The sequence below is a fragment of the Podarcis melisellensis genome (genome assembly GCF_964234715.1).
Source record: "Podarcis melisellensis genome assembly, chromosome: 2".
NCBI classification, from domain to species: domain Eukaryota; kingdom Metazoa; phylum Chordata; class Lepidosauria; order Squamata; family Lacertidae; genus Podarcis; species Podarcis melisellensis.
In genome coordinates, this window is record NC_138529.1 from 111863801 (window position 1) to 112091542 (window position 227742).

The 227742-nt window shown below is 46.5% G+C and overlaps 13 protein-coding genes, 3 long non-coding RNA genes and 1 pseudogene across 44 annotated transcripts; 7 read left to right on the forward strand and 10 right to left on the reverse strand.

Annotated features, from left to right (window-relative positions):
- Positions 1–1200: 1200 nt before the first annotated feature.
- On the reverse strand, positions 1201–4464 carry LOC309365175 (E3 ubiquitin-protein ligase TRIM7-like). Its single transcript, XM_081903381.1, has 4 exons — positions 4428–4464; positions 3666–3784; positions 3345–3380; positions 1201–2157 (listed from the first exon to the last, which is right to left on the reverse strand). Exons 2-4 carry the CDS (start codon positions 3703–3705, stop codon positions 1643–1645), a joined length of 591 nt encoding a protein of 196 aa, XP_081759507.1. The 5' UTR covers positions 3706–3784; positions 4428–4464; the 3' UTR covers positions 1201–1642.
- Positions 4465–15704: 11240 nt separating this feature from the next.
- On the reverse strand, positions 15705–52905 carry LOC309365093 (E3 ubiquitin-protein ligase TRIM17-like). 2 transcript variants are annotated; one of them, XM_081903238.1, is made up of 10 exons: positions 52583–52905; positions 39278–39579; positions 26631–26861; positions 22441–22890; positions 20472–20564; positions 19405–19539; positions 18889–18911; positions 17833–17951; positions 16800–16832; positions 15705–16009 (listed from the first exon to the last, which is right to left on the reverse strand). In XM_081903238.1, the coding sequence occupies exons 4-10, from the start codon at positions 22855–22857 to the stop codon at positions 15990–15992; spliced, it is 840 nt and encodes a 279-aa protein (XP_081759364.1). In that variant the 5' UTR covers positions 22858–22890; positions 26631–26861; positions 39278–39579; positions 52583–52905; the 3' UTR covers positions 15705–15989. The 2 variants fall into 2 exon arrangements, with proteins under 2 accessions (XP_081759364.1, XP_081759365.1); XM_081903239.1 differs by lacking the exons at positions 26631–26861; positions 52583–52905 and having other exon boundaries at positions 39278–39378.
- LOC309365077 (E3 ubiquitin-protein ligase TRIM7-like) lies at positions 39570–46327 on the forward strand. Its single transcript, XM_081903213.1, has 6 exons — positions 39570–39648; positions 40977–41207; positions 41823–41845; positions 42334–42452; positions 43990–44022; positions 44418–46327. The coding sequence occupies exons 2-6, from the start codon at positions 41004–41006 to the stop codon at positions 44933–44935; spliced, it is 897 nt and encodes a 298-aa protein (XP_081759339.1). The 5' UTR covers positions 39570–39648; positions 40977–41003; the 3' UTR covers positions 44936–46327.
- A 26194-nt stretch (positions 52906–79099) lies between the features above and the next one.
- On the reverse strand, positions 79100–92274 carry LOC309364386 (uncharacterized protein). 5 transcript variants are annotated; one of them, XM_081901555.1, is made up of 9 exons: positions 91797–92274; positions 90410–90544; positions 89275–89412; positions 88447–88573; positions 87744–87851; positions 87503–87583; positions 86016–86117; positions 85623–85724; positions 79100–81953 (listed from the first exon to the last, which is right to left on the reverse strand). In XM_081901555.1, the coding sequence occupies exons 2-9, from the start codon at positions 90485–90487 to the stop codon at positions 79840–79842; spliced, it is 2850 nt and encodes a 949-aa protein (XP_081757681.1). In that variant the 5' UTR covers positions 90488–90544; positions 91797–92274; the 3' UTR covers positions 79100–79839. The 5 variants fall into 5 exon arrangements, with proteins under 5 accessions (XP_081757681.1, XP_081757682.1, XP_081757683.1 ...); XM_081901556.1 differs by having other exon boundaries at positions 90410–90586; XM_081901557.1 differs by having other exon boundaries at positions 90485–90544; positions 91797–92273.
- Positions 92275–93969: 1695 nt separating this feature from the next.
- LOC309364402 (uncharacterized protein) lies at positions 93970–124101 on the reverse strand. Of its 7 annotated transcripts, XM_081901612.1 has the most exons (9): positions 112826–112995; positions 112651–112697; positions 111857–111924; positions 108968–109094; positions 107755–107868; positions 107124–107267; positions 106222–106323; positions 103879–103968; positions 93970–96944 (listed from the first exon to the last, which is right to left on the reverse strand). In XM_081901612.1, exons 3-9 carry the CDS (start codon positions 111875–111877, stop codon positions 94990–94992), a joined length of 2553 nt encoding a protein of 850 aa, XP_081757738.1. In that variant the 5' UTR covers positions 111878–111924; positions 112651–112697; positions 112826–112995; the 3' UTR covers positions 93970–94989. The 7 variants fall into 7 exon arrangements, with proteins under 7 accessions (XP_081757738.1, XP_081757740.1, XP_081757741.1 ...); XM_081901614.1 differs by lacking the exons at positions 112651–112697; positions 112826–112995 and adding an exon at positions 123750–124101; XM_081901615.1 differs by lacking the exons at positions 112651–112697; positions 112826–112995 and adding an exon at positions 115990–116026.
- On the forward strand, positions 116197–128872 carry LOC309364636 (uncharacterized protein). 4 transcript variants are annotated; one of them, XM_081902322.1, is made up of 8 exons: positions 116197–116534; positions 118116–118269; positions 119705–119809; positions 122067–122162; positions 123465–123554; positions 124890–124967; positions 125442–125543; positions 126584–128872. In XM_081902322.1, the coding sequence occupies exons 3-8, from the start codon at positions 119728–119730 to the stop codon at positions 127939–127941; spliced, it is 1806 nt and encodes a 601-aa protein (XP_081758448.1). In that variant the 5' UTR covers positions 116197–116534; positions 118116–118269; positions 119705–119727; the 3' UTR covers positions 127942–128872. The 4 variants fall into 4 exon arrangements, with proteins under 4 accessions (XP_081758448.1, XP_081758449.1, XP_081758450.1 ...); XM_081902323.1 differs by having other exon boundaries at positions 118143–118269; XM_081902324.1 differs by lacking the exon at positions 118116–118269.
- A 6443-nt stretch (positions 128873–135315) lies between these two features.
- On the forward strand, positions 135316–162119 carry LOC309365083 (uncharacterized protein). Its single transcript, XM_081903223.1, has 3 exons — positions 135316–135974; positions 139959–140085; positions 161852–162119. The coding sequence occupies exons 1-3, from the start codon at positions 135348–135350 to the stop codon at positions 161971–161973; spliced, it is 876 nt and encodes a 291-aa protein (XP_081759349.1). The 5' UTR covers positions 135316–135347; the 3' UTR covers positions 161974–162119.
- Positions 141537–145418, forward strand: LOC309365005 (uncharacterized protein). Its single transcript, XM_081903093.1, has one exon. It carries the CDS (start codon positions 141810–141812, stop codon positions 142890–142892), a length of 1083 nt encoding a protein of 360 aa, XP_081759219.1. The 5' UTR covers positions 141537–141809; the 3' UTR covers positions 142893–145418.
- Positions 145880–162135, reverse strand: LOC309365404. Its single transcript, XR_014166112.1, has 2 exons — positions 162089–162135; positions 145880–146171 (listed from the first exon to the last, which is right to left on the reverse strand). It is a non-coding gene; the product is annotated as an uncharacterized lncRNA (long non-coding RNA).
- On the reverse strand, positions 147317–161143 carry LOC309365102 (uncharacterized protein). 3 transcript variants are annotated; one of them, XM_081903260.1, is made up of 4 exons: positions 160997–161143; positions 160020–160122; positions 151588–151677; positions 147317–149731 (listed from the first exon to the last, which is right to left on the reverse strand). In XM_081903260.1, exons 3-4 carry the CDS (start codon positions 151622–151624, stop codon positions 148962–148964), a joined length of 807 nt encoding a protein of 268 aa, XP_081759386.1. In that variant the 5' UTR covers positions 151625–151677; positions 160020–160122; positions 160997–161143; the 3' UTR covers positions 147317–148961. The 3 variants fall into 3 exon arrangements, with proteins under 3 accessions (XP_081759386.1, XP_081759387.1, XP_081759385.1); XM_081903261.1 differs by lacking the exons at positions 160020–160122; positions 160997–161143 and adding an exon at positions 153954–154657 and having other exon boundaries at positions 147317–149727; XM_081903259.1 differs by lacking the exons at positions 160020–160122; positions 160997–161143 and adding an exon at positions 153954–154655.
- LOC309361145 (mitochondrial import receptor subunit TOM6 homolog pseudogene) lies at positions 155930–156791 on the reverse strand (annotated as a pseudogene). The gene is made up of 2 exons: positions 156755–156791; positions 155930–156392 (listed from the first exon to the last, which is right to left on the reverse strand). The product of its transcript is annotated as a mitochondrial import receptor subunit TOM6 homolog pseudogene (transcript).
- A 1966-nt stretch (positions 162136–164101) lies between the features above and the next one.
- On the reverse strand, positions 164102–173493 carry LOC309364707 (uncharacterized protein). 2 transcript variants are annotated; one of them, XM_081902498.1, is made up of 5 exons: positions 173378–173493; positions 171315–171388; positions 169423–169549; positions 167505–167618; positions 164102–165794 (listed from the first exon to the last, which is right to left on the reverse strand). In XM_081902498.1, exons 2-5 carry the CDS (start codon positions 171339–171341, stop codon positions 164395–164397), a joined length of 1668 nt encoding a protein of 555 aa, XP_081758624.1. In that variant the 5' UTR covers positions 171342–171388; positions 173378–173493; the 3' UTR covers positions 164102–164394. The 2 variants fall into 2 exon arrangements, with proteins under 2 accessions (XP_081758624.1, XP_081758625.1); XM_081902499.1 differs by having other exon boundaries at positions 173364–173458.
- LOC309365508 lies at positions 171535–172466 on the forward strand. The gene is made up of 2 exons (XR_014166215.1): positions 171535–171949; positions 172330–172466. It is a non-coding gene; the product is annotated as an uncharacterized lncRNA (long non-coding RNA).
- Positions 173494–175398: 1905 nt separating the features above from the next.
- Positions 175399–191687, reverse strand: LOC309364485 (uncharacterized protein). 6 transcript variants are annotated; one of them, XM_081901874.1, is made up of 3 exons: positions 190977–191687; positions 180162–180288; positions 175399–178459 (listed from the first exon to the last, which is right to left on the reverse strand). In XM_081901874.1, exons 1-3 carry the CDS (start codon positions 191052–191054, stop codon positions 176493–176495), a joined length of 2172 nt encoding a protein of 723 aa, XP_081758000.1. In that variant the 5' UTR covers positions 191055–191687; the 3' UTR covers positions 175399–176492. The 6 variants fall into 6 exon arrangements, with proteins under 6 accessions (XP_081758000.1, XP_081758005.1, XP_081758002.1 ...); XM_081901879.1 differs by lacking the exon at positions 190977–191687 and adding an exon at positions 188543–189560; XM_081901876.1 differs by lacking the exon at positions 190977–191687 and adding an exon at positions 188538–189560.
- A 391-nt stretch (positions 191688–192078) lies between these two features.
- On the forward strand, positions 192079–201451 carry LOC309365299. The gene is made up of 4 exons (XR_014165982.1): positions 192079–192756; positions 197425–197803; positions 200126–200239; positions 201156–201451. It is a non-coding gene; the product is annotated as an uncharacterized lncRNA (long non-coding RNA).
- Positions 201452–202496: 1045 nt separating this feature from the next.
- Positions 202497–207381, forward strand: LOC309364527 (uncharacterized protein). Its single transcript, XM_081902016.1, has 2 exons — positions 202497–203028; positions 204818–207381. The coding sequence occupies exon 2, from the start codon at positions 205087–205089 to the stop codon at positions 207124–207126; it is 2040 nt and encodes a 679-aa protein (XP_081758142.1). The 5' UTR covers positions 202497–203028; positions 204818–205086; the 3' UTR covers positions 207127–207381.
- A 3298-nt stretch (positions 207382–210679) lies between these two features.
- LOC309364685 (uncharacterized protein) lies at positions 210680–224340 on the reverse strand. Of its 6 annotated transcripts, none has more exons than XM_081902452.1 (6): positions 224140–224340; positions 221511–221631; positions 217593–217697; positions 216723–216824; positions 216065–216166; positions 210680–215301 (listed from the first exon to the last, which is right to left on the reverse strand). In XM_081902452.1, exons 2-6 carry the CDS (start codon positions 221521–221523, stop codon positions 213920–213922), a joined length of 1704 nt encoding a protein of 567 aa, XP_081758578.1. In that variant the 5' UTR covers positions 221524–221631; positions 224140–224340; the 3' UTR covers positions 210680–213919. The 6 variants fall into 6 exon arrangements, with proteins under 6 accessions (XP_081758578.1, XP_081758577.1, XP_081758579.1 ...); XM_081902451.1 differs by having other exon boundaries at positions 221511–221635; XM_081902453.1 differs by having other exon boundaries at positions 216723–216821; positions 221511–221675.
- Between the last annotated feature and the right edge of the window lie 3402 nt (positions 224341–227742).

A 227742-nucleotide genomic window follows, 5' to 3' on the forward strand; every position in this document is an offset into this window, starting at 1 on the left:
TCCAAAGTAAAGTTGGGATAACCTGGATCATATATCCCACCCATAGCTGTCAGCTTACAGATTTGAAAATAAGGGACCAGCAGCCAAAATAAGGGATTTTAGTCAACTAGCAGCCAAACGAAGCCTCAAGCGGTGGTACCCACAGCGCAGCAACCCGGCAAAGGGGATGCAGCAAGGAAAACCACCGTCACCTCTCCACTGGGAAGCGCTGAGCAAAGGCAAGTCCCCAGGCAACGCGGCCGGGCACAAGGCATGCAAGCTCCACCCCCCAGTCGTTCTTAGACTCCTTATTGGGTGAGCAACGTAGCCAAGCAACACAGTTGGAGCCTCCCTCCTCCCTGGCCGGCAGGGAGGGAGGGAGAGGAGCTGCTTCCTTTGAAACCCGGGAAATTTAAGAGACATCATCAATAAGGGACAGCAGTGGGACACAGCGCTGGGATAAGGGACTTTCCCATCAAATAAGGGACGGTTGACAGCTATGATCCACCCCCCTCCTTCCCAACAGCAATGTTCTTAAATCACAATTAACATGCTTGGGAAATGCTCATAATTGTATGGTGACCTCACAAGTTGCTATTGACCTGCTTGCTGATGCTCTCAAGGAACTCATAACAGGTTTGTGAGATTTCACCTGCCCTTGCAGAAGTCATGCTGGTTCCTGGTTTGGCGAGGCTTGTTCTTCTATATCAGAGTTTCCCAAACTTGGCTCTCCAGCTGTTTTGGACTACAATTCCCATCATCCCTGACCACTGGTCCTGCTAGCTAGGGATGATGGGAGTTGTGGTCCCAAAACAGCTGAAGACCCAAGTTTGGAAAACACTGTTCTATATACTTGGCTGTTTTAATCTTTAACAATACTTTCCACCAGATTCCCTGGGACAGCTGTTAATCTAACCGGCCTGTAATTTCCCAGATTCCCCCAGATCTCTTGCTAAAAATTGGTGCTACATTAGCTGATTTCCAGGCTGCAACCCTTATCACCCCAGATTTTCATTAACACCAATAAATTTTACTGTATTACTCCATACCATTTTATTTTAGCATGGCTTGGCTGTATTTTGAAGCAAGACACTTTAAGTACATCTATTTTGGAAAATAAGAATACTATTTTATTATATAAAGAGCTAAATATACGTACAGTCTGCTTTTAAAGTCTAAATAAATCAAAAGAACCCATTAATACAAGTAGACAAGATGGACACGTGTGCCAAAAACATGTCTTGATCGAATTCTATTTTTTTTAGAATGCAGTGATACTTTTGCTGAACAAACTGCCAATTTTCTTTAACGGAAAAAGTGCTATAAAATGAAATATTGTCCACTTTCACAATGATCACAATAGTTCAATCACAACCCCACCCCAAATAAACGTACCCTGTAGGATGGCCTTTTTTTGGCATATAGGTAGCACTGACATGTCTGAAGTGGTAAGTCAGTTTTGGGGGGCCATGGGGAGAAGGAATCCATATTAGGGAATAATATCATTTTGCCCTTCTAGGCATTCACTTGTCATTCAAATGCGCTAAGAGTGTTTTCCCCAGGTCTTCCCAAAACTCCCAGTTGCCGCCCCCCCAAAAAATAACCATCCAGCAGGCAGAAGTGCAATATTTTTCTTCCGACCTCCTGCACTATTTTGGCTGTTCTACGGAGAGAGCCTGAGATGGGCTCTTTCCTGCAGCCAGAAGAAGGGGAGAAGGTCTTCTCCAGAGAAGGAACCCCCTGCAAAGGCAAGAAGGGCGATTCCTCTGTCGACATCGAAAAAGGCCACTCGCTGCCCCGTGTAGTTCAGAGTCACTCGGATCCTTCTGAGCTCACCGCTGGGGTGCAGGTGATAAGGATTATCGCTGAGGGCCCTGTACTGACCCCTCCACTTCCCCATAGCCCAGACCCCTTCCTGGGGAGTGAAGTTGAACATGCCCTTTCTCCTCACAGATTTCCGGGCCACCCCAAGGGCCCATTCTTCCTCATTCCCCACAGTAACTTCCCAACTATATCGGCCTTCTGTGAACGCCTCTCTTCCCAGGACCACTGTGAGCTGGTTGAATCTCTTCGGGTTGTCGGGCACCTCTTCACACATATCTCCGCACGTCACACTCAGGCGATCCGCAGACAGGATGAGCTGGGGGTGAGCTGTCTCCGGATCCAGAGTCACTTTTGCTATGGGATTTTTTTTGTGGGGATGGGGAACAAACAGAAGAGAACATGGATCATAATCCAGTTGTTGCCATGTGATGCATTTTAATGTTTTCTATACAGTGGAATGGATGCTTTTGAATTCTGGTGCTGGAGGAGACTCTTGAGAGTCCCATGGACTGCAAGAAGATCAAACCTCTCCATTCTTAAGGAAACCAGCCCTGAGTGCTCACTGGAAGGACAGATCCTGAAGCTGAGGCTCCAATACTTTGGCCACCTCATGAGAAGAGAAGACTCCCTGGAATAGACCCTGATGTTGGGAAAGATGGAGGGCACAAGGAGAAGGGGACGACAGAGGACGAGATGGATGGACAGTGTTCTGGAAGCTACCAAACTGTGGGAGGCAGTGGAAGACAGGAGTGCCTGGCGTGCTCTGGTCCATGGGGTCACGAAGAGTCGGACACGACTAAACGACTAAACAACAACAACAACAACATACAGTGGTACCTCGGGTTAAGAACTTAATTCGTTCTGGAGGTCCGTTCTTAACCTGAAACCGTTTTAACCTGAAGCACCACTTTAGCTAATGGGGCCTCCTGCCGCCGCCACGCGATTTCTGTTCTCATCCTGAAGCAAAGTTCTTAACCTTATTTCTGGGTTAAGTGGAGTCTGTAACCTGAAGCATCTGTAACCCTAGGTACCACTGTACAATCGTACCTTGGAAGTCGAACAGAATCCATTCTGGAAGTCCGTTCAACTTCTGAAAATGTTCAGAAACCAAGGCATGGCTTCCTGCACTCAATCAGAAGCTACAGAAGCCACATCGGACATTTGGGTTCCAAAGAACGTTCGCAAACCAAAACACTTCCAGGTTTGCGGCGTTTGGGAGCCAAAATGTACAAGTACCAAGGCGTTTGACGACCAAGGTACAACTGTATTGTGAACCACGCCCTCCAATCCTCGGATGAAGGGCCATATAGAAACTTAGTAAAATATAAATATTTAAGAATCCTTTGGGAGAAGGATCAGCAAACATCCTGAGCTTCGAAACTGTCCTGGGAATTGTTTCCTCGCCACCCTAAAAATCAGCCACCATGTTGAAGATAAGGATGCTCCCCTTTCTTCCAGACTTTGCCCACATTTGAACGAGAAGAGAATCAGAACCCTGAATAGGCCTAATATCCAGAGCTTTCTCAGACCTCACTGCCTACCTTTCTTCAGATATTTCAGATCAGATGTTAGGGCGTCTGGGGAAGGAAAAGGAAGAGAGATTCAGCACACACTGGTATGGTTTCTACAGTGTCCGGAAAGATGAACTGAAGAGTAACTTCAAAACAATTCTGAAGAACAATATTATGGGCTGTGGTTGCAGGTGCAATGTTGAGCAGAGCCCATCCCTCTATTGGACAAGAATTGCCTTCTCAATTCTCCTGGCCCCGGCAACATTACAAAGGACTTTGCTCCTCGCCACACACTCAGATCTGGACCAGAATCACAGCCAGCACAAAATCCTTGCAACCATTCTTCCTTACCTTTGAATTCCTGTATGACACCTTCCAGAAATGGGTTCATATCACTGAATTCCCACGCCCTCCAGTTTAATGCAGGAGAAAAAACCACCGGTGTCTTAATCACCTCTCTCTCCTCAAACCTTAAAACAAAATGAAACAAAGAATCCTAACAGTTCTCCATCTGGTCCACAGTCCGAGATTGCATTAAACAAAAATAAATGGAAGGAAGAGGTATGGCCACTATATTAAAGTTCTTGCTTTAATGGCCTAACTCTGTATAACACACCTTCTGATGTTTGGTATCCCTAAGTAATCCCTGTTTTGATGACATTTTACTTAGCCAATTGGAGGCCTCTCAGCTCTTTGTCAGAACTAGGGCTGGGTGATATTCGGTTTTAAACTTGGTGAAATATCATCAGCTAAACATTGCGATACACTGATATATCACAATGTCTGAACAGTTTTCTCCACACTGTGATTTTTGCATAACACACACACACACACACACACACACACACAGAGAGAGAGAGAGAGAGAGAGAGAGAGAGAGAGAGAGAGAGAGAGAGAATCATGATTTGCAATATATTGCCAGATAAAAAACTATGAATCTGATAGCATGATATGGACTTCAAACGGTTTGGGATGATATTTCGACATATCGCCCAGACCTAGTCAGAGCTTCGCCAGAGGTCAGTTTAAAACCACACAAAAATCACAGGCAGGGGAAAGAGTGACAACAGCCAGTCGTCAAAATGGAAAGTCAGAGACATCGGAGAGAGTTACCAGAAATTCTGTGTTGGATATGGAAGGCCACTGAAATATACTCAAGATTCGAGAGTGGATTTCATGCTCTTTATTCAGCTCATAGTGGTGAGGAGGAATGGAAGTTCCCCCAAAGTATCTGCTTTATATACAGTATTTACACAATGGGCTGCACGTGATTGGCTAATTCCGGAATTCTCCTGTAGGCCAATCAGGTTGTGGATTCACTTCCACCTGGAGCTGGATTGGGTGGCTCCTGCAGACCAATCATACTGCTGCATTGTACTAGGACCAATCAGATTGCTCCATTTTGGATCCTATTCATCTCAGTACATAACAGCCACCATGTGATAATGGAAGACATTAAAACTGCCATGGCAGCGAAAGATACAAATGGATGCAACAGACAGTAAGGAGCACTGCTAAAAACAGTGATTTTTGGAATGAAAACAGGACAGGTTTCAACTTCAAGACACCGATTTATGCCCGTAAAAAGACATTGGATGCTTAAGGGCAAACAAACTTCAACACCATGTTTTCGAGCAGCTAGGCATATCATTGCCAACGAAACAATGGAAAATGAGTGAGATCCACTTACGTCTTCAAGAGGCTTCCAATATCCTGCAGCAAAAAGAGGGAAAGAAAAGGGAGCTCAGTGCCTGGCCCAGACCATACAATCCCCGCCCAACCCCATGCCCTGAAGGATGAAGTATAAGCACCCGACTAAATAATAATAATAAGTTATTATTTATACCCCTCCCATCTGGCTGGGTTTCCCCAGCCACTCTGGGTGGCTTCCAACAGATTAAAATACAATAATCTGTTAAACATTAAAAGCTTCCCTAAACAGGGCTGCCTTCAGATGTCTTCTAAAAGTATGGTAGTTGTTGCTCTCTTTGACATCTGGTGGGAGGGTGTTCCACAGGGCGGGTGCCACCACCGAGAAGGCCCTCAGCCTGGTTCCCTGTAACTTGGCTTCTCTCGGCGAGGGAACCACCAGAAGGCCCTCGGCGCTGGAAATTATGCAGCCCCAGAAGATAACACAACCTCTTAAAAGGAAGCAGGAGGGAAGCCCTGATGGATCAGACCAAGGCAAGGGGCAGCCTCCCTCTGGCAACAGCAACCTCTGGGAAGCTCAGAAGCGGGGAAGGAATGAGCCATTGGAAGCCATTAGACAACCAACCATGAGCAAAGAGCAGAAAACATCTGATCCCATTACTTTAAGCAGGTGTCTCTACTCTGTGTTAAGATCCATATTTTATTTCATATACTTTTTATTGCTTTTTTGTAACAACAAATAAAATAATCTTACATTCAAAAATTTGTATGTCTTCTTATTTACCCTGCGCCAGACTTCCTTCCATCCCTTCGATGGTTTTCATCTTTTCTTACAGTTTCTTGTTTACTCTCCACCCACATCACAAGATTTGCACTAATCCTGCTACAGTTTTTAAATTCCTACAATTACTCTGTATCTATTCAACAAATTTACTCCAATCCTTTTCGAACTTTGCTTCTTTTTGGTTCCAAATCTTATAAGTCAATTTCGCCAGTTCTATGTATTCAAACATTTTTGTCTGCCACTCCATTAAAGTTGGGATTTCTTGGGATCTCCATTTCTGAGCCACTAAGATTCTAGCGGCGGTCGTTGCGTACATGAATAGTTTGTAATCTTCCTTTTTTAATTCTTCCCCTGTTATCCCTAGCAAAAATTGCTTCTGGTTTCTTAAGATAAATTCATCTCATGTTTTTCTTGCTCCGGTCTGCTACAGCCTTGGCTGCCACCCTACATGGCCGGAGGCACACAATGATTTGGAGCCAGCCTTGCACCGCAAAGGGGACTGGCCCGCTTGTTTTGTAGAATGAATTGATTTTAGAATGTATTTCAATTAATTGGTTGTGATTTTGTGTAAATTGTGTTACTTTTACTGTTCTTAGCCGCTCTGAGCCCGGCTTCGGCTGGGGAGGGTGGGATATAAATAAATTATTATTATTATTATTATTATTTCACAGTCTCACCAGCAGGACTTCACTGGTTGGCCGCTGAAGCCTCTTTTCCATCTCCAGAATGAGTGTTTCAAGGGGTATGAGATCCCTGGAGATCCTGTCCAGGTGCTCCTCCCTTTTCCTTGCAATCTCCTCCTCCACCTCTTGCATTTTCTCCAGCAGAAGGTCCTCTTGTTCCTCCAAGAACTGGTGCAGACGTCTGAACTCGGCCACCGTCTTTTCTCTCTCTTTCTCTATTTGCCTCTGCCACAGATAAGAAGAAGAGTTTGGATTTGATATCCCGCTTTATCACTACCCGAAGGAGTCTAAAAGCGGCTAACATTCTCCTTTCCCTTCCTCCCCCACAACAAACACTCTGTGAGGTGAGTGGGGCTGAGAGACTTCAGAGAAGTGTGACTGGCCCAAGGTCACCCAGCAGCTGCATGTGGAGGAGCAGGGAAGCGAACCCGGTTCCCCAGATTACGAGACTACCGCTCTTAACTACACCACCACACTGGCCCTCGGCACTGGAAATTAGAGTTGGGTGGGTGAGGTTGGGGAATGAGAGGAGGCAAGGAGGTCATTTTCAGGAATATAGCTGGTCTTTGCAGCATCAAGAGATACTTCCCTAGGAAGGTCCCTTCTGAGTTGTCCCAAATATCACATCAGCTTTTTGCAGGGAAGGAGTTTCCTGAAGGATAACAGGGCCCACCCTTAAATATTCTCTCTGAATTAACACTTGTTATGGGTGACCAGACATTTCCAAGGAAACCAGTGGCTCTAAAACTTATTAGACTTATCCTATCAGGACGATAAAAACTTCAATAAAGATTGGGGAAAATTTATAATATATTTTACAGAACATTGCAAACAGTTAAAAACATTAGCAGGATTGAAATAACACTTGCAATGTGAAAAGAACTATAGGAGAAAACACAGCTGTATGGATATATGGAAGATGATATAATATGAAGTGAAAATTATTATTAGTGGACCCCACAAAAGGGAGGGTGGAAGTCAGAGAATTTGGAGAATTCTATATTTTTGGATTGTGCTTTTCTTTTTTGTGAATGAAAAGCTAATTTGTAAAACCAATAAAAATTATTAGTAAAAAATAAAAATAAAGTTTAAACTAATCCTGGCCTATCCACTTCAATATAATATTCCTAGCCTGTTTACAGCTAGGCTGAATAGACTAGCCTTGGAGAATTCAGATCCCTGGTGATGGTTTGGAAGACCTAGATCCCTGGGGATGAGGTGAGGAACAAAACTGCAAGAGAAGCTCAGTTTTCATGGGCTTCCTGGTCTCTGCCATTGGAGGTCCTGTCCTCTCTTTCTGAGTAATGAGATTCAGAGTCACTGAGACAGCCTGGCTTAAGAAATGGTGGCACCAGGAGACCAGGGCCTTGTGTCACCTCCAAGTTGTCCAAATAACTCGCTGTAGTGTCTTGGGGTCATGTGTTATTGTGTATCCAGTTATTTCAGCAACAAGATTAGGGATTTTGCTGGATCATCAAAGAGTGTATTGGGTGGCGCTGTGGGTTAAACCACAGAGCCTAGGACTTGCTCGGTCCCTGCTCCTGCCAACCTAGCAGTTCGAAAGCATGTCAAAGTGCAAGTAGATAAATAGGTACCGCTCCAGCGGGAAGGTAAACGGCGTTTCCGTGCGCAGCTCTGGTTCACCAGAAGCGGCTTAGTCCTGCTGGCCACATGACCCGGAAGCTGTACGCTGGCTCCCTCGGCCAATAAAGCAAGATGAGCGCCGCAACCCCAGAGTCGGTCATGACTGGACCTAATGGTCAGGGGTCCCTTTACCTTATAATCTGTTCCAGGAAAAATGGCTCCAGATCCTTTGTATAATAATAATAATAATAATAATAATAATAATAATAATAATAATAATACAGTGGTGCCCCGCAAGACGGAATACCCGCTAGACGAAAGGGTTTTCCGTTTTGGAGGTGCTTCGCAAAACAAATTTCCTATGGGCTTGCTTCGCAAAAAAAGAAAATGTCTTGCGAGTTCCTGCGGGGTTTTTTTCCTTTTTACCCCCTTTTCCCCAAGCCGCTAAGCCACTTATCAGCTGATCCGCTAAGCCCGCTAAGCCTCTAATGGGCTTGCTTCGCAAGACGAAAAAACCGCAAGACGAAGAAACTCGCGGAACGGATTCTTTTCATCTTGCGAGGCACCACTGTAATAATAATAATTTATTTATACCCCGCCCATCTGAATGGGCTTCCCCAGCCACTCTGGGCGGCTTCCAACAAAATATTAAAATACCGTAATACATCAAACATTAAAAGCTTCCCTAAACAGGGCTGCCTTCAGATGTCTTCTAAAAGTCTGGTAGTTGTTGTTCTCTTTGAGATGTATTTAATATTCAACTCCCCACCCCACCCCTCCAAAAAAATATTGCTTCTAGAACTCATTCATTTCCCAGTCCTAGCGATACTGACCATCAGGTGCTGCCTTTCCGTTTCTGTTTCTGTTTTATAGACCAGAATTGTTTCTCTCTCTTCCTTCAAAGTCTCCAAGCAGCTGCTGATCTGTCCCTGGAAGGAAAGGAAAAGGTGTTTCTTGAGTTTTCCATTGCACAGGCCCATCAAAACAGTCACGCAGAGCAGGTGTGGGGGACCCTTTGCTCTTAGCTTTCATTGTTATTAAAAATAATTAGATTTAGATACAGTCCTTCAACAGGAGATCTCAGGGCGGTTCACAACCTTCAGGGGCCAATGATCCCAACTCCCATTCCCCATGCTTGCTGGGGCTGATGGGAGTTGTAGTGTTATGTATTTGTTAACAGTGGTACCTCAGGTTACATATGCTTCAGGTTACAGACTCCGCTAACCCAGAAATAGTGCTTCAGCTTAAGAACTTTGCTTCAGGATGAGAAGAGAAATCGTGCTCTGGCAGCGCGGCAGCAGCAGGAGGCCCCATTAGCTAAAGTGGTGCTTCAGGTTAAGAACAGTTTCAGGTTAAGAACAGACCTATGGAACGAATTAAGTACTTAACCTGAGGTACCACTGTATTCATTATCCCACCCTTTTCTCCAGGGAGCTGAAGGTGGAGTCTATGGTTTTCTCCTCCTCATGTAATCCTCCCTGGGAGGGGGGTTAGGCTGAGAGGCAGTGAGTGGCCCAAGGTCACCCAGTGAGCGTCAAGGCTCAGTGCAAATTTGAACCCTGGTCTCCTACTCTGATACTCTAACCCAGGCATAGGCAAACTCCGACCCTCCAGATGTTTGGCACTGCAATTCCCATCATCCCTAGCTAACAGGACCAGTGGTCAGGGATGATGGGAATTGTAGTCCCAAACATCTGGAGGGCCGGAGTTTGCCTATGCCTGCTCTAACCACTACACCACACTGGCTCTCAGCATCAGGAGGGCATAAGATTCCCCTCACCTGATCTAGAGAGAGAAAGAGAATTGGATGCTTGCTCCCAAATTGATATTTGCAATCTCCCAAGTCTTTATGCCGGTGGCGCTGTGGGTTAAAGCCTCAGCGCCTAGGACTTGCCGATCGAAAGGTCGGCGGTTCGAATCCCTGCGGCGGGGTGCGCTCCTGCTGCTCAGTCCCAGCGCCTGCCAACCTAGCAGTTCGAAAGCACCTCCGGGTACAAGTAGATAAATAGGGACCGCTTACCAGCGGGAAGGTAAACGGCGTTTCCGTGGGCGGCTCTGGCTCGCCAGAGCAGCGATGTCACGCTGGCCACGTGACCCGGAAGTGTCTCCGGACAGCGCTGGCCCCTGGCCTCTTAAGTGAGATGGGCGCACAACCCCAGAGTCTGTCAAGACTGGCCCGTACGGGCAGGGGTACCTTTACCTTTACCTTTAAGTCTTTATGCCACTGAACAGATTTATGAGCAGAATTTGAACCCTGAAGGGGCCACTCCCATCCACCGCTCATTCTTACCTTGTATGCTTGGACAGCTTCTTCCGCGGAGACCACTCTGTGGCCCCTGTGCTCTTGGGGTCCGGCACAATCTCCGCAGAAGGGGACACGGTCGTCCTCGCAGAACAAGTCCCACGGCTGCCGATGCCTCTGACATTCTGACCTCCTTTTTCGGGCCTCTCTCTCTGCGGAAGCGTCCCAGTCCCTGAGCATCTTAACAAAGTTGGAGATGTTTCTGCTCACCTTCAAGTTCCTGGCAACAGTGCTTCTGCACTCGGGGCACCTGGAATCTCTGCCCGGCTCCTCCCAGCATCTCACGATGCACATACGGCAGAAGCAATGCCCACAGTCTAGCACCACCGGGCTGGTATAGTAGCAGAGGCAAATGGGGCAGGTGACCTCTTGCTGAAATGCCTTCCTGCGTTTCTCGTCAGCCATGGCTTCGTTCCTGTCAAGAGAGAGACGTTTCCTCCTTCAGAAAGAGCCACAGCTTGAAAAGAGGTGCAGGTTTATGGTCACCGCGAACTTTAATCTGAAACAGGGCATTGTAAAGGGAACCCACCTCCTAGCCTGGATAATAAATTAGGGAACATGTTCCAATAAATGGCTTTAAGGCGCTGCTGTTTTCTTTTGCCAAGCAAGCCGTATATAAATTCTGATAAAATCGTTCTGCCCGGACACTGAGGTCCAGTGCTGAGGGCCTTCTGGCGGTTCCCTCGCTGTGAGAAGCCAAGTTACAGGGAACCAGGCAGAGGGCCTTCTCGGTGGTGGCACCCGCCCTGTGGAACACCCTCCCACCAGATGTCAAAGAGAAAAACAACTACCTCGGGTTAAGTACTTAATTCGTTCTGGAGGTTGGTTCTTATCCTGAAACTGTTCTTAACCTGAAGCACCACTTTAGCTAATGGGGCCTCCTGCTGCCGCCGCACTGCCGGAGGACGATTTCTGTTCTTATCCTGAAGCAAAGTTCTTAACCTGAAGCACTATTTCTGGGTCAGCAGAGTCTGTAACCTGAAGCGCATGTAACCTGAAGCGTATGTAACCTGAGGTACCACTGTACCAGACTTTTAGAAGACATCTGAAGGCAGCCCTGTTTAGGGAAGCTTTTAATGTTTAACAGGTTATTGTATTTTAGTTATCTGTTGGAAGTCGCCCAGAGTGGCTGGAGAAACCAGAAAATTATTATAAAATATTTAGAATTGGTATGAATATCCCATACAAGAGGTGCAATCACAGGCTCTAACATGAACAGCAAACCACTGAGATTCCTGCATTGCAAGGGGTTGGACTAGATTTCCCTCGTGATCCCTCCCAACTCTACAATTCTATGATCGTAAGTAAGAACTACCATAATGTCTGAAAATAACGTTCATTAAAAAAAAAAACAGAAGCTTTTCTCTTGGGAATTATAGGGATAGAAACTGTATAGAAACGTATTCAGCGGCAAAAATGTTACTTGCCCCAAAATGGAAAGAAGCAGAAGTCCCAGCAAAGGAAGAATGGATACAAAAACTTATGGAAAACGCAGAAATGGCAGAACTTACCAAATGAATAAGAAACAAACTTTTTATAAAAGAGTGGAAATGGTTTATTGAATAAATTGTGAACAGATAAGAACGTTGGCAGGATTATTGTAATAACCTGTAGTTTCATGAGTATATATTTAAAGTAGATGAATAAATGAGCAAATTAAATGAATTTGGATATGCAGGAGATATTATAAATTTAAGGAACCGCAGAAAGAGGGGGAAGGAAGTCAAGTTTTGAAATGTCAAAATGGTTTTAAAATTATTGAAATGTATGAATCTGAAAAGTATAAATAATAGTAATAGCTACCATAATATAATAACTGCAACGTGCTGGCAAATAGGCCTATACAGTATTGGGCACACTTACAATGCAATCCAACATATGTCTACTCAGAAGCAAGCTTTACTCCGTTCAACGCAGAGTTTGCCAAAAGGATTGCAGCAGCCTTATTTGAATAATGAGTTTCTGCACCGAATAAAGCTGAGAAGCAAACCAGCTTAGATCATTTCATCTGGAGCGCTTCAAATATTTGTAGGTTTACTTTTTAGATTTCTGACTCATCCTTTCCCCAAAAGGAGCCCCCCCCCCAAGTCCACCCAAAGCAGCCAATTGCAAAGCCCCTCACCTGGCGGAGGTGAGCAAGGTGAGGCTGCCTGGATCTAAGCCACCGGAGACGCCACAGCAGTAAAAAAAGAGGCGCTGAAAGACCCGAAATCAAAATCTGCGCCAAGAACTCGGGCAGCTTCGAAACTCACAGGCGGCCGCCCTGCTAACAAGCGGGACGTTTTATGAATGAATAAACTGCGGGGCGGGGCAACCGCGTTCCACGCCGTAGCCAATCAGCGGCTCTTGGAACGCTCTTACACGGACACGCCCCCGCGCGAGGAGTTCCGCCGATTTCCGGCGTCTTTGCAAAATCGTGGTCTGCAGTTTGCAGGCTGCAAGTTAATGAGCGTTCGGTCGCTTCGGAGCAAGTCGGTGGTTTGCTGGTTCTGCAGCTGCACCATATCAACCCCTTTGACCTGCAGAACTGGTGCTCCGACAGGTGCCACACGCGGAACTGCCTTCATATTGACACTGGACAGGCTCCTTCACTGTTCTATTTTTGCCGCCTGCTTAAAACATTTGTGTGTAGACAAGCCTATCCAGACACGCACAAGTTACATGTGTTCTATTTCCTTTTAAAATCATTTTTATTTGATTTTACAAATGTAATTTTGTAACGGTCCAAATACATCTCCGTATGAATTGAATTGCAGGACTCGACTCCCCCCCCCCCCATCCCTTTCATGGGTCCTATCGTTAACATTTAAAACTGCATATTATTCCTTAATCTACATTTTATATCACTCCATATTATCCATTTGTTACATTCCAAGTGAGATTAAAATCCTGCTAACGTTTTCTTTTTCTTTTAAGATTTTTATTGATACAGCAAGGAAAAAAACAAACCAAATTACACCACAGGAATAACCATAGACACATAATTTTCTTAGCAAACAATAAAATATATATTGGTCTTAACACTAAAGGCCCAACCTCCCATCTATTCCATATTCCATATTTCAATTTCATATTACTTATTGCCAAAACACACTTATATCATAATTAAACTTTTTCTTAATATATCCAATTTCTTATATCTACCTTGCAACTATTACTGAAGTTCCTCAAATGCTGCAACAGAATTTAAACTACTATATTTTTCAGATACTCTTTGAAAACCTCCCATTTTGAAACAAATTCCTGTTTTGATTTATTCTTTATTTTTTTCTGATAGACCCTCTAATTTGGCATATTCTGTCCCTGCTAACGTTTTCATCTGCTTGCAGTGGTCTCCTATTTCCTTTGGACTATTGCTGATTTAAATGATTTTTTTTAAAGAATCTGTTTTTAAGAGAAACACTTGGGTGTTATATTTTCATAAATCACTGCAATAAAAGAATTTAAAGAGGGCTCTGTTTTGATTGCATGCAGCGATGTCCAAACACACGGGGAGGGGGCGGGGGGAGAGAGAGATGGAACATATTATGAGCAAGCAATGCTCCAAGGTGCTTATCTTGTGAACTTGCTATTTAAATTGTTTAATCATGACAAAAGCCCATTTCGAAAAAGGTCAATTTTGGAAAGAGTGTATTTCCGAGGTTTGATTACTCATAACACCACTTTTTTCTTTTTGGAGTAATACCATTCTCCACTGTCCTCTCTGTTCTAGTAGGGACACGGGTGGCGCTGTGGTCTAAACCACTGAGCCTGTTGGGCTTGCCAATTGGAAGGTCGGCGGTTTGAATCCCCGCAATGGAATGAGCTCCCATTGCTCTGTCCCAGCTCTTGCCAACCTAGCAGTTCGAAAGCACACCAGTGCAAGTAGATAAATAGGTACCACTGTGGCAGGAAGGTAAACAGTGCTTCCATGTGCTCTGGTTTCTGTCACGGTGTCCCGTTGCACCAGAAGCAGTTTAGTCCTGCTGGCCCCATGACCCGGAAAGCTGTCTGTGGACAAACACTGGCTCCCTCGCCCTGAAAGAGAGATGAGGGCTGCAACCCCATAGTCACCTTTGACTGGACTTAACCGTCCAGGGGTCCTTTACCTTTACTTATGTTCCAAAAGGTTTACACAATCTTGGCCACTAGTGTACAGTATATGGATAAATGCCCAGAAATTTGCCATTCCATAATATAATGTGGGGTTGGGGATGGGCCTTCCTGTATTTTGAGAAGGGGTTGCAGGTTTTATTTTATTTTTATTTTTTAAAGGGTGTTCTAGCCATTTTGCCTCTGGCTGGGGGTTTGTGTGATCACCCCGTTTCCAGCGTTAAAAATCCCCCAGGCGCGTTTTGCAACTGGCGCAGGTCTAATTGCGACCATGCTGAGATTTTTGGATACCATGTTTGCGACTGACATCTCTACCTGGCTGGCCCCTCCAGCTTTCTTACTTAGATGTTCAGGAGAACTTAATGCATTTATATACCACCCTTTTCTCCACTAAGTACACCCCCAGTTAATTCCCACAACGACCCTGTGAGGTAGGTGAAGAGGCTGTGACTGACTCCAAGGTCATCTGGTGCATTTCAAGACTGAGTGGGGATTTGAACCCTGACCTCCCAGGTCCTAGTCCCGACACTCTAACCACTAGGCTACACTGGCTTCCAAGAGTCCTTTTACTATGGGGCAGCTCTATAAAGTTTAGGTAAATAAATATGGGGAAGGATCAGAAATATTCTCCTTGAAGCCTGAATTTGTTTTATTCTGAATTGTTTACCTTTGATGTTTCAGTGTGTTGTAAACCGCTTTGAGTTTTTGTGTTTAAAATATAAAGCAGTATAGAAATGAAATTGCTAAGTTGTGGATGAACATATCAGACGACACAGCAATTCTCCAAACAGCTCTTGTTTATTCACAGGTCAGAACAGAACTGAACTGAAGGGTTCAGCCAGCCTGCTTATATAGAGCTCCAGTACAACGTAACTGTAACAACTTTATGTAACTATCCAATCACTGAACATCACTTTCGATCCCTTATTTGCATATGTGGACCTGAACTATCTACAGTATCCCCCTGCTGGCCCAGGGTGAGAACTTCAGTACATAATAGAAATAATAAAAAATGGCATTGCCCCCCCCCCAAATGGTGCCCAGACATTCCATTGTGGCGACTGTAACACAGGTTTAAGGTGTCATTTGGCGATTAACTTACGTATCTAAACTTTCTAACACTGATTGCGTCCGTTTTGTGAAATTGACAACTTGTAGTCCCTGCTGCGGTTTCCTAGATTGCCAAATGTACCCCTGCGTCCAGAAGTATAGGGGGATGCCTGACGTAGCCTCAGGCACCAGACCAAAGAAAAATACAACACGTTATAGAGTTTGTTGTCATCTGTTTAATGGCATCGATACACAGACACACCCATGATCCATTGATTTTAAAAATTAAGAAATACACTGGAAGTTACTTTTCTACACATTTCTCTTCTTCTTTTTCTGTGGCCCCAGAGGCAGCTCAAGGCAGGTTTTTGGCCCCACCCAAAAGATGGGCAGGAGAGAACGCAGCGTTTGTGAAGGAGAAGAGGTATTGGCGTCACGCAGAGAGGAAATAGCCAGGAGGATAGACGTCGTGAGCTTAGGCCAGGCATGGCCAAAGACCGTTTTGGGGGCCTAATTGCCCCTGTGGCAGTTTATCTCCTGATGTAAAATCCTAAAAAAACAAAACACAACAACTTCAACCCTAAAAAAAACCTCAGCATCTTTGGTTTGACCTCTGATTGGCCCCCACAGCTCTTCACTTCATCAAATCTGGCCCTCTTTGAAAAAGGTTTTGTAATGGTTCTAGGGGTTGCTCGTGCGTAAGTTGCCGCCACTCCTGTCTAGGTTGCCTGTTTGAACCCTTTCTGTCTGGACAGCCTTTCTCCTGTGGCTGTCTCAATCGCTGGCAGAATCCGTCAGTGGGCGTTTCTTGAACTTCTTCCAGCAAAGAAGTTCTTTGACGCAAAGTCTCCTCCTACTCTCCCTGCGTGTAAGTCTTCTGCGCAGGGAGGGTGTGGGCAGCGGAGTACCCGTGCTCTCCCCGCTGATCTCCGGTGAGGAGTCCTGGAGCCTCCTCTCCGATTCCCCCATCTGCCCCCCTTCTCCACTGGTGTTACGCTGATTTCCTTCCCCAGCAGATGGGCTGCCTCTCTCCCTACTGGGACCCTCTCCGGCATCCCTCTGGAGCCTTCCCTCCGCCTCTGGCTCCAATGGCAGTTCCCTGACAGGTTTGGACACCACTGGCTTAGATCCACTCCAGGGATCATTGAGGAAGGGGGTTCCTTTCCTGACTGGACTGTGGGCCTCACCTCAGCTTCACTGCTAGCGTAGCCCAGGTTTGGCCCTCTGTCCTATTTCAAAAGCTCTTTGAAGCCACCATTCTCTCTCCCCATAGCCAACTGGCCAAGGACGAAGGAGGAGAGCAATAACTATGATTGATTGATCAAAACTCCTCAGCTTACCTTTCCGCACAGAGAGTCCTGACCTTATAGTGCCTGTGAAAGGGAAAGCAAGCGAGATAAAGCATCAGACCGTCGTGGTGTTAATGAAAGTTATAGCACACAAAAAGAGTCGGTTGATATCATTGTTTAGTCATAATTCCCTTTCTTGTAAACTGAAGCCATTGGTTCGAATCCTACCCTCCAGAGCAGGAGAAGACAATCTTGCTCCATCTTACATGCCCTTTAGATATTTGAAGATGGCTATTATATTGTCCTCTCAGTCTGCTCTTTTCCTTCTTGGTAGTGGCACCCGCCCTGTGGAACGCCCTCCCATCAGATGTCAAAGAGAACAACAACTACCAGACTTTTACAAGACATCTGAAGGCAGCCCTATTTAGGGAAGCTTTTAATGTTTGATGTATTACGGTATATTAATATTTTGTTGGAAGCCACCCAGAGTGGCGGGGGAGACCCAGCCAGATGGGCGGGGTATAAATAATAAATTATTACTATTATTCCAGGCGAAACATACCCAACTCCCTTAACCATTCCTCGGTTTCCAGAACCTTGTTTGTCTTTTCACTTGTTTCCAAATAATCACATTTGACTTCTGTTTATGAGATCTTTTGTCTCTCTCATCATCATACACAAGGATAACTACTATCTGCTTTTGAAAATCAACCTCTTAAGGTTATTGCCTTAAAGTGCTGGAGACTAAGGCCTGGCTAAACCTGAGTTGTGACAGAGTGTCATTGAAACTACCGCACTAATTATTAAATTCACCACAATATTATTGCAAAAAAAACACCTGATTTCAGTGGGCCTTAAGTCATACAAAGCTTTAGCCACAGAAGTGTGTGAGTTTTTTCTAGTGTCCCTGCATAAATTTCCATGTGGGACACTGTTGCTGAAGGAATAAACATGTTTTCAGAGAAGGGAAAGTTGTGGCCTTCACAATGTTGTTGGTCTCCTAGCATTAGAGGACACCTTGAGTTTTTCCTCAACCCCATATGGACCAATTCAATATCCAGCATGAAATTCTTGTAGCTATTACCTTTGAACTGCTGAAAGGAACTTGCCAGAAATGTATTTATATGACCGAAGTTCCAGAATTTGCACATCAATCCATAAGGGATATTGTTGGTACTCCCAAATGTCGATCTCTCCTCGTGCCTGTAGAGAAATAAAAGGTTTAAAAACACCAATTTGCTCTCCAACCTAGAATTCCCAAAGGAAGCAAAAAGAGGAGAGGGGAGAGGATCACAAAGGTCTCAGAAACCAGTTGGACAGATTCAAGGTGAAAAATAAGAGGAAATGAATATTGAAATAAGCAGTGCAGGGAATAGAAGTGTGAACAATGGTTTGTTGGAAGAAAAACAAAACCTAAAAGTAATACAAGCAGGGAACCCCACATTAAGATGAATAGCAAAGAAGCCCAAGACTATGGACAGAGGTAAAGGTAAAGGGACCCCTGACCATTAGGTCCAGTCATGGCCAACTCTGGGGTTGCGACACACATCTCTCTTTATTGGCCGAGGGAGCCGGCGTACAGCTTCCGGGTCATGTGGCCAGCATGACTAAGCCGCTTCTGGCGAACCAGAGCAGCGCACGGAAACGCTGTTTACCTTCCCGTCAGAACGGTACCTATTTATCTACTTGCACTTTGACGTGCTTACGAACTGCTAGGTTGGCAGGAGCAGGGACCGAGCAACAGGAGCTCACCCATTGCGGGGATTCGAACCGCCGACATTCTGATTGGCAAGTCCTAGGCTCTGTTGTTTAACCCACAGTGCCAACCACTCCCAGAGGACAGAGGATGGACAGAGGATGGAGACGTAAAACATTACTCCAATGGGAAATAAACTGTTTAGATTTTAGATAGCAACTTGAAATCTGCCATAGATACATCTCTGTTTTGGAAAAGGAAAGAGAATCAGAATTACAGCATGAGGAATCAAAAGATAGAAACTGAGGGGAGGGGAGTTTTGAAGTGAAAATAGGAACCTCAGAAAAAAATGGGCCCCTAATGATTTGTTAAAAGTTGGAAGTCACGAAGTCCCACCTTCACAGAACCGCAAAGTGCAAAGGCAAAGAAGAGGGATCTGCTTACCTCTGCGAAGTGCTTCCATGATCCTGCAGGGGAAAGAGAAAAAGAAGAGAATTCAGCATCCACAACTGGCCATACATCGAAGCCCACACCCCATGCCTCAGTCCAAGCAGGGTAATGTCATAAAATCAGAGCACAGCCTCTTAAATGAAGCCCTGAGCAGGAACAAAAGTGGACCAGTAAGGAATCAGACCAAGGGTCCACCCAGCCCAGTCCCCTCTTGGCAAGAGCAGCTTCGGGGAAGCTCACAAACAGGCCAGGAAAGCAACATCACTAATTTGGGAGCCAGCAGCTGACCCATCATCAGCCAAGAGCAGAAAACATCTGATTCCATCATTGTTAAGTAACAGAAATCTCTAGTCTGCATTAAGGTGAGCATTCTCTGCTTGTCCTCTTAGACAGCTACCAGCTCCACAAAACCAAGCAACGTCACTTTTTGTACAATGACAAAGGCAGAGACTGGTCTGGTAGTGACCTTGACCTGGAGAAAAGCTTGGGCTGCTTATGCCTGTCTCCTACCTGCATGAGTTTCCTCGCAATCTCATCCTCCACCTCTTCCAGCTGCTTCAGCAGTTGGTATTCCTGTTCATCCAGAAACGAATGCAGCTGCCTAAACTCACCCTTCATCTTCTGCCTATCAGACATTAGTTGCTCCTGCAAGAAATAGATGGAAAGAAAAACAGGCTGTTAGCAACATCGCCACTCCTTCTGCAGAATGAAGAGGGTTTGAGAATTCATGCAAGGGAACAGGGCGGGTGAATTTTTGTATTTTCACAGATGATGCATCAGTTTTCAAGCAGAGGAAAATTTTCATTCCCATCAGAACAGGTAAATACAGTGGTACCTTGGGTTACATACGCTTCAGGTTACAGACTCCGCTAACCCAGAAATAGTAACCCAGGTTAAGAACTTTGCTTCAGGATGAGAAGAGAAATCGTGTGTTGGCAGAGGGAGGCCCCATTAGCTAAAGTGGTGCTTCAGGTTAAGAAGAGTTTCAGGTTAAGAACGGACCTCCAGAACGAATTAAGTACTTAACCCAAGGTACCACTGTAGACATCTAAAAGAGTGGAGCTGCCTGATGGCTTCAGGATGTAATTTTATATCTCCTCCCCCCCCCGACTCCATGGGGCCTGAGGGGGCCCGAGCCCCCTCAAAAATTTTTTTATTTTCCTTGTTTGACGATAGTTACCTTTTAAAATACATTCAGTAATGAGTTAAAACAAAGCCACTCCCGATCTAGAGAGGGGGTGGGGTTGCGGGCTCTCGACCCATCAACAATCTCGCGGGGCTGCGTCAGCCCCTCGAGAAGCGGGGATTCCCCCTAGCTCATTAATATTCACCGCCCACGGCGGCAGCCAATCGGCTGCCGCAAAGGGCAGGCCCCCACAGGTTCACTTAAGGTCGGGGCAGCCTGGGGCTCGCCCCTTTCGTTCCCCCAGCAGCAGCGGTTTGGAGGTCTTGGGCCCCCCCAATATTTTTTATAAGTCGGTATGGACCCCCGCCCCCCCCAATATTTTTTATAAGTTGGCGCCCCTGCATTAGTTCTTTTGATTATTTGCTTACTTCCCAGTAAAAGCGACACTTACAAGCAGGCGGTGACTGGTCTTTTCTGTTCTGTTATCCGCCAGGTTTTCTGCCTCCTCCTCCTTCAGAGTCTCCAGGCACCTGCAGGGCTGATCCTGAAGAGAAAAACCAAAGTTCTCATTTGGGTCCTGGTGAGAGGTTTCTTGGAGATAACCATAATAATCGTCATTGAGACAGAGAGAAGAAAAGGAAAGCGAGAGGACAGTTGAATTATGTTATTGTTCCCCAGGTTTTGAGACTGCAGAGCCGGCTTCTGCCATCCAGAGTATTGAGCCTACGAGAGTTGCAACTGATGAGTGTTATGGAGATATGTTGAGAAAAGACCCAGAAAGCCCCATTTCCAGAAAATGTCATCCTCTTTCTATCACAGGTTGGATTTCCTTCTTTTTAAATTATCATTCAAACAAATTGCCCACTAATGCAAATAAAAACTACAGTGTGGCTGAGAAAGTGTTTCTAACATGTGAGATAATAACATGTAGAGAGCAGAATAGTTCATGTCAACTCTGCAGTCAAGGATTGCTCTGAAGTTTCTTAGTCCCTGAGGATTTGGGGGGTGTTTTATGCAATTGCAGAGATTAATTGATTGTAGCAGCAGTGTGGCTTGGAGGGGTTGGTTAAAGCTGTTGGAATATATGGCTTGCTTCGTAAAAAGCTGACCATGTATTTATCCAAGCACGTGGATCTGAACTTTGCTTGTAAATCTGAAATCTGCTTTCACCCTCCTCCTCATCTGAAACAACACACCAGATCCTACACTAATAGCCTAAGATCAAGCACCAGTGATAGACTTATATTAATACAACTGGTTTAAAAGTCATGAATCTTGAGTTCTTTGAATGGTTTAGGGCTGGCAACAGGAGAAAGCAGGGTTGTTGTATGTCTCTAATGTTTTTCTTGTTTTCATGGCAGTATCTGTATATATAAATAGATTTGCTAACATGGAAATACAACCAAGGGGGGAAATCTTCACCTCTTGATCTGAGCCATCACAATACTTTTTCGTACCCTCCTTCGACACCCATAATTATTTTTCTGAAAACAGCTTTCATGGCATCGTCTTTGTGAGCCTGAAATGTTTATCTTCAACCTTACGCCAGTATGCCAACTACACCACAACTCCCACTTTATAACAGCAAGCAACTCTGAAAAGCCCAAAACATTATCCTTCTAGGTTTTATTATTTGCTTGCCTTTCTAAAGCAATTGTACATTTATTTCCATTCCAAATAAACTGATGTATTAGTTATTTCCAATCTTGCAATGCTTGCTCTGCGCTTTGTATTATCAGATTCTGAAACAGGAAAGGCCATTTACAAAGTGCACTCATTTTGGCTGCATTTATTTTCCCTAGAAAGGCCAACTTAACATCGTTCAGTCTTTCTAGATAAGCTGAATTTATTTCTTTTTACATAATCATACCTAATATACACATCTAGTGGAGTCTTATAAACAAGCCTCAGTCCCGTAAAAGCCAATGTCTGTCTTAGGATGTGTAAAATATAATTAGATGAGAGGCTTCCTGAGCATGTGCAGAGTCAGTTGACAGCAGGCTGCATCCCTCACACCTAGGATTAGAGGGATAAATGCTCACTCAGAGGAGACAGGGGTTTGCGGACAGCCTTTAACCTTGATTGCAGAATGGCTCAGTTTGTTAGAGCATGGTGCTTATAACATGAAGGTTGCAAGTTCGATCCCCTTATGGGACAAATGCATCTTCCTGCATTGCAGGGGGTTGGACTAGATCCTCAGGATCTTTTCCAAGTCTACAATTCTTTGAATTTAATTCTCATCATATATACTAGCCATTCCTATCAGTGGCGTAGCGTGGGTGGTGCAGGGGGGGCTGGGCGCAACATCTGGGGGTTAGGGGGCACAAATCCACGGGTTAAGGGGCGCAAATTACTTGCCTTGCCCCGGGTGCTGACAACCCACGCTATGCCACTGATTCCTATTAATGGTTCGTTCTTACCTTGTAGTCTTGGACGGCTTCTTCCACTGGAACCACCCTGTGGCCGCTGTGCCCTTGGGATGTGTCACACTCCCCACAGAAGGGGGCTTCATCGTCCCGGCAAAAGAGGTCCAGGGTCTTCTGGTGCCTCTGACATTTTGAGCGCCTCCTTTGAGCATCTCTCTCTGCAACATAATCCCACTCACTGATGACTCCAACCAAATCTGCAAGAAGCCTGTTTTGCCTGAACTCCTTTTCTACAACCGTTCTGCACTCAGGGCATCTGGTTCTCTCACCAGACTCCTCCCAGCATCTCAAGATGCAGGTTTTGCAGAAGTTGTGCCCGCAGCCCAGTTCTACTGGACGAGTAAAGTAACTGAGGCAGACACAACAGGTGACTTCACTCTGGATCCTCTTCCTGTACTTGTCCACATCCATGACTTCACTCCTCTTTTAACGGACCAGCCGCACCTGGAAGAGAGATGGAGCAGAGTTAGGATCCTAGTGAACTTTAATCTGAAATGGGAAATGTAAGCCCTGCCCCATCCACATGGACCTTCTCAGCAGTGGGACCCAACCTGTGCAACGCCCTCCCAGCAGATGTCAAGGAGATGAAAGAAATACACAACGTTTAGAACACATTGTAATTCCCTATATGGGGAACTTTTTAATGTTTGACGTTTTATTACGTTTTATATGTGGGATCAAAGAAATGCATCTCCTACACCCTGGAAAGAAAGATGATCACCCTCCCTCAAGTATTTAGGAAAGGCAAATCTCATCACAAGAACTACAAAGGGGGACAGATTCCTCCTCGCCAGAACAGCCATGGGGTCCATTGCTCAATCTGCTTTGTAGACCAAAGGTCCTAGCTCAATTCCTAAATTCTCCAGGGAGGATTGGGAGGGACCCATGTCTGCAACCTGAACTGCAATTGCCCAATGTTTCCCCCCATGGACAACTGCAAAATTGCCGGTGGTCTTGGCAGACCACTTAATGGTTTCATTCCTGCATTATAGGGGGTTAGACTAGATGACCCTTGAGGTCCCTTCCAACTCTGCAATCATACGATTCTATTATTTTTTTGCCTATTTTAGCAGTTGCAATGCACTGGGCTCAGTGGTTTTGAATTTCATTCTGTTCCTTCATATATATATATATATATATATATATATATATATATATATGCAGGTTTTGGTGTCCTCGGGTGTCTTCCCGTGTAAAAGTTGGGGTGTCTAGGCGACGTTTCGACGAGGTCTCACTCGTCATCTTCAGGCTGGTGCTTTCGGCTTCTTGTTACTGGAACAGAGCAGGATCTCAGTGTTTGAGTTCCTATAAATACTGTTGAGGGGGTGTGGTGTATAGCCTCCAATGTTCTGGGCAGAGAGGAAGTTCCCAGGCTAGTGTGCCTTTTCTTCTTTTGTTCCTTAATTACTTGAGGGATATCTTGAGTGATTTCTTGAGTGATATCCTGAGTACCACTTAGGTGGGTCATTAGGTGTGGATTAGTTGCTAAAGTCTTTGTGTCTTGACCTCTTGAACTTTGTGAAGAGTTTTTCTGAGAAGATGGCTGTACTGCACTTAGTTGTGCTCTGGCTTGGCTTCGTGTATAGGGGCGAGCTGTGGTTTTGTGGCCTGTGTCAGCCAGATCTGTGTAGGGATTGCAGGGGGGTGCAGCATCCGGAGGTGCCACCATGGTTTGGCTACTGGATGGTGTCTGTAATTTATCTGTGGAGAGGGTCTGGGTTTGGGTCTGGTGTGGTTGATTGGTGATGGCGTTCTGTGTGCCTCTGGATCTGGTGTCAGTTTTTGTGGGGAGGGCTAATTTCCAGATGTCTGGCAAGCGGGATGTGTCGTCACGCTTGTTCATGTTGTGAGGGTGTTTCTCTATCTCGATGGCTTCCATGATTATTCTCTTGTGGTGATGTTCCATGTTAAAGAGCAATTTGGAATCTGCAAAATTAATTTCGTGTCCTGTTTCTTTCATGTGTTGGAAAAGAGAGGAAGTTTTTTCTTCTTTTTTGACGGCATTCTTGTGTTCTGCGATACGTGCATTTATTCGTCTGTTTGTTTGTCCAATGTACGTGGCTGGGCAGACTTTGCAGGGTATTTCATAGACCCCTTGGTTTTCCAACTGGATTTTATCCTTGGGGTTTCTGAGGATATTGGCTATTTTTTGGTTGGTGCAAAAGGCTGTTTTGATATTGTGTTTATGGAGGATTTTGCTAATTTTATCTGTAGTGCCCTTGATATAAGGAAGGAGGGCCATGCCATTGTTTTCTTCTGTGTCTTGGTTTTTGGGGGGTGTTTTCACCCTCACAACATGAACAAGCGTGACGACACATCCCGCTTGCCAGACATCTGGAAATTAGCCCTCCCCACAAAAACTGACACCAGATCCAGAGGCACACAGAACGCCATCACCAATCAACCACACCAGACCCAAACCCAGACCCTCTCCACAGATAAATTACAGACACCATCCAGTAGCCAAACCATGGTGGCACCTCCGGATGCTGCACCCCCCTGCAATCCCTACACAGATCTGGCTGACACAGGCCACAAAACCACAGCTCGCCCCTATACACGAAGCCAAGCCAGAGCACAACTAAGTGCAGTACAGCCATCTTCTCAGAAAAACTCTTCACAAAGTTCAAGAGGTCAAGACACAAAGACTTTAGCAACTAATCCACACCTAATGACCCACCTAAGTGGTACTCAGGATATCACTCAAGAAATCACTCAAGATATCCCTCAAGTAATTAAGGAACAAAAGAAGAAAAGGCACACTAGCCTGGGAACTTCCTCTCTGCCCAGAACATTGGAGGCTATACACCACACCCCCTCAACAGTATTTATAGGAACTCAAACACTGAGATCCTGCTCTGTTCCAGTAGCAAGAAGCCGAAAGCACCAGCCTGAAGATGACGAGTGAGACCTCGTCGAAACGTCGCCTAGACACCCCAACTTTTACACGGGAAGACACCCGAGGACACCAAAACCTGCATTCCTGTACCCGTGAAAATCTACGAAAGCATATATATATATATATATATATATATTTGCGCGGTATTTTAATACGTTTGCCATTTGCATTCCCAGTAATTCAAAATTTAATGCAATAAGAATGCAAGAAACACAGCAATAAAAATACAATCGAAAATCAACATGGATATTTAATTTACCACCTCAGTTAAGTTTGCCATTGAAGTTTTTCGCCGTGTTGAAAAACCCTGGCCCAGAAACAGCTTCGTTTGTATATTTTATTTTATTTTACACACACACCACTTTTGAAATAAAATCTCCAGGCAGTTGACAATAAAGATTTATGTTTAAAGGAAATGGGAGAGGAGGAAAACCGGCGGCTGGATGTGAGAGAGGCACTTTTAACTTCATTTTTTTAAATTATCATGAGGATGGTTCCCATGATACAGATCACAAGACGACGCCATATTATTTGCCGCGTTTCTTAGCTGCTGTGTGCAAAAACGTGCCTCTTATCGGATTACCAAGGTAAAAGATGGAGAGGTTATATCGGCTAAAATCCAGGTGTAAACACAAAGCAAAACCGCGTGCGATAGGAAAGTCCTAAAACGCTCATCCGGCAACAAAAATAAGAGCAGATCGTGGCAAGTGCTAAAAAGGGTGGGATGGCGCTGGAATTTTTGGGAGCTAGAAATCTGAACCCTTCATTTCATACACAGGTTTTCTCAGCTCACTCAGTTCGCGGAAAGAGACCTGCAGTCCCGATTCTTTTAAAGAATCGCCAGGGATGTCCAGGAAGGACAAAACCGAGGCCAGGGGGGAAGAACCACCGTCATTCATCTTCGCATCACTAAATAAAACGCACCCACACGTATCGTGTACACGTGAGGCCATCCCCGCGCAAAGGGCACGGAAAGGACCCCGCAGCGTTACGCGCGACCTTTTTGACCCATAACTCTCGCTCAACTCCTTGATCGGGGTCTGCAAATGGGGTCCTAGAATAAATTTACCTTTATTTTTCCGAGTCCGGGCAGAGCAGCGATAGGGAGCAAAGAAAGAGACAAGTGACAACAAAGGAAGAAAAACTGAGGGTAAGAGAAGTGAACGACCCCATCGCAAAATAAAAGCCATTCACACGAACGGGTACAAGTATCTCCCGCGCGACATACTTTAAAAAAGGGCTCTGCCGGGTGAGGAGCGCCTATTGAGCAATGAATCTCTCTCACCTTAGTGATCTTGAGGGACGAGATCGGTGAGCAAAGCGGATCCGAGCCGGAAAATCCTTCCGTCTCCACGTCCGGCCAAAGCAGGAATTCGTAGCGCTCTAATCCGGCGGAGAGAGGAGCAAGGGGACCCCTTTTTGCCTGATCCGGAGCAGCAAGAGGAGGAGCCGAAGCAGCAGGCAACGAAATCAAAATCGCCGCCGCGAGAAAAGGAGCCAGTCAGAGACTGCAACTCTGGGGATGAATGGATATTGGTTGTGAATGGAGAAGCGGGGGCGGGCCAACGCCGCTTCACTTGGCAGCCAATCAGCTCTTGCGAGGCTCCAAAATGCAGATCTGCGATTCTTATCCCTACATATGGAGAATTGAGGCAATCGTAATCAATTCAGGCAAGGTCGCATCCCTGCTCTTATTCTGCATTCAAAGAGGGGGTGCGTGTCTGCATTTCAGAAAAGCATTTTATTGCATGATGCTCACATATAATAGATATAAATTAAAATGCAATCAGCCACAACCAAAGCTTCTGGTTATCATTGCTTTGTGGGGAGCGGGAGCGGAACAGCACCTTAAAGTTAGATCCGATAGTTCAGAGCATGTTTATGGGGTTTGCAGCCCAGAATTTCGTTGTCAGCAATATGCTGATGACACCCAGCTCTGAGTCTCCTTTACAGCATCTGCCGGTGAGGCAGCGCGTGTCCTGGACTTAGAAATGGACTGAATAAGGTAAACCCCGACCCACATAAGCGATCGCACGAAACAGCACACGCACACCATTTGAAGAGCAGCGTCCACCAGCTTTGGGGCTGGCCGCCTCAAATGCTTTATATTTTATAGGACTTGGCTCCTATGCCGGAGACAAACTTTGCAGATTTTGATCCTATTAGGCTGGGACTCCCTAAGGCATTGGGAGAGGCTAAGCATCTGCAGCCCTGGAGGCATCCCACCCCCCTTTTTGCAAAAAAAGGTGCGAGAGGGACTATGAATCTTCTACTCGTCAACAAAGCCACTTGCAATTGAAGGAGATACGCTTATCTCTTGCATGAATGCGACTGCCTTTCTGTCTTGCCTTGCAAGAATGGCTGCCCTGCTCCAAAGGGTGTGTCTAAATGCAGGGAAGGGAGAGCTAGGGGTTATTGTTCTAATGTAGACAATGGAGATAAATTTTAATTTATTTTTTTAATTGTCCAGTAGCACCTTAGAGACCAACTAAGTTTGTTCTGGGTATAAGCTTTCGTGTGCATGCACACTTCTTCAGATACACTGAAACAGAAGTCACCAGACCCTTATATATAGTGGGAAGGTGAGGAGGGGTTTTTCTCAGAAGGGTAGTAGATGAGTGGTTGACTCAATGGGTATGGTAAACCTGTTGACTACTGTTAACGACTGCAATTAGTCCTACAGGAAAAAGCAAGGGATAGTATAAAGGTAAAAGGATCCCTGACCATTAGGTCCACTTGCGGACAACTCTGGGGTTGCAGCGCTCATCTCTCTTTACTGGCCGAGGGAGCCGGCGTACAGCTTCCGGGTCATGTGGCCAGCATGACTAAGCCGCTTCTGGCGAACCAGAGCAGCGCACCGAAATGCCATTTACCTTCCTGCCGGAGTGGTACCTATTTATCTACTTGCACTTTGACGTGCTGTCAAACTGCTAGGTTGGCAGGAGCAGTTGCAGGAGCAAGTTGTGGGGATTCAAACCGCCAACCTTCTGATCGGCAAGCCCTAGGCTCTGTGGTTTAACCCACAGCACCACCCACGTCCCAAGTCCAGTAGCACCTTAGAGACCAACTAAGTTTGTTCTTGGTATGAGCTTTCGTGTGCATGCACACTTCTTCAGATACACTGAAACAGAAGTCACCAGACCCTTATATATAGTGAGAGGGTGGGGAGGGGTATTACTCAGAAGGGCATAGCATCTAGATCAAGGGAAGTAATAGTGCCACTGTATTCTGCTCTGGCCAGACCTCACCTGGAGTACTGTGTCCAGTTCTGGGCACCACAGTTCAAGAAGGACACTGACAAACTGAAACGTGTCCAGAGGAGGGCAACCAAAATGGTCAAAGGCCTGGAAACGATGCCTTGTGAGGAACGGCTAAGGGAGCTGGGCATGTTTAGCCTGGAGAAAAGGAGGTTAAGGGGTGATATGATAGCCATGTTCAAATATATAAAAGGATGTCACATAGAGGAGGGAGAAAGGTTGTTTTCTGCTGCTCCAGAGAAGCAGACACGGAGCAATGGATCCAAACTACAAGAAAGAAGATTCCACCTCAACATTAGGAAGAACTTCCTGACAGTAAGAGCTGTTCTCTAGTGGAATTTGCTGCCAAGGAGTGTGGTGGAGTCTCCTTCTTTGGAGGTCTTTAAGTAGAGGCTTGACAACCATATGTCAGGAGTGCTCTGATGGTGTTTCCTGCTTGGCAGGGGGTTGGACTCGATGGCCCTTGGGGTCTCTTCCAACTCTATGATTCTATTCTATGATTCTATGGGTGGTGGGGATGGGTGATTAGCTGATAGGTGTGGTAAACCTGTTGAAGACTGCAATTGGTCTTACAGGAAAAAGCAAGGGGTGAGATGGCTAAAAATAGCTTTATCATGTATAATGAGATAAGAATCAATGTCCCTATTCCGACCAGGTCTCTCCATGGTTTTAAGTTTGGTAGTAAGTTGCAATTCAGCAACTTCTCTTTCCAGTCTATTTCTGTAATTCTTTTGTAATAAGACAGCTATGAATCGTTCGAATCCCTGCAACGGGGTGAGCTCCTGTTGCTTGGTCCCTGCTCCTGCAAACCTAGCAGTTTGAAAGCACGTTAAAGTGCAAGTAGATAAATAGGTACTGCTCCGGCGGGAAGGTAAATGGCGTTTCCGTGCACTGCTCTGGTTCGCTAGAAGCGGTTTAGTCATGCTGGCCACATGACCCGGAAGCTGTACGCTGGCTCCCTCGGCCTATAGAGCGAGATGAGCGTGCAACCCCAGAGTCGGTCACGACTGGACCTAATGGTCAGGGGTCCCTTTACCCTCTACCTTTAAGATAGCTACATTACTTTGAGATCTTGTATATAATTTCCTGGGAGATTGAAGTGTTCTCCTACTGTTGGTCCAAATTTTCCGATGTGAGCAACCCTAGAATATATGCATACAGCACCCTTGGTTGGTTGGACAATACTAGGATCAAAATATTTGAAATCTCAGGTGACTCTGGAAACAACTAAACCAGCCTGGCGCTCAGTTCCATGTCTGTCTATTTACAACATGACCTACTTTTCGATCCAAGCCCTGATGTTTCATCCACAAGGTCATTTAAAGTCACACTGTGTTGTGCACTTTCAAACAGCGTACTTGCACCTGCAGGTTTCTCTCATTGGTTTTCTGCATTCTGACTGCGACTGCAAGAGATTTTTGTGGGCTCTAAACATTACACTACACTGGCTTAGAGTCTTGTCCTCTGGGCAGCCACAGCTGCTGCCCCTGTTCTCTGAGCTGCCCCCCTGCCCCATAGAGAGGTGCCTCCTCACAAGCACCCCCTTAGCCAGGACCTGAGGCACCATTCGCCTGGGGCGCTTGTAGCCAGGGCTGCCTACAAAACAACCCCTAGGCACCCTCTTCCCTTCTTTTAGACCAGGGGTAGGCAACCTAAGGCCTGTGCCTTCTCAATCCAGTCTGGGAATCAGTGTCTTTTCATATGAGTAGAATGTGTCCTTTAATTTAAAATGCATCTCTGGGTTATTTGTGTGGGGAAAGGAATTTGTTCCTGCAAGGCATGCCAGAAGGCTGTTGCTTCATGCAAGAGATAAGCGTATTAGATTCAATTGCAAATGGGCTGCTCAAGAGTAGAAGATCCAGTCAAAGTCCCACTCCCGCTGGTAATGCTTTTGCAAAAAAAGGGGGAAATGAGTCAGCATGGGAACCAACTCCTATAAAATATAAAATATTTGAGGGGGTCTGCCCCCCACCCTAAGTTGGTGGATGTTGCCCTTCAAACAGTGTACAGTGGAACCTCAGGTTGCGAATGTGATCTGTGCGGGAAGCGCATTCGCAACCCGCAGTGTCTGCTTCTGCGCATGTGCGAGCGCCGAAACCTGGAAGTAACCCGTTCTGGTACTTCTGGGTTCGGTGCAGTGCGCAACTTAAAAACACGTAACCTGAAGCGTCTGTAACCCGAGGTACCACTGTACATGTGCTGTGTCATGTGATCAGTTATGTGGGTCAGGGTTTACCTAATCCAGTCCATTGCCAAGTCCATGACATTTGCTGCCTCAGCTGCAGATGCTGTGTATTAGCTTCTTTCTTCTTCTTTGGCGACCACCTGTAGCCGAGTAAGATGGTCTTCCATGAACACGGTCTTAACAGTGAGTCTGTAAGTGACTCTGGAGGCCAATTCTGGGGGCGCCCGGGGACCTAGGTTTCCGGGCGGGAGTTGATCACGGTGAGGGTTTGCCAAGTGTGCCTTCCTCTTAGCGCGTTTCTCCCTTTTGTCCTGAGTTTGATCCAGGGCAGCTGTTTACCAGCTCCATCTGGTACGTAGGCTGAGACCCTATCTGCCTGCGAACTGTCTTGCCAGAGTGGTGCATGCTCTGGTTATCTCCCGCTTGGACTACTGCAATGCGCTCTACGTGGAGCTAGCTTTGAAGGTGACCCGGAAACTACAACTAATCCAGAATGCGGCAGCTAGACTGGTGACTGGGAGCGGCCGCCGAGACCATATAACACCGGTCTTGAAAGACCTACATTGGCTCCCAGTACATTTCCGAGCACAATTCAAAGTGTTGGTGCTGACCTTTAAAGCCCTAAACGGCCTCGGTCCAGTATATCTGAAGGAGCGTCTCCTCCCCCATCGTTCAGCCCGGACACTGAAGTCCAGCACCAAGGGCCTTCTGGCGGTTCCCTCAATGCAAGAGGCCAAGTTACAGGGAACCAGGCAGAGGGCCTTCTCGGTAGTGGCGCCCGCCCTGTGGAACACCCTCCCACCAGATGTCAAAGCGATAAACATCTACCTGACATTCAGAAGACATCTGAAGGCAGCCCTGTTCAGGGAAGTTTTTAATATGTGACATTTTAGTGTATTTTTCATCTTTGTTGGAAGCCGCCCAGAGTTGCTGGGGAAACCCAGCCAGATGGGTGGGGTACAAATAATAAATTATTATTATTATTATTATTATTATTATTATTATTCAAATCCCATGACACCTTTAGTAGAGGCTGTTCTCCAATTGCAGCGCTCACATGCCAGTGTTTCCCAGTTGTTGGTGTTTATACTACATTTTTTTAGATTTGCCTTGAGAGAGTCTTTGAACCTCTTTTGTTGACCACCAGCATTACGCTTTCCACTTTTAAGTTTGGAATAGAGTAGTTGCTTTGGAAGACGATCATCAGGCATCCACACAACATGACCAGTCCAACAAAGTTGATGTTGAAGAATCAGTGCTTCAACACCATATTGCTGTTGAATCATCATATTACTCTTGAATCAGCATATTGCTGACAACGCGCTCCAAAATTCTGGGCTCCAAACCCCATAAACATGCTCTTTGTTCTAACTTCAAGCTGCTGTTCTGCACCCCGCTTCCCCCAAAGAAAGGACAGACTAGCAGCTATGGTTGTCATTGATTGAAAATTATGTTTTTTATAGGCAGTGATTTTTTCCTGGGGGGACGCATACCCCTAAACATTTTGTGAATCTAAGTTTGGCCTCATTAAGGGGCAGTATTTCAATATGAGTAGGAAAGTGAGAGTACCCCTAAACATAAAGGAATCAATGATAAAATGGGCAATTGATATTGGGCATAACATTGAATTGGATGCGTGGAAAAGATTATGGAAGGAGGGTTTGAGATTTACAGGATGCATGGCTTTAAAGGAAAACTTGCTAAAAATGATGTATAGATGGCATTTGACGCCAGTAAAATTAGCTAAAATGTATAGGAAAAAAGAAAGAAAATGTTGGAAATGTAAAAAGGCAGATGGCGACTATTTCCATATGTGGTGGACCTGCGATAAGGTAAAAATTTTTTGGGAATTAGGCTTAATAGGAACAGAAATTAAAATAGAAGATCAAAGTTTGTTCATGTATGCTACAGCTGCCGCGAGGACCCTTCTGGCCCAAAGATGGAAAGTACAAGATATACCAACTATTCAGGAGTGGCAGGCGAAGTTGACAGAATATGCAGAACTTGCCAAACTGTCAGGGAGGATCCGGGACCAGGGAGATCAAAGATACCAAAATAATTGGAGTAAATTTATTGAATACTTAAAGAAGAATTGTAAAGAGGTCAAGACACTAGCAGGATTGACATAATACCTCCAATGTATAATAGTACTAATATGAGAATGATGTGCGTGATGGAAAGAGGATAAATATACCAGTTGTGGGGGGGGAGGGGGGTCGCGACTCGGCAGAGTCAAAGGGAATGTATGGTGCTATTACAATTTGTTGGAAAAGAATATGTAAGGAAAACAATAAAAATTCATTTGGGGGGAAAAAGAGAGAGTACCCCTACACATTTTTTTTAAGAAAAAAGCACTGATTTTTTTGTGAAAATGCAATAAAATTATTTTCTGAAATGCAGACACGCCCCCCCAATGCAGAATAAGAGCAGGGATGAGAAATGTGCTGCCTCACCGGCAGATGCTGTAAAGGAGACCCAGAGCTGAGTGTCATCAGCATATTGCTGACAACGAAATTCTGGGCTCCAAACCCCATAAACATGCTCTGAACTATTGGTTCTAACTTTAAGCTGCTGTTCCGCTCCCGCTCCCCACAAAGCAATGATAACCAGAAGCTATGGTTGTTGCTGATTACATTTTAAATTATATCTATGATATGTGAACATCATGCAATAAAATGGACAATTTTTTATTTTTATTTTTCAAAATTTCTATTGATTTTCCAAAATTTTAAACAAACAAACAAACATAAACCATAACTGAAATTGATCCAATCTTAGTAACATTGTTAAATGACCTCCTCAAATCCCCCTAGCTGAATTTCAGTGTATATCACTGTAACAGTTTTCCAAAACCAATTTTTCTCGTAATATTAACTTATTCACTTAACTAGCTGTACGAGTCAATCTGGTCTGTGACCGTTTAATAAAATTTGATTTGATTTGATTTGGTCTTTCCAATTAAGTTATCCTAACATATTTAAGTGAATAGTCTTTAAATTTCATCCATTCTTCCTGGTACTCCTCCTCCTTCTGGTCTTAGACACTTCCAGACAGGTCGGCTAGCTCTGAAAAGTCCATCATCTTCATCTGCCATTCCTCTAAAATGGACAATTTTTAAAATAAAATTTTAATTTATCTCCATTGTCTACATTAGAACAATAACTCCTAGCCCTCCCTTCCCTGCATTTAGACACACCCTTTGGAGCAGGGCAGCGATTCTTGCAAGGCAAGACAGAAAGGCAGTCGCATTCATGCAAGAGATAAGTGTATCTTATTCAATTGCAAGTGGCTTTGTTGACGAGTAGAAGATTCAATCATAGTCCCTCTCGCACCTTTTTTTGCAAAAAGGGGGGTGGGATGCCTCCAGGGCTGCAGATGCTTAGCCTCTCCCAATGCCTAAGGGAGTCCCAGCCTAATAGGATCAAAATCTGCAAAGTTTGTCTCCAGCATAGGAGCCAAGTCCTATAAAATATAAAGCATTTGAGGCGGCCAGCCCCAAAGTTGGTGGACGCTGCTCTTCAAATGGTGTGCGTGTGCTGTTTCGTGCGCTCGCTTATGTGGGTCGGGATTATTCAGTCCATTTCTAAGTCCAGGACACGCGCTGCCTCACCGGCAGATGCTTTAATGGAGACGCAGAGCTGGGTGTCATCAGCATATTGCTGACAACGAAATTCTGGGCTCCAAAGCCCATAAACATGCTCTGAACTATCGGATCTAACTTTAAGGTGCTGTTCCGCTCCCGCTCCCCACAAAGAATAGATAGACCAGAAGCTTTGGTTGTGGCTGATTGCATTTTAAATCATATCTATTATATGTGAACACCATGCAATAAAATGCTTTTCTGAAATGCAGACACGCACCCCCTCTTTGAATGCAGAATAAGAGCAGGGATGCGACCTTGCCTGAATGGATTACGATTGCCTCAATTCTCCATATGTAGGGATAAGAATCGCAGATCTGCATTTTGGAGCCTCGCAAGAGCTGATTGGCTGCCAAGTGAAGCGGCGTTGGCCCGCCCCCGCTTCTCCATTCACAACCAATATCCATTCATCCACAGAGTTGCAGTCTCTGACTGGCTCCTTTTCTCGCGGCGGCGATTTTGATTTCGTTGCCTGCTGCTTCGGCTCCTCCTCTTGCTGCTCCGGATCAGGCAAAAAGGGGTCCCCTTGCTCCTCTCTCCGCCGGATTAGAGCGCTACGAATTCCTGCTTTGGCCGGACGTGGAGACGGAAGGATTTTCCGGCTCGGATCCGCTTTGCTCACCGATCTCGTCCCTCAAGATCACTAAGGTGAGAGAGATTCATTGCTCAATAGGCGCGCCTCACCTGGCAGGGCCCTTTCCTAGCATGTCGCGCGGGAGATACGTGTACACGGTCGTGTGAATGGCTTTTATTTTGTGATACCCCCCCCTTTCCTTTACTCCCTCTCTCTGCTCTGCCCGGACACGGAAAAATGAAGGTAAATTTATTCTAGGACCCCATTTGCAGACCCCGATCAAGGAACTGAGCGTGATTTTTAAAAAAAAAAAATTGTTAATTCCAAAGCAAAACAAACAAAAAAAGAAAAATTACAGCAATCAATTTCAGCATCCATATTCGTTTCCTAACATAATGGAGTTGAGCGAGATTTATGGTTCAAAAAGGTCGCGCGTAACGCTGCGGGGTCCTTTCCGTGCCCTTTGCGCGGGGATGGCCTCACGTGTACACGATACGTGTGGGTGCGTTTTATTTAGCGATGGGAAGATGAATGACGGTGGTTCTTCCCCCCTGGCCTCGGTTTTGTCCTTCCTGGCGATTCTTTAAAAGAATCGGGACTGCAGGTCTCTTTCCGCGAGCTGAGTGAGCTGAGAAAACCTGTAAATGAAATGAAGGGTTCAGATTTCTCAGAAATTGCTGTTAAATTAGAAAGAAAAACGGGGCGGGGTGGCGGGAGAGGCAGATGAATTTCTCACGAAGCCGTAACTTCAATGTGTGTGTCCGTCTTCTCTCATCTGCTTTGAGTGCAGAAGGTCGCAGGTTCAAATCCTGCATCTCCAGGTGCGGCTTTTTGGGGGAGTTTAGCTCCCAAAAATTCCAGCGCCATCCACGCTCTTTTTAGCACTTCCCACGATTGGCAGCGACGTGTTTGTGTTGCTGGATGTTTGTGTTATTTGTGTTGCCGGATGACTGTTTTAGGACTTTCCTATTGCACGCGGTTTTGCTCTCTGTTTGGGGGGCGCGCGGGTGGGGGAGTTTAGCTCCCAAAAATTCCAGCGCCACCCCCCACCCCTTTTAGCGACCTGCTCTTATTGGTGTTGCCGGATGAGACTTTTAGGACTTTCCTATCGCACGCGGTTTTGCTCTCTGTTTACACCTGGATTTTAGCCGATTTTACCCCTCCATCTTTTACCTTGCTAATTCGATAAGAGGCACCTTTTTGCACACAGCAGCTAAGAAACGCGGCAAATAATATGGCGTCGTCTTGTGATCTGCATCATGGGAACCATCGTCATGATGATTTTTAAAAATGAAGTTAAAAGTGCCTCTCTCACATCCAGCCCCCGGTTTTCCTCCTCTCCCATTTCCTTTAAACATACATCTTTATTGTCAACTGCCTGGAGATTTTATTTCAAAAGTGGTGTGTGTGTGAAATAAAATAAAATATACAAACGAAGCTGTTTCTGGACCAGGGTTTTTCCACACGGCGAAAAACTTCAATGGCAAACTTAACTGAGATGGTAAATTAAATATCCATGTTGATTTTCGATTGTATTTTTTATTGCTGTGTTTCTTACATTCTTATTGCGTTAAATTTTGAATTACTTGGAATGCAAATGGCAAACGTATTAAAATACTGCGCAAATATATATACAGTATATATGAAGGAACAGAATGCAATTCAAAACCATTGAACACAGTGCATTGGAACTGCTAAAAAAGGCAAGAAAATCATAGAATCATAGAATTGCAGAGTTGGAAGGGACCCCAAGGGTCATCTAGTCCAACCCCCTACAATGCAGGAATCAAGCCAAAGCAAATCATTAAGTGGTCTGCCAAGACCACCGGCAATTTTGCAGCTGTCCATGGGGGGAAACATTGGGCAATTGTAGTTCAGGTTGCAGAAATGGGTCCCTCCCAATCCTCCCAGGAGAATTTAGGAACTGAGCTAGGACCTTTTGTTTACAAATCACATGCAGGACGAAAACCTTATAGGGCTGGAGGGTGGGAAAAACCGGAATAGCTGGCATGCGGCAAAGAGGGAGAGCCCCTCCTGCCTTAAATAGGCCACGCCACGGCATCAGAACCAGCCGATTGGCTGGACAGGGGGTGATGCGGCAGGGAATCTTCCCAATTGCACGGGGGCTGGGCTCCAGCCGCGGTGCGCGTGGTGGGGCTGTGATACCCACTGAGCAACGGACCCCATGCCTGTTCTGGCGAGGAGGAATCTGTCCCCCTTTGTAGTTCTTGTGATGAGATCTGCCTTTCCTAAATACTTGAGGGAGGGTGATCATCATTCTTTCCAGCGTGTAGGAGATGCATTTCTTTGATCCCACATATAAAATGTAATAAAACGCCAAACATTAAAAGCTTCCCAATACAGGGCTGCCTTCTGTATCTTCTGAAAGTTGTGTATTTCTTTCATCTCCTTGGCATCTGATGGGAGGGCGTTGCACATGGCGGGTCCCACTGCTGAGAAGGTCCATGCAGATGGGGCAGGGCTTACATTTCCCATTTCAGATTAAAGTTCACAGGGATCCTGACTCTGCTCCATCTCTCTTCCAGGTGCGGCTGCTTCTGGAGAAGGAGAGTGGTCCCTCACAACAGGAGTGGAGCCATGGCTGAGGAGAGGTACAGGAAGAGGATCCGGAGTGAAGTCACCTGCTCCATCTGCCTCAGTTACTTTACTCGTCCGGTGGAACTGGGCTGCAGGCACAACTTCTGCGAAAGCTGCATCTTAAGGTGCTTGGAGGAGTCTGGTAAGAAAACCAGGTGCCCCGAGTGCAGAATGGCTGTAAAAACAGACTACAAGCAAAACAGGCTTCTCACAAATATGGTCGGAATCATCAGTGAGTGGGATCATTCTGAGGAGAGAGAGGCTCAAAGGAGGCGCTCGGATTGTCAGAGGCACCAGAAGACCCTGGACCTCTTTTGCCGGGACCATGAAGCCCCCTTCTGTGGGGAGTGTGACACATCCCAAGGGCACAGCGGCCACAGGGTGGTTCCAGTGGAAGAAGCCGTCCAAGACTACAAGGTAAGAATGAACCATTAATAGGAACGGCTAGTATAGATGATGGGAATTCAAATAATAGAATTGTAGACTTGGAAAAGATCCTGAGGATCCAGTCCAACCCCCTGCAATGCAGGAATATGCAGTTGTCCATAAGGGTATCAAACCTGCAACCTTCATGTTATAAGCACCATGCTCTAACAAACTGAGCCATTCAGCAATCAAGATTAAAGGCTGTCCACAAACCCCTGTCTCCTCTGAGTGAGCGTTTATCCCTCTAATCCTAGGTGTGAGGGATGCAGCCTGCTGTCAACTGACTCTGCACATGCTCAGGAGGCCTCTCATCTAATTATATTTTACACATCCTAAGACAGTCCCCTTTTATGGGACTGACTTGCTTTGCCTTATAAGACTCCACTAGATGTGTATATTAGGTATGATTAGGTAAAATAAAAATTAAGCTGATCTAGAAAGATTGATTGTTAAGTTGGCTTTTCTAGGGAAAATAAATGCAGCCAAAATGAGTGCAAACTGAATTTCCCCTTTCAGAATCTGATAATACTAATAGCAGAGCAAGCATTGAAAAAAATGGAAAGAATTAATACCGGTACATCAATTTATTTTGGAATGGAAAGAAATGTACAATTGCTTTAGAAAGGCAAGCAAATAATAAAACCTAGAGGGATGATGTTTTCGGCATCTCAGAGATGCTTCCTGTTACAAAGGACAAAAATATTGTGATGGCTCAGATCAAGAGGTGCAGTTTTCCCTTCTTGTTGGTATTTCCATGTCAGTAATTCTATTTATATATACAAGTACTGTCCTTCAACAACAACAACAACAAAAAAAAAACATTAGAGGCATAAAACAACCCTCCTTTCTCCTGTTGCCAGCCCTAAACTATGCAAAGATCTCAAGAGTCATGAGTTTTAAACCAGTTGTGTTAATATAAGTCTACCACTGGTGTTTGATCTTAGGCTTGCAGTGCAAGCGGTGTATTCCAACAGCTTTAACCAACCCCTACCGGCCCCAATGCTGCAACAATCAACTAACCTCCACAATTGCATTCCCTAAAAAAAAATAACCTGCAGGGACTAAGACTTCGTAGCAATCCTAGACTGCAGGGTTGACATAAACTCTTCCGCTCCTTGCATGTTAGAATATCAACAATGCTTTCCAGGACAAACATGACTTAACCATACCCATCCTGCAATACGGTAGCTTTTATCTGCAGTAGTGGGCAATTTGTTTGAATGATAATTTTTAAAAAAGAAGGAAATCCAACCTGTGATAGAAAGAGGATGACATTTTCTGCAGAAGGGGCTTTCTGGGTCTTTTCTCAATATTTCTCCATAACACTCATCAGTTGCATCTGTCGTAGGCTCAATACTCTGGATGGCAGAAGCAGGCTCTGCAGTCTCAAAACCTGGGGAACAATAACATAATTCAACTGTCCTCTCACTTTCCTTTTCTTCTCTCTGTCTCAATGATGATTTTGATTATTATCTCCAAGAAACCTCTCACCAGGACCCAAATGAGAACTTTGGTTTTTCTCTTCAGGATCAGCTCTGCAGGTTCCTGAAGACACTGAAGGAGGAGGAGGCAGAAATTTGGGCGAAAAAAACATGGACAGGAAAGAAAAGTTTATTCTTGGTTGTAAGTGTCACTCTTACTGGGAAGTAAGCAAATAAGAAAAAGAATTACCGTATTTTCCCCTCTATAACACGCAGATTTTTTCTCCTAAAAAGGAAGGGGAAATGTCTGTGCGTGTTATAGAGCGAATGTGTGGTCCCTGGAGCCGAAAAAAATAGGCAAAAATCAAATCGCGCTTCACGGAGAAAGGAAACCTGAAAAGAGGAAGCGGCTGCTTTCCTGCATTCTGCCTCAGGGTCTTACTGCCCACCCTCCTCTGTTTCCTTGCTGTGTTTGCTCAAACGGAACAAAGAGCAGGGAAAGCCCCTCCCTTCCAGGCAAGCAGAGGGGAAAGCAGCCAGTGCTGCTGAAAACATGCAGGAGAGAGAGAGAGAGAAAGAGAACACGCAAGCTGGCTGGCTTGGGTGGGTAGGTGAGGGAAAACTTTTGCCTTCCTTTCCTCCCTCCCGTTATACCCCTCTCCTGCATTCTTAGCCAGCTGCTTCTCTGCACACCCCTCTCGTGCTCCTTGTCCGTTCTGTGTTTTTCCTTCCCTCCCCACTTAAAATGTGGTCAAAAAGCATGGATCCACAGGGATCCTCAGGATCTTTGCATTGGGTCACCCCAAATTCACCATCAGATCACATAGCATGTCCATGGCTACAGCCTGCCCCCCAAAAATCACGCACCCACTGTTGCCTGGGGCTGCAATGGTGCAAAAACGTGGTTACAAAACATGGATCCACAGGGATCCTCAGGATCTTTGCATTGGGTCAGCCCAAATTCACCATCAGAGCACATAGCATGTCCATGGCTACAGCCTGCCCCCAAAAATCACACACCCACTGTTGCCTGGGGCTGCAATGGTGCAAAAACATGGTTACAAAGCATGGATCCACAGGGATTCTCAGGATTTTTGCATTGGGTCACCCCAAATTCACCATCAGATCACATGTCTGTGGCCACAGCATGAAGCACAAAAATGATACATCCACTGTTTCATTCAGAATGTTTTTTCCCTTGTTTTCCTCCTCTAAAAACGATGTGCGTGTTATGGTCAGGTGCGTGTTATAGAGCGAAAAATACGGTAATGCTTGGGAGAGAATTAAAATTACACCCTGAAGCCATCAGGCAGCTCCACTCTTTTAGATGTCTATTTATTTGGGGACACCTGTTCTGATGGGAAGGGAAATTTTCCTTTGCTTGAAAACTTGACGCATCATCTGTGAAAATCTAAAAATTCAGAAGTACCCAGCCTGTTCCCCTGAAGTAATCCTCAAACCCTCTTTATGCTGCACAAGGAGTGGCAATGTTGGTAACAGCCTGTTTTTCTTTCCACGTGTTTCTTCCAGAAAAAAGTAATATCAGGTAGGCAGAAGATGAAGGGTGAGTTTAAGCAGCTACACTTGTTTTTGGAAAAATGTGAAAACCAGCTGCTGAAGCAGATGGAAGAGTTGGAGGATGAGATTGCGAGGAAATCGACTGAGCAGCTGGGCTGGCTCTCCAGAGAACTTGACTCTCATCAAAATATCATCCGGGAGCTGGAGGAGAAGCTTCGGCAGCCCCCCAGTGAATTCCTGCAGGTAGGAGAGTGGCATAAGCAGCCCAAGCTTTTCTCCAGGTCAAGGCCACGACCAGACCAGTCTCTGCCTCTATCATTATTCACAAATGACGTTGCTTGGTTTTGTGGAGCTGGTAGCCGGTTCTCTTACGTTAGGTGCAGGAGCATCTAAGAGGACAAGGAGTGAATGAGCACCTTAATTTGTTACTTAACGGTGATGGAATCAGATGTTTTCTGCTCTTGGCTAATGATGGGTCTGCTGCTGGCTCCCAAATTAGTGGTGTTGCCTTCCAATCCTGGCCTGCTTGTGGACTGGCTGGATCCCTCGGCCTGATCCCTGCAATGAACAGAGCCCTATTTTGTGCCTTTTAAGGTGTGGGACAGATTGTCATTTCAGGGCTTCTTTTAAGAAGTTTTCCCTTCTGTGGTTATATTACCTGAGTTGGGCTGAAAATAGGTAGACCCTTGGTCTGATCCTTTACTGGTCCTCTTTTGTTCCTGCTCAGGGCTTCATTTAATAGGCTGTGCTCTGATTTTATGACCTTACCCTGCTTGGACTGAGGCATGGGGCGTGGGCTTCGCTGTATGGCCAGTCGTGGATGCTGAGTTCTCTCTTCTTTTTCTCTTTCCCCTGCAGGATATTAGAAGCACTTTGCAGAGGTAAGCAGATCCCTCTTCATTTCCTTTGCGCTTTGCGGTTCTGTGAAGGATATGGACTGCAGGAAAAACACCCGTTGTTCCCAAGGGGACAGTATGGGTCTTTGTGACCTCCAACTTTTAACAAATCAATAGGGGCCCACTTTTTCTAAAGTTCCTATTTTCACTTCCAAACTTCCTTTTCTCAGTTTCTATCTGTCGTTTATTCTGATTCTCTTTCCTTTCTTTCTGTTTCCACCTGGTAGTCTCAACCGTCTTCCAAAACAGGGATGTATCTAAGAAAGCAACAAACCATTGTTCACACTTTTATTCCCTGCACTGCTTATTTCAATATATGTTTCAGCTGTCCTCTTATTATTCACCTTGAATCTGACCAGCCAGTTTCATGAGACCTTTGTGATCCTCTCCCCTCTCCTCCTATTGGTTCCTTTGGGAATTTGAGGTTAGATGGAGAGCCACCTGCCATACTTAAACCTTTTATTTCTCCACAGGCATGAGGGGAGACAGGCATTTGAGCCTCCCAACATTTTCTCTCTTGAATTGGTGTGGAAAGTTTGGGACCTCCATGATATAAATCCATTTCTGAAAGCTGTCGTAGAGCAGTTCAAAGGTAATGGCTGCAAGAATTTCATGCTGGATATTGAATTTGTCCATATGGGGTTGAGGAAAAACTCAAGGTGTACTCTGTAATGCTAGGAGAGCCAGAAAAATTGAACTTGAGGGTCAGTAGGGAAGGTAACTTTAAATTTCACTGAGGGGGAAAGGACGTCCTTCAACCACAGTGCAAAATGCCATTTGCTGAGACTGCCTCTCTCAGCCTGGTGCCTTCTGCTTGTTTTGGACTCCAACTCCCATCAGCCCGGCTGATAATCAGAGTCCAACAACATTGTGAAGGCCACAACTTCCTCCTCTCTGGTCTACATCATCTAAGCATGAAGGCAACATGTTTATTTCTTCAGCAACAGTGTCTCACCCACATGGAGATTTATGCAGGGACACTTGAAAAAACTCACACACTTCTGTGGCTGAAGCTTTGTATGATTTAGGGCCCACTAAAATCGGCCGGGGGGGGGGGGTTGTGTGCAACAATATAGTGATGGAGTATAATGATCAGTTTGGTAGTTTCTACTTTTGGTAAATAATTTTTATTCATTTTCCAATAAAGAGGGGGGGGCAATCCATATTAATAACAAATCAAGCCACATCTTAAAGTAAAGGTAAAGGTACCCCTGCCCGTACGGGCCAGTCTTGCCAGACTCTGGGGTTGTGCGCCCATCTCACTCAAGAGGCCAGGGGCCAGCGCTGTCCGAAGACACTTCCAGGTCACGTGGCCAGCGTGACATCGCTGCTCTGGCGAGCCAGAGCTGCACACGGAAACGCCGTTTACCTTCCCGCTAGTAAGCGGTCCCTTTTTATCTACTTGCACCCGGGGGCTGCTTTCGAACTGCTAGGTTGGCAGGCGCTGGGACCGAACAACGGGAGCGCACCCCGCCACGGGGATTCGAACCGCCGACCTTTCGATCGGCAAGCCCTAGGTGCTGAGGCTTTAACCCACAGCGCCACCCGCGTCCCTAAGCCACATCTTACCACATTAAAAAACAATACAGCCAATTATAGAGTCCAAATTAATGAATTTAAATTGGACTTCCCATGTTCTGGATTTCAAGACGTAAATTATCAGTTTGGTGGTTTCAGTGACACTATGTCATAACACAAGTTTAGTCTCCAACACTTTAAGGCAATAACCTTAAGAGGCAGATTTTCAAAAGAAGATAGTTGTTATCCTTGTGTATGCTGAGAGAGACGGAAGATCTCATAAGCAGAAGTCAAATGTGATTATTTGGAAACAAGTGAAAAGACAAACAAGGTTCTGGAAACCGAGGAATGGTTGAGGGAGTTAGGTATGTTTAGCCTGGAGAAGAGCAGACTGAGAGGACGATATGATAGCCATCTTCAAATACCTAAAGGGCATGTAAGATGGAGCAAGATTGTCTTCTCCTGCTCTGGAGGGTAGGATTCGAACCAATGTCTTCAATTTACAAGAAAGGGGATTATGACTATAATCAGCTGACTCTTTCTGTGCTATAACATTCATTAACAGCAGGACGGTGTGTGATGCTTAATCGCTCTTGCTTTCCGTTTCACAGGCACTCTAACATCAGGACTCTCTCTGCAGAAAGGTAAGCTGAGGAGTCTCAATCAATCAATCATAGTTATCCATCGGGGGAGCTGTTGGGGCCAATGTGCCGATAGCTGGTGGGGCCACAGTGGACAGAACCAGTGTCCAAAGTCACTCCTTTTCTGAGATCCCAGCCTTTCTATTGCTCCCCTTCTTCGTCCTTGGCCAGTTGGCTATTGGGAGAGAGAATGGTGGCTTCAAAGACCTTTTGAAATAGGACAGAGGGCCAAAGCTGGGCCACCCTAGCAGTGAAGCCGCGGAGAGGCCCACAGTCCAGTCAGGAAAGGAACCCCCTTCCTCAATGATCCCTGGAGTGGATCTAAGCTCACAATGTCTATCCTCCCAGCTGATTCCTCTTTTCTTTTCTCCTCCTTTCTCTCCTCGTGACACCAATAGCAAGTGTAACTCTGGACCCGGACACCGCTAATCCCCACCTGATCCTGTCCGAGGATCGTCGAAGCGCGAGGTGGGGAGAGGCACATCTAGAGCTGCCGGACAATCCCGAGAGATTCAGCGGATGTCCCTTCGTGCTAGGGTGTGAGGAATTTAAAGCAGGGAGGCACTGCTGGGAAGTCACCATAGGAACTGACAACATCTGGGCTGTGGGGGTCGCCCGGAAGTCTGTGAGGAGAAAGGGCTTGGACAGCTTTTACCCTGGTGTAGGCATCTGGGGAATGGGGCAGACAGGTGGCAAGGGCAGGTCTGCCCGCCGCTCTCTACCGCCTCCTGCGCCAAAGCTGAGGAGGTTCCGGGCAACTGTTAACTATGCAGGGCGCCAAATTCGCTTTTTTGATGCTGATACAGGAGAATTGCTCAAGACCTTTGCAAACGCTGAATTCTCTGGGGAGCCCCTTCTGCCCATCTTTTGCATGGGGCCAGAAACTTGCTTTGAACTGCCTCCGGTGGCACACTAGTCTGGCCACCCCTCCAGAAAAGGAAGATAAATGTGTGGAAAAGTAACTCGCAGATCGTTTCTTGATTTTTTAAAAAATCAAAGGATTGTGTGCGCTTCTGTGTGTAGATGGCATTAAAGAGATGACAAGTGCTAGAATGTGTCAGATTTTTTATTTTTCCATTGTATATCTGCTTGGCTTGGCTCGCCTCGCCTCATGATCTAGGTGCTTGAGGCTAAATCAGGCATCCTCCAAGACCTCTGGCCTGGGGCACCTTTGGCAATCCTGGAAACCGTGGCAGGGAGCACAAATTACCAATTTCACAAAACAGAAATATGCAGCTTAGATATATAAGCAAATCGCCAAATGTGACCTATGTTACAGTCACCACAATGGAATGTATGGGCGCCATTTTGGGAGAGGCAATGACATTTATTACAGTGGTGCCTCGCAAGACGAAATTAATCCGTTCCGCGAGTCTCTTCGTCTTGCGGTTTTTTCGTCTTGCGAAGCACGGCTATTAGCGGCTATTAACGGCTTAGCGGCTTTAAGAAAAAGGAAACAAACTCGCAAGACGTTTCGTCTTGTGAAGCAAGCCCATAGGGAAATTCGTCTTGCGGAACGACTCAAAAAACGGAAAACTCTTTCGTCTTGCGTGTTTTTCGTCTTGCGAGGCATTCGTCTTGCGAGGTACCACTGTATTATCGTTCCTATTCATTTTGTTTCTATACCGCTTTATATTTTAAAGAAAAAATCTCAAGGAGGTTTACAGTGCATTAAAACATTGATAAATAATCTCTTTTCCATACCTCCTTAAGAAAGCTAGAGTGGCCAGAGAGGAATGGCTAATCAAGCTGTTATAATATGCCGAAATGGGAAAACTTGACTGGAAAGCTCAGGAACCAAGGCAATAATTTCAAGAAAGAATGGGGAAAATTTGTAAATTATTTAGGGGGCCACTGTAAGCAGGTGAAAACATTAGCAGGATTTTAATAACACCTGTAATGTAACTAATATGATGGATATTACGGACAGATAGAAAATATGGATTATGTAATTATATGTAGTTGAAAATGTAGACAATAGGGTCCATGGAGGGGAAGGTGGGAAGTCGAGGGATTCAGAGACATCTCTCTATTTGGTAAAATGATAATCTTTTCACTTCCTTAGTTTTTATTTGATTTTACAAGTTAAAAAAAAAATTAAAAGAAGAAAGCTAGCTAAAGAGGCCTTCCAGAAATCACGTGGTCGCAATTGGACCTGCGCCAGTTGCAAAACCTGCCTGGGGGTTTTCTAACACTGCAAACGGGATGATCACACAAACCCCCAGCAAGAGAGGAAATGCCTAGAACATTCTTATTTTTAAAGAGACAAAAAAGACCCTGGCCACCCCCTCTCAAAATACAGTAAGCCCCCCCCAATCCCATTCATTAAAATAGAATAAAGTAGGGGTGAATGAAGAGCATGAAACAGAATGTCAGATGGGGTGGTCATGCCCAGAGGTGCGTCGCTGGGGACTGCAGTCATGGAACTTTGAAGTGTCAGGCATAGCCCTATTGGCTTTAGCCCAAACATAGCAGAGTTTTCCTGCACAGCGAAGAAGCTAGTTGCGGCAGTAATGACTAGTCAGCTAGACTCAGAATAACTATTTACAGGATTTATTAAAAAGGAGAAAATAAAACCAGCAGAGTTTCTGCATACAAATAAAAGCAAAATAAATCCTTTCTCTCTCTCTCAAAACCATACACAGCACTTCTACTCCTAACACACCTCACATCAAACTGAGCTAGCAATCCCTAGTTAAGAGTTGAATGCTGGTCGTTAACCAATCAGAGTAAGCAGTTTCTAGGTCAAGCTGACCTGGGCTTTCTGCCAAGAGTAAATTGACACTGCCTTGAGTTAATTGTTTGAAGCCAGAATCTGCAAGTTTCCCATGAGAATCAATTAACAGAAACTGAACACCCCCTCACAGATTCTGCTGGACAATTAACATCAAATACACCTATGTAGAAGATCATTTTTCCAGCAAACCTAAACCCTTGCACATTCGCTTGTTCTTTACCTTTGCCAATGGTTTAGTTAACACATCTGCTACATTTTCTTCACTTGATACATAAGTACAGGTGATTATATTGTCTTGTACACAGCAACACATATTTTGGTATTTTACAGAGATATGTTTAGAACGTGATTTGAAACCCTCTGTTTTACTTAAAGTTATACAAGCTTGATTATCAATGTAAACTTGTACTGGTTCTCCACAATTTACATTTAAATCTGCTAACAAATGCTTGAAATAAATCACCTCGTTGCACAATTCACTCAATGCGGCGTACTCTGATTCCGTTGATGACACACTTACAACGTCTTGCTTGCGTGACCGCCAGCTGATTAAAGCTCCACCGACCATTATGACCAGTCCTGTGACAGATTTTCTATCCGGCAAATTTCCCCAGTCACTATCACAGAAGCAACTCAACATTTCATCCTCTGAAGAATTTAATTGTAACATATAGCCAATTGTCTGTTTGAGATACCTCAGAACTTGTTTTACCCCTTTCCAGGCATTTAGTGTGGGTTTTGAGACCAATCTACTTAATATGCCTACTGCATAACTAATATCAGGTCTGGACCACTGTGCTAGATACAATAAACTTCCAATTACAGAGTGATATACATCAGGATGTTCAAATTCAGGACTCTCATCTGTATGAAGTGTTTTTATGAAACCTGGATCCATAGGCACCACTGCCCCTTTGCAATCCTGCATTCTGTATGTAGTCAGTAGTTGTTTAATTTTGTTCTGCTGACTAATTAGGCAGCTGCCATCTTGGGCCCAGCACACTTCCAACCCTAGATATGTCCTAACCGGGCCTAAGTCTTTCACTTTGAACTTACTGGACAATTGCTTGGCAAACCTTTTAGTTTGTTTATCTGTTTTGCAAGCATACAATACATCATCTACATAAATCAGACAAAACTCTTGATTTGAAGCCAGAATCTGCAAGTTTCCCATGAGAATCAATTAACAGAAACTGAACATGCAGCACCAAACGACAACGCATAAATCTCTTTTTTAAAAAAGACAAAGCAAACCTTGGCAACCGCCTCTTGGGGGTGCGTAGTATTGTGTATCCATTTATTTCTGCAACAATATGAGAGATTTTACTGGATCTTCAAACAGCGTATGGGGGTGTATAATCTGGTGTAGGAAAAGGTGCTCCAGACCCCAAACCCAGCCAGATGGGTGGTGTATGAATAAAATTTTTATTATTAAAACAAAACAAAAAATCCTTCCAGTAGCACCTTAAAGACCAACTAAGTTAGTTCTTGGTATGAGCTTTCATACCAAGCTCATACGAAAGCTCATACCAAGAACTAACTTAGTTGGTCTTTAAGGTGCTACTGGAAGGAAATTTTTTTTTGTTTTGACTATGGCAGACCAACACGGCTACCTATCTGTAACTATTATTATTACTATTATTAATTTAATATTTAACTGTCCCCCCCCAAAAAAATGTTTCTAGGCCTGAACGTATTCAGGTTTTTTGTTAGGGTGGCAGGTCTTTGGGGGGGGCAGAAGCTCAATTTGCTATGTATATTTACGCTACACCCATGCTTCTAGGACCAGGGGCGCCGACTTATAAAAAATATTGGGGGGGCCCATACCGACTTATAAAAAATATTGGGGGGGCCCAAGACCTCCAAACCGCTGCTGCTGGGGGAACGAAAGGGGCGAGCCCCAGGCTGCCCCGACCTTAAGTGAACCTGTGAGGTTGGTTGCCGCCGTGGGCGGTGAATATTAATGATGTATCATTTTTGTGCTTCATGCTGTGGCCACAGACATGTGATCTGATGGTGAATTTGGGGTGACCCAATGCAAAAATCCTGAGAATCCCTGTGGATCCATGCTTTGTAACCACGTTTTTGCACCATTGCAGCCCCAGGCAACAGTGGGTGTGTGATTTTCGGGGGCAGGCTGTAGCCATGGACATGCTATGTGCTCTGATGGTGAATTTGGGCTGACCCAATGCAAAGATCCTGAGGATCCCTGTGGATCCATGTTTTGTAACCACGTTTTTGCACCATTGCAGCCCCAGGCAACAGTGGGTGTGTGATTTTTTGGGGGCAGGCTGTAGCCATGGACATGCTATGTGATCTGATGGTGAATTTGGAGTGACCCAATGCAAAGATCCTGAGGATCCATGTGGATCCATGCTTTTTAACCACATTTTTGCACCACTGCAGCCCCAGGCAACAGTGGGTGCGTGATTTGGGGGGGGCAAGCTGTAGCCATGGACATGCTATGTGATCTGTTGGTGAATTTGGGGTGACCCAATGCAAAGATCCTGAGGATCCATGTGGATCCATGCTTTTAAACCACATTTTAAGTGGGGAGGGAAGGAAAAACAGAACGGACAAGGAGCACGAGGGGGTGTGCAGAGAAGCAGCTGGCTAAGAAGGCAAAAGTTTTCCCTCACCTACCCACCCAAGCCAGCCAGCTCCCGAGTGCTCTCTCTCTCTCTCTCTCTCCCCCCCCCCCTCCTGGAGCACAGAGACGGGCCCCCTCAGGCCCCATGGAGTCGGCGCCTATGTCTAGGACTCATTCATTTCCGAGTCCTAGCGATACTGACAAACAGGTGCTTTCAATTTCTGTTTCTGCTTTATAGACCAGAAGTGTTTCCCTCTCCTTCAGAATCTCCAAGCGGCTGCTGATCTGTCCATCAAAACAGTCATGTAGAGCAGGAGGTCTGTGGAACCGTTGGCCCTTATTTATTAATTAGGTTTACATACCACCCTTCAGCAAAAGATCTCAGGGCAGTTCACTCCCCTCAGGGGCCACTGAACCAAACTCCCATTGCCAATGCTTGCTGGGAATTATGGGAATTGTAGTTCTATTCATTCATTCATTACCCCAGCCTTTTCTCCAACAAAAGCCCTGCAAGGTAGATTAGGCTGAGAGGCAGTGAGTGGCCCAAGGTCACCCATTGAGCTTGTTACAGGAAAAATCCGAGGGCTCCCTTGGACAAAACAAAGACACCAACCAGGATAACTTGGAGCAAAACAGCAGCCTGTAGGCTTGGCCTTTATTGAACTGTTGCAACAGGGTATTCCCCTCACTTGTAGGAGGGAGGAAAGACCCAGAAGAATAGTGTGCAAGGTCTTATAAAAACTTTTGAAATTCCCCTCCTCTAGATCAAGCCCACCCCCAGAAACATCATGCATACATTACAGAAAGGAGGGGTTGAGAGAGGAGTTGGTGGTAACCTGAGTGTCTTGTCACCTGGCTGGTTCCTCCCTTCCCCCCTCCCCCTGAATCACTTCAGAAGACAAAGGGGAGTTTGCAGTTTCCTGCCCCCAGAGGGAAGATCTGATCATTGTCCTTTGTTTCAGTCCATGCTGAATCCACTCCCCTATGCAAGTTCTTTGTGATCTTGATTGTCTTCTGTCTGGGATCATCAGGGTTGGCATGGGCAGGGCTTCTGTGTATGTGCTGAGAGGTGAAGGGATTATGGCTGACCAGGACTAAGTCACCCCCCTTTGTTAGTTCTTGTCATATGGAGTAAAATAAAAATGCAACAGTGCAAATCCGATGTATGGTTGATTTTCTATGAATTTATAACAGAAACGTGGCGTATGTACTGTGTGAGAGTGTGTGTGTGTGTGTGTGTGTGTGTGTGTGAAGTTTATACAAACAGAATGATTGGGGTGGGGGGGTTCCTGCTACAGCTTCAAGGCTCAGTGCAAATTTGAACCCGGGTCTCCTACTCCAATACTCTAACCACGAGACCACACTGGCTCTCAGCATCAGGAGGGCTAAAGATTCCTCTCACTTGATCCAGAGCATGGGTAGGCAAACTAAGGCCTGGGGGCCAAATGCGGCCCAATCGCCTTCTCAATCCGGCTCGCGGGCGGTCCGGGAATCATTTTTTACATGAGTAGAATGTGTCCTTTTATTTAAAATGCATCTCTGGGTTATTTGTGGGGCATTGGAATCCATTCATTTCCCCCCATATAGTCTGGCCCCCCACAAGGTCTGAGGGCCGGTGGAGCGGACCCTGCTGAAAAAGTTTGCTGACCCCTGATCTTGAGAGAGAAAAGCTGCAGTTGAACAGGTCCACTGAAGGAGGGAAAGCCAAAGGCTTCATTGCAAAGAAAGAGTTCTGTGGAGATGCTGAAGGGACTTGGGGAAGATGGAGGAAGCGCATAAGCCTGGCCCTGAGCCCTGCAGCATTCTCATGCTCACACTTCCCTGCAGTTCGGGGGCCTTCTGCCTCTGTCAGGGAAGGGAGAGCGCAGCCTGTTGAGATACTGCCAGGGAGACAAAGTCCATCATGGCCCCCACATCGCCTTCGGACGTCCATCGATCTCCCGTAGACACGCAGTATCAGCAATTAGCGACATGAGCTCCAGAAATAGCTTGCCACATTCATGGGCTGATGCACGCTCTATCAGCAGAATTCACACAGCGAAAGATGCGCAGCAGGAGAGCATATTTACAAGTTTATTCAGCAGTTGGTCAGAACAAAGAAAAACATGACTGCCTGCTTCGGTCTGCTCAGGCACAGAGAGGGAGAAACGAAAGCATAGAAAACATAAACATCCTGTGAACAGGAAATACGCAGACTCTGTGACTCACAAAGCCTGCTCCCTTTTAAGGTGGAACGGAAATATCCTAACACAGCCATGGTAGCTTCTGATCACGTTCTCTGTGAAGAGAGCAGGGCCTGAGGCAGGGGTAGGCAACCTAAGGCCTGCGGGCCGGATCTGGCCCATTCGCCTTCTAAATCCGGCCCACAGACGGTCCGGGAATCAGCGTGTTTTTACATGAGCAGAACTTGTCCTTCTATTTAAAATACATCTCTGGGTTATTTGTGGGCCTGCCTGGTGTTTTTACATGAGAATGTGTGCTTTTATTTAAAATGCATCTCTGGGTTATTTGTGGGGCCTGCCTGGTGTTTTTACATGAGGAAAATTTGTCCTTTTATTTAAAATGTATCTCTGGGTTATTTGTGGGGCCTGCCTGGTGTTTTTACATGAGGAGAAGCTGTGCTTTTATTTAAAATGCATCTCTGGGTTATTTGTGGGGCCTGCCTGGTGTTTTTACATGAGGAAAATTTGTCCTTTTATTTAAAATGCATCTCTGGGTTATTTGTGGGGCCTGCCCGGTGTTTTTACATGAGGAAAATTTGTCCTTCTATTTAAAATGCATCTCTGCTTATTTGTGAGGCTGCCTGGTGTTTTTACATGAGGAGAATGTGTGCTTTTATTTAAAATGCATCTCTGGGTTATTTGTGGGGCATAGGAATTCGTTCATTTCCACCACCACCCCAAAAAAAAAAAATTAGTCCAGCCCCCCACAAGTTCTGAGGGACAAGTGGCTGAAAAAGGCCCAGGGCTGAAAAAGCTTGCTGACCCCTGGCCTGAGGCATACAAGGGAGAGGTGGCGAAGATAATTTGCCCAGGGCTAGAGTTCAAATCCAAGGGGAAAGGCCCAGGCAACTGAAGCATGATTCCTGGGCAGGGTGTAATGTGGCTCCTGTGAAGCAAAGTGTGTCTTTCCACACAAGATAGCAATAAATAATATTACGAGGATATCAGAGTTACTCTGTATTTTCTGGGCAGCCTTGAGTGTGGACTACAAACTGAGGAGTGAAGTAAGCTCACCCCTCAGACTGATGATGCCCAAAGGACTTGATATTTATGGGATGCTGTTTGGTGGTGCTGGAGTCCCCAGTGACGCACTCCTGGGCACAACCACCCCTTCAGACACCCTGTTTCATGCTTTTCGTCCACCACGATTTTATTCTATTTTATTGAATTGGGGGTTGGGGGGGGGAGCTTCTGTGACGGAAAAGTTTGTTTACTGAGGTGGCTGAGTCTGCTAGTGGTTTTTTTCCCCTCACTGCCTGCAAAGCTGCCTAGCAACAGCCCCTGATTGGCCAGAGTTCCAAGGGAGGCAGTTGGAGTCAAGTGAGAGAAGGTGTGAGGGATTCTTCTTCCGACAGGGGGTAGAGCTGAGGAAAGCAAAGAACTGACAGTATATATTCCCAAGTTCTGAATCGCAGAACGCTGTTAAAATAGAAAAGACACAGTCCCACACGGTGTTTACAGGAAAAAGGGTCCTCAGAGGGAATACTCTGACAGGAAAGGGCAGTCGTGATTCTGAGGCAAAGGAGGATTTGGGGGTCTGTAAGGAAAAGTCCACTTAAAATCCTAGGCTCCTGAAGTGTGTGTGGAGAAGTCTGATCTATGGAAGATGTGTAAAAGAAAGCAACCTTAAGCCTGAATAGCATACAGCCTATAACTTGAAACCGTACTCATTTTAATAAAAAGCAACAGCACTGTTTGTTACATTTCAGTGGAAGAAGAACCAAAACTCCTAGTTTACACCTGTTATAATAAAGTTTCTTTGCAACCTGTTTTCCCAAAAGAAAAGCCCACTGTCGCTCGTGATTCATTCTCTACTGGGGATTTCACCTGAGGGAAAAGGAAACAGAGGGCTGTCCTAGGGAGAGAAAGTGCTGCTACTTCATTGCAGCTTCCTATATTTTGAGAGGGGGTTGCCAGGTGTTTTTTCTGTCCCCCCCCTTAAAAAGAGAGAGAACATTCTAGGCATTTTCCCTCTTGTTGGGGGTTTGTGCAGTCATCCCATTTGCAGTGTTAGAAATCCCCCAGGCAGGTTTTGCGACTGGCACAGGTCCAACTGTGACCATGTGAATCTTGGGTGACCCTCTAGCTATATATAATAAATTATTATTATTAATTCTACCCCACCCATTTGGCTGGGTTCCCCCAGCCACTCTTAGGCTTTCTTAAGTAGGTATGCAAAAGAGGTGATTTATCAATGTTTTAATGTGTTGTAAACCTCTTGAGATTTTTTCTTTAAAAAGCAGTATAGAAATGAATAGGAATAGTACTGATAACGAATGGCATTGCCTCTGCCAAAATGGCACCCGCACATTCCACTGTGGTGACAGTAACATGTTGGTTTCTGCTTCCCTCACTGAGCAGCAGAAGTGCTTGTCACAAGACAGGTGTTTACATTCCACAGAGTCTGTACTGTTGGAGGTTTTCCCACGGGAACGGGAGACTGGATGTGACGTATACTGGTTTCCTGTTTTTCCCTGCTCTTTGCAGTTTCAGTTAGTGATTCTCTCCGTGCCTTAGAGGAGAGATGACGCTTTCTCTGCTCCGGCAGAGGGAAGATGTTTTTCTGTAACTTACCAGCTTTGAACTGTAAATAAAGTAGTATAGAGCATGTTGGCTCATACTTTTCATCATTCCGCTGTGCACTGGACACTGCTTATCTCCAACATTTGGTTTCGGGCCCAGAAAAATGCAGTGTTTTGAGAATGGGCTTCAGAAGTCGGGCTCCTGGCAAGGGAACAAAGGAGCAAGAAACGAAGTGCCGGCAAAGAGGATCGGAACAGCGGCAGAGGCACGGATCGCAAGGTATCTGCTCTGCGCGTCAAGATGATTGATGAAGGTATGTGCTACTGCTCCGGGCAGCCTGCCAGCTTCTAATTAATGGCTTTATGGCTGGACTTTGAACTTTTAAAGCCGTTTTCCACGGCACAAGCGTAGTGGCTTGGATGGCTGGGAAAGTGAAAGTAACTTTTAGAAATGCTGTTGTTTCAAAGCAGCTGCAGATATGACGCAGCTAGAATTAAAGGGCAACATAGAGAAAGCACTTGGGGACTTTCGCTTTAGAACTTGCCTTTGGAATGCAGTTTGAAGCAGCTGCAGAAAAGCAAAGCAGTTAAGCAGAAGAGCAGCACAGGCAAGGCAGAGGCTGTTTTGAGATTGCCTTTGGATTGAAGCAGCTGTACACAGAAGCAGCATGTATACAGCAGCTTGATTTAAAGCAGCAGTGATGGCTAGCTGCAGAAGGCTGGATGAAGCAAGTGGGGAATTTGATACCACTGATCAGCCAAATGCTCAACTCACAGTAGCTTGTGATACTGCCATGATTCAGAGTGAAGCAGATCAGCGGGGTGCTGGCTGCATGGGAAATGGGGAGGCTTCACAGATGTCATCCCATAGTGCAGTGGAACCACCAGATGGCGCCAAAGCTTTGAAGGCAGTGAAATGCTACTCGTGTGGACGTCTAGGCCAGTGTTTCCCAACCTTGGGCCTCCAGATGTTTTTGGCCTACAACTCCCATCATCCCTAGCTAGCAAGACCAGTGGTCAGGGATGATGGGAATTGTAGTTCAAAAACAGCTGGAGGCACAAGGTTGGGAAACACTGGTCTAGGCCATATGAAGAGGGATTGCAAATATCCCAGGGCCAAGACAGAGCAGCGCAGCGGAAGCTCATCGCGTGGAAAAGGCCAGAGCAAAGGCAAAGGTCCGGTGTCCAGGACAACGCAGCACAAGGCAATGGTCTCACGCTACGCTCCAAAGGTTACAAAGGTTGCAGAGGTTGCAGAGGTCCAGAAGACATCTAGATCTTTCTTCGTTGTTGATTCAGCTGCAACGCATCACATGTGCAACGATAAGCGACTGTTCGTGTCTTTTACACCGCAGGAAGGTGCGATTCACCAGGCGGATGACCACACAATCCCCAGTAAAGGCTACGGAACTGTTGTTCTTCACAGTTTGGACTTATCGATACAGGACGTGCTTTATGTGCCGGACGCGAAACATAATCTGCTTAGCGTTGGACAGCTGATGGAGCGGAAAATAGACGTTTCCTTTACGAACGATAAGTGCATCATCACAAAGAAAAATGATTATCAATTGTATGCTGAATTTGTTGATCGTTTGTTTGTTTTGTATTATGATGATGTTGTGCAGGATGACACTTGTTGCATTGCAGGTTCTAACAAAAGTTTGCATGCAGAATGTATTCACGATTTTCACAGGAAATTTGGTCATTTGCATTTTGAGGCAGTATCTAAAATGCCTGCCTTGGTTGAAGGTATGACTATTAAACCCTGCAGGTACCACATGAAGTGCAAGGCATGCGCAGCAAACAAGGTGAAAATGGCTGCGAAAGGTAAGGTGTCTAGTAGGCAAGCTACAGAACCATACCAAATTATTCATGCTGATTTGGTTGGACCACTAGCGCCCTCTTTGGGTGGGAATAGGTACTTCATGGTTCTTATTGATGCATTTTCCAGGTATATTTTTGTGTACAATCTCAAGCAGAAATCAGAGGCTTTTCCTAGGTTCAAGGAATTCTGTGCTTGGTTGGGAAATGTGCATGGTAAGAAGATACAGATTCTTTTCACCGACCGGGGGGGAGAGTTCACTTCTCAGCAGTTTGAAGCTATTCTGGCTGAGAAAGGAATTCAACACGATTTGTCTAGTCCTCGCTCGCCCTGGCAGAATGGACTTGCGGAACGGGCAAATCAGACTTTGCTTCAAGGGTTAAAAACCTTGCTGCATGATGCAAATCTTCCAGAGAGTTATTGGGCCGAAGCTCTCTCATGTTTCACTTACAGTTATAATCGCAGGTTATCTTCAGCGATTGGTTGTACCCCCTATGAGAAGATGTTTGGCAAGAAGCCATACATCAAACACATGAAAATTTTTGGTTCGGACATGTGGGTTCACTCACCACAAAACTCCAAGTTAGACAAGCGTGGTTTGCATGGTATCTTTCTAGGTTATCAGAAAGGGTCTTACAGAATAATGATGACTGACTCTAAGGAAATTAAGCTCACAAGAAGTGTTGAGTACAATGCCAAGTGGGGGGAGAATGTGGGAATTTTCCAATGTTATCCTGTTGACAGTGATGAGACTGAGGATAGTCAAAAGCAACCGCAACAACCCACACCCACTGATGAAGGTTCTGATTCTGAGTCTGAAACTGAATCGAGTGATTCAGAGGATTTCAAGAGTGCGAAAGCCTCTATGCGACCCTCTGAAAGTTCTGATCAAGAATTGGAGGAACCATTGTTCACAATAGGTCACTTTTCTCCTAAGAAGGAAGAGGAGAGTGTTGAAGACTTAAGGCTAATTCGCAGGTCACAGAGAGCCACAAAAGGCAGACCTCCAAAGAGATTTGCTGATGAGTTTGCTAAGATAGCAGTGACAGCTGTTAAAAGCTCCAAGAAGGTTTTTGAACCTTCAAGTTTCCAAGAAATCCAGGATTTGGATTCAAAGGAAGCTGAGCCATGGTTAAATGCCATGAAGGCTGAGCTTGATTCCTTGGAAAGGAACAAAACATGGGAGCTAGTTCCAGTAGTTCCAGGAATGAAATTGCTTGGAAGCAAATGGGTCTTCAAAGCGAAGACTGATCAAAATGGCAAGATAGTCAGACACAAAGCCAGATTGGTAGCCAGAGGATTTGCACAGGTACCAGGTGAAGACTATCACGAGACCTACTCACCTACAGTGAGGTATGAGAGCATTAGGCTTATGCTCAAGCTAGCTGCAGAGGAAAATCTACACATTAGTCACCATGATGTAAATACAGCTTTTCTGTACGGATCTCTAAATGAATCACTTTATATGCTTCCACCTGATGGCGTACAGGTAAAACAGGGATTTGTTTGTGCTCTGAAAAAGTCCCTTTATGGTCTCAAACAAAGTGCACGGTGTTGGCACACAAAACTCACTGAAGTATTGTTTTCTCTAGGTTTTAAGCAAGGGAAATCTGATCCATGTGTATTTGTCAAAGAGGAGGGGCAAAAGAAACTGTATTGTTTGTTTTATGTTGATGATCTTTTATTCTTTTGGAAAGATGTCACAATGTACAATAACGCCCTAGCTCAACTGAAAGAGCACTTTGACATGAAAGATCTTGGTGAGGTAAACAACTACCTATCTCTGGAAATAGAGAGAGATCAAGATGGTAACATTCTAGTACACCAGTCACGGAAAATTGCTGATGTGTTAAGCAAGCTAAACCTGATGGATGCTAACCTTGTAGACACACCGATGACAACAGGTTATCAGGTAGATGACACTGAAGAAGCATTTTCTGACACTACACTGTACAGAAGTGTGCTAGGCAAGCTAAACTTCATTGCCAGATGTTCAAGACCAGACATTGCTGTTAGCTGTAATTTGCTAAGCAGACAAGTCAACAATCCTACTGTTAAGGATTGGAAAGCTCTGAAACGCATAGCGCGGTATTTGAAAGGCACTATGCATTACAGACTGAGATTTAACAATCAGAAGTCTGGTGGTCTTGAGATATTTGCAGATGCAAGTTTTGGAAGTGACACTACAGACAGGAAAAGTACGTCTGGAGTTTGCTATAAGTACAATCAGGGTCTTTTTGATTGGTCATGCAAGAAGCAAACAACAGTTAGCTTAAGTACTTGTGAAGCTGAACTGAATGCACTGTCTTATTCACTTAAAGATTGTGAATGGTTGTTACAATTGTGCAAAGACATGAAAATTCCTGTCAAATGTCCAATCCAGGTTTACCAGGACAACAAAGCATGTTTGGCTTTGCTGAATTCTGAAGGTTGTAAGCAAAGCACGAAGCACTTGCAATTGAAGTTGCAACATGCTAGGGAACGTATTCAGAAGGGACTCGTAACGGTGTCCTATATGCCAGGTATTGAAATTCCTGCTGATGTATTGTCCAAGATTGTATCAAGGGATCAACACTGTACCTATGTGCAGAAGTTGGGTTTGTACTGATATTGTACGAACACGCTGCCCAGTGATGTTCACAGAAAGGGGGAGGATGTTGGTTTCTGCTTCCCTCACTGAGCAGCAGAAGTGCTTGTCACAAGACAGGTGTTTACATTCCACAGAGTCTGTACTGTTGGAGGTTTTCCCACGGGAACGGGAGACTGGATGTGACGTATACTGGTTTCCTGTTTTTCCCTGCTCTTTGCAGTTTCAGTTAGTGATTCTCTCCGTGCCTTAGAGGAGAGATGACGCTTTCTCTGCTCCGGCAGAGGGAAGATGTTTTTCTGTAACTTACCAGCTTTGAACTGTAAATAAAGTAGTATAGAGCATGTTGGCTCATACTTTTCATCATTCCGCTGTGCACTGGACACTGCTTATCTCCAACATAACATAGGTTCAAGGTGCCATTTAGAATTGGCTTATATATCTAAGCTTTCTAACACTGCGTGTTTCTGTTTTGTGAAATTATATGCAATGCAATAATCTGACACATTCTAGCACTTGTGGTCATCTCTTTAATGTCATCCACACACAGAAGCGCACACAATCCTTTGATTTTAAAAAAATCAAGGAACAATCTGGAAGTTACTTTTCCACACGTTTCTCTTTTTTTTTTTTTTTTTGGAGGGGTGGCCAGGCTAGTGTGTCACCGGAGGCAGTTCAAGGCAGGTTTCTGGCCCCACCCAAAATATAGGCAGAAGGGGCTCTCCAGAGAAGTCACCCATTGTAACGTAGTTTACCTTGCCTGTATCAGCATCAAAAAAGAGAATTTGGCCCACTGCATAATTGACAGCCACCCGGATCCTCCTCAGCTTCGCAGCAGGCAGGCTACGCAGATGCCTCAGTCCCCAGATGCCTTCCTCAGGCGTAAAGTAGAGCATGCCCTTTCTCCTCACAGACTTCCGGGCGATCCCCACAGCCCATTCACCCGAAATGTCCATGGTGACTTCCCAGTAGTGCCTCCCTGCTGTAAACTCTTCACACCCCAGCACGAAGGGACGTCCGCTGAATCTCTCGGGATTGTCCGGCAGCTCTTGATGTGCCTCTTCCCACCTCGCACTTCTACGATCCTCGGACAGGATCAGGTTGGGATGAGCGGTGTCTGGGTCCAGAGTGACACTTGCTATTGGCGTCACAAGGAGAGAAAGGAGGAGAAAAGAAAAGAGGAATCAGCTGGGAGGATAGACATTGTGAGCTTAGATCCACTCCAGGGATCATTGAGGAAGGGGGTTCCTTTCCTGACTGGACTGTGGGCCTCCCCGCGGCTTCACTGCTAGGGTGGCCCAGCTTTGGCCCTCTGTCCTATTTCAAAAGCTCTTTGAAGCCACCTGTCAGAGCTGCCCGAGGTCCCAGCTCACAAAGGACCAACGCCAGTGCGTTACTATTTACAAAAGTCTTTATTGAAGTTCAGTTTCGATTTCAAAGCCGCGGCGCGCAGCTCTACGTCTCAAACTCTAGACCCCTGAAGCTCCGTCTGAATTTCCTCCCCCCAGACACCAGTTTAAGACTCTAGCTTTGCTCCACCTCTTCCTTTGCTCTCTTCTCCTCTGGGCCCGCCTGTCCGCTGGGGTCTCGCCTCTTCTAGACTCTTCTGACGCTGAGGAGTCCCCTGAGTCTTCCCCCTCTCTCCGGCGGGCTTTAGGACCTGGTTCCCAATCCGGGTTTCCTGCTGTGCCGCGCGCCTGTACATTTGAACTTGGCGCGCGCGACCAGCCGGCCACCTTCCTCCTGACCGTTACACTGCTCCTGTCACTGCTTCCCCCTTCGGGGAGGCTAGCTGAACCTGACTTCCCCTCCGTTCCCTCACTCTGCGATGGAGGCGTGGCCAGCCCTGACTCCTCTCCTCTCCCTGCTGGAGGAGAAGCTGGCCCTGATACATGTGACTCTTTCCCCTCACTACGCTCTGGTGGATGAGCTGGTCCTGATCTCCCGCTGCTGCTTTGGGAGTCCCCGCTGGCCCCTTGTTTCTGGTGTGTCCCCCCTGGGACCCCCCCTGCCCTGGCCATCGGCGCCCCCCTCTGGGAATCTTCTGATTCGCTGGAGAGACTCATGGAATCTCTCGGGCCACTTTCATACTCCCCTACGCTGCCCTCAGATTCTTCCCCTTCGCTCTCCATTTCCTCTCTCCCCTGTGCCTCTGCTCCTGAGTCCCTGACACCACCATTCTCTCTCCCAATAGCCAACTGGCCAAGGACGAATAAGGGGAGCAATAAAAAGGTTGGGATCTTAGAAAAGGAGTGACTTTGGACACTGGTTCTGTCCACTGTGGCCCCACCAGCTATCGGCACATTGGCCGCAACAGCTCCCCCGATGGATAACTTTTCCCGCTATCCTTAGTTAACGCAGTGATGGTTTCAGAGCCTGCAAGCAGGGATGGTGGAAGCAGAAAGCCTCCTGAAAGAGCAGACATTCCTTCCTGGTTCTCTGTCAGACCATCTTGACTGTGAGCCCTTGAAGACCTGCTCCCTGCCTTGCAAGCCTATTCCCCCTGGCCAGGACTGACTCCAGCTACAAAAGCTGAGGCTGTTAAACAGACTCTTGGGTTTGGGCATCAGTTAGGGCTTTTGCTGCTATTATTTATGTTACTTCTTTATTTTAGATCTTATGATTTAGGTGGAAGTTGTTCAATTTGGTTGTGTACTTTTTAATGTTTTATTCATTGCATATGACTATTTTCTGTTATTATGTAATTATTTATATGTCGCCAGCCCCCTTGAGCATGGGCTTAACTTTGGAAAGGGGAAGTGCAAATAAAATGATTGATTGATTGAGGCTCCTCAACTTACCTTTCTTCAGAGAGAGTCCTGATGTTAGAATGCCTGTGAAATGGAAAGCAAGAGAGATTAAGCATCACACACTGCCGTGGTATTAATTAATGTTATAGCACAGAAAAAGTTGATATCATCTAAGGCCTGGCTAAACACGAGTTGTGACAGAGTGTCATTGAAACTACCAAACTGATCATTAAATTCACCACAATATTCTTGTGCACACACATCCCCTCACCAAATTCAGTGGGCCTTAAGTCATACAAAGCTTCAGCCACAGAAGTGTGTGAGTTTTTTCAAGTGTCCCTGCATAAATCTGCATGTGGGTGAGACACAGTTGCTGAAGAAATAAACATGTTGCCTTCATGCTTAGATGATGAAGACCAGAGAGGAGGAAGTTGTGGCCTTCACAATGTTGTTGGACTCTGATTATCAATCGGGCTGATGGGAGTTGGAGTCCAAAACAAGCAGAAGGCACCAGGCTGAGAGGCAGTCTCAGCAAATGGCATTTTGAGCTGTGGTTGAAGGACGTCCTTTCCCCCTCAGTGAAATTTAAAGTTACCTTCCCTACTGACCCTCAAGTTCAATTTTTCTGGCTCTCCTAGCATTACAGAGGACACCTTGAGTTTTTCCTCAACCCCATATGGACAAATTCAATATCCAGCATGAAATTCTTGCTGCCATTACCTTTGAAACGCTCCGCAACAGCTTTCAGAAATGGATATATTTCAAAGATGTTCACGATTTTCCACATAAATTCAGGATTGAAAACGTTGGGAGGCCCAAATGTCTGTCTCCCCTCATGCCTGTGGAGAAATAAAAGGTTTAAGTATGGCAGGTGGCTCTCCATCTAACCTCAAATTCCCAAAGGAACCAATAGGAGGAGAGGGGAGAGGATCACAAAGGTCTCATGAAACTGGCTGGTCAGATTCAAGGTGAATAATAAGAGGACAGCTGAAACATATATTGAAATAAGCAGTGCAGGGAATAAAAGTGTGAACAATGGTTTGTTGCTTTCTTAGATACATCCCTGTTTTGGAAGACGGTTGAGACTACCAGGTGGAAACAGAAAGAAAGGAAAGAGAATCAGAATAAACGAGAGATAGAAACTGAGAAAAGGAAGTTTGGAAGTGAAAATAGGAACTTTAGAAAAAGTAGGCCCCTATTGATTTGTTAAAAGTTGGAGGTCACAAAGACCCATACTGTCCCCTTGGGAACAACGGGTGTTTTTCCTGCAGTCCATATCCTTCACAGAACCGCAAAGCGCAAAGGAAATGAAGAGGGATCTGCTTACCTCTGCAGAGTGCTTCTAATATCCTGCAGGGGAAAGAGAAAAAGAAGAGAGAACTCAGCATCCACGACTGGCCATACATCGAAGCCCACGCCCCATGCCTCAGTCCAAGCAGGGTAATGTCATAAAACCAGAGCACAGCCTCTTAAATGAAGCCCTGAGCAGGAACAAAAGAGGACCAGTAAGGTATCAGACCAAGAGTCCACCTATTTTCAGCCCAACTCAGGTAATATAACCACAGAAGGGAAAACTTCTTAAAAGAAGCCCTGAAATGACAAACTGTCCCACACCTTAAAAGGAAAAAAATAAGGCTCTGTTCATTGCAGGGATCAGGCTGAGGGATCCAGCCAGTCCACAAGCAGGCCAGGATTGGAAGGCAACACCACTAATTTGGGAGCCAGCAGCAGGCCCATCATCAGCCAAGAGCAGAAAACATCTGATTCCATCATCGTTAAGTAACAAATTAAGGTACACATTCTCTGCTTGTCCTCTTAGATGCTCCTGCACCTAACATAAGAGAACCGGCTACCAGCTCCACAAAACCAAGCAACGTCATTTGTGAATAATGATAGAGGCAGAGACTGGTCTGGTCGTGGCCTTGACCTGGAGAAAAGCTTGGGCTGCTTATGCCACTCTCCTACCTGCAAGAATTCACTGGGGGGCTGCCGAAGCTTCTCCTCCAGCTCCCGGATGATATTTTGAAGAGAGTCAAGTTCTCTGGAGAGGCCGCCCAGCTGCTCATTCAATTTCCTTGTAATCTCTTTCTCCACCTCTTCCATCTGCTTCAGCAGCTGGTTTTCCCATTCTTCCAGAAACAAATGTTGTTGCTTAAATTCATCCTTCATCTTCTGCCTATGAGACGTTAGTTTCTCCTGCAAGAAAGATGGAAAGAAAAACAGGCTGTTAGCAACATTGCCACTCCTTGTGCAGCATAAAGAGGGTTTGAGGATTACTGCAGGGGAACAGGCTGGGTGCTTCTGAATTTTTAGATTTTCACAGATGATGCGTCAGTTTTCAAGCAAAGGAAAACTTCCCTTCCCATCAGAACAGGTGTCCCCAAATAAATAGACATCTAAAAGAGTGGAGCTGCCTGATGGCTTCAGGGTGTAATTTTTTATCCCCCCACCAAACAATAGTTCTTTTGATTATTTGCTTACTTCCCAGTAGGAGCGACACTTACAAGCAGCCTTTGAATTGTGTCTTCTGTTCTTCTATTACACCTCAGGTTTTCTGCCTTCAGCCCCTTCAGAGTCTCCAGGCCCCTGCAGAGCTGATCCTGAAAAGAAAAGCGAAAGTTCCCATTTGGGTCCTGGTGAGAGGTTTCTAGGCAATAACTATCATAATCATCCGTGAGACAGAGAGAAGAAAAGGAAAGAGAGAGGACAGCTGAATTATGTTATTGTTCCCCTGTTTTTGAGATTTAAGAGCCTGCTTCTGCCATCCAGAGTATTGAGCCTACAAGAGTTGCAACTGATGAGTGTTATGGAGAAATGTTGAGCTATCTCTAAATTTATTCTGGCAGGGGAAGAAAACCAAGAATAAAGTATAAATTGTTAACAAATACAGTCATACCCCATTTTGCATCCACTTCATGTTGCGTCTTTTCAAGTTGTGTCCCACAGCAACCCGGAAGTACCAGAACAGGTTACTTCCAGGTTTTGCCGCTCGCGCCTGTGCAGAAGAGCCAAATCACACTGTGTGCCTGCACAGAAACGGCAGTCTAGTTGCGTTTTTTCGGGATGCAGCCGGGCCTCCGCAATGGATCCCCTTCATAACTGGAGGCACTACTGTACTAAGGAAATAGGTGGCTTCTCCCTGCCAGATTTGAGAATATACAGTGGTGCCCCGCAAGACAAACGCCTCGCAAGACGAAAAACCCGCTAGACGAAAGGGTTTTCCGTTTTGGAGGCGCTTCGCAAGACGAATTTCCCTATGGGCTTGCTTCGCAAGACGACAGCCCATAGGGAAATCTCCGGGACAGTGGGGAAGCGCAGCGCGTCTTCCCCGCTGTCCTCAGACCTCCTCCGAAGCCTGGCGGCGGGGCGGGGACACCTCCTCCCGCCGCCGGGCTTCGGAAGGATGCCCCGATGCCGGGCGGCGGGGCGGGAAATCCTCCCTCCGCCGCCCGGCATCGGAACGATGCCCCGAAGCCGGGCGGCGAGGCGGGAACGCCTCCCCCCGCCGCCCGGCTTCGGGGCATCGTCCCGATGCCAGGCGGCGGGGCGGGAACGCTTCCCCCCGCCGCCCGGCATCGGAACGATGTCCCGAAGCTGGGCGGCGGGGCGGGAAAGCCTCCCCCCGCCGCCCGGCATCGGAACGATGCCCCGAAGCCGGGCGGTGAGGCGGGAACGCCTCCCCCCGCCGGCCGGCTTCGGGGCATCGTCCCGATGCCGGGCGGCGGAGGGAGGATTTCCTGCCTTCCCAGGGGCTTTTAAATCGCCCCGGACAGCGGAGAAGTCCTCCGCTGTCCGGGGCGATTTTAAAATGCCGCCCGCCAGAAGAGGTCGGGGGAAGGCGGTTTCCATAGGAACGCATTAATTGATTTTCAGTGCATTCCTATGGAAAACCGTGCATCGCAAGACGAAAAACTCGCAAGACGAAGAGACTTGCGGAACGAATTAATTTCGTCTTGCGAGGCACCACTGTACTATGAGGCATCCTGTCTATGCTGGCTTCAGGAGTGGATTGATTTAAAGAATGTGGATATTTTGGATTTAGAAGGTCATAACAATAGATTTGGTTGGCATGCATATTTATGGTATGAAAAGACAAATGTGCATAAAGGTTTCCTAAACCACATGGTAAGAACATAGATCTACCAACTGTGGGACAAATAAAAAAAATTATTGGAATAGAAACACCCTGGTGGCTCTCACCACTGGAAGCGTTATCTGTGAAAAAACTTAATGCAAAAAGTGAGTGGGTGACTTATAAAGAGTTGTTATTTGAAGTAGATAATCAATTGAAAATAAAAAATGGAGGACATTTGATAACATACTGGCTGCAATACCACCAACTAAATGATGTGTTTATGAAAGATTGAAGGAATGGTTTTAATACAGAAACTTCAAGGTTCAAAAAAGAATTATTGGAGAATAATTTAAAATTGGTTTCAAAAATGTATAAGTTGTTGTTAGAATGGTATACTAAAGATGTAGTGAAATCAGTAATGATACAATGGGCAAGGGACATTGCATATAATATCCAATTGGCATCATGGGGAAAAATATGGAGGGAAGATCTAAAATTTACAGCATGTTATACGTTGAAAGAGAATTACATGTATAGGAAAATGATGTATCGTTGATACCTAACTCCTACTAAATTGACAAAAATGTATAGAACTGCCACAGATACATGTTGGAAGTGTAAACAGAAGGAAGGATGTGGACATGTGGGGGGGAGCATATTGGGAAATGATTTATAATGAGCTGAAAAATATGTTTAAAATAACTTTTGTTAAAAAAACCTGAAGCTTTTTCATTTGGAATTTTAGGTCCAGAAATACTGAAGGATTTAAAGAGACTATTTATGTATGCCACAACAGCTGCTCGGAAGCTACTTGTCCAAAGATGGAAGGAGGACAACTTACCTACATAAGAAGAATGGCTGATAAAGATGATGGACTACACTGAATTGGCGAAAATGATCGGGAAGATCAGAGATCAAGAGGACAATACATACTCAATAATGGAGAATTTTTTTAAGTTACTTGAAAGAACATTGTATACAATTGAAAACATTGGCAGGATTTTAAAAACACTTGCAATGAAGGGAGAACTATGATAAAAATTGAGATTTAGTTGATTGTAGCAGCAGCATGGCGAGGGGGGGGGGTGTTGTTTGGTTAATGCTGTGGGAACAAACGGCTTGCTTTGTAAAAAAAAAATCAAAAAATCTTGCATATATCCAAGCACGTGGATCTCAACTTTGACTGTAAATCTGAAATCTGCTCCTCCTGTGAAACAGCACACCAGGTCCTGCACTAATAGCCTAAGATCAAGCACCAATGATAGACTTATATTAATACAACTGGTTTAAAACTCACGAATCTTGAGTTCTTTGCATAGTTTAGGGCTGGCAACAGGAGAAAGCAGCGTTGTTTTATGCCTCTAATGTTGTTGGGTTTTTTTGTGAAGGGCAGTATCTGTATATATAAATAGATTTGCTAACATGGAAATACAACCAAGGGGAGAAATCTTCACCTCTTGATCTGATCCATCACACTATTTTTTCCTATTCTCCTTGGACACTGTTGCAAAGAAGAATCTGCCCTTATAGAGTCCTTTGCAGGTTCTCCATCGGTAGGAGAAAATAACAGAGGCCAACCAGAGAATATTGAGAAGCAAAGCAGCTAGTAAGCCTGATCTTTATTAAAGCTGTTGCAACAGGGTGCTCCCCCACAGGGAGAAGGAGGAGGACCCAGAACAAAGGTGTGCCCACCCATATATAGACATTTTGAAATTCCCTGCCCTGCAGCCCAAGACCACTCCCCACAATCATCATAGCTACATCACAGAAAAGGTGATCTACAACAGGAATTTAAATGTTGTTGTTTTTACTGTCTGCCAGGTTATCTGATAATGCCTTATCTGATTGCCTTTCCTGATAGTCTGGCCATTTCTTTGAGATGATGATTACCCAATTCCTGAGACAATGGGAAGGTTCCCTCACCCCCTCCCTCCTTGCAGAGAAAACATTTGGTCAGTTTGGGCGTCAAAATGGTTTCAGGACTGTCTTCCTGAGCTGCTTCAGACTTGTGGTTTATATATTTATGTGTGTGTTTGCTTGGTACATTTATGAAGCATATATATGTGTGTGTGTGTGACCTTAAAATTTTTATTACAACTTTTCATTGCATTGTCTTTTGTGCGCCTAAAATATTTATCTTAAATTTACGCCAGTATGCCAACTACTGCACAACTCCCACTTTATAACAGCAAGCATCTCTGAGATGCCCAAAGTGCCATCTTCCTAGATTTTATTATTTGATTGCCTTTTTAAAGCAATTGTACATTTCTTTCCATCCCAAATAAATCAATGTATTAGTTATTTCCTGACTTGCAATGCTTGCTCTGCTCTTTGAATTAGATTCTGAAACAGGAAAGGCAGTTTGCAAAGTGCACTCATTTGAGCTGCATTTATTTTTCCTAGAAAGGCCACCTTAACATTGTTCAATCTTTCTAGATCAGCTTAATTATCATTTTTTTACACAATCATACCTAATACACACATCTAGTGGAGTCTTATAAGGCAAAGCAAGCCTCAGTCCCATAAAAGCCAATGTCTGTCTTAGGATGTGTAAAATATAGTTAGATGAGGGGCCTCCTGAGCATGTGCAGAGTCAGTTGACAGCAGGCTGCATCCCTCACACTTAGGATTAGAGGGATAAACGCTCAGAGGAGACAGGGGTTTGTGGACAGCCTTTAACCTTGATTGCTGAATGGCTCAGTTTGTTAGAGCATGGTGCTTATAACATGAAGGTTGCAGGTTTGATCCCCTTATGGGACAACTGCATCTTCCTGCATTGCAGGGGGTTGGACTAGATCCTCAGGATCTTTTCCAAGTCTACAATGCTATGATTTGAATTCCCATCATCTATACTAGCCGTTCCTATTAATGGTTCATTCTTACCTTGTAGTCTTGGACGGCTTCTTCCACTGGAACCACCCTGTGGCCGCTGTGCCCTTGGGATGTGTCACACTCCCCACAGAAGGGGGCTTCATCGTCCTGGCAAAAGAGGTCCAGGGTCTTCTGGTGCCTCTGACAATCCGAGCGCCTCCTTTGAGCCTCTCTCTCCTCAGAATGATCCCACTCACTGATGATTCCGACCATATTTGTGAGAAGCCTGTTTTGCTTGTAGTCTGTTTTTACAGCCTTTCTGCACTCGGGGCACTTGGTTTTCTTACCAGACTCCTTCCAGCACCTCAAGATGCAGCTTTCGCAGAAGTTGTGCCTGCAGCCCAGTTCCACCGGACGAGTAAAGTAACTGAGGCAGATGGAGCAGGTGACTTCACTCCGGATCCTCTTCCTGTACCTCTCCTCAGCCATGGCTCCACTCCTGTTGTGAGGGACCACTCTCCTTCTCCAGAAGCAGCCGCACCTGGAAGAGAGATGGAGCAGAGTCAGGATCCCTGTGAACTTTAATCTGAAATGGGAAATGTAAGCCCTGCCCCATCTGCATGGACCTTCTCAGCAGTGGGACCCGCCATGTGCAACGCCCTCCCATCAGATGCCAAGGAGATGAAAGAAATACACAACTTTCAGAAGATACAGAAGGCAGCCCTGTATTGGGAAGCTTTTAATGTTTGGCGTTTTATTACATTTTATATGTGGGATCAAAGAAATGCATCTCCTACACGCTGGAAAGAAAGATGATCACCCTCCCTCAAGTATTTAGGAAAGGCAGATCTCATCACAAAGGGGGACAGATTCCTCCTGTGTTCAATGGTTTTCAATTGCATTTTGTTCCTTCATATATATTTTTTTCTTGAATGGTATTTTAATGTTTGCCATTTACATTCCAAGTAATTCACAAAATACAATCGAAAATCAACATGGATATTTTTAAGCTTGCCACTGAAGCTTGTTGGTAAATCCCTGGTCCAGAAACAGCTTCGTTTGTATTTTATTTTATTTTATTTAACACACACACCACTTTTTAAAATAAAATCTCTAGGCAATTGACAATAAAGTTTTATGTTTAAACGACATGGGAAAGGAGGTAAACCGGGGGCTGGATGTGAGAGAGGCACTTTTCACTTCATTTTAAAAAATCATGAGGATGGTTCCCATGATATAGATTACAAGTGGACGCCGTATTATTTGCCGCGTTTCTTAGCTGCTGTGCACAAAAACGTGGCTCTTATCGAATTAGCAAAGTAAAAGATGGAGAGGTTAAATCGGTTAAAATCCAGGTGTAAACAGAGAGCAAAACCGCGTGCAATAGGAAAGTCCTAAAACAGTCATCCGGCAACACAAATAACACAAACATCCAGCAACACAAACACGCCGCTGCCAATCGTGGGAAGTGCTAAAAAGAGCGTGGATGGCGCTGGAATTTTTGGGAGCTAAACTCCCCCAAAAAGCCGCACCTGGAGATGCAGGATTTGAACCTGCGACCTTCTGCACTCAAAGCAGATGAGAGAAGACGGACACACACATTGAAGTTACGGCTTCGTGAGAAATTCATCTGCCTCTCCCCCCACCCCGCCCCGTTTTTCTTTCTAATTTAACAGCAATTTCTGAGAAATCTGAACCCTTCATTTCATACACAGGTTTTCTATAGCTCACTCAGCTCGCGGAAAGAGACCTGCAGTCCCGATTCTTTTAAAGAATCGCCAGGGATGTCCAGGAAGGACAAAACCGAGGCCAGGGGGGAAGAACCACCGTCATTCATCTTCCCATCGCTAAATAAAACGCACCCACACGTATCGTGTACACGTGAGGCCATCCCCACGCAAGGAGCCCGCAGCTTTACGCGTGAACTTGTTGAGCCATAAATCTCGCCCAACTCCTTGATCGGGGTCTGCAAATGGGGTCGGAGAAAAAGATTACCTTTATTTTTCCGAGTCCGGGCAGAGCAGAGAGAGGGAGCAAAGGAAAGAGAGGGGGGTATTACAAAATAAAAGCCATTCACACGACTGTGTACACGTATCTTCCACGCGACATACTGGGGGAAAGGGTCCTGCCGGGTGAGGCGCGCCTATTGCGCAATGAATGTCTCTCACCTTAGAGATCTTGAGACGAGATCGGTGAGCAAAGCGGATCCGAACCGGAGATTCCTTCCGTCTCCACGTCCGGCCAAAGCAGGAATTCGTAGCGCTCCTAATCCGGCGGAGAGAGGAGCAAGGAGACCCCTTTTTGCCTGATCCGGAGCAGCAAGAGGAGGAGCCGAAGCAGCAGGCAACGAAATCAAAATCGCCGCCGCGAGAAAAGGAGCCAGTCAGAGACTGCAACTCTGTGGATGAATGGATATTGGTTGTGAATGGAGAAGCGGGGGCGGGCCGACGCCGCTTCACTTGGCAGCCAATCAGCTCTTGCGAGGCTCCAAAATGCAGATCTGCGATTCTTATCCCTACATATGGAGAATTGAGGCAATCGTAATCAATTCAGGCAAGGTCGCATCCCTGCTCTTATTCTGCATTCAAAGAGGGGGTGCGTGTCTGCATTTCAGAAAAGCATTTTATTGCATTTCACACATAATCAGTGCTTGCTTTTTTCTATTAAAAAAATATTGGGGTACTCTCACTTTCCTACTCATATTGAAATACTGCCCCTCAGTGAGGCCAGACTTAGATTCACAAAATGTTTAGGGGTATGCGTACCCCTGCGTACTCCCAGAAAAAAAGCACTGAATATAATAAACATAATTTGCAATCAACAACAACCATAGCTGCTAGTTTGTCCTTTCTTTGGGGGAAGCAGGGAGCGGAACAGCAGCTTAAAAGTTAGAACCAGGAGCAACAGCAATATGCTGTTGAAGCACTGATTCTTCAACCTCAACTTCGTTGGTGTTGTAAATAAAAAATATGCCCTTTTCCCTTATGGGGTATCCAAGAGCCCATATAGAGTCCTTACATAGGTTCCCTATGAGATGCCATGGCATTTGGCAGTAGGCATTGGTAAGAAGGGGTTAAGAGGATGTGTGGGGGGGAGGAATGCCATCACCTTCCCCCAGCAAACGAAGGGTGGTCCATTAAAGGACTGGGGGGGGGGCGTGGCCCTGTCCAAAGCCTATGGACCAATGCCTAAGCCAATGCCTCTCATTCCTGAATTCAATGAAGTTATGGCCTAATTCGCCCAATTAACTTTAAATTTGGTGTCTCGTGTCTTTATTTATCCTGGTGGGGGGCGGGAACTCGCCACGCAAATAAAAAATATGCCCTTTTCCCTTATGGGGTATCCAAGAGCCCATATAGAGTCCTTACATAGGTTCCCTATTGGTAGGAGAAAATAACAGAGGCCAACCAGAGAATATTGAGAAGCAAAGCAGCTAGTAAGCTTGATCTTTATTAATCTGATGCAACAGGGTGCTCCCCTCACACGCCGGAGAGGAAGAGGACCCCCAAAAATGCTGTGCAAGGGCTTATAAAGACTTTTGAAATTCCCATTCTGTAGATCAAGACCACCCCCAGAAACATTATGCATTCATCACAGAAGGGGTATAACGTAAGACCACCCCTCAGATACACCCCAGAAAAGGCGGTCTGAAACAGAACATTTGCATGTTGTTTTTTCTCCTGTCCCAGTTTATCTCCTGTCTGGCAGGTTACTTGATTGGATTGCCTGGGGAGCCTGGCCATTCTTTTGTAGTGGTAAAATACTTATTTCCTGGCCCAGGTCACAGGCTCACACCTTATTCATATCTTAAATATGTCCTTAAGACAGGATTTGTGAGGAAAGAGACAATGGGGAGACTTTTCCAGTTTGACCTTGCAGAGAAAACATTTGGTCAGTTTAGGAATCAAAATGGTTCCAGGTTGGCCTCCCTGTGTTGATCTATGTATGTGCGGTTATGAACATTGCCATATATCTAAGACAATAAAAGTCCTATCACATTGGACTGGTCATGTTGTGTGGATGCCTGATTATCATCTTCCAAAGCAACTACTCTATTCCAAACTTAAAAATGGAAAGCATAATGCTGGAGGTCAACAAAAGAGGTTCAAAGACTCTCTCAAGGCAAATCCCAAAAAAATGTAGTATAAACACTGACAAGTGGGAAACACTGGCCTGCAAGTGCTGCAGTTGGAGAACAGCCTCTACTAAAGGTGTCATGGGCTTTGAAGACTCTCGAACTCAGGACGCAAGGGAGAAACATGCTAAGAGGAAGGCACGCTTGGCAAATCCACACCGTTATCAGCTCCCACCCGGAAACCAATGTCCCCACTGTGGAAGGACGTGTGGATCCAGAATTGGCCTCCACAGTCAGTTATGGACTCATTGTTAAAACCGTCTTTATGGAAAACAATCTTACGCAGCTACGAGTGATCACCAAAGAAGAAAGAAGATGACACACAACATCTGCAGATGAGGCAGTGGATGATCCCACCCACATAACTGATCACATGACACAGCACACGCACACCATTTGAATGGCAGTTTCCATCCACTTTGCCACTTTCTGGCCCCCAGAAATATTTTATAGGAGTTGGCTGCTATGCCAGAGCAAAACTTCACAGATTTTGATACCCTCAGGCTGAGATTCTGATAGGCATGGGGAGAGTCTGTGCATTTAAAGCCTTTGAGGAATTCCCCTTTTTTGCAATAGCATTACCAGAGGGAGTGGGACTTTGATTGGATCTTCTACTCATGATCAATCTGCAATTGAAGTGAGACAAACTTATCTCTTGCATGAAGCAGCTGCCTTCTGGCATGCCTTGCAAGAATAGCTGCCCTTCCCTGCTCCAAAGGGTGTGTCTAAAAGGGAAGGTGGGGTTGGGATTGCTGACAATGGAATGCACCTCCAGGGGTGAAGCCAAAAACTGTTAATAACAGCACCCAAGTGACCTCGGAGGGGCACAAGCCTGGGCAGTGTGTTTGAAGGTCCTGGGCTGCCCAGAGGATAAGAAACACACACCCCCTCTCGGCCTCAGGGATGTGGTCCAAAAGAAAGCAGAGCAAGAGGTTTGGCACCAGCTGGGCTGCAAGAGTTGCCAAGGAGGTGCACAAGGCAACATTCAATGTCTTAAGGACGTTAATATTTTGTTGGAAGCTGCCCAGAGTGGCTGGGGGAACCCAGCCAGATGGGCGGGGTATAAATAAATTATTATTATTATTATTATTATTATTATTATTATTATTATTATTATTAATTAAATACTTTTATTTTGCTTTAAACAAATACATATAAATATAGACAACCAAAATTACAAAAGAAGATTCCTTATAATAATAATAATAATAATGAGAAAAGCTGAAAAACTACAAAAAATATCAAAGTACATGGCATCAAACATAAGCCATTATGGGAAAGAAAAAAAGAAAAAGGAAAGGAGGAGGATGGAGGGGGGAGGAAAAAAAAAGAAACAGAAAAAAAGAGGAAGATGAGCCAAAACACAAAAAGGCTCATCTATTGTACGCTTCCATCAAGGTCACAACAGATCATTTTTCTTATCAATTCTCTCTATCTGCATTCCAAAGAATCCCTCATCTTGGTATCAGGGAACATTTCCCAATGCAGTATCATTCTAAACATAACCAGGTTTTCTTGATGAACCCTTGTCCCCTAGAGAATTATTTAAACATTTCCAGTCTTCTTTCACCATCTTTTTAGGTTTATCTCTTATTGAATCTGTCAGCTTCGCGAGCTCCAAGTACAGTGGTACCTCGGGTTACATACCCTTCAGGTTACACACTCCGCTAACCCAGAAATAGTGTTTCAGGTTAAGAACTTTATTTCAGGATGAGAACAGAAATTGTGCTCCAGTGGGGCGGCAGCAATGGGAGGCCCCATTCGCTAAAGTGGTGCTTCAGTTTAAGTGCAGTTTCAGGTTAAGAAAGGACCTCCGGAACGAATTAAGTACTTAACCCGAGGTACCACTGTACTCGCACAATTTGACTACCCATTCATCTTTATTGGGTGTATTTTTATCTTTCCAGTGTTTTGCCACTATAACCCTTGCTGCTGACGTCCCATACATAAATAACCTGGTTTTATTTTTGGGAATATTATTATTATTCTTTTCTTTTCCCGCAAGGCAGTGGAGGTTTAGGATCCAAGTTTTCCTCCTCCTCCTTGATGGACTATTCCCAGGTGGAGGAGCTCCAGCTGTCCCTTGGGCTAGTGATAATCTTGCAAATAATATGCAGAAACACAAACAGTAAAAAAAAGCGAAGCAGCCAGATGGAATTGTTTGTGGTGAAAAACCGACACCTTGTGGCCAAATGTGGAAATAAATGCATTTTAAAAATTTTGTAGACTGGTTTATAGCTTTAACATGAAATGTTTGGTAATGTGGAATTAAGGACCTAATTTACAAACGAGAGGGTGATTTTAAAAGTTGATATAAGGTAAAGAAGTGACTATTGAAATGCGACAGATATGTTAAAGGGAAGTCAGAAAAGAGGAAGGTCGATGCTCTTTTTGAGTAATAATGTAAGCTGTAGATATGTGTAATGTAATGAAATGAAATATGGAAAACTCAATAAAAATAATGTAAAAAATAATAATAAAATTGTAGACGGAAGGCAAAAACAGCTGGTTGTAGCATGCAGCCCTTTATTCCTAATTCCCAGTTACTTATTTGACAGAGATGCCAGGGCAAAATTACAGCTGCCAAGATGCTTCAGGAAGGAGTGTCACACGCTTTAAATGTGTGTTAGATCCTTGGCCACTGGCAATGCTGGCTGAGGCTTGTTTATTTATTTAAATCTACACCCAATACTTTCCTCCAAAGGACCCCAGAGCTTTGGGAGCTGGCAGTTCAATAGCATCCAGATCAGAGGGCACCCCGTTGGCTACCTCTGCACTAGATTTTAGGATGTATGGCTGATTGCTTACTCGAGAGAGACAATGTCCCTGTGATTCTGGACAAACAGAAACAATAGAGCATGTGCTTCTCCAGTGCCAATATTATAGAGACATCCATATTAGCCTCATCTCCCCACTACTCCATAAATGCCCAGGGCGCACAGGACAATTCTTTACCTCCCTGCTGCTTTCAGATACTAACCCTGCTACAACATACAATGTTGCCAGGTTCTGCATTTGTTGCTGTTTAGTTGTGTCCGACTCTTTGTGACCGCATGGACCAGAGCACGCCAGGCACTCCTGTCTTCCACTGCCTCCCGCAGTTTGGTCAGACTCATGCTGGTAGCTTCGAGAACACTGTCCAACCATCTCGTCCTCTGTCGTCCCCTTCTCCTTGTGCCCTCCATCTTTCCCAACATCAGGGTCTTTTCCAGGGAGTCTTCTCTTCTCATGAGCTGGCCAAAGTATTGGAGCCTCAGCTTCAGGATCTGTGCTTCCAGTGAGCCCTCAGGGCTGATTTCCTTCAGAATGGAGAGGTTTGATCTTCTTGCAGTCTATGGGACTCTCAAGAGTTTCCTCCAGCACCATAATTCAAAAGCATCAATTCTTCGGCGATCGGCCTTCTTTATAGTCCAGTTCTCACTTCCATACATCACTACTGGGAAAACCATGGCTTTAACTATACAGACCTTTGTTGGCAAGGTGATGTCTTTGCTTTTTAAGAAGCTGTCTAGGTTCCCTTCATGGATCACTGCCTTGCCGTGGCGATGGGGCTTGAATAACTCAGAGAAGCTATGAGCTATGCCATGCAGGGCCACCCAAGATGGACAGGTCATAGTGGAGAGTTTTGACCAAATGTGATCCACCTGGAGCTGGAACCGGCAAGCCACTCCCGTATCCCTGCCAAGAAAACTCCATGGACAAAGACAACAGGCTGCATAGCAGCGTTCAAAATTAATCAGATGATGACCTGTGCCACAAACTAGCTTGAACCCAAACTATGAACATTTATATCAGAGCGCTCTGTAAACTGATAGCCATAGCTTTTTATATACAGTGGGATCTCGGTTCACGAACTTAATCCATTCTGGAATAATAATAATAATAAATTTTATTTATATCCCGCCCTCCCCAGCCGAAGCCGGGCTCAGGGCGGCTAACAACACCAAAATAGTGCGACATTATAAAAACATTATAAAAATTAATTAAAATCAAGATTGATGGCAGCCATAAAGTTTTGTAAAGGTTGCCAGAGGAGGGAGTCAGGCTGCGCCCTAACCAAAGGCCTGGCGGAACAGCTCTGTCTTGCAGGCCCTACGGAAAGATGTCAAGTCCTGCAGGGCCCTTGTCTCTTGTGACAGAGCATTCCACCAGGTTGGAGCCGCAGCCGAAAAGGCCCTGGCTCTAGTTGAGGCCAGCCTAACCTCTCTGTGGCCTGGGACCTTCAAGGTGTTTTTGTTTGAAGACCGTAGGTTCCTCTGTGGGGCATACCAGGAGAGGCGGTCCCGTAGGTACGAGGGTCCTAGGCCGTATAGGGCTTTGAAGGTTAAAACCAGCACCTTAAACCTGATCCTGTACTCCACCGGGAGCCAGTGCAGCTGGTATAGCACTGGATGAATGTGATCTCGCAGCGAAGACCCCGTAAGGAGTCTCGCTGCGGCATTCTGCACCCGCTGGAGTTTTTGGGTCAGTCTCAAGGGCAGCCCCACGTAGAGCGAGTTACAATAATCCAGTCTGGAGGTGACCGTCGCGTGGATCACAGTAGCTAGGTCAGGGCGAGAGAGGTAAGGAGCCAACTGCTTAGCTTGGCGGAGATGAAAAAATGCCGCCTTTGTAATAGCTGCAATCTGCGCCTCCATGGAGAGGGAGGTATCGAAGATTACACCCAAACTCTTAACGGACGGTGCTGGCACTAATTGCACCCCCGCAAGAGATGGGAGCTGCCCCCTCAGTCCCATATCATCCCGTCCCAGCCAGAGGACCTCTGTCTTCGAAGGATTTAACTTCAACCGGCTCCCACGCAACCATCCAGCCACAGCTTCCAAGCATCTGATCAGTGTGTCTGGGGCCGAGTCAGGATGGCCATCCATCAACAGATAGAGTTGGGTGTCATCAGCATACTGATGGCAGCCCAGCCCAAAACTCCTGACAAGCTGGGCGAGGGGGCGCATAAAGATGTTAAAAAGCATCGGGGAGAGAATCGCACCCTGAGGCACTCCACACACCAAGGAGTGGCGCGATGACAATTCCCCCCCAAGCGTCACCCTCTGTCCCCGACCAGAGAGAAACGAGCGCAGCCATTGAAGGACTGTGCCCTGGATCCCCACGTCCATTCTTGGTTTAAGTCCATTCTTAAACCAAAACCGTTCTTAAACCGAGGCGCGCTTTCCCTAATGAGGCCTCCCGCCGCCAGTGCCCTTCCACCGTTTGGCTTCTGTTCATAAACCAAGGTAAAGTTCGCAAACCAGGACACTATTTCCAGTTTTGCGGAGTTCGTAAACAAAATAGTTTGTAAACAGGGCTATTTGTAAACCGAGGTACCACTGTACTAACCTTTTATGCTCTTCCACATCCGTTTAATGCTCCTAACCCTTCTTTTAGATTCTTACAGTCTTTTATATATACCTTGTTTTAATAATTTTTAGCTTTCCAAACTGTTTTGCAGATTTAAATGACTGTACCTCACCCTACTTATGCTGGTCAATGGCCGTAATAGAGATTTGATTGATTGATCCAAGTGTGCTGAGGCAATGAATCCTAAGGACACTGTGAGCCGTAGGATACAAAATCTCACCTGAGGCAGGAACTTTGGTCCATTTTATACTATATGCAACTCTCGGCACTTTTAACAAACTATACTTTCCAGGATTCTTTGGGGAAAGCCACGACTGTATGGTTCAGTTTTAAATGCATGGCACAAACAGACAGAGCTCAGTTACGGTTACCCAGTGGTGGCTGGTGGCTGTTGGAACTGGTAGGGTGAAAAGCCGGAGGCTGACAGTAGGTGGCGCCAGAGAGCCAATGATAAGGCCAAGCCAAGTCATTCTAGCTTTTGCCCCCATCATCTTCCCTGCTTTCTCCAAGGGAAACATTGAGACTAAGGAGGCGGCAGCTGGCAGTCTGTGCCACGCAGGTGGGGGCTGGCTGAGGGGAGACTGGCGTTGGTGGGGCAATCCCCATTCTGTGTATGGCTGTGCTATGGAGAGCAGGCTGAAAATATAACTGAGCCCTGTACTTTCACCGTTCACAGATGACAGAACATTAGAACTACACCTCTGCACCCCTGGGTAAAGCCAAGTTTCTAAAATTCTTTATTCAATAATAATAATAATTTATTATTTATACCCCGCCCATCTGGCTGGGCCTCCCCAGCCACTCTGGGCGGCTTCCATAAAAAACAAAAATACAGTAAAATATCACACGTTAAAAACTTCCCTGAACAGGGCTGCCTTAAGATGTCTTCTGAATGTCAGGTAGTTGTTTATCGCTTTGACATCTGCTGGAAGGGCGTTCCACAGGGTGGGCGCCACTACCGAGAAGGCCCTCTGCCTGGTTCCCTGTAGCTTTGCTTTTCGCAATGAGGGAACCGCCAGAAGGCCCTCGGCGCTGGACCTCAGCGTCTGGGCAGAATGATGGGGGTGGAGACGCTCCTTCAGGTACAGTGGTGCCTCGCAAGACGAAATTAATCCGTTCCGTGAGGCTCTTCGTATAGCGGTTTTTTCGTCTTGCGAAGCAAGCCCATTGACAGCTTAGCGGATTAGTGCTACAGCTGTCAAGCGGCTTCCAGCGATCAGCTGTTAAGCGGCTTATCAGCGGAACAGCTGATAAGCGGCTTAGCAGCTTAAGAAAAGGGCGAAAAAAGCGAAAAAAACCCGCTGGGGGATGCAAGATTTTTTTCGTCTTGCGAAGCAACCCCATAGGGGAATTCGTTTTGCGAAGCGCCTCCAAAACGGAAAACCCTTTCGTCTAGCGGGTTTTTTTGTCTTGCGAGGCGTTCATCTTGCGGGGCACCACTGTATACTGGACATTATACAATACATTATATACACATCTGCAGCTAAACCAAGTGTTCTTTCACACAGCTACAAAAACAAACGTGCTCCAGAATTGATGAAAATGTTCAAAAAAGCAGATATGGAAGCTGAAGCCGGTGGCAATTAGTCTTCAGACTATGAGATGAAGCTAGGAAATTCAAGTCTAGGAAAAGTTTGAAATATTGAAATGTATTCACAACAGCACTGTTAAATCCAATAGATCATTGGGAGAAAAAAGGTTACTGGTGCTTTATTAAATATTGCAGGTATTATTTCTGTCTCTGGTATGGGTTTCTCACTCACATCTGTGCCTTAATGTCTTCCATATCTCGTGACACACCCAACCCTCACATTTCTGATGCTTAAATAAAGTCTGACGAGGATGAGGCTTTTCAAACATAAAGGTAAAGGTAAAGGGACCCCTGACCATTAGGTCCAGTCGTGACTGACTCTGGGGTTGCGGCACTCATCTCGCTTTATTGGCCAAGGGGGCCGGCGTACAGCTTCCGGGTCATGTGGCCAGCATGACTAAGCCGCTTCTGGCGAACCAGAGCAGCGCATGGAAATGCCGTTTACCTTCCCACCGGAGGGGTACCTATTTATCTACTTGCACTCTGATGTACTTTTGAACTGCTAGGTTGGCAGGAGCAGGGACTGAGCAATGGGAGCTCACCCTGTCGCGGGGATTCGAACCGCCGACCTTCTGATCAGCAAGTCCTAGGCTCTGTGGTTTAACTCACAGCCCCACCCTCGTCCTTTATCTCATATGAATTTTTTCATGTCTCCTCAGGTATACTTGATTCTTGAAAGTTTTGCCACAGGTGGAACACGAGTGTGGCTTTTCGGCCGAGTGGCTTCTCTCATGTGAAGTAAGGCTTGACTTCTGCTTGAAGTTTTTCCCACAGGCCGAGCATGAATATGGCTTCTCTCCCGTGTGGATTCTCTCGTGGATAATCAGGTGCTCTTTCCGACTGAAGCTCCTGCCGCAGGCTGAGCATATGAACGGTTTCTCTTCCGTGTGGATTTTTTGATGCTCGGTATAGCTTGTCCTGTGCTTAAACTTTTTCCCACAGTGTGAACAAGTATATGGTTTTTCCCCTGTGTGTATTCTTCCGTGTATAACCACCTGTGACTTGTTACCAAAGTTCTTCCCACAAACCGAGCATGAATATGGTTTCTCCCCTGTATGAGTTCTCTCATGTCCGAGAAGATGCGCTTTACAATTAAAGCTTTTGCCACAGGCCAAGCACACATAGGGGGTCTCTCCTGTATGGATTCTTTCGTGACTGGTGAGATTTGACCTTCGCTTGAAGCTCTTGCCGCAAAAGGAGCATGTGAAAGGCCTTTCTTCTGTGTGGATTTTTGCGTGTGAAATAAGGCTACATTTTTGACTGAAGCCTTTCCCACAAACTGAACATTTATGTGGTGTCTCGCCTGAGTGGACTTGCTGATGTCTGATAAGGCTTACTTTATGAACAAAGCTTTTACTACAGACTGAACAAGCATGTATTTTTTCCGCTGTGTGCATTTGTTCATGTACAATGTAGTATGATTTTTCACTGAAGCTTTTACCACAGAAAGAGCATGTATACGGTTTTTCTCCCGTGTGGATTCTTTCATGGATAGACAGGTAACTTTTCCACATGAAACTCTTCCCGCAAACTGAGCACATGTATGGTTTTTCTCCGGTATGGATGATCTTGTGTCTAATAAGGTAATCCTTACGACTGAAGCTCTTCCCACAGACAGAGCATTTGAATGGTTTATCTCCTGTATGAGTTCTCTGGTGTTTAAGAAGATATGCTCTATCTGTGAAACTTTTGCCGCAAACTGAGCACGGGTATGGTTTTTCCCCTGTGTGGGTTCTTTCGTGGCTAACCAGATTTGATTTGTGGCTAAAGCTATTCCCACAGATTGAGCACATATATGGTTTCTCACCTGTATGAGTTCTCTCGTGTTTAATAAGGTGTGTTCTGTCAGCGAAACTTTTACCACAGATTGTGCATGGAAACGGTTTCTCTCCGGTGTGAGTTCTTTCATGGCTAACAAGGTTTGATCTATGACTGAAGCTTTTACCACAGGTCGAGCACATATTTGTTTTTATTCCCGTATGGCTGACTTTGTGGCTGTTGAGGTTTGATCTTCGTTTAAAACTTTTGCCGCAGAATGAACACGGGTAAGGCCTTTCTTCCGTGTGGATTCTTTCATGTGAAAGGAGGTTACATTTCTGACTAAAGCCCTTCCCACAGTTTGAGCATTTATACGGGGTCTCTCCTGTGTGGACTTGTTCATGCCTCCTAAGGCTGACTTTATGGATGAAGCTCTTATTACACACAGAACAAGTGTATGTTTTTTCCTGTGTGTGCATTCGCTCATGGATAGCATGGTATGATCTTTTGCTGAAGCTTTTACCACAAATTGAGCATGCATACGGCCTCTCTCCTGTATGGATTCTTTCGTGGATAATCAGGTTACTTTTCCACTTGAAGCTTTTACCACAGACTGAACAAGCATGAATTTTTTCTCCTTTGCGGCCTTTGCTCTGAGAAATCAGGCAATAGCTCCCATTCATTCTCTTCTCACAACCTAACTGTTTATAATGTTTCTCTCCTTTCTGAAGAGTTCTCCCATACTTGTGAATTTTCTTTTGCATTTTGGTTTCACTTTTTTCACCTCCCCGACAAGGTAAAGCCCTTCCTGATCTCTCTCCCAGGTAATTTCTCTGATGCCTCTCTTCTCTGCCTCGGTTATCGGCGATATCTTGGTACTGCGAAATGCTCCCTTCAGTAATTCCTAAGGATATCGTGTTTGCTGCCACTAGGTGAGCGCTTCCTGGAAGACCCTCTTCTCCTTTTTCCTCACACCTGCTGCCTATTAAGAGAACGATAGTGGTAATAATAATAATAATAATAATAATAATAATAATAATAATCACCATCATCATCAATGCTTTTTCTGGTGGGGGGTGCTGGGGTACACATCCCTCACATTTTATGAATCTTTGTACTTTTGTCCATTTACAGTATTTATTTTTCCCAATTTGAACTATAAAATGGGGAGTCAAAATGAGAGTACCCCTAAACATTTTTTAAGGAAAAAAAGCACTACTACTACTAATAATAATAATAATATCTATTATTTATACCTTGCCCATCTGGCTGGGTTTCCCCAGCCACTCTGGGTGGCTCCCAATAGAATGTTAAAAACACAATCAAACATTAAAAACTTCCCTAAACGGGGCTGCATTCATATGTTTGAAAGTCAGGTAGTTTATTTTCCTTGACATCTTATGGCGTTGACAGGGCAGGCGCCACTACCGAGAAGGCCCTCTGCCTGGTTCCCTGTAACCTCACTTCTCACTGGGAGGGAACCGCCAGAGGGACCTTAGAGCTGGACCTCAGTGTCCGGGCTGAACGATGGGGGTGGAGATGTTCCTTCAGGTATACTGGGCCCAGGCTGTTTAGAGCTTTAAAAGTCAGAATTATAACGCAAGGAGTCCCTTAGTCGGGGACGAAAGTTGTATTATGGCCCCCTCATTCCTCTTTCAGATCTCCCACCAAAATTCACTGGGAAGAAGGGTCGATTGTAAAAACACTCTGGGACTTCGCGCCCTGCGTGGGAAACAGGAGTCTCCTAACAACTCTCAGCCCCTTCAACTAACTGCAGTTTCCACCATTCTTGGCAGGATAAAAACAACAGCGCTTTGATGCTGTTTTCACATTTAAGAAAACGTCTAATCTCCTCCTTTGCTTCTCTTACTATACTGATTGTTCCCACTGGTTTCGTAAAGGAAAAACTGGGCAGAGAAGAAGACAGAAGCGTGGAGAAAATAAGCTTCCATACAATGCTTGGGAATAATTTGAGGAAACAACTCCTTAACTAATCCAGAATGCGGCAGCTAGACTGGTGACTGGGGGCAGCCACCGAGACCATATAACACCGGTCTTGAAAGAACTACACTGGCTCCCAGTACGTTTCGGACCGCAATTCAAAATGTTGATGTTGACCTTTAAAGCCCTAAACAGCCTCGGCCCAGTATACCTGAAGGAGCATCTCCACCCCATTGTTCTGCCCGGACACTGAGGTCCAGCACCGAGGGCCTTCTGGCGGTTCCCTCACTGCGAGAAGCAAAGCTACAGGGAACCAGGCAGAGGGCCTTCTTGGTAGTGGCGCCCGCCCTGTGGAATGTCCTTCCAGCAGATGTCAAAGAGATAAACAACTACCTGACATTTAGAAGACATCTGAAGGCAGCCCTGCTCAGGGAAGTTTTTAATGTGTGACATTTTGATGTATTTTTAATCTTGTTGGAAGCCGCCCAGAGTGGCTGGGGAAGCCCAGCCAGATGGGTGGGGTACAAATAATAAATTATTATTATTATTATTATTATTATTATTATTATTATTATTATCATCATCATCATCATCATCATAAAGGAGTGCTTTGCTTCCCTCCTTGCTTTGAGCCATAAACAGGTGGCAGCTGCAATGGGGAAGCTGTTGTTGAAGCTTCCGTCAGCCCCAGCTAGCATGGCCAGTGGTCAGGGATGATTGGAGTTGTAGTCCACCAAGCCCTCAGGAGCAGATAATAATAATAATAATAATAATAATAATAATAATAATAATAATAATAATAATAATAACCTTATTGTCATGTCTCGGGGACAACGAAATTACTTGGCTGCTCCATCCACCCAGGTAGGGCACTCCACACAAAATCAAAACAACTATAAAAACACTAATTAAAACAATACAATATAATACAACAAGGAAGATTAGATGACTTTCAAAGTCCAGGCTTCCCATTCAGGGCCGAGATCGCTCTGGAGAAGAAGCTGTTCTTAGGACGGCTCATTCTTGTCTTCATCGTCCTGTATCTCCGTCCCGACGGCAGGAGCTCGAAGAGACAGTGACCAGGATGCGATGGATCTTTTACTATGTCCAGCGCCTTCCTATGGCACCTTGTGGCATAAATCTGCTCTAAGGTGGAGAGTGGGCAGCCAACAATGCTCTCTGCTGCCTTAACAACTCTGCACAACCCCATCGTGTCCTGGGTAGTACAGCTTCCGTACCACACACATAAGCCATAAGTGAGCATGCTCTCGATGGCACAGTGATAGAAGGCAAGCAGCAGTTTCTGCGGAAGATGGTTTTTCCTTAGAATTCTCAGAAAGTACAGTCTCTGCTGCGCCTTCTTCACAGATATACAGGGAGTGGAGGCATACGGAGTGGAGTGGGAGTAGGGTACTGGAGGTTAAGGCTGGAGTCAGGCATAGGTCGTCAACAAAGCAATAACTCACCCGAGTATTCAAGGAAAAGACCACAGCTCTGGCCCAGTGCTCTCAGCAACTCTTTCCAGGTGGTCTAGTCGAGATTAAGCAGTTGCTGACTAGGACTCATCATTTCCTGGGTCTTTCTCCCACGCAATTTCAGGCTGCGCCTGCGCACAACCAGCCTCTGCTCTGCCCGTTTCATTTCTCTGTGAGTTCCGGGAGACCAGGAGGGAGAGGAGCTGGTCGCAGCACGAGGGAGAGACTCCCTGCTTGAAAATATGGAGAGCTGCTGCCAGCCAGTGCAGTGAACACTGGGCAAGATAGACCAATGGATCAGGTTCAAGGTGTGGGTTTTAACCTTTAAAGCCCTATACAGTGGTACCTCGGGTTACATACACTTCAGGTTACATACGCTTCAGGTTACAGACTCCGCTAACCCAGAAATAGTACCTCGGGTTAAGAACTTTGCTTCACGAGAACAGAAATTGTGCTCCGGTGGCGCGGCAGCAGCAGGAGGCCCCATTAGCTAAAGTGGTGCTTCAGTTTCAGGTTAAGAACGGACCTCTGGAACGAATTAAGTACTTAACCCGAGGTACTACTGTACAGCCTAGGACCCTCGTATCTATGGGACTGCCTCTCCTGGTATGTCCCACGGAGGACCTTACGGTCTTCAAATAAAAACATATTGGAGATCCTGGGCCACAGGGAGGTTAGGCTGGCCTCAACCAGAGCCAGGGCCTTTTCAGTACTGGCCCCGATCTGGTGGAACGCTCTGTCACAAGAGACTAGGGCCCTGCAGGACTTGACATCTTTCCGCAGGGCCTGCAAGACAGAGCTGTTCCACCAGGCCTTTGGCCAAGGCACAGTCTGACCCCCTCTTTTGGTAATCCTCACAGAACTCTAGCCCAATGGTTGCCATTAATTTGATTTTGAATTTATTTTAGAATGGATTTTAGAATGCATTTCAATTAATTGATTGTGATTTTATGTAAACTGTGTTACTTTCATTGTTGTTAGCCGCTCTGAGCCTGGCTTCAGCTGGGGAGGGTGGGATATAAATAATAATAATAATAATAATAATAATTATTATTATTATTATTAATTAATGGTCTGTGGTGCTATAAGGCAACTCCCTACATTGCTTTAAGAGAAGATGGTCTCCTTTTTTTTATTACAATCGGTGTGAATATCATTGGCCTGGAAAATGACAACCAAACTAGGTTCAAAACATATTGACTGTGGATCATGAGCTACTTGAACCCATATCTTACCTGGGTGGACTCCCAAAACAGATGTGCTTCCCACAGGTGTTTGGAGCACTGGGACGCAGGGTTCCTCTTTCGGCTCCACCTTTATTATCACACCAGGAATTTCTGAGTCAGAGGAAAGAGGAGAATGTGAGGTGTGACCATCTGGCTTATTTTTATAAAAAAAGACACCAACTTTCCTTTCGTTGCTATTAGAACAGAGAGTGAGGCCCCATCTGCACTATATCCATTTGAAGCAGTGTCATATCATTTATAAAGTCGTGGCTTTTCCCAAGGAATCCTGGGAACTGTAGCTGGTTACGGGTTCCCCTCACAGAGCTGCATTCCCAGAATTCCCTGGGAAGAGGGACTGACTGTTAAACCACTCCAGGAATTGTAGATGAACCTCTCCCTCACCTGACTGATCGCCAGCAGCACTGGGCCGTTCCTCAGTTCTCTGATCATCCAAGACCCCAGATTCCTCTTCTCGCTCTTGCTTTATTAGAACGCCAGGAAGTCCTGAGTCAGGATAAAAAGAGGCAGGACAAACAGAGAGGGTGATGACGTCATATAGAACAGAGGAAGCAGGTAAAGAGTCTTCCTCCCTCTCTTTTAACACGAGAACTTGCGGCATCCTGTGAAGCTGAACGTTGGATGGGTGTAGAAGAAGTAAAAATGCAGGCGGTGAGAAAACGAGGTGCAAAAACAACAAGCCGTGATCGCTGCATTCCAAATTAAATATATGTAAATATAGATTCCCCCTGTGATCGCGGACACCGTCCAGTGGAGCACTATTAATTGTCCCCCATGCTTCAGAAGCCCAAGTGGCTTCGGCTAGGATTCGGACATTTAGTATTGCTGGTCCCATACTGTGGAACACTCTTCCTGCAGAGATGCAGCAGGCACACTCACCCTTTTTATGCCGAAATATATTTTAAAAAATTGTCTCACTTGGTATCTAAAGAAGTGTGCATGCACACCAGTGGCTTAGCGTGGGGGGTGCAGGGGGGGCCGGGCGCAACATCTGGGGGTTAGGGTTAGGGGGCGCAAATCCACGGGTTAGTGGGCGCAAATTACTTGCCTTGCCCCGAGTGCTGACAACCCACGCTACGCCACTGATGCACACAAAAGCTTATACCAAGAACACACTTAGTTGGTCTCTAAGGTGCTACTGGACAATTTTTTAAATTATTTTTTTTATATATTGCGACTGCGTCAGACCAACACGGCTACCCACCTGAATCTTTTTAAGCCAAAGTGGTTTAAACCTTTTCAAGGTGAGCCGATCATCTTTATGCCTATTTTGTCCTGTTCTTATTAAATTTTGTATGTTATTTGAATTGTACATTTTGTTGTACACCTTTTTTCCATGAAAGGTCAGTCTATGAAAACTTTTTCCAAAATAAATAAAAATGTTTAAGAAATGGCTACAAAGCAGTGTGGAAACACAAACATCCTGTTACAGTGGTATCTCTGGTTGCGAAGGGGAGCCATTCTGGAGTCCCATTCACAACATGAGCAGAACGCAACCCACGTCTGTGGGTTGCGATTCGCCCAACTGCGCATGCGCGTGGTGTCATTTTGCGCGCATGCGCAAGCAGCGAAACCCGGAAGTAACCCTTTCCAGTACTTCCGGGTCGCCGCAGGATGCAACCTGAAAAAGTGTATCATGAAGCAAATGCAACACAAGGTATGACTGTACTGGAATAATGTTGATAGCAACAACAAACAACAACATTGCACAGGCTTCGGAAAAGTTAGTCTCAGCAGACACAATATTGCAAAAAAACAAGAGTGTTGGCAAAATGTGCAGAAATGTCCCCTTAGGCAAAATTACTTATAGCTGTTCATTTAACATGGAAAAAATCCAGACAGGTAAGGAAAGGTACTGTAGATCTTGGTACCTGCGAAGGTGTTGGATTCCTGCTGATTCAGGTTCCATGGACCCCCTGCTTCCTCCAGCTTTATTATCACATCAGGAAACTCTGATCAAGAGAAAAGTGTAAGAAAATTGGGATTCAGAGGCAAAGGTCATGCAAAGGTTGGCTTTCTGACCCAGTAAGAGAAGAACTAGATTTGGTACAAATCTCTGGAGTTTTCGCACAAATATATACTTTTTATGAGTTCTGTTTTTCATTCCCTCACCTGCGCTTTGTTCTGAGGGAGCCTCTGTCGCCTCCAAACCCAGCAGTTCTGCAGACCATGGCTCTTCCTCAAGCCAGGAGATCAAACCAGGCTTGACAAGTGGAAATCCTGCTCAAAGAGTTTTAAAAAATATGTTATTGCGTAGAATTTCGGGCTTTAAGTATAGATCCATGTTGCACTAATGATTCCTCAACATCAGCTTCGTTGGACTGGTCATGTTGTGCAGATGCCTGGTTATCGTCTTCCAAAGCAACTACTCTGTTCCAAACTTAAAAATGGAAAGCGTAATGCTGGTGGTCAACAAAAGAGGTTTAAAGACTGTCTCAAGGCAAATCTAAAAAAATGTAGTACTGTATAAACACTGTCAGCTGGGAAACACTGGCCTGCAAGCGCTCCAATTGGAGAACAGCCTTTACCAAAGGTGTCAAGGCCTGTGAAGACACTCAAACTTAGGACGCAAGGGAGAAACGTGCTAGGAGGAAGGCATGCTTGGCAAATCCACACCGTGATCAACTCCAACCCGGAAACCAATGTCCCCACTGTGGAAGGACGTGTGGATCCAGAATTGGCCTTCACAGTCACTTATGGACTTATTGTTAAAACCGTGTTTATGGAAGACAATCTTATTTGGCTACGAGGGATCGCCAAAGAAGATTAATGGATGCCATCTGTGTTCAGATATCCCTAACAAAGGAGTCCTTACCTAAGGAAGCGACATGATTGTAATTCTCTTGCATGACTTCCCTGTACAAAGCTCTTTGATCCGGATCCAGCATGGCCCACTGCCCTTGCGTGAAATACAAGGCCACATCTTCAAAAGTCACCAGTTCCTGAGGAAACATAAGCAAACCATGTCCAAGCGCCTCAGAGGCTTCACACACATTATGTCAGCAATGTTTACACAATCCCGTTGGAAGGTAAGCCTGGATTATGAACCATAACTGAGAGCTAGTGATATATAAGCAGAGATGTGAGCCACAGCTCAATAGTAGAGTTCACTAGACGGAACCATTCGAGTTAAAAAGGATCCAGTATAAGGGGAAACCCTCCAGCTCAGACCCCACAGAGCTGTTTGGGATTGAAGGCCTGGAACCAACACAGTGAACCGATTTGGACTCCACAGCTGTGCTATTATTATTATTATTATTATTATTATTGGCCAGCAGCCAAGTACTTCCCTTATATTCTTTAAGGGTGGAGGGAAATCCAAGGTACTAGAAAATGTTGGCAGTCTAAATTCCAGCTGCTCAAAGAACTGTGCATAGTAGCAATTGGAAGATATCCTGATGCTCTGGAGAGTGATGAAATTCAGCATGTTTATCTGTGGATATTTGTCAAAGAATTATAGACTGTAGAGTTAGAAAGGATCTCCAAGGGTCATCTAGTCTGCAATGCAGGAATCCCAAAACGTGGTCCCCCATCCAGTTTGAAACCAGACCCTGCTTAGCTTGGTTTTATTGCTGCACATTCACAGTTCTGCCTCAAGACAGCAGAATGTCGTCTTGGGTGATCCCAGCCTCCATCAACATACCTGAGGCCACCCTGTCGCAGCCATTTCCACTTTCCAAGGATCTGTACATCTAGCAAGGATCTTGAATGTTGTCCTGTACTGAATACGGGGAAAGTGTGTGGGGCAAAAGTACTCAGGGCTTGAAGTCAGGATGATGTCCTTTACAAAGAAGAGAGAGAGAGAGAGAGAGAGAGAGAGAGAGAGAGAGAGAGAGAGAGAGGAGTTTGTGATCAGAGAACAACAATGAGAAAGCAAGGCTAAGGGTTGCGGGTAAAATTATATGGTTTGTCCTCCTATGGGACAACAAAATCTTATGAGGAGAAAGCAGGAGAATCTATGCAAGCCACTTTAGAAGTTCTATTCCCAGACAGCTAACATTTTAAAATATAATAAGAATTTATTTATTTATATGCCGCTCGCAACACAAAATAGTAAAAGCACAATACAACATCACACACTAAACCTTCCCTGAACAGGGCTTCCTTCAGATGTTAAAACTGCCTAGCAGTTCAGAATCTAGCCACTTAAACGATGCAGCCGGCTGAGTAAGAATGTGAGGTTTAATTTGGTGCTGGACCTCCTGGGATCTGAAGCTCACCATCTTTTCTTTTTTTAATCAATATCAGCTCTGAGGCCTAGGAAATATTTATTTAAAAGTTTTATATCCTGCTTTCCCATCAAACTGCTCTTGCTTTAATATTATATTTAATATAAGTTAAGACAAACAGCAATGCACCTTTGGTAAAATCACAGGCACAGCTTTATAAAGTTATTCCAGGTGTGCCTCAAGTTTATAACCAGTGAATCGTAGAAACCCTCTGATCTTAATGATTTATTGTTTTGCATTTGTCACAGACTTACTGGGATCAGAGTTTTTTCTTTGATCTTAATAAATCCCGCCCCCTTTAAGCATCAAAGCAACTGGAGCTCTTTAGAAGGGTCCTTTCTGTACTTCAAGTCATTAATCTTCAACTATTGGGTTGAGTTGCAACTTCATTCAATGGTGAGTTACAGCAGCAGCAGCATGCAAATATATATGTCAGAAAATGAACAAATGTTTGGCCAGATACATGTCTGAGTTACAGCTGTTAGAAATTCAATTAGGCCATCTTGGTGAGTATAGTTAGTACTCTTCATTTACTGTTATTCTACTAACCTGGCGGATTCCCCAGAGCCTGAGAGAGATCCTAAACAGACTTTGATCCTGTTTCTCCTCCTCTTCTGCTCTTACCATTTATATTTTGCAAACTGCCAATGCTGGACACAGACCACAGAAAGGAGAAGAATCCCTCTATGTGAAGAGATGGAGAGGAATTGTTGTTTTTCAAGGAAGCTGAGAGCAGAACGCAAAAAAAAAAAATGAAAAGGGGAGCCTCAAGCCCTTTCCTTCAAAGCCAGCTCCAATGACAGCTATTCCATCTGTGCCAAAATCCTTTATTGTCTGGCCCTTTAAGGGTAAGACAGACAAGCAAAGAATTAAAGGTAGATTGTAAGAGAAGGTTTGTCCCTGATGTGTAAACACATCCCATATTTTTCACCTCTGATAACATGGTAAAGGTAAAAGGTAAAGGGACCCCTGACCATTAGGTCCAGTCATGGCCGACTCTGGGGTTGCGGCGCTCATCTCGCTTTATTGGCCGAGGGAGCCGGCGTACAGCTTCCGGGTCATGTGGCCAGCATGACTAAGCTGCTTCTGGCGAACCAGAGCAGCACACGGAAACGCCGTTTACCTTCCCGCCAGAGCAGTACCTATTTATCTACTTGCACTTTGACGTGCTTTTGAACTGCTAGGTTGGCAGGAGCAGGGACTGAGCAACGGGAGCTCACCCCGTCACGGGGATTTGAACCGCCAACCTTCCTATCGGCAAGTCCTAGGCTCTGTGGTTTGACCCACAGTGCCACCCGCGTTCCAAGATAACATGGTAGTCTGCAGAATTTTTTGGGGGGGTGGGGTGGGGAGAAAGAAGCATTTTCCAAGAAAGAGGGAGAAACATCTCAGGTTCTACAAATGCTAGAAACTGTTGTTGTTTTTTTAATGAAGATTGGGGGGAGCTAACTAGATCTTGCAGGCTTTTGTATCAATAGGTAAAGGTAAAGAGACCCCAGTTGCGGACGATTCTGGGGTTGCGGCGCTCATCTCGCTTTATTGGCCAAGGGAGCCGGCGTACAGCTTCCGGGTCATGTGGCCAGCACGACTAAGCCGCTTCTGGCGAACCAGAGCAGTGCGCGGAAACGCCGTTTACCTTCCCGCTGGAGCGGTACCTATTGATCTACTTGCACTGGTGTGCTTTCGAACTGCTAGGTTGGCAGGAATCAATAAATGTATCAATAAATCCCTGCAAAGGCTGTTTATCTAGAAGCGGCCAGTGGGACAAAACAAATACGCGTCCCCTAAGAAATAAACCCTCCCTCCGACCACTTCTGAGCCCCAGATGCTTGTCTCAGTTGTCGCCGCCCCCCTTTCTTTCTTCCCCTTCCCCAGCAGACCCCCTTTGCCCGCTGGCTTCCCTGCCCAGGGGGCTCACTCCGCTTTCTCCACCTACCCTTCCTCTCGTCCCTGGATCTTTCCTCTCCAACTCGATCCTGCACCATTTGGATCATTTGCCTCCCCCCGCGAGAGGCGCTTTTGTTTTTGGGGTTCGTTTTCTTCGCCAACAGACCCGGCTCGACGTTGCACCCGCCGCAGCTGCTATTCTCTTACGGTGGGGTTTGTGTGTGTTGGAAGGGGGCGGGGGGGGGTGGAGGCTAGTTTCCCCACTTCCGTGTCATGTGACTGAAGTCGGGACCAGACTCCTGGCAAAACAACGCACTATCCTCTGTCTTGCTGCCTGAGCTCATGGATGAAGGGAAGGGAGAGGATGGATGGGGGGGGGGTGATGTCTGGAGTCAGGGTCTGCAATCTTCCTCCCTCTCCTTCCCTCTGCGTTTCTTGCTTTTCAGAATGAAGCAAACTCATCCCCTGAGATTGAGCAGACCTGGATATTGCTCCTTTGAAGGAAGTTGGCCAATAATAATAATAATAATAGTTGATATCTGCCCACTCTAGGCGGCTTCCAATTTGTTTTTTTAGTGGGACTGAGTCATACTCTATAGCCGCCTTTGGCCAGACTTAACCGTCCAGAGGTCCTTTACCTTTTTAGCTTAGTTGCTGTTTAGTCGTTTAGTCGTGTCCGACTCTTTGTGACCCCCTGGACCAGAGCACGCCAGGCACTCCTGTCTTCCACTGCCTCCCGCAGTTTGGTCAGACTCATGTTTGTAGCTTCGAGAACACTGTCCCACCATCTCGTCCTCTGCCGTCCCCTTCTCCTTGTGCCCTCCATCTTTCCCAACATCAGGGTCTTTTCCAGGGAGTCTTCTCTTCTCATGAGGTGGCCAAAGTATTGGAGCCTCAGCTTCACGATCTGTCCTTCCAGTGAACTTTTTACCTTAGTAGCTGAACCAAAAATACCATCTAGTTCTGTGTTTTCATTAGCATAGATGAAGGGGAGGGAGAATCCTAGACCCTTCAAGTTAAGGTTACCAGACATCCCCATTTCCCGGGGACAGTCCCCGGATTTCCAAATCAGTTTCCTGACAAAATCCATCTATTTAGTAGGAAGTTGAAAAGTGTCCCCGGATTCATTGAAAAAAATCTGGTAACCTTACTCCAAGTGCCCTTATTTTCCAAGGACGTCTCTGATTTAGAGAAGTTGTCCCAGTTTCTTATTTGATCCTAGAATGTCCCACTTTTCCTTAAAGGTAAAGATAAAGGGACCCCTGACCATTAGGTCCAGTCGTGACCGACTCTGGGGTTGTGGTGCTCATCTCGCTTTATTGGCCGAGGGAGCCGGCGTACAGCTTCTGGGTCATGTGGCCAGCATGACTAAGCCGCTTCTGGCGAACCAGAGCAGCGCACGGAAACGCCATTTACCTTCCCGCCGGAGCGGTACCTATTTATCTACTTGCACTTTTGACATGCTTCCAAACTGCTAGGTTGGCAGGAGCAGGGACCAAGCAACGGGAGCTCACCCCGTCGCGGGCATTCGAACCGCTGATTGGCAAGTGCTAGACTCTGGTCTAACCCACAGAGCCACCTGTGTCCCTCTACTTTTCCTTAGGACGTCACTATTTTCATTGGAGAAATGCTGGAGGGTATGGAGTTATCTGACCCCTGAGCCGTCTGAAGGCAGTCCTGTATAGGGAAGGCTTTTTTTAACGTTTAATGTTTTATTATGTTTTTATATATGTTGGAAGCCGCCCAGAGTGGCTGGGGCAACCCAGTCAGATGTGTAGGGTATAAAAAGTAGAATTGTCATTAAGGAATGGGACGTCCCTATTTTCATCTGAGAAATGTTGGAGGGTATACAATCCACAAATAATCAGGTCAAGAGGAACGGTTGAGGGAGTTGGGACTGCTTAGCCCGGATAAGAGAAGACTGAGAGGAGAGAGGATCTAAAGATTAAAAGGGTTGTCACTGGAAGATGGAGCAAGCTTATTTTCTCCTGCATACCAATGGATTCAAGGTCCAACTAAATGCCAGGAAGAATTTTCTGACAGTGGTGGGTTCTCCTTCCTGGAAGGTTTTTAAGCAGAGGTTGGATGACCCTCTGTCATGGATTCTTCAGCCAAGATTCCTGCATTGCAGGGGGTTGGACTAGACGACCCTTGAGGTCCCTTCCAACTCTACAATTCTATGAATCTATGCAGGTTTCACAGTGGCTAGATCACAAAATACATAAGTGTCAAACACTTTATTTAATAAGTTACATAAGAGACTCCAAGACAGATTTAGTCAAAGTAAAACAAAACAATGCTGTTTTATAAACCATACATCAGAATATTTTATAGCTAAAATAAAAAGCTTCAAGAATTCAGTGTTAAGAAGCAGGATTTGTTATTAGAAGAGTACATACATCAAATAGAAGTTTTGCTGTTACAGAACTGAAACAGTTCATGGACCACAAATATTATCAGTCCTGAAATGTATATACAATTACACTGTAGGCACAGTACTACAGATCTCTTTGGGGGAAATTTCATTATTTAATATGGTATATATCATTTCAGCATATGCCTTTGTCTGCATCCTGATTTTTCCTCTTAATACTTTGTCCTAATATTTGCTTTTTATTTATGGAACGTGAGATACGGTTATGAGATTTGTTGCAAACCTTGACTTTTTTTGTATTTGCTCCAGAGCTAATGCTCCAAGTTGTTGCCAAAGAGACAGGATGCGACTGATATTTTTGCCACAACTGGAGCTCTTATATTCATTGGCCTGTGTCACACATAATGCCAAACTATAGTTTAGTGTTCCGTGCACAAACTTTGGGGCTCGCTGCTTCCCCCACTCCTCTCCTCCAGAGCAACCACAAGGAGAATCTGGGAAGCTTTCCTTCCATTTTCAGCCAAGGTGAAACCTGAACCTAAGTAAACTGTGGTTAATCTTAACTGGTTCAGGGAAATAAGCTGACCAAACTGTGGTTTACGATCTTGGCATATCTCCCTAAAAAACATAGTTAAGAGCTAACAGTTCTGGCCTTGGACAAATCAAGTAACTGTGGACAGTAAAAAAACAAACAAAACCAGAAGTGTAATTTTCAGAAAGCTTTTTGCCGGCCACGCAGACTCATTCCTATAGTGCCAAACTGTGGTTTAGAGTTACATATATATATAATTTCTTTCTATTTAACCATCTTTTACCAACTTCAATTTTCACTCCCCATATCGCCGCCCCACCTCCCATATGGATTGCCTTATCTCGCATGGATTTTCTCATGTCTCCTCAGGTATGCTTTACTCCGGAAACTTTTATCACAGACGGTGCATTGGTGTGGTTTTTCTCCCGTGTGAATTCTCTCATGATGAATAAGGTTTGATCGTCGATTGAAACTTTTACCGCAGACTGAGCATGTATGTGGTTTCTCTCCTGTGTGGCTTCTCTCATGTGAAGTAAGGCTCGACTTTTGCTTGAAACTCTTCTCACAGACTGAGCATGAATATGGCTTCTCTCCGGTGTGGATTCTCCCATGAATAATCAGGTGCTCCTTACGACTGAAGCTTCTGCTACAGACTGAGCATGTGTACGGTTTCTCCTGCGTGTGGATTTTTTGGTGTTCGGTGTAGCTCGTTCTGTGTTTGAATCTTTTACCGCAGACTGAGCAGGTGTATGGTTTTTCCCCCGTATGAATCCTCTCGTGTATGACCACTTGTGATTTGTTACCAAAGCTTTTCCCACAAACTGAGCACGAATACGGTTTCTCCCCTGTGTGCGTTCTCATGTGTCCAAGAAGATTTGCTTTACAGCTGAAGCTTTTACCACAGACTGAGCACATAAAGGGAGTTTCTCCAGTGTGAATTCTTTCGTGGCTCGTGAGGTTGGATCTTTGCTTGAAACTTTTACCACAGAACGAGCAGGCATAAGGCCTTTCTTCCGTGTGAGTTCTTTCGTGTGAAATAAGATTAGTTCTCCCGCTACAACCTTTCCCACATACCGAACATTTATAGGGTGTCTCTCCAGTATGGACTCGTTCATGTCTAATAAGGCTTACTTTGTGAATGAAGCTTTTACCACAGATAGAACACGTGTACGTTTTTTCTTGTGTATGAGTTTTTTCATGGCTAAGAAGATTGGATCTTTGGTTGAAGCTTTTCCCACAGATTGCACATATATACGACTTTTCTTCATTATGGCTTCTTTCATGGACAGCCAGGTAACTTTTCCAATTGAAGCTTTTCCCACAGATAGAGCACGAATATGGTTTTTCTCCCGTATGGGTTCCCTTGTGTCCCAGAAGGCAGTCTTTACGACTGAAACTTTTCCCGCAGATAGAACACTTATACGGGATCTCTCCTGTATGTATTCTTTCATGCTGAAGGAGGCCGGAGCACTGGCTGAAGTTTTTACCACAGACTGGACATGTATATGGTTTCTCTCCCATATGAATTCTCTCATGTCTGATAAGGCTTGCTTTGCGACTAAAGCTTTTCCCACAGACTGAACACGCATATGGTTTCTCTCCTGTGTGGGTGATCTTGTGCGCAACAAGCCCAGAGCTCTGACAGAAGCTTTTACCACACTCAGAGCACTTGTAAGGCTTCTCTCCCGTATGAATTCTCTCATGTCTTATAAGGAGTGCCTTACGACTCAGGTTTTTACCACAGACAGAGCACGGGTACGGTTTTTCCCCTGTATGGGTCCTTTCATGGCTAATAAGATGGGATCTTTGATTGAAGCTTTTCCCGCAGACTGAACACGTATATGGTTTCTCCCCTGTATGATTTAGCTTGTGTCTAATAAGATGTGATCTCCGAAAGAATCTTTTCCCACAGACTAAGCATGTATATAGTTTCTCTCCTGCGTGGCTCTTCCCATGGGTCATCAGGTAATATCTCCAACCAGATCTCTTATCGTCATCTAGGTATTTATATGGTTCCTCTCCTTTTTTAAGCATTCTCCCAGACTTATGGATTCTCTTCTGGAGTTTGGTTTCATTGACGCCACTTCCCCCGTGAGATAAAGTCTTTCCCGCTCTCTTTCCAGAGGCATTTCCTTGGTGCCTCTCTGCTTGGCCTTCTTGCACAGAGACCTCGGCCTTCTTTGGATACCGGAAGATTCCCTCCTTGGCAGTTCCCAAGAGTGTCTCATCCGTTGCCACTTGATGAGTTCTTTCCGGTGGGAAGAGGCCTTCCTCCTTCATGTACCCATTGCCTGTTCGGATAAACAGAGAATTGTGATAGCAGTAAGAGATCTATTGCCTTAGTTTGTCTCCTGAGGAAAGAAGTCATCAACCAAAACGTGTGGCAATTCACTGTTTTGTTTACTTGATAAAGATATTTAATTTGGCTTCCATAAGGGACAACCAGACCAGGGCTATTTTTATAGAAAAAGAGGTACCGGAACTCACCATAAACACCTCCCTTGTTTACTTATACAGTGGTACCTCAGGTTAAGAACTTAATTCGTTCCGGAGGTCCATTCTTAACCTGAAACTGTTCTTTTTTTTTTCTTTTTTTTTTAATATAATTTTTATTAGGTTTGTAATATTCAAAATTCAAATTGCAAATACATGTTTCCATAAATCTAATGGACTCCCCCCATCTTCCGATCACTGCATTCTCTGTAAATCCAAAACCTCAGCAATTTGTTAACTTATTTTAAACATAATAATATATCTTCCATTTTATCGTGATATCTGGTCTCTAAACATTTCAATCCAGATCCATTAATTTTTAGTTTCAACACAATAAAATTATTTCATTACACCACTTCTGTCTTGTTGTACCTTATTTACCAATTCAAAAATTTACCGATACTGAAGCTGTACTTTCCTAGAAAGGAGCATTTTTTAACATTCATACAACTTATAATGCTTTTTCAAATAGTCCTTAAATTTTTCCCAAACTTCCTCCGTTTCTTCTTCTCCCGAGTCTCGAATTCTGCCAGTCATTTCAGCCAGTTCCATATAGTCCATCAACTGCGTCTGCCATTCTTCCAGTGTGGGTAGGTTTTGTGTCTTCCAGTGCTTTGCCATCAAGATCCTTGCTGCTGTAGTAGCGTACATAAAGAAAGTTCTATCTTTCTTGGCCACCCTCTGGTCTACCATGCCCAGGAGGAAGGCCTCCGGTTTCTTGGGTACGGTAAATCTAAGCACCTTTTTTAGTTCATTATGTATCATCTCCCAGAAGGCCTTCACCTTCGGGCAGGTCCACCAGAGGTGTAGAAATGTCCCTTCCTCTTCTTTACATTTCCAACATTTATTATCAGACAGGTGATATATCTTTGCAAGCTTGACTGGGGTCATGTACCACCGGTATGTCATTTTCATAATATTTTCCTTCAAGGCACTACATGCCGTGAATTTCATTCCGGTGTTCCATAACCTTTCCCAGTCTTCAAACATAATGTTATGCCCCAAGTCCTGCGCCCACTTTATCATGGAGGATTTAACAATCTCATCCTGTGTATTCCATTTAAGCAGCAAGTTGTACATTCTCGAAATTAGCTTAGATTTTGGCTCAAGCAACTCTGTCTCTAGTTTCGATTTTTCCTCCTGAAATCCCACTTTTTTGTCCGCTTTAAAAACTTCCTGAATTTGGGCATAATGCAACCAATCTCGCACCTTGTTTTTTAACTTTTCCATACTCTGCAACCTCCATTTATCTCCAATTTTTTCAATTATTTCCCAATATTTAGGCCAGTGGGCCTCCATATTGAGTCTTTTACGTGCTTTGGCCTCCATCGGTGAGAGCCACCTCGGAGTTTTACTCTCCAATAAGTCTTTATATTTTGACCAGACCATAAAAATTGCCCTTCTGACAATATGGTTTTTGAACAATTTATGAACTTTAACCTTGTCATACCACAAATATGCATGCCACCCAAAAGCATTATCAAATCCCTCCAGGTCAAGGACATCGGTGTTCTCCAACAAAATCCAATCCTTCAACCAGCAGAGGGCTGCAGATTCATAATATAACTTCAAGTCCGGCAGGGCAAACCCCCCTCTTTCTTTTGCATCTGTTAGTATTTTAAACTTTATTCGGGGCTTTTTGCCCTGCCAGACAAATTTAGACATATCCCTCTGCCATTTTCCAAAACATTCCACCTTATCCACGATCTGGAGGGCCTGAAACAAAAATAGCATTTTCGGCAATACATTCATCTTTATAGCAGCTATTCTGCCCAACAAGGAAAGTTTCAGTCTTGACCATGTTTCCAAGTCTCTCTTGATCTCTGACCAACATTTCTCATAATTGTCCTTAAACAAATTCAAATTTTTGGAGGTCAGGTACACCCCTAAGTACTTTACTTTTTTAACCACATTTAGTTCTGTTTCTTTTCTGAACTCCTCTATTTCAGTAGTTGTCAAGTTTTTTGCTAAAACTTTAGTTTTTTGTTTATTCAGCTTGAATCCCGCCACCCGACCAAAGTCAGAAATTAATTCTAACGCTCTTTTAGTACTAGAGGCTGGCTCCTGTAATGTTAATACCAAGTCATCTGCAAATGCTTTCAGTTTATATTGTTTCTCTCCGACCACAATTCCCTGTGCCAACCGGTCTTTTCTAATCATGTTCAATAGCACCTCCAGGACTGAAATAAACAGCAGAGGAGATAGAGGGCACCCCTGTCGTGTCCCTTTTTCAATTTTGAACTCCTCTGTCACCACGTTGTTTACTATCAATTTAGCTTTTTGTTCTGAATAAATTGCTTCTATTCCATTTTCAAACCCCCGCCCTACTCCCATCCTTTCCAAATTTTTCTTCATAAACATCCAAGAAATGTTGTCAAAGGCTTTCTCCGCATCAATAAAGATCAACACCGCTCTTGTATTTGAGTTAGTCTGTAAAAATTCCAAAATGTCAATGATGTTTCTTGTGTTGTCAAATAAATGTCTGCCAGGGAGAAAGCCTGCTTGGTCCTTATGAATCACTTCGTTTAATACTTTCTTAAACCTGCTTGCCAAAATGTCTGCAAAAATTTTGTAATCCACATTTAGGAGTGAGATAGGACGGTAGTTTTTAAGTTGAGTTTTTTCAGTTTTTGATTTTGGTATCAACGTGATGAAAGCTTCTTTCCACGTTTCCGGTGCCTTCCTCCCCTCCATAATCTGGTTGCAAACTTCCAACAATGGTTGTATCAATGAGTCCTTCAATGCCTTATAATATTTGGAAGTAAGTCCATCAGGTCCCGGAGACTTGCCCAGTTGGAGGTTCTGAATGGCGCATTCAATTTCTTGGATTGTAATATTACAGTTCAGGGTTGCTCTCATATCCTGGGGTATTTTTTGTAATCCATTAGTTGTGACAAATTGGTCCACCTCCGAGCCTTTTTGTGGCCTTTGTGAATAAAGTTCTTTGAAATATCTCTGGAAACACTTTCTAATTTCCTCGGGTTTCTGAACCATTCTCCCTTCAATCTCTAGGTTTGTAACAGTGTTAAGCTTTTGTCTCTTTTTCAACTGCCAAGCCAACAACTTCCCGCACTTATTAGCAGATTCAAAGGATCTTTGTTTCATTTGTTTAATTTTCCATTCCACCTCTTGATTTATCAGTTTCGAATATTGTGCCTGGAAAAATTTCACTTCTCTCAATACTTCCTTTGATTTAGGCCTGGATCTCAGTTTTTTCTCTCCTTCTCTTATTTTCTCCAAAATCTTCTCCTTCTTTTCATTCCAGAGCCTTTTTTTAATCGTGTTCTGCTGTATTAGAAACCCTCTCATAACTGCTTTACTTGCGTCCCAGATTGTTCTTTTTTCCACATTTGTCTTTAAGTTTATTTCAAAATAGTCCTTTAAAACTTTTTGGGCCTTCTTAACAATCTCCTGATCTCTTAACAAAGCGTCGTTCATTCTCCATCTGAAAGATCCGGTTGTATTTAATCTCAATTCCATTCTCAAAGCGTTGTGGTCGGAGCAGGTTTTTGGGCAGATTTCCACTTTTCTGGTCTTAGGTGCCAGCCCTCTAGTTATCCATATTTGGTCGATTCGCGTCCATGTCATGTGGGCCTCAGAAAAGAAAGTTCCTTCTTTCCCTAGAGGGTTCTTGATCCTCCATATATCAATCAAATCCAAATTGTCAGTCATTTCGAAAAAGGTTTTTGGTAGTCTGCCGTCTTTCGTTATATTAGCACTTTGCGACTTATCCATATTCACTGAGGCGACGCCGTTCATATCTCCCAACATGATAATGTTGTTGTAATCCAAATAGTCCAGCATAGTCTCATGCAGCTTCTTGAAAAATTCCGATTTTCCATCATTTGGGGCGTATATTCCTAGAATTAAAAACTTTTCTCCTTGTGTCTGAATTTCAATTGCCAAAATTCTACCCTGTTCATCTTTGAATACGAATTTTGGTGACAAGTTCTCCTTTGCATATATCACCACTCCTCTTTTCTTAACTTTGTCCGATGAGATAAATTCTTGGCCTAGCCTTTTGTTAATTAACACTTTTCTGTGGAGTCTTGTCACATGTGTTTCTTGCAGGCAAATAATGTCCAATTGTTCTTTTTTCAAAATATGAAATACTTTTCTCCGTTTTTCTGGAGAATTCCCGCCATTTATGTTCCAGCTAAGAAGCTGTAGAGACATCCTGGTCTACTTCTTAGATATCACAGTTGGGTATCTAATTTGTCCTCCGTTCCCGAAGGCTGTGGTGCCGGTCCGCCTCCAGATGGTACGGGTCTTGGTGGTGATCCCGGTGGTGGAGGCCAAGAATCTGCAGCTCTCTTTTGGAGGTCCTCCTCGTTGTCGTGTAGGAACTTCTGGTGGTCCTCTGGTGTTTTAATTCTTACCTTCTTTCCTTTATAAGTAAATGATAGGCCTTGAGGAAATTCCCACCTGTAAGGGATTGCGTTGTACCTTAACAATTTGGCCAAGTCTGTATATGAGGCTCTAAGGTCCAACAGATATTTAGGAATGTCTCTATAAATTTCTGCCCTTTTGCCTTCAACTTCCAGAGATTTTTTAAAATGTTGGCCTAGTATCTTGTCTCTTTCCTCTTTTGTTCTCAAACAAACCAAACAGTCTCTGGACTTGTCTTTCTTAACCGATCTTCCCAATCTGAAGGCCGTCACAATTTTGAAGTCTTTATCTTCCTCAACCCCCCAAAATTTAGAAAATAACTGCGTCAAAAATTCCTCTAGGTTACCCTGCTCCAGCTCTGGGACGGCCCTCAGCCTAAGATTACATTCCTTACTTTTCAGTTCCACCATTGACAGGTAGGCTTGCTGTTCTCCTACCTGTCTTTTCAGAGGTCTTACTTCCCCTTTGATCTCCTCCACCTTTTTGCACGCTTGCTCAGCTTTTTGATTGGCTTCCGCAGCTAATTTGTAGTTCTCCGCCGTAGCTCCTTGCAGTTTCTCAATGGCCTGAGTATGCTGGGAAACCTGATCTGTTAACTTACTGATAGTAGATGTAGCTCTATCAATTTTAGATGACTGATCGTCCACCTTCTTATTCAAAAGTGCCAGTTGTTCCAAAATTTGTTTCAAGACTGGATCAGTTCCTCCAGTTGCCATATCTTCTGTTGCAAGCGTTTCAACTTCTTCCTCCTGCGCCGTCAGCACAGTCGGTACCGAGGATCTGCGTTGATGAATCAACGTTGTTTGAACAAGCTGCCCAGCTCTCTTATCTTTTTTCTTTTCTTTAGCTTCCTCAGCTAAAGCTTCCTTAGCTTTAGATGCTCTTGTTTTCCCTGGGCCACTCATTCCCCAGCTGCCTCTGTTCAAGGTCAAATAGTCTTTCAATCCATGAGAAAGGCAAGTCCAGAATGTAAACAATTAAACCACAAAAAATCCCAATAAGGTACAGTTCCCAGACCTCTATGCCTCCGCAAATCCACTAGGGGGGGCTTTCATAAGAAAGAAAGTTTCTTTTCCACCATCAAAGTTCCTATTTCAACTTTTATAGTCCCCAAGTTCAAAAAGGAGGCTTTCAGATAGTTCTGTTTCAAAATAGTGCCACAAGGTAACGGAAAGGTTCCAATATCAGTATTAAAGCGATAGTGTATCCATCAATGCAACAATTTGTACTTAAGAAAAAGTTTCAGCAGCCTGACAGTACTCCTTTGCAACACTGGCAGTCCGATAGCTCGGTTATCCCCTTCAATTCCACGTCACTTCACAATAGGGGGAAGATTCCTTAGCGCAATGAACCAACAGATTTACTCCTTCAATCTTTTTAATTTCTAGAAGAACACAGTCTGTTAATGCCCCTTCATACTAATTTCAAAGTCTCTTTTGAGCGCTTCAGCCCACATCGGGCTCTTTGCTTTGCTCTGATTAGCAGGACCGGAAGGCGGACTTCCTGTTACTCGCCTCCCGTTTTCAGCCGAATTAAACGAATTTAAATCAATCTTTAGTCAATCTTTAGTACCCCTTACTCACGGGTAAATTGCAGCCAATTCCGATGATTTTCAAGAAGAAAGGTCGACGCTCATCAGCAACAGCAGCGCGGCTTCACTTCCGCGAAAAGAGCGATGAACTCACAGCGCCGCTCCCCCGTTCACGTTCCGGAGCCTCTTACGAGGTCCCTTCCTCGTTTCTGGGGGGGCTTCTGGCACCCGCCGAGTCCCACGGCCGCAGGCTCGCTCTGCCTACGGTTTGTCTTAATGGGTCTCCGCTTTGCCGCAGCGGACGACCCTTTTTCGCGGAGCCCCTCTTCACACAGTAAAGAGGACCGCCATTGCCGTTTTGCGCCGCCTCCGGAAGTCCCTTAACCTGAAACTGTTCTTAACCTGAGGTACCACTTTAGCTAATGGGGCCTCCTGCTGCCGCCGCCACGCAATTTCTGTTCTCATCCTCAAGCAAAGTTCTTAACCCGAGGTAGTATTTCTGGGTTAGCGGAATCTGTAACCTGAAGCATCTGTAACCTGAGGTACCACATAGCAGATCTTCTCCCCTCTCTGCCTCAGGGCCCTGGCACCGAAAAGGGAAAAGACACAAGGATGGTATGTCACTTTCGCTCAAACTTTTTCAGCAGGGGGCCGGTCCACTGTCCCACAGACCTTGTTTGGGGGCTGGGCTATATTTTGGAAAAAAAATATAAACCTTTTCTTAGTGTCCCAGGCACCCTCTTTTTAGTTGAGACTAGCTTCCTGCCAAGGTTCTTCCTGTTTCCTGCTGTTGGCACTGTGGTTTGCCTCACCTGAAACAGTTGCCCTTTCCTCAGTTTCTTGGAAATCTTGGGCCCAGGTCTCTCCTTTCAGTTCCAGCTTTATTATTATACCAGGAAATCCTGTTTAGGGGGAAGGAGATCAGAGAAGGTTTTATCATTTTTTAAGACTTTTATTTTTTAAAAATAAATTTTATTAAGGCTTACAGAGAAAAATACCAAACTTATTATCGTCTCCCTTTTTAAAAAACAAACCAAGACTTTTATCTAGATACAATAAAATCACAAAAGGGGTGGGGGAGAGAAAGAAACAGAGAAAGGAAAAGAAATAAAATTTAAAAAGTAGAAAAGAGGGTAAAAGAGAAAGATAGAAGAATAAGATATAGAAAATAAAGAACTTTTTATTCTTCATCTGTCCGTGACAAAGATAACTGTGATTTTAAAGATGAATGGGAACCTTTTAAAGATGAATGGGAAGAAGCAACAAAATGAACTGGACTCTTTGGCAGGTTTTGAATAAACATTCACAAACTCTTTATTGTAATATATAGATAGATAATTTGAGGATCTTTACAATTTCATAACATGCAAACAGAAAGATGTGATGAGAAACCAGAGAAAGGAGTTGAGGGAAGTCCGGGGGTGGGGGGAGGTTGGGTTTTTTGTTTGGAGGGGAGGAAAATGGAGGGGGGGACACCAATGTGGACGATGTATTTTTGTTAAAATTATTGTGTTGAAATTTCTAATTTATTTTTTTTAAGTGCCTTTTCTCTGATCAAACGCATCAGCTTTGCCATCTCAGCTAAGTCCGTCAGTTTTAACAGCCATTCTTCCATTGTTAGTAATGGTGTGCCCTTCCATTTTTGTGCACATAAAAGTCTGGCGGCCGTGACTTTTAAGGCTTTTAGATCAGGTTTGGTTCCTAGGCCAAGCTCTGGCCAAGACAGTCGTGCTGGAAGGGGCTGAAACATCTGGACAGTTCCGGGTTGCAAGGACCCAGGTTGCAAGGACTTGAGAGCAGTACATGTGAAAAGGATTTAGGAGTCTTGGTTGACCACAAACTTGACATGAGCCAACAGTGTGACGCGGCAGCTAAAAAAGCCAATGCAATTCTGGGCTGCATCAATAGGAGTATAGCATCTAGATCAGGGGAAGTAATAGTGCCACTGTATTCTGCTCTGCTCAGACCTCACCTGGAGTACTGTGTCCAGTTCTGGGCGCCACAGTTCAAGAAGGACACTGACAAACTGGAACGTGTCCAGAGGAGGGCAACCAAAATGGTCAAAGGCCTGGAAACGATGCCTTATGAGGAACGGCTAAGGGAGCTGGGCATGTTTAGCCTGGAGAAGAGGAGGTTAAGGGGTGATATGATAGCCATGTTCAAATATATAAAAGGATGTCACATAGAGGAGGGAGAATGGTTGTTTTCTGCTGCTCCCGAGAAGCGGACATGGAGCAATGGATCCAAACTACGAGAAAGAAGATTCCACCTAAACATGAGGAAGAACTTCCTGACAGTAAGAGCTGTTCGACAGTGGAATTTGCTGCCAAGGAGTGTGGTGGAGTCTCCTTCTTTGGAGGTCTTTAAGCAGAGGCTTGACAACCATATGTCAGGAGTGCTCTGATGGTGTTTCCTGCTTGGCAGGGGGTTGGACTCCATGGCCCTTGTGGTCTCTTCCAACTCTATGATTCTATGATTCTATGACCCAGCAGGGCCTGGTGCGAAAGGGACTGTACCATCCCAGTCTTTATGCAGAAAGTTCTCAGGTACAGTCCTAGCCATCCCCAATAGGTCTGAAAAAGAACCCAGGCTGTGCCCCTAGAGAACTACTGCTGGTCGGAGGAGAATATACTGAGCCGATCTGAGTTAGGATCAGGGAGAAGCTTGCAGTGGCTCCAATCTGGTGGAACGCTCTGTCACAAGAGACTAGGGCCGTGCGGGACTTGACATCTTTCCGCAGGGCCTGCAAGACAGAACTGTTCCACCAGGCCTTTGGCCAGGGCACAGCCTGACTCCCTCCTTCGGCAGTCTTCACGGAGCTCTGGCCCAATGGTTGCCATTGGTTTCATCTGAATTAATTTTATAATGAATGGTTTTAGAGTGTTGTGTTGTGTTGTACTGTTGTACTGTTTTATTGTTGTTAACCGCCCTGAGCCCGGCTTCGGCTGGGGAGGGCGGGATATAAATAAAATTTATTATTATTATTATTATTATTATTATTATTATTATTATTATTATTATTATTATTATGTTCCCACGATTATCTTGTGCACCTGCAGAAAAGGAGCGAGGGCCCTGGGGAGAAATGCCCACGTAAACCCTTTAAAATTAAAACCTTGGTGGTGAAGCCCAGATCAGAAGAACTGTTACCACACCTGACTGATCTGCAGCAGCATTCACATTTTCATCCGCTCCTGGGTGTTCTGGGACGCAGGGATCCTCTTCCTGTTCCTGCTTTATCACGAGGTCGGGAAATCCTGAATCAAAGGGGGCAGGGAAAGGAGAGGTAAAACGAAGTGTTCAGGTGCAATATTCCAACAGCCGGCCTCAGATGCAGAGCACAACTAGAGAATCAGAACAGAACTGCAGAGTTGGAAGGGACCCTGAGAGTCATCTAGTCGAGCCCCGCTGCAAAGCAAAGTTTTCGTTCAAGAGTTACTTATCATTTGATTTATCAGATCCCTCCCCTGATTTGTAATCTGGTTGTAAGCTGCCTAGGGAAGTTCGTCTTCCCCATTCTCAACGCTGTAGCAGGAGGTCATCAACACTTTCCAATTTAGCCTTTGGAGGATGGATGCAATTGCTATCTTACCATAACTATTTGTGGTCCTCCTCCTGGATTTTGTTTTTGTTTTTTAACACTCACTATTTTATTATTTTTTAGGATGTTTCTTATTGTGGTTATTACTATTATTACAGTGGTACCTTGGGTTACATACGCTTCAGGTTACATACACTTCAGGTTACAAATGCCGCTAACCCAGAAATAGTGCTTCAGGTTAAGAACTTTGCTTCAGGATGAGAACAGAAATCGTGCTCTGGCGGCAGCGGCAGGCCCCATTAGCTAAAGTGGTGCTTCAGGTTAAGAACAGTTTCAGGTTAAGTACGGACCTCCGGAACGAATTAAGTACTTAACCTGAGGTACCACTGTATTATTATTATTATTACTGCTAACTTTCACTGGTGTTTGTTCATCTTGCATCCTCTTTATTATTTGTATCATGTTAAAGCAATTTGCTGTCCGGCCATCCTCTTGATCCTAATTTCCACCCCTCACCTGATTTGGCAGTAGCTGGGAAGGTCTTTTGCCACTGGTGGTCCAGAACCCAAAGCTGCTCTTCCTCTTCTTCTTCTTCTTCTTCTTCTTCTTCTTCTTCTTCTTCTTCTTCTTCTTCCAGCTTTATTATCACATCAGGAATCTCTGGTTCACAGGAAATATGTGTGAGAAAGAGTATGGTTAAGAGGGACATTTTATCACTCTACACAGGGGCAGATCCCAAAATTGCGTTCCAGAGTTTAGCCCAATGTATACTGGATTCAGGGACGCGGGTGGCGCTGTGGTCTAAACCACAGAGCCTAGGACTTGCCGATCAGAAGGTCGGCGGTTCGAATCCCCGCGACAGGCTGAGCTCCCATTGCTTAGTCCCTGCTCCTGCCAACCTAGCAGTTCGAAAGCACATCAAAGTGCAAGTAGATAAATAGGTACCGCTCCAGCGGGAAGGTAAACGGCGTTTCCGTGCGCTGCTCTGGTTCGCCAGAAGCGGCTTAGTCATGCTGGCCACATGACCCGGAAGCTGTATGCTGGCTCCCTCGGAAAATAAAGCGAGATGAGCACTGCAACCCTAATGGTCAGGGGTCCCTTTATACTGGATTCAATGTGTATTGGGGTGATGTCTCAGCTTCCCCACCTGTGTCAGGCTCCAAAATGATCTCCTTTTCCTCCACAATTGGCTGGTCTGGGATCCATGGGTCTTCCTCTTGCTCAAGCTGGGAGATCAAGTTGGGTTTGACAACTCGAAAACCTGCCCAGGGAACAGAAGAATCTCAAGTAATATGTGGGGCTGCCTTCGAAGATGGTTCTGCCCAGAGCATGACACTTAGAACATATAACACCAATTTTGGCATGACTGCTCTGGCTACCAAATAATTCCATACAAAAATTGACGAAAAAATAAAGAAGAAGAAATTGTGGGGAATTAAGGATTTGAAGTCAGCACAGGGCAAGTTCACTCAACGAGCCTGTATTTAAAGTTTCTATGGTTTTTTACAAACTATCTTTTCCCCCTTTTTTGGTATAATTTTTATTAAAGATTTAAACAAATCATATTATCTAAAAACATGTCCTCCTTAATTTTTTCCCCATTTTCCTCCCTCACCCCCCAACCCCCCCCCAACTTCCCTCAGTTCCAGTCTTTGGTTTCTCTGTGAATGCTGTTCTCTGTATGTTACAAAGTTGTATAAATCCTTAAATTATTTAACTAATTATTGTCAATAAAATGTTTGTGAATGTTTATTCAAAACCTGCCAAGGAGTCCAATTCACTTTGTTGCGTCTTCAAATACTTTGTAAAGGGTTCCCATTCATCTTTAAAGTCACAGTTATCCTTGTCCCGTAGCTTATATGTCAGTTTTGACAGTTCTGCATAGTCCATCAATTTTTCTTGCCATGATTCTTTAGGTGGAATTTCTTCAGTCTTCTATCCTTGTGCTATTAGGACTCTCGCAGCCGTTGTCACGACAACGAACTGTATCTTAATGGATATTTTTGCCATTACAGTTTATTATTTTAATGATTATCTTTTATGTGTTTTCCCCCCAAATTGTTTCGATTGAATTTCAAAACATTAAGAAATGCAAATAAGAAAAGTAAAAGTAAAAAAAAGCAACTAAGAGCTCATCCACCCCCAAAAGATATCTTTTCAGTGTTAGGAACTAACAGAGTACTAATACCAGACACATTATAATACTTTTCTTTCTATGCTACAAGATACGAGTACCTCTCTCCTAGAGCAAGTCCCACACCGTCAGAAGTGTGCGTTGAAATGAATTTCTGAATGAAAGGGGTGGAGGGGAGGGAAGAGAATTACATTTCCTATCAAAGGTTGAGAAAAAGGGCGCTTACCTAAAGAGGCTACATGCCCATAATTTTCCTGCATGACGTCCCGGTACAAAGCTTTTTCATGTGTATCCAATAGAGCCCACTCACACTCTGTGAAATACACAGCCACGTCCTCAAAAGCCACACAGCCCTGGAAAGAAAGGAAATAGCAACATTTAGGGAAAGTGTGGTGCAAATACGAAGTTCCCTGTTGCTACAGATAACTATGACTTGGGATGATTCTGGGCTAAGGTTACCAGATTTTTCTCAATGAATCCGGGGACACTTTTCAACTTCCTACTAAATGGATGGATTTTGTCAGGAAACTGATTTGTAAGCCAAATTTGGTGTGATTGCCATAAAACGTAGGGAACAAGCTGTGCTATCATAATGATTAAGGCTTTAAATGATAATTTTAGGTTATATGTTAGTGACTTAAGTTTTAATTTATATATTTTTATATATTTGTAACTGTTGCTATATCTGTATTGTCCCTGTTATATCCTGTTATACCTAATTGCAAATTCAAATGTATCTCTATTGTGTTTTATGACTTCCTTGATATTGGTCTGTGACTGAAATAATAAAATTCATTCATCCGGGGACTGTCCCCGGGAAACAGGGACATCTGGTAACCTTATTCTGGGCAGCTGCTATTTGTGCATAGGATCCAATCATATACAGTTGTACCTTGGATCTGGAACAAATCAGCTCAAAAGCCAGAAGTGAGTGTTCCGGTTTTTGAATGATTTTCAGAATCCGAACTTCCGGCATGGCTTCAGTGGCTTCCGATTGGCTGCAGGAGTTTCCTGCAGCCAATCAGAAGCCACACTTTGTTTTCCGAACGTTTTGGAAGTCGAATAGACTTCCAGAACGAATTCCGTTCAACTTCCAAGGTACTGGTAAATTCAGATTGCCCAATTATAGTTGATTGGCGGCTCCTGCACAAAGACCTGGCTTCCCCCAAAAGAACAGATGTTTTGTAATAAGGAAAAAGATGGGGAAAATACAGGAAAGTGTGGGATAGCACTTGCTTTGATGCAGCAGCATCAAAGCTCCCCATAAATGTGCAAATGCTCATTAAATAGCCCACGTCGTCTAATCTTGCAAACAGATCAGGAGGCATGCTTACTAAATAGGTTGTCTGGAAGCAACAAGTGTTGCTTGGTTTTTGTGACTTTTGTCACTTCTGCCTTGAACTGTAAGGAAAAGGTAAAGGGACCCCTGACCATTAGGTCCAGTTGTGGCCGAGTCTGGGGTTGTGGCGCTCATCTCGCTTTATTGGCCGAGGGAGCCTGCGTACAGCTCCCGGGTCATGTGGCCAGCATGACTAAGCTGCTTCTGGCAAACCAGAGCAGCGCACGGAAACGCCGTTTACCTTCCCGCCAGAGTGGTACCTATTTATCTACTTGCACTTTGACGTGCTTTCGAACTGCTAGGTTGGCAGGAGCAGGGACCGAGCAATGGGAGTTCACCCTGTTGCGAGGATTCGAATTGCCGACCTTCTCATCAGCAAGTCCTAGGCTCTGTGGTTTAACCCACAGCGCCACCCGCGTCCCTCTTTCAACTGTACACCACGCTGAAAGTCCTTGTGCAGAAGGGCAGCTTATAAATTGCCTAAATAAAAACAGCCAGGCAATCTATGTCCAATGGCCAGTATCCATTGTTAGTCACACTCACAGGAGACTGGCTGATAGATGAATGAATTCACTGACTTCTACCCTCCAGATTGACTTAGTTTGGTTTCACCCATTTCCTCTGTAATCCTCACAACCACCCTGTAAACTAAGCTTAAGAAGAAGACAGACCGTGGGTTGTTTTTGAGGCCACTGAGCATTCAAGTAGATATCAGCATGGCAGACCTACAACTGGGTCTCCTACAATTTAAAAAATGAGTGTTGTTGCCTGCACTGCCAATCTGGATCGGGATGGCAGTGCTGGGGGAAGGTGGGATTAACTCCTTAATGTCATTGTCCTAATATCACCCTGCCTCCCAAAGTTACCCTCAGGGCAGAAACATACCAAACATATTGAAACCCCCTCCCTCTGCACCACAGCCCTTTATTTGGCATGGCTGCTATTCCCACACCCCAAAATTCAGCACAAGAATCAGTCTATGAACTGCCCAAATCACATTTAGCTCAGCCCTATCCTGAGATTTTTGGGACGCGGGTGGCGCTGTGGGTTTAACCACAGAGCCTAGCACTTGCCGATCAGAAGGTTGGCGGTTCGAATCCCAGCGACGGGGTGAGCTCCTGTTGCTCGGTCCCTGCTCCTGCCCACCTAGCAGTTCGAAAGCACATCAAAGTGCAAGTAGATAAATAGGTACCGCTCTGGCGGGAAGGTAAACGGCGTTTCCATGCGCTGCTCTGGTTCACCAGAAGCAGCTAAGTCATGCCGGCCACATGACCCGGAAGCTGTACGCCGGCTCCCTCGGAAAATAAAGCGAGATGAGCACCTCAACCCCAGAGTCGTCTGTGACTGGAACTAATGGTCAGGGGTCCCTTTACCTTTACTTTATCCTGAGATTTAAATTGGGGCTTTTCTTTCCAGCTCGTAGTTCAAACTTCTGTTACATGATCTCCAGCTCCCAGAAAACGAACAACCCTTTGCTGAGATCTTGAGCAATAGACTTGATTTATAACATTGATTGATTGATTTTGCAGGAAGCGGGTACCAATTGCTGTCTCATCCTAGGCATACCTGAGGCCAGTCCTACTTCTGCATCCGTTTGACTGTAAGAGATGCTTTGGAATTTGACAAGGAATTTTGCTTCCTGGATGCTGAAGCTGAACGACGGCACCCCCCTCTCAACTCAGCCAGAACAGAGGAATCTGGGCCCTGAGCTCTGTTTCTCAAGACAGGAGTTGCCACTCTCCCAGGTACCCCACACCCAGCCCCCAGCCCCCGTACCTGAGGTAGCTGTGTGTCCATTGCTGCTTCCGCTTCCCTCAGAGGTGGGGACGATGCTTCTATGAGACCTGGAAAAGTGACAAGGTTACATGGGGCTGTGCCCTGCATAGATATAAAAGTGTCGACCCAAATGGATGATGGGAAAAGTGAGGTGGTCGTATTGTAACAGGGATCTTGCAACAGGTGACGAGTCAAGCTTGAGTCCATGAGGAAAGGTAAAAACAACCGTCAGGGATTCCGTTCCAAAGATGTTGGTTTTTTGAACCATGGCAGTTGGGAGCAGTTAAGGAGGCAGACTGCAGGGCTTCACTGGAGCCTGAGCAAGAGGGTCTTTAGTTCCCGCATTTTGGGTGGGGGGAGCTCAGGCCAAGGATATATGGAGTGAGCAGCTATACACAGGCCTCTGTGCATGTGCAAAGCGCTTTTCTTTCGTTAGTTGCTGTGCTGTCTAGCACCAACTTAAAAAAACTGAACACCAGTCAAGGTTTCTTCAGGGTTGGCAACCCCTGCCTTAGAGCATGGGCTCAGGAATAACACACACACACACACACACACACACACACACACACACCACACCACACATCTACCATGTGCCTCTAGTCTAGTCCAAAGTGGAAAAAATATAAATGCAGAGGACATTTAGAATCCTTTCCCCCTTTGAGATCAGCTTTGAGACAGAAGCCTCAGGAAATTATTTTTCCAATGCACACATTTACAATACTGGGGGTGTCTAGATATGTGGATCTCCCCCCCCCCCCCGTCCACCACACTTCACCCCCTTTTCCCTCTCTCACCAGCAGATCACTCCCTGCTCAGCTGCATCCCTGACCAGCCGATCCCTCTTTTCTGTTTCCCCCTCCCTCCCCTTTCTTGTTGGCTCTCTCTCTTCCTCCTTCCTACATCTGCAGTTCCTGCCCTTCTCGGCTTTATGCCTTCCAGGAGGGTTTTTTAAAAATATATGTATATAAATTATTATTATGCGGGCTGATGTTTTGGAAGTGCCCCTTTTGATGTTGCACCGCTTCTCCTTCTCCTGCCTGCCTGTGTTGACCTGTGCGCCTGCTTTTCCGCTTCCCGCCATGTGACTGAGGCCACACCAGATCCCTGGCAGTGCAAATCCATCTTCTGTGCTATGTCCTCAGACGGAGTGCCTCTCAGTGGCAAGGCTCATGCTAGGCACACAGGCATTGATTTCAGTTACGAGGGGCTTCCCATGAAATATCCTGAAGCAATTAATTTTTTCCATGTAACATTTTTACAAATCAGTTTCATTTTTTGAGACATTGGGGGGGGGAAGATGGGTGAGGGTGGGTCCTGAAGCAATTAATGATTTAAAAAAACCATACGTTTTATCCATCCATCCATTTGTTTCATTTATGGGCTGCTTCCTATATTGCATCTCTCTCTTTTTAAAAAAAAAAATTATTAATTTCAATTCCTTATACCACATCAGACATGAAAACAACAAAAGAGACATACAGGACATATGCACGCAAAAGAGAAATACATTAAAACATAATTAAAAAGAAAAGAAAAACATTACATAACATAAGACACCAACAGATTAACTTACACTAACTGAATAACTAAATCACACAACAATAATTGACTTCCCTTCAACTCGGTTTCGGAATGTGTTATAAAAAATTTTCTATCTGCAGTTTCATTTCCTTAAAACTCTTTACGTCACAAGCGTTATATCGAGCCTACTTTGATTTTTAGATTTTTTTCCCTCTGTTTCAATGTATGCCATAAATTTATTCCATTCGTTATTAAACTTTATACCTTTTTGGTTTCTTATTTTCTGTGTCATTTTTGCCAATTCTAAATAATCAAATAATTTGGATTGCCACTCGTTTATCCTATATTGCATCTCAGAGATCCTATATTGCATCTCAAAGCGATTTCACAAGTCCATTAAAAACATATTTTAAAGTATTACATATTTAAAATAATTGCGTTTTTTAAAAAAATCATTACATCTATAATAGCAATTAGAAACCAAAGGATCAACAATACAGTGGTACCTCAAGTTACAGACACTTCAGGTTACAGATGCTTCAGGTTACAGGCTCTGCTAACCCAGAAATAGTACTTCAGGTTAAGAACTTTGCTTCAGGATGAGAACAGAAATTGAGCGGCGGCGGAGGGGGGCCCCTTTAGCTAAAGTGGTGCTTCAGTTTAAAAACAGTTTCAGGTTAAGAACGGACCTCCAGAACGAATTAAGTTCTTAACCCAAGGTACCACTGTAAAAGCATATAATCGGTAAAGTGAAAAGGTAAAGGACCCCTGGACGGTTAAGTCCAGTCAAAGGAGACTATGGGGTTGCGGCACTCATCTCACTTTCAGGCTGAGGAGGCCGGCATTTTTCCACAGACAGATTTCCAGTTCATGTGGCCAGCATGACTAAACCGCTTCTGGCGCAATGGGACACCATGATGGAAACCAGAGCGCACAGAAATACTTTTTACCTTCCCGCCGCAGCGGTATCTATTTATCTACTTGTACTGGTGTGCGTTCAAACTGCTAGGTTGGCAGAAACTGGAACAGAGCAACAGCTCACCCCATTGTGTGGATTTGAACCACCGACCTTCTGATCAGCAAGCCCAAGAGGACCAGTGGTTTAGAACACAGCATCACCCGCTCCCTTCTATAATATATGGATACATATGGATAGCTCTGTTGGTTAAAGCTTGGTGCTGATAGTGCTAAGTTTACAAGTTCTATCCCTGTCTGAGACAGCTGCATATTCCTGCATTGCAGGGGGTTGGACTAGATGATCCTCAGGGTCCCTTCAAACTTTACAGTGCTATGATTCTGTGATATAGAGGAATAACATGGAACATTGCAAACAACAAATAATGGGCAACAGTTACCAGGCACAAAGCAAAATGCAGTTGTGATGTGCAGAAGGCAGAAAATAATAGGGTTCATCCTCCAAGAAGCTCAAAGTCAGCCTGGATTCCACCCAACTGCCTCTCTCTTTCTTTTAAATCTATTTTCTATTTACTGTAATATATTTTTATCCCGCCAAGTCAGGTTTCAAGGCGGCTTACAACATCAGTTATAAAATACAGAATAATAACAAGCTGGTTAAAAACAATACTTAAAATGCATCACAGTGTATCTAAAACCAGCAATTAAAATATAATTTGAACGGACAGCAGCCCAGTCATCAGCATCCTCTGCACCCCAGTTTCCAAATGCATATACAGTGGTACCTCAGGTTAAGTACTTAATTCGTTCCGGAAGTCTGTACTTGAAACTGTTCTAAACCTGAAGCACCACTTTAGCTAATGGGGCCTCCTGCTGCCATGGCGCCACCGGAGCATGATTTCTGTTCTCATCCTGAAGCAAAGTTCTTAACCCGAGGTAATATTTCTGGGTTAGCGGAGTCTGTAACCTGAAGCGTATGTAACCCGAGGTACCACTGTATTCTACATATATTTGCCAAAGTTAGGCTGGAGGAATGAGAGCAGGTGGCTCTCTTAAGTCACCTTTGCGCAAGAGCCAAGAAAGGGAGCAGAAAGGGGCAGGGGCCAAAAGATCAGCAACTCAATCCTGCGTGCTTTTACTACAAAGACTCGCTGAGTTCAATGGCTTACTCTCGAGTAAGCGCGCAAAAGATTCGGGGTGCGGGCAGCCGTGAAACCCAGCCCTGTGCATTTGCCTGGGAGCAAACCATCAACTCCAGAGTTAAGGGTTTAGAACAAGGGTCAGCAACCTTTTCCAGCAGGGGACCGGTCCACTGTCCTCAGACCTTGTGGGGGGCCGGACTATATATATTTGAGGGGGGGAATTATGAACGAATTCCTATGCCCCACAAATAACCCAGAGGTGCATTTTAAATAAAAGGCTAGATTCTACTCATGTAAAAAACACGCTGATTCCCGGACCGTCCGAGGGCCGGTTTTAGGTGGTGATTGGGCCGGATCCGGCCCCCGGGCCTTAGTTTGCCTACCCCTGGTTTAGAATCACGGAGTTAGAATCATAGAATAATAGAATTATAAAGTCGGAAGGGACCCCAAAGGGTCATCTAGTCCAACCCGCTGCAACGCAGGAATCTCAGCTAAAGCATCCATCTGCTTAAAATCCTCCAAGGAAGGAGAGTCCACCACTCCCGTTCCACTTACTTCAGAGTAAGCCTGCATATATGATTGGTGGTGGGTTTTACCAAACAAACAAAAATTGCAAAAAAAAAAACCCACTCCCGCAGGCAATGAATTCAAGCAGCCCCAAGGAATCAATTGCCAAGCGCATCCAGCCTCGCTCCATCTATGCGCTCAGGTAGCCAAGGGGGAGGATTTTGTTTCCTTTTTGGAGGGTTGCCTTGCAAGAGGGTTTTCTGCGTGTCTCCCCTCCTCTCGGCTTTCCTTCGATCACATGGTGGGAAGCGGAAAACAAAGAGCAAAGCCGCCAGCTCTCCCCACGGAGCGATCTGTTGGAGGAGGAGAAAGGGAAATAGAAATAAAAGAAAAATGACAAGCGCGCAGGAGACGGTGGTGGTGATCGAGGAGACGCAGTAGGGATTCCTGGCGCAAACTCAAGAGGAAAAGAAAGGGATCGGTTGAGGATCCCGCTTCTTGAAGGATTCCTGGTGAGGGTGCCTTTCAAGCCGGCAAGTGAAGGGAGAGCAGAGAGACCGAGGATCCTTTCCGCCAGGGAAGCGACCCGAAGCGTAAGTGCAACGCCTCCCCCAAGCAAAGGTGCCACACAATTGTAAAACGGTGTTGCGTAGTGGTTAGGGGGCTGAATTAGGAGCGAGGAGACCTAGATCCAAATTCCCACTCAAGGCATGAAGTCAGCCCCTTCTCTAAGACTGGCTTACCTTGCAGGGTTGTTAAGAGGAGGAATTGGGGGGCGAGGATGCAATGTCGCCCGCCTTGAGCTCCTTGCAGGAGAGCAAGATTAAAGACGTAATAAGTAAATTTTGTTGTTTAGTTGTGTCCGACTCTTCGTGACCCCCTGGACCAGAGGACGCCAGGCACTCCTGTCTTCCACTGCCTCCCGCAGTTTGGTCAGACTCATGCTGGTAGCTTCAAAAACAATGTCCAACCATCTCGTCCTCTGTTGTCCCCTTCTCCTGGTGCCCTCCATCTTTCCCAACATCAGGGTCTTTTCCAGGGAGTCTTCTCTGCTCATGAGGTGGCCAAAGTCTTGGAGCCTCAGCTTCACGATTTGTCCTTCCAGTGAGCACTCAGGGCTGATTTCCTTCAGAATGGAGAGGTTTGATCTTCTTGCAGTCCATGGGACTCTCAAGAGTCTCCTCCAGCACCAGAATTCAAAAGCATCCATTCTTCGGCCATCAGCCTTCTTTATGGTCCAGCTCTCACTTCCATACATCACTACTGGGAAAACCATGGCTTTAACTATACGGACCTTTGTTGGCAAGGTGATGTCTCTGCTTTTTAAGATGCTGCCTAGGTTAGAGGGCTGAATTAGGAGCGAGGAGACCTAGATTCAAATTCCCACTCAAGACATGAAGTCAGCCTTTGGACAGCCCCTTCTCTAAGACTGGACTACCTTTCAGGGTTGTTGAGAGGAGAAATTGGGGACGAGGATGCAATGTCACCCACCTTGAGCTCCTTGCAGGAGAGCAAGATTAGAGGCGTAGTAAGTAAATAACAGGGCATTATTTATGTCCTCTTCAGTAGGACTTGTGTTGAGGAAAACAGCCGTTCCCACCCATTGAAATGTCCACCTTATCTCATTTTCTATCATTTCTGTTCTTCTCTTCGGCGCACATCTGCAATCTCTCTTCTGGGTGAAAATTATAAAAAAACCTTTCAAGCTCTCGCCACCTGTTAATTTAAACATTTCCCCCCTCTATCTTTTATTTCATTTATTTTTTAATTGAATTTTTACACTGCCCTTTGCCGGTAGATCTCGAGGCGGTTCACAACATAAAAATACAAAGGGAAAAAAATCATGTTAGAGTAAAAGGCAGCTAGTCAAATTAAATTGTCACATATATTGAAATTATATTATAAATTTCAACTTTAACCCCCCCCCCCCAAACAAATTGGAAAACATCCAGAATTAATGTTTTAAAAACAACCCAGGGTCATGAACAGGGCTTTAGTAAATAGACTGGTAGTAATAATTAAAAACAGCAGCATGTGAAAAGTCCGATAATATTTGGGAAAGTCGTTCCACAATTGGTGTACCATAGCAGAATGCTGAACTGTTGGTCTGATCCAGCTGGCTCTTTTATCTTCTTCCGTTCTTGCATAGAAACCAGCTGTATTCTTTCCTGCAGCTTGCAAAGATTGAAATCTCTCCTCAGCACTGCCTTGGGTCCCTCCCCTCCCCCTCTTTCTCCTAATCAGAAGCTCCTGATCTGACAGAACAAGAGACAGTACAGCGAATTATAGGCGTGGAGATCGCCAAGACTTCCTCAGCTGCCCACTCAGGTGAGAGACAGGTGCACAGAGAACGTGTCATTATAGACCAATAGACCAGTTGTTTGGGGATTTCTTACAATGCTTCTGCTTAAAATCATTTTACCAGAGTAATCCTGTGGCTGTTTGATCAAAAGCTATTGTAAAGCTCCATTGGCAGCTGGTATCCATCTGATAGGGTGGAAGGCAGGGAGGCCAACACTAGGTGGAGCCATAGCCCCTGAGAAGGCAGAGCTGGCAGTGGCCCCTTTGTGCTAATGGACCAGCCTCCCTTTCTAATAAGTATGCTTTTAGTATTGACGTCTCAGGGACAGGATTATTAGCTGAAGAACCTTGAGGGTTTGAGATGCAGAACCTCTCATTAACTCCCGTGGGGCAGGGAGAAAAAGCAGACCTTGAGTTTTTCCACCGTGCCACCTGCTCGGTTTCTAGTCACTGCTGAAAAAATCTGGATCAGCACCAGGAAGGGAGCTGGCAGTCCTCTATAGGAGCCATTGAACATTTTCTGCCCTTATGCTCTACACAGGGCTGCCTTTGAAGCTGTCCCAGAAACTCCAGCGGGTGCAGAATGCTGCAGCCAGGCTCCTCACGGGGTCTCTGCCATGGGAGCATATTCACCCAGTACTTTACCAGTTGAACTGGTTCCCAGTGGAGTACAGGGTCAGATTTAAGGTGCTGCTTTTGACCTTTAAAGCCCCTCACCGCCTAGGACCCTCCTACCTACGGGACAGCCTCTCCCGGTATGCCCCACGGAGAGCCTCAAGGTCCATAAATAGCAACACCTTGGAGGTCCCGGACCCTAAGGAAGTTAGATTAGCCTCAAACAGAGCCGGGGCCTTCTCAACACTGGCCCCGGCCTGGTGGAACTCTCTGTCTCATGAGACCAGGGCCGTGCAGGATCTGATTTCTTTCTGCAGGGCCTGTAAGACAGAGTTGTTCCACCTGGCCTTTGGCTTGGAGCCAGTTTGATTCCCTCCCCCTCTTTCTTTTTTCTTTTCCTTCTCCTCCTGCGATGAGGCTACATTTTAATATTTTAATATTTCAATATTTTAATGTTGTATTTTAATTTTGTTTTTAACTTGTATCCATTCAACTTGTTTTTATTATTGCTTGTTAGCTGCCCTGAGCCCAGCTTTGGCTGGGGAGGGTGGGGTATAAAGAAAAATTATTATTATTATTATTATTATGCGTCTGCCATTCTCTATTCTTCTTAGGAACATAGGAAGTACGAAGTCAGACCATGTAGCTCAATATTGTCTACACGGACTGGCAGCAGCTTACCATAGTTTCAGGCAGGGAGAATTCTCTCCCAATCCTACCTGGAGATACTAGAGGGGTTGAGCCTTGGTATTTGAGCAGAAACTAGCCCACATCCCTCCCCCCAACTCCCCATCCACGGTCTTCTCCATCCTTACACTTTCTCCTTCTGTCTTTCTTTTGGTTTCAGGGTGTCCTAAGGTGACACTGAAAATGAAGGAGGAAGAAAAAGAAGATGAGGAAGACCACCCGGCAGCCGGTCCCCAGGGCTCTGAAGAAAGCAAGATCTTCCCAGGTGACTGGCTAGGTGTGGGGTGGATTTGGATGATTCAGGTTACCTAGGGAACTTTGGCCCCCCGACCAAATTTGAAACACCAGGCCTCCCCATTTGACTACAAGGTTGTTTCCCCCTAAATTGTTCCCATCTGCCTGATGTTCTATGGGGCATGCAGAGATGTGGGTAGTTGGGCTGCTCTCAAATCCTATCCCTGCAGGAAGCAGAATTGAACTCCCTGTACACCTGTGGGTGCCTTATTGTTTAGTCGTTTAGTCATGTCCGACTCTTTGTGACCCCATGGACCAGAGGACACCAGGCACTCCTGTCTTCCACTGCCTCCCACAGTTTGGTCAAACGCATGCTGGTAGCTTCAAGAACACTGTCCAACCATCTCGTCCTCTGTCGTCCTCTTCTCCTTGTGCCCTCCATCTTTCCCAACATCAGGGTCTTTTGCAGGGAGTCTTCTCTTCTCATGAGGTGGCCAAAGTATTGGAGCCTCAGCTTCAGGATCTGTCCTTCCAGTGAGCACTCAGGGCTGATTTCCTTCAGAATGGATAGGTTTGATCTTCTTGCAGTCCATGGGACTCTCAAGAGTCTCCTCCAGCACCATAATTCAAAAGCATCAATTCTTCGGCGATCAGCCTTCTTTATGGTCCAGCTCTCACTTCCATACATCACTACTGGGAAAACCATGGCTTTAACTATACGGACCTTTGTTGGCAAGGTGATGTCTCTGCTTTTTAAGAGGGAGTTCAATTCTGCTTGGTCACAAAATGGCAGGTGGCTATTCTAAAGTGTCCAGTTTGCATATGAATGTGTTTTGGGTCCTTTTTTATTAGTTCACATTAGCAATGAAGCTATACGGAGAGCCTCACACTTTCTGATTCTGAGGGTCTTCCCCCACCCCCTGCCACGAGATTTTATTTTCTTCTTGTAGTCGTGGAGAAAGAAAGATTCTTCATCATGATCATTCATTCATTCATCCCTTAACTGTAAAAGTTTGTTGGGTCGTATATCTATTGACCCACAGAGTCTGCTGCAACGGCCCTGCCATAAATTTGATTTATTGCCACTCCGACAAACTTCCAATGGTGCCCACACGCTTCCACTCCGTGCGCTACCACTCTCTCCAGTTGCCGGATAATAGCAGAGTTCACACACAGCATCAAATGGCTTGTCTGTGTTGACGTGGTGTCCTCAATAACGCAACTTGACACCAGTGCTTCTAATCCAAAACTCTTTATTGAGTAGCACTCAAAACAGAAAAGAAAACCTGCAGAATCTAGCTGCATGTTCGCAGCTCTCTGCCTCTTAACAAAAAACAAAACGACCTTGCTAGCGTTCCCAGACAGACTGCTCTCCACAGAGAGCTCAGCCCCCGCAGAGTACAGATCAAAGGAAACAAGCATGGATCATGTGGGCAGTGCACCCAGTTGATAAGAGTGTTGATAAGAACCACAACTTTAACAGTTATCACGGGTGGCGCTGTGGGTTAAACCACAGAGCTTAGGGCTTGCCGATCAGAAGGTCGGTGGTTCGAATCCCCGTGACGGGGTGAGCTCCCGTTGCTTGGTCCCTGCTCCTGCCAACCTAGCAGTTCGAAAGCACATCAAAGTGCAAGTAGATAAATAGGGAAGGGAAGGTAAACAGCTTTTCCATGCGCTGCTCTGGTTCGCCAGAAGCGGCTTAGTCATGCTGGCCACATGACCCGGAAGCTGTACGCTGGCTCCCTCGGCCAATAAAGCGAGATGAGCCCCTCAACCCCAGAGTCAGCCACGACTGGACCTAATGGTCAGGGGTCCCTTTACCTTTACTTTATAATCTGCCTTTCGCCCAAAAGTCCCAGGGCAAGGAATGTTATACCGCCCAAAGCAAACCTTTTTAAACCATAGGATTGAAACAGTGTAGGAAAAAAACAAAATACAAAATCCGCTTACAATAAAACCACCAGCAGTGACAGAAATTCAGGTGCTTCATCTCACCCACCCCAAAATCCTGAGAAGAGAGATGCAACTTCACTGGCTCATGAAACGACACCAATGTTGTGATGAGGTGCGCCTCAGAGGGGTTGGTGCTCCAATGGCAAGAGAGAGCCCTGTGCATGGGACTCCATCACACAAGTGTCATTAGGTGTGTGGGCCACTAGCAGACCTTCCTCTCATACAGACCTTAATATGTGGGCAGCTCAGAATGGGAGGAGGCAGAGAAACTGCCTGCCACTCACGATTGAACCATCCTCCTGTACCTCTTCTTCTGACGTTTTTCTCTTGATCAGAGTTCCCTGACGTGAGGATAAAGGAAGAGGAGGAACCTTGGGCCCTGAATCATCAGACTTCTGAGGAAAACAGCACTTCTGCAACTGCCCAGTCAGGTGAAAGATCTAATCGAGAAACTGGGACCCATTTAGCTAGGGTTGCCATACTGTGGTACCTCGGGTCCGAACGTCTCCGTTGACGAACATTTCAGTTTTCGAACGCCATAAGCCCGGAAGTAAATGCTTCAGTTTTCGAACACACCTTGGAAGTCGAACATGCCACACGGCTTCCGCTGAGTGCAAGATCCTGAGGCCTAGCTGTTGGCTGTTGAGTTTTTTGTTTTCAAATGTTTCAGAACTCAAACAGTCTTCCAGAACGATTACATTCAAAAACTGAGGTACCACTGTATTTCAGAAAGTGAAAATTCGGACCTTTTTTTGGCAAAGTTGTTGAGGTTGTTTTTTTATTACAGTGGTACCTCGGGTTAAGTACTTAATTGGTTCCGGAGGTCTGTTCTTAACCTGAAACTGTTCTTAACCTGAAGCACCACTTTAGCTAATAGAGCCTCCTGCTGCTGCTGTGCCGCCGGAGCACAATTTCTGTTCTCATCCTGAAGCAAAGTTCTTAACCTGAAGCACTATTTCTGGGTTAGCAGTCTGTAACCTGAAGCGTATGTAACCCAAGGTACCACTGTATTTTTTTTCAGCCAAAGTTGTTGTGCAAAAGCTCAAAAATGAAATTTGGTAAAATCTATACTTTTGACATATGTCCGGATTTCCCCAGACATTTCAGTGATTTCTGCTTCCAACAGCTGTGTTCCAGCTAAGTCCAGGAAATTCCAGATGTATGGCAACCTTAATTTTGCCATCATCTGTGGGCAGGCCTCTCCCTGGTTTCCCAGCATTGCAGTGGGGCGGCCGTATTCATCTCTGGCAGCAAAAAACGACAAAGCGTTTTGTGGCTCATGGAACGCTGAAGGATTTAATGTGGCTTAAGCTCTTGTGGATCGAGGCCCACCCCACCCCGCAACAACTCCATATGCGCAGCCAGCAGGCTGTGGGGCTTCCCACAAAACCCTTCACAAACTGTGGCGGTACATGTGGGGGTTAAAATGAACACCCCTCTGGTGCATTTCACATTATTCTCTACATGATTACGTCGGCGTCTTCTGCACTTTAGCAGGAATTTCAGTTTTCAAGCCCGAGTGGGATTCCTGGATTTTAGTGAGGAGGAGAGAAGGCTTGGGTTCTGTAGCACAAAACAAAGAAGGGAAGAAAATGAGGCTCCAGGCCACGCCACTGGTGAGGTGATGGAGAAGCCACCTCATTTGAAAGCTGTTGTGTATTGAGGGAGGCGAGAGGAATTTTTCCACAGAAAACTAGCTGGCGCTCACCTGTTGCCTTCCCTGTATTGATCAGGATTCCCCGAAGTAATGGTAAAGATGGAAGAAGACGAACCTGATGGTGGAGGCATGGAGGAAAACAAGGCTGTTGGGGCTTCTTGCTCAGGTGAGGGGTGGATTCCCCTAAGATTGCACAGGTGACCAGAAGCAGCTCTCCAAGTGGGCTGGACCCACAACACCAGCGCCTCAGCAAGTGTGTTGTAGGGTGAGGTGGCAGGGAGGTTGGTGCATTCTGGGCCCATAGAAACACCGGATTTGCTCTACGCTTGCCCTGCTGCCTTCCCCTCTCCCAGTGACTTACTCTGAATCTGCCGCACACTTCTTTTCTGTCGATCATCCCCAGGTTTCGCACATTCTCCCCAACCTTGAAACACCCAAGATTTGAACGTTGTGGGAAGAAAACCTTAATAAAGGTTGGCTTTGACATTTGAAAGCCTTGATGTGTAGCATTGATCCTTAGAGAGGAGGGTAGCACAGGGGCAGAAACGAACACACACACCCGCCAGTGGTTCTGTAGTCTTGGAATGTTCTAGAAGCCAGGAGAATGCCCCATAGCGTTCTTCGTGTCTGCAACCCCATTGTGTCTGTGATTCCAAAGTAAGCTTGTCTGCTGAGCTGGGCACCTCTTTTCCCCTCACATTATTCAATCAATCCATTAAATGTAGATGTAGATTTTTTCAATTTCGTTGTTCTGTATGGGACAATGACAATAAAGATTATCGTATTGTTATATACTGCTCTACATCCGAAGATTTTGGAGCAGTTCAAAAGATGAAAATACTGGGTTGAAGCACAAAACAAAAAGTTAAAACAAAACAATAAGCCCCTCCCCACTCCCACAAACATATTTAAAGCCTGTAGAATATTAATCAGCCTGGCTAAAGAGGAACATTTTGGCTTGGTGCCTAAAGACATGTGATAAAGGCGTCAGGCAAGCCTCCATGGGGAGAGTGCTCCACAAATGGGGAGCCACTTTAGAAAAGGCCCATTCTTGTGTTGCCACCCTCCAGACCTCTTGAGGAGGCACACAAAGAAGGGCCTCAGAGGATGAATGCAGAGTCTGGATCGGTTTATTTGGAGAGAGGTGGTCCTTGAAGGGATTGCAGTTCTGAACTGTTTTAATAGAGGCTGTCAGAACCGGCTGCACTGTGAAGGAAGAGAGGGTTTGAATGCAAGGCTATGTCTTAGAGGGAAACAGAGGCAGCCCGCAACAGCAGAACCACCTGGTGGTATGTGTCTTATAATACAGTAATTGTTGCCCAAGATTGCCTTTTTTCCTCCTCCCTCCCAATCCCATTTCCTTTTGTTCCATGTCTTATGGAACACAAACCCGAGGTCCTATTTTCAGCAGGATTAAATCCTTAAAAGAAAGAATATAAGACAAGGTTATCTGGAATATGTGTCTTTCTGGAGATCCTCTTAGATCTCTTTCCTCCCTCAGGGCTTCCTGCGGTGACTGTGAAGGTGGAAGAAGAAGAGGAGGAGCCCTGGGAGTCAGATCATCAAGGCTGTGAGGAAGGTGAGGCCTTCCCAAGAGAGGGAAGGGTCTGGCTGTGAGATGACCCCCACATCTCCCCTCGCAATACTAAGAAGCAGAGTGGTGGGAGACTCAGGGTGGACAAAAGGAGGAGGCCCTTCTTCACAGAGCACAAATTATGACATTCATAGCCCTTAAGATATGATGGCTGCCAACTGAGCTGGCTTTTAAAAGGCAAATCCAGCTATTGATTAATAAGGCTATAAATTGCACCTAATTGCACTACCTGAGTCAGTGCCACTACCTCTGACCCTATCAAGTTATGACTGGGAGAGAGCAGAGGGTGCCCTCCAGATGCAGGTAGACTACAACTCCCATCATTCCTGACTGTTGGCCATGCTGGCTGTGGCTGATGGGAGCTGGAGTCCAGCAACTTATGCAGCCCCCCCCCACCACCACTCTGGCAGTCCTTGAGCCAGAATTTCACCGCCTGATCTTCTCCTTCTGCTCCTCCAGGATTTACTGGTGTGATAATAAAGGTGGAACCAGAAGAGGAGCCCTGGCTCTCCAGTCTCCAGACATCTCAGAGAACTGCAGCTGTCTCAGGAGTCCAGCCAGGTGAGGGATTCAGTGATGATGTAACAAATTCTTGGAGTGCTTCAAAGCCATCAAAGTGGTGTACAAGACCCAAACATGAACACACAAAAAGACCCAAAAAAACAATAAAGCCATCCTCACAAATTCCAAAAACAGCAAAATAGTTTTAATCGGCTATGGTATTCTTCCATAGCTAACTGAGTCATCCCTCAGGGAAACCCTTCTTAAAACAAAAATGTCTTCAGTCGGCACCTAAACATCACAATACTAGATGCCTGGAATATACCTTTCCCTGCTGGGCTGTATGCACGCAGCTGGAGACTGTGCCTGCATGGAAATGTCCTCTGCACACCCCTGTTCAATCCCCTCTTGGTTCTGGGAGACAGAGGTGCTGGAGAAGGTGGGGAAGCACCTGCCTCCTTACCTGCCTCTTCCTCTTCTTCCAATCCATCCTGGGCTCCACACTCCAGCTCTGAAACTTCCCCTGCCTCTGACTCTTGCCTCCTGACCGGAATAGTAAAGGTAAAGGGACCCCTGACCACTAGGTCCAGTCGTGGCTGACTCTGGAGTTGTGGCGCTCATCTTGCTTTACTGGCCGAGCGAGCCGGCGTACAGCTTCCGGGTCATGTGGCCAGCATGACTAAGCCGCTTCTGACGAAGCGGAGCAGCACATGGAAACGCTGTTTACCTTCCCGCTGGAGTGGTACCTATTTATCTACTTGCACTTTCATGTGCTTTCGAACTGCTAGGTGGGCAGGAGCAGGGACCGAGCAACGGGAGCTCACCCCGTCGCGGGGATTCGAACCGCCGACCTTCTGATCGGCAAGTCCTAGGCTCTGTGGTTTAACCCACAGCACCATTCATGTCCCCCTGACTGGAATAGTTCCCCACAAATCACTGGCCCCAGCTCCCGAGTCAGACTCCAGCCCTGTTTCTGCTGACACACTTTGTCAGCATCTTGCCAGTCCCTGCCAGGAACTCATAATCAATACATTAAGCAGAACGATCGTTTGCGCGGGAATTGACGTGTGGTGTCCTGATTTCCCTGTTGCTTCTGACAGGCAATGGCGGCGCCAAAGAAGAGGAGGATTTTCTGCCTGGGAGCGTGAAGCACACGGAACCCACGAGGGCATCGTTGACGATGTCCAGAGGGAGCGTTTTCCGGAGAGCTAGTCAGTACAGAGCAGAAAGGCAGCAAGGAAGCCAGGCAGGGAAGAGAGTTTGCAAGAAGCCCTACAAATGCTCCAACTACGGGAAGGCCTTCGTCTGGAGAAAATACTTCCTCTCCCAGGAGCGAGACCACGCAGGAGAGAAACCGTACGCCTGCTCCCATTGCGGGAAAACCTTCAACGGGCGCTCATACCTCCTCGCTCACGAGAGAACCCACACGGGGGAGAAGCCCCACAAGTGCTCGCTTTGCGGGAAGGGCTTCAACGTGAGGTCTTACCTCCTCGCTCACTGGAGAACCCACACGGGGGAGAAGCCCCACATCTGCTCGTTCTGCGGGAAGAGCTTCAGCGGGAGGTCCAACCTCAACCGGCACCAGAGGAGCCACACGGGAGAGAAGCCGTATGCCTGCTCCGCCTGTGGCAGGGGCTTCAGCCACAAAGCGCACATGACGCGCCACGAGAGGATCCACACGGGCGAGAAGCCCTACAAATGCTCGCGGTGCCCGAAGAGCTTCGGCCAGAGCTCCACCCTCATCTCCCATGAGAGGACCCACACGGAGAAGCCCTACAAATGCTCGCACTGCGAGAGGAGCTTCGGCCAGAGCGCCAAGCTCGCCGCGCACGAGAGGAGCCACACGGGCGAGAAGCCGTACGAGTGCCCGGCTTGCGGGAAGGGCTTCAACCACCGCTCCGACTATGTCATCCACGAGAGGACCCACACGGGCGACAAGCCGTATGCGTGCGCCATCTGCGGGAAAGGCTTCAGCGGGAGGTCCAACCTCACCAGGCATGAGAGAAGCCACACGGGCGAGAAGCCGTACCTTTGCTCGGTGTGCGGGAAAGGCTTCTGCCACAAGGCCCACCTCCTCCGCCACGAGAAGATCCACACCGGGGGAAAGCCCTACAAGTGCTCCAACTGCGGTGAGAGCTTCAAGCACCGGACGGACTTGATTGGCCACCAGAGGAGCCACTCGGGGGTCAAGCAGTACACCTGCACGGCCTGCGGGAAGAGCTTCAGCGGGAAGTCAAACCTTAACAGGCACAAGAGAAGCCACACGGGAGAGAAGCCCTACACCTGCCTGGTCTGCGGCAGGAGCTTCAGCCACAAAGCACACCTGATTCGGCACGAGAGGATCCACACCGGGGAGAAGCCCTACAAGTGCTCCCACTGCATGAAAAGCTTCAACCAGAGTTCCACCCTTACTGCTCACGAGAGAACCCACACGGCAGGGAAGCCGCGCAAAAGCTGAGCTCGGGACACGGCAGGCGTCCGTTTTGGAGTGCAGATCCTAAACGAGATCGTGAATTGATTTGTGTGTGATGTGCTTTTGAAGTTTGTGTGTCACCTCAGTCAACTTTCAGGAAAAGAGAGTGTGTGTGTGTGTTTTTCATTTCATTCGTATACAGTGGTACCTCTGGTTGTGAACAGGATCCGTTCCGGAGGCCCGTTCGCAACATGAAAAGAGCGCAACCCGCAGCGGCGCGTCTGCGCACGCATGGGTTGGGATTCGCCATTTCTGCGCATGCGCATGACGTCATTTTGCGTTTCTGCGCATATACAAGCAGCAAAACCCAGAAGTAACCCTTTCCGGTACTTCCGGGTCGCCGCAGGACGTAACCTGAAAGAACGTAACATGAAGCGGACGTAACATGAGGTATGACTGTGTATATATATAAATGAATAATTTTAGTCTCAGAATGTGAGGGGCACATGGTAATGGCACTCCAGGCTTTCTAAGAACTGTGGCTTTTCCTTCATTCTTCCCTTATTATCGATTTGGGAGAGAAAAGAATACAGTGGTACCTCTGGTTACGTACTTAATTCGTTCCGGAGGTCCGTTCTTAACCTGAAACTGTTCTTAACCTGAAGCACCACTTTAGCTAATGGGGCCTCCCACTGCTGCTACCACACAATTTCTGTTCTTATCCTGAGGCAAAGTTCTTAACCCGAGGTAATATTTCTGGGTTAGCGGAGTCTGTAACCTGAAGCGTATGTAACCCGAGGTACCACGGTACATAATCCTCTCCCCCTCAGCAAAAACAGAATTACCTGTTATGAAAGAAGATTGTAGCGCAGTGATATAGCACTTAGCTTGCTGGCAGAAGTTTAATCCCTGACATCTTCATTTTAAAAAGGGGCGAGGGCAGCCACGACGACCAAGGGACTGCCCAGAAAGATTATAGAAAAGGCAAGTAAGACAGGGTGGGAAGACATGACAGAGGTCTGTAGGTTTATACAGTGTGGAGAAAGTGGATGGGGAGACGTTTTTCTTGCTCTTTTCATAATATTAAAACCTCAGGACGCTGGAGGGCAGGAGATCTCGGACCAGGAAAAGGCAAGGCTACTTCACAAAGGGCATACTTAAACTGTGGGACTCATTGCACCATGATGCAGTGATGGCTTCCAACTTGGGCAGCTTACGGCGGGTTAGACAAATTCAAGGAGATCAACGCTATCAGTGGCTACTAGTCATGATGGATATACCTACAGTAGCAGAGGCAGCCTGCCCCTGGGTACCAACTGCTGTGGAACATGGGTGGGAGAGTGTTATTGTGCTCAGAAGCATCTAGCAAGCCTCTGGGGGAAACGGAGAATGCCGGGCTAGAGAGGCCTTTGGTTTAAGAGGGTGAAAGTCACCCACAGAGGTGTGCAAAGAGCCAAACAGAACATCCATGTGCAGAGGCATTGTATCTGAATATCAGATGCTGGGGTCAAGTATCTCTCTGTCTGACAAAAATGGGTCCTGGACCATGAAAATGAATGTCACAATAAATCTGTTGGCCGGACATTGTGGATTTTTATTTTATTTTAACTGAATCCAGACTAACGCATCTGCGTTAATGAGATTTAGTATGCAGTCCCGGAAACTGCAACTAATCCAGAATGCGGCAGCTAGACTGGTGACTGGGAGCGGCTGCCGAGATCATATAACACCCGTCCTGAAAGATCTATGTTGGCTCCCAGTACATTTCCAGGCACAGTTCAAAGTTTTGGTGCTGATCTTTAAAGCCCTAAATGGCCTTGGTCCAGTATACTTGAAGGAGCGTCTCCACCCCCATCGTTCAACCTGGACACTGAGGTCCAGCGCCGAGGGCCTTCTGGCAGTTCCCTCCTTGCAAGAAGTGAGGTTACACAGGGAACCAGGCAGAGGGCCTTCTCGGTAGTGGCGCCCGCCCTGTGGAACGTCCTCCCATCAGATGTCAAGGAAATAAACAACTATCGGACTTTTAGAAGACATTTGAAGGCAGCCCTGTTTAGGGAAGTTTTTAAAGTCTGATGCTTTATCGTGTTTTTAATATTCTGTTGGGAGCCTCCCAGAGTGGCTGGGGAAACCCAGCCAGATGGGTGCCATATAAGTAATAAAATTATTAGTATTAGTATTATATGCACTTACGCCCCTTCCGCAGTGTACATTCAAAGCGGGATCATGCCACTTTAAAAACATGGCGTTCCCCAAAGGGTGCTGAGAGTTGTTGGGGGGACCCTCTATTCCCCTCACTGACCTACAATTCCCAGAGTTCTCTGGAAAGTGGGACAGGTTGTTACACCACTCTGGGAATTGGTGGTCTCCTCGCGACTCTCTCTGTGGCCATTGCTTCCCTTTGCCTAAGGACAGGACCGGCCCTGTTCACCTGCCCCACGGCTCTATCGCCTGTGATTTGGAAAGTTAAAGAGCTTAAGGCTCTGGGAATCAGCCTGAGTACACACAAACCTGTTTGTGGTAGCACAAAAATGTAGTCCCTGCCCTCAATCCAGAACCTTCCATGCTTGTCCTCAACACACTGCTTCCAATCTAGATTGATTCTAGATCCTGCCGTCCACAGGGGTGGGTGAGCTTAATTAATACATGCTTGAAAATCCTTGATTCGGTTTCCTTTTCCTCCCTGCACATGCCCCAGGTGAGTGAAGTAGGAAATGGTGATTGCAATCTTGGTACTGAAATAAAAGAATTGAGGTCTTATATAGATGATAAATGTTCATAAATGTACCAAGCAAACACGTACAGAAATATATAAACCACATGTCTGAAGCAGCACAGGAGAACAGCCACGATGCCATTTTTTACTCCCAAACTGACCAGGTGTTTTCTCTGCAAAGTCAAATGGAAAAGTCTCCCATTGTCTTTGCCTTCACAAATCCTGTCTTAAGGGTATGTCTGTGTATGAATAGGGTGTGAGCCTGTGACTTGGCTCAGGAACTAAGTACAGTATTTACCATTGCAAAAGACTGGCCAGGCTCCCCAGGGTATCAACCCAGTAAGCATTAGCAGGTAACTTGCCAGACAGGAGGTAAACAACCCACTCAGATTTCTGCTGTAGCCCGCCCTTTTTGTGATGTAGGTATGATGTATGGAGGGGTGGTCTTGAGCTCTAGGGCAGGGAATTTAAAAGGGCAGGCACACCTTGGTTCTGGGTCCTCCACCATCCTCCTGCGTGTGAGGGGAGCACCCTGTTGCAACAGTTCAGTAAAGATCAGGCTTGCAAGGTGCTTTGCTTCTCAATATTCTCTGGTTGGCCTCTGTTCTTTCCTCCGACCGATGGAGAACCTACAGAGGACTCCATGAGGGCTCTTGTGTCCCCCATAAGGGAATAAGGGCAGATTTTTGTTTATTATTTTTTTAAGAAATATTTATTAAAGTTTTACAAAGACATAAGTACAAAAATACATAGAAAAAATAAAAATACAACATACAAAAGACAAAAAGAAAATAAGAAAAAATAAAAAAAATCCATTTTTTATAACTTTGAACTCATTTGCTTGTTTCCTTGACCTCCTCTCACCTCCCCTTTTTGTATCCCATTTACATAATCAAGTCAGCAAATCCTTACCCTCATTCATTGTCTTAACTCTATATCTTAACATATTATATTTCCAACCATTATCAATTCATTTTTGCATATTCTTAATAACTTTGTTGCTAATGCCACTTATTTTCAATCGAACATGATTTTAACATTCATTAATTTTGCAGTGTTTCTGCAAATAGTCTTTAAATTTCTTCCAGTCTTCTTCCACCAACTCTTCTCCCAGGTCTCGGATTCTGTCAGTCATTTCCGCCAATTCCATATAGTCCATCACAGATTTTCGTTTATTACAGGATGTTGCTTAGTCAGTTCCTGATTTTCAGCGTAGCAAGAAGCCCCTTTGCATTTCCCTGCTCTCTGGAGTGCCTGTGTTTGTAACCCCACCGACTCCCTCTTCTTGCACCAGTCATGGGGTGGGTGTTCTTTCTTCTACCACCCCAGACCCTTCAGGTATCCCCTCTTCTGCTACCACACACCCACTTTGTCCAGCTTCTTCCGGGGGCCAGGATCTGCTGCCCACAATTGCACCAAAAAGGCATTTCTCCCTAAAGGGGGAGGGACAGGAAAAAGCCTCCTGCTTCGTTCCTTTCCTTTCCCTCTTTTTTATTATCGCAGCTACCGAATCACACGTTTCCTGCTTTCTCTCTCTAGGAATTCCGGCTCTGCTTGTTTAACCGTTTGAGCATCTCCCCCCCCCCCCGGGAACTGAGCGTGTGAACAGGGTTGCCAAGTGGCTAAACAGAAAACAAAAAAACGCACCGGCTGACCTGCTGCTGTATCTTTTGATCTGGGCGTGTGGGGGTGTGTAATGCCTTTTATATGACCTGGAGCTGGAAAGAAACGCTCGCTCAGGCGATGCAGAAAGGATAGGGAAAGCGCCCCGCGCAGTTATCCGAAAGGGTGGGAAATATAATGGGCGCTTTCCCACGGTGATGGAGGAGGAGGAGGAGGAAGGAGGAGTTGGCCTCGCCTTCTTCAGCTCGGTCTCTCTAGGAGCCTGCGATCTCTCTGGCCAGCTTTCAACCCCACCCACCTACCCTCCGAGAGAGAGAGAGAGAGAGAGAGAGAGAGAGAGAGAGAGAGAGAGAGAGAGATCCCTTCTTTCCTGACTGTGCGTTGAGCGACCTGGACCTGCGATGCGCGGGGGGCGCACAAGGTTGGGGAACCTCGCCAGGTAAAGGTGAGTTGAGGAGCCCGGGAGGGAGGTGGGACCCCCCCCCCCAGCTGCAGCAGCAGGAGGGAGAGGGAGAGGGAGCCGCCAAGCAGGAAATCCGTGGCCGTGGACAGATGGAGCTGTACCGGCCAACCACCCGGGCTGGGGACTGTCTCCAAAGAATTCTGCCCCGTCCTCCTTTCCCACCCGCGGACCTGCAGCAGAGCAAGGCGCACGGATGGGCAGAGAGAGGCGAAGGCGAGGGGATCGGTTTGGGGCGACGAATCGCGGGATTGTAGAGTCAGAAGGGACTCCAAGGGTCATCTAGTCCAACCCCCTGCAATGCAGGAATCTTTTGCCCAACGTGGAGCTCGCACCCACGAGCCTGAGATTAAGAGTGTTCTTCTCTACTGGCGCACGGATATTTCGTGAACGGCCCACCCTGGTGGGTCTTTACTCCGAGGCAAGGCTGCCAGCCCGAGCCTACTCACATGGGACTAAGCCCCGATGAATTTGCAAGGGGTAGACTTGTGCTGCAAGTCACCGCGTGGTGGTAGTCAGCCTGCATAGGAGTGCAGAAGCGGCTGGGGAGCCCGCCGTTGAGTTCAATGAGACACACAACACAGGTAAGTAAGGGTGTGTTTGGTGGACTGCAGCCCATGTACTCAGCTGCCTGGGAGTAAACCCATTGATCTCAGTGGGGTTTCCTTATGGGTATGTGTGTATGGGTGGGGTGAGAGAATTGACGTATGGTGGTTTTGTGGTTGTGCTGAGTGGTGGATTTCCTCCCCAGCCACCCGCCAGGGAGAACCAGCCAGTTTTTAAATCCCTGCTCTTAGCCATGAAGCTCACAGGCCCCATGGGGCCATTTGCATGTCACTCAGCCTGACCTACCTTGACGGGTTGTTTTGAGGGTAGGACCTGAACGCTTTGGAGGGAAGGCAGAATTAGTACGTTTTTATTCTGCCTTCCCTCCAAAGAGTTCAAGGAATATGATTGCGAAACGGCCTCCCCCAGAGCGGCTTGGCTGCCTTCTTCTCTGAAGCCTTTTTCTGCGCCAGGCAAAGACATTATTGCTCTAACCAACTAAGCCAGCCAGCCAAAGCCATTACTTCAATAAAAAGAACTGGTTAGGCAAGTTTTCTCCTCATAGATTCTACCCCCACAGATACAGGGCTGGAAGGGACCTGGCGATATCACCCAGACTGTTCCTCCCTGCCCCAAACACATAACAATATACAGTGTGAAATAAAATCACATATTAAGATACGGGTCATGTATACTTATTCTTATATAATTTATTAACAATAAAAAAATGTTTAGAAGCATATTTATGCTTCTCTGGAGACCCCCCCTCCCATCTCCACCCCCTGCCCCCAATTTGACAGTGCCCTGAGGCCAGACTAGCTAAATTTCCAGCCAGGCAAGTCTTCCCCACATGGTTGCAGAACAAGCAGGGGCAAGTAAGGGTGCCAGCCTACCAGGAGTGGGGGGAGGAATTCAAAACTGGCTGGACTGGTTATTTCACTTTCAGGCTACTTGAAAGGAAGGGGGCGAGGCTGGCTCCCCCCACCCCCATACTCCATAGTTTTACCTGTACATGTCAGGCAGGCAGGCAGATTTTCTACCAGGTTGTGTCCCAAGTATTGCCAAACGCAGCTGTTTTCTGCCTCTCTCCCCTCCACGCACAAACAGGTTCTGACATTATTTGTTTCAAGAATCGGAAAACCCAATTTACAAAGTAGCGTGTATGATTGAACTCGGGGGACTTCGTTCCCATGTAAATCGGAGACTTTGTGCTCCCATTTTTGGCACAATTACTACTCAAGTAGTAAGTATTTTGCTGGGCTCAGTGGGGCTTACTCCCAGGCATGGGCGTAGCCAGGGAGGGGTAGCTACCCCAAAAATAAATAAAAATCACTGAAAATACATAGCTAGCTGATGTTCTGCCCCCCAACAAAAGGCCCCCCCTCAACAAAAACCCTGGTTACTCTCCTGCGGGGGGAGTAAGTGTGCATCTGGGTGGGTCGGGTCCCCACCCTGCGTGGCTACGGAAGCGGAAAACAGCTCTGAAAAGGGTCCTCCTGAAAGCACATTAAAAACCGTGGCAAGTTACAGCAACTCCTAAGAGTTATTTCTCTACTCTTTGCCCTTACCAAAATGGAAATAATGTTTGCATTATTCAGAACTGAGTAATGATAGCCACAATGGCCTGGGACTTGTTTATCAATGTGCCAATCAAAAGCTGTGATAGCCACCTTCCCCAACAGTCAGTCAGCATTCCTTGGCCTCTGAGCATGTTCAGAATTCAGCGGAGTATTTCGGAAGTGTGCTTTTTTCCTCACCTTTGAAAAAAAAATTTTTTTAGCTGCCTGAATATTTTTGAACCATTTGCAAACCTTGGGGTTTCCTCAAGCCTGCTGAAATATATTTTGGGCAACGTAAAGATTGACACTTGTGCTTTGAATGTTGGGAACAGAAGGAGCAATGGCTGAATGGAACCTCCATGGGGAAGTGGGAGGGATGGACAGCGACAGCAGCGAAGTCCTGTCATATAGCTGGCCTTTGCCGGGAAGAGAACTCTGGGCCAAATGGACTCTTGGCTCGATCCATTTTGTGGGTGGGTGCTTTTATTTGATTCTCATTTCAACTTCTTCCAGGACCAGAACGTCGCTTGTGCCAGTTCCAGAGGAGAAAATGGAGGAAGGAGGAAGAGACCCTCGTCTCGGCCAGGCCGGGAGGTTTCTGTCTGGTGTCGGCACACAGCTGGTTAAAGGGGAGCTAGATGAAGACTTGGTCCAGCATTGGGAGTGGCAGAAATCCCAGGAGGGAACTGGCTCAGAAAGAGGCAAATCCCAGGTGCCTGGATTTGTAGGCCGGGACGACGTGGTGTTCTCTTCAGCATCGCTGAAGGCCATCGCCGACGGCAACCGTGGGCCGAGAGGAAAGTTGGAGTCTCAGACCTTGCTGGGTCTCGTTGGGAAAGTCCCCAGAAGTCAGACTTCTTCACTGAGTGTGGAAGGAGGGGTTCTGGAAAAGGAGAGGCAACGCCAGCGATTCAGGCAATTCTGCTACCGGGAGGAAGAGGGACCCCGGGAGGTTTTGCGGAAGCTCCAGGACCTGTGCCGCCGGTGGCTGAAGCCTGATTCTCGTACGAAGGAGCAGATCCTGGAGCTGGTGATTCTGGAGCAGTTCCTGGACATCCTGCCCTTAGAAATGCAGGGCTGGGTTAGGGGCGATGGCCCTGAGACCTGCGCCAAGGCGGTGGCCCTCGCAGAAGATTTCTTACTTTGGAAGGAGGAGGTAGAAATGCAGGAGCGTCGGGTGAGGAAATTTTGTTAACTTTGGCCGTCCCAGGTGACTCTGACGACACGCCGGCAGCTCTGCCTTCTTTGGTGGGATGATAATAATAATAATACAGTGGTGCCCCACAAGACGAACGCCTCGCAAGACGAAAAACCCGCTAAACGAAAGGGTTTTCCGTTTTGGAGGCGCTTCGCAAAACGAATTTCCCTATGGGCTTCCTTCGCAAGACGAAAGCCCATAGGGAAATCTCCAGGGACAGCGGGGAAGTGCAGCGCGTCTTCCCCACTGTCCTCGGACCTCCTCCGAAGGCTGGCGATGGGGCGGAGAGCCCTCCTCCCCCCGCCAGGCTTTGGAGGGCTTCTCCGAAGCCTGGCGATGGGGCGGAGAGCCCTCCTCCCCCTGCCAGGCTTCGGAGGGCTTTTCCGAAGGCTGGCGATGGGGCGGAGAGCCCTCCTCCCCCCCGCCAGGCTTCGGAAGGCTCCTCCGAAGGCTGGCGATGGGGCGGAGAGCCCTCCTCCCCCCACCAGGCTTCGGAAGGCTCCTCCGAAGGCTGGCGGCGGGAGGAGGTCTCTCCGCCCCACCAGCAGCCTACAGAAGGCTGCTCCGAAGGCTGGCGGCGGGAGGAGGGTTTTCCTCCCCACCGCCAATATTCAGAATGCTGTTCTGAATGTTGGCGGTGGGGAGGAAAAACCCTCCTCCCACCGCAAGTCCCGGGAACAGAGGAGAAGCGCTGCGCGCCTTCCCCTCTGTTCCCGGACCTGTCCTGAAGGCTTGCGGTGGGAGGAGGGCTTTCCTCCCCACCGCCAACATTCAGAATGCTGTTCTGAATGTTGGCGGTGGGGAGGAAAAACTCTCCTCCCACCGCAAGCCCCGGGAACAGAGGAGAAGCGCTGTGCGCCTTCCCCTCTGTTCCCGTACCTGTCCGAGGCTGGCGGTGGGGCAGAGAGACCTCCTCCCCCCGCCAGGCTCTGCCCCACCGGCAGCCTTCGGAAGGCTGCTCCAAAGGCTGGCGGCGGGAGGAGGTCTCTCCCCCCCCCCCCACCGGCAGTCTACGGAAGGCTGTCCTGAAGACTTGCGGTGGGAGGAGGGTTTTCCTTCCCACCGCCAACATTCAGAATGCTGTTCTGAATGTTGGCGGTGGGGAGGAAAAACCCTCCTCCCACCGCAAGCCCCGGGAACAGAGGAGAAGCGCTGCGCGCCTTCCCCTCTGTTCCCGTACCTGTGCTGAAGGCTTGCGGTGGGGAGAAAAGCCCTTCTCCGCACCGCCAGCCTGGCAAGCGGTCTCCATAAAGGTAAAGGTAAAGGTACCCCTGCCCGTACGGGCCAGTCTTGCCAGACTCTGGGGTTGTGCGCCCATCTCACTTAAGAGGCCAGGGGCCAGCGCTGTCCGGAGACACTTCCGGGTCACGTGGCCAGCGTGACATCGCTGCTCTGGCGAGCCAGAGCCGCACACGGAAACGCCGTTTACCTTCCCGCTGGTAAGCGGTCCCTATTTATCTACTTGCACCCGGAGGTGCTTTCGAACTGCTAGGTTGGCAGGCGCTGGGACCGAGCAGTGGGAGCGCACTCCGCCGCAGGGATTCGAACCGCCGACCTTTCGATCGGCAAGTCCTAGGTGCTGAGGCTTTAACCCACAGCGCCACCTGCGTCCCCTCAGCGGTCTCCATAGGAACGCATTAATTGATTTTTAATGCATTCCTATGGGAAACCGTGCTTCGCAAGACGAAAAACTCGCAAGACAAAAAAACTTGCAGAACGAATTAATTTCGTCTTGCGAGGCACCACTGTAATAATTTATTTGTACCCCACCCATCTGGCTGAATTTCCCCAGCCACTCTGGGTGGCTTCCAACAAGGATTAAAAATACATCAAAATGTCACACATTAAAAACTTCCCTGCCTTCAGATGTCTTCTAAAGGTCAGGTAGTTGTTTATCTCTTTGTCATCTAGTGTGAGGGAGTTCCACAGGGTGGGCGCCACCACCGAGAAGGCCCTCTGCCTGGTTCCCTGTAGCTTTGCTTCTTGCAGTGAGGGAACCACCAGAAGGCCCTTGGCGCTGGACCTCAGCGTCCGGGCTGAACAATGGCGGTGAAGACGCTCCTTCAGGTATGGCGTGGCATTGCTGAAGGTTGGGTTTTCTATAAACCTTTGAACCAGAACATGATTTCAGGAAGGAGAGGGCTATTGATGGCTTCTAACCATGATGGCTATTGCTTGCTGGTTTCTCACAGGCATCGTGTTGGCCACTGTGAGAACACAATTCTGGACCATCGACCTGTGTTCTTATGGCCTCCCTGTGTCTCATTTATTATTATTAAAAAGGATTAATTGCTTGCTACCTTCACAGTCTCCAAGTAGCTTACCTCGAGATACATATGCATCAGTTTATTATACCACAGAAAAGAAAATTCATGCAAAACCCATGCAAGGTGTAATAGCCCACAATACAGCCCCGCCCCCTTCGCTCTAACAGTAATCAAAAACTTTGGCAGTGCACTAATGATCAAACCGCACTTCCACCCACAAACCAGCAGCTAAAAGAAGCATGGGAATGTTTAAATAATTATCTAGGGGACAAGGGTTCATCAAGAAAGACCTGGTTATGTTTAGAATGATACTGCATAGGGAAATGTTCTCTGATACCAAGATGAGGGATTCTATGTGTTAAATAGTGGGTAGACATGGCAGACAACACAGCGATTTCTCCAAGCAGCTCTTTATTTTGTAAGCTGGAACAGAAAACTGAACATCAAACAGCTCAGCTGGCCTGCTTTTATAGGCAGCCGGCTGTCAACATTGTAACAACAACAACCCAGAGTTTCCCCACCTAAAATAACTGACGTGGACCTGAGTGAAAACTATCTACAGTATCCCCCTGCTGGCCCAGGGGGAACTTCACTACATAACACTGGAATGCAGATAGAGAGAACTGATAAGAACAATGATCTGTTGTGACCTTGACAGAAACGTACAATAGATGAGCCTCCTTATGTTTTGGCTCATCTTTTTTTCCTTTTTTTTTCTTCCCCCCTTTTTTTCTTTTTCTTTTTTCTTTCCCCCCCCCCTCCTTCTTTCCTTTTCCTTTTTCCTTTTCTCTTTCTCATAATGTCTTATGTTCTGTGCCATGTATGTTGATATTTTTTGTAGTTTTTTAGCTTTTCCATTATTACTATTATTAGGGATTTTTCTTTTGTAATTTTGGTTGTTTATGTTTATCTGTATTTGTTTAAAGCAAAATAAAAGTATTTAAAAAAAGAAGAAAAGAATCTCAAACACCAACACTCCCCTCCCTCGCCTGGAAGTCAGCCATGGCAACCCAATGATTTTTTGTTGCTTGGTTTGATAATAATAATAATAATAATAATAATAATAATAATAATAATAATAATTTATTTATACCATACCCCGATCATCTGGCTGGGCTTCCCCAGCCACTCTGGGCGGCTTCCAGAAAAATATTAAAATACTGTAATACATCAAACATTAAAAGCTTCCCGAAACAGAGCTGCCTTCAGGTGTCTTCTAAAAGTCTGGTAGTTGTTGTTCTCTTTGACATCCGGTGGGAGGGCGTTCCACAGGGCAGGTGCCACTACCGAGAAGGCCCTCTGCCTGGTTCCCTGTAACTTGGCTTCTCGCAGTGAGGGAACCGCCAGAAGGCCCTCGGAGCTGGACCTCAGTGTCCAGGCAGAACGATGGGGGTCGAGACGCTCCTTCAGATATACTGATCTTCCCACCCAGCCAAAAGGCAGCTGCTGCAGATCAGGAATCACAGCTAAGGAACCCCTCCAACCTCTGCTTCTAAACATCCCATGAAGGAGAGCCTACCAGTTTAGCTGTCTCTGTTGCTGCTGCTTAGGATCCTAACCCACCTTGCTGGCTACTGCTTATACCACAATACTACTAGGTCTGATGGATTTTGGTCCTGATCCAGGAAGGCCCTTTTCTTTCCAAACAGCCTTAAGTCTTCCAGATCTTCTGACCATGCCCTGCACTGTGTTTCAGATTTCGGAGCCATTTAAGAAGGCAACCGGTCCCCCCAAAGCCAAACTCGCCTCTTCGGAGATTACGAAGGCACAGCCCTACCTGGAAGTGCAGCCAGTGGGTGATGGAGGCCCCCACCTGCCACTAGGTAATGCTTCCGAGCTCCGATGCTGCTCACCTATCCACCCCCTGGCATCACAAGGATGTCCGGTGACCCATTTTTGCTTGCGTGGTCTGAATTCGAATGCTGCTGGCAAAAGGCATAGCGTTTTGCAAGTGCCAACAGTCAGTGCCTGTGGATGGGAGGGGAATTGCAGGGGATGCCAGCCAGCTGATTGGTGGGGTTTGCAACCCCCCTCCCCTTATTGGCTCAGCTGTGCCTTTCCCCGCCCCACACCTGATGTCAGGGCAGGTGGGTGTAGCTTGGCCCAAACTGCCTGATGGGTCAAAGGAGGAGACCTCGTGGGCCTGATCAGGTCTGCAGGGCAGAGGTTCCTGACCACTGGCATAGGCTTTGCTTGTAACTGGAGCACCTGGTAAAGTACATTTTTTGATTGATTGATTGATTGATTGATTGGCATTTCTAAGCGGTGTGCACAAAAAGCAATACACAGAAAATGGGGCGATCAAACAATAAAAATGTTTGAAAGAAGCAAAAACCACCTTCAAATGCCTGGATAAACAAGAAAGTAGTAGTAGTACTAGTAAAGGTAAAGGGACTCCTGACCATTAGGTCCAGTTGTGGCCGACTCTGGGGTTGCGACGCTCATCTCGCTTTATTGGCCGAGGGAGCCGGCGTACAGCTTCCGGGTCATGTGGCCAGCATGACTAAGCCGCTTCTGGATAACCAGAGCAGCGCACGGAAACGCCGTTTACCTTCCCGCCGGAGTGGTACCTATTTGTCTACTTGCACTTTGACGTGCTTTCAAACTGCTAGGTTGGCAGGAGCAGGGACCGAGCAACGGGAGCTCACCCCGTCACGGGGATTCAAAACGCTGACCTCCTGATTGGCAAGCCCAAGAGGCTCAGTGGTTTAACCCACAGCGCCACCCAGTAGTAGTATTTATTAGTCATGCACCTGAAGTTCAGCAGGGAAGATACTAGAAGAAATAATTAAACAGGGAATGAATTAGCAGCAGAGTTTTTGGAGACTGGTGAAGGGGGACGCCTTGAATGGGGATGACACCTATGTCTTCCATTGTACTTCCTCGGCACCCTTGCTGATTGGGCAGTCTGCAGTGGCAGGAAGCAGTAGTGGATTCTGGGAGTTGTGGTTTGTTAAGGGTCCTGAGAGTTGCTAGGCAATCCCTATTCCCCTCACACAGCTACAATTTACAGAGTGGCTTGACCATCCCTCTTCGCGAGGAACTCTGGGAATTGTAGCTCTGTGAGGGGAATAGATGGTCTCCTAACAACTCTCAGCATCCTTAACGAACTACAACTCCCAGAATTCTTTAGGGAAAGGCATGGCTGTTTAAGTTAGCATTGTAGTGCTTTAAACATAGGGTGTGAATGTGAGTTGAGTCTCCACAGCAGGGTGTCACTCATGATTCTGTTCTCTTTCTGTCAGGGGACAGAAGTGGCCAAAGTGGCCAAGTGGCCAAAAATGAGGAGAAGCCTCTTGAGCCAGGAGCATTGACACAGGCAGAACTTTCTGGAGGCTCATTGGACAAAGCCAAATGGGATTTCCCCCCATTTCCTCAAGTGGAAAATGTGCCGAAAAGTCAGCAAAGGGGAGACAGGAAGGAGGGAAGCTACCCAGGGCGGAGAGGAGGAGGAGGAGGAGAAAAACTGATTTGGGAGAGAGATGGTAACAAACTCCTAAATCGCAACACCTTCCAGGAGAGAGGGAACAAGGACAAGAATACGAGGATGAGCCCTGGCTGTGGAAAAAGCTTCAGCCAAACCCTTGATTTCCAGAACACAGAAACTGAGAAAAAGCTACGCCAAGATACAGATGGTGCAAAAAGTTGGACATCGACCCCTCAGCAGGAGAACGTCCAAGCAGGAGAAGAGTTGTATATGGATTGTGGAACTAGCTTGGGTGGGAAAGCACATCTTAGTGATCCTCAGAGAATCCCTGCAGGAGAGAAACCCTATAAGTGCTCTGAATGCGGACAAAACTTCAGCCAGGGCTCTGATCTTACTGGAGACTGTCTTCATATATGTTCCAGTTGTGGGGAAAGCTTTATTTCCAGCTCAGCCCCCAGAAAACAAGAGGGAGCCCAGACCGAAGAGAATCCGTCTAAATTCTCAGAAAGTGAAAAAGAATTCCCACAGCCCGCCGATCCTCAACAAGGGGAGAAGCCGTATGCGTGTACAGACTGCGGGAAAAACTTCAGCTTTAGGTCAAGCCTTGTTCGTCACCAGAGGCTTCACACTGGAGAGAAACCGTATAAGTGTTTAGACTGCGGGAAGAATTTCAGCCAGAGCTCGAACCTTCTTAATCATCAGAGAATCCACACGGGAGAGAAGCCATACAGCTGCACAGACTGCGGGAAATCGTTCAGCAACAGCTCGAGCCTGACGTCGCACGAGAGAACGCACAGAGGAGATAAACCTTACAAGTGCTCCAGCTGCGGGAAGAACTTCAGTTGCCATTCGGTTCTTAGGATCCACGAAAGAATTCACACGGGCGAAAAGCCGTACGAGTGCCCGGAGTGCGGGAAAAGCTTCAGCCGCAGAGAATTCCTCATCGGCCACCAGAGGACTCACACGGGCGAGAAGCCGTATGAGTGTTTGGAATGCGGGAAGAGCTTCAGCCAGAGATCGAACCTTATTAATCACCGGAGAAGCCACACGGGAGAGAAACCGTTTGAGTGCACAGACTGTGGGAAAAGGTTTAGTCATAAAGCATCCCTCCTTAAACACGAGAGGAACCATCTACATGGTCTGACACTGGAAAGGGGTTCAGCCAGAGTCGAAGCCACCTTGCCCATGGCAGAAAGCACATAAGGGATGGAATCATGTACTTGGTGAGGCAGAAATTAATGCAGGAGAGATTGTGAGAACTTATTACTTCAGTTTTTAGGTGAGGTCCAACCTGAGAGAACCTGTGTAACTGCTTCGACTAGGAGAGAACATCGCTGATGGGCCACAGAGATTCCCCTCACACTTTCTTTTTTCTGTTGCCGTTCACATCTTCACAACTTAAGGCCCAGCCTTCCCAGTTCCACATCTACCCTTCCTAATCTCTTCAACATATTATATCATGGGTAGGCAAACTAAGGCCCGGGGGCCGGATCTGGCCCAATCGCCTTCTAAATCCGGCCCACAGACGGTCCGGGAATCAGCGCGTTTTTACATGAGTAGAATATGTCCTTTTATTTAAAATGCATCTCTGGGTTATTTGTGGGGCCTGCCTGGTGTTTTTACATGAGTAGAATGTGTGCTTTTATTTAAAATGCATCTCTGGGTTATTTGTGGGGCATAGGAATTCGTTCATTCCCCCCCCCCCCCGCCCTCAAAATATAGTCTGGCCCCCCACAAGGTCTGAGGGACAGTGGACCGGCCCCCTGCTGAAAAAGCTTGCTGACCCCTGTATTATATTCTGGCGTCGTTCCTTCATGTGATCAGCATCTCACACAGATTCCTGCAGATCTTTGGCCTAAGACCTGTCGCTCAAACTGTGGCTGCTGTCGCCACACAAGGTGCTCAGTTGGTGGTGTAGTGTAGTGGTTGCAGCCACAATTCTGCAACCAATTCGCATGGAAAACAAGGTGTGCTCTTTAGAAAGGGCCATAACTCTGTAGTAGAGCATCTCCCTTGAGCACAGAAGGTCTTGGGTTCAATCCTTGGCCTGTCTAGGGATTGGATCTGAAACCCTAGAGAGCATCAGTGTCAATAATACTAAGCTAGAAGGACAAATGTTCTGACTCGGTATAAGGCAGGTTTTCATGTCCCTGCAAAGTAAACCGGCCTGGCCTTACACATGCAGCCAAGACAAGGCCTCTCCTTATGTTTCACCACAAGCATCTTGGGTGTCTCTTTCTTTCCCAAAGCACATTTAAGGTGCTTTGATAGTGCTTTAAACTGTCATGGCTTCTTCCAAAGAATTCTGGGAGCTGTGGTTTTCTGTGGGTATTGAAAGTTGTCAGGAGACCCCTATTCCCCCCTCACAGAGCTACAATTCCCAGAGCGGTTTCATAATCCCTCTTCACACGGGACTCTGAGAACTGTGGCTCTGTAAGTGACCTCTTAACACCACCTTTAACAAACTACAGTTCCCAGAATTATGTGTGATGTGACTAGCCTGTACTTGCCAGAGCCTCACCACACACAAGCCCTCCTTTGAGTGCAGCGGAGGTTTGCAGCTGTAGGATTTTCATTTAATTACGTTTTCCTTATCCTATCATTTTTCCGATGAGCTCTGGGTGCTAGTCATGTCTCTCTTCTGCACCCTTCCCATTTCAGCCTTGCAACAGTCCTGCGAGGTAGTTTGGTCTGAGAAGCAGCAACTGTCACAACAGATTCCCCCATTCAAGTTTCGCCTCTGCCACAGATTCACTCCGTGGCCTGAGGGAAGCCATTTATTCCTTCATCTTCGATCTGCCCTCTGCTGCCACATTCAGTGCAGAAGGCGATAACACCGGCCTACCTCTCACGATCGCAAGGTTGACCGAGAAGTGCTTTGACTACTAAAAGCACAGATTTAAGTGCCAAGTAGCTTAGCGTAGCCAATCCAGAAACTTCTTTTTCTTCCTCAAGAGTAGAATGGGGGCAAGCTCCTTCCTTCATAGCCTGCTTCCAGCTTCTGGCAAGGAAGGGATCAAGAGAGCAGTGGACCAACTCAGTACAGTGGTACCTCAGGTTACAGACGCTTCAGGTTACAGACTCCGCTAACCCAGAAATTGTACCTCGGGTTAAGAACTTTGCTTCATGACGAGAACAGAAATCGAGCGGCAGCAGCAGGAGGCCCCATTGGCTAAAGTGGTGCTTCAGGTTAAGAACAGTTTTCAGGTTAAGAATGGGCCTCCAGAACGAATTAAGTTCTTAACCTGAGGTACCACTGTACATTAACCAAATGTTGCTGAGGAACACACACAGTGAAAAGAAGCACTTTTAAACATAAAACAAGTGAGCATTAGAACGTTATATGCTTGGCCACACTAAATCCAGAGAATTTAGGCTTACCAAGTTTCTAGTCCTTCAGAGGTTGGGATTAGTCTAAATTGGTTGCACTGAGTGAAATTTCAGGGGCCTCCAATATTTGGTGCAGGGACTTGAGTAGCTCCTTGTCTCTCACATCAACTTAGTAGAGGCAGAATAAATTGTGCAGACTAGCAAGATTTTGCGAGCTTTTTGGGGGGTTGAACTGGAAACTTGAACTTAAACTTCAGTTACATTCATCACCAGGTGCCAGTGTTTATCAGGGAAAGGCAAATACAAATTGCTAAAGGGCCTTGGAAATTTTTTGGAAGCAATTTAGATTTTGGTGCATTACTGTATCTGTGAATGAAAAAGATTAAACGTCGTATTTCAGCCATGTCCTAGCTATTGCTTATTAGGCTGTAGACTTTGTTGCATTCAAAGGCACCCTATGAAGTGAGTACGGGTGATATCCAACAAAGGTCCCATCTGTACTGTACATTTAAAGCACTATTATGTCACAATAAACAGTCATGGCTTCCGCCAGATCATGCTGGGAGCTGTCATTTGTTTAAGGGTGCTAAGGGTTTTCAGGTGTCTCCTGTTAAGAAGAAGAAGAGTTTGGATTTGATATCCCGCTTTATCACTACCGAAGGAGTCTCAAAGCAGCTAACATTCTCCTTTCCCTTCCTCCCCCACAACAAACACTCTGTGAGGTGAGTGGGGCTGAGAGACTTCAGAGAAGTGTGACTGGTCCAAGATCACCCAGCAGCTGCATGTGGAGGAGCGGGGAAGCAAACCCGGTTCCCCAGATTACGAGTCTACCGCTCTTAACCACTACACCACACTGGCTCTCCAGAGTAATTTAGCAACCAACCGCTCTGCCCAAGGAACTCCGTGGGGTTTGGGATCATGAAGGTCCCCCACCCCTAGGAAATACTAGGCTGGGTGGATCGGTGGTCTGATTCGATGTAACACAGATGCTCTTCATTTACAAACATGAACCTCTTCCTTTATCCCGCCCCCTTTTGCACCTTCAGGAAATCTGCACTGCCCAGTATAGAATTATAGAATCATAGAATTGTGACCTTTTTTGGAGAAATACACCTGTAAGCTTGGATATCGTCGTCTTTTTGCAGTGTCAAACTGATGTGGACATTGACTGTATGGGCTACAGGCAGGCTTAACCTCATTGTTGCTGTTTGTTAAAAGATCCAATAAAAACTGATTTTTAAAAATATGAAGTTATATGTGTATTTTATATAACACACAATTGATATATTTTTTTAAAAAAATAGTACCATAGAATTGTAGAGTTGGAAGGGACCCCAAAGGTCCTCTAGACCAACCCCCTGCAATACAGGAATCTCAGCTCGTGCATCCATGACAGGTGGCTATCTGACCTCTGCTTAAAAGCCACCAAGGAAGGAGTCCACAACAGCTCTCACTGTTAGAAAGTTCTTCCTGGTGTTTAGCGGGAATCTTCATTGGTTCATGTCCTACCCTCCGGAGCAGGAGAGTACGAGCTTGTTCCCTCCTCCATGGGACAGCCCTTGATTTATTTGAAGAGGGATATCCTATCTCCTCCCAGTCTCCTCTTTTCCAGGCTAAACATACCCAGCTCCCTCAATCAACCATTTCTCATATGATTTGGTTTCCAGACCCTTGATCATCTTGGTCACCCTCCTCTGCATGTCCCAGCTTGTTAATATCCTTCTTAAATTGCTTTTCCCCCCTGCTGTTATTGCCCCACTTTGCCAGGAGGGGGCGCGACATGGGGAAATGTAGCTGGCAGTCCTCTTTTCCCTCACTACAAGTTGTCTAGGAATGCAAACAGTTGCAGCACTCTGTTCCCTTAACTCATTAAGTGCCTTTCTGGGTCGAGAAAGTGAGCAGAGGAGGCAGAGGCTATTTGCAGAGGCAGGGCAAGGGCGAAGGCGTTCTGGCCATTTGCAGCCTCATCTGGGTGCCTGGTCTGGGTGCAAAGGAGGGTGTCTAAAAGCAACGCACATGAAGAAGTGTTTCCAAAAGGGTCCAAAGGTTGCATGCAATTTTCCAGCTGCAATTGCTCAATTTTTTAGTTTCATATCTCCGCTTGGGCAGGCTTGGCTCCGTATGCAACTCAAGCAAGGAGCTCTGGCTTTGCTTCGGTCAAGGGATATGAGAAGCAGATCGGACCAAGCAAAGAGAAGCAGCTTGAACCAGACCTCAAACCTCAATATTTATCTAAAAAGCTGCTGTTGTTATTGTACGCTAGGGGCTGGAGGGAAAGTAAAGAAAACTTGCAGGAGTGAAGGGTGTACAGTCTTTATTTATGTTCAGCCTCACAACAACCCTGTGAGGTAGGCTGGGGGGGGCTATTCCCATTTTCCAAATGGGTTAAATGAGGCTAACTTGGACAAGACAGGAAGGCTACCTATGGGCAGGACATGAAACCATAACATCCACACCCAAATTAAAGCCTCTTATCTACTGAGGCATCCGATACAACAACAGAGTGATAAGGTTACTCAGAAAAATTAAGGTTCAGGCTTAAAAATTAAGGCTAGCACTAGAATTTTGAAAAGGGTGTGAAACCGTGATTAAGAAATAGACTTGAAATGCCTGAGTCGATGCATGCTTACTCAGGAGCAAGTCCCAAGGGTGGAAAGTTAAATGTGCATAAGACTGCCACCTTAAATGCGTTTAAACAAACAGAAAGAAAATACCAGTGTGTGATTTAATTTTGGTCTCCCATTTGCTATAAACGGGAGGACTTTTTTGTTTACCAAATAATATTCTGTATAAACAAAGACGTCCGCTAGCGTCTCTAACCGAGGCAACTAAGAATACTTTTAACATGGCAGTGATCAACTCCATCAGATGCAGCCTTGTGTTTAAGAGCTTACCTGGTCGCCATAGGCGAGCGGGAATTCCAGGCAGGCAAACAAACTGGAGAAGGGACAGATTGCTCCACAGAAAGAAACAGAGCGATTCATACCTTCTCCGCTAGTCCACTTTGGTGCAATGATAAGAAACTTAGGTTTCTATGTTGACCATGGAGGAGGGAAGAAACCCAAGTTTCTTATTATTGCACTTCCCTCCTCCACGGCCAGCATGGACTTGCAGTCTACTTGCTTTTAAGTAGGCATATCAGGGCGGGCCTGAGCCATTTTAGCTGCTTCGGGTGGAACAAATGGCAGCCTCTCAGGTCACGGTGCGTAAAACCAAAGGCTGGGAGTAAAAAGACAACATAAAACCATTTGCTACACTTTCATGACACCCAAAATTAGTTGCCTGAGGCAGCCGCCTCACGCTGCCTAACGGTTTGGCCAGTCCTGAGGTAACTTCTGTGGTTTTTATTTACAAGGGTACTCTAAGAACATAGAAGATAACAAAATCCTTTATTGGACCGGGAAGCTGATGATTCTCTGGTTCGAATCGCCTGATGGTTCCAGCAACAGGTTCCTGCCTCCCTTCTCCAGGTCCTCATTGGGAAATTCTCTGTTGAGTAAGGAGCAGTTGCCTTGCTTTAAAAGTTTTCTCCCAGAAGGGAATCCTCCGATGTACAAAGAGAGCTAAACATCAGAAAACCTTGCCGCTGGGCCTACAACACACAAACCAACCAACCACAGCCTGTCAGCAGTGGCGGCCATTTTGTCAGCCTTGTGTAGACTGTGAGAGCAGAGAACTTTTGACTAGTATCTAGCTAGGCGTCAGGCTCCAGAGTTGCGCATGCCCTGAACTGAGCACTCGTTGTATCAGAAGTGGGGAAACCTGTGACTTGCCTAAAAGTTGCTGAACTCCAACTTCTACCACCCCAAAGAGTCGGAGATGGCAGACGTTGCAGCCCAGGAACTCCAGAAGGGCCGCAGCCCCACAATTTCTGACTTCGCACGGTTTCAACACCAATGAGCTTCATGCCTTTCGACCTTTCCTCAACGGAGCGAGGCGTTTTCACAAGGCCTCGCCGACGTGGGCTCTCATGGCGTCCAAGCGCTTGCTGGGCTCTGGGAGTTTTGCGAGGCTCTTCCTCGCGTGGGCTCGCTCGTGCTTGAGCAGGCCCGAGCTCTGCTTGAAGCGCTTCCCGCACTGGGGGCACTTGTAGGGCTTCTTCCCCGTGTGGTTCCTCTTGTGCCTGGTGAGGCTGGACTTGTTGCTGAAGGTGTTCCCGCACTCGGCGCAGCCGTAGGGCTTCTCTCCGGTGTGGATCCTCTCATGCTTCACCAGGTTGGAGCTCTGCGAGAAGCGCTTGCCGCAGACCGAGCAGCTGTAGGGGGTTTCCCCCGTGTGAGTCCTTCTGTGGACCAGGAGACTGGAGCTTTGCTTGAAGCTCTTGCCGCACGCTGAGCAGCGGTAGGGCCGGAGCCCTGTGTGGTTCCTCAGGTGGCGGATGAGGCTGGAGCTCTGGCTGAACCTCTTGCCGCAGTCGGGGCAGCTGAAGGGCTTCTCGCCCGTGTGCTTCCTCTTGTGCCGCGTCAGGCTGGACTTGTTGCTGAAGCTGTTCCCGCACTCGGCACAGCCGTAGGGCTTCTCCCCGGTGTGCGTCCGGTCGTGGGTCAGGAGGGCCGACCGCTTCTTGAAGCCCTTCCCGCACTCGGAGCACTTGTAGCGTTTGTCGCCCGTGATGGCTCTCTCGCGGCTTGGCATGCCGCCAAAGCTTTTGCCGTAGAGGGGGCAGTAGCGCGGGGTCTCTCCCGGGTAGATCTTTCCGCGCTCCTCGCTGCCTGGAACAGAGAAATGGGCCGTCAGGTGTCAGGAGCAAGTGGGCAGAAAAATCACACCCTGCAAGTTCGGCGTTAACTCTTTACAGTGGTACCTCTGGTTGCGAACGGGATCCGTTCCGGAGCCCCGTTCGCAACATGAGCAGAACGCAACCCGTGTCTGCGCATCGCGATTCGCTGCTTCTGTGCATGACATCATTTTGAGCGTCTGCGCATGCGCAAACCACGAAACCCAGAAGTAAGCTGTTAAGTTGTGGGTGAACATATCAGATGACACAGCGATTCTTCAAACACCTCTTGTTTATTCAGAGGCCGGAACAGAACTGAACTGAAGGGTTCAGCCAGCCTGCTTATATAGAGCTCCAGTACAACGTTACTGTAGCAACTTTCTAAAACTATCCAATCACTGAACGTCACTTTCAATCCTTCATTTGCATAACTATCTACAGTATCCCCCTGCTGGCCCAGGGTGAGAACTTCAGTACATAACATACTTCCGGGTCGCCGTGGGACACAACCTGAAAAAATTTAACCTGAAGCAAACGTAACAAGAGGTATGACCGTATTAGTAGGAATGTGATCTGTACAGACCAGGCAGTGTGTCAGGCCTAGTGAGCACAGCAGTCCATCCCTGGTAGGTCTTGCCCCCATGGATCTGTTGCCGAGACTGAAACCACCACCCCCCCGTCTCCCCACAGCTAAGTCTCCTCCTCTCCAGAGTTTTCCCCAAGCAATCAGAGACTGTGCCTGCATGCAGCCAACCTCTCCTCCGCCCTCTTCAGGCCCCTGCCTAGACCTGTAAGACCACTCCAATTGTCTGGGCATTTTATCTGTGGCACCGCACCCTACAGAATATCATAGGGCGGTGACCCAAAAATGGGCATTTTTCGCTATTACCCCAGGACTATGGAGTGCGCTTTGCTGTGCTAGATATGAAGCCTGTTTTCCCCAAGTGACTCCTCAAAACCTGCTTTTATTTGCCCAAGTTCCCTGAATTCGTTTTTTATGCTACAGCTTTACTGTGTTTTTGTTTTAAGAGCTGTTTGACTGTGGAACAGTCTCAGGAGGTGGTGGACTCTCCTTCCTTGGAGGTTTTTAAGCAGGGGTTGGATGCAGACATCTGTCATGGATGTTTTAGTTGAGATTCCTGCATTGCAGGGGGTTGGACTAGATGACCCTCTGCACCCAGGATAGTAGCCAAGCAGGAAACCAGAGAGAGGAAGCCCCTTTCCCCACTTCCTTGCCTTGCACAGAAATGCAGCACGAAGCTGTGTGTGAGAGAGAGAGAGGGAGGGAGGGAGGGAGGGAGGGAGGGAGGGAGGGAGGGAGGATCTAGACACAGGAAAACAAATCTATAAATAAGTCAGAAATTAGATCGTTATAACAAAAGAAAAAATCTCTATGGAACATCGCATTTTAAAATTTACTGCTCTCTGGCGCCATCTGGTGTTGCATGTTTATAGTGCATTCAAATCACTGTTTCTTTATTAATGTAGCTAAGTGCAGAGACTCAGGTCTTGCTTGAGGGCATCATAGAGGCATCTGGTTGGCTACTGTGAGATCAGGATGCTGTACAAATGACAGGCCTCTGGCCTGATCCAGCAACACTCTTTTTAAGTCTGGAGGAACAGAGCCCTTACATCCTTCGCCATCTCTCAAACAGGATAGCAGAAAATGAAATAAGTGGCAGCCTAGTAACTTTTGTGGGCTCGTTTACATGGGCTATTTGAATGTTTTAAAAGCAAACACCGTAAGGACAAAAACATACAAGCAGAAAACCCACACGCACCACAAGCAAGCATGCAGCTGATGACAAATATTATAAAGAAAGCCAGGGGCTCTATCGAAAGCATCCTTACCCAACAAGATGGCGTCGCCACCGTCATCTGCCTGCATGGTGTCTCCCGATGCAGCTCTTGGATATGAATCCAGCAAACTGACCTGCTCCCCTGGGAAGGGCAGAGTCACATCACCCACATGGAGAAAAACAAAGGTAAAATATAATATATATTAGCCCATTTGGGGAAATGTTCTGGGTGGGTTTGAGCATGGAGTCTGCACTGGCCAGGTTAAAACTGCACCAGCCAACACTTTACCTCCACACTCAAAAGAGGGTTTTGTTTTTCTTTTCCTCTCTCTGTATTTAGGATATATGCAGCACCCTAACCAGACAGGGGGACACTTCATATATCTGATAAAGTTGTCTTAGAAGCCCAGGGAGTCATCTGCAAGGAACAGTCACAGATAGCCCATGCTGGCATTAGTAAGGTGCTTAACACATGCTGTGTAATGTTTAAAAAATCCTTTGTCTTGATTTAAACCACAAGGGACAGCACTAAGCATCTTGATCAACATCTTGATTTTTATTGATGTTAAAATCACCAACCTGACTGAGGCACATTAAGTTCAACTTGTGGAAAAAATGGATAGAGGGCGTTAATTGGAAGCTTTTAGCTGCTATAAGATCCACTATCCTGTAATATTACATATGTTTATGGTTTTTTAATATTAATTTTGCTGTAAAATTGTGTGAGATTGTGTGAGATTTATTTGCATTACCTAGAGCCTGTTCTACTGATGAAGCCTAGGATGGCGAAACAAGGCTAATATTCTGGAAATCCTTGTCTTAGACTCTGTGAAAGGATTCAGTGGAACTGTCACAACCTTTCATGTGGATTGTTGGACTCTATGAACAGACAGGTGGAACAGATACTTATACATGTATGGACCTTAGGCATGAACTGACTAGAGAATGAACTGATCCACTGGGTCTTCTGCTTTTTTCGTTGAACTTTAAGAGACTTCCGTTGAAATCTACAATTTGATACAATGAATAGTATATCTTATTTATTCAAAAGTACAGCCGTTACGTCTTGTGTGTTTATTGAGTATCTTTTACGTAACCATAGGTTTGTTGTTGTTGTTTTGCTAATATTAATACCAGAGCAGGGATTTCAAGCATGAGAGGCAGTGGGTTGGCAGAGAAGGGAAGCCATCCCTCAACTCTATCCCTCCTTCTCCAATCTCTTTAGTAGAAGGCTTTTTAAATATATAATTATCCTATAAAGAGGCTGAGGCTGCAGTAGGAACCCCATTTACCTAGGAGTAAGCCCCACCGAATTCAATTGGATTTACTGCTGAGTAGGCTTAGGCGCAGTTTGTATTGTTTTATTTAACAGATATTTACGTTGCTTTTCAGGCCCCAAGGTCCTTTCAACGCAGTCCCCAATTTAAAAAAAACCCTAACAGAAATAATTGCAATCCAGAACCACTGTCTTATCAGTACATAATTTACATGAAGGAAGGTCCACTCCCTTTTCTATTGCAGCTGGCATAGGAACACAGAATGTTAGCCTCATAACAGGCTAGTTTTTTGTTTTTGTTTTTTTAAGGCAGGTAACTTTTGATCTTAAAAAGCAGAGACATCACCTTGCCAACAAAGGTGCGTATAGTTAAAGCTATGGTTTTCCCAGTAGTGACGTATGGAAGTGAGAGCTGGACCATAAAGAAGGCTGACTGCTGAAGAATTGATGCTTTTGAATTATGGTGCTGGAGGAGACGAGAGTCCCATGGACTGCAAGAAGATCAAACCTCTCCATTCTGAAAGAAATCAGCCCTGAGTGCTCACTGGAAGGACAGATCGTGAAGCTGAGGCTCCAACACTTTGGCCACCTCATGAGAAGAGAAGACTCCCTGGAAAAGACCCTGATGTTGGGAAAGATGAAGGGCCCAAGGAGAAGGGGACGACGGAGGACGAGATGGTGGGACAGTGTTGACCAAACTGCGGGAGGCAGTGGAAGACAGGAGTGCCTGGCGTGCTCTGGTCCATGGGGTCACGAAGAGTTGGACACGACTAAACGACAAAAACAACAACTTTTGTAGCCTTATTTACAAAGCTAGGTTGCACCTAGCTTTCTGTAATAAATTTCTGCTGCTTTGAACTTTGTTGCCCATCTGCCTTTAATATAACTACATAGTGGGGGACGGGACTTGCACCTTTAGCAAGCTACACCTGTGGAAAATTACTGTATCAGCTCTACACATCTCTTAAATGCAAGAGCATAGGAATGTGCCTTATAGTGAATCAGATCGCTGGTCCAATCGACACGGGCTGGCAGCAGCACTCCAAGGTTTTAGGTAGGTGTCTCTCCCGGCAGCCTCACCTGGAGATGCCGGGAATCGCACCTGGCGCCACTCCATCGCTCTTAGAAGCCTTTCTTCTTACCTGTTCAGACAGCAGCCCTTAAGATCGCCCCTCTCGGGCAGATTTCTTCTTCTCCTCGACCAGCAGCTCGTTGACACTCTTGACTATCACACGTGCTTTCTACCCCGCGTCAATCAGTTAACACGAATCTCCGGCGCGCGCGCGCACGAGCCGGGCTCCATCCTCGCCGCCGTCCAGGTGGTGCGCACATGCATTCATTTGAAAGAACCGCGGCTGCGTGCTCGGAATGCGGAGCCCGCAAAGGGAGCCAAGCAGCCCTGCAAACGCGTCTAGACGGGGGCCACTAATCCGAATTAAGGGAGCTCCGGCGTGCGCGCCCGCCCGGCAAAGCAGCTTATGGATTGAACGAGGGCGCAACTGGAGCTTTTTTTTAGGAGCGGGTGGCTGGAGGAACGCAAAGAAGCCTCGCTCGCTTGCCCCTTATTGTTGTGCTGGGTTTTGTGGGTTGCTATTCCCACCCCTCCTCCCGCATCCAAAGGCGGGTTTTCCTTTTCTTTCCGCTTCCCATCATGTGGTTGAAGCCAAGCCAGAAGATGGGCAAGGCGAAGCCCTCACCAATCTGCTGTTTGAGCGCATGGATGAGGGAGGCTGGAAGGAGGTTTTGAAAAGAGACGCCTTGGGGCCAGTTGGGATGCGTCCTCCAAACTAGCCTGTGGACACCAGGTTGGGAAAGACTGTCATCCTGGTCATTGCCACATATTTTTTTATTCATCCATGCTTATCAATTGCTTTCTTTGTATTTAAGCGGTGGATACAGCACATAAATTCTAAGACAAAGCAGTCCTTCCTTCTGGAATAATGCACTTTACAACAAACCGCCAAGGGATGCACATTTCCTTCAGCTGTGATACATAACAAACCTTCTCCACTTCTCAGTAAACAGATTATTTTGCTTCCGACCCTCGCTAGCTCTTGTTATGGCTTTTTTTTCCTTTTCTTTTTTCATTGGCATGTCTTTATTTCACACTTCAGAATCTGTTAAACTCTTGGTACAGAAGTTGATTCCATCTGCAAAAGAACTTATATTTTCTGGCAAAAATAGAACAGAAGGTGCTACAATGGTACTTCAGGTTACAGCCGCTTCAGGTTACAGACTCCACTAACCCAGAAATAGTACCTCAGATTAAGAATTTTGCAACTGTAGCAGGAAACCCCCCCCCCAATCATTCAGTTTGTACAAACTTCACACACACTCACACTCATACACTACATACGCTACGCTTCTGTTATAAATTCATAGAAAATCAACCATACATCGGATTTGCACTGCTCCACTTTTATTTTACTCCATGAAGGAAGGACTACAAAATGGGGAAGGTTTGATACAGGGCAGCCATAATCCTTGAGCATACCAGCACATCCACAGGAGCCCTGCCCAGTTGCTATGCCAACCCTGATGGTCCTAGACAGAAGACCATCAAGATCACAAAGAACTTGCATATGGAAGTGGATTCAGCATGGACTGGAACAAAGGACAATGATCAGATCTTCCCTCTGGGGGCAGGAAACTGCAAACTCCCCTCTTGTCACCTGGAAAGTACTCATGGGGAGGGGGAAAGGGGGAACCAGCCAGGTGACAGGACACTCAGGTTACCACCACAACTCCTCCCTCAACCCCTCCTTTCTGTGATGTATGTTTCTGGGGGTGGCCTTGATCTACAGGGTGGCAATTTCAAGTCTTTATAAGGTCTTGCACACGATTTTTCTTTGTCCTTCCTCTCTCCTGCAAGTGAGGGGAGCACCCTGTTGCAACAGTTCAATAAAGGCCAAGCCTACAGGCTGCTGTTTTGCTCCAAGTTATCCTGGTTGGTGTCTTTATTTTTGTCCAAGGGAGCCCTCGGATTTTTCCGTTAACACTTCAGGATGAGAACAGAAATCGTGTGGCAGCAGCAGGAGGCCCCATTAGCTAAAGTGGTTCCTCAGGTTAAGTACAGTTTCAGGTTAAGAACGGACCTCCAGAACGAATGAAGTTCTTAACCCGAGGTACCACTGTACATTAATTGGACTCAATAGTGCTCCCAAGCAAGTAAAGTGAACATGATAAAAAGAAATGTACAGGTAAATTGTTGCCTCAGTGTTTTCTCTAGTCCTTCACTCACGATGCTGATGCCTCCAGTTGCTTCAATAGAAGCTGCATTGCAGATAACATCCCGTGTAAATCAACACAGTGATGAACCAATTCATCTGGTCATAAAGAAAGAGGGGAACTCAGACTTCATGCAGATCTACTTCATTCACATCGTTTCTGCTATGCAGGAGGCTGTGGTGCCATCAAATCGATGTCTGTTAATTTTCTAGCTACCCAAACTCCCACTGCAAAGAGACCCAGGTTAACTATGAGGTTCCTGCGAAAGTCACTGCGGTCTGTGGCAAAGCGGTAGGCGCCCCAGAAGAAGAGGAAGAAGAAGAAGAGTTTGGATTTGATATTACGCTTTATCACTACCCGAAGGAGTCTCAAAGCGGCTCACATTCTCCTTTCCCTCCCCCCCCTCACAACAAACACTCTGTGAGGTGAATGGGGCTGAGAGACTTCAGAGAAGTGTGACTGGCCCAAGGTCACCCAGCAGCTGCAGGTGGAGGAGCGGAGATGCGAACCCAGTTCCCCAGATTACGAGACTACCGCTCTTAACCACTACACCACACTGGCTCTCTGGCACTACAGCCCCATAGCACCTTGGGCGTCACCACACTGGAGCTGCTTCCACCGCTCGCTGCTTGCCCACCAGTCGCTATCGTCGCTGCTTCAGAACCTCCTCAGCGATGCACAAGGGCTCTTCTCAGCTCTTGTTATGTTAACTTACCCATATATATGCTACGAACCAGAATTCCACAGTCCATGGGAGTTCTGTGTTTATGCTTATTCAGGGGTGTTTTTGTAAAAAGTAATAGGATTATGAGTCTATAATGCCACTAACTAAACACTTGGATGTGCCCCCAAAAGTGCCAGCAGCGGACTGTGGGGGTGTGCACTGTGAGAGGGGTCAAGAACGAGTCCTTGGGATAGCAAGGTTGGGACGCCTTTGGAACAAAGGTTCTCAAAGAGAGGATAGCAGGAGAGGTTGGCAAAGGTGGTGGCAAGATTCAAGGACAATCAAAGGAACATTTTAACATTTCAGTGTAGTATAATATATATTTATATATATTGCAGAATACAAACCTCTCATCTGTTTGGTGAAAAAGAACCAGCCGGGTGCATATCTGTTATTTATTTTCTTAAATATATTATCTGCCCTTCCTTCCAAAGGAGCACAGAGCAGCAAACACCAAAACTTTTTGAAAAAAACATACCGTATTTTTCCATGTATAAGACAACCCCTTATTTTAAACTTCAAAAATTAAGGAAAAAATATAGTCTCATACACAGATAGTGCATAATGCATTTTCTTAATTTTGAGTCCCCAAAAATTGGGGGCGTCTTATACACGGAAAAATACGGTATGTACAAAACGTATTTTAAACATTTTTTTTTATTAAAAAACCTGGACATATTAAGATAAAAAAACAACTGCATGTCCTCATAACGAGTAATTTCAAGGTTGCCAAGCATCTTTTGACCATCAAATGCCAAGGTGAATAACCATATTCTGACTGAAAAGTAGAATCACTACCACCTCCTTATGCTCCCAGACTCACATGCAGGAGGCAGCTCAGAACTGCAGCAATTAAACTGAGGAGGGAAGTCACCTGGTTTCTAGCAGGAAAGGAGCCATACCTGTGGTTTTACCTCTCCTTAAGACAGGGATAGGGAACCTTTAGCCTTCCAGGTCTTGCTCGGACCATGAGCTAGTACAAACCCTCCAACATTTCTCCAATGAAAACAGGGACAACCTAAGGAAAAATGGGACATTCTGGGATCAAATCAGAAACCGTTATGGCTTCTCCAAATCAGGGACGTCCTTGGAAAATAGGGACACTTGGAGGGTCTGCTAGTAACCTTGATATTCAATTATTGCAGTGTCTGCTGTAATTTTGCACCTGGCTAGGAGGTCCCACAGATGGAAAACACTTTGGCTAGACCGTTGATGGAGGCAGAGTCTCACTGGCACATCACCCTGACGTTCAGAAGCCTGCAATGACCACCAACATGCTGCCGAGCCAGGTTCGAAGTTATTCTATAGATCTACAAGGCCCTTATCAATTTGGGTCAAGTATCGGCTCCCTTATGGGATGTGGGTGGTGCTGTGGGTTAAACTACAGAGCCTAGGGCTTGCTGATCAGAAGCTCGGTGGTTCGAATCCCCGCGACGGGGTGAGCTCCCATTGTTCGGTCCCTGCTCCTGCCAACCTACCAGTTCGAAAGCACATCAAAGTGCAAGTAGATAAATAGGTACCGCTCCAGTGGGAAGGTAAACGGCATTTCCATGCGCTGCTCTGGTTCGCCAGAAGCGGCTTAGTCATGCTGGCCACATGACCCAGAAGCTGTACAGCGGCTCCCTCGGCCAATAAAGCAAGATGAGCGCCGCAACCCCAGAGTCCCTTACTCCCTCATTGAGGTTTTTGGATGCTCACAGAAGACATGCACTCAGGATTGTGAGCTCAATTTTATGAAACACCTTTCTTGTTGATTTAGATCTGAATTAAATGTGTGGACACAACTCTGTTGAACTTCTTGTGCCTATGGGGACTTTTAATTTTTTATTCCAGCAGGTATTTTAACTTATGTCTGGTTTTATAGTTTTAACTGATTTTTATATTTGTGGTTTAGTAAACCTCTTAGGGTGGCACTGTGCTGTAAACCACAGAGCCTAGGACTTGCCGATCAGAAGGTCGGCAGTTCGAATCCCAGCAACGGGATGAGCTCCCATTGCTCTGTCCCAGCTCCTGCCAACCTAGCAGCCTGAAAGCATGCAAAAAAGTGCAAGTAGATAAATAGGGACCAAAACAGCATTTCCGTGCGCTGCTCTGATTTCACCAGAAGCGGCTTAGTCATGCTGCCCACATGACCCAGAAAAACTGTGTGCGGACAAACGTCGGCTCCCTCAGCCAGTAAAGCGAGATAAGCGTCGTAACCACAGAGTCGTTCATGACTGGACTTTAACAACAAATTAACAACAACAAAAAGTTTTAATGAAGTTCATCTACGGTTCCAAACGTCATTTCTAGAATCACAGATTTTGAAGGGACTTTTGCAACGCAAAAAAACCCAACTCAACACAAAATCCTTCATTCAATTTGAAACCATACCAGACCCTGCTTAGCTTTGCAAATGCACTAGAAATTTTATTGCTGCACTGCTAGGAGGATATGTTGTTGTTGCCCTGAGCAAAATTAAATTCAGTCTCCCAGGAGGTGACAGTGACCCTCTCCCCAGGGAAAATAAAAGAACCCTCAATTGAGAGACACAACCATTTTGCCTAGGAACATTCTCATGCACCCACAGAGGAGAGAATCCAAGGCCAAGCCCCAGAATGCAGAATCAAATGGTTTACATCCACAGGCATCCAAAAGGGGGTGGGGTAGGTGGAAGAAGGCAGGTTTGTCCCCCACATGCTGCAGCGAAACCTTAACTCCCTGATTCTCAACTTTTGTTGTGAGGCAAAGAGCAAGCTTCTAGCATTTGTTGAACCCTGAGATGTGAGACAAGAACATACAGTGTTACCTTGGTTCTCAAACTTAATCCATTCTGGAAGTCCGTTCCAAAACCAAAGCGTTCCAAAACCAAGGCATGCTTTCCAATAGAAAGTAATACAAAACGGATAAATCCATTCCAGACTTTTAAATACAACCCCTAAAACAGCAATTTAACATGAATTTTACTATCTAACAACATCACTGATCCATAAAATGAAAGCAATAATCAATGTACTGTACTATAAAATATTTTTTGCTTAGGCAAGCCTATCCACCCATGTAGAATGCTCGACGTGTGTTTTAATCTGTTTTTTGCAGTTTGGTTGATTTTTTATTACTTTTTGAATGTTTTAAAATAGTTTTTGACTTTTTTGACTGATAATTTTATTGCTTTATTCTTTTTGTAAAATGCTTTGAGGTTTTATTGCAATTGAGAGGCATATAAATTTTGTGAAGCTAATTAAGTAAATAAATAAACAAATCTTCCAGCTGTTACCTGGTAACCTCCTACCTGAAATGGTTCTACTGCGCCCCTTTTCTTTGTCCTAGAAGGTAGGGGCAATAGGGACTGATTCCTTGTTGGCATTCTATGCAAAGTCCTTCCGCACGTGGGGAGGGAGGGAACAAGGGGGGGGAGCAAAACGAAAGGGTGAACATTTCAGTAAAATACATTTTCGGCAACAGATTGTATCTGAGAGGCAATGTGGTGTAGTGGTTAGAGTGCTGCGCTAGGACCTGGGAGACCAGCGTTTGAATTCACACTCATTTATGAAGCTCGCCACCTTGGGCCAGGCACAGTCTACCTCACAGGGCTGTTGCAAGCATAAAAACGGGGTAGAGGGGAAACCACATATGCCGTCACCTCGAGCTCCTTGGGGAAAGCTGGGGTAGAATTCTAATAAATAAATGAGAGGCTGTTTGAGATCATCTGGAGTGAAAAGACTAAGGCGAGGGAATGACACAGAATTACCAAAACGATTAAGGTTTTAAATGACCATTTTAGATTATATTTTAGTGATCAAGATTTAATATATATTTATAACTGCTATACCTGAATTGTCTCTGTTATACCCAAATGCAATTCAATGTGTTCCTGTTGTGTTTTATGATTTCCCTGATATTGTAAGTGAGCCGGAACTGGTCTGTGACCGTAATAATAAAATTCATTCATTCATTCATTCATTCACAGAATTGCTGGGATTCAAAAGCAGCTGGAGCATGGCGAATGCTGAATCCAGTTGAGATTCCTGCATTTCAGGGGGTTGGACTAGATGACCCTGGGGTCCCAACTCTCAAGATTCTATTAATCTTTCCTTTTACATTTGTACCGCCGAGATCTTTTAATTATACCCTGCCTTTGGGAATTGGTAGTGAAAAATCAGAATTTTTAAAAAGCAACCTAAATCAGTCACCAAAACGGCCCTCTCTCATTTGACACCCCGCTTTCTCCCGCGGCCAAAATGCAAAGCGCACCTTTCCTCCCCTCTGCAACGAAGCGTGCAAAGCGAAAACAAAGGAATGCACCACTTCTGGCTGTCAGACGCGCGCAGCCCGGGTTGCATTTCTCCCCCCCCTTGCAAGACCAGCCGCCCATCGCGCCTCCTTCAAGACCCATTCAACCGCGCGCACGACCCCTGCGCCCACCGCCCACCCGCCTCTTACGACAGGGAGGCAGCAGGCGAGAAACCTCTAGTGCAGTGTTTCCCAACCTTGGGCTTCCAGCTGTTTTCGGACTACAATTCCCATCATCCCTGACCACTGGTCTTGCTAGCTAAGGATGATGGGAGTTGTAGTCCAAAAACAGCTGGAGGCCCAAGGTTGGGAAACACTGCTCTAGTGCGGCGGGTAGCTAGTGGTCCGGCTTTCGCCTTTCCAAAGCGCAAAGGCTTGTGGGCGTTGTAGTTTTCTGGATTGTTCCCGCTTGGTTCAGCCAAGGAGGTCCCCGCCCCTCCAATCGCTGGAAGGTATGGCAGATGAAACTCCAATTGCATAGCAGTGGTTCTCAACTTGTGGGTCCCCAGATGTTGTTGGACTACAACTCCCATCATCCCTGAGCTCTGGGCTTGCTAGCTAAGGGTGATGGGAGTTGTAGTCCAACAACATCTGGGGACCCACAGGTTGAGAAAGGCAGGCATATGGGCTAAAGGAGATGGCAAAAGCTGGGAATGTTTGAGCGCGGCTCCCTATGGTGTGTGTCTCTCTGTGTGTGTAAACTGTCATAAATAAATTCCTTTTAATTTTTCTTTTATTCCCTCCCCCTTTTCTTCTTCTTCTTCTTCTTGGCTTTCCTTTGGTGTTTTTCTTTTCTCTTTCTTCATTTTTGTTTAGTTTCTTTTATTTTGTGGTATTGTTGGACCATCCATCTCTGCATGAGTTTTAATAAAATCATGAAGACAGGAGTACCTGGCGTGCTCTGGTCCATGGGGTTGCGAAGAGACAGACCCAACTAAACAACAACAAAATAAAATCATATTTTTTATTTTAAAAACTGACCTTTTTTGGAGAAATACCCCTGTAAGCTTGGATTATCGTCGTCTTTTTGCAGTCTCAAACTGAGGTGGACACTGACTGCATGGGCTACAGGCAGGCTTAACCCCAATCACTGTTGCCGTTTGTTAAAAGACCCAATAAAAACTAATTTCTAAAAATATGAAGTTATATGTGTATTTTATGTGTATTGATTAAAAAAAAAAAGCACCATAGAATTGTAGAGTTGGAAGGGACCCCAAGGGTCATTTAGACCCCCGCAATACAGGAATCTCAGCTCATGCATCCATGACAGGTGGCTATCTGACCTCTGCTTAAAAGCCACCAAGGAGAATCCACAACCTCTCGAGGGAGATAGTTCCACTGTCAAATAGCTCTCATGGTTAGAAACTTATTCCCAATATTTAGCAGGAATCTTCTCCCCTGTAACTTGAAGCCAGTGGTTCAGCTCCTTCCCTCCAGAGCAGGAGAAAACAAGCATGCTCCTTCTTCCATGTGGCAGCCCTTGAGATATTTGAAGATGGCTCTCCTATCTCTGCTCTGTCTCCTCTTCTGCAGGCTAAACATACCCAGCTCCTTCAACCATTCCTCATCAGGCTTGGTTTATATTGCGGCCCTCCATTTGTTGCTGGACTGCAACTCCCATCACCCCCCAGGCCATTTATGCTGACTGGGGGCTGATGGGACTTGGGAATTTATATGTGTGTGTACGTACACAAACACACACAGAGGGAAAGAAAGGGAGATCCCTGTCTTATTACACCAAAGCATGACAAAGTTGCCCCATTTTTCTATGATTTATCTGCTGGTTTCTAAACAAGAACTTCTAAAAAATCTCGCCAGCGTTTTGTTTTGAGTGTTGGCCTAAATGTTGGGAGGCCAGGGGTCTAGCCCACTCCAACCCCCAAGACATGAAGATCAGTGGGTGGCTTTGAGCAAACCCAACCTTAAAGGTAAAGGTAAAGGGACCCATGACCATTAAGTCCAGTTGCGGCGCTCATCTCGCTTTATTGGCTGAGGGAGCCGACGTACAGCTTCCGGGTCATGTGGCCAGCAGGACTAAGCTGCTTTTGGCGAACCAGAGCAGCGCCGTTACACTTTCTCGCCGGAGTGGTACCTATTTATCTACTTGCACTTTGACGTGCTTTCGAACTGGTAGGTTGGCAGGAGCAGGGACCGAGCAATGGGAGCTCACCCCATCATGGGGATTCGAACCACTGACCTTCTGATCGGCAAGTCCTAGGCTCTGTGGTTTAACCCACAGCTCCACCCGCGTCCCAAAAAAAACAGCCTTTACCTACTTCAAATGGTTGCTGTGAAGATAAAATGGGGAAAGGGAGAACCACATACATACACTAGTAGTCAAAATTGTGGAAACCTTTTGGGGAAAATGTATTTCTGAGGTTTGATTGCTCATAAAACCACTTTTTGGGGGATAATACCATAAAATTATATATCAATGGAAAGATAATTTAATGAAGACATGTAATGCAACAAAGTTTGTTCAGTGATCTGTATTCTATCAAAAGGGATGTGGGTGACGCTGGGTCTAAACCACTGAGCCCCTTGGGTTTGCTGATCAGAAGGTTGGCGGTTCGAATCCCCGCAACGGGGTGAGCTCCCGTTGCTTGGTCCCTGCGCCTGCCAACCTAGCAGTTTGAAAGCATGCCAATGCAAGTAGATAAATATGTACCGCTCCAGCGGGAAGGTAAACGGCGTTACTGTGCGCTGCTCTGGTTTCGCCAGAAGCGGATTAGTCACATGACCCGGAAAAACTGCCTGCAGACAAACATCGGCTCCGTCGGCCTGTAAAGCAAAATGAGTGCCGCAACCCCAGAGTTGTCTGCAACTGGACTTAATTGTCCAGTTAACTTAATTTATCAATGGTTATAGCCAAATAACCAGAAAAAGGAAATACAATATGCAGTAGCTTTAGCCAATGTGCATGAGTGCTGAGAAAGCCAATCAGGCGTTATGAGCCATCAAATCTTGGACAAAGCACCGCCTTTCGGAAATCCCCACCCCCACCCCCCACGTCCAGAAAAATCCAGACATACTGCAGCCCTACAGGAGAGAAAGGGTTAAACTCTCTCATTTTAAATATGATTTTTATTAAATTTTGTATCTTAAAATCTCAAATAATCATTTTACATACTTAAGATATAAATGTCTTCCTTTCTTGTCTTTCCATGGTTCATTTTGCATATCTTATATCCCTGCATATTTTTTAAAAAACGATACCAGTCAGTTTTCCACAATTATATCCATCAAAACTTATTTACAGTTGTTCTTGAACGTTTAAGGCGGCATGAAATATGGCCAAAAAGATTCTCCCACATCCTGAACAGTCATGGGAATTATCTCCTGGATGGGATCTGTCATGCTCAACGGCGTGTGATCTTGCGGGAACCTCTTCTGTAGGGCTTCTTCCTCTCGTGGATTCTCACATGTTGAAGAAGGTTTCCTCTCTCGCTGAAGCTTTTCTCACAGTGGGGGCATTCATATGGTTTCTCTCCTGTGTGTATTCGCTCGTGTCGCTCAAGTTTACATTTCTCAATAAAGGCTTTCCCACACTCTAAGCAAACGTAAGGTCTGTCTCCTGTGTGAATCCTCTCATGAATCATCAGCCTTGACCTGCGGTCATAACTCTTCCCACAGCGCAAACATCTGTACGGCTTCTTACCTGAATGTCTTTTCCTGTGGTGATGTTGAAGGGCTGAACTTTTGCCGAAGATCCTCCCACAGTCTGAGCATTGATTCTTATGCATTCTCAAATGCTTAGCAAGGCACGATTTCTGACTTAAACGTTTGCCACATTCGGGGCATGGAAATGATTTTTCCGCTCTGTGGGTTCTCTCGTGATTTATGAGGACCGAACTGCAACGAAAGCTTTTCCTACAGAATGAGCACTGATAAGGTTTCTCGCCAGTGTGAATTCTCCTGTGCGATTTAAGAGCTGAACGATTTCGGAAGCTTTTCCCGCAATCTGAGCAATTATGCGGTTTCTCCCCTCCGTGAGTTTTCTTGTGCCTGATATAGTTAGACAAACAATTGAAGCTCCTGCCGCAGTCCAAGCATTTGTAGGGTTTCTCTCCTGTGTGTGTCCTCTTGTGAACTATAAGGTGCTCTTTCGCTCTGAATCCTTTCCCACACTCTGAGCATTGGAACGGCCGCTCATCTTTGTGGATGTATTCATGTCTGGCAACGTGTGCTTTGCTGCTAAATTTCTTCCCGCAGTAGGAACACCTGTGTGGCTTCTCTCTGGTGTGGACGCGTCTGTGTTGGCGAAGGCTTCGGTTGTGTAGGAAACTTTTCCCGCAATCTGCGCACGAGTGAGGCTTCTCTCCCGTGTGGATTCTCTCGTGCGAGCGAAGGTTTGACGGCGAACTGAACATTTTCCCGCACTCCGAGCACCTGTATGGCTTTTCTCCCGTGTGGGACCGCTGATGTATAACAAGGTACGTGTTGTTACAAAAGGTTTTCCCACAGACAGGGCACTTTTCCGAGTTTGCTACTCCACGTCTTCTGTTTGGGGCTTTAGGGGGAGAGTTTTTCTTTGGTTGGCTCTTGATTTGTGTTTGCTCTTTGCTCTTCCGAGCGGGAACGGCTTTGGCCTTTCGATTCCCAAGACGCTTTCTCTGAGGTCGGCCGGCTCTGTGGCAGGTCTGAGAGCTCTCCCCCTTTCTCTGGGTCTCTTCAGCCCTTTGTATCTCTTCTAGCTTCCCCAGGGCGAAACTTTCCGGCTGAATAGGTTTCTTTGTATTCTCACTCACCTGCTCGTCTCCTGTTGGAATGAGACAGAAAACTGTCAATGTGTATTCTGAAAGGAGCTACGAACACTGTAGGAGAAGCAGGGAAAAAATCAAGGAAGCTTCTTGGGAGTCAAGGGCTACTCACAGCTAACCTAAGATTTATGCATAGTGGGGAAAGCAGAAAGGGGGCAAACTGCAGACCTAACGCTTCTGGCATCCTTGTCTATATCACAAGATTGTTGTGAAGATGCTATGAGGGTAGAGGTGGTATACACAGCCCAGATGCCCTGTTCTCACATGGGACTTGAAGCAATCTTCTTTCCAAGGGACTACCGTATTTTTTCGCTCTATAAGATGCACCAGACCACAAGATGCACCTAGTTTTTGGAGGAGGAAAACAAGAAAAAAAATATATTCTGAATCTCAGAAGCCAGAACAGCAAGAGGGATCGCTGCGCAGTGAAACCAGCAATCCCTCTTGCTGTTCTGGCTTCTGGGATAGCTGCACAGCATGCATTCGCTCCATAACATGCACACACATTCCCCCTTACTTTTTAGGAGGGAAAAAGTGAGTCTTATAGAGCAAAAAATACAGTAATTATCTCCAGACCTGATTTGCTTCCCCACCAGATGCTGACAGGCCACATTTGGGGGGCCCCAAACCAAGTGTGTTAAAATAACAACAATTATTATTATTACTATCATTATTATTATTATTATTGAAGCAGAAGTTTCTAAACAGTCTTTAGAAACAGCAGCATGTAGGGCCCCTGACCAAAATCTATTCCAGCTAGAGCCGGAATGCTAAAAGTGTCAGTTTGCATTTCTTAGTGCATAAAGTATTGATCTGATGTGTAGAGATCTTTCCTATTATACTTAATTCTGCAAGCTTCTCTGTGTGAAAGAAACAAGCAGGTGGTCCATGATGTTTGGGTTATTCCTTCCGAGAAGCTGAGTGCAGCTGGCTTAAACTGGTTCTCTTATCTCTTCTGCCAAGGTCACGCTGACTATACAGTGGTACCTCGGGTTACATATGCTTCAGGTTACAGACTCCGCTAACCCAGAAATAGTACCTTGGGTTAAGAACTTCAGGCTGAGAACAGAAATTGTGTTCCGGCGGCGCGGCAGCAGTGGGAAGCCCCATGAGCTAAAGTGGTGCTTCAGGTTAAGAACAGTTTCAGGTTAAGAACAGACCTCCGGAACGAATTGAGTACTTAATCCGAGGTACCACTGTAATAGTAAAGCCAGAAGGAGCCTGGGTTTCACTTTTCCTTTCTATCTCTTTTCCTTCTGGTGTGGTATTCTGTATATAGATAGTGTTAAGGTTTAGTCTTATTATAGGTTATTGTAAGTTTAAGCTAAGTCTGCTGCAACTGGATTTCTTATGGACAGTGCCAATCCTGACTGTATTGGATTTGTGACCATTGTGCCCATTTGCTTTCAGTAGCAATAAAGCTCTGGTGGATGAAATACAATGGCCTCTTCTTCTATTTTTTGGGAATCCTGTTTTAAGTTTTTACTCTGCTAACTATATGCTGGAATCTGCTCTGGATCAATATTGAGTAGAATTTCAATGACAAACAGGGGCACTGGACTTTTAGCACTCTTTCCCTCCCAGTGAGGGGCACATTGTGCAAAATGAACACAAAGCAGCCTGCAGGCTTGCATAAAGATCTAGCGTGGCACTGCGATTGGCCCAGCTCCGAATGGCTCCTTGCCAGCCTCTGTTTCGAAATGGCTCACCTGAGCTACTGCCTGGTGGGATCTCATGCTCCTTGTGTTCCTGCTGATCAGGTGCCCACAGCATTTCCCATCGCTCCAGGGCGGAGATCAGGTCTGGTTTTGAAGGGTGAAGTGCTGCTCACGAGAGGAAGAAAAAACGAGAGCGTGGGGGGGGGGAAACATTGCCTGTTTTGGCATGTTACTAGAAAAAAGAACTTCTATTGTTAGTTAGATTTCTTAGCCTTCACTACAAGGTCCCACAGTGAGTTCAAACCACTTTAACATGGTCGAGGGCTTCCTGCAGATACCATCTTATCAGGAGATAGGTAAAGGTAAAGGGACCCCTGACCATTAGGTGCAGTCATGACTGACTCTGGGGTTGCGGCACTCATCTCGCTTTATTGGTCGACAGAGCCAGTGTACAGCTTCTGAGTCATGTGGCCAGCATGACTAAGCCGCTTCTGGCAAACCAGAGCAGCACCGTTTATCTTCCCGCTGGAGCGGTACCTATTTATCTACTTGCGCTTTGACGTGCTTTCAAACTGCTAGGTTGGCAGGAGCAGGGACCGAGCAACAGGAGCTCACCCCATCGCGGGGATTTGAACCGCTGACCTTCTGATCTGCAAACCCTAGGCTCTGTGGTTTAACCCACAGCGCCACCCGCATCTATCAGGAGATAAGATATAGGAATTAGACCTATGGTGTGATGGCCAATGTTCAGCCCAGACACGGAGGTCCAGCTCCGAGGGCCTTCTAGTGGTTCCCCCAACTGTGAGAAGTGAAATTAGAGGGAACCAGGCAGAGGGCCTTCTCAGAAGTGGCGCCTGCCCTGTGGAACGCCCTCCCATCAGATGTCAAGGTTATAAGAATTCATACAACTTTTAGAAGACATCTGAAGGCAGCCCTATATCAGAAGGTTTAAATGTTTGATAATTATGTTTCTGTTGGAAGCCACCCAACTATGTGTCTGAAGCAACACGGTCAGATGGGGAGGGTACAAATATTATTATTATTATTATTATTATTATTATTATTATTATTATTATTACCCTTTGAAATTCCCTCCTGTTAAATGGTAAACAGGGGCTGTTGTCTTCTTGGCACCCTACTGAAGAACTTACTCTACCAACAAGCCTTTCCAGTAAGTCAAACGGAATCCGTTCTGGAAGTCTGTTCGACTTCGAAAACGTTTGGAAGTGTGGCTTCCGATTGGCTGCAGGAAGCTCCTCCAGCCAATCGGAAGCCGCGGAACCCCATCCAATGCTCAGGTTCCAAAGAACGTTTGCAAACCGAAACATTCACTTCCGTATTTGGGAGCCAAAATGTTTGACTTGCAAGGCATTGGGGATCCAAGGTACGACTGTAGATATATTTCCCAGTCTGCATCTGTGTATTGGAAGTATGTTTAGATGTTCACATTTCTTATGATTTTTGTGCCTGCCACTCTGGGATCCTTTGGTGGGAAAGGCAGGAAATAAATATAATAATTATTACTATTGATGATGATGTTATTGTCTAAAGCATCAGGCCCATGCTGGGTTCAACACTATGGCTCTGTTACGGAGACCTCCACAGATCATGGGTAACCCCCACTGCACAAATGCACCATTTGCAAGCGTAATCACGCATCTGCATCCTCATGCGTGCATGGGATCCCCTATTGCTGCAAAGAGGCATTTTATAACCCCCGAGATCCAACCAGCCCATCCTTGCCAGCTGTTGCAAGGCAAGGGTCAAGTATAGGAGTCCACATCCTGGACCAGCTATAGTTTCCAGATGTTTTTTCAAATGCAGCCACCTGTAGAGCACATCACAATAATCCACTGGTAGCACTGCAACACCTGCCCTCCTCACCAGCCTCTAGTGTTGTTGTTTTTAAGCAGAAAGGGAGGGCATGTCTCTGTGGCCGGATCTATTGTTTCAAATGAGGGATGCTCACCCACAGAAACCACATTCTCATAGTTCTTCAGCATGACGTCCCTGTAGGTGGCTCTTTGCGTTGGGTCCAGCAGAGCCCACTCTGCTTTTGTGAAATACAAGGCCACATCCTCAAAAGCCACAGGCTCCTAAAAGAAGAAGGAAACTTTTAAAGCAACTGTTGGCCTGGGGCCACACTTAAAAGCTGGGAGTTGTGCAATGGATTTTCTGTAGTTTCATCACCATTTCAGCAACCTCTAGAACATGGGTAGGCAACCTAAGGCCCAGGGGCCGGATCCGGCGCAATCGCCTTCTAAATCTGGCCCGCAGATGGTCCGGGAAGCAGCATGTTTTTACATGAGTAGAATGTGTCCTTTTATCTAAAATGCATCTCTGGGAAATTTGTGGGGCCTGCCTGGTGTTTTTACATGAGTAGAATGTGTGCTTTTATTTAAAATGCATCTCTGGGTAATTTGCAGGGCATAGGAATTCGTTCATTCCCCCCCCCATATAGTCCAGCCCCCCACAAGGTCTGAGGGCCTCCTGCTGAAAAAGTTTGCTGACCCCTGCTCTAGAAGGCCAAAGGCTCCCCGCAACTGATCTGAGAGCCAGTGTGACATCATGGTTAGAACGCTGACCTAGGACCAGGGAGACCAGCATTCGAATCCCCACTCAGCCATGCAGCTCACTGGGTGACCTCGGTCAGTCACTGTCTCTCAGCCTAACCTACCTCATAAGGTTGTTGTGAAGGTGAAATGGGGAGGAGATCCTTGGAAGATAAAGGTGGTAGAGGCAGGTAATTTATTACAGTCAAAGACCAGCTCACATAACATAACACAATAAAAACAGCGTTCATAAAGATAAAATATACAATTGGAGCAGATTGCAGTAATAGCTTGTGGGTTAAAATTGAGATATATACATACACCCATACAACTGAGATTTCGGCTACCATAAAAAATTGACCCTGAGGCGCCCCAAAGGGCAACTTGGGAGTCCTTCAGGCAACTGCTGCTACTGCCCCTGGTCTCTGATCTGCCCCCCTGCCCCAAAGAGAGGTGCCTCCTCACACTGCCCCACAGGGGCCTGGGAAGAGGATGCCCCCAGCTTTAGTGGCCCAACAGAGACTGGACAAAGGTGAACATGAAGCCAGCGCCTTACCTTGGGAGGCAGCAGTGGGCACACTTGCATGGTGGAAAGGCTCCCCTTCAGCTCCCAGGCAGGCCTGGTGCCAGCCTCACTGCCCAGCCTCCCACTTGTCTGCCCATTGGTCTTGGTGCTGACCTTTAAAGCCCTAAACGGCCTCGGTCCTGTATACCTGAAGGAGCGTCTCCACCCCCAGCATTCAGCCCGGACACTGAGATCCAGCACCGAGGGCCTTCTGGCAGTTCCCTCATTGTGAGAAGTGAAGTTACAGGGAACCAGGCAGAGGGTCTTCTTGGTAGTGGCGCCCGCCCTTTGGAATGCCCTCTCTTCAGATGTGAAGGAAATAAGCAGCTGTCTTCTCTTTAAAATACATCTGAAGGTAGCTCTGTTTAGGCAAGCTTTTAATACAGTGGTACCTCGGGTTACATACGCTTCAGGCTGCAGACTCCGCTAACCCAGAAATAGTGCTTCAGGTTAAGAACTTTGCTTCAGGATGAGAACAGAAATCGGGCGCCAGCAGCGCAGCGGCAGCGAGAGGCCCCATTAGCTAAAGTGGTGCTTCAGGTTAAGTATAGTTTCAGGTTAAGTACGGACCTCCGGAACGAATTAAGTACTTAACCCGAGGTACCACTGTATTGAATGCTGTACAGTGGTACAGAATGCACACAGAATAAAAAGGATTTCTGGAGGGCCCCCAAGATAAGCACTATTTCCACTTTCCAACTTGCTATGAGACTCATTGTCAGCTATCTCAAACAATTCTCGCACCTGGTTTGTCTCTACCGCAGCAGCCATTCTTTGCCAAGCCAATGCAGCAGAAGACTCTGGGAACTCTGCACCTCCTGTGGGAGGAAGAAAGTTAATTCAGAAAACATTGTGACCCTTTTCCTCTCTCTCTCTTATGGCTGGGCCCCTAACCCCCCCCCCATCTGTCTGTCTGTCTCTTCCTTCTATCTATACAGTATTGCAAAGCTTTCAAGCAGCCCTTGTGATAGGAATTTTGAGGTCTTAGATATATGTTAAATGTTCATAGGTGTACCAACCAAGCAGGTGCGTAGATCAGCACGGGAAGACCAACCTGAAACCATTTTTGATTCCCAAACTGACCTCAATTATTTCTCTGCAAGGTCAAAGTGGGAAACCTCCCCATTATCTCTTTCCTCACAAATCCTGTCTTAAGGGCACATTTAAGATATGAATAGGGTGTGAGCCTGTGACCTGGCCCAGGAACTAAGTATTTATCATTACAAAAGACTGGCCAGGCTCCCCAGGGTATCCAATCAAGTAACCATTAACAGATAACCTGGCAGACAGGAGGTAAACAACTCACTCAAGATTTCTGCTGTAGACCACCCCTTCTGTGATGTAGGTATGATGTATCTGGGGGCGGTCTTGATCTAAAGGTAAAGGTAAAGGTACCCCTGCCCGTACGGGCCAGTCTTGACAGACTCTGGGGTTGTGTGCCCATCTCACTTAAGAGGCCAGGGGCCAGCGCTGTCCGGAGACACTTCCGGGTCACGTGGCCAGTGTGACAAAGCTGCATCTGGCGAGCCAGAGCCGCACACGGAAACGCCGTTTACCTTCCCGCTGGTAAGCGGTCCCTATTTATCTACTTGCACCCGGAGGTGCTTTCGAACTGCTAGGTTGGCAGGCGCTGGGACCGAGCAGCGGGAGCGCACCCCGCCGCAGGGATTCGAACCGCCGACCTTTCGATCGGCAAGTCCTAGGCGCTGAGGCTTTAACCCTGTCTTGATCTACAGGGTGGCAATTTCTTGATCTACAGGGTGGCAATTTCAAAAGTCTATATACGGGCTTGCACACCATTGTTCTGGGTTCCTCCTCCCTCCTGCGTGTGGTGAGTGAGGACCCTGTTGCAACAGATCAATAAAGATCAGGCTTACTAGCTGCTTTGCTTCTCAATATTCTCTGGTTGGCCTCTGTTATTTTCTCCTACCAATAGGGAACCTACGTAAGGACTCTATATGGGCTCTTGGATATCCCATAAGGGAAAAAAGGGCAGATTTTTGTTTACAACACCCTTCACCCACGTCCAAACACCAGGAGGTCTCTGATCATCTCCAGAAGCTCCTGGAGAACCCTGCCCTAACTCTTTACAATCTAAATATAATTTGAGCGGGTGGAAGATATAGGGTTATGGCACGGCATTCTAGAGCAGACTCCTAGGAGCAAACGGAGCCCTTAGAGAACCATAGAATTCTAGAGCTGGAAGGGGGACCCATAGACTGCTCTAGTCCAGTGTTTCCCAACCTTGGGTCTCCAGCTGTTTTTGGACTACAACTCCCATCATCCCTTGCTAGCAAGACCAATGGTCAGGGATGATGGGAATTGTAGTCCAACAGCAGCTGGAGACCCAAGGTTAGGAAACACTGCTCTAGTCCACCCCCCCCACCCCCCGCAGTGCAAGAATCCTGCCCACAGCCATCCCTGAGCGGGATCAAGCCACAAATCCTCTCGGACAGACACACGGACCCCACTGTGCCACTGGAGGCTTCTTAATATTCCCAATAAAGTTTCAGGGTAGCAAACTCTGCCAAGTTACTAATTGCATCAGTTATGGACGCAGATTTATACTACAGCCACACATTTTCTCCGGAACAAGAGCAACAAGAAATGCAAAGAGGGAGGAGACGATGGAAGGAACCCAGAAAATAAACTTTCACTAAAAAAGCGGGGGGGGGGAGTTTGCATAAACAGACAGACAGACAGGAATGTCTCTGAGGCCTAATCCAAGCAAGGAATTGGCTCCCTAACAAAATTGGCAAGCCTCAGCAAACCCCCCATTCCCCTTTCCCATACCAGCAGACGCCTACCTCTGCCCACCGAGAAGCAGCCCCGACGGCAAAGAGAGCGAAGCGTTTTGCAACGCAGAGGAAGCAAGTCCTCCAGGCGCGCGCGGATTTACCTAGGCGAAGACCAAATGCCACTGAGCATGCTCAAAGGGAGTGTGCGCATGCTCAGTAGCAGCAACCGAAGCCTTTCCCCGCCCTTCTCACGCCCCCTTCTCTTGCCCTCACTTAGAAGCAGATTCTCCTGGAGCCTCTCTACTCCACAACGTGGGCGAGGACAAAGAGGGTCCTGTTTTTGGCGAGCAGAGGAGGATCGCCTGCAGGGTGCCCTGTTAACAACCTGACAGGGCTAAAATTTTCAAGGGTGGGGAAGATGCGGGCACGTGTGCACGTGTGTTTGTGCACACGCGTGTGCGTGATCGATTGTTGTGGCCGCGCTTTACTCGCTGGTGAAAAGTTGTCCCCGGTGACAAATGCAGGCGCGGGCAGGATTTGAGTACCTGCTGTAGCTGCTTGGTTAGAGGGGATATAGGGGCTCATTGGTGGGTCGCCAAGCACTAAAAGTGCCCTTGTGAACTCGCTTTTGAATACGGAGGAGAAACAGGAGTAGCATCTGTTCTACATTACCCCAGTTCCAACTTAAAATAGAGCAGAAGTGGTATTGGGGTGAGCCCTGGTTCAAATCGTTGCTCTGCCACAAAGTTTGCTGGCTGCTCTTATAGTAATAATATTATTGTAATAATTTATTATTTATACCCTGCCTATCTGGCTCCGTTTCCCCAGCCACTCTGGGAGGCTTCCAACAGAATATTAAAAACACGATAGAACACCAAACATTAAAAACTTCCCTAAACAGGGCTGCCGTCAGGTGTCTTCTAAAAGTTCGATAGTTACTTATTTCTTTGACATCTGATGGGAGGTAGTTCCACAGGGTTGGTGCCACTATCGAGAAGGCCCTCTGCCTGGTTCCCTGTAACTTCAATTCTTGGTATCTGAAGAAATGTGCATGCACACGAAAGCTCATACCAAGAACTAACTTAGTTGGTCTTTAAGGTGCTACTGGAAGGAATTTTTTTTGTTTTGACTATGGCAGACCAACACGGCTACCTATCTGTAACTTCAATTCTTGTAGTGAGGGAACCGTCAGAAAGCCCTTGGCGTTGGATCTCAATGAGGGTGGAGATGCTCCTTCAGGTATACTGGGCCAAGGCTGTTTAGGGCTTTAAAGGTCAACACCAACACTTTGAATTGTGCTTGGAAACGTACTGGGAGCCAATGTAGGTCTTTCAGGACCAGTGTTATATGGTCTCGGTGACCACTCCCAGTCACCAGTCTAGTTGTAGTTTCCAGGTCACCTTCAAAGGTAGCCCCACGTAGAGCGCATTGCAGTAGTCCAAGCAGGAGATAACCAGAGCATGTACCGCTCTGGTGAGACAGTCTGCAGGCAGGTAGGGTCTCAGCCTGCGTACCAGATGGAGATGGTAGACATCTGCCCTGGACATAGAATTGACCTGCGCCTCCACGGACAGCTGTGAGTCCAAAATGACTCCCAGGTTGCACACTTGGTCCTTTTGGGGCACAGTTACTCCATTCAGGACCGGGAGTCCTCCACACCTGCCCACCCCATCCCCCCAAAACAGTACTTCTGTTTTGTCAGGTTTCAACCTCAAGCCAGGCATGTCCTCTAAACGTGGTCTACCTCTCAGGGTGGTTGTGAAGACCAAAGCAGGGAATGTACAGAAAGATTGTACTGTTCTTTTTTTAAAAAAAAAGTAGTTGAAAGGAGAGAGGTATCACTGCATACATGTTTATAGGTATGCTAACTACTGACCTACTTGAATGTGAAGTGCTTTGATAAATTTATGGTGATAAATAAAAGTCATGCTTTTGTAGAAATACACAGGACAAATCTAAAATATTAATCTAAAACAAGTTTAATAAAAATTGTCGGGGGGGGGGGAAAACCAAACCCCTCTTTAATGCCCTGTAATACAGATCAGCCCACAGAGTCCAGACTTGTGTGGTGGTGAAAAATTGCTTTTCAATACAATTCTAGAGGCAGGTTTAGAAAGGAATGCAGAAAATCATAACACTACAAAAGAAGCAAATTACAAGCAGCATCTTGATGTCCTTGTCAGAGCGAGCAGGAATATTGCAAGAATAATAGAGGAAAATGTGCATAAAAATACAATCTTCCATACCCATCATTCCCCATTTCACAATATACTTAGGTGTCTGGGGTGGGGTGGGGGAAACAGTTTAGCAACTGTCCTGTTAGTGGTTCAATGTAATGTGTGTGTGTGAATGTGCCTAATGCAAAGGGATTTATGTAAATAAAAGTGAAATGATTTATAAGAATGTTTGTGGATATAACATTCAGAAGGCTGCAGATTCACTATCCCTGAACCACACAGGTCAGTTAACACATTATCCGCTTGGTACACAGAAAAGCTTTTAACACAGGAGGTACATTATTACGAGTTGTAATCAGTGCCAGTCCTACTTGACACAGACCTATTGAAACTGATGGACAGTCCTAACTTAGGTGTCTTAATTTCACTGGGTCTACTCTGAGCAGGAGTTGCATTGGCAATAACCCTATACAGTGGTACCTTGGGTTAAGTACTTAATTCGTTCCAGAGGTCCGTTCTTAACCTGAAACTGTTTTTAACCTGAGGTACCACTTTAGCTAAGGTGGCCTCCTGCTGCTGCCGCGCCGCCGGAGCACGATTTCTGTTCTCATCCTGAAGCAAAGTTCTTAACCTGAAGCACTATTTCTGGGTTAGGGGAGTCTTTAACCTGAAGCGTATGTAACCTGAAGCGTATGTAACCCGAGGTACCACTGTACGCAAAGATCACACATGCTTGTGCAGTATAGTGCCGTATTTACATAGGGTGTGCATGTGCTGGAGTCAATCACAAAGCCAGATGCTCAAACAATCATATGGTCCTCTCATGGGCAACTTAAGTACTAGCAGTCTAGGAATACCTTAACCACCTCTTCCACCCTTGGTGTAGACTAAGCCATAGTTTCCCCTGTGCGTGTACCCTGTGTCTAGCAAGAAATGATGCACAACGGGAAGTTCCCCTGCCATAGGTTTCCTCCCCATCTGGGTTCTTTAATGTGCAATAAGGTATGTCACAGAATATTCATAAGGTTTGTCTCCCGCATGACTTCGCCGGTCTGTAGTACAGCGTGAGAAGGCTGTGTGTTTATACCATTTCCCTCAGGCACAGATTCACTTGGGTTCAAGATGGCCTGATTCTGAACCAAAGTTTCCTCTTCGGCATACGGCCTCAGTCCTGTGTGAGTCCTCCCATGCCTGACAAGGTGCGACCTCCGATTGAAACTTTTCCCACAGTCCGGACAGCAGTACGGCTTTTCTCCCGTGTGGATTCTCTTGTGCCTAACAAAATGCGACTTCCAGTTAAAGCACTTCCCGCACTCGGAACACTTAAACACCTTCTCTTCTCTCCGGTTGCCTGCGAGCGAGGGACCCTTGTGGCTTTCATCGTTGCCACTCCGGTGCTTATATGCTTGACCTCCCACAACGATCCCCTCATGGGCATTTGCGCCGGTTAGATAAAACGGGCCATCGCGGCTGCAGTTCATGTCATTATCAGCGCACCTGTATGTTTGTTCCTGTGCATGGATTCCTTCTTGTGGACTGACGCTAGTAATGAGAAGGGAGCAGTGACTGTAGCTGGTCTCCGTGTTTGGCCATTCGTACAGCTGGCCTTCTATATGTGCTTGCCCGTGCGAATTCATGCCTGCGACGAGGAAGGAGCCACAACCATAGTCCTTCTCGCCCTCTAAGCATTTATAGGACTGGTTCCCCACATAGAACTGTTCAGGCGGATTCACGTTTGCCACAAGGAGGGAACCGTTTTCGTAGCTCGCTCCGTTGTCTGGCCATTTGTAAGGTTGGCCTCCAACATGGGTCGCCCCGTGGGTGTTCAGGTGTGACCTCCGGTTGAAGCACTTCCCACAGATGGCGCACTTATACGGCTTCTCTCCCGTGTGGATTCTCTCGTGTCGGAGGAGCTCCGAGGTCTGGCTGAAACTTTTCCCGCAGTCGGCGCAGGAGTAGGGTTTCTCTCCCGTGTGGATCCTCTCATGCCTCATCAGCTTTGACGACTGGTTGAAGCTTTTCCCACAGCTGAAGCACGTAAACGATTTCTCTCCTCTGTGGGCGGTCTCGTGCCGAAGGAGGTTGGAGCGGATGCTGAAAATCCTCCCACACTCTGCGCATTCGTAAAGTTCTTTTTCCAGATGGGTTCTCTGGTGTCTATTCAGTTTCGACTTCTCGATGAAGCTTTTCCCACACTTTGCACACTTGTACGGTCTCTCCCCTGTGTGGGTTCTCTTATGTGTGACAAGGTGCGACTTCCAGTTAAAGCTCTCCCCGCAAACGGGGCACAGGAAAGGCGTCTCTCCCGTGTGGAGTCTCTTATGTGCTAGAAGGGATGAGCTCTGCGTGAAGCTTTTTCCACAGTCTGTACAGGAATAGGGCTTTTCTCCTGTATGGATATTCTCATGTCTAATCAGAGTGGAGGCGTGACTGAAGCTTTTCCCACAGTCCGAACATTTATATGGTCTCTCTCCTGTATGGGTAATCCCGTGTCTAATAAGGTCCGATCGGAAGCTAAAACTTTTCCCGCAGTCGACACACTGATACGGTTTCTCTCCGGAATGAGTCCTCTGGTGCCTGTTACGATTGGACCGCTCGGTGAAGCTTTTCCCACAGTGCACACATTTATATGGCTTCTCGCCTGTGTGGATTCTTTTATGTGCCAGAAGGTTCGAGGCCTGGGCGAAGGTCTTCCCACACTCATTGCACGTCCTTGGGCCCTGAGATCTGCGTTTTCGCTTTCGTGCTGGGCCTTTGCGGAGATCCTGGGGGCCACCCCCACTAGGAATGGCACTCGCCGTTCTCCTTGATAGGTGGTGGTCCAGCTGCCTCTCAGCCCTGCGATGATTTAGCACCATCTCTCTTCTATCAAGGCACTGGGAAACTGCTAATCCCGGTGATGGCCCCGTTGGTTTGTCTTGCTCAGAACTTTGCATCTGCATATCCTCTTCGTTCACATCTGCCTGCCCATCACCTGTTAGAAGAAACAGATAATCATGACCTGATGCTTATTCAGAAATGAGTCCGGAGATTTTGGGGGGAAATAACTGAATGGTTTATAACTAGTGGAATGTCTCCAAAAGTAAACAAACGTATTTCAGTTACTGGCGAAAACTTAAATCAAAACTATTTGCCTGATCCAACCTGTCTATCCTATTATTAAAAAGGGTAAAGGGACCCCTGACCATTAGGTCCAGTCGTGGCCGATCTGGGGTTGCAGCGCTCATCTCGCTTTACTGGCCGAGGGAGTACAGCTTCCAGGTCATGTGGCCAGCATGACTAAGCCGCTTCTGGCGAACCAGAGCAGCGCACAGAAATGCCGTTTACCTTCCCGCCTGAGCAGTACCTATTTATCTACTTGCACTTTGACATGCTTTCGAACTGCTAGGTTGGCAGGAGCAGGGACCGAGCAACGGGAGCTCACCCCGTCACAGGGATTCGAACCGCTGACCTTCTGATCGGCAAGCCGTAGGCTCTATGGTTTAACCCACAGCGCCACCTGTGTCCCTCATCCTATTATTATGTACTGACAAAAACACACCATTTGTATTATACCCTCTCAAGATCCGGTTCTTCTTTTTCTAAAAATTGTACTTTGCTTAAAGTTAGCAAAATGTTTCATAATTGCTTTTGTAGTAGGAAGCCAATAAAATCAAATTAAACGAAGACAACAGCAGAAATGAGTTGGGAGGATACAGCTGTGGCTTTCGAAAGCTCATGTCGCAATAAGTCCGCATTCACACCCCCCCCCATACTTCGCTGGGAATAAGCCTCAGTGAACACAGTGGGAGTTACATCCAAGTAAATACGCACAGAATGGCACAGATCACTTTCTGAGTCACCCAGGCAACTCCTAGTGGGGCTGTTTAGTACCTTCTGTTCATAAACTGTCCTGGCTTGCTTCCCAAAGAGTGCTGGCTGCTACTGCAAGGCACATTTCATGCGCTGAGTTTTAAGTAAGAGGCATTAAATGCCCCATGGATACTTCTGTGATAACACAGGTGCCTTGGACCACATTATAGCTGAGCACTGACCAAGTACCTAAATAGTTTGATACTCTCTTATGAGAGAACAAGGCTGGAACATCATTATGAAAATATAAAATAAATCTAGAAAGGTGACATTTGACACCTGTGTTCCTATGATTCCAGAAGGCAAGATGTATCTCGGGGATGGGGAACCCTGGGCCTCCGAAGATCAAATGTGGCCCTCCAAGCCCTTCTATCTGGCCCTCAGGACCTTCCCCAGCAACTTCCCCTCCCTTCACACACTCATCAAGCGTTTTGTGTCCTTAAACTCTTGCCTGCCTGGCTAGAAGACAAGGGTGGGATGTGGGACTTTGTGCCTATGGCACAAAGGCAAAATTTACATCTATTGCTGTGTCCACCTTTGCCTCTGGCCCCGCCCACCCCTGAGATGTCCCCACCCCCACCTCAAACGATAAGCATTCTCACTGTGTTGTTTTGGGGTCCCCTCCTCAGTTTACCTACCCCCAATGCCTTTTTCTCTGCAAGTCTTGGGAGTCCCCTGAGCCTGCCGATAACTCCTTCTTGTTTGCAGTGCCATTTTGGCTGCCCTAAGCGTCAACACACACACCACTGAACGTTGCAAACAGAAGTAATTGTACATCTAAGACTACCCAGATATCTACTGAGAAAGGATGAAGGGCTCTTTACCCAGAAAGGCTACATTCCCATCGTTCTCCGGCATGATGCTGTTGTGCAGGATTCTTTGAACTGGATCCAGCAGAGGCCCTTGATCGCCGGGGAAATGCACCGCAACCTCTTTGAAATTCACTGGCATCTGAAAGACAACATTGCTGTCCGGTCAGGCTTTGGGCAACGCCTGATTTTCAACCAGCTTTGCTTGCAGGGTTAAAAGGGGGTCTAGCTCACACCAAGCACACTTACACAGCGTTAGAAACTCAGATACTGTATATAAGCTGGGTGCCAAATGGCTCCAAGGTTGAGGTCGCCAAAACGGAATGTCCAGTTGCCATTATGGGGCAAGACAGTGCTAAAGTCTTATTTTCCAAATGATGGATGGATTGTGATTGATTCCCAGTTAAACATCTGGCTAGTTCAGATGACAACCTTGACCTAGGGCTCTACAGCGTTGAGAACTTAAAGAAGAAAAACCTCTAGATCCAGGGACAGTCCACATATATATTGGCCTATTCCGACCTCTTTTTCTTTTCTTTTTTGCAAATTAATTTTTTATTGATTTTCAGTATACATACATTCATAAAATAAACATACCGTATATAGGCTACATATTTAACTTAGACTCTATCATGCCTCTGAGTTCCCTCCATTTCTTTGGTAAGTACCAAATAAAATTCTAATGTCACGTACTTTATATATCATATTATCAACTACACGCTGTAAGAGTTATTCCAACCCTACCAGTGTCTTCAAAGATTTACAATTGTTTCTTATATACATCAAATATTTACTCCAATTTTCTTGAAACTTCTGCTCCTCCTGATCTCTTAATTTTCCTGATAGTCTGGCCAGTTCTGCGTAGTCTATCATTTTAACCTGCCAGTCCATTATATTTGGTACTATGTCTGTTTTCCAATTCTGAGCTAATATATTTCTGGCTGCTGTCGTATCATATAAAAAGAGGTTTTTATCTTTTTTTTCTGATTTCCTTTCCAATCAATCCCAGTAGAAAAGCTTCAGGTCTTTTTGGGAAAGTATCTTTTTCTTAACGGCGACTGCTCTTGCTCAGGCTGCACAGAAAAAGCCACTTGGTTCCAGAAATCCATTCTGCTTTTGTGGATAAAATATAACTGATAGAATTCTACAGGGTGGGGGTACGTAGTGTGTGAAAACAGCCCAGATCCAAGGTAGATTGAATTGTTTCCCCGTCTATTGATCCCTGTGCCACCACTTTATTTCTTGCTGCCACCACCCAGGCCCTACCTGGGACAATACTGAGTCCAGTCAGGGTTAAATTGAAACATAAACTTTTGTTTATTTATTGCAGTTTAACAAGTGTGTGGTTTCACAAACAGTATTAGTCAATTACATTCATGGAGTGCCTATCCAGACCTATAACTTTCACTACCTGCTCTCACTCACTAACCACCTCTCAGGTGTTTACTTGTCTGCCTAGCCCCTAACTGTTCCTGACTCAGCCTATTTCATTACACTAACTCAATCGACCCACAATTTAGGGAGGTTTTTAATATTTAACGCTGTATTGTTTTTAACACTCGATTGGAAGCTGACCAGAGTGGCTGGGGAAACTCAGCCAGATGGATGGGGTATAAATAATAAATTATTATTATTATTATTATTATTATTATTATTATTATTATTATTATTATTATCATCCCCAGATGGGGGAGATGTCAGCCGCCATCCTAACGCCCAGGCATCTTCACCTGGTTACGAGTGGTGAAAAGCCAGTGGCAAAATGCGCCCGGCGCCTGGCTAATTTCAAACACTGCTTACAGTAGCTAAGCAGTTCAGAAAGCAAGCAGCCATGCCATTGGGCTAACACATTCATAGGAACCTAACGAAAACAGTTCGAGATCACATCTGATCTCTATGTATCTTTGTTTGGGAAACCTGCTATGGCTGGAGGCAAATGAGATTATCAAAGTAAAAAGCAACAATTTGGCAATGTGGAGCGCTCCTATTCAAGGTTCTAGCCAAGCTGCCAATCTCTTTCCCAGGATGCTCCATTCCATTCCCAACAACAACAGTCAGCATTCCACGGAACACGCTAAGTCCTCATTGAGGTGTTTGTGGGAGGGCCTTAATTCATTTCATTTTAATAACTTATATAACACTTAATGCAACAGAAGCCCCAAGCAGTTTACAGTGGTACCTCAGGTTAAGAACCTAATTTGTTCTGGAGGTCCATTCTTAACCTGAAACTTTTCTTAACCTGAGGTACCACTTTAGCTAATGGGGCCTCCCGCTGCCGCCAATTTCTGTTCTCATCCTGAAGCAAAGTTCTTAACCCAAGGTACTATTTCTGGGTTAGCAGAGTCTGTAACCTGAAGTGTCTGTAACCCAAGGTACCACTGTACACAAATGAGCACAAGCAAAGAAATCAATACCCAATATCAAAATACAATAAAAATCTAGCAAAACATTAAAACAGAAACACTGACATTATATCTGTGGGCTGCTAACAATGTTTCGAAGGAAAGACATAGTGACCCACAGACCCTATATGATCACTGGCAGCAAAAGCAATGTGCAGATGGGAGGACAAAATATCTTCTCTCGAGGCAGCTTCATGTGTTCCTTTCATGGCATCATTTAAGGGCATTAATTTGAGAACTACAAATTTGAGGAGTCCTCCCTTTGTTTAAGAAGTGAACTCTTTCCATGAAATACTGGGCAGAAAAAAAATGACTCATTTCTTAGATTCCAGCAAGTCCCTTTCTCCAAGTTCCCACCTCGTAAAATTTATTTTGTGCTTCTGAAAACCTTGGTGTTCACCCAAGTTGGCTGAAAACCTCCCACTTGAGTGTACAGTGGTACGTCAGGTTACATACGCTTCAGGTTACAGACTCCGCTAACCCAGAAATAGTGCCTCAGGTTAAAAACTTTGCTTCAGGATGAGAACAGAAATCGTGCTCCAGCGGCACGGCAGCAGCGGGAGGCCCCATTAGCTAAAGTGGTGCTTCAGGTTAAGAACAGTTTCAGGTTAAGAACAGACCTACGAAACGAATTAAGTTCTTAACTCAAGGTACCACTGTAGATGCTGCTGTTTTGGCTACATAAGGATCCACATTTGGAGAATGTGTTTGCCATGGGTTGTTTGAGACTTAGCGCTAAGTACGCCTGTCAGCACAAGGGTTTCTGCTTGTGCAACAGGACTCCCCTCTTCTCCTCGCCTCCTTAAACCTGTTATGGGGGTTTACTCCCCAACCCTCCAGAGCAAATCTAGGGAGGGGGAAGAATGGGGGGGGAGTCCCCTTGTACAAGCAGAAATCCTTTTGCTGTGGGGCATGTTAGCTGGACACCACCTTATTTGCTTATAAGATAATGCTTAAAATTGCAGGCATAATGCAATCAATCACTCTCTTTATTTCCATCAATGACCAGTATAGTGGTACCTCGGGTTAAGTACTTAATTCGTTCCGGAGGTGCGTACTTAACCTGAAACTGTTCTTAACCTGAAGCACCACTTTACCTAATGCGGCCTCCTGCTGCTGCCGCGCCGCCAGAGCACGATTTCTGTTCTCATCCTGAAGCAAAGTTCTTAACCTGAAGCACTATTTCTGGGTTAGCGGAGTGTGTAACCTGAAGCGTATGTAACCCAAGGTACCACTGTACTGGCATGGTGCAACTCAAATCCCCAGAATCAGATAAAACCCAACTGAGGAAAACAACAGCCACAGAGCTAAAAACAAGCTGCAGTTGCCATGGGCTATAAGAGTTCATTTATTGAAATAAGCCCTGTCGATGGTGAGGGATGATGAGAATTAGAGTCCAAAAACATGCCAACGGCTATAGCTTTCCCACCCCTGACTTAGCATCAAAAATACATATAAATCTGTATTTTGATTGTGTCTTTAGTCTATAATACCATTCAGCATTTTATACATAGTATTTTAATAGCTGAATTTGGTTCGTGAGCTTATGTTATGGGATGCCTCTATCACCTCAGTTAATAAAATACATTTTTTTTTATTACTGCACGAATTTCCTTTTGCATAAACCTTAAGGCAATTTACAAGCATATAATTAAAGCAACCTAAAATAGGTTTAAAAAGAAGACAAATAAACACCCAAGGCAGAGACCATATATATCCATATCTATATCTAGCTGCGAAAGCTTGTCGAGACAAAAATGTCTCCGATTGTTTCCAGAAACTACAAATAGTTGGCACCTGTCATCTCCAGACAGGGGTGTTCCCCAAAAACAGAAGCAGCCGCCACAGTGGGAACCCTGCTCCCAGTTGCTTCTGCTATTTTCAGAACTTCTCTCCCGTAGAATTTAGTGACCCCATGTAAGGCGTAAGGCGGTCTCTCCATTAGCAAACGAAAACAACAAACAGCTCGCATCCCACTTCGAGATCATCAGGTCCAAACGTTCCCAGAAAGACAAAAAAATTCCTTCCAGTAGCACCTTAAAGACCAACTAAGTTAGTTCTTGGTATGAGCTTTCGTGTGCATGCACACGAAAGCTCATACCAAGAACTAACTTAGTTGGTCTTTAAGGTGCTACTGGAAGGAATTTTTTTGTTTTGACTATGGCAGACCAACACGGCTACCTATCTGTTCCCAGCAAGGACCGCCCAGCTATCCATCCATCCGCAGCCCTCTTCCGCCTTGACCCACAAAGACTGTGCACACCCACCGTCCTTTTAAAGCGCATGCCACCCACCAAACAAACAAAAGAAGCCTGGAAATTGTAGTTGGCCGAGATGCTGGGAACTGTACTATGTGAGGGACATCTCTCGGGATTCTTTGGGGTGGGGTGTGTGCTTTAAATGGGTTCGCAGCCAAAGAAAGGCAGAGAGCATCACCCTAAACGCGCGCCCCTGGCTGGGTTGCACGTGGTCTCTTTGGCGACCCTGCGCAGCGCCGGAAAGAGCGCACCGTCTCCGGCGCAATGGAGTCGCTGGGAATACGAAGGCCGAGGCCCCCGCTCTCCCCTTTCCCTGCCCACCTACCCAAGTCCCTTCTCGCTGCCTTGCTCCATGCTGGCACCCTCTCTTCCCACCGCAAAACAAAACAAACTCCTCCTCTTCCTTCGCCTTTCTTTCTTTCTCACCCACATCTAAAGTACTGGTCCAGCCCAGATCCACTCACTGCGTCCTGGAGAGCGCGCGCCAGTCTGGATGCAAAGTAAGTTCGGGAATCGAGGGGTTTCTTTCCCCACCCGGGGATCTGTTGTCTCTTTGCTCTGGTTCTGTCCCTATAGGAAGCTCAACCCCGCCGGACTGAGCAGAAAGGATTCCGGAGGGTAAACTCCTCCCCTCTCCTCGGTCCCAAGGCAGGAACTGGGGACCATCTGGTCATCCAACAGCCAAGAAACGTGATTTGTGGCGGCCCCAAAGACTTCTCCCCCCCCCCAACAACCCACCGCCTTCTCAGCCGACCAGCGCAACCCTTGTCTGCATCTAGGACGGCAGCCTAACAGGAGCGGAGGGTGTTGCGGGTGAGGAATCGGAAGCTGATGCGCAAAACTGCAGCAGACCCTCACCCGAGTTCAGAATGAGAAAGGAGGCATTGCCTTATCAACGGGACCAGGAAATGTTTGAAAGGCTGGAGGCCAGGTCTGTCAGCAGCTACTAAAGGTAAAGGACCCCTGACAGTTAAGTCCAGCCGCAGATGACTCTGGGGTTGCGGCGCTCATCTCGCTTTACTGGCCGAGGGAGCCAGCGTACAGCTTCCGGTTCATGTGGCCAGCATGACTAAGCCACTTCTGGCGAACCAGAGCAGCGCACGGAAACGCCGTTTACCTTCCCGCCGGAGTGGTACCTATTTATCTACTTGCACTTTGACGTGCTTTCGAACTGCTAAGTAGGCAGGAGCAGGGACCAAGCAATGGGAGCTCACTTTGTTGCAGGGATTCGAACCGCCAACCTTCTGATCGGCAAGCCCAAGAGGCTCAGTGCTACTAGAAGAAGCCAAATGGAGCCTCCAGGGCCAGTGACAGTATATCTCCGAATTACCAGATTGTAGGAGCAAAGAATAGGGGATGGCTGCACCATTGCCCCGGGAAAGTCCCAGTCCTGCGTTCTGTTCCACAGGGGTCAGCCAGATACATATAGGAAATACAAACATGACCTGTACATTCCCTAGTGTGAAAAGATCCCTGAAGCATTACCTTAGCTCATATTATTATTATTATTATTATTATTATTAATTATATTTATTGATCACTTTCCACAAGATGGCTCAGAGCGACTCACAGATCTACAAAATACAGAACTTGATAATTGATTAAAAAAAAATTACACAGGAAAAATGCAATGAAAAAAATAATCCTAAAAGTGCTAATCCAGCAACTATAATAAGGACGGGGGGGGGGGGGTTGGGCTAAGATGACTCTTGAGGTCCCTTCCAAGTCTACAATTCTATGATTCTGTTAAATCCTACCTCACCTCACTAAAAGATGAACACCATGCTTTCTCATTTACAGTAAGCCATAGTTTGTAAAGCAGGCTATGGTGTGGTGCAATCAAATGCATGCAAACTTAGAGTTAAATAATTAAATTACTTGGGTTATATTGCAAGGACTTAGCTTTTTGCCCAGGCTTTTCCTGAACCCAGAAGACTGCACCTTGTTTTATGTGCTTGAAACCCCCAAGTCTGATCCCTGAAACGTAATGTAAATTGCAGGCTTACTATACTTAAAATATCAAGCAGTATATATGTGTTAATGTGTGTACAAGACTGGAGCCTGCCATTCATAAAAAGCTGTTTTTCCTCCAATATATGGTAATGGCCCAGTGGTTTGTGCACATCTGAGAACCTCCCACTGAGACTTTTCGTGATTTATTGAAGTCCTGGAGTCTGGGCTGTTCTCACCATAAAGCAAAATGAAGCATCATTGGGGGAGGAGATTCAAAGGAAATTTAATCTCTGTGCCTCATTTTTTACAAATCAGCTGGAAGATCGGAAGCTTTCCTTATACAAGGTCATGTTCCTTTTTTTTATCCACCTAGCTAGGCCTGGGCGATGGGGCCCTTCCATCTCTACAATTCTATGATTCAGTCTTTCCCCTGTCCTTCCTGGGTGAATAATATTTTTTAATTTATATCCCGCCCTCCCCTGCCAGAGCCGGGCTCAGGGCAGCTAACACCAGTAAAATTACAAAAAACAAAAAACAACCAATTTAAAATACAGGCTAAAATATAATTTAAAATGCAGACTCATTTTAATAGTAGCCCATAGATCAAAACCATAAGGGGAGGGAAACATAAGGGTCAGACTGAGTCCAAACCAAAGGCCAGAGGGAACAGCTCTGTCTTGCAGGCCCTGCGGAAAGATGTCAAGTCCCGCAGGGCCCTAGTCTCTCGTGACAGAGCGTTCCACCAAGTTGGGGCCAGTACAGAAAAGGCCCTGGCCCTAGTTGGGACCAATCTAACCACCTTGTGACTTGGGACCTCCAAGGTGTAGAATCATAGATATCGCAAGTAGCACATGGAGATGCTCTGCACTTCACCACAGAGCCATGGCCTTTAAGAGTGCAACGAAAGACTGCAGAAACCCCCGCCACTTCTACGATTTATTAAACTTATATATACCACCCTTCCTCCCTGATGAGCCCAGGGTGGCAAACAAACGATAAAACAAACAAAACATATTTGAAGCAATTCCAGCATACAGAGGCAAACTGGGGAAGATCTCAGCTTAAAAGGTCTGATTGTCCTAACAAGAGAGAATTGGGATTTCGGGGTCAGGCACCACAACTTTCATGTTTATTTATTTTTTGCCGCGTTGCACACCTAGAGAGGCGGGGACTGCTGCCTCCGCCAATCAGAACGGTGGGGTAAGTTACAAAGGAACTTTGCAAATTCCTACAACAATCCTGCCGCACCAGGGGGTGGGTTGGAGAGAGAGAGAGAGAAAGAAAGAAAGAAAGAGAGAAAGAGAGAGAGGGAGGGAGGCCTGATGGGAAATGCAGTCCAATGCCCCTTTCGGGACCAAAGGACCTACCCAAAGGAGAACTACATTGTGCGGGAGCATAAGGAAGGAATAGTTTTAAAAATCGAGGTGTCAGATTGCACCCCTTGGATGCAATTGGAGAGGTCTCGTTTCCTCTGCCCCCCAAATCTAGCGGGGGAAGCAAGGAACGGGGGAGGGGGAGGAATGCCAGACAAGAAAAAGAAAAGCTGATACTGAAATGGGATGAGCTTGAAGCCTAGCCGCTAGTCCCTAGGAATGTGAACGGCTCCCCCCACCCCCAATCTGGCTCCTAAAATATATTTTGTCCTGGTCTTTTCCAAATTTCACTATAGGGAGGGTTTTACTGTTGCAGAAAGGAGCTTGTTCAATTGATGCACCCCCGAGTTTCCCAGGCAGCGGAGAGCTGGGCGCAAAATGGGCTTTTGCTTGGGGAGTCTGTACCTTACATCGCGGTGTTTGCGGCGCAATTCCGAGCAGCTCGAGCCAAATGGGTCCCCTTTTGGAGAGGTCACAGAGACGACGACGAAGACAGGCCAGATAGACTGAATAAACTGCAAATCGGGGGGAAAGAGAGAGGAGAGAGAGAAATTTTCCTGGCTCTTATTATGATACAGGGACGTGCCCCCACGCTCCTGGCACGAGCATGCGCGCTCGCAACCGGCGAAGAACCTCTTGTGCCCTTACTTTGCCCACACTTGCCTTTTGTGATGTTGCTTTCGGGGGAGCGAGGGGGGGGCGGCCGCATTTGTGCATCGCCAAAGAGGAAATTCAGCAACACACACACACACCCCACTGGGAGGAAAGAGAAGGACAAAAGAGGGCACAGATTTGCAAATACTAATTTGCATGGGGAAATGGAAATTTGGAAATCATTGCTGTAGTTTGAATAGGGCAGTCGCAGTGGGGGAGATTTGTGGCCTTTGCGGCTCCATGGTCAAGCCCTGCTGCTCAGGGGAATTCTTCTTCTTCCTCTTCTTCTTCTTCTTCTTCTTCTTCTTCTTCTTCTTCTTCTTCTTCTTCTTCTTCTTCTTCTTCTTCTTCATCATCGCCACCTGTCTGACTGGGTTGCCCCGGCAACTTGCTTTGACCTTAAAAAGGCAGAGACCCAGCGATGGAAAACCACTGAACAACTATCTCACATTAACAAGACATCTGAAGGCAGCCCTGTTTAGCGAAGTTTTTAATGACTGATGTCTTAATGTATTTTTAATCTTTTGTTGGAAGCCGCTGAGTGGGCGGGGTATAAATAATAAATTATTATTATTACTACTACTACTACTGGATAGCTGGCCTTGGTGAAGATTTGATGTTTTCATCCCCCAAAAGTTTTTGATTTGAGTTTCTCCTGAAACGAGGCTGCATTTTAATGTTGTACTGTACTTTAATCTTGTTTTTAAGTTGTATTTTAATCAATTGTTTTATACTTGGTGTTAGCCGCCCTGAGCCCGGTCTTGGCTGGGGAGGGCGGGGTATAAAATAAAATTTATTATTATTTATTATTATTACTACTACTGAGATTCCAGATCTCACATTGTTACAGTTCCCACCATTGCTGATCATAAGCTATGATTGTTGGGGTCCTTTCCGACTCTACAATGGACTATAACGAGCTTTGTTTGCATGATGCAAGACAAGCCCAACCCCTAGTCGGAGTAACACCTGCCAACCTTGTGCCTTCATTTTGTATTACAGTTCCCACCCACCCCGTCTCAGCCCCAGAGGCTATAATGGCACCAGCGGCGTAGCGTGGGTTGTCAGCACCCGGGGCAAGGCAAGTAATTTGCGCCCCCTAACCCGGGGCAAGGCAAGTAATTTGCGCCCCCTAACCCCTAACCTGCCGCCGCTGCCAGCTTCTTGCTGCTGCCTGGGTTGGTCTGGTGTGGTTCTCTCCCGCGCTCAGCGCTGCGCTGGGCGGCTGCTGCACTGTCCCTCCGCCAGATAGCCCCTCGCTCTGTTTCCGCACCGCACGCCTGGCACCCACCCCCTCCACAGTGGGCGGCGACCCGGCGGCTCGGATCGGATTTGCACAGCCAGCACTGCAGTGAGAGAGAGTGAGCCAGGTAGGGGCAGAGAGCTGCGAGTGCGAGCGCCCCCCCCCCAGATGTTGCGCCCGGTGCGGCCGGCCCCCCCTGCACCCCCCACGCTACGCCACTGAATGGCACGACCAGTTCGGATACTGTGCTCCTTAAAGTGGGTGATGGTGGGGAGGGCACCCCTTCCTGCTTCAGCTCAGGCATCAAAATGTCTCGATCAGTTGCTGCAAGAGAAAACCACAACTCCTATATTGGGATTTGTCACAAGAATGTGCCAAAATAAAACACATTATTTTCTATATGGCTATACCACCGCTAAGGGGTGTGTATTGTGGATTAGGAGATGAACCCTCGGTACAACCTGCAGCTGGGAGTCCAAATTTTATTTGCATTTATGGAATCAGAGAATCGTAGAGTTGGCTCCCAAACTTTTTTGAACCACCCCCCCACCCCCGCATCTATAAACTTGTTCCCACCCCACCCCAACCGTATAAAAAGCGTTGTTAAGAATAGCGGTTTGCACGGCCCACTAAGGAAGACAAATAAAAGCACAATGAAATTCACAGCAGCGACAATTAATTGCACATTTATTCGCCCGTGTGGATTCTCTGATGTTTAGCAAGGCATGATGTGTTGCTGAAGCCTCTCCCACAGGAGGAGCAACTATAGGGTTTCTTCCCTGTATGGCTTCTCTCATGTACAACAAGGTGAGCTCTAGCAATGAACTCTTTCCCACAGGTGGAGCATGAATATGGCTTTTCCCCCGTGTGGATTCTCTCATGTATAGGGAGGGTGGATAGTTGTGTGAAGATTTTCTCGCACCACGAACATTTGTAGAGTTTCTCACCTGTGTGCATGGGCATGTGCCTAACAAGGTGCGACCTCCACTGGAAGCTTTTCCCACAGTGCGAACACTGGAAGCCATTTTCCTCAGTGTGACGCATCATGTGCCTATAAAAAGGCCGAGCTCTGGACAAAGGTTTCCCCACAAGCTGCACATTTGTATGGTTTCTCGCCTATGTGTTTAGGCATGTGCCTAACAAGCTGTGACCTCCGCCTGAAGCTTTTCCCATAGCGCGGACACTTATGGCCTCTTTCGCTCGTGTGGCGGACCATGTGCCTGAGAAGCGCCGAGCTCTGGATGAAGGTTTTCCCGCATGCGGTACATTTATAAGGTTTCTCTCCTGTGTGGGTTCTCTCGTGGATGGCGAGGTGCGACGCTTGGCCAAAGCTCTTCTCGCAGACGGCACAGCGATAGAGCTTCTCTCTGTGTGGGTCCTCTCTTGCCTGGCAAGGTGGGATCTCCTGGTGAAGACTTTCTCACAGCAAGAGCACCTGTACTCTTTCTTCCCTGCATCAGCCCCCTGTTGCTCATGTTCTGCTGGAACACACAGAGAAGAACGACACAAAATTATGCCGTGACCGAGTGCTCACTTCCATTATATCCCCCCACAAGTCTGACCGCAACCTGTGTGCTGTGGCCAGTTCTGGGCAATGAGCTATAAGGAGAATGGCAGACCCATTGGTATGGGTTTAAACCAGGGGTAGGGAAACTGGGGGCCTGCAGACGGTGCTGGACTCCAATTTTTGCCATCCCTTGTTAAAGATAATGATTTAATTCCCTGAAATGGGAATGTTTACTGTTATGTAGTGTAGTTTCACCCTGGGCCAACAGGGGGATACTGTATATAGTTTTCACTCAGGTCTGTAGATAGTTTTCACTCAGGTCCGCGTCAGTTATTTTAGGCGGGAACTCTGGGCTGTTGTTGTTACAATGTTGACCGCCGGCTGCCTATAAAAGCAGGCCAGCTGAGGGTGTCCTGATGTCCTTGTCTCTGACAACGGACCGCAGTTCACGTCAGGCACGTTTGAGTGGTATCTTTTGGGACTGGGCATCCGCCATGCCCTAACGGCACCCTTTCATCCATCCAGCAACGGGCATTCTGTTATTCCAGTAACTGTCATTTTTAACGGCTTTTCTGTTCTCTCTCTGTGTGAGAAGGAGAATGGCTGCTGAGAGAGGCTTCTCAGGATCCCGGGGAGGACAGTGTTGTGTCCGTGACATCTGTCTGAAGTGAAACGGACAGAGGAAGATCGCTAAACGTTAATAGGGAGAAACCTATGCAGGGGGTCTCTGTAAGGAAGAGTGAGGATCTACCTCAGGAACAAGCTGGGGGCAGGGAGTGACGATCTACATCAGCAAGAATCCATCAGGGAGGAGACCAGCAGTGCCTCCTATTCTCCAAGAGGTCGCTGTAGAGGCGCCGTGCGGGGAGGAGATGTTGAGGAGGCAGCAGGACTGGCCTTTAAGGAGTGCGCTGCAGCCATTGCTGCCACAATGACAGCAGCAGCAGATGATGTATTTCTTGGAAGGCAGATCTGCTGCCACTGTAGATGCTGTCGCCTGAGGTGGCTGCCTCATATTGCCTCATGGGAGGGCCGGCCCTGGCTACACCTACTCTAGCAGATGAGTGCCGTCCAACAATTCAGGGCCAAAGAGTTGCTACCTAGCAACCTGGCTTCCCCAACATCCTCCTGTGTGGTTTCCATGGAAGAATCAAACTCTACAGCGGCATCTGGTGTAGGCCGTTCTGTCTTGAAGGAATTCTCCACCATCTCTTCAAAAGGTACCAGTGCCAATATAAGAGACATGCAAACAAAATGGAATTTGTAGTAGACTTTTAAGTAGTTTCTGCCTAATGGAAGACTTTAAAATAATAATAAAAACAGTGCTTCCAAGATAGAAGGGTTAGGGTTGCCATATTTCAAGAAGTGAAAATCAGGGCAAAAACAAATTGTTGAGCTTTTTAAAAGAAAATTCCCGGGCATATGGCAACCTTAAGAATGGTTCAATAAAATATGAACAGTGGTTAAAAGTGAGAGCTACAATTCCCAGAGTTCCCTGGGGAAAGCGTTTGCTTGTCAAGTCACACTGGGAATCGTAGCTCAGTGAGGGGGATAGATATCTCCTCACAACTCTCAGCTCCCTTAATAAACCACTTCCCAGAATCCTTTGGGAGAAGCCCAACTGGCCCAGCTGCCCTCATCTTCTGTGGAAATAAAGGAAGAGTTTCTGGACCAGGGCGACGCTGCTTTGGATGTGTGGAAGCAGTGGCGTAGCGTGGGTTGTCAGCACCCAGGGCAAGGCAAGTAATTTGCGCCCCCTAACCCGTGGATTTGCGCCCTCTAACCCATGGATTTGCGCCCCCTAACCCCCAGATGTTGCGCCCGGTGCGGCCGGCCCCCCCTGCACCCCCCACGCTATGCCACAGTGGGGAAGCAGTGCTTCAGGAGCTACTGCTACGCATGCGGGCAGCCGAGGGACTTCTCTTCCTGAATGAGGAGATGCCACAGCCCTGGGGAGAAGAAATTGCCACTGGGCTTCCCAGTGCTGCGACACTTTCTCCTCTGCCTCCTCCTTAACTGGGGGGAGAGCTGGTTGAGAAAGGAACTCCTTCGCGGCCCCATCTTGGATGACATGAGGGTTTCTGATTCCTTTGAGCTGCCCTCCTGGAACTGATAGTGCTGCATGCACAGCCTCCATTTTTATTCCTGGCTATTGTATTAACAGGGGGACACAGGTGGCGCTGTGGGTTAAACCACTGAGCCTAGGACTTGCTGATCAGGAGGTTGGTGGTTCGAATCCCTGCGATGGGGTGAGCTCCTGTTGCTCGGTCCCTGCTCCTGCCAACCTAGCAATTCAAAAGCATGTCAAAGTGCAAGTAGATAAATACCGTATTTTTTGCTCTATAAGACTCACTTTTTCCCTCCTAAAAAGTAAGGGGAAATGTGTGTGCGTCTTATGAAGCAAATACAGGCTGCGCAGCTATCACAGAAGCCAGAACAGCAAGCGGGATTGCTGCTTTCACTGCGCAACAATCCCTCTTCCTGTTCTGGCTTCTGAGATTCAGAATTTTTTTTCTCTTGTTTTCCTCCTCCAAAAACTAGGTGTGTCTTGTGGTCTGGTGCGTCTTATAGAGTGAAAAATACGGTAGGTGCCGCTCCAGCGGGAAGGTAAATGGTGTTTCCGTGCGCTGCTCTGGTTTGCCGGAAGCGGCTTAGTCCTGCTGGCCACATGACCCGGAAGCTGTACACCGGCTCCCTCGGCCAGTAAAGCGAGATGAGCGCCGCAACCTCAGAGTCGGCCACGACTGGACCTAATGGTCAGGGGTCCCTTTACCTTTACCTTTACATACTGCTTAGTCATCAAAGCCTGTGACGATCATCAGGCATCCGCACAACATGACCAGTCCAACTGGTATACCTTATATACCCATCAAAACAAGACACGTGGAGCAGATGTGAGGACCGCATCGCCTGCCACGGTGTTGGTGAACCAAACTCCCATTGCCCATGCTTGCTGGGGTTGATGGAAAGACTAAAGATTTCCCACACCTGATTCGAAGTGCAGCCGAATCAGAGGCTCACTCCCTGAAGGTTATTCCTATGCCTTCCAAGTCCGAATCTTTATCCCATTGTACGCTTACAAGCAGGGAAGCAGATGGCGCTTTGGGTTAAACCACAGAGCCTAGGATTTGCCAATAAGGTTGGAGGTTCGAATCCCTACGACGGGGTGAGCTCCCGATGCTCAGTCCCTGCTCCTGCCCACCTAGCAGTTCGAAAGCACGTCAAAATGCAAGTAGATAAATAGGTACTGCTCCGGCGGGAAGGTAAACGGCATTTCCGTGTGCTGCTCTGGTTCGCCAGAAGCAGCTTATTCATGCTGGCCACATGACCTGGAAGCTGTCTGCGGACAAACGCCGGCTCCCTCGGCCAATAAAGCGAGATGAGCGCCACAACCTCAGAGTCGGTCATGACTGGACCTAATGGTCAGGGGTCCCTTTACCTTTCTTGTATTAATGCTGGACATTATACCTAAGGGTCTTAGAATTAAGAACCCTCTACAATCCACTTATCCTACCGAATATGCAAGGAAACTATGTCACACTTTCTCCTGGTATCTGAAGAAGTGTGCATGCACACGAAAGCTCATACCAATAACAAACTTGGTTGGTCTCTAAGGTGCTACTGGACTGGAAGGATTAAAAGAAATAAATTAACAAAATGAAGTTCAACAGGGACTAATGTAAGGTTCTGCACTTAGGCTAGAACAACCAGATGCACAAATATAGGATGGGGGGCACCTGGCTTCCTAGCAGTACATATGAAAAGGATCTAGGGGTCTGGGTGGACCACAAACTTAACGTGAGTCAACAGTGTGATGCAGCAGCAGAAAAAAGCTAATGCTATTCTAGGCTGCATCAACAGAAGTATAATGTTCAGATCAAGGGAAGTAATAGTTCCACTCTATTCTGCCTTGGTCAGGCCACACCTGGAATACTGTGTCCAATTCCGGGCACCACAATTTAAGACGGATGTTAAGCTGGAACGTGTGCAGAAGAGGGCAACCAAGATGATCAAGGGTTTGGAAACCAAGCCTTATAAAGAGAGCTTGAAGGAGCTGGGAATGTTTAGCATGGGGAAGAGGAGACTGAGCAGAGATAGGACAGCCATCTTCAGACTGGAGATTGCAGGGGGTTGGGCTATGAGTTTTATGCTATGTTTTATGCTATGTTTTATGCTATAGCAGAAATCTTCTTTCTTCTTCTTTGGTGATCACTCGTAGCCGAGTAAGATTGTCTTCCATGCACGGTTTTAACAATGAGTCCGTAAGTGACTGTGGAGGCCAGTTCTGGATCCACACGTCCTTCCACAGTGGGGACATTGGTTTCCAGGTGGGAGTTGATCACGGTGTGGATTTGCAAAGCGTGCTTTCCTCTTAGCACGTTTCTCCCTTGCGTCCTGAGTTCGAGTGTCTTCAAAGCCCATGACACCTTTGGTAAAGGCTGTTCTCCAATTGGAGCGCCCACAGGCCAGTGTTTCCCAGTTGTCAGTGTTTATACTACATTTTTTTTAGATTTGCCTTGAGACAGTCTTTAAACCTCTTTTATAGACCACTAGCATTACGCTTTCCATTTTTTTAAGTTCGGAATAGAGTAGTTGCTTTGGAAGACGATCATCAGGCATCTGCACAACACGACCAGTCCATTGAAGTTGATGTTGAAGAATCATTGCTTCAACACTGGTGATCTTTGCTTCTTTCAGTACACTGATATTAGTTCGCCTTGTCTTCCCAAGTGATGTGTAAAAAATTTTAGAGACACCATTGAAGGAATCTTTCGAGGAGTTGGAGATGGCGTTTATAAGTGGTCCATGTTTCACAAGCATAAAGTAAGATTGGTAGTACAATAGCTTTGTAAAAAAGCATTTTGGTTTCCCTGCAAATGTCCCGGTCCTCAAACACTCTGCACTTCAATCAGGAGAAAGCCGCACTAGCAGAGCTCAGGCAATGCTGGATTTCGGCATCCATGTTGGCCCTTGTGGAAAGATAGCAGGAATGAGGAACCTGTGGCCCTCCTGATGGTGTCCAACTACAACTCCCAGCATCTCTTATGATTGGTCGTTCTGGCTGGGGCTGGTGGCAGCTAGAGTCCTGCAACATCTGGAGGGGGCAACATCTGTCCTGTGTTGCAGCAAAACACCATTAAGGCTGTGAGCACTAAAACTCATAAGGTGTAGTTTCCCCTCCAATAATTCTGGGAACTGTAGTTTACCCCACCCCCACCCCCAAGAGCTAAAATTCCCAGCAGGCCTGAACGAAGTGCAGTCTTTGAAGTGCAGCCAACCACCCTATAAGCAAAGTAAAAAAATATATCTGGAGATAGCTCAGAGAGTTGGGGGGAAAAAATCCTGCATTGTAGGGGGTTGAATCATTAGATGGGCCTTTGTGATCCCTTCCAACTCTACAATTCTATGATTTAGAAAGAGATGGGGAGACTTGAGGTTCATTCTCCTCTGAACCACCCCGACTTTTAGCCCTTGAATTTTGCTTGCTTAAGGTTTCAATCAGCTTTGGGGAAATCGCAGGTGTCCATTATGCAGTTGGATACTTCATTATATAGCTTTTGGTGAATTCTGAAGACTCATCTCTTTACCCTGGCCTTTCCTTTCAACACTTGAGATAGTGCTGGTTTTTGTAAAATAACAGTATTTTTTAAGTCTTTAAACTGTATTTCGGATTGTTGTAATCTGCCTTTGAACCTCAAGTTGAAAGGCAGGTAATTATTATTATTATTATTATTATTATTATTATTATTATTATTATTATTAATACAACACAGAGAACACCCTCAGTCTCATTCATGCACTTCCCAGCCGACCCCTCCTTCTCTGCCCTTTCTCTACTTTGCGAGTCTTTTCTTTTACATTTTCTTTTAATTTTAAATTATGCGCAGGTTTCCCCGCCCCTTTCTTCCTCGCATGATTACGCAACCGCAAGAGTATTTGCGGCGCGCACGGGATTCGAACCCAGTGCCCGGCGGAGATGCAATCGGCTGGACTTGCTTGGACGCGGCGTTTCTGCGGACAGCTGCTCTCCGTTCCCTCCCCATGGACTCAACAAGGGGTTAAGCGGAGAGAGCGCCTGTTCCTAGAGAGGATCAGATAAAGATATGAGAGATGGGGAAGTGCAAAAAAGAAAAAAGCGAACCTCCTTCCTGCGTGTCCCCCCCTCGCCCGCCCCTGTCTGGATTTGGGGGGATTTAACGCCGCCTTGCAGAAATTTGGGGTTTGCAAGATTCGCAGAGGCTGCAATGCAAAGACTGCAAGGAGCGGGTGAGTGAAAGAGAAGAGGGGGAACCTGCATTTTAAAGGGGAAGAGAGAAAGAAGAAGAGGTAGGAGAGATGAGGTGGGGGGGGGGCGGAAAGCAAACCTCTCCCCCCACAAAATCAAAGGGTCTTCCTTTTGCAGTGCATCCTCGCAAAGGCCCCTGAGCCCCGCACCCCTTCCCCACTACCCCTATTCCGTTTAGATTTGCTGCAAACAAAGAAATCGAGAAGCAGCAGCGGGAGGATAAGCGCCTCTCGTCTAAATGCGGTGAATCTGGAAACAAAAGCGGTGTGGATATTGTGCACCGAGAAGATCAGAAGTGTGGTGGTGCTCCAAAAATCACAGTCCCCCAAATAACACTGGGGTTTTATTTATTTATTTATTTACTTACTTGTTTGTCCATTCGCTTGTTTATTTGTCCATCATTGTGTCAGTATTTGCATATACTGCTTGCCCCTTCCCCGTCTTTCGGGAAAACGCCTGACTTACTTTCTGCCTCATAGCTTTAGTCTCTGTTGTTGTTGTTAGAATTTATATGCCACCCTATATCTGGGTGGGGGGGGGTCTCAGGGCAGTTTAAACAACATTAAAACATCAACGATTTCCCTTCTTCTCTTTCCATGGTTCATTTTGCATAACATAAATCCTTGCATATTTTACATAAACGAAACCATTCGGTGTTCAGTTATTACAGTCATCGAAACTTATTTACACTGTTGAATTTATCCTTAATGCTGCCAGTGTTTTCAGCTGTATGCAATTATTTCCCATCTATTCAATAAACGTTTTCCAGTCGTCTTCAAACGTGGCTTCCGGTTTTAATTCATATTCCTATCGCTTTTTTAGCTTTCAGAAAGCCGCCTTGGCTGCTCTTGTTTTGAACGGGATATAAATTGGGTAAATGATTCATACGGCGATAACAATGCCAGCCTACCTTACAGGGTTGTTGCAAATAATAATAATAATAATAATAATAATAATAATAATAATAATAATAATAATAATAGAATTAATGAGCATAAGGTGAGCCCTTGCATGGGGCAAGGGAAAGATTGCCTCCTTTGGGAGGAGGGGTGAGGTGGAAATATTAATAATATACTGATCTGAGCAGGAGTCTGAAACCAAAACAAGTACATAAAGTTTAAAGAAATTATGGGGGGAATAACTTTAGTGTATGGTCACTTCAAAATCCTACATGCTAGGGGTAGCCAGCAGGAATATCAGTTGCTGGAAATGGCAAGGTTGGTGGAGGAAAGGGCTGTTTTTCTGTCATCGTCCCCCAAGCATCTGGTTGGACACGATGACAGGAGACTCTCCTTATCTTCTTGTCGAAAATAAACAATGGTACAAAATAATAAAGGTGCAATGATTAGAAAAAGGCATCATTTGGTATCTGTGCGAACTGTTGATCTGATCCAGCAAGGCTGTTCTTATGTTTTTATGGAAGTTCAAGAACATCTGGAAGGTACCAACTTCCTATTCTGTGTGTGTGTGTGTGTGTGTGTGTGTGTGTGTGTGTGTGTATATACCGTATATATTTGTATACCGCCCTTCATCCATAGATGAAGTTCACAACATAAAAATGCAAGATTAAAAAAACACAATATACATAATAAAAGCAAGAACAAAACAAACCATTAATCCCTCCCCCCCTTTCCCCTTCCCCCGTTGACCTTCTATCTTCATTTGCTTGCCCAAAACTTAACACAGAGGTTAGACTATGCCTGGTCATTATTGAGTTGCTATTTTTTTAAAGACAGGATACAGTGGTACCTCGGGTTAAGTACTTAATTCGTTCCTGAGGTCCGTTCTTAACCTGAAACTGTTCTTAACATGAAGCACCACTTTAGCGAATGGGGCCTCCTGCTGCTGCTGTGCTGCCGGAGCACAATTTCTGTTCTCATCCTGAAGCAAAGTTCTTAACCCGAGGTACTATTTCTGGGTTAGCGGAGTCTGTCACCTGAAGCGTATGTAACCTGAAGCGTACATAACTCGAGGTACCACTGTATAAGACAATGAACATTTGCCCAGCACTTATCCTGATTTGCTTGGGGAGCGATTACACATCTTCTTGTTGGTTGTTCACCACCGCTCATTTTTAATGTTTCCCCCCATCTACTTTCCAACCTGCAAAAAGTCTGGGGGATTTTTAAAGTGCATTTGTTGCACTAGGGTGACAGAACCCTTAAACCCGCTATAAATGTGGAAAAGCAGAATTCTGGGTATGTGTGTCTCCAAATACCAACAGTCTGAATATGAGCTAACATGACTATAAACACAAAAAAATGTTGCTTCTGAGTGTGTCTGCCTCTTTCCTTTCCCCTCAGCCTTTTCTCTTCCGGAACCTGACATGCTCTCTCGACTTGACCCTGGAGAAGACCCATGGGTTCCGGATCTTTCCGCCAAAAAGGAGAGGGAGATTCCGTTGGACGGTGGAGAGGGTGAGAGAGCTTAAAGAAGCTAATTGAAAAGAAACCATTTGTCCTGGAGCGAAACCCCAAAATCGACTCCCTCCACCTTCTCGGCCTCATTCCCTTTTAATATTTCTTTTTCAGAGTTTCCTTTATTTATAATATTTTTATTAGTTTTATTAAATATTACAAGGTAAATAGAAAAGGAAAATCAAAACAAAATCCATTCATAACAATATAAGCACAATCATCTACATATTTACCAAATGCAGTCTAAAGAAGAAAAAAGACAACAGATAAAGGAAAAGAAAAAAGAAAGATAAAAGAAAAGGGGAAAAAAGAAAGGGGAAGAAACTACTATCCATCAATAATACCAAATTTATACTTAAACATTACATTATAAAAATCCTAATTAAAATATTATAAAAGACTTCCACCGCATTCACCACACGTCTCTTAATTTCTAGTTCACCTTTACATCTGTTCTTCGTTCACTTCCTTTCCTTAAGTTCTTTCATAGTCCATCAATTCTTTGTATTCTTTATATTCTACACAAGGTTATATTCTTCACAAGCACAACGAAACTTTCGTATTTGAGCCCTACTTGTGTAAATATTCATTTAGACAATCCCATTGTCTCTGTACCATAATTCTGGATTTGTGCCTTATTAAGTCCGTCAATTAACTCCAGATACTCACATAGTTTACTTAACCATTGTCTTTTTGTTGGAATAGTATTTCCTTTCCATTAGCTGGCTACCAATATTCTCGGTGCTGTTGATGCGTATAGAAATATGTTGATTTTATCTTTGGGGATATCCTTACCCAAAATTCCTAATAAGTATGCTTCTGCCCTTTTGTTCTATGAAACCTTTATCAATTTTTTTAATCTCTTCATGGATCATATCCCTAAAATGTTTAATCTCTGGACATGTCTCTTTTTCAGAGTTTCCTGATGTGATCATAAAGGTGGAACAGGAAGAGGAGCTGTGGCTTCCGGAGAAATCGGAACAAGGAGCGAATCCGCTGAACTCCTCTCTCCAGGAAAGAGAAACGGGTGAGGAGCAGCCTTAAACCTGCCTTTATAATTCAGGGGCAGGGAACTTTTCTCACCTCCGAGGGCCACATTGCCTCATTGAGAGCCTTCGAGGGGCCACCTGCCAGCGATGGGCAGGGACAGAGGGGGAAGTGGGTGGACCAGTGGATGTGACTGTTATCGTTGTACAGTAGGCCACGCTCCGGCCAGGCAGAAGTGCTTTTCTGTGCTGGTCCCAGGGGGAGGTTACCGTGGGGCGAGTCAAGGGACGGCAGACAGTCCTCCACGGGCGAAGCGGGGTTCAAAGCGAGGAGCCGGGCAAGGACAGGAATACTGGAGGAACAGGACTGGATGCTGGCCGAAACAGCTCTTTAACGACGTTGCTCCCGCAACCTGGGACCGGGCTGACTGGCCTTTATCTTCTGAGGCCAGGGGCGGCCCCGGCCCCCAGGAGACCCGCCTCTCCTGGCCTTAAGGCGAGCACTCCTCCTGGGAGAAACCAGTTCCCTTCGCCTCTCTGCCCTTCGCCTCTGCAGTTCAGGAGAAGCTGAATGGTTACTGGGCCCAGGGGGAGACTCACCTGTAGGCACTGAGTCCTCAACCACCTCTGGAGCCAGAGTGGATTCACCTGGTGCCTGCTCCTGAGGATCCGGCACAGGTGCAGGCGCTTCAGAATCAAGGCCCTGCCCCAGTTCAGCCGGCCCTGGAGGCGGGGACTCCTATGCAGGCTGGGATTCCTCCGGTTCAGCCTCTGAATCGGATTCCCAGGCCATCACATTTTGCCTGTCTGGAATGTGTGGGATAACGCTTCTTGTTAGTCTGGACGGAGAGATGTGTGTGGGTAGCTGTGGAGACCTCAGAATATTGCTTGGCTGGAATGTAGCCTAAAACAGAACACCTGTTGCTCCACCCACTTTTGCCTTTGGCCCCACCCACCAATCTCAGGCCCCACCTTCCCCAAAGGTCACCCCCCAAGCGAATGTGGCTCTCAGAGAGCCAGTGTGGTGTAGTGGTTAAGAGCGATAGTCTCGTAATCTGGTGAACCGGGTTCGCTTCCCCGCTCCTCCACATGCAGCTGCTGGGTGATCTTGGGCCAGTGGTCACACTTCTCTGAAGTCTCTCAGCCCCACTCACCTCACAGAGTGTTTGTTGTGGGGGAGGAAATGAAAGGAGAATGTGAGCCGCTTTGAGACTCCTTCGGTAGTGATAAAGTGGGATATCAAATCCAAACTCTTCTTCTTCTCAGGCTCTTGGATGGTTGCCGTGATTCTGTGGTTCTTTGGCTTCCCAATGGTTAATATTTTCACAATATTGTGTCCCATCTTGAGTGAGGGATGGGATAATCCGATTCATGAGATGCCCTGGGATTTGGGGGAGAGGTGAAGGGGTCTTCCTGGAAACCCATTGTTGGGGGTCAGGATATCATTCCGCACTTAGGACAACTTGCACGGCGCAGCGGCTGTTAAGGGAAATCGTGGTTTAAATCTCACCTCTGCCATCAACTTAGTAGCTGGCCTTTAGGCAAGCCACTTGTATCCCAGCCTCAGTCTTCCCATCTGTTAAATGGGCTTGTTGGGCTGTTTGTAAAGATTGCAACTAGATGATGCAGGGGGAGTGCTTTGAAAATCGGAAGTCCCGTACTGAAATCAACATACTAACAAGTGTCTTCCCCACCAACCAGGGTTTTCTGCTGTGATAATCAAGAAGGAAGAAGATGACGAGCTTTGGGTGGTGTATCACCAGGGCTCTGAGGAAAACGAAACATCCCCACCTGCCCACTCAGGTGAGAGGTTTATTTAGCTGAGTCTGGATCCCTAAATAAAAGCACTCTTCCAAGATCCTATTAAAATAACTGTCAGACAGGTCAACAATATCTACTGATATTCTGCTTTTGCAAAATCGAAATCGAATTTGTGCCTTGATTTTCAGCAGCAGCTCTTTCTGCGCCCAACATGCAGGGCAAGCTTCGAAGTGGAAGGATAATCTCCAGCGACAGCTGCCTGTAGTGACTGTTGGAACCAAAGACTACTACAGGCACAGGGAGGCTTCATAATAAGCAGCACATTAACTGCCCCTCAGATACTCACAAAATTCTACTCTTTTCTCATAATGCTCGCCCCATCCGCAAAGTACAGCTACACTCTTGATTTACACCTTGCTGTCACGCACAACTTCTGTGTTTGCTGGAAGGGAGTGTATTTGTGTGGAGTTATGTACATGTGTCTCCAAAAACAACAGAAGTGAAGAAAAAGTGTGATCCTCCTCCAGGCGCTGTGGAATAGTTTTCTTGTCTAGTTACAGTGGTGCCTCGCAAGACGAAATTAATCTGTTCCGCGATTCTCTTCGTCTAGCGGTTTTTTCGTCTTGCGAAGCAAGCCCATTGACAGCTTAGCGGATTAGCGCTACAGCTGTCAAGCGGCTTCCAGCGATCAGCTGTTAAGCGGCTTATCAGCGGAACAGCTGATAAGCGGCTTAGCGGCTTAAGAAAAGGGCGAAAAAAGCGAAAAAAACCCGCGGGGGGATGCAAGATTTTTTTCGTCTTGCGAAGCAACCCCATAGGGGAATTCGTTTTGCAAAGCGCCTCCAAAACGGAAAACCCTTTCGTCTAGCGGGTTTTCCGTCTTGCGAGGCGTTCGTCTTGTGGGTCACCACTGTAATGACTAATGACTACTATCTGCACTTTCTGGAAACAATTGAAGATACTTCTGTTCCAGTGGGTTTTCCCAGTTGAATGAATGGGGCCCTGCCCTGGATGTCTGCTTTGTTTTGGATAAATATATCTGTTTGTCTTTGTGTTGCTTTTAACTTTTAAAAGTTGTTTTTATTATACATTGCCTTGAGACCCATCTGTGGAAAGGGATAATAATAATACAGTTGTACCTTGGATCCCAAACACCTTGCGAGTCAAACATTTTGGCTCCCAAACGCTGCAAACCCGGAAGTGAGTGCTCTGGTTTGCAAACGTTCTTTGGAACCCAAATGTCCAACATGACTTCCGTGGCTTCCAATTGGCTGCAGGAGCTTCCTGCAGCCAGTCGGATGCTGCCCCTTGGTTTCCAAACGTTTTGGAAGTCAAACGGACTTCTGGAACAGATTCCATTCGACTTCCAAGGTACCACTGTATTATTATTATTATTATTATTAATAATAGTGTTGGAAGGGACTTTGAGGATCATCTAGTCCAACCCCCTGCAATGCAGGAATATGCAGCTGCCCTATACAGGAATCAAACCTGCAAACTTGGCGTTATCAGCATCACACTCTAACCAACTGAGCTATCCAGGCTATAATAAGAATCCAGGGCCCAAGTACATATAGTTGTCTTTAAAAATTTGACAAATGGCCCAGAATGGAGGAATCTTTTCCCCAAGGTGAGACTCGAACTCATGACCCTGAGATGAAGAGTGTTTTGCCCTGCCAACTGAACTATCTTATTTGTTGAGCAAGTAGGCATTCCACTTGCATGACAACATAAGTAGATTCATACCCATTGTTAAGATAACACACTGTACATTTTCCCTTCCCGGTCAAACTTGCTTGTTCACTCGTTTGCTTTCCCTTTATCCCGACAGAAGAGGGCCATGGGAAAAGGTGCACGGAGGAGAAAGAGAATAAATGCTCAGACTGCGGGAAAAGCTTCACACAGAGGTCTAGCCTCGTGCGACACGAGAAGACGCACACGGGAGAGAAGCCCTACGAATGCGCAGAGTGCGGGAGGAGCTTCAGCCAGAGGTCGATCCTGACCCGGCACGAGAGGACCCACACGGGAGAGAAGCCGTACAAATGCTCAGAGTGCGGGAAGAATTTCCGCCACAAGTCGGCGCTTCTCAGGCATGAGAAGATGGAGGCCGGGGAGAGGCCGTACGAATGCTCTCACTGCGGAAAGGGCTTCATCCAGAGGTCCAACTTCCTCATCCACGAGAGAATCCACACTGGCGAGAAACCGTACCTGTGCTCGGACTGCGGGAAAAGCTTCGTCCAGAGGTGGCACCTGCTGGTACACGAGATGACGCATAAGCCCGAGCAGCCCTACCAGTGCACAAAGTGCGGGAAGAGATTCAACCACAGCCTGAACCTCGTCGTCCACGAAAGGAGCCACGTGGGGGAGAAGGTGTACCCGTGCCCAGACTGTGAGAAGAGCTTCACGCAGAGGTCGAGCCTCGTACGACACAAGAAGACCCACACGGGGGAGAAGCCGCACCGGTGTGCCGAGTGCGGGAGGAGCTTTAGCCAGAGGTCGATCCTGACCCGGCACGAGAGGACCCACACGGGAGAGAAGCCGTACAAATGCTCAGAGTGCGGGAAGAATTTCCGCCACAAGTCGGCGCTTCTGAGGCACGAGAAGATGGAGGCCGGGGAGAGGCCGTACAAGTGCTCGCACTGCGGAAAGGGCTTCATCCAGAGGTCCAACTTCCTCATCCACGAGAGGACCCACACGGGCGAGAAGCCTTACAAATGCACCGAGTGCGGGAAAGGCTTCGTTCAGAGGTCGCACCTTCACGCCCACGAGGTAATGCACAAGGAAGAAGAGTCCTTTCAGTGCTCAAAGTGCGGGAAGAGGTTCAACCACAACTTGAGCCTCGTCATCCACGAAAGAAGCCACACGGGAGAGAAACCGTACCCGTGCTCTGCCTGTGGGAAAAGATTCGTTGACAAATCGAGCCTGGTCAGACATGAGAGGGCCCATCGAGGAGAGAAGCCATACGTGTGCTCCGACTGCGGGAAAAGGTTCAGCTATAGGTCGGCCCTCCTTAGGCACAAGAAGACCCAAGCGGGAGGGAAGCCATATTGGTTTTCGGCCTGTGGGAAAAGTGTCATCCAGAAATTGAAGCGCCTTGCGCATGAGAGAACTCACAATGGAGAGAGCCTGTACAAGTGCGCTTACTGTGGCCGGGCCTACAACTTGAAGTACAAGCTCCTCATCCACGAGAGAGCCCACACCAGGAAGAAACCTTACCAGTGTTTGGAGTGCGAGAAGAGCTTCGGCCAGAGATCCAACTTCATTGTGCACCAGAGGACCCACACGGGGGAAAAGCCCCACAAGTGCTCCGATTGTGGGAGGTGCTTCAACGACGGGCGCAACCTCATGAAGCACAAGAAGACCCACACGGGAGAGAAACCTTACCGGTGCCGCGCCTGTGGGAAAAGCTTCACGAACAAGTCGAGCCTCGTCGTGCACGAGAGGACTCACACTGGAGAAAAGCCGTACGGGTGCTCGGGTTGCGGGAAAGGCTTCACCAGCAAATCGAGCCTGGTTAAGCACGAGAGAACTCACACAGGGGAGAAGCCGCACGCCTGCCCGGATTGCGGGAAAAGCTTCGTTCAGAGGTCGAATCTCCTCAGGCACGAGAGGACCCACAAAGGGGAGAAAACGAATCCGTCCTCAGACGGCGGGGAAAGTTCCGGCGGCGACTCAGCCCTGACTAGATACGTAGGGGCCCAGGCGGAAGAGAAACCCTATAAATGTTCTGAGTGCGGGAAAAGCTTCCACGAGAGACGGAACCTCATCGTTCACGAGAGGACGCACACGGGGGAGAGGCCGTATAAGTGCGCTCACTGTGGGAAAACCTTCACCAACAAAACGACTCTCGCCGTCCACAAGAGAACTCACACGGGGGAGAAGCCGTACGGATGCCCCAGCTGTGGGAAAAGCTTCCCTTACAAGTCGAGCCTGATCAAACACGAGAGGACCCACACCGGAGAGAAGCCCTACAAGTGCTCCAGCTGCGGGAAAGGGTTCAACCAGAGCGCCAACTTGCTCGCGCACGAGAGGACCCACACGGGAGAGAAGCCGTTCAAATGCTTGGACTGCGGGAAGAGTTTCGGTGACCGGTCGAATCTGATCAGGCACCAGAAAAGTCACAGCGGAGAGCAACTCTAGAAAGACTCGTGCTTTGGTAGGGTAGGAAGAAACCTCACAGCGGATTATTTCCTGCTAGGTGCCATAGGAAACAATGCAGGATATACCACTACAGGCTTTATCTTCCCTTTGGGTCATGTGATAGAGCTTTTTCTGGGCTGTACAATTTTACACTGCTGTGCGGTGTTCACATAGTTGAACTTTCCATAATTTGGGGGCAGGATCTTCCTGTACATAGAGAATTAGCACACCAATAAAAGGAACTTGGGCATGTTACGTTTTTATCTACGGGAAATTTTGCATATGGAGGATCAGCACACACACACACCAGGCCTCTAGCAGTCAAGTCTCGTGGGAAAAGCACTAATTTCCTGGTGGCCAGTTAGTGTGATCTTCAGTTCCTCACCCCACAGACCTCATCCATGAGCTCTGCGTTCTTAATACGTACGCCCCGTTACCTTTCGCTTTTCTCGTTTTACTTCATTGCAGTACCGCACTTCAGAACAAAAACTTTTTAACGCTTGCAATATTCCCACGGGGGAATTAATTGTAGGGGTAAAAGCGAAAGTTCGCGGAGAACGCTTGGTTTGGTTGGCTACATCAAACAGCATGGGAAACTATTACAACAGTCCGTTCTTGCAGATCTGAAATGAGATATTTTCAGGGCAAATCCTGCTCTGATAATTCTATTTTGCAATTGCTGGTCTTTTGCCATCTGGAAGGTTCATGTGCAGTCGGTCTCCTGGGCTGGCCAGTGGCACAAATTCTGGGCCACCATCTGAAAGCGAGGGAAGCCGTTCGAGTCATAAGAGGGTTTCATCAAAGAACCACTTGCAGATTTGGTTGAGGTGGCCAGTCCCCATGGTCAGATCCTGCCTGCAAGGAAGCGATGGACAGTTGCGATAGTCCCCCACTTAATGCGTCATTGGTGTGTTGGTGTGGAATCCCACAGATCTGCTCTGGAACAGATCCACTTTCAGAATATTCTCTGCTAAAGTAGATCTACGTTGGGGGTGGGGGGTTGATGACGGTGGGGCCAATTGAGAATATGCCCTTTCAAATATTTGAGCTTTCTTTTGCTGTCCATTGATACAGAACAGAAGCTATTCTTAACACCTGGATTTAAATTCAGTTTAACAGTCAGGGGTTGTGTGTATGCCACAATTCCTGAGAAGTACATAAAAAAAATGCCATCAGTCTCTAGAAGCATCCAGCTTTCACATTTTGGGTGTTGCTGAGGTTCAGTTTTTTGTTTGTTGTTAAGCTGGTATTATTCTCTGCTCTATATTTGATTTGTTTTATTGTAACTGGAAGCTGCCCGGGCAACTATGTTAGTGGGCAGCTTACGAATATTATTGCTCAAATAAACATTTTTTTAAAATAGAAAAATAAGTGCAAGTTACTAGTCCTTATGGCTTTGAAGAAAACTTCGGGAAGTGCTTGCTGAAATCTTAGAAGCCAGATCTATTTCCCTTGGTTGAGGGCAAGACTACAGGGTCTCAAACATCCCTTGGCTAGCAAAACAAGAATGACGCAAATTGCCGAATTTTTTAGGAATTACGCATTGTATAAATTGTATAAATGTAGATTTGGAGTGCATTGACAATTATTTTTTAATGTCAAGGTCACCATACAGACAATCCTCTTAACAGTCTTATGCCTAATGACCTCAGGTTGCAATCCTATGCATGCTTAAAAGGGAAAGGGACCCCTGACCATTAGGTCCAGTCGTGGCCGACTCCAGGGTTGCGGTGCTCATCTCGCTTTACTGGCTGAGGGAGCCGGCGTGCAGCTTCTGGGCCATGTGGCCAGCATGACTAAGCCGCTTCTGGCGAACCAGAGCAGCGCACAGAAATGCCGTTTACCTTCCCGCTGCAGCGGTACCTATTTATCTACTTGCACTTTGACGTACTTTCGAACTGCTAAGTTGGCAGGAGCAGGGGCTGAGCAATGGGAGCTCACCCCGTCACGGGGATTCGAACCACCGACCTTCCGATCGGCAAGTCCTAGGCTCTGTGGTTTAACCCACAACGCCACCCGCATCCCTTCTATGCATACTTACCTGGGAGTAAATTCAATTGAAATCAATGGGAAATCAATGGGTAGAAGTATAGGAGTGCATTTTAATTTCGAATCCATGGCCCTCAAGATCCCTTTGGTCTACAGCTAAAATCAATGTTGGAGGTTACACCACCCAAATGGGATTATACTATTTGTCGACAGAAAGCCTTGGCCCAGTATACCTGAAGGAGCGTCTCCACCCCATCGTTCAGCCCAGACACTGTGGAGACACTGTGGTCCAGCTCCGAGGGCCATCTGGCGGTTCCCTCTCTGTGAGAAGTGAGGTTACAGGGAACCAGGCAGAGGGCCTTCTCAGTGGTGGCGCCCGCCCTGTGGAACACCCGCCCCTTAGATATCAAGGAAATAAGCAACTATCTAACTTTTAGAAGACATCTGAAGGCAGCCCTGTTTAGGGAAGTTTTTAATGTTTGAAGTTTTATTCTGTTTTTAGTCCTCTGTTGGGTGCCGCCCTGAGTAGCTGGGGAAACCCAGCCAGATGGGTGGGGTATAATAATAATAATAATAATAATAATAATAATAATAATTACTACTACCCTGCCTATCTAACTGGGTTGCCCCAGCCACTCAAGAGTGGCTTCCAACATAATATTAAAACACAGCAAAACATTTTAATGTATGATGTTTTTAAACTTCCTGATACAGGGCTGCTTTCAAAGAGTTGTGTAGTTGTTTATCTGGTCCCAGAACATGGGAGTGTTGAGGAGGCGGGGAGAAATACAGTAGTACCTCGGGTTAAGAATTTAATTCATTCTGGAAGTCCGTTCTTAACCTGAAACTGTTCTTAACCTGAGGTACCACTTTAGCTAATGGGGCCTCCTGCTGCCGCCACGCCGCCGGAGCACAATTTCTGTTCTCATCCTGAAGCAAAGTTCTTAACCCGAGGTACTATTTCTGGGTTAGCGGAGTCTATAACCTGAAGCGTCTGTAACCTGGAGCCTCTGTAACCCGAGGTACCACTGTAATGGAATAGAACATATCCTCATAAAGGAGAAAATGGCTGTTGACTACAAAAAAAGCAGTATACAGTGGTGCCCCGCAAGATGAACGCCTCGCAAGACGAAAAACCCGCTAGACGAAAGGGTTTTCCGTTTTGGAGGCGCTTCGTAAAACGAATTCCCCTATGGGGTTGCTTCGCAAGACGAAAAAAATCTTGCATCCCCCAGCGGTTTTTTCCCGCTTTTTCCGCCCTTTTCTTAAGCCGCTAAGCCACTTATCAGCTGTTCCGCTGATAAGCCGCTTAACAGCTGATCGCTGGAAGCCGCTTGACAGCTGTAGCGCTAATCCGCTGTCAATGGGCTTGCTTCGCTAGACGAAAAAACCGCTAGACGAAGAGAATCGCGGAACGGATTCTTTTCGTCTTGCGAGGCACCACTGTACCTGTATACTGCAACATTTTGTCACAGAGCCTGCTTGTCACCTCTTAAGTGAGGTGAAAGTTATATTGGACATACTTTGTCTTCCCCGGACAAGAAACACACAAGCAGGCAGTGAGTTGTTTTGCCCGCTATATTTTAGAAAGCTTATTTATTAGTTAACTTTCTATCCCACCTCTCCTCACAAGGGAGCCCAGCTAATGAATGAGTAATGAAACAATAAAAGCACCTTGCAATACGGTTTGGGAAAAGATCTTCGCTTTAAATGCTTATTGAAAGAGGGCTTCAGTAGGTGCTGAAATGAGACACGCCAGTTGAGTATTTAGCAGGGAGGGATTGCAAAGGGGAGGTGCCAGCACACAGAAGACCGGTTCCTCCATTCTGTGGAACAGACCTGCCAGTAAGATGGAATCTGCAAGAGGCCCTCACCTGCTGAGCACAACTGGATATATAAGCCGGCTGAGAATCTTTCAGGTATCTTGGCACCATCGACTTAGCAATGTGTCGGCAATATCCTGCCTCACCGAGCAGTCAAGCTGCCTCATTTTGCACCAGCTACATCTTCTGGAGCAACTTCAAGGGCAGCCCCACACAGAGCACATTGCAGTAATCCAGCCTGCTGGGCTCTCTCTCAGCCTCTTTGCTCTGGCCCTTTGGGTATCGCTGGACCCAGAACCCAGCATCCTGTTTCTAACACGGGTCCAGGCAGATGCCTCTCAAAAGTTCACAAAGAGAACCCAAAGATAACCCTCCACTCTTTGTTGTTCATTCCCTAGCACCTGCCACTGGTAGGGAGACCATCACTTTGACTGAGCTGCCATAGCTAACTACTTGAACTTGCTTTTCCTCCTCTGCTCCCGTCCCTGTTTCCTTGCGTGCCATGTCTTTCTAGATGGGCGCCTCCACCTCTTAGGGCAGAAAGATTCCATTGGGCGAATTGACCGCTGCCCAGTTCCTGGAAGGCTTCTCAAACACAACAGAAGAACAAAATAATTATAGAGAGACTATTTGTTTATTAGGATGTCTACTTGCGTCTTGCTACAGATGCATAAATTGCTTCATCATCACACAAAATAACCTTCCTCCGCCTCAAGACAGCTTCAAAACGTGGCTTTTATTTTTAAGGCTCCGCAGAGGAACAATCAGCATGCAGGATAAAAGAATCGGGGTGCAAGAGGGGTGCCGTATCCATGCGAGAAGATATGCTGGTATTGCTGAATGGGGGACACACACATATCATCTTTAAAGAACATGGCTTCCCCTGAAGAATTCTCGTTCACAGAACTATAATTCCCAGCACACTACAGTTCCCAGGATTTTTGTGGTGGGAAGCGGTGTAATTTAAATAACCATCGTGGATGTGACTGCTGTGGGAAACTGTTCCACACCAGGCGTAGGTAGAAGGTAGACTGGGGTTGCCAGGTAGATCATTGGGTAATTTGTGATGCATGCTCAGGAGTCGTTGGGGGCCAACTGTTGAAATATGGCAGCAATGCAGGCCAAAGGCACGTCTAATTCAGAATCCTGTTCTCACAATGACCGCCTAGAGGCCTATGGGAAGCTCAGCCGCTTACCCTCATCGCAAAAAACCCCCCCAAATCCCTGATGAGCACTAACTCAAAGCTATAAAATTTCAATTGTATACACAGGTTGCTCCAGTGTGTGGCTCATGAGGCGCAGCTGGCAATTAGCTACACCTCCCAAGCCACCATTTTGTATGCGGCCCAACCTTCTACTTCCATATTTTGTAAAAAAAGGTAAAGGTAAAAGAGCCCTGGACAGTTAGGTCCAGTCGAAGGCGACTATGGGGTTGCGGCGCTCATCTTGCTTTCAGGCCAAGGGAGCCGGTGTTTGTCACAGACAGCTTTTCCGGGTCATGTGGCCAGCTTGACTAAACCGCTACTGGCACACAGAGGACCGTGACAAGTGCCAGAGCGCACGGAAATGCCGTTTACCTTCCTGCCGCGGTGGTACCTATTTATCTACTTGCACTGGTGTGTTTTCGAACTGCTATGTTGGCAGGAGCTGGGACAGAGCAACGGGAGCTCACCCCATTGTGGGGATTCGAACTGCCGACCTTCTGCTTGGCAAGCCCAAGAGGCTCAGTAGTTTAGACCACAGCGCCACCCGCATCACCCATATTTTGCACCTGGATCTAATTGGTGAGGCTCAAGGTTGAAAGTAAGGCCCCCATCTACATTATAAATTTAAAGCCATTATTGTACCACTTTAAACAGTCACGGCTTCTTCCCTCAAAGAATTCTGGGAACTGTAGTTTGTTAGGGGCCCTGAGAGAGTTAGGGGACCCCCCCCATTCCCCTCACAGAGCTACAATTCCCAGAGTTCCATGGGAAGAGGGATGGACTCTCAGATTTGGGGTACAGGGGTCTCCTAACAATTCTGTGTTTACGTCACAGAGCTGCCATCTTATGAGTGGTTTAACAGTCAAGCCCGCTTTGGAGGGAATTCTGGGAAATGTAGTTTTCTAGGGGAAATAAAGGTCTACAAAACAAACACAGCACAGTTCCCAGGATGCTCTGGGGGGGAAGTCATGTCTGTTTGAAGTGATAAAATACTGTTTTAAATGTATCGTGCAGAGTAGGCCTAATTTGGTGTTGGGCAAGCTAAGAACCTAACTCTGAATACCAAGGTGAGGGGAAATGGGCTGTTTTGTCATTTATATTGAAACTCCACTCCCAACAAGCAATAATCTCCTAAACATAAAAGTGGATTATTTAATCCGTTACAGTAAATGCCCGCTGACTAATTCCAAAAATCCCCAGCCCACAGACCTCACTTCAGTGCTAATACTGTAATGCAAAATGTATGATTACCCATTATTTCTGCATGTACTATTTTCTGTATTTAGGCTTCTGTCTGTTTTTTATTCGCTGCTATAGATAGCCTTTTAGATGGATTTTTTTTAAAAAAAACAAAGCTCATGTAATAATAATAATAATAATAATTAGAACCAGCAAGCCTGAAGTCTGCCTATACCTGGTATTGAGCCCCTCGCCCATTTCCCTCCCCCAACACAGACATTTTCTCCACCCTGGAAAAATATGAGGATCATAACCCATCTGACGTTGAGCATGTTCGGCTCACTGTAATCAGTGAATCTTAATTAGGCCTAATTCTGTGTTGGGCCACAGCCTAGGTGTGAATCCACATCCCAAAGGTTAGGAGGATTGGCTCGCCTACGGTGACCTGAAATCACAACAGAGACGATCTCACCAAACCAGGGACTTCTTGTTTCACAGCTGCATCGCTACCGCTATATTAGTCCTATCAGTCTCATTCCAGCGGAGTTTCTTCACAGCTTAGACGACCTGAGCCCTGTTCGTAGTCCAGGCCTTCTTTCACTGCTTCTCCTCAGTGTGGGTTCTCTCGTGCTTGTTGAGAATCGTTCTCCGGATGAAGCCTTTCCCGCAGTCCGAGCACTTGAACGGCTTCTCCCCCGTGTGGGTTCTCTCGTGGACGATGAGGCTCGAGCTCTGGTTGAACCCCTTCCCGCAATCCGAGCATTTATAAGGCTTCTCCTCCGTGTGGATCCTCTCATGCCTGATGAGGCTCGACTTGTCGCTGAAGCTTTTCTCGCAGGCCGCGCAGCTGTAGGGCTTCTCTCCCGTGTGGATCCTCTCGTGCTTGATGAGGCTCGACCTGTCGCTGAAGCTTTTCCCGCAGTCGGAGCACCTGTAGGGCTTCTCTCCCGTGTGCGTCCTCTCGTGATTCGTCAGGTTGGACTTCCGGTTGAAGCTCTTCCCGCAGAAAGAGCAATCGTAGGGTTTCTCGCCCGTGTGAGTCCCCTCGTGCCGTATCAGATGCGAGCGGCTGCTGAAGCTTTTCCCGCAGTCTGAACATTTGAACGGCTTCACTCCCGTGTGGATTCTCTCGTGTGTGAGAAGGTGCGACCGCCGGACAAAGCTTTTCCCGCAAGTGGAGCACTTAAACGGCTTGTCCCCTCTGTGGGCTCTCTCATGTTTGTTAAGGCTCGATTTGTCGCTGAAAGGTCTCCTGCAGTGGGAACAATTGTACGGTTTTTCTCCGGTGTGGATTCTCCTGTGTATGACAAGGCTCGAGTTCTGGTTGAACCCTTTCCCACAGTCTGAACATTTGAACGGTTTCAAGCCGGTGTGTTTCATCTCATGAATGAGGAGGTTTGATCTCTGAACAAAGCCCTTGTCACACACGGAGCAGCTATACGGCTTTTCGCCCCGGTGGATTCTCTGATGTGCAAGGAGGCTTGCAGTCTGAATAAATCTTTTGTCGCAATCCGGACATTTAAAGAGTTTTTGTTCTCTATGGATCCTCTCATGTCTGACCAAGGTCGAACTCTGGTTGAATCGTTTACCACACTCTAAGCATTTGTAAGGTCTCTGCTCAGTGTGGCTTCTCTCGTGCCTAATAAGGCTGGAGCTCTGATTGAACCGTTTCCCACAGACTGAGCAACTGTAGGGTTTCTCGCCCGTGTGTTTCCGCTTATGCCGAATAAGGCTGGATCCGTCGCTGAAGCTGTTCCCACACTCGGAGCACCGAAATGGCTTTTCTCCCGTGTGGATTCTCTCATGTGTGCGAAGGTTGGATCTTTTCATGAAGCTTTTAGAGCAGCAGGAACACTTGTGTGGTTTCTCTGCGGGGTGTTGGCTCTCATGCTTGATAACGCCTTGTTTGTCGCCGAAGCTTCTCCCAAAGCCTGAGTAATATGGCATTTCTCCCATGAATATTCTGTCACGTCCATTTCCTGTCAGAGTAAACAGAGCGCTTTAACGTCTTTCTTTACGAAGTCAATGACAAAAAAGAACTTGCAGACAGACTTTACAGCAGGGCCGAACAAGCCCCACAAAACCACTCTCCCAAACCCTGCAAACAGATATTTCCCATGCAGAAGGTCTCATGTTCAAGACTGATCACAGAATCATAGAACTGTAGAGTTGCAAGGGACCCCGAGGGTCATCTAGTCCAACCCCCTGCAATGGAAGTATCTCAGCTAAAGCATCCATGGCAGATGGCCCTCCAACCTCTGTTTAAAACCTCCAATGAAGGAGAACACAACACTTCCTGAGGGAGTCTGTTCCACTGCTGAACAGCTCTTACTGCCAGAAAGTTCTTCCTGATGTTTAGTCAGAATCTCCTGTCTTGTAACTTGAAGCCATTGGTTCAAATCCTACCCTCCAGAGCAGGAGAAAACAAGCTTGTTCCTTCATCCACATTACAGCCCTTGAGATATCTGAAGATGGCTGCTATGGGACCTTCTGCATGGGAAACATTCTCTGCCACAGTCATGGCACACTTGCTGTCATATTATCCATACCAAGACAGAACCCCCATATTCAAAAGCAGTGTATCTGCAAGTGCGCCTCACATATCGGAAACAAATAGCAAGGGGAAGCTGGGAGATTTTGGGTCCTGCTTGTGAGGTTGGCCACTATCGTGAGGAGAAACGGCATATGCAGTTATGAGGCTAATGAAGGTCCCAAGAGCAAGTTTGTTTTAAGCTCACTCACCTGAGTGGGCCGCCTGGAATGTCACACTGGTCTCCAAAACTGGGCGGCAGGGAACGTACGGCATCTCTTCTTGTTCCAACTTAATTATCACATCTGGAAGCTCTGCTCGGGGAATGAGAAGAGAGGAGGGCGGCTGAGGAGCTGGCTCCATGACAAGCAGAAAAGGGCACCAACCTGTCTAAATCCCAGAGCTTTCCCCAATAACGCAGAGCAAGGCCCCACTTTCCCACCCACAGAAAAGCTGTCCAGATTCTCCTGTTATGACCTTGGAAGTGTCTGGAACGGGCTGGGCCTACGCTCCTCTGATTATGTCTCCACAGCTCCCAGCATTCCTGTGCATCGGCCATGTTGGCAAGGGGCTGATGGGAAATGGAGTCCCGACAACATCTGGAGGGACACACAAGTGCTCCCAACCCTGATGTGTCACACTGTTGAGTCACCCTTCCTCTAAGAAGTTTGCGATGGTTGGCCCCCATCATACCAATATTTTATCCTGACGGAATGAGATTGTGAACCTGGGTCTTCCAAGTCATTGTCTAACACTACCCATTGCACCGCACTGTCTCTCAAAGTTATGAACAAGCAAGAGTTTCCACATTCTCTTCCTGTGAAAAGCCAAGGTTGATTCCCAAGAGTTTGCCCAGATCTTTCCATTTACCCGAGCCGTAGTCCGCTGGGATCTCTCTGTCCTCCAAAGCAGGCTCTGGGATCCATGGATCTCCCCCATGGACCACTTCAGTTTTAGGAACAGGGAATCCTGCTGAGGGAAAAAAGTGACCAATGTAATCAGAAGGAACAAGGTAACAGGTACTTGTCACATAGGGCTTTGTTTACCAACATTGGGACCAGGATTCCTACAAGATCATCACATCCCTGTATCCCCAATTGATCACTGAGCTTGGCAGGAGAGGGCCTCCTGTAGATGGTAGTATTAGTAATAATAATAATAATAATAATAATAATAATAATAATAATAATAATAATAATAATAATAATGGAAAGCAATAAATACCTGGAAAAAGCCTTTGATAAAATAATTTGATGTAACATTTATATGTACTTAGCATTAGGAAAACCTTCTAAGTCAGCCTTTCTCAACCTGTGGGCCCCCAGATGTTGCTGAACTACAACTCCCATCACCCCTAGATAGCAAGGCCAGAGCTCAGGGATGATGGGAGTTGTAGTCCAACAACCTCTGGGGACCCACAGGTTGAGAACCACTGTTCTATGTGAAGTCCTTATATTATCCCCATACCGCAGCTGGTGGAGAAGGAAAGTGGAGGCTAAGAATCAAAGCTTGGCATAGGCTGCCCAACAAACTCAGGGCTGAGATCAGAGATAACCATAATGGGTATCCTGGCTGGTAGCTCAGCTATTTCATGCCTCTAGTTCTCATGAAAGGCGCCAGCCTTTATTTTTTCTATCCACCAGAGTCGGCAGAAAGTGTGGTGTGGGCAACCTGAAACAAAAAAATTATCTATGAATACTTATATATGCATCGCACAGTTTAGCTGAACCTATCCGTCACCTGAGCGGTCGCCTGGGAAATTCTTAATATCCTCTGATCCCTGGTTATTCGGGAGCCATGGCATCTCATCTTCATCTTCCAGCTTTATGGTCACATTAGGAAACTCTAATCAAAGAGAAGAGGAGAAGGGTCTGAGACGTCTGGAATTAGTGATGTCCGGAACTGTTAAGCATGAGGAATGTAGTCGGTAGATTTTAATAATAATAATAATAATAATAATAATAATAATAATAATAATAACAACAACAACAACGTACTGGGCTGGGGTATTGTTTGTGGGGTTTTTGATGCTATTGATATTCATTTTTTGTAGTTTTATTCTGTGAACCACCCTGAGACGTGTGGGTACCGGCTGGTATATACGTTAAATAAATAATAATACAGTGGAACCTTGGTTGTCAAATGTAATCTGTTCTGGAAGATCGTTCAACTTCCGAAACGTTTGACAACTGAGACGCAATGGACGATTTGCAGAATCCATTGAGAAAATGGAGAAACGTGCTTTGGAAGCCATTCGACTTCCAAGACATGTTTGAAAATGGAAGCATTCACTTCCAGCTTTCCAGCGTTCAAGTTCCAAATTGTTCGGGTTCCGAGACACCTGAAAACCGAAGTTCCACTGTAATAATAATACTTTTCTTATGCTTGCAATTATGTGATTCCCCCTGCCATGTTCCAACCAGTTAAAAAATGAGATCTGCCACCACCACCAATAATAATAATAATACAGTGGTGCCTCGCAAGACGAAATTAATTCGTTCCGCAAGTTTTTTCGTCTTGCGAGTTTTTCGTCTTGTGAAGCACGGTTTCCCATAGGAATGCATTAAAAATCAATTAATGCGTTCCTATGGAGACCGCTTGCCAGGCTGGCGGTGCAGAGAAGGGCTTTTCTCCCCACCGCAAGCCTTCAGCACAGGTCCGAGAACAGAGGGGAAGGCGCGCAGCGCTTCTCCTCTGTTCCCGGGACTTGCGGTGGGAGGAGGGTTTTTCCTCCCCACCGCCAACATTCAGAACAGCATTCTGAATGTTGGCGGTGGGGAAGAAAGCCCTCCTCCCACCGCAAGCCTTCAGGACAGGTCCGGGAACAGAGGGGAAGGCGCGCAGCGCTTCTCCTCTGTTCCCGGGACTTGCGGTGGGAGGAGGGTTTTTCCTCCCCACTGCCAACATTCAGAACAGCATTCTGAATGTTGGCGGTGGGGAGGAAAGCCCTCCTCCCACCGCAAGCCTTCAGGACAGGTCCGGGAACAGAGGGGAAGGCGCGCAGCGCTTCTCCTCTGTTCCCGGGACTTGCGGTGGGAGGAGGGTTTTTCCTCCCCACTGCCAACATTCAGAACAGCATTCTGAATGTTGGCGGTGGGGAGGAAAGCCCTCCTCCCACCGCAAGCCTTCAGGACAGGTCCGAGAACAGAGGGGAAGGCGCGCAGCGCTTCTCCTCTCTTCCCGGGACTTGCGGTGGGAGGAGGGTTTTTCCTCCCCACCGCCAACATTCAGAACAGCATTCTGAATGTTGGCGGTAGGGAGGAAAGCCCTCCTCCCACCGCAAGCCTTCGGAGGAGGCTGGCGATGGGGCGGAGAGCTCTCCGCCCCATCGCCAGGCTTCGGAGGAGGTCCGAGGACAGTGGGGAAGACGCGCTGCACTTCCCCGCTGTCCCTGGAGATTTCCCTATGGGCTTTCGTCTTGCGAAGGAAGCCCATAGGGAAATTCGTTTTGCGAAGCGCCTCCAAAACGGAAAACCCTTTCGTCTAGCGGGTTTTTCGTCTTGCGAGGCGTTCGTCTTGCGGGGCACCACTGTAGTAATTTTTTATTTATACCCCGCCCTCCCCAGCCAAGGCCGGGCTCAGAGCGGCTTACAAGCAATAATAAAAACAAGTTGAATGATTACAACTTAAAAACAAAATTAAAATACAACATTAAAATATTACAACATTAAAATAAAATGTAGCCTCAACGCAGGAGAAGGAGGAAAGAAAAAAAGAAAGAAAGGGAGGGAGGGAATCAAATTGGCTCCAAGCCAAAGGCCAGGCGGAACAACTCTGTCTTACAGGCCCTTCGGAAAGAAATCAGATCCTGCAGGGCCCTGGTCTCATGAGGCAGAGCGTTCCACCAGGCCAGAACCAGAGTTGAAAAGGCCCTGGCTCTGGTTGAAGCTAATCGAACTTCCTTAGGGCCCGGGACTACTAGGGTGTTGCTATTTATGGACCTTGAGGCTCTCCGTGGGGCATACCGGGAGAGGCGGTCTCGTAGGTACGAGGGTCCTAGGCCGTGAAGGGCTTTAAAGGTCAAAGCAGCACCTTAAATCTGACCCTGTACTCCACCGGGAGCCAGTGCAGCTGGAAAAGCACTGGGTGAATATGCTCCCATGGCAGAGACCCCGTGAGGAGTCTCGCTGCAGCATTCTGCACCCGCTGGAGTTTCTGGGACAGCTTCAAGGGCAGCCCAGCGTAGAGCGAATTACAGTAGTCAAGCCTGGAGATGACCGTCGCATGGATCACTGTGGCCAGGTCGGGGCGGGAAAGGTAAGGGACCAACTGCTTGATGCAGCGAACGTGGAAAAATATCGCCTTGGCTGTTGCTGTAACTTGCGCCTCCATGGAAAGGGAGGCGTCAAGGATTACACCCAAACTCTTAACGGAAGGCAATGGCACTAATTGGGCCCCCGCAAGAGAAGGGAGTTGGTCCCTCATCCCCATGCCATCCCGACCCAGCCATAGGACCTGTCTTTGAAGGATTTAGTTTCAATCGGCTCCCACGAAACCATCTAACCACAGCTTCCAAGCATCTGGTCAGTGTGTTCGGGGCCGAGTCGGTGTGGCCATCCATCAGCAGATAGAGCTGAGTGTCATCAGCATATTGGTGACAGCCCAGCCCAAAGCTCCGGATAATCTGGGCAAGGGGGCACATAAAGATGTTAAAAAGCATCGGGGAGAGAATTGCGCCCTGCGGCACTCCACACACCAAGGAGTGGCGCGACGACATTTCCCTCCCTAGTGCCACCCTCTGTCCCCGACCAGAGATAAAAGAGCACAACCAGTTACGGGCTATGCCCTGTATCCCCACGTCTGCGAGGCGGTGGTCCAGAAGATCATGATCGACCATGTCAAAGGCTGCTGACAAATCTAAAAGGATCAGCAGTCCTGACCCGCCTCGATCCAGTTGTCTACGGAGATCATCTGTTAGGGCAACCAGAGCCATCTTGGTCCCAAAACCAGGATGGAAACCGGACTGAAATGGATCTAAAGCCGATGTTTCCTCCAGAAACCAACCAAGCTGTTCAGCAACCGCTCTCTCAATAACCTCACCCAGATATGGAAGATTTGAAACTGGGCGGTAATTAGATAGGTCTAAGGGATATAATGAAGTTTTCTTTAAGAGTGGACACACCACTGCTTCCTTCAGTTCCCCTGGGAATGTCCCCGTGTCAAGGGACAAATTGATAATTTCAACCAGGGGGGTCCGCGCAACATCTGGACACTCCCTAATCAGCCAAGATGGGCACGGATCAAAGAGGCAGGTGGTGGGCCTACCAACTTGGAGGAATCTATCCACATCAGCAGGGAGTATCTGATCGAAATGGTCCAACACTGGACCTGAAGTCAGTCGAGGGGCCTCCAGTTCAGTAACTGTATCTAAATTGGCAGGGAGGTCACGGCGGAGCAACAGGACTTTCTCTGCAAAAAAGCTCGCGAATGCCTCACAGCTGTGGGTCGAATTTGTGCTTAAATTTGGTTGTCCTCCTAAGGACGTTATTGACCTAATTATTCTAAAAAGTTGTGCCGGGCAAGAGCTAGCGGATGCAATGGAAGCTGCAAAGTAAGATTTCTTAGCAGCTTTCAAAGCCATCTCATAGGCTTTCATAAGTGTCCTATAAGATGTTCTTGAGGCTCTGTCTAACACAAAATTCAGAAAGGAATCCTTACCCAGAGAGGCCATATTCCTGTGATTTTCTTGCAGGACCACCCGGGATATAAGTCATCTATTTGAGTTCATCAGATCTTCATCACACTTCCACGAAATTCACACAGCCATAACCTCAAAAGTCTCCCTTGAAACAAAACAACAGCACCACTTTTGCTACAGAAGAGCTAAAAATCCACAGAATTTTTATTACCCGCCCTTCACCACAAGGCTCCGGGGCAGGTTACAATATATATATATATATATATATATATATATATATATATCTGTGTAAAACAAAAGAGTTACAATCATAAATGTAAAAATGGTTCCAAATAGACAAAAAATGCCAAGATCTGAAAATAATTGCACATATAAAAATAGCTGCAGTGAAGATGTAGACTGGGGTAAAAGGCTCTGTACTGCATGCAGCCCTCACAACAACGACCCTGTAACATGAATCGCTATTATTTCCATTTTACAGATAAGTAACTGAGGCTGGCATGGCATATGGTATCAAATCAGACCCCTGGTTCATCTAGCCCAGGGCTGGGGTCTCTTTCTGGCAGCGGTTTTCCAGGGTCTCAAGCGGAGAATCTTTCCTAGATAGGAAACCGTATTATACAAAGCCGCAATTAGCTCAGTGTTGTTTACACTGGCCGACAGAGGCTCTTGCGAGTTTCAGGCAGGGGACATTCTCATACCCAGAGCTGCCAGGGTTTGGACTGAGCTGCAGCCAAGGGGGCGAATGAACCCTGCCTTGCGAACTACCCTTCAAAAGTTACCAGCCTTCGCAGAGACATTTCAGCAGCTAGCTAGCTCTTCTCCACAGTGTACCCTGGAAATTGTGGTCCTAAGGAATTTAGGAGGGAAACCAAGGCTGTTTAAAGTGGAATCTCAGCACATTAAATGTGAATGTGACTCAGAGGCCACACATTGAAATTAATGAACCCGAGTCAGTCATGTCTATTGACCTCAATGGGGCTCCTCTGAGCATAATTCTAGAATTGTAAAGTTGAAAGGGAACCAAGGGGTAATAATAATAATAATAATAATAATAATAATAATAATTTATATCCCACCGTCCCCAGCCGAAGCCGGGCTCAGAGGCCTAACAACAGTAAAAATAATGCACTTTACATAAAATCACAATCAATTAATTTAAATACATTCTAAAATCAATTCATAATCAAATTTGTGGCAACCATTGGGCTAGAGTTCTGTGAGGATTACCGAAGGAGGGGGTCAGACTGTGCCTTGGCCAAAGGCCTGGTGGAACAGCTCTGTCGTGCAGGCCCCACAGAAAGATGTCAAGTCCCGCAGGGCCCTAGTCTCTTGTGACAGAGCGTTCCACCAGATTGGGGCCACAGCCAAAAAAGCCCTGGCTCTGGTTGAGGCCAGCTTAACCTCTTTGTGGCCAGGGACCTCCAAGATGTTTTTGTTTGAAGACCGTAAGTTCCTCCGTGGGACATACCAGGAGAGACGGTCCCGTTTGTACGAGGGTCCTGGGCCGTATAGGGTTTTAAAGGTCAAAACCAGCACCTTAAACCTGATCCTCTACTCCATTGGGAGCCAGTGCAGTTGGTATAGCACTGAGTGAATGTGATCCCGCAGCAAGGACCCCGTAAGGAGTCTCATTCTGCACCCAACCCACTGGAGTTTCTGAGTCAGTCTCAAGGGCAGCCCCACATAGAGTGATCCAGTCCAACCCCCTGCAGTGAAGGAATACAGTAGGGCTGGCTCTGGCCAGTGTGGCATAGTGGTTAGAGCAGGCTTTCCCAGACTTGAGTTCCCAGCTGTTTTTGGATTACAACTCCTACCACCCCTAGCTAGCAGGACCAGTGGTCAGGGATGATGGGAACTGTAATCCCCAAACAGCTGGAGACCCCAGTTTGGGAAACCCCGGGTTAGAGTGTTGGACTATGATCTGAGAGAGCAGGGTTCGAATCCCCGCTCAGCAGCCATGAAGACGGCCTGTTGGCATCTCTGTCTAACCTCCCTCACAGGGTTGTTGTGAGGCTGGAATGGAGAGGAGGAGGACAATGTACAGCGCTTTTGAGATCCTTGGAAGATAAATGTAATAAATAAGTCCTCAGTGATATCCCTGGTTAGGCTTCTGGCAATAACCATAAAAGTGCTCAGCCAGCACCTATATCAATATTAGAGAGACAGAGAGAGTGCCTGACTATAGGCCTGAATATAGCACTTCAAAGGTCATGCAGGAAAACTACGTGGCTTGCACCAATTGGGGCGAAACAATAGCGGAGAGAGGCTCTTTGCTGGCCGGGAGAGAGAAGAGGTTGCTCTGAACCGATTTAGCAGCTAACTAGATCTTGCAGCTTCTCCGCTTTCCTGCAAGCCCAGCAATTTCCAAGGCGCCTCCCCAATGTCAAAGCCCAGGAAAGTCTGACCCTTCCGGCTGCCCGAGGCCAATGAAACCCCGACAGAGCAAAACACACAAAACGAGAAAAGCCCAGGATCCCCTCTTCCCCCAGCGGCACGCGTTGGTTTATTTTTATTTCAAGCGCACACGCCTTATTTGCACGACCTTTAAATTTACCTTTCCCATCGCAAACACGGCCGGGCAATGGTCCAGCCTGCACGAAGGGGGCCGCTAATCCGCATTAAGGCTGCAATCCTGCGCACACTTACCTGGGAGCAAACCCCACGGAGCTTGCTCCAGAGTAGACCTGCCTAGGATGGCGCTGCGGCTGATCTTCAGCATGCAAAACTGATCGTCAGTGGAAAGGATTCGAATTAAGCCTTTTAAAAAAAAATGAAAAATAAGTGGGGGGGGGGGACGACTTGCATTAAATGCCTCTCGGGCTTCTCCTTGCTGCTTATGCGGGAGGCTTTTCCTTTGTTTTCCGCTTCCCATCATGTGACTCGCTGAAGCCGAGCCCGACGACTGGCAAGTCCAGCCCGACCAATCTGCAGTCTGAGCGCATGGATGGATTGAACTGCTAGAATTGTAGAATTGGAAAGGGGACCCAGGGTCATCTAGTCCAACCCCCTGCAATGCAGGAATCTTTTGCCCAACGTGGGGTTCGAACCCACAACCCTGAGATTAAGAGTCTTTTGCTCTACTGACGGAGCCGAGGTCACAAAGCAGGATTCCTTTCTGAAGTGAACCCAGGGCCCCACACATCTATTTTGTGGTGCTGTGGTCCAAACCAGTGAGCCTCTAGGGCTTGCCGATCGGAAGGTTGATGGTTCGAATCCTCTTTACGGTAGTGAGCTCCTGTTGCTCTGTCAGCTCCTGCCAACCTAGCAGTTCGAAAGCACGCAAGTGCAAGTAGATAAATAGGTACCGCTGTGGCGGGAAGGTAAACGGCGTTTCTGTGTGCTCTGGTTTCCGTCATAGTGTCCCATTACGCCAGAAGTGGTGGCCCCATGACCAGGAAAGCTGTCTGTGGACAAACGCTGGCTCCTTCGGCCAGAAAAGCGAGATGAGTTCTGTACCCCATAGCCGTCTTTGACGGAACTTAACCTTCCAGGAGTCCTTTACCTTTACCTATTTTGTTTCTTTCTTTAAGTAGGATTTTTCTATGGCATCAAGAGAACTAGAGATTTGGTTGCTCTATTTTGAGATGCAACCATAAAATTTAGAGGAAGAACTGCAACCCGTGGCACTCCAGGTGTTGTTGTGGCACAGATCCCATCACCCCTGGTGTTTGGCCATGCAGGCTGGGGCTGATGGGAGATGCAGCCAAACATCTGGATGGCCACACCAGCCCAGAGAGTTGTTGCAATTTGGGGGGGGGAGAGAGTAAGGCAATTAATACAGCTGTTTCCGCTATAAAGCATTGGAAAGTTTCTGAATGCTAAGCAATTGCAAATTGTGGGTCCTAGGCACACTTGCCTGCCCCACTGAACACAGCGGAACTGCCTTATGAATCGATATATATATAGGATTGCACAGGACGGTGCGGAGTGGATTCTGCACCGAGAGAAGATCCATGGAGAAGTTGCTCTTTCAGGCAGGTTCGGTTGACTTCGACATATCTGAATCCAGCTTCTGTGAGGAGGAAGATACTCTTGGGGCTGCCATACACCCAGAATCTCCCAGACATAGCCAGGATCTAGCCATCAAAAATGGCGTCTGGGCAATTTTTGAAAGTTGCTTAAAATGTCCAGAAAAACTGGGTGTATGGAAGCCTATATCGGAAGTGTTGATTTTTGTGTGTGTGTTAAATTCCTTAAAAATAGCTTAAAAACTGAACAACTTCACCAAAAAAAGTTCAACTTTTGTGTCCGGATTTTCACTTTTTGAAATATGGCAACCCTAGATACTGTGGAAGAATTACCGTATTTTTCGCCCCATAGGACGCACCGGCCCATAGGACGCACCAAGTTTTTTGGGGGGGAAATAAAGGAAAAAAATATTATTTCCCCCCCCCCAGGCGCTTTTGGGGCCGGCAGCGGGGAGAAGCGCTCTTCTCCCCGCCGCCCGCCTGCAGACCAGGTCCGGGGACAGCGGAAAGATGCGCTGCGCCTCCCCGCTGTCTCCGGAGCTTGCGGGGCTGGTGGTGGGGAGAAGCCTCCAAACCACATCGGGAGACTTGCGGGGCTGGTGTTGCAGCTCTCCTGAAGCCTGGAGAGTGAGAGGGGTCGGTGCGCACCGACCCCTTCCGCTCTCCAGGCTTCAGCGAAAGCCTGCATACGCCCCATAGGACACACACACATTTCCCCTTCATTTTTGAGGGGGAAAAGTGCGTCCTATAGGGCGAAAAATACGGTAGTGGGAGAGGGGGCTGGCCTCCATCCATTGTTGAATGACAGCTCCCATCATCCCTCTCTAGTGCATACTGAGCTGCCAGTCTGCTCCAGGACAAAGTACAAGGTTTGGGCCCCAGAGAACCTGAGGTCAGGCTACCCTAGAGACCCCTTTACTCCTTAGGCACCCAGTGGGTTACTGTGCTCTGCAGGAAAAGCTTTCCTTGCAACCCCTCCCCCCCAAAAGCCAAGCCCAACCTATGCACAGCTACTCGAGAGTAGGGCTTTCAGTGCGGCAGCTTCAGGTTTCGTGGAACAGCATCCCTACTGAGAGATGACAGGCAGAGATACTCTGCACAGAAACAACTGACATTTTTGTTTCGACAAGATTTTCCAGCTGGTTTTTTGTAAACCACCCTGGGATCCTCAGATGAAAGACAGCATAGAAATTTAAATACAGTCATACCTCGGGTTAAAGACACTTCTGGTTAAATCTTTTCAGGTTGCATCCCGCAGTGACCCAGAAGTACCGGAAAGGGTTACTTCTGGGTTTCGCCGCTCGCACATGCGCATTTGCTCAAAATGACATAGTGCGCATGCACAGAAGCAGTGAATCGCGACCCGTGCACGCACAGATGCAGGTTGCATTCTGCTCAGGTTGCGAATGGGGCTCCGGAACAGATCCCATTCGCAACCAGAGGTATCACTGTACATACATACATACATACATACATACATACAGGTCTCCAACTTGGCTTTTTATTTGTATTGTTTTTAAACCCATGTTCAGTATGGTTCTTAAACCTAGTATCATAGAGTTGACCCTTGGAGTCCCTCCAGCTCTACAATGTTATGATACCCGTTTCTCTGTCTACCTAATATCTTTGGCTTACTAGTGAAGCACCTTGATTTAGCATAACCAAAGAGGTTTCCCTGTGTGTTTGAACAAACGGGTTGGCCAAATTTAATTGCGTCTATTAACTTAATGACACGGGTGGTGCTGTGGTTTAAACCACAGAGCCTAGGACTTGCTGATCAGAAGGTTGGTGGTTCGAATCCCCGCGATGGGTGAGCTCGTGTTGCTCAGTCCCTGCTCCTGCCAGCCTAGCAGTTCAAAAGCATGTCAAAGTGCAAGTAGATAAATACCATATACTTCGCTCTATAAGACGCACCAGACCATAAGACGCACCTCGTTTTTGGAGGAGGAAAACAAGAAAAAAAATAATTCTGAATCTCAGATGCCAGAACAAGAGGGATCGCTGTGCAGCAAAAGTAGCGATCTCTCTTGCTGTTCTGGCTTCTGGGATAGCTGCACAGCCTGCATTCGCTCCATAAGATGCACACACATTTCCTCTTACTTTTTAGGACGGAAAAAAATGAGTCTTATAGAGCAAAAAATACGGTAGGTACCGCTCCAGCGGGAAGGTAAACAGCGTTTTCGTGCGCTGCTCTGGTTCACCAGAAGCGGCTTAGTTATGCTGGCCACATGACCCGGAAGCTGTACGCCGGCTCCCTCGGCCAGTAAAGCGAGATGAGCGT

Coding starts and splice junctions, on each gene's coding strand:
- LOC309364402 (XM_081901609.1), bottom strand. CDS start 112,063: ATGGACTCAAGCTTGACTCGTCACCTGTTGCAAGATCCCTGTTACAAT. Junction 107,268..107,754: donor CATTTTGGAGCCTGACACAG/GTGGGGAAGCTG, acceptor CCTGTGAACCAG/AGATTCCTGATGTGATAATA. Junction 106,324..107,123: donor CCCAGCTACTGCCAAATCAG/GTGAGGGGTGGA, acceptor CCTTTGATTCAG/GATTTCCCGACCTCGTGATA.
- LOC309364707 (XM_081902498.1), bottom strand. CDS start 171,341: ATGGCTGCTGCGGTAGAGACAAACCAG. Junction 169,550..171,314: donor CTGCGGTAGAGACAAACCAG/GTGCGAGAATTG, acceptor TTCTTCTTTTAG/GAGCCTGTGGCTTTTGAGGA. Junction 167,619..169,422: donor TGAGAATGTGGTTTCTGTGG/GTGAGCATCCCT, acceptor TCTCGTGAGCAG/CACTTCACCCTTCAAAACCA.
- LOC309364527 (XM_081902016.1), top strand. CDS start 205,087: ATGGAGGCCGGGGAGAGGCCGTACGAATGCTCTCACTGCGGAAAGGGC.
- LOC309365005 (XM_081903093.1), top strand. CDS start 141,810: ATGAGCCCTGGCTGTGGAAAAAGCTTCAGCCAAACCCTTGATTTCCAG.
- LOC309364485 (XM_081901874.1), bottom strand. CDS start 191,054: ATGGCTTCCAGTGTTCGCACTGTGGGAAAAGCTTCCAGTGGAGGTCGC. Junction 180,289..190,976: donor GCACATGCCCATGCACACAG/GTGAGAAACTCT, acceptor GTTGTCTTTCAG/ATGCCAGTGAATTTCAAAGA. Junction 178,460..180,161: donor TGGGAATGTAGCCTTTCTGG/GTAAAGAGCCCT, acceptor TTCTTCTAACAG/GTGATGGGCAGGCAGATGTG.
- LOC309365102 (XM_081903260.1), bottom strand. CDS start 151,624: ATGCAGGCAGATGACGGTGGCGACGCCATCTTGTTGG. Junction 149,732..151,587: donor TGGCGACGCCATCTTGTTGG/GTAAGGATGCTT, acceptor TCTCTGTTCCAG/GCAGCGAGGAGCGCGGAAAG.
- LOC309365093 (XM_081903238.1), bottom strand. CDS start 22,857: ATGGATGTGGACAAGTACAGGAAGAGGATCCAGAGTGAAGTCACCTGT. Junction 18,912..19,404: donor TTGCGAGGAAACTCATGCAG/GTAGGAGACAGG, acceptor TTTCCCCTGCAG/GATCATGGAAGCACTTCGCA. Junction 16,010..16,799: donor AGGACTCTCTGTGCGGAAAG/GTAAGCTGAGGA, acceptor TTGTTTTTTTAG/GATTTTACATCAGGAGATAA.
- LOC309365077 (XM_081903213.1), top strand. CDS start 41,004: ATGAAGGGTGAGTTTAAGCAGCTACACTTGTTTTTGGAAAAATGTGAA. Junction 41,208..41,822: donor CCCCCAGTGAATTCCTGCAG/GTAGGAGAGTGG, acceptor TTTCCCCTGCAG/GATATTAGAAGCACTTTGCA. Junction 41,846..42,333: donor ATTAGAAGCACTTTGCAGAG/GTAAGCAGATCC, acceptor ATTTCTCCACAG/GCATGAGGGGAGACAGGCAT.
- LOC309365175 (XM_081903381.1), bottom strand. CDS start 3,705: ATGAACCCATTTCTGGAAGGTGTCATACAGGAATTCAAAG. Junction 3,381..3,665: donor TGTCATACAGGAATTCAAAG/GTAAGGAAGAAT, acceptor TTCCTTCCCCAG/ACGCCCTAACATCTGATCTG. Junction 2,158..3,344: donor TCTGAAATATCTGAAGAAAG/GTAGGCAGTGAG, acceptor AAAATCCCATAG/CAAAAGTGACTCTGGATCCG.
- LOC309364685 (XM_081902452.1), bottom strand. Junction 216,825..217,592: donor TTTCCCAGGCGACCGCTCAG/GTGACGGATAGG, acceptor TTTTTCCCTCAG/CAGGATTCCCTGTTCCTAAA. Junction 215,302..216,064: donor ATTCCAGGCGGCCCACTCAG/GTGAGTGAGCTT, acceptor TTACTCTGACAG/GAAATGGACGTGACAGAATA.
- LOC309365083 (XM_081903223.1), top strand. CDS start 135,348: ATGGAGGAAGGAGGAAGAGACCCTCGTCTCGGCCAGGCCGGGAGGTTT. Junction 135,975..139,958: donor TAGAAATGCAGGAGCGTCGG/GTGAGGAAATTT, acceptor ACTGTGTTTCAG/ATTTCGGAGCCATTTAAGAA. Junction 140,086..161,851: donor AGGCCCCCACCTGCCACTAG/GTAATGCTTCCG, acceptor ATTTTTGTTTAG/TTTCTTTTATTTTGTGGTAT.
- LOC309364636 (XM_081902322.1), top strand. CDS start 119,728: ATGAAGGAGGAAGAAAAAGAAGATGAGGAAGACCACCCGGCAGCCGGT. Junction 119,810..122,066: donor AGAAAGCAAGATCTTCCCAG/GTGACTGGCTAG, acceptor TCTCTTGATCAG/AGTTCCCTGACGTGAGGATA. Junction 124,968..125,441: donor TCATCAAGGCTGTGAGGAAG/GTGAGGCCTTCC, acceptor CTGCTCCTCCAG/GATTTACTGGTGTGATAATA.
- LOC309364386 (XM_081901555.1), bottom strand. CDS start 90,487: ATGGTAAGAGCAGAAGAGGAGGAGAAACAGGATCAAAGTCTGTTTAGG. Junction 88,574..89,274: donor CTGCGACAGGGTGGCCTCAG/GTATGTTGATGG, acceptor ATGTTTCCTCAG/GAACTGGTGACTTTTGAAGA. Junction 81,954..85,622: donor TGTTTTGGGAGTCCACCCAG/GTAAGATATGGG, acceptor TTCTCTTAATAG/GCAGCAGGTGTGAGGAAAAA.